Source organism: Agelaius phoeniceus, chromosome 13 (assembly GCF_051311805.1).
Source record: "Agelaius phoeniceus isolate bAgePho1 chromosome 13, bAgePho1.hap1, whole genome shotgun sequence".
NCBI classification, from domain to species: Eukaryota; Metazoa; Chordata; class Aves; order Passeriformes; family Icteridae; genus Agelaius; species Agelaius phoeniceus.
In genome coordinates, this window is record NC_135277.1 from 328010 (window position 1) to 588784 (window position 260775).

General features: G+C 62.4%; 26 protein-coding genes across 52 annotated transcripts in view; 16 read left to right on the top strand and 10 right to left on the bottom strand.

Annotated features, from left to right (window-relative positions):
- The first annotated feature begins 2360 nt into the window (after positions 1-2360).
- Positions 2361-17491, top strand: FURIN (furin, paired basic amino acid cleaving enzyme). Of its 3 annotated transcripts, none has more exons than XM_077185563.1 (16): positions 2361-2437; positions 5315-5699; positions 9406-9504; positions 10110-10205; positions 10765-10893; positions 11132-11208; positions 11565-11653; positions 11852-12024; positions 12879-13091; positions 13182-13282; positions 13398-13501; positions 13698-13815; positions 14712-14891; positions 14978-15102; positions 15518-15634; positions 15710-17491. In XM_077185563.1, exons 2-16 carry the CDS (start codon positions 5520-5522, stop codon positions 16276-16278), a joined length of 2370 nt encoding a protein of 789 aa, XP_077041678.1. In that variant the 5' UTR covers positions 2361-2437; positions 5315-5519; the 3' UTR covers positions 16279-17491. The 3 variants fall into 3 exon arrangements, with proteins under 3 accessions (XP_077041678.1, XP_054498403.1, XP_077041679.1); XM_054642428.2 differs by lacking the exon at positions 2361-2437 and adding an exon at positions 3160-3423; XM_077185564.1 differs by lacking the exons at positions 2361-2437; positions 9406-9504 and adding an exon at positions 3160-3423.
- On the top strand, positions 16199-25029 carry FES (FES proto-oncogene, tyrosine kinase). The gene is made up of 20 exons (XM_054642426.2): positions 16199-16331; positions 19160-19249; positions 19971-20216; positions 20314-20487; positions 20555-20651; positions 20998-21181; positions 21331-21468; positions 21579-21698; positions 21775-21897; positions 21965-22151; positions 22233-22310; positions 22525-22734; positions 22829-22951; positions 23154-23207; positions 23328-23446; positions 23647-23741; positions 23835-23958; positions 24068-24225; positions 24411-24533; positions 24675-25029. The coding sequence occupies exons 1-20, from the start codon at positions 16278-16280 to the stop codon at positions 24815-24817; spliced, it is 2640 nt and encodes an 879-aa protein (XP_054498401.1). The 5' UTR covers positions 16199-16277; the 3' UTR covers positions 24818-25029.
- A 533-nt stretch (positions 25030-25562) lies between these two features.
- MAN2A2 (mannosidase alpha class 2A member 2) lies at positions 25563-34023 on the top strand. 3 transcript variants are annotated; one of them, XM_077185562.1, is made up of 23 exons: positions 25563-26233; positions 26405-26659; positions 26765-26909; positions 27001-27172; positions 27732-27859; positions 27987-28160; positions 28462-28648; positions 28732-28909; positions 29052-29254; positions 29504-29686; positions 29839-29953; positions 30125-30192; positions 30358-30523; positions 30771-31001; positions 31098-31226; positions 31320-31434; positions 31525-31658; positions 31765-31906; positions 32093-32226; positions 32507-32584; positions 32866-33060; positions 33151-33261; positions 33414-34023. In XM_077185562.1, exons 1-23 carry the CDS (start codon positions 26102-26104, stop codon positions 33564-33566), a joined length of 3528 nt encoding a protein of 1175 aa, XP_077041677.1. In that variant the 5' UTR covers positions 25563-26101; the 3' UTR covers positions 33567-34023. The 3 variants fall into 3 exon arrangements, with proteins under 3 accessions (XP_077041677.1, XP_077041675.1, XP_077041676.1); XM_077185561.1 differs by lacking the exon at positions 32507-32584 and having other exon boundaries at positions 25611-26233; XM_077185560.1 differs by lacking the exon at positions 32507-32584 and having other exon boundaries at positions 25605-26233; positions 32866-33261.
- A 1316-nt stretch (positions 34024-35339) lies between these two features.
- LOC129126078 (uncharacterized) lies at positions 35340-36283 on the top strand. The gene is made up of 3 exons (XM_054641806.1): positions 35340-35363; positions 35494-35879; positions 36064-36283. Exons 1-3 carry the CDS (start codon positions 35340-35342, stop codon positions 36281-36283), a joined length of 630 nt encoding a protein of 209 aa, XP_054497781.1.
- A 525-nt stretch (positions 36284-36808) lies between these two features.
- Positions 36809-43129, top strand: UNC45A (unc-45 myosin chaperone A). 2 transcript variants are annotated; one of them, XM_077185596.1, is made up of 21 exons: positions 36809-36917; positions 37252-37410; positions 37778-37814; positions 37904-38079; positions 38176-38268; positions 38490-38657; positions 38852-39020; positions 39258-39428; positions 39532-39703; positions 39876-39992; positions 40149-40176; positions 40322-40416; positions 40522-40663; positions 40828-40968; positions 41125-41252; positions 41422-41488; positions 41646-41759; positions 41850-41965; positions 42056-42173; positions 42255-42410; positions 42594-43129. In XM_077185596.1, exons 1-21 carry the CDS (start codon positions 36906-36908, stop codon positions 42852-42854), a joined length of 2640 nt encoding a protein of 879 aa, XP_077041711.1. In that variant the 5' UTR covers positions 36809-36905; the 3' UTR covers positions 42855-43129. The 2 variants fall into 2 exon arrangements, with proteins under 2 accessions (XP_077041711.1, XP_054497821.1); XM_054641846.2 differs by having other exon boundaries at positions 39876-40176.
- Positions 43130-43204: 75 nt separating this feature from the next.
- RCCD1 (RCC1 domain containing 1) lies at positions 43205-48224 on the top strand. Its single transcript, XM_054641847.2, has 7 exons — positions 43205-43370; positions 43721-44075; positions 46692-46813; positions 46994-47098; positions 47246-47398; positions 47617-47646; positions 47843-48224. Exons 1-7 carry the CDS (start codon positions 43214-43216, stop codon positions 47983-47985), a joined length of 1065 nt encoding a protein of 354 aa, XP_054497822.2. The 5' UTR covers positions 43205-43213; the 3' UTR covers positions 47986-48224.
- Positions 48225-49329: 1105 nt separating this feature from the next.
- PRC1 (protein regulator of cytokinesis 1) lies at positions 49330-54897 on the bottom strand. 4 transcript variants are annotated; one of them, XM_077185598.1, is made up of 14 exons: positions 54538-54897; positions 54207-54339; positions 53798-53920; positions 53244-53474; positions 53002-53172; positions 52659-52808; positions 52284-52431; positions 52063-52199; positions 51735-51830; positions 51471-51617; positions 51034-51135; positions 50798-50908; positions 50061-50246; positions 49330-49543 (listed from the first exon to the last, which is right to left on the bottom strand). In XM_077185598.1, exons 1-14 carry the CDS (start codon positions 54774-54776, stop codon positions 49469-49471), a joined length of 2049 nt encoding a protein of 682 aa, XP_077041713.1. In that variant the 5' UTR covers positions 54777-54897; the 3' UTR covers positions 49330-49468. The 4 variants fall into 4 exon arrangements, with proteins under 4 accessions (XP_077041713.1, XP_077041715.1, XP_054497790.1 ...); XM_077185600.1 differs by having other exon boundaries at positions 50138-50246; positions 51025-51135; XM_054641815.2 differs by having other exon boundaries at positions 51025-51135.
- Positions 54898-54961: 64 nt separating this feature from the next.
- On the bottom strand, positions 54962-62291 carry VPS33B (VPS33B late endosome and lysosome associated). Of its 3 annotated transcripts, none has more exons than XM_054641818.2 (23): positions 62114-62291; positions 61867-61947; positions 61729-61787; positions 61585-61634; positions 61386-61453; positions 61118-61163; positions 60709-60803; positions 60282-60386; positions 59880-59976; positions 59689-59766; positions 58971-59044; positions 58027-58113; positions 57827-57917; positions 57577-57651; positions 57241-57305; positions 57099-57153; positions 56976-57022; positions 56616-56748; positions 56294-56367; positions 55715-55816; positions 55466-55541; positions 55256-55372; positions 54962-55083 (listed from the first exon to the last, which is right to left on the bottom strand). In XM_054641818.2, exons 1-23 carry the CDS (start codon positions 62207-62209, stop codon positions 55004-55006), a joined length of 1851 nt encoding a protein of 616 aa, XP_054497793.2. In that variant the 5' UTR covers positions 62210-62291; the 3' UTR covers positions 54962-55003. The 3 variants fall into 3 exon arrangements, with proteins under 3 accessions (XP_054497793.2, XP_054497792.2, XP_077041717.1); XM_054641817.2 differs by having other exon boundaries at positions 61729-61790; XM_077185602.1 differs by having other exon boundaries at positions 55256-55541; positions 61729-61790.
- An 11-nt stretch (positions 62292-62302) lies between these two features.
- Positions 62303-63952, bottom strand: HDDC3 (HD domain containing 3). The gene is made up of 4 exons (XM_054641822.2): positions 63688-63952; positions 63132-63187; positions 62808-63048; positions 62303-62478 (listed from the first exon to the last, which is right to left on the bottom strand). The coding sequence occupies exons 1-4, from the start codon at positions 63950-63952 to the stop codon at positions 62348-62350; spliced, it is 693 nt and encodes a 230-aa protein (XP_054497797.2). The 3' UTR covers positions 62303-62347.
- On the bottom strand, positions 63935-72974 carry LOC129126090 (tubulin polyglutamylase TTLL13-like). Of its 2 annotated transcripts, XM_054641823.2 has the most exons (16): positions 72772-72974; positions 72324-72364; positions 71196-71314; positions 70599-70729; positions 70078-70234; positions 69739-69882; positions 69093-69178; positions 68760-68985; positions 68200-68384; positions 67441-67629; positions 66848-66980; positions 66358-66531; positions 65730-66081; positions 64947-65193; positions 64306-64413; positions 63935-64229 (listed from the first exon to the last, which is right to left on the bottom strand). In XM_054641823.2, the coding sequence occupies exons 1-16, from the start codon at positions 72972-72974 to the stop codon at positions 63953-63955; spliced, it is 2772 nt and encodes a 923-aa protein (XP_054497798.2). In that variant the 3' UTR covers positions 63935-63952. The 2 variants fall into 2 exon arrangements, with proteins under 2 accessions (XP_054497798.2, XP_077041712.1); XM_077185597.1 differs by lacking the exons at positions 63935-64229; positions 64306-64413 and adding an exon at positions 66189-66278 and having other exon boundaries at positions 64725-65193.
- A 278-nt stretch (positions 72975-73252) lies between these two features.
- Positions 73253-74311, bottom strand: GDPGP1 (GDP-D-glucose phosphorylase 1). The gene has a single exon (XM_054641819.2). The coding sequence runs from the start codon at positions 74309-74311 to the stop codon at positions 73253-73255; it is 1059 nt and encodes a 352-aa protein (XP_054497794.2).
- Positions 74298-77217, top strand: CIB1 (calcium and integrin binding 1). The gene is made up of 7 exons (XM_054641821.2): positions 74298-74486; positions 74582-74616; positions 75058-75160; positions 75539-75692; positions 75950-76068; positions 76142-76230; positions 76458-77217. The coding sequence occupies exons 1-7, from the start codon at positions 74436-74438 to the stop codon at positions 76477-76479; spliced, it is 573 nt and encodes a 190-aa protein (XP_054497796.1). The 5' UTR covers positions 74298-74435; the 3' UTR covers positions 76480-77217.
- Positions 77218-78534: 1317 nt separating this feature from the next.
- SEMA4B (semaphorin 4B) lies at positions 78535-90334 on the bottom strand. Of its 2 annotated transcripts, none has more exons than XM_077185548.1 (15): positions 90209-90334; positions 85800-85944; positions 82958-83118; positions 82669-82731; positions 82452-82550; positions 82229-82340; positions 81890-82006; positions 81633-81790; positions 81279-81460; positions 81043-81193; positions 80707-80917; positions 80512-80627; positions 80209-80372; positions 80042-80136; positions 78535-79913 (listed from the first exon to the last, which is right to left on the bottom strand). In XM_077185548.1, the coding sequence occupies exons 2-15, from the start codon at positions 85885-85887 to the stop codon at positions 79138-79140; spliced, it is 2493 nt and encodes an 830-aa protein (XP_077041663.1). In that variant the 5' UTR covers positions 85888-85944; positions 90209-90334; the 3' UTR covers positions 78535-79137. The 2 variants fall into 2 exon arrangements, with proteins under 2 accessions (XP_077041663.1, XP_054497946.2); XM_054641971.2 differs by lacking the exon at positions 90209-90334 and adding an exon at positions 86101-86225.
- A 2261-nt stretch (positions 90335-92595) lies between these two features.
- On the top strand, positions 92596-96659 carry IDH2 (isocitrate dehydrogenase (NADP(+)) 2). The gene is made up of 11 exons (XM_054642210.2): positions 92596-92751; positions 93668-93759; positions 94128-94293; positions 94678-94838; positions 94919-95062; positions 95165-95301; positions 95393-95544; positions 95618-95730; positions 95815-95912; positions 96028-96120; positions 96465-96659. The coding sequence occupies exons 1-11, from the start codon at positions 92661-92663 to the stop codon at positions 96550-96552; spliced, it is 1335 nt and encodes a 444-aa protein (XP_054498185.1). The 5' UTR covers positions 92596-92660; the 3' UTR covers positions 96553-96659.
- A 776-nt stretch (positions 96660-97435) lies between these two features.
- ZNF710 (zinc finger protein 710) lies at positions 97436-119899 on the bottom strand. 3 transcript variants are annotated; one of them, XM_054642208.2, is made up of 5 exons: positions 119673-119899; positions 99644-101153; positions 99040-99231; positions 98457-98631; positions 97436-98248 (listed from the first exon to the last, which is right to left on the bottom strand). In XM_054642208.2, exons 2-5 carry the CDS (start codon positions 101123-101125, stop codon positions 98076-98078), a joined length of 2022 nt encoding a protein of 673 aa, XP_054498183.2. In that variant the 5' UTR covers positions 101126-101153; positions 119673-119899; the 3' UTR covers positions 97436-98075. The 3 variants fall into 3 exon arrangements, with proteins under 3 accessions (XP_054498183.2, XP_054498184.2, XP_077041427.1); XM_054642209.2 differs by lacking the exon at positions 119673-119899 and adding an exon at positions 117686-117824; XM_077185312.1 differs by lacking the exon at positions 119673-119899 and adding an exon at positions 102939-103027.
- Positions 119900-120030: 131 nt separating this feature from the next.
- On the top strand, positions 120031-126079 carry AP3S2 (adaptor related protein complex 3 subunit sigma 2). Of its 2 annotated transcripts, XM_054641961.2 has the most exons (6): positions 120031-120377; positions 120644-120735; positions 120829-120940; positions 121948-122019; positions 124966-125073; positions 125364-126079. In XM_054641961.2, the coding sequence occupies exons 1-6, from the start codon at positions 120309-120311 to the stop codon at positions 125490-125492; spliced, it is 582 nt and encodes a 193-aa protein (XP_054497936.1). In that variant the 5' UTR covers positions 120031-120308; the 3' UTR covers positions 125493-126079. The 2 variants fall into 2 exon arrangements, with proteins under 2 accessions (XP_054497936.1, XP_054497935.1); XM_054641960.2 differs by lacking the exon at positions 120031-120377 and having other exon boundaries at positions 120536-120735.
- A 111-nt stretch (positions 126080-126190) lies between these two features.
- Positions 126191-135057, top strand: ANPEP (alanyl aminopeptidase, membrane). The gene is made up of 21 exons (XM_077185311.1): positions 126191-126523; positions 128797-129702; positions 129954-130099; positions 130176-130312; positions 130396-130522; positions 130630-130784; positions 130857-130970; positions 131062-131205; positions 131280-131345; positions 131488-131553; positions 131732-131904; positions 131985-132061; positions 132221-132354; positions 132443-132498; positions 132616-132763; positions 132873-132970; positions 133115-133222; positions 133311-133478; positions 133586-133726; positions 133836-133917; positions 134428-135057. The coding sequence occupies exons 2-21, from the start codon at positions 129101-129103 to the stop codon at positions 134584-134586; spliced, it is 2901 nt and encodes a 966-aa protein (XP_077041426.1). The 5' UTR covers positions 126191-126523; positions 128797-129100; the 3' UTR covers positions 134587-135057.
- A 3725-nt stretch (positions 135058-138782) lies between these two features.
- Positions 138783-140370, top strand: LOC143695179 (uncharacterized). Its single transcript, XM_077185632.1, has 2 exons — positions 138783-139772; positions 140136-140370. Exons 1-2 carry the CDS (start codon positions 138783-138785, stop codon positions 140199-140201), a joined length of 1056 nt encoding a protein of 351 aa, XP_077041747.1. The 3' UTR covers positions 140202-140370.
- Positions 140371-141412: 1042 nt separating this feature from the next.
- LOC129126452 (gonadotropin-releasing hormone II receptor-like) lies at positions 141413-143845 on the top strand. Its single transcript, XM_054642367.2, has 4 exons — positions 141413-141603; positions 142022-142572; positions 142910-143114; positions 143227-143845. Exons 1-4 carry the CDS (start codon positions 141561-141563, stop codon positions 143661-143663), a joined length of 1236 nt encoding a protein of 411 aa, XP_054498342.1. The 5' UTR covers positions 141413-141560; the 3' UTR covers positions 143664-143845.
- A 691-nt stretch (positions 143846-144536) lies between these two features.
- On the bottom strand, positions 144537-148462 carry LOC129126077 (transmembrane emp24 domain-containing protein 3-like). Its single transcript, XM_077185408.1, has 3 exons — positions 146935-148462; positions 146079-146327; positions 144537-145626 (listed from the first exon to the last, which is right to left on the bottom strand). The coding sequence occupies exons 1-3, from the start codon at positions 147466-147468 to the stop codon at positions 145390-145392; spliced, it is 1020 nt and encodes a 339-aa protein (XP_077041523.1). The 5' UTR covers positions 147469-148462; the 3' UTR covers positions 144537-145389.
- On the bottom strand, positions 147552-151376 carry ANKRD34C (ankyrin repeat domain 34C). Of its 3 annotated transcripts, XM_077185407.1 has the most exons (3): positions 150805-151376; positions 150156-150327; positions 147552-150051 (listed from the first exon to the last, which is right to left on the bottom strand). In XM_077185407.1, the coding sequence occupies exon 3, from the start codon at positions 150014-150016 to the stop codon at positions 148481-148483; it is 1536 nt and encodes a 511-aa protein (XP_077041522.1). In that variant the 5' UTR covers positions 150017-150051; positions 150156-150327; positions 150805-151376; the 3' UTR covers positions 147552-148480. The 3 variants fall into 3 exon arrangements, with proteins under 3 accessions (XP_077041522.1, XP_077041520.1, XP_077041521.1); XM_077185405.1 differs by lacking the exon at positions 150156-150327 and having other exon boundaries at positions 150805-151375; XM_077185406.1 differs by having other exon boundaries at positions 147552-150327; positions 150805-151373.
- Positions 151377-184642: 33266 nt separating this feature from the next.
- On the top strand, positions 184643-215623 carry RASGRF1 (Ras protein specific guanine nucleotide releasing factor 1). Of its 6 annotated transcripts, none has more exons than XR_013184177.1 (28): positions 184644-185279; positions 194401-194507; positions 195737-195884; positions 198638-198730; positions 199426-199679; positions 200302-200381; positions 200758-200951; positions 201374-201483; positions 202164-202282; positions 203072-203232; positions 204028-204091; positions 204354-204490; positions 204756-204838; positions 205411-205659; positions 206150-206520; positions 206824-206949; positions 207058-207228; positions 207496-207608; positions 208158-208270; positions 208816-208876; positions 210391-210494; positions 210857-210941; positions 211926-212123; positions 212884-212963; positions 213617-213734; positions 213988-214056; positions 214510-214910; positions 214957-215623. XR_013184177.1 is itself a non-coding variant. In XM_054641996.2 (27 exons), exons 1-27 carry the CDS (start codon positions 185004-185006, stop codon positions 214600-214602), a joined length of 3738 nt encoding a protein of 1245 aa, XP_054497971.1. In that variant the 5' UTR covers positions 184643-185003; the 3' UTR covers positions 214603-215623. The 6 variants fall into 6 exon arrangements, 2 of the variants coding, with proteins under 2 accessions (XP_054497971.1, XP_054497970.1); XR_013184179.1 differs by having other exon boundaries at positions 214510-214883; XR_013184178.1 differs by having other exon boundaries at positions 214510-214864; positions 214911-215623.
- A 133-nt stretch (positions 215624-215756) lies between these two features.
- Positions 215757-222862, top strand: CTSH (cathepsin H). Its single transcript, XM_054641907.2, has 12 exons — positions 215757-215969; positions 216095-216126; positions 216198-216303; positions 216395-216465; positions 216928-217032; positions 217280-217366; positions 217920-217975; positions 218998-219079; positions 219162-219230; positions 219722-219828; positions 221448-221573; positions 222147-222862. The coding sequence occupies exons 1-12, from the start codon at positions 215894-215896 to the stop codon at positions 222220-222222; spliced, it is 993 nt and encodes a 330-aa protein (XP_054497882.1). The 5' UTR covers positions 215757-215893; the 3' UTR covers positions 222223-222862.
- A 199-nt stretch (positions 222863-223061) lies between these two features.
- BLM (BLM RecQ like helicase) lies at positions 223062-238305 on the top strand. 2 transcript variants are annotated; one of them, XM_054641906.2, is made up of 21 exons: positions 223062-223285; positions 223361-223977; positions 225086-225260; positions 225662-225774; positions 226129-226261; positions 227174-227871; positions 228566-228742; positions 229069-229187; positions 229843-229956; positions 230698-230796; positions 230884-231032; positions 231314-231420; positions 232169-232329; positions 232803-232998; positions 233732-233922; positions 234789-234936; positions 235265-235464; positions 236195-236387; positions 236529-236651; positions 236965-237172; positions 237968-238305. In XM_054641906.2, the coding sequence occupies exons 1-21, from the start codon at positions 223188-223190 to the stop codon at positions 238149-238151; spliced, it is 4203 nt and encodes a 1400-aa protein (XP_054497881.2). In that variant the 5' UTR covers positions 223062-223187; the 3' UTR covers positions 238152-238305. The 2 variants fall into 2 exon arrangements, with proteins under 2 accessions (XP_054497881.2, XP_077041758.1); XM_077185643.1 differs by having other exon boundaries at positions 225665-225774.
- A 728-nt stretch (positions 238306-239033) lies between these two features.
- WDR76 (WD repeat domain 76) lies at positions 239034-247043 on the top strand. 3 transcript variants are annotated; one of them, XM_077185302.1, is made up of 13 exons: positions 239034-239162; positions 239355-240569; positions 240996-241088; positions 241479-241534; positions 241954-242074; positions 242742-242843; positions 242930-242973; positions 243073-243226; positions 243915-244067; positions 244652-244866; positions 245253-245408; positions 246217-246270; positions 246656-247043. In XM_077185302.1, the coding sequence occupies exons 1-13, from the start codon at positions 239094-239096 to the stop codon at positions 246906-246908; spliced, it is 2685 nt and encodes an 894-aa protein (XP_077041417.1). In that variant the 5' UTR covers positions 239034-239093; the 3' UTR covers positions 246909-247043. The 3 variants fall into 3 exon arrangements, with proteins under 3 accessions (XP_077041417.1, XP_077041419.1, XP_077041420.1); XM_077185304.1 differs by having other exon boundaries at positions 239071-239162; positions 239400-240569; XM_077185305.1 differs by having other exon boundaries at positions 239071-239162; positions 239445-240569.
- Positions 247044-247351: 308 nt separating this feature from the next.
- FRMD5 (FERM domain containing 5) overlaps positions 247352-260775 on the bottom strand; it is a 63674-nt gene continuing 50250 nt past the window's right edge. Inside the window, exons 8-15 of one of the 2 annotated variants that reach the window (XM_077185306.1) lie at positions 258040-258128; positions 257198-257261; positions 256526-256617; positions 255479-255553; positions 253476-253544; positions 252807-252913; positions 249791-250131; positions 247352-249611 (exon numbers count right to left, since the gene is read on the bottom strand). In XM_077185306.1, the coding sequence (XP_077041421.1) occupies positions 249564-249611; positions 249791-250131; positions 252807-252913; positions 253476-253544; positions 255479-255553; positions 256526-256617; positions 257198-257261; positions 258040-258128 (885 nt within the window). In that variant the 3' untranslated portion in view covers positions 247352-249563. Of the gene's footprint in view, positions 250132-252806; positions 252914-253475; positions 253545-255478; positions 255554-256525; positions 256618-257197; positions 257262-258039; positions 258129-260775 lie in introns of both variants that reach the window. The other variant, XM_054642056.2, reaches the window with a different exon arrangement.

Consider the following 260775-nt stretch of genomic DNA (forward strand, 5'->3'; position numbering starts at 1 on the left):
TGTGCCACGTGGCAAGGAATAAGCTTTAACAGGACTTGGAGGAGCAGCTGGCCACAGCTATGAGGAAGCTTGGGGATTGCACACAATGCAGATACTGTCCCATTCAGGTGAAGCTAAACTAAAGACCTGGGCAAACAGGGAAATGCCTTCAAGCCTGGCTCAGTTTTGTGGCTCCAGGTGCTGGAGGCCATGGCAGGAAGATGCCCTTCACTGTGAAGTTTTTTGCCCCATGTTCCCTTTCCCCAGTGCAGTGGCTGCTGACATGTTGGCCCTGCAGCACCTGGCAGTTGGCAGCTGGGCTGCAGAAGGGTGGGAGGCACTTAGTGGGGCTGACCCCCCATTCCTGGGCTGGTGTGAGGCCATGGAAGGCTGGCAGCTGTTCCATGAGTGAGCCTGGAGCATGGACCAGTCTGCCCCTCAGTGCTGTGCCAGCCACACCTGCTGGTCTTTGGGCTGGGTTTGTGTGTCTGTGCTTGTGAGCAGCCCCTCCCCAGCCCACAAAGCCCATGGGCACATGGCATTCCTACTGCTGGGCTGCAGGTGGGCTCTCAGCCTGGTGTTCCCTGCCCGTGTGTGCGTGTGTCCCTGTGCGTGTCACTTGTGTGGAACGCCCCAAGTGCCACAGGCACCTTATGGACTTAGGCTGGGCAAGGCTATCCCTGCACCTGACCAGCAGGTGATGACAGGGTGCTGTCACAGGACAGGTGATGGAAGGGCATGTCCCGCAGCCCAGAGCAGGGGCAGAGCCACACTAGGCTGTGGATCAATACCTTGGCAGCATTAGGACTGCTGCTGACAAAGCCTAAGGCAGATAGTTACAGAACTCACCTTGAGTAGCTGCTGTTTGTGTCTGCAGCTGTATTGCAGGACAAGGTCAGGGTGTTTGGGCTGGGCCTGAGTCCCTGCATGTGGCCACAATGAGATGTTGTGTCTGGGAGTCAGAGATAAATAGAGCTGCTGGAGCCAGCTGGACCTTGTGGAGCACAAATCCTGCTTGTGCCGCGGCGGTCTCAGCTCCTTGGGCACCAAAGGGCCTGCTGGTACTATCCAGTGTGGAGGGGAGGGGATGCACTGGAGAGACTCCAGGGAAAGACTGGAGAGAGACTCTAGACTGCAGCCTTAGCTTTGGGAGAGTGTGAGGATGTGTGCAGGGAGAAGGCTGGACAACGCAACAGAGGGACCGTGGGCTCACCTCTGCTGGCATGGGGGCAGAGCAGGCTGCTCTGTGCTTGGGTAAACCTTCTGGTGTTTGTTTGGTGCATCCAGAAGTTTCTGCCTGCTGTTGCTGCCTGTTACTTGGTTTTCTCTGCTAGTTTCTCTGTGTGGGCTCTCTGCCCTTTTCCTGCTGTTGCCCATTCATTAGCTGCTTTCACCTGCAATCCTGCAGGTCCCCCAGGTCATGGTCCCCAAGTCTGAGAGGAGGGTTTGTGATCCTGGCAGATGTGTGGCAGTCGCTGTTTCACCTCCTGGCTGCATCGTGGCTGGGGGCAGAGAAGGGAGCCCGGCAGCCCTGTGAGGTGAGTGGGGCACAGCGGCTGCTCAGGTCCATGCTGGGGGCCCTCTCTGCTCCTTCTGCAGCTGGGCCCGGGGCTGCTGGGGCAGCGGGTCTCCTCCCCGTCCTGGCATTGTGCCACCTGCAGCCAGGTGCTTCCCGAGCCAGGCGTTTTCTTTGGCAGGGCTGTGGGGTCAGCGCGGGTCCCAGGCCAGTGGTTTGCGTAAGAGCATGGTGCTTCCTGCCTGCCTGCCCCGCAGCACCGCGATAAGCACGTGCTGACAAGGGCCCTTTGTAAGCTCCTCTCAGCCCCGCGTGTCACAGGGCTGCACAGCAGCTCCTCACCTGCCTAGGCACGGCTGCCAGCGCCCAAAGGAGGCATCCAGAGATAAGGTTCACGGGTGGGGCAGGCAGCCCGCGTCCCATCCTCCCTCCCACCACCGCTCCGGACTCCAGCTCCGGACCTGCCCCTGTCCATGCATCCTCCATATAACCCCATGGGGCACAGCTGGCTCCCTGTGTCCCCAAGGGCAGGCCTGGGCTTGCCAGCTACAGGAAAGACTCCTGAGCATGCTGCAGTGACACTGGGGTGAGTGCTGCCTGTCTGGTGGGTGCCTTCTCCCCCTGGTGGGACCGTGGCCCTGAAGGTGGGCCTGGGGCACCACAGCCCCTGGGGCTAGCTGCCAGGGTTGGCCCAGCCTGAATGCCTGCGGTCAGGGTACTGCCCTGCAGAACTAACCCAGTTTAGCACAGCAACCTGCCCTGTGCTAGATTTTCTGGGCTGTTCTCAGCATCTCGGTTACCAAGGTGACTGTTTCCTGTGTGATTGCTAATGCTTCACGATCTCGATCATGGTATCTGAGTGACTTCCTTTTCTCTGTAAAGAGCACTAGGACCTGCTCCTGCCCCGGGCTGCCAGACTCATCGCAGGTGTGGAGGATTCAGGTCAGTTTGGGTTCAGGTCACTTTGGGTTCTGCTGCATTTGTGTTGCTAACGACATGGTCCCGTGCTCACCGTGGGTTGTTCTTTACAAATGACTGAAGCTGTGTTTCACTTCTCACCTTTTCTCCTTGGTGGAAGTCTCTCTCTTGAAACAGGGCTGATAGATTTTCCTTGTGTTATTCCTTACCAGACAGTTTCTCTGTCAGGCTGCTGCACACAGACCTGGGGTTGCAGCCCCACAATATGGACCTCATGGGAAGCGCGATTCCCGCAGCCTGGTTGGGGAATTCTCTACTCCGGGGTCTGCCAGGGCTGGAACAGCCTAATCTGGCGGGGCTTCTGTCCTGCCAGCCCCGTGTCACAGCATAACGCACCACTTGCTGCACCAGGTGGGAGACTGGGCATCTTCTGCGTGCTCTTCACTGCAGGCACCCTTACACCCCCGGTCACTGCCGCGGGCCCGTGGCGGGGGCTCACGGCTCTCACGGCGCAGATCCGGGTTTCCTGCCTGGGCTGGCATAGGGTACCCCCCGGGTGGCAAGGACAGCCCCATGCTCGGCTGCAAGAGGCCACGCAGAGCCCCGGGCTGTGCCCGGTACTGGCGACGGGGAGCGGCCCCGAAACTGGCGGGCGGCGCGGAGGGGTTGTCGGGGGTCCGTGGCGGACCCGGCGATGCAGCACGGGACGGAGGGGCGGGCGGCGGTGACGGCATCCGGCGGCGCCCGGCAGAGCGGCGGCCGGGCCGGGCCGGGCCGTGCCGAGCCGAGGGAGCCGCGCGGGGCCGGTGGCTCGGCCGTCGGGGCGGGGCCGGGCGGCGCTGACAGCTGCGCGGCGTAAACAAGCGGCCCCGCCGGCCGCCCCGGCCGCCCCTGCCTGGGCCGGGCCCGGCTCCGGGGCGGGCGCTCCGGGCGCCCCGCGGCGTGACGCGGCGCCGCCGACAGACGGGCCCGGCTGCCGACGGGACGGAGCGGAGCGGGCAGGCCGTGCGGTAAGGACGCGGGACCGGCATCGGCCTGGGGTGGCTCGGCCGGCCGGCGACCGCGGTTTGACAGCTGGGGCGGCCCTGCCGGACGGGACCCGGGCGGCGGAGGGGCCGGGGCGAGCGGCGGGGCCGCAGCCGCTGGGCAGCCCCAGGCTTAGGGCGCTGCCGGCGGGGATGTGCGGGCCCGGCGGTCCCCGGGAGCGAGCGGGGAGCCGGGAGGTCGCGCTCGGAGCTGCGGCGGGGGCAGCCGGAGCCGCCTCTGCGGGAGACCGAGGGGCAGCCAGGCCGCGTCCCGCCCCGGCCCCAGCCCGGCCGCCTCCGTCCGGAGCTCCGCCGCTGGAGCCGCCCCATGCGTGCAGGCCCGGGCCCGGCGCTCAGCCCGGGGCCGCTGGGCTGCTCCTGTGCGGAGCTGAGTCCTTGGGCAGCGAGCGCCGGCCGGGCCGCGGTGCGGAGCCGGGAGCGCGGCTCCGGGCTGGGTGCGGCGGCCGGGCCGTCCCGGCACGCGGTGCTTCGCTGGCGACGGGTCCGGCGGGAAGGCGCCACGGGATCCGGGCTGTGCCCCGGCGGCCAGACTGTCCCCACGTGCAGCGGTCACCGCCGAGGGGGACCAGCTGGGACCAGCGAGGGGAAATAGCCCGGCCTGGGGGCCAGGTATTGGCACGTACACTGGTGGACCGCGGCAGATAGTTTTCCATTGTGCCGTACTGTGCTGAGGGCCTTGACAGTCTGGCACCCGGGGCTCCCGTACAGCCTCCGGCGGGTGCTCGCGGCTCTGGGCGCTTTGTTGGGGCGGTCCGGCCCGGGGCTGGCCGAGGTGTGGTCGCTGATGGGGAAACGCGCTGTGCCAGGGTCGCTGCACTGTCTGTGCCGTAGCCTCTGGTGGGGTCTCCGGCGCTGCTCGGAGCTCTCTCCTGTGGCAGTGCCACAGGCTGCCAGCTCGCTGTGGCTACTTCTGGACGGAGGGGGATGTGGCTCCTCTGGGCACTGCCGGCTCTCACTTTTCCAGCTGTTCCTGAAGCTTGACCAAATATTCCAGGGTCCCTCTGGAGCTCCGGGTGTGGAGCTCACCCTGGCACCATCATGTCATGGGCTCCCTTACACTGAGTGGGTCATTCCCCCTGCTCTTTCCCTACAAGTTCTTACGTTTGCTGTTTCACAAAGTGTGAGCTGTTCCTGGGCATCCCTGGGCTCATGCTGGAGGTGACGGTGTGCCTCTTTTCCTGGTCCTAGTTCCACCGGGTTGCGGGGATGAGTCACACCGGTGTCACCATGTTGTGCTCCAGAGGAAGGGCAGAGCTGGGCTGCTGCTGGTGACAGGCAGCACAGCGCTTGCTATGGCTGCCAGGCACTGCCTGGTCAATGGCTGTGGAAATGAGAGCCTGCAGGTTTGCTAGAAGTCAGGAGCTCCCCTTGACTTTTCTCCTTCCAATCTCATTTTGCTGGGATTCCTCACACAGCACTTGAGGACATCTCCCTTGGGCTCCCCTTGGGACCGGAGAGGCAGGCCTCCCGTTTCAGTTGCTCCCACCTCTGTACCCAGATAGTCCCATCCCAACTGGAGCAGGGGTAGTGGTAGTGGCAGCAGGAAGCACAGCAGTCTCTCTTGCCTTGCCTCTCCCCTCCTTTGGTGCCCTCCTCTCCTCCTGGTTGATTCTCTGTGTTTATAAGCAAACATTGGGTAATAGGCAAGGTAAACAGCACCTCCACGCAGGAGCAGACGTAGGCACACGGCCAAGCCAGGCGGCTCCCTGGCTGTCGGTGTGCCGTGGGGGGCAGCAGGCGCTGTGTGCCAGGCCCCCTTGCCCAGGGGCTGACCCACATCTCAGCGAGGTGCAGCCTGCCCTCCCGAGGTCTGAGGAACAGTGCCCTGGGCATGACCTCTGTCCTGTCTCTGCAGATCGTGCTTCTGTCCTGGATGGTTTGTTCCTCTGCTTCTGTGGGCTTGGCCCCATGTGGCCTTGGGCTGAGCTGGGACCAGTAGGTCAGAGAGGCTGGTGTGCCTCAGAGTGCTGACGCCGGGAGGCTGCTGGACCTGCTTCTCCCAGGACCCTCCTGCTCCTGGGACCCTCCTGCTCCCCAGCTCGAGGAACCCCGATACTCTGATGGATCTGAGGCCCTGCTCGCTGCTGTTGCTCTGGACTCTGGTGGTTGCCCTCACTCTCCTGGACCAGGAAGTGCTGGCCCAGCATATTTACACCAACACCTGGGCTGTGCTCGTCCCTGCAGGACTCCAGGAGGCTGACAGGCTGGCCAGGAAGCATGGATTCCTCAACCTAGGCCCGGTAAGTCTCCTGCTTCCCTCTACTCACTGAACTAGTGTTCTCTGACGTGGTCTGGGCAGGCGCTGAGCTTAGTCCCAGAGCTGGCTTGGGGCCTGCTCTTTCTGACAGCAGGGCCACTGTGTTTGAGCCTGTTTGCTGTGGCCTTCCAGCATCTGCTGCCTTGACTCGATGCTGGCAATTACCTGTATGGAGCCAGGGTCTCCCCCTGTCACTGGGACCGCTGGTGGCATGGTGTGGCACGCTGCCTGCTGGATGGGGAAGGAGGAAAAGCCCATCCTAGTGTGAGGAGCTGGACTGGAAGTGCTGTGTGATGATGGATGGGGAAGGCTTCCAGATTCCACTGCTGCTCCGCACAGCAAGCTGCCCAGTGCGGCATGGCCTGGGTTCAGCGGGACAGCAGCAGCGCCTCTGAGCTGTCCCCAGAGGGATCTGACAGCAGCTGTGTATTCTTACTCCTGAACTGTCCTTGACAGAAGGTGTGTCAGCAGGTCCCCCCAGCTCTCAGCTTTCCCTGCTGTCAGGCAGCGACCAGGCAGCGTGCGTGGCTGTGCTGGGAGTGAGCTGTTTCTCTGGGAAGGAAGTGCAGGGTGAAATCCCAGAGGAAATTGCACAACTGTGGCTGTGGTGTCAGGACCTCGCTGTGCGCAGCTGCTGGGAGCAGTGGGAGGGTGGCTGCTGCAGGAGCCAGCAGGACCTTGTCCTGCCCCCCAGAAGGAGCCCTGCATGGGCACTGGGTACTCTGGGCCCTCTGGAACTTGCATCATAGGAGTGAACTGTGGGGGTTGTGGCTAGACCCCAGTGAGGGCGTCTGTGCTGGGTGGGCCATGGCATTGCCTTAGGCAGCTGCTGTCAGTGTGGAAGTGGCTCAGAACAGGTCTCAGGGGAAAGAACTTGTCAGGCCAAGGCAGCTGCCATGCATAGGGGACTGGGAGAGTGGCATGTCCCACCAGCTTCGATGTCTGATGAGACCCCTTGGAGTGGGGATGGGGGTGAAGTACCATCAGCCTGCTCCTGGCAGTGCTCCCCATCATGCTGTGGTGCCTGGTCCCAGGCCTGGCTGCTAGGGCCAAGGGACACTGCTTCTGTGGCTTCATCTCCACAGTGCAGGGCCTTGTACTTCAGTTGAGAGCCCAGGCCTGTCATGAGTTCCATCCCTGTGAGCCACAGAGGCTCTGTGCCAGCTCTGCCCTTGTCTTCTCCCGGCACCGTGGTTCTGCGCCTGGAGGCTGGCACCTCTTCCTGGCTCCCCATCCCCTCACAGCAGTGAGCCTGCCCTTGCAAGCAGAGCCCCACATGCTGCAGCAGCCCAGGCTGTAGCAGGAGCTTCTGGTCTGGGCATGTTTTCTCCTGTTCTGGAGCCTGTCCCACTGTCTGCGTTGCGGGACCAGGTTTGCTGGCCAGGGCTTTGCAGACGGGTCGTGGCAGTCCAGTGGGAAGAGTGTGGCTGGAAAGAGCCTGGGGCTTTCCCTTGCAGGTTTCTGGACTGCTGCTCCTGGGGGTGTGTGCCACTGGGACAGGATATGCAGCCAGGCTGGGAGTGGGGGGACTGGGTGCATCTGGCAGTGCCCCAGTAAGAGAGCCCCAGTGTCCTTCTCTGAGAGGATCCTGGCCTCAGCCTGGGCTCTGGACACTGTCCCCAAAGCTGGGCTGTCCTGGCATACCTGTGGCTATGCTGCTGCTTATGGAATAGGAGCCCGTGGCACCTTGGGCTGAGGGCCCATGACTGGCTCTAGTGGCCTTGGGGAGGGCTTGAGGAGGGCACAGGGGACAGTGGGGGGTCGTGGGTCAGAGGTGGGGGCTGCATGTGGCAGCGAGGTGGGTTTGTAAGGGTTTGCACTGCTGGGATTGTGCAGAGAAGGGGGCACAGGCATTGCCCCCCACTGCTGGGATTGGGGTCACTGGGGAAGGACACTGATGGTGCCATCCCTGGGCTGTGCTGACAGGACAGTGCCATCCTGGGAGGGGGTGGTCCTGTCTCCCACACCACTGGGCTGCAGGTCCAGCATGTTGCTCCACTCCAGGGGCTGTGGTCAGGCATACAGGCAGCCTCCTAGCCTGGGGCTGGCCGGGGTAGGTGTGAGCTGTGGCCAGGGGTCAGGCAGCAGCACTGAACTGGCACCAGGGACACGTGGTGCTGGGGGGTGGCTTTGTCCTTGCTGAGGACAGGGACAGTGAAGATTAGGGTGGAAGTGTGTGGGCTGGCCAGCTCCTGGCTGCCACCACAGTGTCAGTGCAGACCTAATCCAGGTGGATGACCAGTCAGAGCTGCAATCTGTGTGCAGGAACAATCTGGGCTCTGTCCATACCCCTGGAGGGAGTGAGGGATGCTGAGGGAGAGCAACCAGCCTGCATTCCCCCACCAGCCCTGTGCAGAGGCTTTGTACCTTGACACCTCCTCAGGGGCTCTGAACTGACAGGCATCCTGGGGAACACAGTGTGCCAGAGGAACGGCTCCAGGGTTTGGGATGAAATGTGTACCTGGGAGAGCTGACTGCTGCCCTGGGCCTGAGGGTGCTCACCTGGGTGCACCTTGCTTGGCCCAGTCTGTTCAAATTGGCAGAACATCTGCAGAGCTCTAATAAGCTGGGGAGGTTTGTTAGCCCCAAACAGACTGTTTTGGGGCAACCTGAGATGGAGGAGGTGAGATGTCTTCATATTCCTACAGCCCTTGCAGCCCAGCCCCTCCAGCTCTGGCACAGCCTGGGCAGCTGGATCCTGCCTGTGGCTGCTGCCTGGGCTTTGTGGCTCACAGGGAGCTGCTCTGTGCGTGCTTGTTCCCTTCTCCCCAGTTAGGGCAGGCTGCTGGGCTGGGAGGCCCTGGGCAGCCAGGGTGGGGCCACTGTGTCTGTCAGCCCCAGGATGTGCGAGAGGGGACACGGAAATGACAGCACTGGAGACGGTTTGGGGTTTAAAAATAACCATCTGGGCGGCAGAATGGCCTCCTGGCCCCACCAGCTGTCCTGGATTCCCGTCCTGCCCCAGATGGGCTGTGCTGGAGTCCCACCCTGGGCTGTCCCCACATGGGAGTGGAGCTGGGGTGAGGACAGCACTGCTGCTTGGCAGTGGGAGTTGGGCCCCGCTGGGGTTGGATGCCTGCATGCCCCCTGCTCTGCCCCACTGAAACTGGCTGTGCCTCAGGTAGAGGCTGGCACTGGGTGGGTGTTCCAGTGGGGCACCTGGGGAGAAGGCAGCAGCCTGTCCAGAGGTGCAGAGGCTGGTGCAGACCCTGCCCTGGCTGGGGCCACCTGGAGTGTGGGGCCTGGAGCCACTGGGACCTTCTTCCAGGAGGAGCTGGGTGGCACTGGGGGAGAAGCCGTGGGTTTGTCTCCTGAGTCTGGCGTCTCTCACAGGCTGACTCTGAGAGGCCTGTCCCTCTCTGCCACTGCTTGCCTGGGCCTTCCTGCTAGGGCAGCAGTTTTTTTGGACAATGTTAGACTTGCTGCCATGTAGGGACCTGCAGGAGCGTGAGGTGCACAGCAGTTGCATTTCTGGTACTCCAGGGTCTTCCCAGCTGCCTTGTCCCCAGCTGCCACAGCTTCCCACAGGTGGTCCTGCCCAGAGGACAGGACATAATACCAACCACTCTGGAGTGGGGGCCCAGCCCGTGCATGGCAGCCCTGGACCTCAGATAGCACACACAGGGTGTAGAGGATCGGGGAGACCAGGCTATCAGAGCTGTCCCATGAGCAGCATTTCTCTGTTGCAGATCTTTGGTGACTATTACCACTTTCGGCACCGTGGCGTGGCCAAGCGTTCCCTGTCGCCCCACCAGCCCTGGCACAGCCGCCTGGCCAGGGAGCCCCAGGTACGAGCCAGCAGGGCCTGACTTTGATCCCGGCACTTCACAAAGGCACGTGAGGCAGTGCTGGGCACAGGACAGGGCTGAGCTGCCTTAACCACTCCTTGGCAGAGGGGGGTGGGAGCCTGCCCCATGTCTGGCAAGGGCAGGGGGTTGGTGGAGCCAGTGTCAGTGGCCTGTGGGTTGTTGCAAGGCCAGGGCCCAGGAGAGCCTCTGTCCCCAGGAGAGCTCTGTGTACTTGTACGCAGGACAAGGTGTGCAGGGCAATAAACAGATCCCAGAGCAGTGGTGTGTGGGGGCTGCTGTTCTCTACCCTCTGGCTTCAGCCCAGGCCCTGGAAGGCGTGTGGTGTGGCGTGGCAGCTCTTGGCAGCCTGTTTCTCAGCAGAGCTTGGCACTCTGACCGTCCCGCTCCACTGGAGCACAGCCTTTGCAGGGCACAGCCAGGAGGGGGGCCTGGAGGGGCAGACTGGGGCTGGCAGTAGCTCTGACAGCTCCAGTACTCTGCCAGGCCAGAGCTGACTCAGCTTCCTGGGAAGAGCCCCTCCAGGCAGGCTGAGGGCTGGGGTCATGAGGGGTCGGCAGGGGATCCCACACCTTCTCTGCCCTCAGGTGCAGTGGCTGGAGCAGCAGGTGGCAAAGCGCAGGACCAAGCGGGACGTGTTCATGGAGCCCACGGACCCTAAGTTCCCGCAGCAGTGGTACCTGGTGAGTGTTGGGTGAGAAGGGGGCCTGTGCTCATGATTGTGGCTGCGAGCTTGGGGACACAGGTGTGGCAACCTAAGAACTGCTGTCAGGCAGCAGCTGCTGCCAGACTGGCAGGAAGGAGGAGGAGGAGAAGGGGGAAAGCCTGAGGCAGCCGCCCAGTGCTGTGTTATGGGAACACCCCAGGGAGGAGGCTCTGCTCACAGAGCTGTGGCTTCTGCCTGGAATGCTGGGAGGGTGGGCAGGGGACCCAGGGCTGGACTAGGAGGTACAGCCTATTGCCTAGCCCAGGAATGGGTCTCTGCCTCTGCCTGCTTCCTGGAGCTTGGGCACAAGCCTGATCTCTGCAAAGGGTGCCTTGTCTGTGAGACTCAAGCATAGGCTGGGGCTCAATCTTGCTTTCAGAGCAGCCCTTCTCAGCTAGTTGTGCCCAGCCTTGTGTCCGGGTCCCTGGGGTTCCTTGTCACAACCTACAGAAGAGCAGGGTGAGAAACTGTGATGGTTTTGGGCCCATCACAGTGGCTATGGGTGCATCTCCTAGTGCCAAGGCTTCTCTTGGCAGTACAACACAAACCAGCGGGACCTGAACGTGCGTCAGGCCTGGGAACAGGGATACACAGGCAAGGGCATCGTGGTGTCCATCCTGGATGACGGCATTGAGAAGAACCACCCTGACCTGGAGGCCAACTATGTGAGTTTGGGTGACGGTGCGGGGTGGAGTGCCATGGGCGCTGGTCTGGGCAGCTGTGTCCATGCAGGGCAACCCCAGAGCTATGAGGTACAGGGCTGGTGCCCACCATGGTGGGACATGGAGATGGGATTGGAGCCTGCCCACCCTGCTCAGCAGCTCAGCCTCATGCCATGGAGTAAGGGCAGTGGGGCTTGGTGGCTGAGGTAGACAGTCTCCAAGTGTCCAATTTGTCTTCCAGGACCCAGGGGCAAGTTTTGATGTCAATGACCAGGACCCGGACCCGCAGCCCCGCTATACGCAAATGAATGACAACAGGTGAGGCAGGAGGGAGGGGTGAAGATACAGAGCATAAAAGTGTGGCAGGGACTTGGTGCAGTGCCACCCCACATGGGCCACTGGGAGCTGTGAGGCTGGTGGCATACTTCTGCCCCATGGGGAACCCTTCACCTCCCTTTTTGGCGTGAGCAGCATCCTTTTTCTGCTCAGAGCCAGTGTGAGCTGTTCAGTGCCCTGGCTCTGGAGCAGGAGGGCAGATGGAGGAGCCTTCACTGGCTACCTGGTCCGAGGGGACAGGCTGCAGCCCGGGTGGGGGTTGCTGCAGCTGCAGCCTGTACTGACCCCTGTGCTCCTCACACCCTATTTGAGCATGCTTCGTCCTACTTTGGTTGCAGACATGGCACGCGCTGTGCTGGGGAAGTGGCTGCTGTGGCAAACAATGGCATCTGTGGAGTTGGCGTGGCATACAACGCCAGGATCGGAGGTGGGTGCTGCCCTGCGCCAGCTCCTGGGGGTGCTGATTGGCTGCAGCAGCAGCTGGGCTGGCGGCCCTGGCCCTGCTGGCTGCAGCAGCTGTGACAGCCCGTGGCACAGGGGGCAGCAGGGCTTGGGGGTTCTCACTGGTGGCACCGTGGCCGCTCTGCCCCGGCCGGTTGCTGGTGACATTTGCTCTCTGGCCTAGGAGTGCGCATGCTGGATGGGGAGGTGACCGATGCTGTGGAGGCCCATTCCCTGGGTCTCAACCCCAACCACATCCACATCTACAGTGCCAGCTGGGGCCCTGAGGATGACGGCAAGACTGTGGATGGCCCGGCCCGGCTGGCAGAGGAGGCTTTCTTCCGTGGGGTCAGCCAGGTGAGAAGGAGGGTTTGCTGGGGGAGCACTGGCCTTACTCCTGCCCTCCTCCTGGGTCTCCCTTCCCTCTGCCTGTCCTGGGTGTTACCCTGGCCCTCCCAGGATGAGCCATCTTCCAGCCCATCTCTAGGATCAAGCTCTGTTAGTTTTTCTTGTTCTTCCTGTGTGATGGCTCTGAGTCAGGACTCCTCCCGTGTGGTGTTATCTCTGTGAGGGCTCCTGTGTGGGATGCTCTCTCCCTGCTCTCCCAAGCCCTCTCCTGGTTCTTTTCTGGTTTTGTGCCAGGTGCTCACCCTTGCTTCCTCCACCCGTCATCCTCCACTGTCCCTTTGTGCTGTCAGTGTTGCCCAGCTGGAGAGCTGTCATGTTCTGCCCAGGATTCCTTACAGACAGATGCATGTGGTGCCATAACGACTCTGTCACGTCCTCTGCGAGGGTAGCTGCCACATTTGGGTGCCAAGACATGGCCAGGACTGTGTTGTGGGCTCCCACAGCTCTGCCAGGCACTGCAATCCCACACAGACAGAGTCAGGCCAGGTGACTTCTGAGCAGAAAAAGACTTGGGCTCCTGGAAGCCTCACATTGTCTGGGCCTCCTGCTGCCTGGTGTGTCACACTGGGACAGCCCTGGAGTCTCTGCCGAGGTGCTGGGCACCCTCCATAGGCACAGTGGTGGTGAGGGCACCCAGGTTGGTGGGCTGTAACTGGGGTGTCATGCTGTCCCCCCATGTCCCAGCTGCATTTGCTCTGTCTGTTCGATTCAGGCTGGCACCACCCACTTGTCCCCAGCTCCAGCCTGGGGTTTCCTGTGTGTGGCACTGTTGGTGCTTGCCCTCACCCTGCCTCTGTTGCCAGGGCCGAGGTGGGCTGGGCTCCATCTTCGTCTGGGCATCTGGGAATGGGGGCCGCGAGCATGACAGCTGCAACTGTGACGGATACACCAACAGCATCTACACGCTGTCCATCAGCAGCACCACCCAGTACGGCAACGTGCCCTGGTACAGCGAGGCCTGCTCCTCCACCCTCGCCACCACCTACAGCAGCGGCAACCAGAATGAGAAGCAGATTGTGAGTGGGGGCTGCTGCTGTCCGCAGGCTAGGGGCTCAGGGGGTGGGATGTGCCTGCAGCATTTCCTGCCCTGGCCCTCCTCCTCGCAGGTGACGACTGACCTCAGACAGAAGTGCACTGAGCTGCACACGGGGACGTCAGCCTCAGCTCCCCTGGCTGCCGGCATCATCGCCCTCGCCCTGGAAGCCAAGTAAGGGATGGATGGGGGTGGCTGTGCCAGCCCCATGCAGCAGTGGCACCTGGACGTGGGCCTGCCTGGGGCCAGCAGGAGCTAGCACTGACCCGAGCTCTGTGTCTCCCTGTAGCAAGAACCTGACGTGGCGGGACATGCAGCACCTGGTGGTGCAGACCTCGAAGCCAGCTCACCTGAATGCCAATGACTGGGTCACCAACGGCGTTGGCCGCAAAGGTACCGGGGTGCTGGGATGGGAGCCGTGTCTCCCTGTCCCACATGTACCACTGGCCTTGGGGTGCTGAGGCACAGTGCCCTGGCAGCCCTGTGGGATGAAGGAGGCAGGAGGGCCCAGTGAGCATGCAGCATGGCCAGGCAAACATCCCTCCCTGGGTACCCCCAGGAGCGGTGCTGACCCCCTCTTTGTCCACAGTCAGCCACTCGTATGGCTACGGCCTGCTGGATGCTGGGGCCATGGTGAGCCTGGCCAAGAACTGGACCACGGTGGGACCTCAGAGGAAGTGTGTCATTGACATCCTTGCAGAACCCAGGTATGGGCTGGTGAGCCCAGGAGAGGATCACTCAGCGTCTGTTCTGCACAGGAGCTTGAGAGCCTCTGGGCCCAGAGCAGGGAGTGGGGAGAATCTCGGGGACTGAACTGATGCTGAGACCCTCGGAGCATCCTGCTGCAAGAGCCTGGGGAGAGCTGGGAAAGGCACCTCCAGCCATCCTGCTCTGGTGTCACTGATGAGCCTCCCTGCTGTGGGGCTGGGCCAGTCAGTGTGGGCAGACTGGGGCGCTGCGGTTGGGGTGCAGCCAGCACGAGTCATCCTGGACAGAGGGGCTTTTCAGGGGGCAGACAGAAGCTCCTTTGACTCCTGCTTGGCTGCTGCTGCCACAGTGCAGCATGTGCAGTCTTGTCTGTGGACAGGGCACTCCCTCAGGGCTCCTGGGTGGGGAGATCATGTTGCTGTGCATGAAGGGAGCTGGGGCTGGGCCCTGACCCCCCTGGGGAGCCAGCCCTGTGTGGATACAGCAGGCACATCCTGTGCTGGCATCGTGGGGGGAGCGGCCACAGGCCAGCAGCAGGATGGGGACGGCTCTGCCCATCCCATCCCTGGCTGGGCCATGCAGGGTGTAGCTGGCCTGCGGTGTGTGTGAATAAAGGGCCTATTCAGGGCTCCTGTGCAGCAGCGCCTGGGGAGGCAGCACTGGGCAGCGCAGTTCCCGCCCCTCGTGGCCAGGAGCTGGGGCACCCCTTCTGCCTGCACCCGTCTGGGAATGGTACAGTGGTGGTGCCACTCTGACCCGCTGTGGATTTGATTCCCGCTCTAGCTGTCCTGGTGCCCAGTCCCCAGGACAGCTGCAGAGCCCCACAGCAAGGAATGGAGACTGTGGTCTGTCCCCCTGGTCTGGGACCGGCCTCACGCTTGCCTGTCCTTGGCAGGGACATTGGGAAGCGTCTCGAGGTACGGCGGAAGGTGGATGCCTGCCTGGGGAAAGCCAACTACATCAGCCGGCTGGAGCACGCGCAGGCCAGGCTGACGCTGTCCTACAACCGCCGGGGGGACCTGGCCATCCACCTGGTCAGCCCCATGGGCACCCGCTCCACCCTGCTGGCTGCCAGGTACGTGCTGGGCTCTGGCGTGCCCCAGGCTGGCCCCTGCTGAGTCTGGGATGTGTTGACAGCCACATCTTGCCTTTGTTGCTCAGGCCCCATGACTTCTCAGCCGATGGCTTCAATGACTGGGCCTTCATGACAACACACTCGTGGGATGAGGATCCCTCCGGGGAGTGGGTGCTGGAGATTGAGAACACCAGTGATGCCAAGAACTATGGTAGGGGTGTGCTTCCCTGTCCACTGCCTCTGTCCAAGTCTGGGATGTGAGCTGTGTAGTCACCCAGTTTCCCCCCCTGCCCCTGCTCCTGAGCTGAGGGGCCAGTAACATCTTGGATGTTTTGGGTGATGTGGCTGGGGAGAGGCTGGACTTGGGCATGTGGGATGGTGCTGCAGCCCCTCTGGGGCAGTCCAGGCAGAAGGAGACCCCATGCCAGCCCCCCTGACCCCCTGTCCCTTGGGAGTCCTGTGCAGGGACATGGCCCCACAAGAGACACTCTCCCAGGTGGTGGGCACAACCCTGCTGTGCCCTGGCAGCCAGGATGGGGGACCAGTGTGAGCCCCCTCCCTGTGCCTGTCGTGGGCACAAGTGGTCTTGTGGGCACCTCTGTGGTCCTCACCGTGCGTTGTTGCAGGCACGCTTACCAAGTTCACGCTCGTGCTGTATGGAACGGCCACCGAGTCCCCCAGCCTCTCCAACCAGCTGGAGAGCAGTGGCTGCAAGACCCTGACCCCCAGCCAGACCTGTGTGGGTGAGTGTGGGGACAGCAGGGGGGGAAATGCGGGTGCAGGAGCCCCCAGCCCAGCTGACCCTGCCTGTCCCACAGTCTGCGAGGAGGGGTACTACCTGCACCAGAAGAGCTGCCTGAAGCGCTGCCCTCCTGGCTTCGCACCCGGCATCCAGAGCACGCACTACAACCTGGAGAACAGCGTGGAGCCCATTGCACCCCACCTCTGCCTGCCCTGCCACCCCTCCTGTGCCACCTGTGCGGGACCTGGCCCCAACCAGTGCCTCACCTGTCCTGCTCACTCACACTTCAGCAGCCTGGACTTCTCCTGCTCCCACCAGACACAGAGCAGCCGTGCGTCCCCTGCCCTGGCAGACGGCGAAGGACCAGCTGAGGCCCCCCCTCCAGTCAACTTGCCTGTCCTCATCGCCAGCCTCAGCTGCATCCTCATTGTCATCATCTTTGTCACCATCTTCTTGGTGCTGCAAGCACGCTCGGGCTTCAGCCTGCGGGGTGTGAAGGTGTATGCCCTGGACAGCGGGATCATCTCTTACAAGGGGCTCCCCTCCGACATCTGGCAGGAGGAGGGTCCCTCTGAGTCGGACGGTGAGGATTATGAGGCCCACAGCGAGAGGACTGCCTTCATCAGAGACCAAAGTGCCCTTTGATGAGCCCTCCTGCCCCTCCCTCCTCACTGCCCAGCACCGCAGGCCTGGGGCAGGTGAGGCTGAGGGGCCCTGGACTCTGCCCCTGTCCCCTTCCTGCACTGCAGCAGCCTGGGGCTCCCACCCACTGGCACCATCCCTCAGCCCTAGTCTGGGTGGCCAGGCATGGTCTTGCAGGCACCATCCCCAGCACAGCACCGTCCCAGTCTTGCACCATCTCTCCTGGCCCTGCGTCCATCCTGTGCCCCGTGCCGGGGCGTTTGGTGGCAGTGGGGCCCGACGCTTCCTGGCCCTGCACTGGCAGCAGTGTCTCCCATGCTGGGTATATGGCTGCTGCTTGGGATCTTGTGAGCTCTCCAGGATGGGCAGCGTGTGAAATCCCTGGGTTGCCGTGGCTCAAGGTGGTCTTGCTGTGGCAGGGCTGAGCCCAGCCTGTGTCACAGCATCCCCCTGCCCCTCCCACCCTCAGCCCGTGTGGAGCTGCGTCCCAGGCTCAGTTCATTGTGTCCCAGGTCCCTGCCGCCTCCCCTGGGCCTGTCTGCTTCCACCCGTGCCCTTCGACAGCAATAATGGCCAGGCCTCAGCTGCTGCTGTCCACTGCCTGCCCATCCCACCACCGCTGCCTGCAGCGGGCAGGAGCCCTGGCACCGGGGAGCATCAGGCTGGGCACCGCCTGACCCTGTGCCCATGGCACAGCCCACAGCCTGGGCAGGGACCCCTCGCACAGTCCCTGCTTTGGGGGCTACCTTGGGCCCCTTGTGTTCCGTCCCTGGGGAGGGCTGTAGGTGCTGCTGGCTGGGACTGTCAGGTAGCGCCAGTGCCAGCACTGCCCCAGCTCTGCCTGCGTCCTGCCTGTGCTGGGCAGTGCCCAGCATTCCTGCAGCCCTAGCCCCCCAACGTGCCTTGCCCCCACTTGGTGACAATCTGTTCTGCTCCCCGCTGGAGCCCTTCCCCTTGCTGCCCCTTCCCCGTGGGCTGGGGGCCAGTGCCACGCGCCCCTTTGCCGTCCGCCGCCGCACACCGGGGCCAGCCGTGGATGGAGCCGCTGGCCAGGGGCCACAGGACTATTTTTCTATAACAACTTTTTGGTGCACAGTAATTTTTTCTTGTAATTTAATCAGCCAGGAGCTGCCTCCTGAGCCTGTTTTTAATTTAATGGATGTGGATATAACGCTAGAGAGACTGAGTTATTAAATGTTCAGAACTATGCAAACCAGCTGCGCTGCCTGTGCTCTGTGTGCCGTGGGTGCCCAGCTGGGGCAGTGGCCTGGCCGTGGAGACTGTGGGCCTCAGGGGCACCCAGATCTGCTCTGCAGGTGCTCTGCAGGTGGGCTAGAGCCCTGCCCAGACCTTCCCCCAGGGTCAGGCACTGCCCTTCCCTGGCTGTGGGCAGGAGATGTGGTGGGGACAGGCAGGGAATGTCCCTCACCTGAGCAAGGGGAAACAGCTGCTTATGGGGACGTGCATCGAGGGCAGTTAATTCAGAAACGGGCTACATGGGGGTGTGTGTGCGCGTGTAAAAAGCCTGGGGACTTAGCACCCCTTTCCCACAGCACGAGACTCAGTCCCTTCACCACAGCCTGGGCCCTGGCTGCAGCCCCTGTGTCTAGCACCACCCTGGTGCAAGAGTGGCCGGGCTGGACCTGAGACCCACTCGTGCTGTGGCCAAGCTGCCGACACAGCCCACCCCAGCCTCACCGAGCCCCACAAAAGAGCCTCTTGTGGCTGCGCTCCATCACAGAGGCAGCTCCTCTCTGTGGAGTCGCTCGGTCTCGCTGTGCCTGGGCCGCAGCGGCTTCCTGTGGTCAGGAGCGAGGTCCCCGTGGCAGGCACAGACTGCAGCGCGCTCACCCGGCTCTTCCTCTTCTCCCGAGGCGGGGCTGGGGCCGGGCAGCAGTCTGCCTTCCAGAGAGAGCCATTGCCCTTGCGGTCAGACCAGAACCGCCCGGCCCTGAGCAGCCGCCCAGGAGCAGCCTGGCCAGGCGGGGAGGGAGCCACGCTGCCGGGGGGTGGTGGTGGGAGAAGTGGTACGGTGTCAGCCCTTCCTTGGGGCTGCTCCAGGATGTGGCCACCCCACATTGCTCCGCTATAGGAAGGCGAGTCAGCAAAGCTCCCGGCTGACACGCTTTTTCCCTGACTTCCTCTACAAGTGTAATCGGCCCAGCAGTGTCCTGCAGGTGACATCGAAACTTCTCTGGCGCCGGAGCCTCCCTGGCAGTCACAGGGGAGCGCTCAGGCCCAAACAGCCAGGCGGTGGCTAGGCTGAGCTGAGTGGAGCTGGCCTGGGCCGTGCCACTGGGCAGTGGCAGTGGCGGTGGCAGCTGCCAGGGCTGGGCAGTGCTGCCGTGGCAGCAGGGAAGCCCTTTGAAGGGAAGGTGCCCAGTGTCGTCCTGGCTCTGTGGATGCAGGCTGGCACCAAGGGCTGGGGCATGGCACTCTGTGTGTCCATCAGTGGGTGCTCTGTCCTGCAGCCCTTCCCTGTCACAAGGGCCAGGCTTGGGGATGGTGACAGGGTGCCCACAGTTCAGTGGGGCTTCACAGAGTCCTCAGGACCCCCCAGGTCCTGCAGTCTCTTGGAGACACAGGGACATGGAGTGGGACTGGGAGTCAGGCAGAACCAGGCACAGCTGAGGGGCTTTGCTGGGTGGGACTGGTGCTAAATGAAGGCTCCACAGGAGCAGTGGAGCCCTTGGTTACAGGGCTGGACCTGGTGGTGTCAGGCCCTGGTGGGAGACAGCTGGGAGGTGTGGTGGGGCTGGGAACTGCCTAGCTGCAGCAGAACTGTGTGCTGGCTGCTGGCGTGGGGACTGGCAGGGAGGGCAGGAAGCACAGGAAATCTCGCAATGGCTGTATGGTCAGCACTGGGTTTCCTGTTCCTCCCCAGGAGCCGGAGCTGCACCAGGTCCAGACCACATCAGCCCCAGCCCCAGAAGGACGCCAGCAGCAGCCTCACAACGAAGACTCAACAACAAATGTAGGTTGGAAGGAGGGTGCCCTGGTGAGGTACTAGCAGAGACAGGGGGACTCCTTTGTGGGGCTGGGGGGGTAGGTCTTGGTGAGGTCAAGGGCTGTGCCAGGAGACATCCTGCGCTGCACAGGGAGGTGCCCCAGCACTCTCCTGCTCCTGCTGCACTCTTGTTTCAGGGCAGGGCACCCAGGGACTGCCACTGGGATCAGTTTGACTCCCAATGGCCTTACTGGAGTCCTGCATGCTGGCACATATCCAGGTTCCACACCTTTCTCTGGGGCTCAGCACCCTCCTCAGCTTCTGCTGGCTTCCCACCAGTGTCCCGGTCCCAGGGAGCTCCCACACTGTGGGCATAGGGGTGGGAAAGGGCAGGACAGGACTGGAACTGCCGGAGAAGAGGGGCTGGTGCTGCCAGGGGTGGGGGCTACAGCCGTGCTGCCCTTGGGGAGCAGCCCTGTGCATGGCAGAGGTGACACTGCTGTCTATGGCTCCACACTTCCTCCTTCCCAGCACCATCCCCACAGGCCCCAGCTCCCACAGAGCTTGGAGCAGTCATTCTGCTGCTTTGAATAGGCTTTGCAGGGCTGTTTGCAGTGGGTGGGGAGGGCCATCTCTGCTGCACAGACCGGATGATGGGCTAGGAGGGTGTGAAATGCAAAGGGCCCGACCACTAGTGCAGGCAGTGCAGGGTGGCAGCTGCGGCTCAGGCTGTCCTGGTGCCCCACAGACCCCCTGGCTGGACGGCGGTGCCATGGGCTTTGGGCCGGAGCTGTGGTGCCCGCAGGGGCACAGCGCACTGCTGCGGCTGCAGGATGGGGAGCTGCGCCTCCTGGAGCTGATGAAGAAGTGGATGTCACAGCGGGCCAAGAGTGACCGCGAGTATGCAGGGATGCTGCACCACATGTTCTCCCAGCTGGAAAAGCAGGAGAGCACTTGGCAGCTCCATGGCAACCATGGTGGTCACATTGAGAAGGTAGGGATGCCTCAGAGTAGGACTGTGCCCTGCAGAGCCCGAGAGGTGCTGCTGGAGGATGCCATCTCCACGCCATCCCTGACTCCCTTTCCTGCAGTCCTGGTGGGTGCTGGTGAGCCGGACAGAGACGCTGAGCCAGATCCTGCGGCGGCACGCGGAGGAGCTGGCAGCGGGGCCGCTGGCCAAGCTGAGCCTGCTCATCCGCGACAAGCAGCAGCTGCGCAGAGCCTTCAGCGAGCAGTGGCAGCAGCTCAGCCAGGACTACAGCCGGGTATGTTGGAGCCAGGAGGGGAACAGGAGAATGTGCTGGACCCGCTCCTGACCGTGTCCCTCTCCAGACGACGCAGCAGGAGATGGAGAAGCTGAAGGCACAGTACCGCAGCCTGGCCCGTGACAGCGCCCAGGCCAAGCGCAAGTACCAGGAGGCCAGCAAAGGTGCCAACCTGGCCCCTGTCCCCTGCGTGACCTCCCAGCTTCCCTTTTGGGTCAGGGATGGCTGGAGCACCCTGCACTCCGTGAAAACTACAGCCCAGCCTGGAGCGGGTGGGGGTTCATAGAGGAGAGCCCAGCCTAGCCCCCAGGAAGCCAGGCAGAAGCCTGGGGGCCTTGGGACACCACCCTGTGGGTCAGGGGCATCTCTGTGTCACAGTGTGACCACCCCAGGCTCGGTCCCTCTGCCTGCCCTGAGACCCTCTCCCAGTCCTCACCCTCTGACCCCTGCCCCGGTGCTGGGGCAGGTGGTGTCCTGGTGGTTGGGGTTTTCCACAGCCTCTCTCCACAGACAAGGAGCGGGACAAGGCGAAGGAGAAGTATGTGCGCAGCCTCTGGAAGCTCCATGCCCTGCACAATCAGTATGTACTGGCTGTGCAGGCGGCAGCATTGCACCACCAGCACCACTACCAGCGGGTGCTGCCCAGCCTGCATCAGTCCCTCTACGGTCTGCAGCAGGAGATGGTCCTCGTCCTGTAAGAGCCCTGCCTGCCCCGCTGCCCATCCCGTGCCCCACTGCCCACCCCGGCAGCACTGCCCATCCTGTGCCCTGCTGCCACCCTGCACCCCACTTCCGACCCCTGGGCATGCCCATGGCCCCCCAGAACCAGCAGTGCTCCCACAGAAAGGAGATCCTCAGCGAGTACTGCAGCATCAGCAGCCTGGTACAGGAGGACCTTTTGGCTGTGCACCAGGAGATTGCCAGTGCCATCCAGGCCATCGACCCTGCCACTGAGTACAGCAGCTTCATCCAGAGCCACCAGTATGGCTCCACGCAGCCACAGCCTCTCTGCTGGGTATGGCCCTGCTGCCTCTGGCTGGCAGCGGCCAGCACGGGGCAAGTGGAGGCACAGCTGTCCTGGGTGCCCACAGGTACGAATCTGAGATGCCACCAGCTGTGTCCTTTGATGAGAGCCTGCTGGAGGACACAGAAAACCTGGTGCCGGGGGAGCTGCAGCTGAATGAGCTGACCCTTGAAAGTGTCCAGCACTGGTGAGTGGGGCTAGCCATGGGCAGGGGCAGGTGAGGGGCAGGGGCCAAGCCCGCTGTTGGCACACGTCTCTTGCAGCCTGACATCGGTTGAGGAGGAGTTGGTGGCCGCCACAGAGGCCGTGAGTATCAAGGAGCAGCAGATGCAGGAGCTGAAGGCAGAGATCCACGATGAGGAGCAGGGCCGGAGCCCCGGGGAGCGGTGAGGTGCAGCAGAGGGGGGTGAGGGGCCCGGGCAGCGGGTGCTGACCATCCCCTCCCCTCCCCAGGGTGCACTTGTTGGGCAGGCGGCAGGGGCTGCATGAGGCACGGCAGCAGCTCGAGGGCTGCCTGTGTGCCCAGGCCAAGCTGCAGCTGCAGCGGGACCTGCTGGCCAGCAAGCTGGCAGAGCTGGGCGTCAGGGAGCCCCTGCCTGCCCTGCCTCTGCCAGAGGATCGGCAGTCCGTCTCCTCCACGGTGAGTCAGCCTCGCCTCCTGCGCTCCGGGAGCTGCAGGGATGGGGTGCACAGCTGGTGCACAGCCCACGCCTCCTTCCAGGAGCAGGAGCGGAGCGGGGCCAGCGCGCTGGAGACCCTCAAGAACCACATCACGGGGATCTTCAGCCCAAAGTACTCGGTGAGTCCCTGGGTGCCTCCCGCCACCCTGCTCTCTGCCCAGCTGCCTTGATGAGCCTGTCCTCTCTCTCTTCTGGCCACACAGCCCCCCTTGCTTCGGCACCTCCAGATTCTGCTCCCACCTGCCCTGGGCACAGCTTCCAGACACTCCTGCTGCCCCACCTCTGGCACAACTCAGGAGTGTGCATGGCTGGGCTCACCTTGTCTCCTTCCAGCTGCCACCCCCCGTGCCCCTAATCCCAGACGTGCAGAAGCCGCTGTGCCAGCAGGTCTGGTACCACGGGGCCATCCCACGTTCGGAGGTGCAGGAGCTGCTGACCTGCACTGGGGACTTCCTGGTGCGGGAGAGCCAGGGCAAGCAGGAGTATGTGCTCAGCGTGCTGTGGGATGGGCAGCCCCGGCACTTCATCATCCAGGCTGTCGGTGTGAGTGACCACGAGCAGGGGGATGGCTGGGGTGGCCTTGCATGGCCAGGCAAGGTTCCTGTCCATCACAACCTCTTGGGCTCCCTCCCTGCAGAACATGTTTCGGCTGGAGGGTGACAGCTTCCCCACCATTCCACTGCTGATCCAGCACCTCCTGCAGAGCCAGCAGCCCATCACCCGCAAGAGCGGCATTGTCCTGGCCAGGGCTGTGCCCAAGGTGAGACAGGGAGTGGGGAGGAGGATGGGGCCCCCTGGGCAGGGGCAGCTCTGCCTGGCCCTTTCTCCTGTTGATGGCTGGGCTGAGCACCGCAGGCATGCCTCTCCAGCTAGACAGGGGAACCAGGACCTCGGCTCTGCCTGAGAGGGGCCTGCAGGGGTCTGCGGGCCAGGGGCAGCTCACGGGTGTCTGTTTGCTGCAGGACAAATGGGTGCTTAACCACGAGGACGTGCTGCTGGGGGAGCGCATTGGTCGGGTGAGATGGAGTGCTGTGGGGTCTGCAGGAGGGCAGGGCTGTCCTCACAGGTCTGCCGGAGGACAGGGGTTGCCTTGGGCTGCACGGTGAGCTGAGCCTGGTGCACCTGTGTCTCGGAAGGGTAACTTTGGGGAAGTGTTCAGCGGACGCCTGCGTGCTGACAACTCCCCCGTTGCTGTGAAATCCTGCCGGGAAACCCTTCCGCCTGAGCTCAAGGCCAAGTTCCTGCAGGAAGCCAGGTCCGTGTGGCTGTTGGGCTTCTCCTGTCACATCTGTCCACTCTTGGAGCTGTTGGACACTGCTGGGACTGCAGCACCCTCGTGCTGAGGGCCGTGTCCCTGGGCGGGCAGGGCAGAGTGCCCTGGGGATGGCAGCGGGTGGCTTGTGCCCAGAGCAGCCAGGCCCCCCTACACTCACAGTGCCCATCCTGTCCCCACAGGATTCTCAAGCAGTACAGGCACCCCAACATCGTGCGGCTCATCGGCGTCTGCACGCAGAAACAGCCCATTTACATCGTCATGGAGCTGGTGCAGGGTGAGCGCCCCGTCCCCGCACTCCCCACGCACCCACGCCTGGGTGAGCTGCCAGCGCTGCCTGGCACCCACCGCCTCTGCAATCTGGGCACAGGGGGGGACTTCCTGACCTTCCTGCGCAGTGAGGGTCCCCACCTCCGCGTGAAGGAGCTGGTCAAGATGACAGAGAATGCTGCCGCCGGCATGGAGTACCTGGAGAGCAAGCACTGCATCCACAGGTGGGCCCTGGCAGGACGGGGAGCCCTGGGATCCTCACCACCCCATCCTGTGCCAGGTGGAGCCCCAGGGACAGCTGGGCACATGGCTGATTGCCTGGGGCTGTCTCAGGGACCTGGCTGCTCGCAACTGCCTGGTGACGGAGAGGAACACCCTGAAGATCAGTGATTTTGGGATGTCACGGGAGGAGGAGGATGGCATCTATGCCTCCACAGGGGGGATGAAGCAAATCCCTGTCAAGTGGACGGCCCCTGAAGCACTCAATTATGGTACAGGATGGAGCCAGGCATGGCCTGGCACCCCGCAGCTGGCACTATCCCACTCCCACACACCTGGTCCTGGGGAGGGAGGCAGAGACCCCGAGCACCTCAGCCCTCAGGACCATGGGCATAGCTGGGCAGCGGTGACATGCGTGTTCCCTGACAACAGCATTTGTCCTGCCCCATGTCCCCAGGCCGATACAGCTCAGAGAGTGATGTCTGGAGCTTTGGCATCCTGCTGTGGGAAGCCTTCAGCCTGGGTGCTGTCCCCTATGCCAACCTCAGCAACCAGCAGACGCGGGAGGCAGTGGAGCATGGTAGGGGACACGGCTGGGAGCCACCATGAGCTGTGGGTCCAGCACTGTGGGGCTGTGCCTGTGAGATGGGCCAGACACATCCCACAGCGGGATTTGAGGTGTGAGGGGCCAGTGATCCACGTCCCCATCCCTGTTGCCCAGGTTTGCGGCTGGACCCTCCGGAGCAGTGCCCTGAGGAGGTGTACCAGCTGATGCAGCGCTGCTGGGAGTATGACCCCCACAAGCGGCCCAACTTCTCCACCATCCACCAGGACCTCATTGCCATCCGCAAGAGGCAGCGGTGACAGGGAGCACCAGGGGCCCTGGATCCATCCCATAGCACTGCTGGGGACACAGCAGAGCCCTGTCTGGGCAGCGGGTACTGCGGGGTGGCTGTGTGGTGCTTGAGCCCCAGGGCAGGGGCTCCTGCATTCCTCAGGGTGGGACATGGCACCCACAGCTCCTGCCCGGCTTCGTCTTGTACAATAAACACACGAGCTCTGCAGCTGTGCATCTAGGAGCTGTGAGGGGACACAGACTTGTACTGCACTGGGACATGGTACTGGGACGAGACACTGCAATGATGCACCAGGACGGGTCGCTGTGACAGGGCACGCGGTGCACCAGCATGGGGTACCAAAAAGAAGTTACCAGAATGGGGTGCACTTAGACAGGAATGGCATGGGGAGTACTGAGACAGGGCACTGGGACAGAGGGCTGGAACGGGACCCTGGGACAGGGCACCGGGACAGGGATCAAAGACAGGGTACCGGGGTGGGACACCAGGATGGGGCACACCGGGATGGGGCACACCGGGACAGGGTACCGGGAGGGCACCGGCATCTGGACTCGGCTGCGGGGTTGGGGGTGGCTGCTCGCGCTCAGGGGCTGTGCGGTACCCGGCCGGTTCGGCGCCGCCCCCGCGGGCCGGGCTGTGCGGTACCGGCCGGTTCGGCGCCGCCCCCGCGGGCCGGGCTGTGCGGTACCGGCCGGTTCGGCGCCGCCCCCGCGGGCCGGGCTGTGCGGTACCGGCCGGTTCGGCGCCGCCCCCGCGGGCCGGGCTGTGCGGTACCGGCCGGTTCGGCGCCGCCCCCGCGGGCCGGGCTGTGCGGTACCGGCCGGTTCGGCGCCGCCCCCGCGGGCCGGGCTGTGCGGTACCGGCCGGTTCGGCGCCGCCCCCGCGGGCCGGCGCAGCGGGCGGAGCGCGAGGCGGGGCCTGGCCTGGCCTGGCCCATCCCGGCGGGCCCCGGCGGGCGATGTGAGGGCCTGGGCCGGGCTGCGGAGCCGCCCGGGGCACGGACGGGGTGGCGGCGGTGACTCGGTCGGTGCTGGCCCGGCCTCTCCCGGCCTTGGCCGTCGCCGCGGGGCCTCAGCGCGGCGGGCCCGGGCGCTGCCCGGCCCTGCGGGGCCGCGCGGCCTCTCCGGCCCCGGCCCCATCAGCGGATATAAATATCCAGCATCGGATTAAGCCAAGTAGGACGCGGTGAGGGCTCTTGGAGGAGGAGGCAGGAGGCCGCGGTGAGGGGCTGCACTGTCCGGCCTGGCTCCCCCCCAGTGCTGGCGCAGGTGAGTCCCTGCATCCCTTCGGGATGAAGCTGAAGAAGCAGGTGACAGTGTGCGGGGCTGCCATCTTCTGCGTGGCCGTCTTCTCCCTCTACTTGATGCTGGACCGGGTACAGCATGACCCTACACGACACCAGAGTGGGGGCAACTTCCCCAGGGTGAGTTTGGAGGGTCTGGGGTGAGTGAGGGGGTCCTGGAATGGCAAACAGGGACATTCAGTCAGGGAAATTCATGGGGAGCCAGCCCTGGCCTCTGGGCATTAAGGTGCCAGGACCAAGACTGGCTTCCCACAGCTGTGGGTGACCTCTTGCCCCTCGCTGTGCCTCCAGAGCCAGATCTCGGTGCTACAGAACCGCATCGAGCAGCTGGAGCAGCTGCTGGAGGAGAACCATGAGATCATCAGCCACATTAAGGACTCGGTGCTGGAGCTGACAGCCCATGCAGAGGGGCAGCCGGCATTGCCCCAGCACCCCCTGAATGGCTCCTGGGTGCTCCCCCCTGAGAGTCGCCCAAGTTTCCTCTCTGTGTCCCCGCAAGACTGCCAGTTTGCTCTAGGGGGCAAAGGACAGAGCCCAGACCTTCAGGTGAGCATCTGGTGGCTCTGCTAGCATATGAGGGGTCCATACCTGGCATCCATGGAATCCTGGGTCTACTCTTTCAGGGGTCTCAGCACTGTCTCCTACCCACAGATGCTGGCTGTGTACTCCCTGCTGCCCTTTGACAACCAGGACGGTGGTGTCTGGAAGCAGGGCTTCGACATCACCTACGAGCCCAATGAATGGGACACAGAGCCCCTACAGGTGTTTGTGGTGCCGCACTCCCACAATGACCCAGGTGAGAGGCAGGGGCTGGCCCAGCTCCTGCTAGGGTGCAGTGCAGGCAGGGAACCTGGGCCCCCCACAGTGACCCCCACCTGTGCTGCCAGGCTGGATCAAGACTTTCGACAAGTACTACTACGACCAGACGCAGCACATCCTCAACAGCATGGTGCTGAAGATGCAGGAGGACCCGCGCCGGCGCTTCATCTGGTCTGAGATCTCCTTCTTTTCCAAGTGGTGGGACAACATCAGTGCCCAGAAGCGGGCTGCTGTGCGCAGGTAGGGCTGCCCCCCTGGCCCCAGTGCCCACCTAGCTGCCAGGCAGGCTGAGAGCAGAGCGTGTGTGAGGGAACGGCCCTGGGGACTGGAAAGCTGCCATGGGCCCTGCACTGCTCAGCCCTCAAAGTGCCAGCAGCCTCCCAGTGCCATCAGATGTCAGAGCCACTGCCTTGTGGAGGGAGAGGTGGGAGAGACAGATCTTGCCCTGGGCCCGTCCCTGTGCTGATTGGGCTGGGGAACTTGTGTGCAAGGCCCAGGGCACCCGTGGAAGGGTGGGAGACCTGGAGAGCAGGATTGTGTGGTGCAACAGGGCCCCCTTGTCTGCCCCTTGCCCTGAGAGCGTTGGGGATGGAGGGGGGAATGGAGGGGGAATGGGCTGTGGCTGGCATTGGGCTGTGGAGGGATGACTCACTGCATGGGGACAGCATGAGAAGGGGGGAATGGCAGTGGTGGCTGTGGGGGCTGCATGTAGACTGTGGGTGGCTCAGGGCAGGGGGACTCCACAATGGACATGTGGCTCATGCAGGGCTCTGGTCACATCTTGGGTGTCCCCTGACAGGCTGGTGGGCAATGGGCAGCTGGAGATGGTGACAGGCGGCTGGGTGATGGCTGATGAGGCTAATTCCCACTACTTCGCCATGATTGACCAGCTGATCGAGGGGCACCAGTGGCTGGAGAAGAACATTGGTGAGAGCCAGGCAGATGGTGGCTGGGGGCCTGCCTAATGCTCTGCAGGCCTCCAGGTCCCGACAGGACCTTCCTCACAGGAGGTGCTGCTGGCCCAGCACGGGGCTGACAGGTCTCTGTGCCGCAGGTGTGACGCCGCGGTCGGGCTGGGCCGTAGACCCCTTTGGGTACAGCTCCACCATGCCCTACCTGCTGAAGCGCTCCAACCTGACGGCCATGCTCATCCAGCGCGTGCACTACGCCATCAAGAAGCACTTTGCTGCCACCCAGAACCTGGAGTTCATGTGGAGACAGACATGGGGTGAGGAGCTGCCAGGAAGGGACTGCAGAGGGGGCCCTGTGGGGCATGTGGCAGCAGAGAATGGCTACCAGCTGCTTTTCTGTGCACATGAGCCTAGCACTGGGAGGTGATGTCTCTGCCCTGTGGGACAGCCTCAGGGTGACTTTCCACGCGCCCACAAGTCCAGCAACACACTGGGGGAGGCTGCTGTGCCCTCTGAGCTCTGAGGTCTGCTCTGTCAGACCGCTGTCTTTGGGCCCTCCTGCTCAGGGACATGCAAGGGAGAGCCATTGCTGGTGCTCACCTGTCCTTGGTCCCACAGATCCAGACACGAGCACCGACATCCTCTGCCACATGATGCCCTTCTACAGCTACGATGTGCCTCACACCTGTGGCCCAGACCCCAAGATCTGCTGCCAGTTTGACTTCAAGCGCTTGCCTGGAGGCCGGATCAACTGTCCCTGGAAGGTGCCTCCCCGCGCCATCACCGATGCCAACGTGGCAGAGCGGTGAGTGCGGCAGGGGCAGGGGCACGCCACTCCCGGCCTCGTGGGCCACCAGGGGCCAGCCTCATGCTCTGGCCCCTGCACAGAGCCCAGCTGCTGCTGGACCAGTACCGCAAGAAGTCCAAGCTGTACCGCAGCAAGGTGCTGCTGGTGCCCCTGGGAGATGACTTCCGCTACGACAAGCCACAGGAGTGGGATGCCCAGTTCCTCAACTACCAGCGCATCTTCGACTTCCTCAACTCTCGGCCCGACCTCCATGTCCAGGTATGTGTGGAGAGCTCTGTGGAGCTGGGGGCAGCAGGAGGCCACGGCAGAGCACAGTTAGAGGAGTGAACAGTCCTGTGAGGGGTGATAAGAGCCCCCACTGCAGGAGCCCCAGCTCAGGGCTGCACTTGCTGTCTTGCAGGCACAGTTTGGCACGCTCTCTGATTACTTTGATGCCCTGTACAAGAAAGTGGGCATCGTACCGGGGATGAGGCCCCCCGGGTTCCCAGTTCTGACCGGGGATTTCTTCTCCTATGCGGACCGGGAAGATCACTACTGGACAGGATACTTCACTTCCCGGCCGTTCTACAAGAGCCTGGACCGGGTGCTGGAGGCCCACCTCCGGTGAGGGGCAGTGGGTTGGTCCACGGGGCACAGGAGGCGTGTGGGGGGCACGGGTGAGGGGTGGCCAGGCAGTATCTGGGAGCTCAACAGTCCCCAGTCTGCGCCACCTGCCAACACACTGGACTGGTGCACAGAGTGCCAAGCCCTCACCCAGTCCCAGGGCAGTGTGTGCCTTTGCCACCCCCCTCCCAGGCCAGTCCCCGTGGTATTGCAGCACCAGGGACACTCAGTGACTCTGTCCCTGCGCAGGGGGGCAGAGATCCTGTACAGCCTGGCACTCGCCCACGCCCGCCGTGCCGGTGCCGATGGCAGGTACCCACTCTCTGACTACGCCCTGCTGACCAACGCCCGCCGCAACCTGGGCCTCTTCCAGCACCATGATGCCATCGCTGGCACTGCCAAGGAGGCTGTGGCTGTGGACTATGGAGTCCGGTGCGTGTGGGGGCCAGGGCACCCTCAGAGCCTGTCTCAGAGTGGGGCTGGTGGGCTCAGGGCCGGGAGAACAGCTAGGTGTGGGGATGCTTTGGGGAGGTTCTCCCTCTCACAGGGAGATGTAGAAGGTGGCTCCCTCTGCCTCTGCCTAGGCTGCTTCAATCCCTCACCAACCTCAAGCGTGTCATCATCAATGCTGCACACTACCTTGTGCTGGAGGACAAGGATGCATATCGCTATGACCTGGCTGCACCGTTCCTTGGCATGGTGAGCAGCACCAGCCCCTGCCTCCCTGCACTCTGGCACTCTGTCCCCATGCCCCTGGGAGCAACTCCGTGCTGCAGAGGCCAGGAAGGGAGCCCCAGATTGTGCCCATGTCCTTGGGCCCAACTGGCAGGGGCATGGGGCACACCCCAGCTCTTTACTACTCCTCCCCAGGATGAGACACGCTCCAGCCAGGACTCTCTTCCAGAGAGGACAGTGGTCAAACTGGGCACCTCACCTCGGTAGGGCCTCCTGCCTTGCTCTGGGGACTTATGGGGCTGTGGGGAGGCAATGAGGGAGTACCTGTGAAGCTGTGGGTAGGTGCAGTGGATCTGTAGTTAGTGTGGGGCATGGGACATCTGGGATGCTGTGAGGCTGGGATTCCAAGCCCTGTGTTACCCCCACAGGTTCCTGGTGGTGTTCAACCCGCTGGAGCAGGATCGCCTGAGCGTGGTGCCAGTGCTGGTGGACTCCCCGCACGTGCGTGTGCTCTCTGAGGAGGGGCAGCCCCTGCCCTCCCAGCTCAGTGCAGTGTGGAACTCTGCCACTGATGCGGTGCCCAATGTCTACCAGGTATGGGGTGCCCCACACCCACAGCCCATCTGTGCCAGCCTCCCACCCCACACACTGCCAGGACACACCGGCAGCCCTGCTCTGTCCCTGCCCCACAACATGAGATCCCACAGCTGCCGAACCCTCAGGTTCCCACGCATGTGCCTCCTCAGCAGCAGCCCTGCAGTGCTGAGCAGGGTCTTTGCCCCACTGACCCCCAGTCATTCCCAGAGGTGGGGACTGGCTCAGGTCCCCATGCTGCCTGCAGGTGTCTGTCCTGGCCCGCCTGCCTGCGCTGGGGCTGCGTGTGCTGCAGCTGCACAAGGCCTTGGATGGCCACGCCACGCCAAGGTCCTCCACGCGCCTGTACCTGCACGGCCGGGACGTGCCCGTGCACAAGCCCGAGGCTCTGCCCCTGCACGTCTTCCCGGCTGCTGCTGATGACTTCTGCCTGGAGAACCAGCACCTGCAGGCCTGCTTCTTGGGGCGCACGGGCCTGCTGCAGGTGAGTGCGGGGCTCTGACAGGGCGTGGGGTGGAGGACAGGAGGGGTGCATCCCGCTGCTTCATGCTCTTACTGCTGTGCCGGCACACACCTGCAGAGCCTGCGCCCAGCTGGGGAGGAGCAGGGGCACAGGGTCAGCAGCGAATTTCTCGTCTATGGCACCAGGACCTCCAAGGACAAAAGTGGAGCCTATCTCTTCCTGCCTGATGGCGAGGCCAAGGTACAGAGTCCACCTGTGGAAGCCAGCTGACAGCTGTGCCTGTAGGACTGTCCTCAGGCAGCAGTGTCAGCACAGCTCTATCCCTCTCCCTAGCCCTACACTCCCAAGGACCCCCCAGTGGTGCGGGTGATGGAGGGACCCCTCTTCTCAGAGGTTGCCAGCTACTACCAGCATGTCCAGACCGTGGTGCGGCTGTACAATGTGCCAGGTGAGGTCTTGAGGCTGTGCCAGGTGTTGCTGGCCCAGGGAACTGGGCCATGCTGCCCTTGGGGCTCAGCCCCTCACTGCCTACCCACAGGGGTGGAGGGCCTGTCCCTGGATGTGTCCTGCCTGGTGGACATCCGTGACCACATCAACAAGGAGCTGGCCCTGCGCTTTAGCACTGACATTGAGAGTGATGACACCTTCTTCACGGACCTTAATGGTTTCCAGGTATGCAGCAGGCTGGGGAGGGACAGCAGCTGCCCACAGGGGGACAGTGCTCTGGCACCAGGCACTGTGGGATCCACCTCTGGCCCTGATCTCTGTTCCTTGGCAGATCCAGCCCCGCAGGTACCAGCGGAAGCTGCCTCTGCAGGCCAACTTCTACCCGATGCCTGCCATGGCCTACATCCAGGACATGCAGAGCCGCCTGACACTGCTCACAGCCCAGGCCCTGGGGGTCTCCAGCCTCCACAGCGGTGAGCTGGGCTCTGTGCCTTGGGGAGCTGCTGTGGAGCTAGGGCTGTCCTCCCCAGGGGAAGCAGGGGAGGAGGGTGCTGCAGGCTGGGCAGGGTGCCCTGGTCCTGCTGTCACTGGGGGCTCTGTGCTGTGGGGTGTGGCTGGCACCTGGTAAAGCCTGGGCTGCAGGGACTTGCTCTCCACAGGCCAGCTGGAGGTGATCCTGGACCGGCGCCTCATGCAGGATGACAACCGGGGCCTGGGCCAGGGGCTGAAGGACAACAAACGTACCTGCAACCGGTTCCGGCTCCTCCTGGAGCGCCGCAGCACTGCCAACAAGGTGCTGGCTGTGAGGCAGCAGGGCTGAGAGCCCAACCTGCCTTGGGATGGAGCTGGGTGGAGGCATTTGCAGAAAGCCACACGTGATGGGATGCGGTGTCCTCTCCCCTCTTGTCCCATTGTGCTGGCACTGGGCAGGGATGGGCCTGGAGCAGGGGGCATGGGGAGAGCAGGACATGCAGTGGGCTCTGTCCCTGTGGAGCCACGTTGCCCTCATAATCACAGTGTTCTTGTCCAATCCCCTCGCTGCCCTCTATGCGTGTGCTGTGCCACCCATCCAGAGCTCCGGCTTCTTTTCCAAACTGGTCTCCATGTTTAAAGCCTTGAGCTTCCCTGGCACCAGGACTGGCAGCCCTGAGGTAATGGCCAGCCTGGCCCTGCTGTCTCTCCCTGTCTTGTGCACTAGCTGCTAGCCACTAGTCTAGCCAGGCTTGTAGCAGGTCTGTAGCCTGACCATCAACTAGCCAGGGTCCTGTTTGGTGCTGGGGCGGGGGGACCTGCCTGGGCAGGGGCAGCTCCATGTGTGCTGTGCTGGCAGGTGCCTGGGCTCAAGGCACTGCTGGAATGGAGGTTCTTTGGGCCTTGCCCAGGCTCTGCCTGCCTTCCTGGGCCCGCACTTGACCCATGTGCTGCTTGGCAGGTGCAGGATGAGCGCCCCATCAGCTTCCCCTCCCTGCTGAGCCACATCACCTCTGTGCACCAGAATGCTGAGGCCTTGGTCATGCCAGTGGCCCTGGAGAAGCCAGCCCTGCCAGCCTTGCGCTCCTTTGTGCCCCTTGCCACCACCCTTCCTTGCGACTTCCACATTCTCAACCTACGGACGCTGCAGGCAGAGGTGAGCCATGGCCCAGGGATGGCGGGACTCTGGTGGGGGCCTTGCCCCTGCTGTCCCCAGTGCTGTGCCTCATGCTCCAGCTCCCTGCAGGATGACTCACTACCATCAGCTGAGGCAGCACTGATCCTGCACCGCAAAGGCTTCGACTGCAGCCTGGAGGCCAAGAACCTGGGCTTCAACTGCACCACCAGCCAGGGCAAGGTAGGGCCAGGTTGCCCTCACACTTCCTCTGGGCCAGCTGAGCTGGGAGCTCGGCGTGGCAGCCATGGCATGTGTCAGGCTGCCCTGGGCACAGTGCTGCCCCTGCCATCACATCCTCACCTGGGCCTCCCCACTTCCTCCTCTCTCCTCAGCTAGCTCTGGGAGGCCTGTTCCAGGGCTTGGAGCTGGGCTCCCTGCAGCCCACCTCATTGACACTGATGTACCCGCTGGGCACAGCCTCCAACAGCACCAACATCCACCTGGACCCCATGGAAATCGCCACGTTCCGCATCCACCTGGGGTAGTGTCAAGCAGGAGAGGAGTGGAGTGGCTGGACAGCACAGGAGCAGCACCAGTGCAGCAGTGGAGTGGGGCCAGCAGACTGGCAGAGGCTGTGCTGCCACTTTCTAATTTATTAGCTCCATGTTCTCAGATAGATTTGGAATGAACTGCTGTGGCAGGGCTGGAGCAGACGTTGCTGGACACGGTGCTGGGTGGGCCGAGCGTGGCTGGGGAGGGCTGCAGGCTGGGCTCTGCTGCTGCTGGTGGGACACACACTGCTGCCCTGTCACAGGCAGGCTGCCCAGGAGGGCGGCCACCCTGATGGCTGGGGCAGGGGCCCATGCGGGGCTCCCCTGACTGGCGGGGCAGCGAGGGGAGGCCAGGAGCACCTGTGGTGTTGGGCAGCTGCCTGAGGAAGTGCTGTGGACTTGGGACTGACCTCTCCTGGAGCTCATAGGAAACACAAGGCTGTTTCCAAGGGCCCTGGTGTACGTGTGGTTTGTGGCTCTCACGCAGGGGAGTGGGAATGGTGTGCTGTGGGGAGACAGGGCAGCACTCTCAGGTGGGCAGAGGCCAGCTTGAAGATCTCACCAGGAGCCCCCGGCACCTGTGAGAGGCTGGTGGCATGGCCAGGCCCAGCTGTGCTCGGGAGCAGGCAGTGCCTGGTGCTGGGCAGGAGCCAGGGGGATGGGAGTCAGTTCCTGGTGCGGACAGCAATGCCTGGGTGAAGCGTGGGAGTGCCTCCCCCAAACCCAGAGCCTTTAGCCCCGTTTCAGAGCGAGCCTGGCACTCTGCTCTGCTGGAGCTGCAGTGGCTGAGTCGCAGCTAATTACACCGTGTCACCAGAGCATCCTGGTTGCTGTGGGAACCACAGGCCATAATTCCTGGCCCCCTGGGGCTGAATACTTCCAGCAGGGAGGGCATTGGGAAGGACAGGGTGGGGTGTGGAACTGCCTCAGCTCTGGCTTGGTTGGATTGGACTGGATGAGCTTAGAGGTCTTTTCCAACGTAAATGATTATGTGATTCCACAATTCCTGCACAAACCCCAGCACATCCACATCCCATGGGTTTGGCCCCTGGAAGCTCAGCACCTCGCAGTGCTTGCCCTGTGCCCTGGCCTGGTCCAGTGCCCTTTCAGACACTCCAGGATGGGCCCAGATGCCCAACTGGGGCCCTGGACACGGCAGCTGGTGCCCTGCATGCAGCTGGGAAAGGAGCCTGCCGTCCTAGTCCTGGCCCCAGAAGCTCATTACTGATGCTCCCGCCTCCAGCCCGGTCCCTGCGGACAGGGGAGTGCAGGAGGCTCTAATGGCTCTGAGCGGCTCTTGGTGGAGGCTCGATGGAGGCGGGAGCAGGAGGGGCTGTGGTTTCTGCCTCCACTGGAGCCACAACTGCCTCTGCCCAGGGCTGGCCGGGAAGATGCTGGATGGGCACCTGCTCCAGCTGCTCCTTACCGCGGCTCTGTTCCCCAGCATCCTTGGGACAGGTACAGCTCCATTCCTGCCCCTCCTGTTCCCTGAGCCCACCCCTGATGGGGCCTTGTCCCCTGAGGGTCACTCCCTGACAGCGGTGGGGGTCTGTGCTGGGGGGCAATGCTCTGCAGGGAGAGGCGGTGGTCCACACTGGGGATGGGGGCCCAGGCGTGGTGCTGCTGGGGTTACTCCCACTGCAGCACATCTGTGGGGTCTAAGTGCTGTCCCCACAGGGGGCACAGGGTGTTCAGCACGGGGGCTGGGGGTGGACTGATGTCCTGGGCGTTTTCCCCTCCTCCCTGCCACCATCACTGCCCTTGCCCATGTTTGCCCTTGCCGAGGCCTCGGTGAGCGCTGGAGGTCATGGCAAACACAGGGCCATGGCACCAGAAGGCAGTGCCAGGGGAGTTCTGCTCAGCCACTGCTCCCTCGTGGGGTGTAGCCCACTCCGAGCTGGGGCCCCCCATGCCACGTTAGCCAGGCTCCCTGGGACTGCTGAGCCCAGCCCAGCCCAGCCCTGCTCTGCTGCATGGCGGCACAGAGCATGGTGTGGAGCTGGCAGCCTGTGCTACAGGCCCTGCACAGTTTCCATGTCCCCGCAGTGGGGGCTTGTTCCCTGCCCTCTGCAATGCCCTGCTCCCCGCTGCAGTCCTGGTGCAGAACCTGCACCTCTGCGAGGGCTACGTGGGCCCTGATGGCCGCTCCCACCCCGGCTTCTACTGCCCGCGGCTGACGGATCCCCCCAGCCACCGCTACTGCTGCCAGCCCCGCCTGGAGGCTCTCAAGTCCTGCTGCTCTCAGCTGGCCCTGGAAACCCTCACTGGAGTGAACCTGTCGAGCCTGGCTAGCCCCGGTCTGCTGCGGTGAGCAGGGCTGCAGCTGGCTGTGCTCCTGAGGATGGGGGGCCCTTGGGACACCCCCAGGGGCTTCTCCTGGCTGCGGCGGCAGGGGCTGTGGTGTCCTTCGGAGCCCACAGGGGCCCCACCTGGCCCTCCCCAGTACCACGGGAGGGTCACGGCTGCCCCCCTGAAGTGCCCCACCCCGCAGGAACCCGCTGGCCCTGCCTTTCGTGGGGCTCTATGGGCTCCTCGTCCTCGTGCTTATGGCCATCGACCTCTGCCACTTCTACTGGAGCCGCCGGTGCCGCCTCCGCCGCCTGCTGCCCCGTGGCTGCTGCGTGCCCCGTGGAGCCCCGCGGGGGCGCCCGGCCGGCACCCGGGCTCCGCACGGTGCCCCCAGAGTGACACGGCCCGGCCAGGGCTGCTGAGGGCGGCCACGCAGGGCACGGGGGGTACACAGGGGGGGCTTGCACCCAGGGGTGCCGCGGGACAGGGAGGGTCACTCACATCCCGGGGTGCAGCACGGGGGGGTTGATGGGGGGACACTCGCACCTCAGGGTGCAGCACGGGGAGTAGTACGGGGGGGCTGTAGGGGGGGACGCTGAAACTGCGGGGTTGAGTACGGGGCTGTACGGGGGGACACTCGCTCTCCGGGGCTCAGTACGGGGGACACTCGCTCTCTGGGGTTTAGTACGGGGCTGTACGGGGGACACTCGCTCTCCGGGGCTCAGTACGGGGGACACTCGCTCTCTGGGGTTCAGTACGGGGCTGTACGGGGGGATACTCGCTCTCGGGGGTTCAGTACGGGGGGCACTCGCTCTCTGGGGTTCAGTACGGGGGACACTCGCTCTCCGGGCTGCGGCGGGGACGCGGGGACACACACGGGGTCGGTGCTAGGGACACACCGCCGGTCGGTGCTGGCACCGCCGGGCCGCGAGGCGGCGCTGCAGCCTCGACCCCGCCCATTCCGGGCGCGCCCCCGTCACGTGACAAGGGCGGTGGCGTCAGGGTTCCCCAGGCGATCCGCGGTGACGTCACGGGTGCGGCGCGATGGAGGAGCCGGTGAGCGGAGCCGGGCGGGACCCGGCCGGGGGTCACTGTCCCGGGGGGTGCCTGTCCCGGGGGTCTCTGTCCTGCGGACCCTTTTCCCGGGGGTCCCTGTCCCGGGCATCTCTGGATCCCTCTCCCGGGGCTTCCTGGATCCCTGTACCTGGGCTCCCTGTCCCGGGCGTCCCTGTCCCGGGGATCCCTGGATCCCTCTCCCGGGGGTTCCTGGATCCCTGTCCCGGGGCTCCCTGTCCCGGGGCTCCCTGTCCCGGGGCTCCCTGCTCCGGGGGTCCCTGTCCTGGGTCCGTGCGGGGCCCAGGGCTGTGTCCCAAGCCGGTGCCCTCGGCAGGTGACGGCGGAGCAGCTTCGGGCGCGGGGTAACGCGCTGTTCCAGGCGGGGGATCACGCAGCCGCCCTCGCTGCCTACACGGAGGCTCTGAGCCTGAGCGAGGCCCCGTCGGAGCGCGCCGTGCTGCACCGCAACCGGGCCGCGTGTTACCTGAAGCTGGTGAGTGCTGGGCGGGTGCGTCCCTGCGGCCTGCTCGAACCTGCCCGGCTGGCTGGGGCTGTTCCCAAGCAGTCATAGTCTCTCTGATCTCTGGCAGGGAATCTTTGTCTGGGGCAGGAGGTGGACACGAGGAACGTTAGGGGCTTGAGTAGACCAGAAGTGCCTGAAAAGCACTGGAGGCCATAGGGCTCCCTGGACACCCTCTGAGGGTTGTATTCTGGGAAAGACAGGGTGTCCCACTGTGCTGGCTCACTGTCTCCAGTGATGCTGTTCCCATCCTGTCCCCAGTCCCCAAAGTTAGAGGTGTAGGCTGCGTGGGGCTTGTGCCAGCAGCGCTCAGGCATTTTTCTGTCCTGTCTCTGCACAGGAGGATTACACCAAGGCAGAGGCTGATGCCACCAAAGGTACAGTCGGTGGGGCTGGGGAGCAGCCTGTGAGCCGCCCGTGGGGCGGTGGGCAGGCGGTGGGCCCGGTGAGTGACCGCTGTGCACAGCCATTGCCGTGGACGGGCGGGACGTGAAGGCGCTGTTCCGCCGCAGCCAGGCGCTGCAGCAGCTGGGCCGCATGGACCAGGCCGTCAGCGACCTGCAGCGCTGCCTCAGCCTGGAGCCCCGCAACAAGGCCTTCCAGGAGGCCCTGCGTGCCCTGGGCAGCAGCATGCACGAGAAGGTCAGCACTGGGGCACTGGGGGCTGCCGGCCCACTGGGGGTGTGCCTGGTGGGAGAAGGCAGGGAGGACTGAGCCGCTCTTTCTGCTCTGTTGCAGATGAAGGCCCTGTCCTGCACGGACTCAAAAGTAGAGCAGATGTTCCAGATCTTGCTGGATCTCGAAGAAAAGGATGCGGACAAGAAGCAGAAAGTCTGAGCTCAGGGAGAGGGGCACGGTGCTGTGGCTGGGAGGAGGGGAGGGGAGGATTGTTGCTCCTGGCCAGCGGTGGCTGAGTGGTGCTGCCTGGGCAGGCTGGGCTTGCTGCCCACAGAATGCTCCCCAAGACAGGGGCGGAGGGTGGGTGCCTGCAGCTGCTAGCAGTTCTTTGTGCAGTGTGCTACTGTGACCCAGACTGAACTCTCCTTCCCCAGGCTGCACAGAACCTGATCGTGCTGGCACGAGAAGAGGCTGGAGCAGAGAAGATCTTCCAGAGTGACGGTGTGCGGCTGCTGATGCAGCTGCTGGACACGGCCAAGGCTGACCTGATGCTGGCAGCCCTGCGCACGCTGGTGGGGCTGTGCTCTGGCCACCGCTCTCGTGTAGGTGCCACCACGTCCCAGGGCTGGGCCCAGGGGAAAGCCGTGCTGGGGAGGCTGCAGAGGGTCACGCAGGGGAGCTCCAAGCTGTTACCTGCCAGGCCTGAACCTGTGAGAGGAAACCATCCTGATAAGGGGCTGGGGAGCGGCAAGGCTTCCCCAAGGGCTCCGGAGGACAGGTGTGCTTGTACCTGCAGACCACGGCCATCCTGGCGGAACTGGGGGCTCCCCGTCTCGCGGCGGTGCTGGGTGTGGAGCACGAGCAGGTGTCCCTGGCTGCCTGTAACCTGCTGCACGTGATGTTCGACTCCCTGAAGGAGGGGCTGCAGAAAGACTTCCGTGGGAAGGAGGATGCAGTGGTGCTGGGTGAGTGTGGGCTGCCCCGGCTGGCTCTTGTATGGGGAGAGCCCCAGGTAGGTGCAAGAGGTGCCGTGGGGCTATTTGCTGCTGCCCTGTCACTACTCCCTGCAGCAAATCCAGGCTCTGATCCAGGGTTAACAGGAGGCAGAAGCCTGGTCATGGCAGCATCTCTGCCAACTGTACCATGGTAGGTGTGAGGCCATGCCCAGGGTGCTGACTGCTGGGCACTGTGTTTTTTGAAAGATTCCTCCAAGGACCTGAAATTGCTGATCAAGCACCTCCTGGAGCTGCTAGTGCTGGAAGGGGCCTCAGCACATGGCCGTGACAATGCCCTCAACCTGCTCATCAAGGTGGTGCCCAGGAAGTCACCAAAGGAGACCAACAACAGCCTGAGCCTCTGGGTGATTGATCAGGGTTAGTGGAATGGCTAGCAGTGTCCTGCTGGGGCATCGTGCTCCTCTGCCCCTGGTCTGCACATGCCTCTGTACCCCTCACTGGGCTGTCTGACCTTTTCCAGGCCTGAAGAAAATCCTGGAGGTGGGCAGCACAGTGTGCGGCAGCTCGGGCAGCCTGCCCGTGACAGAGAACAGCCGGATGAGCACCTCTGTTCTGCTGAGCAAACTGTATGAGGACCTGAAGTGTGATGCCGAGAGGGAAAACTTCCACCGTCTGTGTGAGGACTATGTGAGGTGAGCCAGGGTGTCCCAGGAGTGACGGGGCTTTTGTCACCTGCAGCCTGGCAGCACCTGTCACCCTCAGTGCTAAAGCTGACTGGGGACCTGCTGTGGGGGAGTTTCAGCAGGTGGGGCAGGGAGAAGCAGGTGGATCATGCTGACCCTTTCTGGTGGTCTTTCCCTGAAGGAGCTGGTTCGAGGGGCACGAGCTGCCGGGAAAGCTGCGGGCCATTCAGACAGTGTCGTGCCTGCTGCAGGGTCCCTCAGATGCAGGGAACAGGGTGCTGGAGCTGGAGGGCATCATGGACAGCGTGCTGTCCCTCTGCGCCTCTGTCTGCGAGGCACACCAGCTGGTGGCCGTGGAGGCGCTGATCCACGCGGCCGACAAGGCCAAGCGCGCCTCCTTCATCACGGCCAACGGCGTCAACCTGCTCAAGGAGATCTACAAGCACAGCGAGAGGGACAGCATCCGCATCCGTGCCCTTGTGGTGAGCAGCTGGCACAGGGTGTGACATTGCCCTGGGTGGGCTGTGGCTGTGGGACTGCCAGTCACAGCGCTGCTCCCCGCTGCTGTGGGTCCAGGACTCACATCAGGTTGCCTACATCCATTCCTGCTCCCACACTCTGTTCCAGGGGCTCTGCAAGCTGGGATCTGCCGGAGGGACGGACTTCAGCATGAAGCAGTTTGCCGAGGGATCCACCATGAAGCTGGCCAAGCAGTGCCGCAAGTGAGCGGGGCTGGGTGTGGGGGGTGGGCAAGGCGCCCCCCAGCTGGGCTCCCTGCAGCTGGGCTGTGGACAGCCCCACAGCCAGGCTCAGGGAGCACTCTCCAGGTGGCTCTGCAACGAGGCCATCGATGCGGGCACGCGGCGCTGGGCTGTGGAGGGCCTGGCCTACCTCACCTTCGATGCAGATGTCAAGGAGGAGTTTGTGGAGGACAAGGCAGCAATGCAGGCCATGTTCCAGCTGGCCAAGGTGCATACCAAGAACTGTGGGATGGGCACCCTGGCACCAGGGAAATGTGCTGGAGCAGGTGTGGGGCTCATGCTCGGGGGGGGTTGTGTGGGAGAAGCTGGGTGGCTCCAGTCCTGGCTGCTCCTCCCTGCTGTGAGTGTGACAGGTGCCCACTGTCGCCACAGTCAGAGGACAGGAGTGTGCTCTATGCTGTTGCCTCCACGCTGGTGAACTGTACCAACAGCTATGACCACGAGGAGCCGGACCCGCAGATGCTGGAGCTGGCCAAGTATGCCAAGCAGCACATCCCGGAGCAGCACCCCAAGGTGAGCAGGGCACGGCTGTGCTTAGGAGGAGAGTGGGTGGTGGGACAGCCTGGGGTCCCAGTGTGGACACGGTGTCCTTGAGGCCCGCAGGGTGGGGTCGGGCACCTGCGCAGGTGCTGGTGCTCCTGAGCCCAGCGTGCCCTGCCTGTGGCACAGGACAAGCCCGAGTTTGTGAAGCGGCGCGTGCGGAAGCTGCTGACGGCCGGCGTGGTGTCGGCCCTGGCCTGCATGGTGAAGAGCGAGAACCCGGCGCTCACCAGCTCCTGCCGGGAGCTCATCTCCAGGTGGGACAGAGGGAGCTGGGTTCCCAGCCTGCCAGCATCCTGTTGGTGAACTTGTGTGCCTGTGCTGAAGGCCAGCTCCTGGACAGCAGGGAGGATGTCCGGGAGTCTGGTGCAGCCTGGGCCCACTGTGACGATCCAAGTGCTGCAACTAGTCCCACTTGGTCCCTAGAGTGTTCCTGGCACTGGTGGAGGAGGCAGAAGACCGGGGTGGTGTGGTTGCTCAGGGAGGAGGCAAGGTGAGACCCTGGACCCTGCTGTGCTGCCCTGCACTGTTCTGGGGCTCTGTGGTTTCGCAGGGCTGCCCTGGCTTCTTGGCCATGAGGCTGGGGAAAGCTGTGACTGCCCTGGTGCTGTGGCCTTGGCTACAGGACAAGCTGCTGTTTCTGCCCTCAGGCTCTGATCCCACTGTCCCTGGAGGGCACTGAGGTGGGGCAGACCAAGGCAGCGCAGGCCCTAGCAAAGATCACCATCACGTCGAACCCGGAGATGGCGTTCCCTGGGGAGCGGGTGAGTGCTGGAGCTGGGAGCTGCCAGGCAGGGGCTCAGCTGGGAGCAGCAGTGGGCATTGACTCAGTGCCATGTGTTCTGTTTCCCCAGATTTATGAGGTGGTGCGGCCCCTGGTCAGCCTCCTGCACCTGCAGCGCACGGGCCTGGAGAACTTTGAGGGGCTGATGGCCTTGACCAACCTGGCTGGCATCAGCGAGAGGCTGCGGTAGGGATGGGGGAGAGGGCGGCTGGCTGTGCCCTCGGGCCTGGCAGGCTGCCCTGGGCAGGGAGCGCTCACTGCCCGCTTGCCTCCCAGGCAGAAGATCCTGAAAGAGCGGGCTGTGCCCATGATCGAGGGCTACATGTTTGAGGAGCACGAGCTGATCCGGCTAGCCGCAACTGAGTGCATGTGCAACATGGCGATGAGCAAGGAGGTGAAGGCCGGGATGGGCTGGTGTCTGTGCTGGGCTGCTGGAGCACCACACCCCCTGATCCCTGCTCTTTCCCCTGTGCAGGTGCAGGAGATGTTCCTGGCTGAGGGCAGCGACCGGCTGAAGCTGATGGTCCTGTACAGTGGGGAGGAGGATGAGAAGCTGCGGCGGGCAGCCTCGGGGACCCTGGCCATGCTGACTACCCTGCATCCCCCCATTTGCAAGCGGATTCCCCAGGTGGTGAGTGCACCCTAACACTGCACCCTGTGTCCCATATTCCCTCCCCACGGCGGCCTGGAGCTCTGGCCCCAGAAGACAGGGCAACCTGTTGTGACTTGGGCCCGACTCTGAGATGGGGCTGTAGGGGGGAGCTGGAACCCTTCTCTTGGGGTCCGTGATGATGTTGGCCCCACTCCCCTGCAGACGGTGCACTGGCTGGAGATCCTGCAGGCCCTGCTGCTGAGCCCCAGTGCGGAGCTGCAGCACCGTGGCGCCGTGGTGGTGATGAACATGATGGCAGCTGCTCGGGAGGTGGCCGAGCAGCTCATTGCCAGCGAGATGCTGGAGATCCTCTCTGTGCTTGCCAAGGACAAGGACAAGCCGCGGGTGGCGCAGGCGGCCCAGGAGAGCCTGGCACACGCAGTGGCTTACGGGCTCATCAAGCCCAACCCCGGCCTCGCCTGAGGCCCGTGGGTCCCGCACGCTGCACACGCTGCCCAGGCCGGTGCTCACACGCTGTCCCAGGGCGGCCCTGGGCTCCGGCTGCACGCGGAGCTGGCTCAGCACTGCCCGGGGCGGGGGCCACGCTGTCCCCGGCGGTGCCCCGGGGCGAGGGGGAGCACAGGGCTTGCCGCTGCCTTTGCCACCGTCTGCCTTAGCCGGGAGGGCTGACCCGGGGCGGGCCCGGCGCGGCGGAGCCAGGCCCACCCGGGAACACTAAAGCTTACTCTTGGACCACGGCCCGGCCTCCGTTCGTCTGTCCGTCTGTCTACCCGCCCCTCGCCGTCACGTCCGGTCCCTCCTCTCCCGGTTCCGCCCCGGCCATGGCGGCGCCCGCCTGCCTGTGGCTCGTGTTCGGGTTCAGCCCCGAGGAGGCGGCCGGGGAGCCGGGCCCGGGCCCGGGCCCGTGGCGGCTGGAGGCGGGCCCCGAGGGCATCTCCCGCGTGTGGCCCGCCTGGAGCTACGTGGTCGTGGAGACCGGTGAGCGCCCCCGGCCCGCCCGCAGCCCCGGTCCCGTCCCTCCCGCGGGGCAGCGCGGCCCTTGGCCGGCCCGTGCCCGCTCCCCCTTGCCGCTCCCCGGGGTGGCGGGTCCCTTTCCCACCGTGCGCTGCCGCGCCGGTCGCCTCGGTTCGTCCTGTCCGCCCCGTCCCCTGACGCCGCTGCCCCCGGGGTGGGACCCCCCCAGCGCTCCCACCGCGCCCGTTCCCCCGGAATGCTCCCCGCCCGTCCCCCGGTGACGTTCCCGTCCCGTCCCCCCAGACCCCCGGGCTGTCCCCGTCCCGTCCCCCGGGCTGTGCCCAGGGCCGGTCGCTGAGATGCCGCCGCGGCAGGCGCGGGGCTGGAGGTGCGGAGCGCGGGGCTGCGGCGGCGGCTGCCGGGCTGGGCCGAGGCGCTGCCGTCCGAGACGCACCTGGTGCTGCGGGGCGCGGCGGCGGCCGGCGCCTGGCGGCGGGAGGCGGCGCTGGGGGCAGCGCTGCAGGGCGAGCCCGCCTGGAGCCGGCCGCTGCCCCCGGAGCCCCCCTGGAGCCGGCCGCTGCCGCTCCTGCCCGGCGGCTTCGCCACGCCGCGGCCGCCCTTCTTCACCGCGCTGCCGGCCGGCGTGCGGGCCCGGCGGCTGGTGCTGGGCACGGAGCACGCCCTAGCGCTGGGCGCCGCCGGGGAGGTGTTCTCCTGGGGCGGCGGCAGGTGAGCGGGGCTGTGCGGGCACAGGGGGCCGGAGAGGGACGGCGGCGGGTGGGCCTGCAGGGGCTCCGGGCAAGCACGGTGCTGGTGGGAGGCACAGAGAACGGTGATGGGGGATGCAGAAGGGATGTAGGGGATATGGGGGGAGTGCAGGTGAGAGGGTGTCAGAATGGGGGTCACCTCAGAGGCTGGGCACCCATTAGCCTGCACACACTGCCTGGGGCCAGCTTATGCCTCCTGACTTTCCTCTGGGGGTGGACTTGGGAATGTTACCTTACAGCTGAGAGAAGTATTGGGTACAGCTGCAGGTGTCCAGTGCTCACCCACCTGCTGATGGGATCTGTCCCTCACCATAGCCAGGTCCCCAGGCACAGGCATCCCAAATCATGGCTTCTCTTGGGGGGCGCTGGCCTCGCCATGCCCCTGTTCCCCCCGAGTCCACCCTTGCTGGCCCCATGGGCAGCCCTCTCTCCTCTCTAAGCGCTGGTCTCTGGCTACTGACTCTGGTCTCTGCTCTGAATTTTGGCTCCCTCAGGGCAGTCTCCAAGGACGCTTGGGTCTCTGTATGACCATCAAGGTCCCTGCTCTGTCCCTGCTCCTCTTTAATTTGCCACACAACACTAGCTGGCAGCAAAGCTCTTGTGTTTCTGAACTGGAGATTGATTCCATCAGTCTGTGACAGCTCAGTGCCAGGTCCCTCTGGTACAGCCCGTGGAGGGGAGTGAAGCCCTTGGGAAAACCCTCCAGCCCCATGGCCCTCTGTCACCTGCCAGCAGCTGAACTCAGGTGCATTTAACACCTGGTGGCACTGCTAAGTTTATTCTCACAAAGGTGTTCTTGCATTTGTTTTACTTTTGGGTAAATTTTGGGAGGAAATTTCTGAGTGGGGTTCTTTTAGAAAGTAAATTCAAGTGACCCCTCCCTTAAATTGGTTTGGGGAAAGATTTCTTTGGGGAAAAGTGGAAAAAACCTGTTTATTTAATAAGCAAAGAGTCTACAAGTATAAAAAAGAATAATATTAAACAAAAAAAAAAATTGCTGTTCTGAAGAGATGGCAACTTTATAAAGTTTTTTTGTGAGGTGTAGATTGGCTTGCTTAGTCTTTTATTAGATTTTCTGGCTCTGGAATGCAGCATCCTAGGCTTTGGGGGGTTATAGGTGTGAGCTCTTGGTGTTCTTTTGGGTTTTCAGTTTAGGGTAGGTTTGAGCAGTTCTAAGAAAAAGAAAACTCATAGTCTAGAGAACTTCACTGCCTCAGCTAGCTAAAAAAATAACTAAAAAGCAAAGGAGTGCTTTCTCCTTCTGTCTGTTTGTGCTGCAGACAACACAGTCTAGGAGAAGGATGTGGGGGAGTGAGTGCAGTTTTTGAAAACAAACTCTGTGTTTCTTTTTTCTCCCTTTTGCTCTCAGAACCAGTCTTAAAAGCGCAGAACTTAATATCCAGCATAAAGAGAACAGATGGCTGGGGGTGGAAGCATCATAAAGTCACTCTGTGACAGTTGTTCATTAGGGGGTTGTCTGTGTATTTGCTGCCCCAGTCAGGTGCTGGGGAGCCCAGCCACAGGTGCCCTGGATCCCTGAGTTCTGCTGGTGCCTGATGAGGCTTGGCCACAGGAGCTTCTTGTTCTCAGCTGTAGAGTGGAAGGGTTGCTCTGTTCCTCTTTGCTGCTTAAGGAAGACAAACGCAGCACTGCTCATCTGTCACAGAGCTGCACGCCCTGGCCCAGTGCCCTCCCTGTTCTCATCGCTCAGGAGCGTTTCCCTCCCCAGTCCCTGCTCCTCGCTCTCTGGCTCTGGGCTAGCTGGTGGCAGACACAACACTCAGTTTACATCAGCACTTCTTGCTTTGCCAGCACTGCATTATTTGGTCCTTCTTGCCTTCCCTTCAGAGGAAAGGTTTCTACATGTGGGGATGTGTACTTGAGGATTAACTTTTTTGTAGCTTGGTTATTCAGCACATCTGAGAATCCTCTCACGCCTGCTGGTGCCAGTGTGTCCTGCAGTGTGACAGCTGTGCTGTGTGATAGCTCACCCCTTTGTAGCTCCTCTCCTACTGCTGGCTGTGGTCACCATTACCCTCTCGTGACGGAGTGCCCAGTGCCACTTTCCTGCTGCAGCAGGCCCTTCCCTGCCCCTCAGCTCTCAGCGTCTCTCTCTCAGTCCTCTGCAGATTCCATATGGAATGTGAACAGACTTTCCAGTGCTGTGCATCAGCACAGCTGTTGGCATCCTGAGCTGTCACACTGAAGCTCCCCAGACCAAACAGGCACCACTCTGCAGCTGAGCTGCTCCTCTCACCCCTAGAGCTCCTGCCAGCCCCTCCTGCTTCTGCCCCATCTCTGTCAACTGAAGCAATTAAAGCCCCTGGTGCTGTGTCCCACTGCTGCCCACCCACCCCTGGCAGTAGCTGGTGTTCTGGTGCTGGGCATCACTCTCCCCCTGGCGCTTGGCTTTTCCTGGGGTTAATTCTGCACAGCTGTGGCTGTTCCCTCAGCTGCTCGGGCTCCACCAGCCTGGAGCTGGGTTGGTGGCAGCAGGAAGGGCTTGGTGGGGTCTGTGGGCAGGAGCTGTAGGCGGTGGGCTGCGTGTGTGTCTGTCTGTCTGTCTGTGTCCCTGCAGGCACGGGCAGCTGGGCCACGGGCAGCTGGAGGCGGAGCTGCAGCCGCGGCTGGTGGAGGCGCTGGCAGGGGTGCCCATGCGGGTGGTGGCGGCCGGCGGGTGGCATTCAGCCAGCGTCAGCGGTGAGCGCTGCGCCGGGCTGGGCTGGGCTGGGCGGGACAGCTGGGCACGCTGCTGCTGGCACATGGCCTGGGGGGACCTGCCTGGGGAATGTGGGCTCTTGGTGTCCCCGGAGCACCCAGTGCTGCCAGCGGGTGCGGCCCAGGCTAAGCTCTGCCTGATGCCTTTTTCCCTCACCACAGAGGCAGGAGACCTGTATATGTGGGGCTGGAATGAATCGGGGCAGCTGGCCCTGCCCTCCAAAGGGCTGGCAGAGGAGCGAGTGCGGGATGAGGACAAAAGCGCAGGTGGGTGTAGGGGCATTGATTCAGTGCCCTGTGCCATGTGGCCAGGCTGAGGGCAGGCTGAACCAGGTTCCTGCATAGCCCTTGCAGCTTGGTGCAGGGCCAGCGTGCTTCAGCCTGTGAGCAATGCTGCTGTCACCTCTTGTGCAGGGAGCACCAAGCTGATGCCCTGCCAGGAGCAGCTGGCTGCCCAGGATGCTGCATTCATCTCCATCCAGGCGTTCCCGGCACTGCTGGATCTGCCACAGGACCTGGAGGTCAGCACGGTCAGCTGTGGCTCCCGACACACAGCTGTGGTCACACGTGAGTGTCCAGCAGGGCAGGGGGCAGTGCCTCTGGGGGCAGGGGCTCTGAGGGGTGCCAGGCTCACTGGGACCCTCGGGGCAGTGCCTCTGGGGGCAGGGGCTCTGAGGGGTGCCGGAGCTCACTGGGACCCTTGGGGCAGTGCCTCTGGGGGCAGGGGAGCACTGTGGGGGACAGAGCTCACTGGGTGCTGCCTGATGGTGCTGTCCCTGTTGCAGGAGGTGGGGAGCTCTACACCTGGGGCTGGGGTAAGTGGCACCTCTGCTTTGGGAGTGTACAGCCTCCCCAGGAGCAGCTTCTGGTTCCTGTTCTCTCGCCCTTGGCTCTTCTGTCGCTCTACGAGTTCTGTCTACACTGTGTTGTGTTCCTTCCCTCCCCACAAACACCAGGAGCAATTGCCCTGTGAGGCCCCAGGGCCACGTTGTGTCATGACTGTTTCTGCAGGTAAATACGGGCAGCTGGGACACGGGAACAACATCAGCTCTGACCAGGCACGCCGCGTGGAGCACCTGGTGGCCGAGGGGCTGCGGGTGGAGGAGGTGGTGTGTGGGCCCTGGACCACCTATGTGCGTGTGCGGGAGCATTGAGGGCCCCAGGAGCTGTGGGTGCTGCAGATAGGGGTGAGGGCAGGCTCTGCTCTGCAGGACCAGCTCCAGGACGGCTCTGTGCTCAGGGCAGGGCAGGCAACCCTCCTGTGGCACAGGATGGGGCTGAGTTCAGGCCACAGTGACCTGATTGACACGCTGGGAGTGGAGTGGCAGCTGCATCAGCTCCAGGGACACCCTGGGGAGGCCTGGATGTGTTCATTAAATTCACTTTTCTGTAAGGGCTGTAGTGTTGGTCTGTGTGAGCCATGTTCCAGCATATCGGGCTCCAGTGAAGCTGTCCTGGGGCGGGGACTGCAGGGGGCTCTGCCTGGGTTTGTGTGAGCATGGTGCTCGTCCTGGGGTGTGGCAGAGAGAGCAGCGCTGGCACAGAGCTGAGGCCGATTCTGCTCCTCTTGGGGGGTGCAGAGGAACTCGTGGAGGGCTGGGACACACAGCTGGACCAGGGGACCCCCAGCTGACCCTGGGGGTGTCCCAGACCGTGTGGCATCATGCCAGTGTGGAAAGGGGAGGAGAAGAAGGAATGGGGGGATGCTCAGAGCAGTAGTGGTTTTGTCCAAGTTACCATTACCATGATGGCGCCCCACTGTCCTGGGGAGGCTGAACACCAATCGGAGGGAATGAATTGGCTTTGCTTTGTTCTGTGTGGCCTTTGCTTCCCTCACTGAACTGTTGTCTCATATCACAAGTTTTCCAGCTTTCATCCTGTGTTTGTCTCCACAGTCCCGGTGGGCAGGTCAGAGGGGCAGGTGGGGAGAGCAAGCAGCTGAGAAGGGCTGAGGGTGGTTTGGGGGAGCGGGACTGCAGCTTTTTGCTCAGCAAAAAAATCTCTTTTGGTTAGGGACTGAGCCTGAGGCTCTGACTCGGCACGGTCCGGACTGAGGCTGCGGCTCTGGCTCGGCAGGGCAGGCTCGGGTCCGAGGCTTCGCAGCCGCTCCCGCCGCGGAGCGAATCGGTGCTTCAGCCTGTTCGGCCAATCAGGACACAGCAGCGCTAGCTTTTTCAGCCAATCAGGATTCGCATTGGATTGCTTTTTTTCAGCCAATCAGGATGAGGATTGAAAGTTCAGGGTTTTTTTAGCCAATCAGGAGCTGATAGGGACCGTTCCTTGTTTGGCCAATCACCGCATGGATTGAAGCCCCTGCTCTTTCAGCCAATCAGAGCGCGGAATTCCAGTTTTTTTCGCCAATCAGGGCACAGACTGGACTTGGCCGAAAAAAGCTGCAGCCCGGTTCCTGATTGGCTGAGACTCCCCAGGCCATGCCCCGCCCCTTCTATCACCGCCTTCGCTCCGCGCAGGGACCCCCAGACGCGCTCGGAGGCTGGGGCTGTACAAGGACTTTATTCACAACATCTAGAAATTTTTTTTAAATAAAAGCACATTTCTAAAGCAGCAACGGAGGGGAGCGTTATCCAGGAGCGGGAGGTGCTGCAGACCCTGCATTGCTGCCGGAGCAGGGCTGCATCATGCGGCATTGTTGGTGGTGGAGTTGAGAACACGGGAGGTGCTTTCAAAGCTGGAAGCCTTTGAGAGTTGGCGCTGTGGAAACAAGCGGGGAAACGAGAGGGATGAGGGAAGGGAGGGGGCTGCTGCATCACAGCTCAGAGGGGACAGAGAGAGGCAGGCCAGGCTGCCAAAGGAAGATGGAATACAAATTGTATTATGTAACTTGTAGCCAATGAACATTAATGCCTTTCTTTACTGAAATGTATAAAGAGTAGAAAACTTTTGTTAGTATCACACAATGGTAAATCTCTGGCTCAGCCCAGCCTGATGGGAGGACAGAAGCTGGCCAGGGCCCCCAGGGTCCCCCATCCTGAGAGAGGAAAGCAGCCCCTCTATGCTCAGGGGCTCTGCCTTGGAGCTGTCCCTGCACGGGCCCGTCCCCAGCGCTGCTCAGGGCCCTCTGCCACCAGCTCTGCCAGAAGCTCTCCATGGGGAGTCACAGGCAGGGGCAGGAGCAGAGGAGACACAGGGGAACACACGGGGGGGGACACAGGAGGGAGCAAAGGTCCTGTGCTGTGCACTGACGGGGGGGTTAGAAGAGGTGAATTACCGCAAACTCAGAATAGGTGCTGGCAACAGAACTAACGCTGTGGTTACGCTGGGCAGGGGCTCTGGGGGTGCACCCACCGCTCAGGGTGGTTCCGTCCAGCTGCGACACGTTCTCCTTGTTCTGCTCCCTCAGCCTGCGTCGGGGGGGCTTCACTGCCGGGCGGGTGGGGGTCCGGGCCCGGCTGAACTGTGGGGAGAGGTGACAGTTACGGGATGCAGGAACGGAGCACAGGCAGGAGAGCACCCTCCACTCTGAGGAGCCAGAGCAGTGTCAGGCTCCAAGAGCTCTCCAGACTCTGGCGTTTAGTTCTGGCCCCTGAAACATACAGCACAGAATCACAGAATCCTTCAATGATGTGGGTGAAAAGGAACTTTAAAGCCCATTTTGTTCTGCCCCTCTGCCATAGGCAGGGATGCCACTCACTACCCAAGGATGCTCAGGCCCTGTCTGGCAGCCCACACGTTTTGAAGGTCCCTCAAGCTCAGAACTAAGGAAGAGGTGTACTAGAAAAACAGGCTGGAATAAGATTTTCTGGCACCCTCCTCCTCCTCCCTCAGGTCCCAGAAACACCCCAGCAGGATGGCCACAGCCCCACAGAGCAGACTGCAGACAAACAGGGGCTTCTGTCCCCCACGACCTCAGCAGAGGAGGCGGTGAACCACAGGGTGACAGCAGAAGAGCTGCACCACCTCAGCTGACCTGTCCCTTGCAGCCCAGCCCCGGCAGGGAGCCCCCACCTTCTTCCCGGAGGGTGGGAGCCGAGAGGTGGGCGAGTGGGAGATGGCTCCCCCAAAGGCTGAGCGAACAGTGGTGTTGGACATGGTGCTGGCGCTGGAGGTGCCGTGGAGCTGAGGAGAGAGCACACGTCACACAGGACACCTTCCCTTCCCGTCCCCACGGGGCCGAGGCCAGCCCGAGGCTGTGCTCCAGGCACACCCAGCCCAGCCCAGCAGGGACATTTTACCTTGCTTACTTTGGCAGGTGTGTGGGGGCTGAGCATGCGCCGCTTGATGGGCGTGCGCGGGGCGCTGCCGTAGAGCATCTCTGCCTCCATCTCCCGGCTCTTCTTCAGGTGCTGTGGGACACGCCTGCACTCACACACTGAGCACCAGGGGCTGCTGACAGTGTGACACCGCCAGGCTCCCTGCTGACAGCCTGGCACGGCCACGCAGCAGGAACTTCAGCACAGAGTCACATGTGGCCAGAGCCAAGTGTCACCTCTGGCACAGCTGGGGCCACAAAAGGGCTTGGCCCATGCAGATGTGACACAGTGGGCACCAGCCCCACTGCCTGCTGCTTCCAAGCTGGGAATGAGCTGGCAGAGCCCAGGGCAGTGGCTGGGGCCCAGCAGGGGACACCCCTAGGCTGGCATTCTCAGGCAGAAGCCAACATGCTCAGCTCTCTACTCACCCGCTCCTGCTTCTCCTTCTCCTTCTCCAGCCAGTACTGCTGCCACTGCTCTGACACATACTCCATGAACTGCTGCCCCTTCACCAGGAAAGCTCCCTTGAACTCCTCCTCCCAGGTCTGGACCTTCTTCTCCAGCTCCTCCTGCAGCTGATCAGGACACGAGGGCAGTGTAGGGGCTGCCCTGAACGCAGATGTCCCCACACCCAAGGATTTCTTTTTCTGTGGTCAGTGGGACCACAGGTCCTTCCCCAGGGCTGGACTTACCCTAGACAGCGTCTTCTGCAGCTTTGCTCGCTGCTTCTCCTCCTTCAAAAGGTTTCCTCCTCGATTGGTGAAGCGACTGGGGTCATTTGCTTTACGCTGGTAGAGCAGGGTGGTCAAGAGAGACAGACACACCACCCACTCCCCTCAGCCTCACATGGTGAAGGCCTCAGAGAAGCCAGCCCTGCACAAACACCCCCCAGTGCTTGAAACACAGCACCTCATCCCTGCCCTGGCCCCCCATGACTCCCTGCTCCTTCCAGAGCGCTGTCCCAGGGGAGCAGAGGTACACCCTGACCCACGGCTCCCCATGCTCCTGCCTGGACAATACCTCCAGCTCCAGGAACAGCTTCCAGTTCTCCTCCCACTTCCGAACAGCCTCGAACAGATCTTTGTGTGTTTCATAGTAGATCTTCATCTTGCCCACCTCAGCGTCATGCAGCTCGAGCAGGGTCTCTGTGTAATCCTCTGGCAGGGCACAAGAGCCAGGTCAGGGGGCTGCTGGAAGCCCTGGGATCCCTCCCCAGATCTGCCTACCCAGCCAGCACCCACCATCATAGAAGGGGCTGAACCTTTCCCTCTGCTCTTGGCTGTAGAAGCATTTGTCCCAGTAGTCAGCCAGCTCTGCCCGGATGGCGTGGATGACAGATTTCATGTTCTGCAGCTTCAGCTCCTCCAGTTGGTCCACCTCCTGCTGCAGCTGCCCCCCAGAACAGAGCAAGGTCAAGGAGGAGAGGGGAGAACAGGGTTCATCTTCTGCATGAGCCACTCTCTAGAAGAGGCAGCTGCCACACCAGCCTCCAGCTCCTCCCTGCACGAAGGCAGAATTTGCCCCGCTCCCCTCACCCCTCACTGAGCAGCCAGGAGCATGAGAGCCCCTGGGGCTGCTGCCCCAGCCCTGCCACCGTGAGCACAGCAGGGTCTTACAGCTCTCCTGGTTCGGGCTCTGGAGCCGGCCAGGTGCACGGCCGAGGAGTCTCTCTGCTCCTGGGGGATCTGCAGCCGCTCCCAGAGCGCCAGGATCCGGGCGCGCAGCTCCGCGCACACCGCCTCGTTCAGGGCCCGCCGCCCTTCCAGCTGCACGCAGGGAGGGGAGTGCGGGGTCAGCACAGCCTCTGGCTCTGCTGCACCCACAGAGCCTCACCGTGGCACACGAGAGCTCCTCAGTGCCCCTGGAAGGCTGCTCTAACACACAGCAGCCTTGCCAAAACCCAGCGGCTGCTCTTACATCGTGATGGCAGCCCCAGCACTGGCTCAGGGCACTGCATACCTGCTGCAGCAGGTTCTGGAGGGCCATGATGTTGTCCTCGGACAGGCAGAACGCCTCCTCATCCTCACACACCACGTCCTGCTCAAAGCTGGTGTCTGGGGTGTGGTCCAGCTCCTCCATGAGCAGAATGATCTGACGCTTGTGGCTGACAAATTCTTCCCGCCTTTGCTCCTGGGGTGGGGCAGTGTCAGAACCAGGGGCCCCCTGTGGGTGCCTCAGCGACCCCTGAGCCCCAGGCTCACCTTCAGGGTGTTGAGGGAGGCCACGTGGCGCCGGTAGCGGTCCAGGTCGTCCAGGCTGGGCACGCTGCCAGTGTCGATGGTGAACAGGGCTGTGCACAGGATGTCACACAGGGCCCGGTCCTGCTCCTGCAGGGCCTTCAGCTCCTGCTTGCGGTCCTGCTTCTGCTTCTGCAGCACCTCCACACATGTGCGCAGGTTCTTCTCCATCTGCAGGATGGTACTTTCCTCCGTCTGCAAGAGGCCAGAAATCAGCTCTGTTCCACACTTCTCCAGCACCTGGCTCATGCTTCTTTTATACAAAGACTGCGGCCACCAGGCCTGGGTGTGAGTAGATGTTCCCCAGAAAGGTGCACGAACACCAGCAACACCCCAAACAAGGTGCTGGAGAGGACCACACAGCCACCTACCAATGCCTGCCCTGTGAGGAGCCACAAAGCCCTCGGCTCTACCAAGCACCCAGAAAAGCAGTTTTAAATAGATATTTGCCTTCTAAGCTCTCGCCTCTTGGGACACGCAGGCAGAGGCCAGGCAGACCCCAGGATTCCCTGCCTCACCTCAAAGGGGCCCAGCTGGAGCTCCCTGCACAGGGTGTCCAGCTCCTTCCGGCACAGGGCGATGCTCTTCAGCAGACGCTCCTTCAGGCTTTCCTCCTCCGCCACCATCATGTCCAGGAGGCTCTGCAGCACGGGTGTGGTTAGAGGCAGAGCGGGCAGGGCAGCGGGACCACCGCGAGGGACCCACGGCTGAGCCCGAGCTTGGTGGGGGGATCCCGGGGCTGCGCAGGGCGGGGGCAGAGGCGCGGTAACAGCCGGGCAGGGACCCCCGGCGCTCCCGGCAGCCCCGGCCCCGTGCTGGAGCCCCGAGAGAGCGGCACTGGGTGGGCTCACTCCGAGCTGCTCGGGTCGCGGGCTGCCGCTGCATGCAGCAGGTGCGCGGCCCAACAGAAGAACCGGCGCCCCTCACCTTGATGTGCTTCCTGACGACATCCGTGCGCTCCAGGCGCTGCTCCTCGGGAATGCCGATCTCTTCCCAGATGTCCCGCAGCGCCGCCATGGCGCGGTTCAGGCAGGACACGGCCTCGTTCGCCAGCACCTCGCTGGGCACGGCGGGGCCGTCAGCGGCACAGCCGGGCCGGGGCCCGAGAGCCTCCGAGCCACGCCCGTCCCGCCGGCACCTCACACCGCGCTCCGCAGCGCCTCCGCCCCGCCGCGCCCCAGCCCCGAGTCCCGGTTCCCGGCCCCAGTGTCCCCCTGTTATCCCGGTTATCCCCGTTATCCCGGCTCCGGTCCCGCACCTTTTCCTCACCGCTCCGCGCTCCATCGCCGCGCGCCGCCGATTCGAACTGCCCCGGCCGCGCTGACTGGCTGCCGCGCCGCCGCGGCCCCGCCCACAACCGCCACCCAGGCCGCGCCCCGTCCCGCCCCAAGCCGCCCGCAGCCAATGGGAGTGCAGAGCCTTGGGCGCTGCCAGCCAATCCGGAGCGAGACCGCCGCCGCGTCCTGCGCGGGTAACGGCGCCCCCGCGCGGCCGCATTTGGAAAGCGCACCGTGACCGCGCCCGGGCGGGGCCCGCGCGTCCCCACCGCGCCCCGCGAGTCCCCGCCGCTCCCTGCGCGTCCCCTGCGCCACGGCTTCCACCGGGCCCGCCCGGCCCGCAGCGGCCCCGGCCTCAAGGCTGCCCCGCGGGTCGCGCTCGCACACAGACAGGCGCAGGCCGGGTCGTTGTCATTAGAATCTTTACTGGCAGGCTGCCCTCAGGGCTCAGGCCTTGGCCTCGATCATGGCCTCCATCATGCGGGCGCTGTTGGTGATGGCCGTGGTCAGGAAGATGAACTTGCACCCTGCAGGAAAGGCCCGTCGGTGCCCCAGCCGGGCAGTGCCGGCACTGCCAGCCCTGTCCCCGCGGGCTCCAGCCGGCATGGAGCACAGAGCACGGAGCACAGAGCACGGAGCACGGAGCCTGCCTGGCTGCGGGGCAGCCCCGGCCTCCTGCCCTGCCCAGGCCGCTCCTACCTCTCTCCTTGCCCAGGAAGCGGAGGGCCGCGATCTCAGAGAAGGTGCAGCCGCCCAGGAACACGGCGAGGATGACACGCTGGCAGTCCCAGGCGGGGTTGTCCTCCACGGCGCTGTCTGCAGAGGGAAGGGCGCTGTGGGCCATGCGAGCCCCCATGAGGAGGCTGAATGCCTGTATCCCCCCAGCCCTGCCACCCCCAGCCCCACTACCTGACACAGAGAACTCGTTGCCATTGAGCAGCCGCACGACCTCCTCCAGGCCCTGCCAGCCCCGGCGCTCCAACACCTGAGGGACGGCACGGCAGGGTCGGGCTGGCTGCTGGGCTCTGCTCAGGGGGCTCTCAGAGCAGATGGCCACCCCCAGCCCTGGCCCTGGGCGGAGGGACCCTGCTGGGCTCCCCAGAGGAGGCCGGGGCTGAGGGGATGTGCCCGGCTCTGCCCCACAGCAGATGAGCTCACCTGCTCGATGATCTTGCAGCTCAGGGGCACATAGGCCCCGCCAAAGACATAGGCCATGTCCCGAGGCATTTTGAGATCATACTCGCCCTCCAGCCGAGGGATCTGCAGTGACAGGTAACACCAAGGGTGCCTCGTTCCCCCTCAGAGGTGCAGGGGTGAGGAGACACAGACACTCGGAGCATGGCTCTGTCTCCACCATGCCAGAGCCAGCATCACATGGCCTGGGTGGGCGGTGCAGCAGGGGCCAGGGACAGAAATGTCCCTGAAACGTCCCAGAAATGTCACCTTGCCAGCACCCTAGGACCTCTGCCTAGGATGGAGGACACGGGGCTGCCTGCCCAGTGCCACTGCAGTGTCTGAAGGGGGCAAGGAAAGCCCCAGCACGCACAGGGCCAGGGCAGAGTGGGAAGCTGGCAGTGGCCCCCAGCCCCCAAGGAGAAGCCCCCAGGCTGCCTGGAGCAGCTGCAGCAGCTCTGGCCCTGAGCTGTGTCCCCCTGGGGTGCCAAGCCTGCAGCCTGGGCTAAGCAGAGCTCTGTGCTCTGTGGCACTGTGTCCAGCCAGCACCCCTTGAGGACGTACCAACCCCAGCTTCTTGCTTATGGCTCGGAAATTGCTCTTCCTGGCTAAAGAACTGAATGCATCTGTGATCTTTCCTGGAAAACATGACAAGGAGAAACATCTTGAGAGGCTCTGTCTGGACGCCAGAGCCAGGCTGGCAGAGCTGTGCAGAGCTGTGTGCTCTGGAGAATGGCCATGGTGGCTGCCAGCCCTGGTCCCCCCAGAGCAGAGTCCCCTGCCCTGCCCTGCCTGCAGCACCATCACTTGCCACGTGCCTCCAGCCAGACCTGGGCCAGCAGCTCCCCTTCCTGGGCTCCAGGACACAGGGCAGGGGCTGGCTCACCTGCAGCACGGTCTGTCACCAGCTTGCTGACTTTGCTCTCCACGGCTGTCAGGGTCTCCCCAGCTGCCTGCTCGGTCAGCAGCCCGATGCGCTTGAGGTTGTGGAAGGTCAGCAAGTGCTCGGGCCCGTAGCTCTGTGAGCAGGGAGCAGCATCAGATCAGCGAGCATGGGCAGCACACGGGCTGGCCCCGCTGCGGTGAGGTACAGCCTGCCCAGAGCCCCAGCAGGCACAGGGCAGGGGCAGGTGGAGCCTGGGGCTCAGGGAGGGGCTGTGCAGGCAGGGGCTGTGCAGGCAGGGGCTGTGCTGGGGCTCATGTGGAGCACAGGGAGGGGACCCCACCCAGCCCAGCTCTCGCTCACCTGCAGGTACTGGGTTTTCAGGGAGCGGTAGTCCTTGGGGATGAGACCTGCGGGGAGCACCAGGTGAGCTGAGTGCCAGGCTGGGGCCGGGTGCCCTGTGGCCCGGCAGAGTGGGGCACTCACCATTTTCAGTGATGGACAGGAGGCACATGAGGCGCAGGCTCTCAACGGGGGACACCTGTGGGAATGGGGGTCAGGGGGCACCTGTGGGAGCGGGGCCAGGGGGCAGCACGCTGCATGCTCCTGCCGCAGCCCCTGCTCTCACCTGGCGGTCGATGTGCTCCTCGATGAAGCTGGTGCTCTCACGGATGTCAAAGCCCTCCAGCAGTGCTGCGGCAGGGGCACGGGCAGCGTCACCCCAGGGCTCTTGCCAGCACACTGGGCTCTGCTGCCCTCCCAGCACCCAAGGGAACGGGCCCCAGCCCACCACACAGTCCCTCTCACAGAGTGCAGCCTGACCCTACTGAGGATCTTGAGACACCCCCAAAAGGGGCTGGGAGGATGGGGCCACACAGGGCACACCCAGGCATGAGGGTGGTGGGCCTGGGGCTAGCGAGGCCATGGCTCAGACTGGGGCAGGCACAGATGGAGCAGCACTCACAGTGTTCAGCCTTGATGGTCTCCTGGAAGTCCTGCTTGGTTTTCTTTTTCATGATAGACTCACAGGCACCAATATCTACATGGCCAAGAGACACAGCGGCTTTGGAGGGAAGATAGCTCTGCAGGCACTGTTAGCACAGGCCCCCAGCCCCTGCCCCGTCCCTGCTGGGCACATCCAGGGCCCCCAGCCCCTGCTTTCCCCCCAGCCCCAGCAGTACAGCCGAGGGCCCCTCCTGCCCCTTGGTTCCTACGCAGGCTCAGCAGGCGATGCTCCTGCTTCAGTCCTTTCAGCTCCTGGGACACAAAGTCCTTCATCTGCTTGATGTCCATGCCCCGGCGTCGCTGTGGGAGGGTGGGAGGGAGAGCAGGGGCTGAGACCAGGCTGCACTGGGGGATGGTGGCCAGGCTGCACTGGGGGACAGTGCCACACATATCCCAAGGTGACACTCACGTCATACTGTGCCTGCAGGTTCCGTGACTTCTGGCTCAGGAAGCCAAACACGTTGGAGAAGTGCTCATTCCGGATCTGGCTGAACACCTGTGCGAGCAGCACAGCTGCCAGGGCCCAGCCAGCTGCAGCCCCGGGGACACAGAGCCCAGGGCCACACACCCCACTGGCCATGTGCCTCCCCATGCCCCAGAACCCGGCTGGCAGCACAGCAGTGTCAGTGTGTCCCTCGGAGCCAGGCCACACCATGGTCTCAGGAATGCTCCTCAGGGGTCAGCCCTGGTGAACAGCACCTGGGTCCTCCCCAGCTCAGCAGAAACACTCTCTCTTCCTAGGAACTAGTACTGTCTAACCAGCTACTGCCTTTTAATAAACAGCCTGGGAAAATTATTTTTGTAACCTGAATATAGACCCAAGTGGAGTCATATTTTCATTGTCAAATTCCATAGTAATATACCAACCTGAATTGTGGCCAGGATGGAAAATGACTATGAACCTTGTGACTCAACAGGAGAGTCTGCTGTATTTCTTTCCTATCCTTTTGATACCCGCCTCATTTCCCACCTCCATCTCCACAGAGATATTTTTGGGTTTGATTTTGGTTTGGATGGATTGATTTATAATTTTTTTCATCTGTGTGCTTTACCATTTAAAACTTTGCCAACGAATTTTGTCAAGCTGCAGCTTTTGTATTAAACCTGTTTTTGTGGATACCTGTGCTGGGGATTCCCTTAGTGACCTTAAAGCACTCCTCTGTGACACAGCCCTGCATGCAGGGACTCTGACAGGTTCAGAAGTAGAGCTGCACCAGGTTTCTCTGCTCTGTGCCTGAACCCATGCTCCAAGGGCCCAGCAGCCCCCAGCCACCCCTACTCGGTCTTAGGGGGGAGATGGTTCACTCTGCCTCCTCCCACCAAGGAGATCCCCGGAGGCTTGTGAGGACTCACTTTGTCCTGGGAATTGAGCAGCACTTTAATACTCTTGTCAGAAGAGGTGACATCTGGCCCAAAATCCACACTGCCTGCAGGGAAAAGTGAAGAGCTGCCCTGTCCAGACATAGCAACACTCCCACATGCACAAGCCTTGCTGTAAGAGGCAGCAGAGACAGGGGATGCCAGCCCAGTCTCTTGGGAAAAGTGAGGATGACCTCCAGCAGCACCCCACACTGGGACTGTCCCTGTACGGACAGCACCGTGCCTGACAATGCCAGGCACAAACCCTGCAGACACTGGCCAGGTGAGTGCAGAGCCCCGTGCTGAGAGTGCAGAGCCCCATTCTGCTCCACTGTGAGTGCAGAGCCCCGTGCTGAGAGTGCAGAGCCCCGTTCTGCCCCTCTGTGAGTGCAGAGCCCCCGTGCTGAGAGTGCAGAGCCCCATTCTGCTCCACTGTGAGTGCAGAGCCCCGTGCTGAGAGTGCAGAGCCCCATTCTGCTCCACTGTGAGTGCAGAGCCCCCGTGCTGAGAGTGCAGAGCCCCATTCTGCTCCACTGTGAGTGCAGAGCCCCGTGCTGAGAGTGCAGAGCCCCGTTCTGCTCCACTGTGAGTGCAGAGCCCCGTGCTGAGAGTGCAGAGCCCCGTTCTGCCCCTCTGTGAGTGCAGAGCCCTGTGCTGCTCCACTGTGAGTGCAGAGCCCCGTGCTGCCCCTCGCCCTGCCCGAGCCCCGTACCACACTTGATGCGGAAGGTGTCGTCCACGAGCCCCTCGTAGACCACTTGGGAGCAGAGTGCTGTCACGTAGTCGGTGTCTGCAGGGAGAGCCAGAGCCAGGCTGCCCTCCCGCTCCTCCTGCTGTCCCCAGGGGCTCTCCCTGCCCCTCTGGGACACGTGCTGCCCCGGTGCTGCCCCTGCCTCAGCCCACCTCTGTCCATGAGGAACACGTGTCCAATCTCAGGCTTCCTGCCCTGCCCTTCGCCATCGCTCTCCTCCTCCAGGTCCCGCCACAGCTCGTAGCTCATCTGTGAGGGGCAGAGGGTGCCAAGGCGGGGGACAGCCCAGGCTCCCACCCAGGGCCCGGGCACACAGTGGGGCTCACAGCCAAGGCCAGGCACAAACGCTCCCACCCTCGGGACATGGGGGCTCCACCACACCCAGCGAGCAGCAGCCGCCCCTGTGCTGCCCACCTTGGCACACAGCACCCCCAAAACCCGGCCCGGAGGAGGCACGGGCAGTGACACCTCTGTGCTGACGTGCTGCCCTGTGGCTGATGGGGCCCAGGTCCCTGCCAGCTGCAGCCCCAATGGGCCCCCCGTGCCAGCCCCACCTTGGCACAGCGGCCGATGCCGTGGGTCTTCCCAAAGGGGCCATAGAGGGAGTTCAGCAGCTGCAGGGCTCTGGCAACGGGATTGATCCAGCGGTGATCTCCCTCCTGGGGAGCAGGCAGGGAGTGTGGGCAGCTGCCTGGGAAGGGCTGCCAGGGCAGGGCAGGACAGGGGCTGGGAGCTGGGAGCTCCATCCCCAACACACAGCGGGAACTGCCCCAAGCTGCTCAGCCAGGGGTACAGGGGCCAGCTCGGGGCTGAGCCACCACTGCCCAACAAAAGCTGCCCCTGGGAACAGACAGGGCCCGTGGTGCAGACTGAGGGCTGAGCAGGGCACCACACCCGTCCCCTCTGAACAGCACCATGTCCCCAGCCCCAGTGAGGCAGGGGGGACAGGAGGGGCTGTCACCCCCCACACGTCCCACTGACCAGAAAGTAGTCACGGAAGAACTCGGGCAGCTCCATGCTAATGATGTCCTCATCCAGGGGCAGCAGGTAGAAGGACCATTCATCACAGGTGACATCTGTGTGCAGGACAGGGACAGGGGACAGTTATGCAGCCCTGGACAGGAAGAGCCCCAAAAATCACAGCAGCCCCAACCAGGGCCTGTGGAGCTCCAGACAGGATGGGGGCAGGACTCTCTCTCCTCTCCTTGGGCACAAGAGAGGGACTGTGCTGCGTGGGCACACATCTGCCTGCAGGGTGGCAGCCAGCCTCGAGAGAACCCGCGTTCCCTGCCCACCCTCCTGTCCTGCCCACACGGGGATCCCGGTGCTGGGATATAACTGGGATCCTCGGGTGTCAGCTCCCCCGAGCCAGCCCTGCAGAGCCACTCACCACCAAAGACCCCCTCTTCCTCCAGCACCATCTCGCAGGCATAGAACTGGAAGGGAAGGAAGGGGAGACCCTCAGGGCCAGGCAGGCTCTGAGCTGGCAAAGCTCTGCAGGGGCCCAGCGCCGTCCCAGTGTCACAACACTTGGGTTTACTTAGACATTTCTGAGTTAAAAACAAACAATTTTTGGTGCCTATAGAGGAGTGGAAGGTGCACAGACTGGGCGGGCACCAAGTGACGGGGGAATGGGCATCACCGTGGGTCCCACTGACCTTCTGGGGGCTGAAGATGATTTTGTACTTCCTGCTCCTCCCCGACATCTTGTCAGCGTTGACGATATCTGTGGACACCCCGCAGAGCCCCTGCACAGCCGCCCCCCGCCCGGCACGGCTCCCCCCGGCTCGCAGAGCCCGCTCGCCCCGCGCCCCTCGGGCAGAGCACCGGCCCCGGCAGCGGGCCGGCCGGACTCACCGGCGATGAACCTCATGGTCCTGACCCGCGGCCGCACCAGGAAGCAGAACCTGCACCGAGAGGGGCCAGGGCCGCTCGTACCGGGCCGGGCCGCGGGACCCTCCCTGCCCTGCCCGGGACCCGCAGCCCTGCCCGGGCACTCACTGATCGCTGGCGCCGGGGGCCGGTCGTGTCTCCACCTTGTACAGCTTGTCCACGTCGTGCTGCTGCGGGGACAGGCGCGGGGTGGGCGCGGGCGGCGGCGGGCGGCGGGCGCGGGCGGCCCGAGCGGCCCCGCGGTACCTTCAGGATGGACACGTTGGCGATGCGGTCCAGGGGGCTCATCAGGTCGGCCTCGATGAACAGGTCCTTCTTGCCGGGCAGCTGCGGGCAGGCGGGCATGGGCCGGCACCCGGCGGCTGCCCCGAGTCGCGTCCGCCCCGGCTCCCGCCCCGGCTCCCGACCCCCGCCCGGGGCCGGTGCCGATCCCGCCGACCCCCTGCGCCCGCCCCGCTGGGGGATGCCCGCCCCGCTGCGGGATGCCCCGGACCTGCTCCAGCAGGTAGACGAGCTGGTCTCGGGCCAGCCGCTTCAGGATGCCGAAATCCGGCGGCTCGGGCGCGTCGCGCCGCCCGGCGAGGGCCATGGCGGGGGCCGTGGCGCCACCGGAACGCCCGGGCGCGGCGCGGCCGGAACTCGGCGGCGGCGGAACCGCGCAATACCATGGCAACGCAGGGACGCCGATCTGTGCGCACGTTTATTGGCGGAGGCGGACGCGGCCCGGTCACGTGGGCACGCCGCGCGCCTCGAACAGGCGCTGCAGCGCCCCCTCCAGGGCCGCGCTGCTCCCGCGCAGCCCCGACACCACGCGCGCCGCCCACCGGAAGTATTCCTGCACGCGCTCCTCCGACCACCCTGCGGGGACATGCGCGACGTCACTTCCGGCCCCAAAACACCGGGGCCGCCCGCACTCCCCGGTCCCAGTCCCACGGAGACACCAGCACACACACACCGGCACTGACACCAGCACTGCCCCGCCGACACACACACCGGCACAGACATACTGCCCTGCCTCCGGCCACTGCCGCCCCGGCCCCGCGCGGCCGCGGGGCCCCTCTGTCCCTCGGCCCCTCGGCACAGGCAGCAGCACCAGCCGTGCTGCGGGCCGAGACGGCGGGGCCTGTGCCCGGTGCCGCTGCGCTGCCGCCGTACTCCCCGCGCACCCCGGGCCCCGGGGCCGGCACCTTGCGGGGTGCAGCGGTTCAGGTCCCGCAGGTTGTGCAGCTTGTCCGCCAGCTTGACCAGCTTGGCGCGGCGGCTGCAGGTGGGAGCGCGCTCGATCTGCAGCCGCTTGCGCTCCATCTTGGGCAGGGTCTTGTCGTCCGTCACCTCCTCCACCACGCGCCGCACCTCCGCACCGAACCGCTCCTCGATCTCCGAGAACGTGGTGTCCGTGTCCTCCACTGTGTCGTGCAGCAGGGCGGCCTGCGGCGAGCAGGGGACGAGGGGGCTGCGGGAAGCAGGCAGGGCAGGGCAGGGCAGGGCAGGGCAGGGAGGACAGGCGTTACCTGCAGCACCACCATGTCCGTCACGCCGGCCTCATGCGCCAGGATCCTGGCCACGGCTGCAGCGAGAACGGAAAGGTGGGAGGAAGCGGCGGGGAACAGGCAGCTCCGGGCCCGGACACGGGGGCTGCGCCGCACGGTGGGCAGCGAGGCTTCCCCGAGGCCAGCCCTGGGCTGGGGACACCCCGCGGGCACATCCTGCGCGGTGGATCCTTGGCTGGAAGGTCCCAGGGCTGGCAGTGCCCCCAAGGTGGGGCTGTCCCCAGGCCTGGCAGGTGCGGCTGCGGCACGGGGGCCCCTCAGCAGCTCCCGCGGGCCCCAAGCACGGCAGGGCAACAGGGGGGCGGCAGCCACACCTAGAGCCGGGGCCGGGGCTGCCGTGCTTCGTCAGCTGTGCCCCCATCGGACCGAAGGACACGGTACGGGACAAGGGACACGGGTGTCTCCCGGGACCAGGGCGAGGGGCTCCCGGGGGCTGGCAGCGCGCCGGGGCAGGAGGGGTTCCAGGGTGGGCGGTGCGCTGGGAGAGAGGGGCCGCGGTGCCGGGGGGGTTCCGCACCGATGGGGTGGTTGATGTAGGGGGTGCCCTCGGGATCCTTCCGCCGCTGCTCCTTGTGTTTCCTGGCTGCAAAGTCTACGGCCTCCAGAAGCCGCGCCGCCTCGGAGCTGATCCCCGCGGCCTCGGAGCCCATCCCCGCCGCCTCGGAGCTGATCCCCGCGGCCTCGGAGCCCATCCCCGCGGTCTCAGAGTCCATCCCCGCAGTCTCGGAGCCCGCGGCCGGCGCGACGGAAGCGGCACAGGCAGAGGCGGGCCCCAAGTGCATTTATTGCGCGCCGGGCCCCGGCCCGCCCCAGCCCCGCGGCAGCCGGTACAGCAGCGTCCCGTCGGGGGCGCGCACCTCGCGCCCGTCCCCCGCCCCCCGTCCCGGTGGAGGAGCCGTGGCGGCGGCGCTCAGCGCCCGCTGGTCCTGCCGCAGGCGGCGGCGCGCAGAGACACAGCCGCGGCTCCGCAGCACCCGCCGCACCACGTCCGTGCTGACGCCAAAGCCCTGGGCCAGGCGCTCCAGCGGCCACTCCTCGGGCAGCTCCCGCCGCAGGAACCTGCGGGCACGGGCACGGTCACCGGAGCGGTCACCGGGGCGGTCGGTGGGCGCCGCCCGCCCGGCCCCGCGCTCACCGCAGCTGCTCCATCGCCTGCCAGGTCAGGGTGCGGTCGGGGGCTCCGCGCCCTCCGCCCAGCTCCCGCCGCAGCCGCTCCATCCGCGCCGCCCGCCGCCGCCGCGCCCTGCGGGGAACACGCGTGAGCTCCCGGGCCGCCGCACGCCCCGCCGCGCCCCGGCCGCTCCGCACCTCTGCGTCTCGTCCAGCGCCGGGTCCGGCGGCTCCGGGTCCCCGGGCCAGGCCGCCGCCGCCCGCCGCGGGGCCCGGGCGAGGAGCGGCACGGCCCGCAGGGCGCGCCGGAGCAGCCCCGCCATGGCCCGGAACAGGCCCGGGGACGGGCGGGGCCGGCGCGGGGAGCGGCCCCGGCGGGAGAAGCGGGCTTCCGACGGGTCCTGAGCGAGGTGGCCTCCGGAGGGCTTCGCCGCAGGCGGCTGTGCAGCGGGCAGGGCACAAGCACCAGTCTCCGGTCCTGGCAGAGGTGAAGGCAGCCGGGGCAGGTGGCTGGAGCCGTGCTGGGCCCAAGGCTCTGGTCAGGGGGCTCAGCAGCTGACTCCAGAGTTGATGGAGGCAGCCAGCAGCTGTCCTGGTTTCATCCTGCAAGTCCTGGTTCTCACGCAAGCACACACGGGAGGAAGGCTGAGCCCTTGGCCGTGTTACCTGTGCTTTTCAGGCTGTGAATCTGTGGGGCACTGGCATGGGGCAAGGTGCTGGCATGGTGTGACACACCGGCACGGCGAGGCTCTGCCAGGGTGTGAGGTGTGTGTGTGCTGCGCCTGAGCGGCAGTGGCGGTGGGGAGCTCCACAGCACAGCTGAAGATGCCATCACCTGGGGCCTGCTCTGGGCTGGCTGGGGAAGTCGGGGGACAACTGCCCCCATCGGAGGATGACCGACTACCAGCATCACCTGCAACAGCACAGATGGGTGTGGGGCCGTGCAGAGCCAGCAGCTCTGCAGGTCAGCAGCCCCCACTGCCCTTGCCAGTGGGGCTTGGTCCTGGCAGCCCCTCCTCTGGCCCTGCTCCCCGGGTCCTGAGGCTGCAAAGTGGGTGAAGCCGATGCCAGGGAGCCGGGCTGGGAAAGCATGGAGGGTGAGAGCATGGGCAGGGAGCAATGTGGTGGGAAGAGATTGGGGGCTATGCTGTGTCACCATGTCCCCTCTGACCTCCAGGAGCAAATGCACCCCTTTGACTTTCCTGGCTTCTCACACTCCCCCATGCCTGCACATCAACCCTTGATCCTGGGAAACCACCCATGGTTCTTCCCTGTGCCTGCAGATGGGATCTCCAAGCCTCAGAGGTTTCCAGTGGTAACCAGTGCCCCAAGCAGAGCACAGCGACCCTTTTGCAGTGTCCCAGCATCCCTGAGAGCTCCATCGAGCCCAGCCGTTCCTCCCAGCCTGGCGAGGCCAGGAGCACCCAGGGCAAGGTGGTGCGTACTTACAGCCTTCAGCCTGGCTGGCGGTGCCAGGGAGGCACTGTTCCCTCGGCTGCTGCCCCCGGGGGTGGGCGCAGGGCGGGGGGAGCGCTGCCCCCGCGGCCGGGCCCTGCAGCCAGCCCCCGCCCTGCGCCCGGGAGCCTTTGTGCCGCGCGTGGCACGGGATGCTCTGGCCTCGAATGCAGAGGGTCTCCATGTCCTTGGGATCTGGGCCTGGTATGTGCTGTGGCAGGCCCTGGGCTGTGGGGCTGGGTACAGCCCTGTGTGCCAAGGGCCGAGCTGGGACTCCCAGGAATGAGAAAAGCATCATTAAATTGTGGGTGTTGTGCTCCTCAATGACATCCCAGGGAAACAGCAGCTGGAAGGAGGGAAGGAAAATGGCCACGGCTTACTTCTGTAGGCCTTGGCAGGAGATGGGAAAGAAGAGTCTCTAGTCGCACCCAGGTGCACATTGAAGCATCATACCGCACTTTGTCCCCAGGTATGTCCCCAACACCATTCCAGATTCATCATCCTGAAGGCACAGCAGCTCCTGCGCCTGCAGCAGCCCCCATCCTGCCCCAGCAGAGATGCTCAGTGCCCAACCCTGCACCAATCCACTTCTGTGTGGGGTGGCTGTGGGCAGTGCCGTTACCTGGCTCTGCAGCACGTAGGGTCTCTGGGTTTCAGCCGCGGGGAGCAGCTGGGAAAGCAGCTCGGTGATGCCCAGCCCTCGGATCTGCTTCTCACGCAGCAGCAGAGCATTCACTCTCCTCTTCTCTTCGTGTTCCACAATGTTCTGGGGCTTCATGGAGTTGTACTGCACACGCTGCACCTCGGCAGAGAAACACCTGAGCTATAGCAAAGCTGAAGCTGGGATAACACACAGGTGAGAGAGCCGTGAGCTGCTCCAACCCTGGGGACAGTTACAGTCCCGGGGGGGACAGAGATCCCAGTGAGAGCCAAAGTGGAAAGGCAGAACACTGGTGCTTGCAAGTAGTGCCAACACAAGTTGTTGACTCTGAACTTCAGGCAGGGAGTCAAACCTGGAATTTCTGCTCCATGGGTGCACCAATGGCTCAGCACAGCTCCCAGAGCCATATCAGTGACTTAGAGAGCCCACAGACGTGCTGACACTGACGTACCTTTCTGTCCCACGACTTGGTGCTTCTGTAGGAAAGGTGGGTTGTAGGAGCTGTGCCTTTATTCCTCTCTGTTTTCTTCTTCCTGACAGCTTCCAGCTTTTCATTTTTCAGGCGCATCTCCTCCAGCTGCTGCCTGCCACACAACAGCGCAGTCACTCACAGCTCAGAGTCACAATAGCAAAGGGCTCTGGGGCAGATTTCAACCTGAGAACATTTACTGCAGGCCCAAGTTCTGTATGAATAGCCCATAATAGAACTGTCCCAAAAGAGGGAATGGGAAGCTTGTAAAGAGACTTCTAAAAAGAGAGATGCCCTTGCATTAGGCTGTATTTGCCCAAAAGGAGGGGGACATTTGGGAAGTGGTGTCTCCAGGGTCCAAAAGTCAATGGACTACTGCCCTTTCCTCTCTGGAGTCCATCCAAAAGGAGCCACTTTGCTGTGGTACCACAGCACATGCAGGCTCCTTCCTTTCCCCTCCCACTCTCCCCTCTTTCTTACACCTGCCAAGCAGCAGAGTTGCTCCCCAGGAGGGATCAGGAGCAAGTGGTCTCCATGCCACCTGTGAGAAGTGGGTTTCCACAGGAGCAGCATACCTGGCATACTCTTCTCTTGCCTTGGATGCTGCTGTATCCTGGAAGAGGGACCTGCTCTGCTGGAAGAATGGCTCGTACTTCTCTGTCCCAGGTGCTGGGTAGATGCGTCGGAACCCCCCCAGGTGCTCGTTCTCGTAGGTTTCAGCCTGTGCCAGCCAGGCAGCCTGGGTGCTCTCCTGCTCCCTGCGCCTGCAGCGGGAGGGAGCACAGAGAGCTGTGGAGGGAGGCTCTGGCACAGGCAGAGGGTGGGGCTGACATGCTCAGCATGTCCCAGGATTGTCCCAGCACTCCCGATGGAAACAGCAGCTGGAGAGAGCCACGGCCTGCCTGCCAGGCAGCAGGCTCACTGAACACAGGCTTGTGAAAGGACATAGGGCAGACAGAGGAACGGGAAACCCTCAGTCCTGGAAAGGACCCCTGCCCTGGAGAAGGGTACCCCCAGTTCCTGAGGCAGGGCTCTGAGCATCCCTGCCAGCCCAGGATGCTGGCACTGCCCATCCCCAGCAAAAGAGATTACAAGCAGGTGCAGCTTGGGGAGAGCTCTGTCAGGGCCTAGAGCACAAGGTGTCACAGATCTCCTGGCACCCAGAGAGCAGCCCTGGCTCCTCCTTGCAGGATGCAGATGGCTTGGGAGAGCTCAGAGGCTGCACGATGCCATAGGCTCTGGGAGCTTCCACAGCCAGTCCTGGTGTTATCCTGCTCTGTCGTGCCCTGTCTTTGCTCACTGGGACCTGCAGCACTGTGGGGGAGCAGCAGTACCTGGACTCCCAGGGAGTCTGGCTGGCCTGGAGGAGCCGTTCCTTTACCCGCCGCTTGTCTTCCTCCAGCACCTTCTTTCTGTCACAGGCGTGCACATTGATCAGGTTGAAGGTGTCACACAGAAGGGCATCCTTCACCTCATGGTCTAGCTGAGAATCTGTGTTGAAGCTGGGAGAGTGGTTCACCTGCCAAGACAAGCAGGTAACCTAACCTGGCACCCCAGCCGCGCCCCGGGATGCTCTGCTCCCTGCCAGAGACAGGAGCCACACACAGCACTCTCTCCTGCCCACTTGTGCCACAGGTCACTGGATCCCACCCCACAGGGTGCAGGCAGGGGGCAGCTGTCACAAATTCAGGGTGCTCACACAACAAGGCACCTGAAGGCTTGGGAAACTCGCTGTTGTTAGATGGTGTGCAGGAAATGGGTTCTCTTGGATCCTGCTCACAGCAGGTTGTTTGGCTTCAGAGCCTGGTTAATTCTGTGAGCAAGGTGGCTCTTTTGAATCAAACAAACCCCCTGTCCTAGTGGCCCAGCTCTGAGCTCTCCACTCCTTCCTCACCTCCAGCAGCCATGGCTTCAGCCTTCTATCCAGCAAAATGTCAAAGCCCAGGATTTCAAAGCAGGCGCAGCCAGTAGTGTGGTTGGAGAAGCAGCTCTGGTAATGGTGTTTCAGCACAGGGTGAGCAGAAATCAGTGTCTTTATAACGATGTCATCAATATCTGCCCAGAGCTTTGATGTGTCATAGTTGTGCTTTGCCATCCAGGCATTCAGGGTGGACAGTTTCCTGTGTGGGAACAGGGGGTGGTAAAGCTCAGCTGTGTCACCCCAGGAAGGCTGAGGTAAACCCGTGTCCCCAGGCAGTGTTCCTGCAGTGCTGGGACATGCCAGTACCTCTTGCTGCCCACCATGTCGTCCTTGATGAAGTTCTCATTGTGTTTGTTGATTGCATAATTGGTCAGGTGCATGCAGATGTCACCCTGGCAGGGAACCACAAGAGATGTTTGTTCACTCTGAACCACTGAGCAAGACCAGGAACAGCTCCACCAGATACTCCCATGTTCTTTTCTGCCTGGAGCATGGGCAGAGTTGGAATAGTGTGGAATTGAGCATTCTTAGCAGGGCCAGAAGCAGAACATGCTGCCCAGAGACACCAGGGGCGGGGGGAGGCTTCACTCTGCAGGTTTTCAAAACCTCATCGGGTGAGATCCTGAGAAACCAGATATGAATTTATTGTTGACCACGTTTTCAGCATGAGGTTGGAGACCTTCCAAGGTTCCATCCAAGCAAATAATTCCACAATTCCATGGTAATGCCAGTGAACAGCCCAAATGTGGGGCCTTGGGGTAGATGTACTATCCCTCCTGAAACACCTCCTGTGAGGAGGAGGAAGGAGCATAGAGGAAGAACAGGAAAGCATCAAGCTGGGACTCCTGCAACCCCCAATACCTGCCTTTTCAAGGCCTGGAATGCCCCCAGGACAAGTTAAGGGCTGATACCTACAGATACTATATGAGTTTTTTTAAAACTTCCTCTTTACCAGGTTTCTCGTGCTGTTATCGATGTACCTCATGGTGGCAAACCGGGCCAGGCCCTCCTTGTAGAGAAAGATCTTCAGTGGGTCACAGGATGTGACCAGCACGTAGATGCGCATGTCAAACTTGAAGCCATCGATGAGGAAGGGCTGAGAGGAAAGAGGCAGGAGCAGGGGTGAGCTGAGGAACTGCTCCCCTGCCTGTGCTGCTCAGCAGGGGGACAAGCTTTGTCTGTGTCCCCGATGTCCCACAGCCACACCAACACCTCCAGCAGAGCTGAGGAGACCCGGGGAGCATGGGGGATGCTGGAATCCTACCCCAGTGTTCCGGGACTGTCCCAGTACCTCAGAGATGTACTGCTGACAGATCATGCGCTCCCCGTGCTTGATCTCCTCTGGGTGGTGGGTTATGAAGATCCCTCTTCCCTGGCAGCTGTTGTCGGGCTTGCAGATGAATGTTCTTGCTTTCCTCATGGATCTATAGGCATGGAAATCTCCGTAGCTGTGCAAGGGAGGGGTGACTATCACCAGCTGCAAAAAACACCCCTCTGAACTCTCTCCTAACAGCTGGGTACTGAAACCATGGTGCTGCAGCCCAGCACACACTGAACTTCTGAAGGGGATCAATCAAACTCCCATTCCGAATCTGCAGGAGTCACAGATTGGTCTCTGCGTGACCCGACCCAGCCTCCCCATCCCTCCTTTTCCCTGCACACATCTCCAGCTCTGCTGGGAGGTTTGCTGAAGAGGTCACAGCAGTGTGTGCCAAAGCAATGCAGGTTTGGGCTCTGGTGCCCAGAAAGAGCAGGCCAGCAGCCTCCCTGCCTGTGTCCCCTGTCCCCACGGCGCTGACCCACACCACTCACTCGGCTGGCAGGCACCACGTGCGGGGGAAGATGTTGTACTCCTTGGGGAAGAGCCGGAGCATGCGGTTCAGGTTGCGGGCCAGCAGGTCCTTGCGGCACAGCTCGATCATGCCTGGGAAGTGGTTGATTTTCTGAAAGTGGTGCAGAAAAACCCTGATCAGTGGAGCCCTGCAGGGATGGATTCTCCCAGCCCCGAGGAGAGCCTGTGCATGGAGAACCAGCAGTGAGAGGGAAGCCAGGCCTGTGGCTGCCTTGAACTACTGCTGAGGGGTGAGACTTGCTACAGCTGCTTTATGTGGGCTCCACTACTGATTTATCTGCCTGTTCCATCTTAGCCCTGGAGCAGCATAAGAGCTGTTTATTTCACAGCACATCACAGGGCTGGGACGCTGCTGCTCCCACCACAGCTGCTGAATGCTGCTGATGACACCAGCCAGGGACATGGCACAAGCAGAGGCATCTGAGCCTGCGCCCTGGAGCCGAGGTACAGATGGCACACGGCACTGCTTCGGGTGCTTCTGTTCCACTCTGCCACGTGTTGTTCCACAGACAGCCCTGTGTCCCGAGCAACGCCTGCTGGGCAGGTGTTCTGTTTACCTGGAAGCGCTTCATTTCCATGAGGCGCTCCAGAGTGACCGTGCTGTCCGTCCAGTACACCGTCCACTCCTCGTGCTCGGCCGCCTCCTTCAGCCCGCAGTGCTGCGCCGCCCGCCGCACTGTGCCAAGGCAAGCAGTGACAGGGCCAGCCAGGGACCACGGGCAGGGGCTGACACACCCCAGAGAACCGGGGAGGGAGTGTGAAACACACCTCTGCCCGAGGGGCTGACACACAGGGGCTGACACACCCCCAGGGGATGGAGCATGCAGCTCTCCGGGCTGCTATTCCCCTCTCAGAGGTACAGGGTATTGGCATGATCCCTTGGAAGGTGTCAGGAACACCAGTTTTATCTGGCCAACGCCCCAAGCCTCTGGCTGCAAGTGTTCTGGGAACTCCTAACCCTCTAATCCCACCTGTCCTAAGGTGCCAGGGCCCCTCCACAGCAGGGCTGAACTTCCCATGGGTTTTACACCTCACAGGCAGATTACAAGTGTTGTGAAGGTGTGAATTTAATCTCCCAAATCAAAGGTCTTTCAGCAGCAGAACACAGCTCTGCAGGAAAAGGTCTCTGTTGGTGCTAGTGCCAAGTATGAATTTGGCAGGGCTGATGGGGATCCACGCACACCGAGATCCCTTAGCAAAGTAGATTAATATCAGCCCTCAAGGGCCAGGAGTGTGTTCTTTCAAGATCCAGCTTGTAGAAGGAGAGTGGGAGGGGAGAGTGGACCAGCTCCCTGGGGTCCCCAGGGATGAACAGCACAGGGAGAGGCTCCAGGTACAGATCCTGCCTGCTCACCACCAGATTCACCCTAAACAGCTGACAACCCTCAGGTCCTGTCTCCAAGCCCAGGCACTCCCTTGCACTGTACCTGATGGAACCCTTCTTGCCCATTTTAGCAGGCAGCTGGCAAACACAAGTGTGTGGGATGTTGAGGGCTCCTGCTGCTGTTGCACATTTTAAATCGGGAGAAATCTCAGTCCAAAGTGTGACAAACTCCCCACTGACACGAACAGGGCCCTGTGCCAGTCGCTGGCAGCAGTGAATAAACCAGCGGGAACTGGGTGCCAGGAGCGCTGCTGGCTGGGCACACCTGGGGAGCCTGCGGGTCCCTGCCCCTCTAACTTACCGCTGTCGTACTTGCAGCCGCTCAGGTTGATGGAGGGGACACTGGAATAGAGACGAGATGACAGTAGCTCAGCGAGGCACCGGGCAGGGCACACAGTGGGGACAGCCCCGATGCCCCCCACACACAGAGCACACCGGGCAGCCCGACCGAGCCAGCCCCGTTCGCTACAGCCCTAAGGAGGCGGGCAGGCTGCTCCTGGGCACGGAGCCGTGCCCGACTGTGTCACACAGGGGATCCTTGGGGCACTTCCAGGGAACACTATTTATTTTGGGTCAGCGGGACCCCGCACCGGCCCCCGGGGGCTGGGGAGCGCCGGGCACCGCCTGGGCACTGTGCCACGGCTGGGCTGGGGCCGGGACCGAGCGCGAGTGAGGCAGCGGGAGGCGCCGCTGGGAGCGGCCGGACGGGCTCCAGCCGGACCCTGCCGGGGCTGCGGTCCCGCACTCGCCTGCGCTTCCTCCGCGGCTCGGGTCCGGCGGGAGCAGCGGGACGGTACCGGGGGGCTGCGGCGATGGGCGCCTCCTCACTCGGAGGGGTTTCCGGGGACGGGCCCGGGCCCACGCTGCCCCGCCCGCCGCCGCCCGCCGCCGCCATCACACCGCTCCCGGCTCCGCCGCGTTCCCATGGCGACCGCACCATAGAGCCGGGCATGCGGCCAGAGCGGCCTCGCGCGGCCACGTGACAGCCACTTCCGTGTCCTCCACCCGCAGCGCCCCCTGCCGGTCCAGGTGCGCTCAGCTCTGCAGCGGCCCAGCCGCTGTCCGTTCCCCCGGTTCAGCGCTCCGGCCGCGGTCCGTGCCCCCGGTTCAGCGCCCCGGCCACCGCCCGTGCCTCCGGTTCAGCGCTTCAGCCGCTGCTCGTGCCTCCGGTTCAGCGCTCCGGCTGCTGTCCGTGCCACCGGCTCAGCGCTCCGGCCGCTGTCCGTGCCATCACCGCTCCAGCAGCCTCGCCAGCTCCCCGCCCAGATGCAGCAGTTCGGGCTCGGGCAGCAGGTGCTGGCGGATAGCGCTCAGGGCCTGCTCCTCGGTGATGTCCCGGTAGAGCGGCTCGGCGGGCAGCGGCAGCAGCCCCGCCAGCTCGCACAACGCCACGGCGAAGGGCTCGCCCGCCTTGGGGCCGAAGAGCGGCCGGCGCGCCCACAGCAGCACCCGCAGCCCGCGGCCGCCCCCGGGCCCCGCCGGCGGGTCGCCCCGCGTGGCCAGCATGTTGCAGGCCAGCCCGGCAGCGCCCAGGTGCTCGGCCGCCCGGCACACGGCCCGCGACACCGGCTCTAGCGCCGCGGGGCCGGCGGCGAAGAAGAGGAAGGCGGGGGCCGGTCCGGCACGGAGCAGCGCCAGGCGCGGCCCCAGCGGCTCGGCCGGCGCCTCCTCCAGCGGCAGCGGGCGGTCCAGGTAGAGCCCGTGCAGGTGCAGGTGGTTCACCGAGGCGCCGCCGCCCAGCCCGTTGAAGCCCACGCGGAAGCCGGGGTGGGCGCTGAGCAGCGCCGCCTCCAGCGCCCCGCGCAGCGCCGGGGCCGTCAGCGCCTGCGGCAGCCGCCGCGCCGGCTCCGGCAGCAGCAGCACGTGTCCCCGCTCCAGCGGGCTGGCGTTGATCGCCACCAGCAGCGGCTCCGGGCCGCCGGCGCGGCGCAGGCGGAACAGCAGCTCGGCGGGGCGCAGCCGGGTGAAGTTGAAGGCGGCGGGGTCGAAGGGGTCGCAGAGGCTGCGGACGGGCTGCGGCGGGCGGCGCTCCGCGCTGCGCTGCTCGTTCAGCTGCGCCACGAGGCGCACGGCGCCGGGCAGGACGCGGGTGGGCAGCGCTCCCAGCCGGTAGCGGAACAGTCCCCGCTCCATACGGTCGCTCCAGCCCGCCAGGAGCACCCGGTCGAACCGGGAGGGCGCGGAGCCCGGGTCGCCCCAGCCAGCTGCCTGCAGCACGAAGTCCTCCTCGCTGTACACGAACTCCTCGGGGCTCGGTTCGCCCGGCTCCCCTCCCGCCGTGGCCGCCATCTCCGCGGTGGCGGGGCCGGCAGCTCGCCTTGTGCCGGGCGGGCGGGGCCGGCGGTACGTGCGCGTTTGCCCCGCCCGGGGCGGGCAGCGGCGGCGGGCGGGGAAGGCGCAGGGAAGCGGCGCCATGGGCGGCTCGGCCAGTCTGATCCCGCGGGACTTACTGAGCGAGTACCAGGTACCGGCACCGGGATACAGGGCCGGCTGCAGGGCCCCGCTGGGGTGCCCTGCCTCGGGCCCCGGTGCCGGTGCTGAGCCGTGCTGTCCCCGCAGGAGCTGACGTTCCTGAGCAAGCAGGAGATCTTGCTGTAAGTACCGCCGTGAGTGCCCCCCCGCCTGCCAGCCCGGTCCCGGTCCCGCAGGGCTTCAGCCTCTGCCGCGGGGCACGGAGAGCTCCCGTTCCGCCCCGCTGAGCCGGGCGGTGCCGGTGGCACTCCCTACGAGCCGGTTGTGACGGGGCCAAGGTCCGCGGGTGCTGCCGGTGACGCCCTGACCCGGGGCTGGGGCTGGGGCCGTCCCGGTGACCCTCCGGCAGCCCCGGAGCCGGGTGGGCAGCAGCCGGACCGGCCCCTCTGCCTGCCCCGGGAGCAGGGTGGGAGCCCGGCCCGGCCCGGCCCGGCCCGGCAGAGCCGGCAGGAGCGGTGGGAACGGGCCAGCCCGCCCCGGGGAGCGCGGCCGGTGCCGGACGGGCACCATGGTGCTGCCACCTGCTCGGACCACAGAGCCGCTCTCTTTCTTGCCTCTTAAAGTGCCTACAAGAGGTTCAGTGAACTGCTGCCAAAGGAGGAGAGGGAGAACGCCTGCTCTTTGCGGGTCCCCAAGAGCCAGATCCTGACGCTGCCTGAGCTGCGGGTATGGTGCCTGGCACACACGGGACACTGCTGCTCCGGGTTAGGGCCCGTGCACCCAGCACGGCCTCGCTGTGCCAATAAAGAGCTTCCCTGTCCTCACCGAGCAACTGGCGATCCCAGGGATCCCTGCTGTGCCGTGGAGGATCCCAAGGGTCCCTGCTGTGCAGGATCCTGGGGGTTCTTGCTGTGCCACAGGGCACCCTGCTTATCCCTGCTGCACGGGGCTGCACCCCGGGAGGCGCGCAGGACAGACATCACCATGCTGTGGGTGATGGAGCGGTGGCAGAGCGGGGCACCTGCTTACCTGGTGTTCCTGATGGGGTGTTCCTGATGGGGCCAGCAGGGCCCAGCCCTGCCTGAGCCATTCCCGTGTCCACAGGCAAACCCCTTCCAGCAGCGCATCTGCCACGTGTTCTCAACCTCAGAGACCGAGGACGGCAGCATGTCCTTTGAAGACTTCCTTGATATGCTGAGTGTCTTCAGCGATTCTGCCACCTCTGACATCAAATCCTACTATGCCTTCCGCATCTTTGGTAAGGCTGGGGACAGGTGCTGTGTTCTGGGACTGCTGCACCTTGAGAAAGCGGGAGCAGGGTGATGAATTGATGTTCAGGAGGGCTGGAAGTGCCCTTGGAGCACCCACGGGGATGGTGGCTTTAGGAACTCCCTGTGAGAACAGCTGGTTTGGCTGTTCTGTTTGGTGAGGTGCACGGAGGGGCGCAGTGCTGGTGTCTGTGACCCCCTGGGGTCACTGTGGGCCTCCCAAAACCTACCTTGTGTGTCCCCACAGACTTTGATAATGATGGGATTCTGGACAGGAAGGACCTGGAGCAACTGGTGAACTGCCTCACAGGGCAAGGCGAGGGGTCCCGGCTGAGCAGCACAGAGATGGACCAGCTCATCCAAAATGTGAGGGCTCCCAGCCAGGGCACGGGCACTGCAGAGCCCCGGGCACAGAGCTCACTGCTCCCCCTCCCCACAGATCCTGGAGGAGTCCGACATCGACAAGGACGGCACCATCAACCTTGCTGAGTTCCAGCACGTTGTCTCCCGCTCCCCCGACTTCGCCAGGTGGGGGTCCCCAGAGCCTGGCTGGGGTTCATCATTGCTCAGCTTGCACTGGGGCAGAGCTGTGGTGCAGGAGGGCAGGGCTGCCCTGTGCCAAGTGTGCCATAGTGGCAGAGAGCTCTGCATCCCCTGCTGGCTCTGCAGAGCCTCTCCCACACAGGGATTCGGGTGCTTGTAAAGCCTTTGTGTCACCTAGCAAGCAGGTGCAGATCCTGTCATATCTCTTGCAGCTCCTTCAAGATTGTCCTGTGAGCCCCTGGCTGTCCAGCAGCACTCCTCCAGCTCCTCCAGCACTGCTCCAGTTCCTGCAGCTCTCTGTGGGCTCAGCCATTTCCTCTTTCAGGGAGCACAGATCTGGCCCCTCAGTGGCCCGGCTGTGCTGCAATGCCTTGGGCAGGAACCCTCCTGCTCCCCTCTCAGGTGCCTGCTTGGCAGCAGGGAGTCCCAGGAATCTGCCTCTCCTGCGGCCCTTCTGCTGTCTTAGCATTAGAATTTGAATCCCTATGCATTCCAAGGGCAGCTCTGCTCCTGCCTGGGGCCACTCTGCACCAGCACAGCCCCTCTCTGCCCTCAGGACCAATTCCTACCTTGTGCCTTCCAGCAGCAGGCAGGGAGCTGCCTCCCCTGCCAGCCTCTTCTGCCTCTGCTGTATTTCTGGGGGCCTGCCTGCTGCCACGTGGATCCATTTCTCTGAGCAGTAACTGAGCGTGGGTCCTCTGAGCAATAACCAAAAGTGGATCATTTTCCACAAGCAATAGCCTAACTGGGGGAGCTTTCTCTGAGCAGTCACCCAGGAGTCACTGTGCAGGTGCCTCCCCAGAGCAGAGCTGTCCCCCCACGGCTGTGCTCAGAGCCTGCACTCCTCCTCCTCCTCCTCCCATTCTGTCTTTGCCCTCTTCTGGCTCCAGCACAGCAGCTGCTCTGCCGCCCTGGCCTCTTCCTCCCCCAGTCCCTGTGAGGACACAATTAAAGGGCTCTGGTTTCACCCTTGCTCTTTGCTGCCTTTGTCTGGCTGCGGGACGGGTGCCACCAGGGTGTTGGGGACATGGGCTCCTGCCAGCCCTCTCTGCCTGCTGCCAGCCGCCACTGCAGGGGACGGCTCCACGTCCTGCTCCACCACAGCCCTTCCAGGGCCACCTCCTTCCCTCCCTCCTCCACACTGGGGTCCTTCTGTGCTCGGTGCTCAGGCTGGGGCACTGAGGGGAGCCCTGGGCCGCGAGTGGCACTGTCACTGCGGGCAGCAGAGCAGCAGGGTCCTTTGTCCTTGCTCAGGATCCTCTCTGCCCTGCCAGGACTGCTGAGGGTCCGGCTGGCCCCGCAGAGCCCCGTACTGGGGCAAAGCAGCTGATGGCTCTCGGGGCTCTGGCGTGGCTGTTTCTCACATGGTGGCTCCTGCTCCTGCCAGCCCTTCCAGCTCGCTGCCCCACGGTGCTGACAGTATCTGCCCGTGCCCCTACAGCCCCGGGGCTGTGTCTGTTGGCAGCTCACCAGCCAACGCCTCCAGTGGCTTTTTTGATGTCCCAGAACAGGCTGTGCAGGAAGTTCAGTGCACAGGTCCAGCTGGGAGCAAGGCAGTGCTGGTCCCTCGGGGGAATCCTGCCTGGACACGCCATCTCTGTGGAGCTCACCACTTCCCGCAGCCCTGTGCTGGCACTGCTGGTGCTTCCCAGTTGTGTGAGGGCTCAAAACCAGCACTGGCTGCAATCCCAGGCCTCGCCCTCAGCCACCATGGAGTCAGGTCCTGCTGGCAAGGTGTGCAGGGCCAGCCCAGAGCAGGGTGGGGTGGGGACAAGGACCTGATGCTCCCTGCGTGGGCAGTGGGTCCCACATGCAGCATAAGACTGTGGTCCTGGGAAGGGAGCTGTCACAGCCTCTCTCCTGCTGGGGGCTGCCTTCCTCCCAGCCCCAGGCCCCAAATTTTCTTACTCCTGGTCACCTCTGCCCTCTCCTGTTTCTCATGGTGCCAGGATGGCATCACCCCATCACTCTGCATTCCCCCACCACAGGGCCTCCCTGCCCCACACTGCCACAGAACGGGCCTCAGGCACAGCCCCAGGACAGCCCAGGGCTGCCAGCAGGTCACAGGGACACCGCCACTGTCCCTGCAGGGCCCCGCGTGCCCTGCCCAGTGCTCAGCCAAGCACACGAGGAGGGGACTCCACAGAGCTGATGGCCAGCACAGCCCTCTGCCCCCTCTGGAGGCGTGGGCAGATCTGCTCTGACTGCAGTGAGAGCCAGACGTGGCTGCTCTCCACGGGGCCAGCTGGGATGGTTCTGGCCTAGGAAGGCACTGAGCCCTGCCGCACACACGTGTCTGAAGGACTTTATATAAAAACAAGAGACGTTTCCACACACGCACGTGGGGCCGTGGGGGGTGTTCCTGCCCACCCAGCGCAGGGAAAGCTGTTCCCAGCTCCCCTTCCCCGGACACAATTCACATTTTCCACATATTAAAAACGAACCAAGCACAGACACACAGCACGTGCCGCGGGGCTGGCGCTGCCCAGCCGCACGCATGGCCCTGGGTCCCCAGCGGGACGTCACAGTGAGTTGGGGCACGAGGGGTCTGCGGCCGCCCCCTCCTGCCCTCTGCATAGAGGGAGTCAGGGCCTGGCACCAGCAGCCTGAGCCAGGAGCCGTGTCCATCCCCGCAGCAGGGACGCCGGGCTGGAGCCGTCCTGCAGGGCCCTGGAGGGCAGGAGGCACCCCTCACATCCACAAGTACCGAGGTGATGCCAGGGAGCCCACCAGGCTCTAGGCCCCACTGGCTGGTGGGCGCTGCTGCAGAGAGTGAGTGCCAGGCTCTGGGCATGCACACACAGACAACACGGACCCTGGCAGTGGTGCATGGTCCAGCGAGGCTCAGCAGAGCAGAGGCAGTGGTGAGTGAGGGCTCGGCTCTCGTCCCCGTCACACCACCGAGTCCTGGATCTCAGAGCCCAGGCGCACCCGGGGTCTTTGGCAGGCAGGAGACACCTCCACAAAGCTGTCACGGACGTGGAGAGGCCTCTTCTCTGACTCAGAGAAGGTGCGTGGGGGTCCTGGGGGCTCATGCACGGGGGTACTGACAATGTAGTTGTCCTGCAGGGCCTGGTAGCCCTTGTGCTCAGGAGCCGTGCTGGGCAGGCTGCTGCCATTCAGGGGCAGGCTCTCCACTGGCTTGCGGGGCGGTTTCTGGTGCCTGCCGGGGTCGCTGGGCTCCAGCAAGGCCTTCATGCCGTCACGGTGCCGGTGCAGCACGAAGAAGGCCAGCACGAGGACGGCGGCGGCAAAGAGCACACACATCACCAGGAACTCGGTCCAGTAGGTCTTGCCGTCCAGCCGTGCTGCAGCGCTGCCCACCGCTGAGGTGCTCCGCGATGTGCTGACCGTCTCCAGGGCGTCACGGCCAGCAGCCACCTTCCTGCCAGGGTCTGCTGGCCCGAGGGCTGGCTCTTGCACGCCCACGCAGTAGCTGGCCATCAGCTTGCGGAAGCCCTCCTCCAGCGACCAGCACTCGTAGGTGCCTGCACGCTCCGGGCTGCCCACCAGAATGAGGGCCCCGTCGGGCAGCACCAGGTAGGAGGCGTTGACAGGAGCCCCGTTGTGCAGCCAGCTCCGCGAGGCCAGGTTGGAGAGCAGCCGGCATGGCAGCGGCCGCACTGCGTTGGGAGGGAGCTGGATCTGCTGGCACGGCGAGCCTGAGGCTGCAGACAGAACCCATGGGAACATCAGCGAGGGGACCCCAGCCGTGGGCAGGGGCTGCTAATGGTGGAGCAGGAGTCTGGGGGATCCCCCAGGACACGCACTCACAGCAGCACCAGCGGGAGCTCACCTGGGGACAGGAGGATGCGGGGACGGGGCTGGGAGGCGTTGGCTGGCTGGCAGAGCCGCTCCGTGTTGGCATCCTCAATGTCCTGTGCCCAGAGCCTGGGAACAGAGGGAGGGCAGGGCAGTGGGGTGCCCTGGGGTGGAGGGGATGGCAGAGGGTGCAGCACTTACTGTGGGTGTGCCAGGGGATGTGGGGTGAGCCTGCGGCAGGCACCCTGGCTCCAGGCGCAGAAGGGGTCCCGTGCCAGCACACATTCCCCACAGCTGCGGTACAGGCTGCAGTTGGCAAAGGGCACCTGGGCCACTGCTGTGTAGGTGGCTGCATACACAAGGCCCTGTGGAGGGGACACACTGGGGTCAGTGGGGTGGGCTCCTGCACGCCCCTGCCTTTCCAGGTCTCTGTCCCCCATCCCACAAACAGGACCTGCCCCAAGCAGGCTGAGCCCCCAGCGCCCCCCTCGCCCCGGCTCCTGCCTGGTGCTGGTCCAGCAGCAGCTGGAGAATGGGCTGCCCGTCAGGGAAGAGGCGGATCTCCTCAATGATGTGCACGCCGTGGTTCACCCGCACGGCCTTGTGCAGCCGCCCGTCGTCTGCAAACAGAGGGGCTGTGTTGAGCAGGGCCGGGGTGCAGGGCACACAGCCTGCCCCGCACAGCCCGCCTGCACCCACCCGTGCCCAGGAAGAGGACGTCGTAGGTGCCGTGCAGGCCGGGCGCGCGGTGCACGCCGATCTGCTGGTAGCGCCGCTGGCTCTGCAGCAGCAGCGGCTGGCTGCGCACCGGGCTGTCCATCAGGAAGTGGTCCTTGATAAAGTTCAGCACCCGATCTGGCATCTGCAGCGATGAATTGATCTTCAGGTGCCGCGTGTGGCTGGTGATGCACTGCAGGGAAAGAAGGGGCTCAGAAGGGCTTGGGGAAGTGGCTGGGTACCATGCTGTGGCAGCCATTGGGACCAGGAGAGCAACGGGCAGTGCTGCGCTCGGGCAGGTGCCAAGGGGCCACCTACCATGCCTGGCCGGGGCTCTGGCACGGGGCTGGTGTCCGTGTACCACTGCTGCGTCTCGCGGTTCACCTCCTTGTAGAGCCCGCCGAAGGCGCGCTGCACGCTGCGCATGGGGAAGGCGCAGACGGCCGAGCTGCCCAGCCCGCCCTTGTTCCTGGTGAGGACAGGCAGAGCCCACAGCAAGATCAGCACCTGGCTCTGCCAAACCCCCCGTGCTGCCCTGGGTCCCCACCACTCACCACTGCGAGGTGAAGACACCATAGAAGAGCGTCTCCCTCCAGCGCAGCTCACCCGGGGTGAGCACAAAGATGTCCTGCAGCACGTTGAAGGGGAACCCATCCTCAGGGTGTGAGCAGAGCAGCTGTGCCTTCAGGAAGGTTGTCCAGCGCCGCTGCAGCACGCGCTCCCCGCCCTGGTCCCCCTGCGTGGCACAGTGGGTCAGGGGGCGATGCTGCGGCCGCGGGGCACCCCACGTGCTGAGAGAATGGGGGGTCCAGGCACCAGGGGGTGGAGATATGCAGGATGGCCCCACATCCCCCCACCCCAGCAGCCCCAGGCACAGCCCCCACACGCCCCTGCTGCCTTATGCCCACCTTGCACACACGTGCGATGCGGGAGACGATGGTGTTCTCAAAATAGTCAAACTCTTTCCCGGTCTCGCTGAAGAAGAAGTAGACCTTGTCGTCGTCACCCTCAGGGTTGCCGGCAGGGAGGCTCTCCCGCAGGTAGGCTGAGCCCACAAACGCTGGGTCTGGGGGCACAAGCACCCTCAGCACTCTGGCCCCAGCCCTTGCCTCCCACACTGCAAGGGAGAGGGACCCCGAGCAGCCGTGCCAGCCCCAGCTCCCACCTTGCAGCCAGTTGAGGGAGTTCTCGGTCTTGAGGGCGATGCGGCTCTCCTGGCTGCGGGAGATGGTCGGCTCGTTGCCCTGGAAGTTGCTGACGGTCCCAGCGTAGAGCTCACCGTCTGCCAAAGACAAGTTCCTGCTGGGACCCGCCACGCGCCACCAGCACGGCCCTGCGTCCCGCTGGGGCTGAGATAGCCTGGCCTTGGCATGGCTTGGCCAGGCAGACGCAGGGACAGGAGGCACGGGGAGGAGGGCAAAGGTCCCAGGGCGCTGCAGGGAGGGTGAGGGCTCCAGGGGGGCACAGGGAGGAAGGGCGAGGGTCCCAGGGAGTCGTGCCTTACCGACCATGACAGCTGTGGAGCGGTACTCAGGGTCAAAGGGGCAGCGTCCCTTCCCGTCCTCCAGCACCACCTTCCCCGACGCGTCCCGCTCCAGGCTGAAGTGCTGCACGTTCTGCAGCAGGAGGAGGCTGTCAGCCAGCAGCACTCGTCCCAGTGCCAAGGACCCCACTGCAGGGCCCTGGCAGCACGGGGGTCCTGCAGGGAACCCTGCTCCTGTACTCACGATGTAGGCGCAGGCTGGGCTGAAGGCGCAGGTCCCACAGGTGTACAGGTGGGTGCTGTTCAGCTGCAGCAGCAGCTTGATGTAGTTGTGACAGTCCCTCTGTGGGGGTCAGAGGACCCAGCTCAGCCCTTGGCTCAGCTGTCACCCACACCTACCCTGCACAGGGCATTGCCCACACCCACCGCTGCCCCCAATGCCTGCTGGCAATGGGGCTCACCTGGGGGTCCTTGCCCTTGAACACACACTGCCTCTTCTTCTCCTCATCTGCACTCCACAGCAGCTGTGGAGAAGGGACAGTCACTGGGAGTGCCCCCATCCCTGGCTGGTCAACCCACACTCTCCTTGGGCTTGCTCATAGCAACCATATCCTTCCCACCTCAATCATCCTGCCCTGGTGCAGTAGCTCCTGAATGCACGATGGCTCACACGGACCCAAATGCTGGTGGGGATCCCCTGCACTCCAGCTGGGTGCCCCCTCCCGCCCCAAGGGCCATCCCTGGGCTCACCCTACGAACTGGGGAGCTGGGCTGAAAGTTGCTGGTGTTGAGGGTGAGGAGCAGCTCTCGTGCCCCCAGGTAGAGCATCCCACCATCCGGGCTCAGCAGCAGGGCCGTGTAGTTGGACACCCCAGGTGCCTCAAAGCGCCGCACCACCCTCTCGGCCGAGTCTGTGGGGCAGAGTGACAGGCATCAGCCTCGTGCTGGCACCTCACCCCAGGACCCTGCACCATGGCTGCTCCTGGCTCCCCTGCCCAGCACCTCGGCCATGCCACCCACCCGGAGCAGCCAGGGCCAGATCCAGCTCTGCCCACACTGCCAGACACACCGCAGTGAACTGTGCAGGGCCGTGCTAGTGCCCGAGGCCACCACAAGGCTCAGCCACCTCCTGGCCCTGAGGATGCCACAACAGCCCTGCCTAGCACTGGGGCAGCTGCCCAGCCATGTCCAGCCCTGGAGCTCAGCCCTGCAGCATGGGAGGCTCAGCCCAGCCCAGGCCCACAGGGACCCCAGCCTCACGGCAGGGGTAGATGAGTGCTGGGAGTATCCTCGTGCCCCAGCCCACAGGGCTCAGCCTCTGCAAAACACAGGGCTCAGCCCGGTGCTGGGTGCAGGGCTCAGCCCCGTGCTGGGTGCAGGGCTCAGCTCCGTGCTGGGTGCAGGGCTCAGCCTGGTGCTGGGTGCAGGACTCAGCCCGGTGCTGGATGTGGGGCTCAGCCCCGTGCTGGGTGCAGGACTCAGCCCCGTGCTGGGTGCAGGGCTCAGCCCCGTGCTGGGTGTGGGGCTCAGCCCGTGCCAGGTGCGGGGCTCAGCCCGTGCTGGGTGCGGGGCTCAGCCCGCTGCTGCCCACACTGCCCCACAGGGCTCATCCCGTGCTGGATGTGGGGCTCAGCCCGTGCTGCCCACACTGTCCTGCAGGGCTCAGCCCCGTGCTGCCCACACTGCCCCGCGGGGCTCAGCCTGTGCCAGGCACGGGCTAGTGGCCGTGCTGAGTCCATGCTGAGTCAGGGGGCGCCCGTCCTGTCCCGCCCCATGCCGTCCTGTCCCGCGTGGGTGGCCTGGTCCCGGAAGCCCTTCCTCTCCTAGCGCCGCTCTGAATCAGATGGGCCTGGCTGTGTGAGCGGGACATGTCGGGCTGACTCATGCTGCCAACTCCCTGACCCTCTGGGGACTCCCTAACCTCCCCAACCCCCTGCCTGCTCCCAGAGCACCACCAGGACAACAAACCCAGAGCTCCTGCCAGGCCCTGCCTGGTGAGAGCCACTGTGAGGGATCGAGGAGCTGTGGGGCAATGGTGCTGTGGGGAGCACCCCGTGGCTCTCACCTCCCATTGCTCCACAAACCCCAGGTGCCCCTAGATGGGGCAGCATCTCCCCCATTCCGGGGGGCTCAGCTGGCCCCAGCACCAGCCCAGCTCTCCACAGCGGTGCAGAAAGGAGGAAGCTGATGCCCCAGGGCATCCTCCTGTGAGGGGCCCTGCACCCTAGTGGCGGGGTGATGCCACCCGTGGTGGGCACGGCAGCGGAGGGGCAACGGGGCCCCTGTGCCTTGCAGAGCTGTGCCGACACGGGAGCTAGCTGCTGGTGTGGCTGCCAGGGACCTGTCAGGACAAGACCTGCTTCTTCCAGACAAACCTGCTGCAGGCACATCCAGTGCTCCCAGGGGAGCAGCTCCCAGCTCCTCCCTCCCACCGACCGCAGCCCCACGTGGCCAGCACCATGGGAGCCACCACCGGACACACACCGGCCACCGGCCCGTGCTCCCCGCCCAGCTCCCCCGCCTCGCTGGGGTCCAGGCCGGGATCCCCGGGCACTGCCCGTGGCTGCAGCCCCACAACTCCCACAGGTGTGCAGAGCACAGGGCAGAACCGGTCTGTGCAGGCAGGGCCAGGCAGCGTGGCTCAACACGGCACAGCACAGCGTGGCACAATGCCGAGCTGGTTGTCTCACTGTGTCCCAGCCTCCTGTCCAGCTCAGCAGGTCCCACATCTGTTGGAGCCACCAGGGCCGCGGCCAGCGGTCATGGAGCATGTGGTGGGGCCACATCTACACCAGTGAGCTGCAGCACGCTGAGCCAGGGAGCGCTCGCAGCTGCCCAAACCACGGCACCCTCCCAGCGCAGGACGGGATGGGCTTTGCTGGCCGGCAGCAGCTGGATCCAGCCACCTTCTGGCAGCTCAGCCGTGGGTGGCTCCCCCGCACGGCACAGCTGCCAGGGTAAGCCCGAGCACAGCGTGCCCCACGGCTCGCCCAGCCCGTGCCAGCTGCTGGGGGCTCTGCAGGGCAGGAGGGGGCTGCAAACAGGCCTCCCACTTGTTACAGTTCTGCCTGGCCCAGCACCCTCCCGGATGTCCTGCCTGGCCCCTGCCCAGCGCAGCCCCCAGCACTCGGGCCACGCAGCTGACAAGTGCCTGCAGAGGGGCTCGGAGCTGTCCGGAGCAGAGCACGGCACAGAAGGGGCTGTGGCGCGTTCCCCACCCCAGGGACACACTGAGCAGAGTGCCCCGGCCGGCTCAGCCCGCCCCATCTGGTACGGGGCACAAGCGATCCCGGGTGGCCCCGGCACACCCACCCCCGGAGCGGGTCTGCACGGGGGCTGTGTGATCCCACACCCCGCAGCATCCCCGGGCTCTGCCCCAGCCCTGCTCCGTGTCCCGCTGACGGAGGGCTCCCCGTGTCCCGGGGAGCTGGCGGGGCTGTCACACGGCGTTCCCACGCGGCGTTCAGAGCCCGGGGGGACGCGGGACGCTCCGCCGCCCCTGGGGAGACGCCAGCCGGAGCCCTCGGCGGGGGCTGGCTCCCCTCCCCGGTGCCGGCGGACCCTCACCCACCGAAGGGCAGCGGACACTCACCGTAGGGCAGGCTGACCCGCGGGACAGGCTCCGGAGCCGCCGAGAGCAGCAGCGCCGCCAGGACCGGCAGCACCGGCCGCGCCGCCATCCCGGACCGAGCCGCGGGGCTCCGCCGCGGCCGCGAAGCCGCCCGGGCGCTGCAGACCTGCGGGGAGAGAAGGGGCTCAGCGGCTCGGCACGGCACGGCCAGGCCCCGCCCCGCTCCGCCCCGCGGCACCGGGCGTACAGCCACGGGCGAGCCCCGCCCGGCCGGACCGAACCGGCCCCGCCCGAGCCCTCCTGACCCATTCCCGAGCCGTACCCAGCCGTTCCCGGGCGCACCGACCCGCTCAGCCCCCGGCCCGCCGGTGCCCCGGGCGGGGTGGGCCGCTCGGAAGAGGAGGCGGGCGGATCCCCGCCGGTACCGCCCCCACGCCGCCCCAGCGGGACCCGGCCCCAGCCCCCGCCCCGCGGCCGCCACGGTCCGGAGGGAACGGGGCTTTGTCCCCGGCGCTAGCGCCAGCCAGGGACTCCCCGCGACCTCCTGCACCCCCGCGGCAGGGAAAGCCGGTGGGGCCGGGATCCGGGGGGGGTGCAGGGGGGCTGGCGGGGAGCGTATCTTGCTGTACCCGGAAAAGCTGTCCCAGGAGTGTCCTGCTGTCCTGGGGACAGCTCGGCCCCATGGCTGCTACCAGAGCCGCCCCATGCCCCTCAGCTGTGCCCCACGCCACACTGCTGGGGCTGGGAGCTCTGCTCGGCACAGCCCAGCGCTCCCTCCCTCCCTAGGGAGCCATGGGGTACCACGGGGTGCCTGAGCCAGCCCCACCACGGGCACACCTGGCCGGCACCGGTGTCCCCACAGGTAGCACTCGGCACAGGCGACACAGCCCTGCCAGCCCCTGTGCCCGTGCCAGGGGTCCCGCCGAGCAGGCAGTGCTGGGCACGATCTCTGCCTGGCCCTCGGGGGGCTCTGTCCCTGTCCCTGGCTGGGGCGTGGGGAGGGCTCACAGAGCCCTCAGAGCACTGCCCACCCGGCCAGCAGCGCCCACGCAACTGTTATTAACTCCTTACATCGCCATGGCAACGGGGACAGGGGGACAGAGGGATGGGGTCCGAGGATTCCCCAGGCAGCACACTGGGGCCAGGGTACCCAGCGCTGCCCTCCCAGTGTGGGGTGTGGGGCAGAGCTTCCCATGTCCTTCTTGGTCGGTCCCAGCCCAGGATTGCAATGGTGGGACCCACTTGGAGCCCCCTGCCCAGGAGAAATGCTCCCCACACCCAAGACAACTGTGCCCAGACTCCGTGGATGCCTGTGCCCACACTCCCGGGACAGCCGTGCCCACACTCCCACACTCTGCCTGCCTGGCACTGCCAGACGGTGCCCACTCACAGGTCATATCTGATGTCCAGTGCTGGGGCTCTGGGCTGCCCTTCTGCCCCAAATCGACTTTGCTCCCTTCCTGTTCCTGCTGCTCCTGCTGTTCCTTCCCAGGCCTGGGACAGTCCCAGCTTCACCCCAGCCTTATCAGCAGCACCCTTTGCCCAGGAAGTGGCACAGACAGACGGGACTCAACTCACCCAGCCGAGCACGTCACTCTGAACAGGGTGGGAGAAGGCACTCACCCTGCAGCCATGGGTCCCTGCCCCACGCCACCTCACGGCATCCTGGGGGGCTCCAGGGACCTGGCTGCCACCTGTGCAGGGCAGTGGGAAGGTTGTGTCAACACCCGGGTGTGATGGCATGCAGGAGAATGGGAGCCCCTGCGGGGAGGGCAGCTGCTCTGGGGTGAGCAGGGAGGGCAGGAGCAGGAGGGAAGGGAAGGGGCAGGCAGGGAGGGAAAGGAGGGCAGAGCAGGCAGGGAGGGAGGGCAGGAGCAGGCAGCAGAACCAGGCCAGAGCCTGTGCCTTTAAGCGGCACTCCAGCGCTGCTGGCAGCCAGGGCTGTTTACGCCAAACTCCCATTTATCTCCTGTCCTGCCCACACAGCTGCCAGCGGGGCAGTGCCGGGGGCACCGCAGCACCCTGCCCTGCTCTGCACTCCAGCAGGCCCGTGCGTGCCCCACGCCCCGCTGCAGGCATTGGCGCGCACCGCTGCGGCGGCCGTGCCGCCCTCCCTGCCCACTGCCAGCAATGGGGAAACCTCTCTGGGTGTTTGGGCAGCACCAAAACCCGTGGCCTGGGGTCAGCAGGCAGGTGGGGCAGCGGTTTCTGCACCGAATTCCCACGCCAGCGCCCGCACCCCGCTCCCACTGGCAGTGGGTGCCCGGGAAGGCGGCAATGGAACTGGGCGCTGCTGCTGCTGCCTACAGAGAGCGGGACGGGCTGTGTGTGCCTCACCACTGCTGCTGCTGCTGCTGCTGCCCACGAGCTCCCAGCTGCCCCCGCAGCCTGCCCCAGCACGGCCCCTGCTCAGGGACCTGCGCCCGGCTCGCACGCTGCCCACGCAGCCGGGCTCTCCCCACCTTGCGGGGCTCACACGCTCGCCCCCGGCTCGGCTGGCTGCTGGGAGCTGCCAGACAGCAGCCGGCAGTGCCTGCTCTGAGCACGCACACGCACGGAGGGTGAGCACGCACGCATGCACACCTGCAGTGCGCGGCGGCGGGCCCTGCACAGCCACAGATGCTCCAGCCCCAGCTGCTCAGCGCCGGCTGCCCGCACACCGCGGGTCTCCCTGGAGCGGGGATACCCGGCCGCAGCTGGAGCGCTCTGCAGCATCCTGACAGCTCCTGGCAGCTCCGACAGCCTGACAGGGCTCCCCACGGGGCCCCGGGGCATCCCCCATTCCACGTGCACCGGCTGTGACACCCTGCCCAGCCAAGGGCCTCCCTCGGGGCCAAGCTGGGCTGGCCCCCCACCTCTCTGGCCCACCGTGAGCTCAGACCCTGCTGCCAGGACCCCCTGGCTGGGGTGTGGGAGGTGACACACAGCCAGCCCCATGCTGCCCCACAGCATCCCCTTCGCCCTGGCAGGGCGCTGTGGGGCACCTGCACCCGGGGCACTGGGTGCCCCACAACACACACCTGTCTCATTGCTCCCATCTCTCCTGCACGATGGCAGGTCAGTTCTGAGGACAAGAGAGTATCCCCACAGTACACCTGTTCCCTGCAATGCCAGCACCTGCCCGCACCCCACGCTGCCTGCCTGGGGAGCTGCAGGATACACGGGGTGCTGCACGGGGCCCCCACTCCTTGCTGGGCAGCCCTGGCACAGGGCAGGGAAGAGCCAGCAGGAAACCCAGCCAGTGAGCACCCCTGAGGGGCAGCGAGGCGGTGGACTCGGAGCACAGGCATGTCAGCTCTCCGGAGTGTGGGAATGGACGGTCCGGGTCAGGGATGGGTGCCCCCTTCCCAGCCAGTCCTGACTCTGCAGAGCCCAAACCAGCACTGGTCTCCTCAACCCCACAGCACCCTTGGTCCTGTGGCACCCTCGCTACCCTTGCCCTGGTGCTCCTTGGGGTCGGGGGGGGGCCAGCCCCCTAAACAGCCCAAGGCCCAGTTGGAGCAGGCACTAGGGCTCAAGGGATGACCCAAAAGCCCATGGGACCCCAGCCCTCCCTGCACCCCAAGACCAGGGGCTGCCTGGGCATCAGCAGATCCTCAGATGCTGTGGCCACACGTGTGGGACACACAGCACATGTGCACCCCACAGGTGTCGGGGCACATCACACCCATGGGACACGCTGCACACACGCATGGCCCAGTCCCGAGCGGGCTCTGACACGCCTGCCTGTGAGCAGCTGTGACGCCGTCCTGAGCACCGTGTGTGTGCCTCCACACCCTCGGCCTGCTGCACGCACACCCGGCACATGTAAACACACGCAGACAGGTCACGGGGTGTTCACACCCTGGGCGGCAAACACCGGCCTGGGAAAAGGCTGTGGGAAAGGCCCGGTGCTCCTACACCCCACACACACAGCACACACACACACACACACAGCACACACACACACACACACTTACAAATGCACACACACAGGCACACCCACCAGCTCAGGCACACCCAGGTGCACACACACTGATGCACACACATTGTCACTCACACACAGTCACACAATCGCACAACGATGCACACACATTGTCACTCACACATTGTCACAGACACAGCCACACAGCGATGCACACGCACGTTGTCACACACACACAATCACACAGCGATGCACACACGCCGTCACTCACACACAGTCACACAATCACACAGTCAGTCACACACACAGTCACACACCCGCACATTCTCACATTCACGCACTCCCAGCCCCCCGCACCCGTCCCTCGGGGACCCCCGTGCACGTGCACACGCGTTCCCTTGCACGGCGCCGTGCCCGCGCACCCGCCCGAGCCCGGCCCTCGCACACGCACCCCGCGGGCACGCCCGCCTCTTGCACACTCGCTGCTCTCACACACATCCCGCGCCCGGTGCCCCCCGCTGCTCACCCGCTCGGCGCCTCCGAGGCGCGGCGGGAGCCGCAGGCGGCGGGGGCGGCTCCGGGCTGTTCCCCCCGGCGGTGCGGGGCGGTGCGGGGGCGGCTCCGGGGGGCTCCGCCCGCAGCACAACAAAGGGCCGCCCCGCCCCGGCCCGCCCCGGCCCGGCCCCGCCGCCGCGCCGGGGGCCCCGGGCCAGCGAGGGCCGGGGAAGGCTGCTCCCGCCTGGGCAGTCACCCCCGCTTTGGGGCGGCTGCTCCTTGCTGGGCAGTCACCCCCGCTTTGGGGCGGCTGCTCCCGCCTGGGCAGTCATCCCCGCTTGTGGGGCGGGAACTGCAGGGGGCTGTCGCTGCCCCCACGATTCCTGGGATGGCACTGGCCCTAAAGGGGTCCTGCCCAGCACTGAGTGTTTCAGCCCCAGCACCCTGAGTGGCTTCCAGCACCGTGGGTCTACTGGGGAGGCTGGTTTTGGGGGCAGCACTCACTGGGGGCCCTTCCTAGGGGGTCCCTGGTAGCAGGGGTGGCTATGGGGACACCTAATGCCTGTGTACGTGTCCCCAGGCATCATGAGGAGATCCTTGTGGTGGTAGCGAGCTCGGGGAGTTTTGGGGTAATTCATGGGACTGGGCACCTCACAGTGACATGTGGCTCTGCAGGGTTCAGGGACAGCACAGCCGTGGGTGTCCCCACAGTGGCACACTTGGTGGCTGGCAGCTGGGTGTCAGCAGTACCCAGAGCTGCTGGGATCACGGGCACTGAAACACTGCCTGTGCTGGCCGGGCAGGAGTGCCCAGGCAGGGCCCCGCTGGCAGCCCCAGGAGGCCGATGGTCACCCAAGGGGCGACACAGCCCCCACTCCAGCCCACGGGCCAGCAGCTCTGGGTGGTGCTGAGGGCTCTTGTGTTTGTGGGCAGCACGAGGGAACACGGCCCCGTCAGCCCCTCGGTGCCCCCGCCACGGGCGGACATACACAGCCCCACGCCGTGTCCTTCTCCTGCTCTGGCTGGGCCCCAAACCTGCAGGACCTGTCCCCCCTGAGGTGCCGGCCCCACAGCCAGCCCTGCCGGCCCTCTGTGTCCCCAGGGTGGCCGTGCAGGACACTGGGGCGGTGGCGGGGCCGCGGCCCGGGATGCACGGGCGGTGCCGCTGTGTGGGGCCTGCCCCGGGCCTGTGCCACATGGCCGCCCTCGGGCCCTCCTCGCGGGGACTGTCCCGGCGCTGGCCTGGCCCCGTCCTGCCGGCGCTGCGGTCACTGGGCGGCTCCGGCCGCGGGGCCAGGGCCAGGGCAGCGGGGGCAGCCCCGGAGCAGGGCTGGCCGGGGCGGCGGGCTGCGGCAGCCCGGGCAGGGCGCTGGGAGCACGGACACCCCGGAGCCCGGCCCCCCCGGCAGCCCGCGGCTCCTGCTCTGGTTAATGTTAAAGCCAGCCGACGTCAAGGACTGCCGCAGCTCCCCCAGCCCCTCCGCCGGGGGCTGCCAGCTACAGGGCTGTTTTTCCTCCCGGAGCAGGCTCTGCCCGTCCCATGTGGCTAAAAAAAGCCATCGGCTTGGCTGGGACAGCAGGACAACAAATTCCCAGTCCCAGTAGTCTCCTGGCAACCCTGGCACACCCCGTGCACCTTCTTGGGGTGCCCCTGGTGTGCATCACCCCCGTCGTCGTTGTCATCATGGTAGTTGTCCTCATTGTCGTCGTGGTCCTCCTCCTCCTCCTCCTCCTCCTCCTCCCCACGCGGGGCCAGGCGAGGTGAAGGTCCCTGGTGGAACAGTGGCAGTTGCCCTTGTCCTGCCGGATCCAGCTGCCGAGTCACGCGCCAGCCCAGCCGGGAGCAGGGACGCCGGCTTCCATGTAGGGTCAGGCTGTGCCTGCATGCCCCCAGCCCCATGTACCCCCCCAGTTTCACACGGGGATTTGCAGCTGGGTTTAGTCCCGGTTCTAGGAAGGTTTTTACAGCTGGGTTTTTGATCCTGAGGGTGTCTGATGCCGGTTCCAAGAGGGTTTTTGCAAATGGATCTGGTCCCGGGAGGTGGGGCCATTTGCAATTCCACGAGGGATTTCAAACCGGTGTCTGATCCCCAGGTTTCATGTAATTTCTGGTCCCAGACAGGGTTTTGCAGCTAGGTCTGGTCCCAGGGGGTTTTGTTCCCTGTTTCACGAGGGGATTTACAACCGGATCAGGTCCTGGGGGAGTTTGGTCCCCATTCCACGTGGGGTTTGGCCACTTATCCGTAACCCCGACGTACCCAGGGATGCAACATCTCTTCGCTGGGAACGGGGAGTGCTGGGGATCGCGGCCACCCCGTGCTCCGGCGCTGGGGCCGGACGCGGCACAGGCCCGACCCCACCGCGGGACCCCCCGCGGGCCCCTCGGAGCCTCGCGGGGCCCCACGAGGGGAGCGGGGCTCTGTCCCGCCCCGGGGCGGAGAGAGCCGCGCCCCGGTGTCCGCCCCGTCGTGTCCGCCCACGCCATGGCCGCCCGTTACCTCCGCGCTGCCCCGGCGCTGCGCCGCCTGCCCCGCTGCGCGCCGCCCGCCGCCGCCGCGGGGCAGCGCCGCCACTGTGAGTGGGGACACCGGGGGGACACGGGGGGACACCTCGGCCTGCCGGGCTGTGCCCGCCGCGGGCGGGGAGCGCTCCGGACCCACGGGGGGGGCGGCTCGGATTCTTTAGGGGGGCGGTGTCTGAAACGGGATCCGGACTCGCGCGTACCGACGGTCCGCGGGCCTCTGCCGACCCACGCCGGGTTTTGTAGCTAGGTCTGCGCCTGGGGCGGTTAGTCCCGGTTCTACGGGGGTTTCACAGATGACTTTGGTCCCACGGGAGTTTGGTCCCGGTTCCACGTGGCGTTTCGCGCTCCAGCTCGTACCTGGTCTGAGCCGGGGGGGGGGGGGGGGGGGGGTCGCTCAAGGTCCCGGACCAACGCGGGATTTCACCGCCCAGGAGGGTGGCAAAATCCTGTCCTGGTGCCACGCAGAGTTTTGTTGCCTGTCAATGCTCCCACTCAGGGAGGGTCACCTCTGCTCTGGGTACCACGTGGAACAGCCTGACCCACAGACAGATTTGGCACCCAGAGGGATTTAGTCCTGGTCCAGCATCCACACAGGGATTTGCACCTCGGTTTATGCCTGAATCTGGCCCCAGGGGATTGCACCTGTTCCTGGTTCTGGTCCAATTCTTGATCCCAGAGGCGTTGGAGCCCAGCTTGCACGTGGATCCCACTCTGGGAGGAATGTGTCCCTGTCCCTGTCCCCCTCACATGGTGGGTTTTGCACTCTGACCCCCACTCCAGCAGTGGTGACCCCAATAATGGGCCCAGACCCCAGCGGGGCTTGCCTGTACCTGTCCCTGAGCCAGGGTGGCACCCACACCTGGCTGGATGGAGCTGGGTGGTCCCCACAGGATGCCCTGGCCCCACACAAGGGTGTGGAGGTGTGGGACCAGAGGTGCACCCCTCACACACCCCACTGCTCTCCAGATGCCGACAAGCGGATCAAGGTGGCAAACCCAGTGGTGGAGATGGACGGGGACGAGATGACACGGATAATCTGGGCCTTCATTAAGGAGAAGGTGATGGGGGGGTGTGCCCCGTGGAGCTGGGGGGTTGGACGGGGAACCGGTGATCCCTGTGCTGCCCTCTGTCTGTCCCTCCTGCCTCTGTCCCTCTGTCTGCAGGAAGCAGGTCGTAAAATGGGCACAACTACCAGAACGACCTTTAAGTGAGGCGGTTCCGGGCAGCGGGGGCTGTCTCACACAGAGAGGCCTATTCAAGGCAGGGGGGATCATCCTGCTCAGCAGAACCACCTGGGGCAGGGGGAACCACCTTGGGCAGGCAGCCAGGCTGGGCCGGGATGGGTGCCAGGGCTGGCCATGCCATGGTGCTGCTCCCCAGGCACCCCACACTGTCCCCCCATTCTGACACTCTCCTGGCCCCTCAGCTCATCCTGCCCAACGTGGATGTCCAGCTAAAGTACTTCGACCTGGGGCTGCCGCATCGGGACAAGACAGATGACCAGGTCACCATTGACTCAGCGCTGGCCACGCAGAAGTACAGCGTGGCTGTCAAGTGTGCCACCATCACGCCTGATGAAGCCAGGGTGGAAGGTGGGCAGGGGCACGGGGCCGAGCTCCTGTTGCAGTGGGGGGGTGCTGGCAGCTCCATGGGTGCTGGGCCTCCTGTCTGTGCCCCTGGGGTCAGCAGTGCCTTCCCACTGCCAGCTCAGGTTTCCGGTTGGTTGGAGCTGCACCATACTCAGTGCTGTGCCCCTCTCCCCACCCTGGGGGCTCGTGGGTGCTGTGGGGACCCCATGGGCCTGGGGACACACTGACCTCTGCCCTGTGCCAGCCAGGATCTCATGCTGGCTGTCCCTCCCTTTGCAGCAGGGTCTGGCAGCAGCCTGGGGCACAGTGGAGCTGGGTGCTGGCAGGAGCCATGTGCTTCAGGGGGGCTGGAGGGTAATTCAGGGGTCCCATCTGCATGCCCCACAGAGTTCAAGCTGAAGAAGATGTGGAAGAGCCCCAATGGCACCATCCGAAACATCCTGGGGGGGACGGTGTTCCGGGAGCCCATCATCTGCAAGAACATTCCCCGTCTGGTGCCGGGCTGGACCAAGCCCATCACCATCGGCCGCCACGCCCACGGTGACCAGGTGAGCCAGAGCACGGCCGGTAGCTGTGGCTGCCCAGCAGCTGCCTCCGGCCCTGCCTGACCTTCTGCCTGCCCCCACAGTACAAAGCCACCGACTTTGTGGTGGACAAATCCGGGACATTCAAGATGATCTTCACGCCAAAGGACGGCAGCGGCTCCAAGGAGTGGGAGGTGTTCAACTTCCCCGGCGGCGGCGTGGGCATGGGCATGTACAACACGGACGAGGTACTGCTGGGGCTCAGGGAGCCCTCAGGGCAGCGTGCCTCCCACCCTGGGGGATGCCAGGTGAGGGACAGGGTGCCACAAGGCTCTGTGCTTCCCTTGCAGTCCATCTCTGGCTTTGCACACAGCTGCTTCCAGTATGCCATCCAGAAGAAGTGGCCGCTGTACCTGAGCACTAAGAACACCATCCTCAAGGCCTATGATGGGCGCTTCAAGGACATCTTCCAGGAGATCTTTGATAAGTATGGACCTGGGGGGGGGGGGTCTGGGCTGTCCTGGGCGTGCTGGCAGCGAGACCCCCGTGGGGTGAGCATGGCTGACCCCTGCTCCCAGGCACTACAAGACGGAGTTTGACAAGCTGAAGATCTGGTACGAGCACCGGCTCATCGACGACATGGTTGCCCAGATGCTGAAATCCTCCGGCGGCTTTGTGTGGGCCTGCAAGAACTACGACGGGGATGTCCAGTCAGACATCCTGGCCCAAGGTGGAGCAGGGTAGGGTGTGGTGGACTCTGCATCATCACCCCGGGAGCTGTCCTGACCCCTGTTCCCCCGCAGGGTTCGGCTCCCTGGGGTTGATGACCTCTGTCCTGGTGTGTCCGGATGGGAAGACCATTGAGGCCGAGGCCGCCCACGGCACTGTCACCCGCCACTACCGGGAGCACCAGAAGGTGGGCAGAGCCTGTGAGCTGCCTGTGCCAGGCTGCCCACGGCGTGGTGTCCGCACCAGACAGCTGACCCCTCTCTCTGCGCAGGGCCGACCCACCAGCACCAACCCCATTGCCAGCATCTTCGCCTGGACACGCGGCCTGGAGCACCGCGGCAAGCTGGACAGCAACCCCGAACTCATCAGGTGAGCAGGGGGCTGGGATCCCCGGGGGCGGGTCACTGCAGCAGCTGCTCTGGTCGCAGTCGTGGCAGGGCCCGTGGCACCAGCTGTGCCAACTGTGCTCCAAACCCGTGCCCAGGTTTGCGCAGACGCTGGAGAAGGTGTGTGTGGACACCGTGGAGAGCGGGACCATGACCAAGGACCTCGCTGGCTGCATCCATGGCCTTGCCAAGTACGGTGGCTCTCAGGGCAGAAGGGGGGCACCAGGGCAGCGTGGCTTCACGGGTGACCGTGCGGGTGGGGTGACCCTCTAGGGTGGCCACAAGAACAGCAGAGTGACCACAAGGCCGGGCTGGCCCTGCAGGGCAGCTTCAAGGGTAGGAAAGTGACTGGGAGCTGGCTGTGCACAGTGGCCACAGGTGGTAGCTGCTGGCCTCTCTGGACAGTCCCCAGGCACTCGGGCTGGCTATTCACTCCTGACTAGGTTGGAAAGGGGCCACATCCTGGAGCCAGGGCTGTGGTGCCTGTGGGAGGAGGCAGGCAGGGACCCCCACCAATCCCTGTCTGTCTCCACAGTGTGAAGCTGAATGAGCACTTTGTGAACACTACCGACTTCCTCGATGCCATCAAGAACAATCTGGACAAGGCTCTGGGCAAGAAATAGGAGACAGCCTCTCCATCTCTGGGATGGATGGGGTTGGGAGGGGCCTAGTGCCCTCCCCAGCTCCCCAGCACAGCTCAGGAACAGTTGAATAATTTTTCTAAAGTTTTCTTAGGAGTGTTTTTAAAGCCTTTGTAGCAGGGGAGTGTGGGGTGGGGTGTGTGTGGGGGTGTGTCTGTCCTGCCCTGATTCATGTACCCCATAACGGTTTGGTGCCATTAAATATCTCTCCAGCCATGGCACAGCACCTGGCACTGCTCTACACTGCGGGCACGGGGGGCAGCCAGAGCCCTCAGCTCAGCCTTGCCAGCCTGGGGGGGCCGTGCACTCCAGCGTTTTGGCATTGGCCTGAGGGCAGCGTATGGGGGTCCCCAGCCCTGCCAGGCTCAGGAAGGGGCTGTGGCCATCTCCATCCTGCCCCAAGGCTGGCAGGGGTATTCGGCTGAGTGGAGCCACACCCAGACCCACTCCGGGGCTTTGGGGATGGGGCAGATGGTGCTCAGCCATTGACACAAAGCGTAGGGGGGGGTGTTGCATCAGCACAGGTGTCCCAGACCCTGTGCCCTGGCTGGTCCCTGGGTCCAGATGCCTGCCAGGACCTGACCCAGCTCTGGGTGCTCCTGGGGGACGAGGCTGTGGGTGCAGCAGAGGGTGAAGAGCCCAAAGAGTGGTCCCAGACTCAGCACTGCCCCAGCTGCTTCCTTGCCACATCCCTGGGCATGGAGGGGGCAAACCCCCACCTCACAGGCTGCCCCAGTGAGAGCCTTTTCCTCCAGCCCAGAGCAGCTGGGGGGCAAGGAGGGGGTGCCTCTTCCTCTGCCCAGGACCCCGCTCTGGTCCTCAGCCCCTCACAACCCCCTGTTCCCACACAGACCACACAGCTTACACGGGTTTACAAAGCACATTGGTTGAAGGGAACTGAACTCAGTGAAAAGATAAAACCAACCACGCGGCACATCTGAAAAAAATAAATTACTTTCAAAATACCATCATTTGCTGGGGCTGGGCTGGGTTTGCCTCCCCCTGCTCCACCGCTGGCTGCAGCTCCAGGCCCGGAGCTGTGGGCGCTGACTGCACCCTGAGCTTCTATGAAAATACTCTGTTCTGCATCCCAGGGCCTGGCACAGGGCTGAGAGCCCCGGGGTGAGTGGGAAATGCAAACCCACCTCCTCCTGCGGGCAGGGGCTTCTGCCCGTCAGGGGAACCCCTGTGCAGAGAGGGGGGACCCAGGAGGTAGAATAATTAGTGATGCTCATCATCTTGCTCCACAGCAGCCCCTTCCATCCTTACTCTTTCAGTGATCTGCTGGGTCATGCCTCCCCTGCCTGCAGCTTCAAGTCACCAGGTGCAGGGTACAGGCAGAGGCAGGGGGGCAGCAGCAGAGCCAAGGCAGGTCCAGCCGAGTCTTCTGGACGTCCCTGTATTCCTCAAGCCCAGTGGAAGCCATCCCTCCAGCTCTGGGGGGCCTGGCTGGGTGCCGCAGTCCCTCTTAACCCCACCAAGCCCCCACAGCCCACCAGCCTGGGCTACAACATGTTGTAGTAGGCCATCTCCTTCATGGCCTGCTCGGCCAGCGTGTGCTCGTCTGGGGGGTTGCCCACAGCCCCGTAGCTGTAAGAGTTCTCCTCCTCGAAGTCATCCATCTCCTGCTGGCCATCCAGCTCGGTGTGATCAGCCCCAGCCAGCTCCATCATGGCATCTAGGAGTCAGCACAGGGACACGCGGTGAGGGACCTGCGGGGAGGGCTGGGGCCAGCAGCTCCCCCCTCCCTGGGCCTGGAGCCCAAAACTCCCCGGGAGCCACAGCCCTGCTGGATCTTGGGAGAGAAGACGTGAACCTGCCCCAGGCAGCACGGCCCAGCCTGGCTCCAGGGCAGTCACGGTGACCAGCCCGTGCTGGTGACCCACCTTGGCTGTCCAGGCTGATGTCCATCACCCCGTGCTTGACCTTCATGTGCCGGCTGAGGTTGCCCTTCAGGTTGAACTTGCTGGAGCAGTAGGGGCACTTGAAGGGCTTGCTGCCGGCGTGCAGGTGCATGTGCCCCAGCAGGTTGTACATGCGGTTGAAGGACTTGCCGCAGACCTGCCGGCAGCGAGCCCACGGTCACCCGAGCTGGCCGGGGCTCTCCAGCACAGAGCCCTGGGGCTCCACAAGAGTAACGGGGCTGCTGCCCTCCTGCAGCCCCTCCTGGCTCCTGCCCAGAACAATGGGGCTCCCTCCCTCCTCCCGCTCTGTGTGGGGATGCAGGGTTGGTGCTGCTGGGAGCTCCAGAGCATCCAACGCTGGTCAGAGAGAGGCACTGGTTGTCATTCAGCAGCAGCAATGCTCCCATCACAGCTTGGAGCAGATATTCCATGCCCAAGTGAGCAGGGGAGGCATCACAAAGCTGCTTCCATGCCCGAAGGCTCAGCCTGGCCAGACTGCTGTGGGCACAGCACAGCAGGACCTGCGCTCACACCCCAGCTCCACCAGCCCCAGCCCCACTGGTACCTTGCACTTGAAGGGCTTCACAGGCGAGTGCACGATCATGTGGGTCTTGAGCGTCTGCTTCTGCACGAAGGTCTTGAAGCAGATGTGGCACTGGTAGGGCCGGACGCTGGTGTGGATCAGCATGTGCCGCTTCATGTTGGCCTGCAGGGTGAACTCCCGCCCGCACACCTCGCACTTGAACTCCTTCACGCCCTGCCGGGGGGAGAGCTCGGGCAGACCCCTGGCACCGGGGCACACGAGGGGTGCCAGGAGTGGAGAAGGGACCCCACGGGCAAGGGATGGGCTCCTTGTGCTGAGCACAGCACGGGGTGTATCTGAGAGCCCAGCCTGGCCTGAGCCCAGCGATGTGCAGGGGCTGTGGGTGGGGGCTGGACAGGCTCTGTAAGTGCAGCTGAGTGCCAGCTCTGCTCTGGGGCTCTCACTGCATGTGAGAGACCCCAGCTAATGCCAGCCACAGGTGCTACTGCCCACCTGCACCACCCACCTCCCCCCAGGACTGGGGCTGCTGGGACACTCCCCTCCACCAGCACCCACATGCAGAGCTGGCACATCTCCTCTGGGGGGCACGATGAGGGCAGCACCCCAGAGGAGCCTGAGCCCCTACCTTGTGCGTGAGCGAGTGCTGCTTGAGGTGGTGGATCTGGCTGAACTCCATGCCACACTCGGTGCAGACAAAGGGCCGCACGTTCTGGTGCTTCAGCATGTGGTTCTGCAGCTGGCTGCGGTAGTGGAAGGACTTGCTGCACTCCAGGCACTGGTAGAGCGTGGGGCCCTGGTGCGTGGCCAGGTGCCGCTTCAGCTGGGTGAGCGTGGAGAAGTCCAGGCCGCACTCCACGCACACGTGGCAGCGCCCGCTCTCGTGCTTCACCTCGTGCGCCTTCAGCTCGCTGGGGTAGGCGAAGCCGCGGCCGCAGAAGCGGCAGCTGTAGGGCTTGATGTCGGTGTGCAGCAGCATGTGCCGCTTCAGGTGGCTGGTCTGCGTGAAGGCTTTGCTGCACACCCCGCACTTGTGGGGCCGCGTGCCCTGGTGGGTCAGCAGGTGGGTCTGCAGGTGGCTGGGCTGCTTGAACAGCTTGTTGCAGTGCGGGCAGGAGTGGGGCTTGATGCCGTTGTGGCCCAGGATGTGGGTCACCAGGTTGTACTTGGAGGTGTAGGACTTCTCGCACATGCGGCACTGCCAGCGCTTCTGGCGGTCGCCCGCCTCCACCAGGTAGGAGTCATCGATCTGCACGTTGATGTCCAGCCGGTCCAGTTGCGCCTTCCTGCTGTGCTCGCTGGTGCCGCCGGCCGCCTCCAGCTCCCCCGGCTCCTGCCAGACACAGCCCTGCTCGCTCTTCACCTGCTCGGGGGATGCCGGCGCAGGGGCCTCGGCCTCCCCGGGGGACGGGGCCCCCGCCTCGAAGGTGCCTGCGGTTTGCAGGGCCCCCCCGGTGCTGCTGGCCAGCTCGCTGCCCCTGCGCCGGCGCTCGCCACCCTCCAGCTCCCGGTGCCGGCGCTCGCCACCCTCCAGCTCCCGGTGCCGGCGCTCGCCGCCCTCCAGCTCCCGGTGCCGGCGCTCGCCGCCCTCCAGCTCCCGGTGCCGGCGCAGGTGCCGCAGCCGCCGGGGCTTCCTGCTGAAGGTGCCCAGGTCGATCATCTTCACGGCCCCGCTCTGCACTGCCGGCTCCTGGCTGGGTTCTGGGGGCTGCGGCGCGTGGCCGTGCTGCCCCTCGCCCTCCTCGTCCCCGGGCACCGACGCGCTGTACGGCGGCTCAGCCTCCACCTCTGCCTTCTCGCTCTTGACCTTGGGCATCAGCCTCACAGGCGGCCTCTTCCTCCTCCGGGCATGCTTCTCCAGGGAGGAGTCTGCTTCCAGGGCGTCCTCGTCCTGCCCATCCCCAGGCGCCTGCTCCTCACCCTCAGGCTCCCCCGGCTCCATGGTGGCATTGTCCAGCTGCTCCCCGGCCAGCCCCGGGAAGAAGCCAGTGGGGGTGACGGTGGCGCCGAGCAGCTCATTGTCGGACACCAGGCCCAGGACGGCAGCCTGCGCCAGGGACAGCACCACCACGGCGTCCGTCTGCGTCCCGCACTCGCTGAACCGATCCATCTCTCGCCGCCGGCCTACGCTGTCATGGCTGAGAGGGAGAGACACGGCCCTGAGCCCCTGGCACCCACCAGCACAGACACCGTGCCACAGGGGCTCAGCCAGCCCTCACTGCCCTCCCCAGGGAACCCCAGCCCCACAGAGGTGATGCCAGCCGGGTCCCCAGCACCACCCAGCCCAGGATGTGGGGACACAGCGGCCCCAGGGGTTCCCACTGTAGGGTTGGGGCGAGGAGGGAAGCTGGGATCCGTGCCCAGCGTCAGCCTCTCTGGATGGGCTGTTAGTTTGGCTGCTCGCATGCCCTCAGGCCCCTAGAGTGACTCCAGGGAACCCAGCAGTTTGGGAACTGGTCACAGCTGAGTGTGGCTCTGAGCCCCGGCAGGAGCAGCAACAGCACAGGGAGCACGAGGGACGGTGCCCAGACCCACCAGAGCCAGCCCCACAGCCTGGCAGTGGGGCTGGCACAGGCAGGGCTGGAGGCTGGCATGCTCACCCTGGGGCTCCCAGTGCCACCACAGCACCCTCCCCAGCAGGGACAGCCAGGAGTTGCCGCTTCCTCCTGCTGAAGGAGTGTTCTCCTAAATACAATTATTCCTGCAGCTACAACAAAGAAATCTTGCGGGGGAGGTAAAACAGGGATAAATTCTGAGCCAGATCCTGTCACAGTCCCAGGAGAACCCCCAGAGCATGAGGAGATCGTGGGATGCACCTCCACTTTGGAGAAGGGAAGCCCCACAGTGCAGGGCAGCATCCCTGCAGCCAGGTCGGCCAGAGGGACACAGAGTATGGCCGGGGACATCGCCCTCCAGGTGCTGCAGGCAGCTCCTGCTCCTGCCCACCCCAGAAGTGTCCCCTCATGCCACTGCCCTGTGCCCCCAAACACCAGGCACAGCACGTGGCAGGGACGGAGAAAGGGATGGGATGGGGAAGGTCCAAACCAGTGTGAGAAGAGACAGAGAAGGGGAGCAACACCAACCACAGGGGCCTGGCTGCCCGCAGACATCTGGGGTACCGGGTCCCTCCTCAGCTCCCTCCCATCTGCTGGGCCACCGGGGGCTGGCACTGGGCACAGCACTGGGGGCTCCTGGCCCCGGGTCAGGGGGAGCCGCGGAGGGGAGCCTGCCCAGGCTGGAGCTGCCGGGGGAAGGTCTCGGCCAGGTACCCCGTGTGCCCGGGCACCCCTTCCTTCCCCTGCGGGCACGGACACAGCGCAGGGGAGGGGCAGCGGCACGGGGACATGGAGAGGAAGAGGATGGGGGTGGGAGGAGGAGGAGAAGGAAGGGGATGAGGGGAGGACGAGTGCGGAGGCAGCGAAACAAAGCACGGAGTGGGGGAGGGCGGCGGCGGGAAGAGGAGGAGGGCTGGGAGGAAGAAGAGCGATCAGTCAGGGAGGCGGCAGCTGGCGGGCACGGAGCAGCCCCGGGGCCGCACCCGCCAGCTGCGACCCCCTTCCCCTCGCAGGCAGAGGGGACCCGGCAGAGGGGACCCGGGACATGGCAGAGGGGACACGGCAGAGGGGACCCGGCAGAGGGGACACGGGACATGGCAGAGGGGACACGGCTGCTGTCCCCAGAGCCCAGCAGGGCAGAGGGGTCAGTGGCCCCCCAGCACGGCGCTGGGTCTCTGCCCCCCAAAACGAGCCCCACGAGACGAGAACAACGCACCCACACGTTCCCCAGAGCAGTACCAAAGAACCTTACAGCCACCCCAAACCAGAGGCTTTTAGGGGAAAGTAAGCGTGGATTCCTGCTCTGGGCACCGGGAAGGGGCCGAGCTGCCCTCTCAGCAGGAAAGGCGAAGCCTGCGCTGCACAAACCTCTCCGCACTTGTGTCCATCGCGCCCTGGAGCCCGGCACACGCTGCAGGAGGCTCGCCCGGAGCCGCAGCTGCACAAACAGCACCGGGGAGCAGGAACAGGGCAGGCACCGCTGCACTTCCCGCTCTCACTTCCCTGTCCGCGCCCCGGGACTCGCCACGGCAGCTGGAAACACCATTTCACCATTTCACCATTTCCCAACGCTCCGGCCCCGAGGGGGGGTCACGGATTCCGGCTGCCCCGGGACACCGCCCGCAGAGCGCTGCCAGCCCCGCTGCACCTGGGCACAGCCCCGGGCCCATCACCGAGCAGCACCGCGCCCGGGGCCCCGCAGGGGCTCCTGTCCGCAGCGGGGACACCGGCGGGGACACCGGCAGGGACAGCGGCAGGGACAGCGGCTCCTCCTGCTCCTCCTGCTCGGCCCGGGTCACCCGCGCTCAGGGCCCCTCCGTGCTGCTGCTGGGAACCAAACCCTCCTCCAGCCTCAGTGACCCGCAGCTCTCCAGGGCAGCCCTCCGGGCCAGGCTCGGCTCCCCCGGGCTCAGTGCCCTCACTGCCACCCTTGCCCAGCTCACAGCCCACTCACCCACCTCCCCCTCGGTGCACCTGGGCCAGCACTGGTGCCTGCTGGCCCTCATCTCTGGGGTTGTGAAATTTGGGGTTCTTTCTTCATTTCTCCTCCCACTACAAGGTTTAGTTTTGGTGCAACCTCTCCTCCCGTGTTTCCCAACACATCTGGGAAGATCCAGGCTCTGCCCTGGCACATCCTGCAGACCCTGCCCTCCCTTGCCCTGGCTGCCCCTCAGAGCCTCCACCAGCTCCTCACTCACCACCTGCTCACTCACAGTAGGTTTTTTCCATGGCTTTCACTTCTTGGTGCTATTTTACTTCTATTTTCCTCTCTTGCTCCATGAATAGCTCCCAAATACTCACTTCTTTCTCTCTGGGTCCCTGTGGCAGCAGCATCTGCACACCAGGCCCTCCACTCCCAGCACATTCCTTGCTGGATTCAGATTTTCCAGCCACCAGGCTAAGTGCTGTGCCTGTGGACATGTTTCCCTTCCCTTTGCTGTTTTACCTCCCTCAGTTTCACCCGCCTGCCCAATCCTTGTGCCACCCCACCCGGCCCCTCGGCCAGCACCACCACTCTAGAGATAAGAGCCTGGTAAATCCTCAGCTGGGCAGCATGGAAACATTTCATCTGGTCCACAGGAGCCTCACCTTGGCACCCACAGGTTTGCCTGTAACACCTGAGACCCGAAAGGGTCTGAGCTAAAGGAGCACCCACAGCCCCAGAGCCACCCAAGCCACGGCCCCAGGAGCAGCTCTGGGAGGGAGCACGGCCCCAGCTGCCCCACAGCCGCCAGGGAGGAGTTAGTGACCAATTAGTGACCAATTAGTGACCAATTAGTGACCCTTGCTTGCCACCTGGCTCCACTCCCAGCTCCCCTCACCAGCCCAGGGGCAGCAGCATTCACCAACCATTTCTGCAGGGAAGGGAGGCCCAGAACCCAAACCCAAAGGGTTTGAGGACTGATTCACATCTGAGCTCTCCCCCAGCAGGCGTGAGGAGCCCACCCTGCTGCCAGGGCTCGGTCCCACCCAGCCTGGCAGGGGCAGGGCAGTGCCAGTGCCCAGTGCCAGTGCTGGCACCTGCAGCAGTTTGTGTCACCCGAGCCCTGCACAGCTTCCCAGGCCGCCTGACAAGCCCGGTGCCATGGGACAGAGGACATTTAGGACTTGCTCATGGCTAGCCCCTTGCAGGGCCCCACTGCAGGGCTCTCTGCAGGGCCCCATTGCAGGGCTCCCATTGCAGGACCCCATTGCAGGACCCCATTGCAGGGCTCCCATTGCAGGACCCCATTGCAGGACCCCACTGCAGGGCTCTCTGCAGGACCCTCCTGCAGCCCCTCTGCTCCCGGTGCCTGGGAGGTTCCCTGGGCACAGATGTGGTGGGTGGTGCCAGCTTTGGAGGAAAAGCTCCCAAGGCACAGGATTGAGCCCCAGGACAAAGTGAGACCCTGGGCATTCAGGGTTCTCACTGCAGAAGGGGGGAGTAAAACTCTTCAAGACTTTTTACCAGAAAATGGTTGATAATGGATCTGATATTTGTGAGAAAACCTTTGATTTTATTTTCCTTTCTTTCTCAAAAGCAGCCTTCATTTAAATTTAATAAAGGGGAAAACAGGCTTTCATCTTGCCTGCAGATTTCACATAAAGCTGCTCAACCCCCCACAATTCCAAAAAGAAAAATGTTGTTTTCCTGAAAATCACAACTAAAATTATTCTTAAACCTGAGCCAGCATGTCTGTCCTGCCCCAGCCCAGGGATTTGGGGGTCACCTTGGCTGCACTGCTGGCCCTGGCTCTGTGTTGCTGGTGTGTGCCAGGGGCTGACCCACAGAGTGGCTCCACACACCGTGGCAGAACTGAAACTGGCACTTCTTGCCCCAGAACTGACCCTGATACAGAGGAACTGCTGTAAAAATGAGCCAAAGCTCTAAGAAACGGGCAGGAGCCACAGAAAACAAATACCTGTTTAAATTCAGTCAGCGCCTCCACACCAGATACTGACAAACTGCATTTTTAAGGGAAAACTTTAGTTTTATGGAAAACTTCTCCAGAAAAAAGAAACCTCCACTGTCAGTGGCTCAGAGAGCCACAGTCTGCAGCCAGTGACACCACGGTGTCCCTGAAGCACTTCTGGGTGCAGGAAGAGCAGTCTCTGGGGGCTTTGGCTTCACAAAACAAAGGACACAGCCTGGGGCTTGCAGAGGGATGCTGGAAATGTTTTCAGTAAACATTCCACGGAACCGGGATATTCTCACTCTGATCACCAGGTCCATCAGTCAGAGGTGAATATTTGCCCCTTTGAAAATGGATGGTGGTTGGCAAACTCTGACTGGGAGGGAAAAGGGAATGGTTTCAAATAACCAGAGGTCTTCAGTGCTGCAGAACAAAAGTGCGATGAGCACAGAGCTGCCTGGTTCCTCCATTTTCTGCCCAGGGAGCTGGGATCCAGCCCTGGCACTGGAGTGAGCGGGTCAGGCTAAGGACAGCAGCAGGGGCTGCAGCTGCTCACTGCAGGGGGACAGAGCTGCCATCCCAAATGCTCTTCCCAGCACACAGGCACCTGTGCTCAGCTGGGACACCCCACTCCTGCTTCCTGCTCTGCTGGAAATCCCCCTTTTCCTCCTTCTGACACCGGGGCTTTATCCCTCTGCCCCTCCATCCCTCTGTTCCTCCATCCCTCTGCCCCTCCATCCCTCTGTTCCTCCATCCCTCTGCCCCTCCATCCCTCTGCCCCTCCATCCCTCTGTTCCTCCATCCCTCTGCCCCTCCATCCCTCTGCCCCTCCATCCCTCTGCCCCTCCATCCCTCTGCCCTTCCATCCCTCTGTTCCTCCATCCCTCTGCCCCTCCATCCCTCTGTTCCTCCATCCCTCTGTTCCTCCATCCCTCGGCTGCTCCATCCCTCTGTTCCTCCATCCCTCTGCCCCTCCATCCCTCTGCTCCTCCATCCCTCTGTTCCTCCATCCCTCTGCCCCTCCATCCCTCTGCCCCTCCATCCCTCTGCTCCTCCATCCCTCTGCCCCTCCATCCCTCTGTTCCTCCATCCCTCTGTTCCTCCATCCCTCAGCTCCTCCATCCCTCTGCCCCTCCATCCCTCTGTTCCTCCATCCCTCAGCTGCTCCATCCCTCTGTCCCTCCATCCCTCTGTTCCTCCATCCCTCGGCCGCTCCATCCCTCTGCCCCTCCATCCCTCTGCTCCTCCATCCCTCTGCCCCTCCATCCCTCTGTTCCTCCATCCCTCGGCTGCTCCATCCCTCGCTCCCCACCCCCCGTATCCTCTGCTCCTCCATCCCTCCAGTTGCTCCCTCATTCTTCCCGTTTCCCTGGCAACGCCCATCTCGCGCCGAGATCTGTCCCCTCTCTCCCTCTTATCTTTCTCCTCTCTCTTTCATCTCTCTCCTAATCTCCCTCTCCATTCTGAACCTCTGTCCTTTGCTTCCTTTCTCTCTCTCTCCCATTTCATCTCCTCCAATGCCTTCTCTATCTCAGGGTTACAATTATTTGAATCTCACTTTAAAGGAATGATCTGTTTAATTAACCACGGGGTCTGGCCCCGCTCTGCCCTCCCACAGCCCACACCCCTGCCCACACCCCAAAGGTGGCCAAGGACAGTGGGGTGACAGTGCCCTGCCACCCTCCTGCAGCCCCTGACAGCCCTGACCTGCAGCCCCTCTGGGCCAGTCTGGACTTCTCCCAGAAAAGATTGGACAGGTGATCCCCGAGGTCCCTACAGATGTGGGAATCCCTGACTCCATGATCCTAACACAGCCAGCACGGAAATCAGCAGATCACCCTCAGGTTCTGTGTTATGGCAAAACAAGGGGAGACCACAATCCATGTGGGAAAGGTGCTTCCTGAAAGCCAGAGTCCTGACTGCATCCATTGGGGCAGGGGGTAAGGGAAGGAGGGGAGGAAGGCAGGCTGCTCCAGGCTCTGGGGGCGGCGAAGGGGCAGGGAAGGAGCCTGGCTCTGACTCGGGGTCCCTTCCATGGCACTCCTGAGTGGTGGCACAGCCAGGTCCCTTCCACAGCACCCCTGTGCCATGGCACAGCCAGGTCCCTTCCATGGCACCCCTGAGTTGTGGCACAGCCAGGTCCCTTCCATGGCACTCCTGTGCTGTGGCACAGCCAGGTCCCTTCCATGGTACCCCTGTGCTGTGGCACAGCCAGGTCCCTTCCATGGCACTCCTGTGCTATGGCACAGCCAGGTCCCTTCCATGGCACCCCTGAGTTGTGGCACAGCCAGGTCCCTTCCATGGCACCCCTGAGTTGTGGCACAGCCAGGTCCCTTCCATGGCAGCCCTGAGTTGTGGCACAGCCAGGTCCCTTCCATGGCACCCCTGTGCTATGGCACAGCCAGGTCCCTTCCATGGCAGCCCTGAGTTGTGGCACAGCCAGGAGGCCACTGGAGCAGGCCCGTGGCCACCAGCACTGTCCCTGCTCTGGGAGGTCTCTTTGGGGACTTTGTATGGGCTGAGCCAGAGCAAATGCTGGAGCCACTGTTCTGCTCTAGCCAGGGATGGTCTGTGAGCACTCAAAGGTGCACCAAAACCTCACCAAAACCTCACCAAAGCTGCATCAACAGCACACCAAAGCCCCATAAAGCTGCACCAAAGCCACCGATGGTTCACGCCCAGAGTGGTGCCCAGGCAGGCAGCATTTGGGGAGGGGATTCTTCTGGGCCCCACCTGCCTTCCCAAGCTGCTGCTGTGCCACAGGGCTCAACACCTCCTCCCTATATTTGCAGAGCTCCAGGCCTGCTCTTCCAGCCCTTCTGCCCTCCCAGAGCATGGCACCAGGGCAGCAGGGGACAGCAGGGACAGCGAGCCGAGCTCTGGTGGCACCCGAGCAGTGATGGGCCCAGCCTCACCTGCTGGGTGAGGGCTTTCCTCAGAGCCATGGGACCCCCGGGGCCCTGGGGAGGCGTGTGAGACCCCTCCTGTCACTCCTCTGGGGAGCCTGGCACCGTGTGTCCCCCTGCTCTGAGTGCAGGGACTGGGCATGACCGAGGGGCCCCTGCACAGCTGGCCCCTGCACAGCTGGCACATCCCACATGTCCTCACAGGCTCCCTGTGTGAGCCCCCCACTCCCCTTTGAACAAACCCTCCCTCCATTCCCCCTGCACGCAGGTATGTGCTGCAGCAGAGAGCTCCAGGACTGCCTTTAGGGATCACGGCTACCTCATCCCTACAAATGAGCCCAGAGGCAGCAAGAGCCTTCAGATCAGGTAAGTGGTGTGGGGAGAGCTGAGGAGAGGGGCTGCTGCTGCCTGGAGCCCCTCTGGCAGCACCCCAGGCAAGGCAGCAGGGAGCCCAAAGCCCCGGAGCTGCAGGGGCTTGGGACCAGCAGCAAATGGGTTCTCCAGGAGCAGGGAGGGCCCCCAGCCCTGCTGCTGTCCCAGCCTGCCTTCAAAGGCTCCACACACAACCCTGGCTCTGCCTTGGAAAACATTTTTTGCTTTTAAATGAAATAAACAGGGAAAGAAAAGACTTTCAAGTTCCTCCTTGCTGTAACGGCTTCTCCCCGGCACAGTCCCTTTCCTCTCCGAAAATAGCCGAGCTATTCAAAAGAGATGCGAGAAGAAAAAAAGGAACTGAATAGAGGAAAAGGGAAAGAAAAAAATGGAGCCCCAAGGGGGTGGAGAAAAACAGAATGAAAAGACAGCAAAAGTAAAGAAAAGGGATGAAAAATAAAGGAGGGGGAAGAGAGAGACAGACAGAGGAGCTTTGAAAAGAAAGAATGCTGCCAGCCTGAATACAGGGAGCAGGAAAAAAGGGCCCTGAAAAGAAAGAGCCGGCTGGAATGACCTCTCATTCAGGGCTGTGCCAATCACCGCCGCGATGGAAATCCTTTCTTCTTCCCTGCATTCTCTCTCTTTCCAGCGGGGGCAGAGGGAAGAGGAAGAAAGGGGAGCTAATTCTCAGCATAGCAGAAAATAAATCTGCTCTTTGCGGAGCCCCTGAAAGGCGCCGAGGCGCTGACAAACCCGCTCCCAGCACTCACACACGCAGATGGGGACAGCAGGAAAGGGACTCAGCAACGGGACTGCCTTCACCACCTCGCTGCTTGCTCCTCTGGACAAGGAAGGAGCAAACATCCCCGGCAAACCAACCTGCAGGAACAGTGTGAATTCAGGCCAGCCTCCAGAACCCTGCAGGGAAAGATCAGGGCTGGCTGTGGCAGAGGCAAACCCAGGGCCTGATGCTGTGCTGGGCCCTGCAGGGAGCAGAGGGCAAAGCGTGGGTGCAGCCCCTTTTGCCCTGCAAATCCCTGCCAGCACCCAGCCTTGCCTGGAAAGACCCAACAGGGCTTCTGCCCGCGTCTGTGAGTCCCAGCACTGCCCCTGTTCCTTTGGCATCCTCTGCAGTGGCAGGGGTTAACAGAGCCTCGGGTGTGCAGATGGACCAAAGTGTCCAAACAGCCCAAAATGAACCAAGGTGCAGGGGGAGAGCAGGGCTGGGATGTGGGACAAAGGGAGCTGACACCCAGAGGGAGGAAAACACTGGAGATGGAGCCCACCAGGACAGCAGGCCCTGTGGGGCAGAGGCACAGGTGATGCCATCTGACCCCAAAGCAGCCCGGGCTGAGCCCATGTGGCATCACTCCTGCTGGACACAGCTCCTGCTCAGCATCCCCAGGCCTGGGGTTAATCATAAACTGCTGGGACTTTGGGGCAGAGCCATAAACGTGGCCAGAGCTCTGAGGAGGCAACACACAGGCAGGAGGAGCTCAGGCATCCTGGTGTGTGCAGCCCAGCTGGCTGTAAAAGAGGAAAATCCAAAATGGTACAAACGTCTGTCACCCCAAAGGGAACAAAGAGCTGCTCTGGTGCAGGGGAAGATCCCCACAGTGGGAAGGGTCTCACTTGAGGGTGTTACTTTTCCAGAGCATCACTGCCCTTATGCTTGGGAACAATTTCAGTCCAGTTTTGGTATTTCCATGAGTGGAGCCCATCCATTCTGCGGGACAGCGGCTCCTGGGCCTGTCCCTGTGTCCCCAGGCTCTGTCCTGGGCTGCGAGGACACAGAAATGGAAACACAGGGCTGGCCCAGATCCTGGCACCAGGGGTGTCCAGCCAGAGCTGGGGGCAGTGAGGAAGGTGAACAGCACCTTCATCCATAGCAATATCTGTGCTGACAGGCTCAGTGTCCCAGGAGCAGCCCTGAGCCCTGCACAGGGCACATGCTGCCCCTCAGAGCCCAGCCCCAGCACACAGGAGCCTCAGCAGGGCCCAGCACAGCACAAGCAGCTCCCCACTGCTCTCCTGCAGCTCATCAGGCAGGAGGAGAGGGCTCCTGCAGGGCTGGGGCTGCCAGGGGAGCTGTGCCCCCACAGCCGGGCATTGCCGAGCTCTGCCACCCTCCCTGTGCCCGCTGTCCCTGCATGGGGCTGGGCTGGGGCTGCCAGGGGAGCTGTGCCCCCACAGCCGGGCATTGCCGAGCTCTGCCACCCTCCCTGTGCCCCCACAGCCGGGCATTGCTGAGCTCTGCCACCCTCCCTGTCCCTGCACGGGGCTGGGCTGGGGCTGCCAGGGGAGCTGTGCGCCCACAGCCGGGCATTGCCGAGCTCTGCCACCCTCCCTGTGCCCCCACAGCCGGGCATTGCCGAGCTCTGCCACCCGCCCTGTGCCCGCACGGGGCTGGGCTGGGGCTGCCAGGGGAGCTGTGCCCCCACAGCCGGGCATTGCTGAGCTCTGCCACCCTCCCTGTGCCCCCACAGCCGGGCATTGCCGAGCTCTGCCACCCGCCCTGTGCCCCCACAGCCGGGCATTGCCGAGCTCTGCCACCCTCCTTGTGCCCGCTGTCCCTGCACAGGGCTGGCTGATGAGTTAATCACAGCTGAGGGGCGCTAATTTGAGCACGATAATTAATACTCAACCGGGTAATCCTCCACGTGTGTGCCTGCTGGAGGCTGTGCTGGGAAGGCGAGGGGCTGCAGGGCAGGGACACTCCATGCTGTGTCTGTGCCCCCAGCTCCTGACTCTGAGCCTGTTCTGCCTTGGAGAAACTGCCCCCGTGTGCCACAGCCCCGGACAGCCCCGAGCACAGCACCAGCAACCCTGGTGTGCCTCAGTGCCGGGGAAGGGCCCCGTGAGCGAGGCACAGCTGAACCTGCAAGGGGGCTCAGGAGTCACCTGCGGCACAAGGAAGCAGCTGTGGAGCCCAGTCCCGCACAGGGCGAGTGCCGCCTCCCACAGAGCCCGGGGGAACACAGCGGAGCCAGCCAGGGCTTCCCAGCAGGGCAGGAGGAGGGACGGGAGGAGCTGGGGAGCACGGAGCCCCTGACACCCCGGGCAGGCTCTGGACCGGCCACTGGGAGTGCCCCACTCCCACTGTCCCGCAGCACGGCTCTCTGACTGTCCCCATCACGGGAACAAACCCAGCCGCACCGCTGCCAACACCACTGCTACTTTCAGATCCCCAAGGTGGGAAATGTTTCGGATCCTTTTCTGCACAGCTGAGCAGGTCAGGGACGAGTGTTTGGGAGGCTGGGTTGGACAGATGGAGCAGGAGGCACCGGACAAAGGTCCCTGCTGGTGGCAGTTCATGAATTCCCAGCCCAGGGTGTGGAGGACACACATCCCCTATGGCCCAGAGCCAGCTGTGCCTGCTGCCCCCACAGCACCGTGTCTGCATGGCCAGCACCTCTGAGATCCACAGAGCAGAGCACTCGGCTGCTGGCCACAGGGCCAGGGTGAAATGCAATTCCTGCTTAGTGCCCGTGTGCTTTTGTGTGTCATCATGCTGTGAAAGCTCCTGCAGGGCTCCTGACTCCGGGCACAGGCCAGGATTTTACACAAAAGTACACATATTTATCTTTTGCAAAGGAGTTGGAAGAGCGGGGTCTGGCACTGCTGTCCAGAGTGTCAGTGGCTGCACAGGGCACAGGGGCAGAACCCGACACCCCTGGAGCACTGCCCGCAGCTTGGGGCTGTCCTGTTCCTGCAGACAGAGCCAGCGCTGGGTGAGCCTGGCTGGGGGCACTGGGGGCACTGGGATGGGTCACCTGCCTGGCATGCAGGGCTCGGACAGGGCTGGCTGGGTGATGCAGGGAGATGCAGTGGGCAAATCCTGCTCCTGAGCGGGAGGGTGGGGATATCTGCACCATTTGCTCATCCTAATTAATATTTCCCCAGGTCTCAGCAAGGCTGGGCTGTCTCTGCCTTGGTTCTGGCTCACCCTGGGGTCGGTACCACTTGCCCTCCCCATTCTCATCCCAATCTACATAGCCCTTCTTTCTCACAGCCAGAAAGTCCATAAACACACACTACACTCAGCTGTTGAAATAATTTCCTTCTATGTGTGCCTGGTTGGTAATCACAAAGCCAAAGCAGACACTGGAACCCGCACGGGCCTGGCGAGCTCTCGGCAGGCGATGCCCGGCCCGGCTCTGCGGGGGCACACAGGGTGGCCAGGGCAGGTGGGACGGATGGAGGGACCCAGCAGAGACTCAGAGAGTGACGGGGACACCCGCCCAGCTCTGCCTCTGGGAGAGCAGAGGGCACTCCTGGCCCAGCTCAGAGCTCCTCCGAGGGCCGTGAGCTCCCAGTGAGCTGGTGTCCCCTCAGCCACGGGCACACGAGAGCCCAGGGCTGAAAAACCCTCTGAGATCAGAGTCCAACCGCTCCCCAGCACTGCCGAGGCCACCACCAGAACCTGTCCCCGGGTGCCACATCCACACAGCACCTGAATGCTTCTAGGGCCGGTGGCTTTGTGCACAGCAAGCACAGAATGGCCACAGCAAGGACAAACTGCTGGCTCTGCAGCACAGCCCAGGGCAGAGCAGCAGGGCAGGGCAGTCTGTGCCTGGCAAGGGCGACGCTCAGCTGGCTCAATAAACTAACAAAGAATTGACTGCCATGGAGCAGGGAGGTGCTTGGGTTGGGAGTGTAACATGCCCACATTTTGGGTGGCAGAGGGGTCAGGATACAGAGTAGAAAGTCCTTTGTGAGGAAGGAGACCCTCACAATCCCTGTGGACTGACTGGGAAGGGAAGCAGCTCCCTGGAACATCCATCCTAACCACACAAACAATTCTTCCCAACAGCAGCCACCAGCCAGGCTGGTCCAGGGCATCCCCAATCCACCCAGCCAGTCCAGGGTGTCCCTGATCTGCCTGGTCATGTGCAGCATCTCTTGGGGAGGTTGGGATGAGCAGGCCAGGCTGCCCCGAGGTTTCTGTGATCTCAAAGGTCCTGTCAAACCAAAATGGTTCCATGGTTCCAAGGAGAAGCTCTCCCTTCAGAGCAGCCCATCATGGGTTGGACAAAGGCAAACCTCCCACCTCTGCTCTCCAGCTTGCTCATGGGTTCCAGTCCTGAGCCCAGAGGAACTGAAACCGCCCAGTCCCCAGGTTAACCCCCAAGGCAAGGCTGGTGCTGCGGGACATGGGGAGGGCCCTGGGATGGTGGGTGTGGGAACAGACCAGAGGTGAGAGGAAGGGAAAGCAGCCAGGAGCTCACCAGGATTAAAACTTGAAAGCAAAAGAAGGGGAGAGACAGAGCTGGTTAAACCGGGATAACATGGTGAGAGGGACAGGGTGCCAGGAGAGAGGCAGAGAGGGGAGAATGCCTGACACCACAGAGAATGGGCATGAGACAATGCTGCTGCTGAGAAACAGGAAAGATAAATTTAGAGGCAGTGGTGAGCACTCTTCCTCTGGAAGCTCTGCCCGTCCTTCCTCCCCCTGTTCTCCTTGTCTAGGTCACCCCCAGCACGGGCAGGACGTGGGCTCCAGCCTGGAGTGGCTCTGAGGGCTGGGGGCCAGTCCCAGCTGTGCCCAGGGAGGGACCCGGGCCCTGCTGCGGGGCTCAGGGACAGAGAGGGCTCTGTGCAGGCACGAGCAGCCCCTCAGCAGCCCCTCACTGTCCCAGCCTGCTCCCACCCCGGGCTGCTGGCAGCTGCCACCCACAGGCCCCAGGAAATTCCTGTTCCACAGCTCCACGTCAGGGCCGTGCACTGCCCGGGCACAAGGCAGCTCCCCACGGAGGAGAAGTGGAAGTAAAACAATGAGCAGGGCTCTGTGCTGCTTCCTCCTCCTCCCTGCCCGCTCTGCCTGCACTGCCCAGCACGGCCCTGCCTGTGCCAGTGTCTGCAGAGGAGACACCTGCAGGGTGACCCAGGGCTCCTTCCAGTGCCTAAAGGGGCTCCACGAGAGCCAGAGAGGCACTGGGGACAGGGACCTGCAGTGCCAGGAAGGATGGCATCAGACCGACAGAGGGCAGGGAATTGTCACAGGCTGCCCAGAGAAGCTGTGGCTGCCCCATCCCTCTTGGTTCAGTTGGATCTGGTGATGAATCTCCAGGGCCACAGGATGTTCCCTGTCCCACCACCCTCCCTGCTCCCACAGCCACAGTGTTCCCAGCGCCCCATTGTCCCTGGGTTACCCCTGGAGCCCGTCTGGAGGAGATTCACCTGAACTTTCTGCAAGTTTGCCTTTGCTCTGCACAGCAGAGCACCCAGACACTGGTCACTTTAACTAAAACCTGTGACACTTTGCAGGGAACATTGTCCAAACACTCTGAGGAGCAGGAGGTGACAGCACAGGACACTGCAGGGCCGCCCACAGGTACTGACATATTGTTGCTGTTAATTTGCACCAGAAATACTCGACTGTCACTCTAACAACAGATGGACAGCTGCAAGGAAAGGCCAGGAAAAGTCCAAACATGCTTCTCTCCTTCCATTTAAAGTTTGGGAAAGAAAGTTCATCATCGCTTGCTCCCTTTGGGGGAGAGGCCTCTGCTGAAGCTGCAGCCTCCCTGTGTGCACACACAGACCCCCAAATACACAAACACAGACCTTCCTCCACAGCCCGGCAGGAGCAGCTCCTTCCCCTCTGACACGCATATTTCCCTGTGCTCGGGCAGGACCTGGGGCTGAGGGAAAGCCATGCTGGGCACGGGCTGTGCCAGGTCTTCTCCCACACCAACCCCACTGCGACCCACAGCTGGGGGAGGGAGGAGCAGGGGAGGGGGTGCAGGGGGCTGAGGGGAAAATGTGGTACAGAGGAACAAAGGGAGAACACTGACCACAGCCTCTGTCGCCAAGGCCAAGCCCTTTGGGAAGGGCATGACTCACCCTGAGGACTCCAGCCACAGGCAGCACACAGGATGGGCCTGGGCACTGCTGGCACTGCTGGCACTGCTGGCACTGCTGGCACATCCCGGCCATCCTGCAGGATTCCTCCAGCCCCACCACCCCACCTCTGTGGCACACGTGCCCTGAGCAGGCACCTGGGGCATTCCAGGAGCTGGCACCTGAGCCCAGACAGGGGCACTCTGTGAGCCAGGGCCGTGATGGGGCTGGGGAAACCAAATGTGGGAGCGGGTGGCAGAGGGCCACCAGCCCAGCAGGAAGCCCCCTTGGCACAAGGCTGCCCCTCATCCCCGCACTGGCTCTGGCCTGGCAGCCCCCAGGGACATGCCCAGAGACTGGGCTGAGCTGGAGCTGACTCCTTCACCAGGAATAACTGAAATAAAGGAGGGCAGGCTGCCTCTCTCTCATGGGCTGTGCTGCTGGCATGTTCCTGGTGGTACAAACTCACTGCTTTGGAGATTCCTCAGTATTCCCAGCCAGAGAGCAAAGCCAGACAGTGCCTTTGCTCCTCCCTCTCCACACCGTGATTCCCAAACTAGCTGATAAATTAAAATGGCCCAGTAAAACTGCCCAAAACAAACACTTTCTCGGGGATTAAACCAAGCCCAAAATGCCAACATGCTGAGCCGTGACCTGTGCCACCAGAGAAGCTCCACTCCCGCTGCTGCAGGGACCCGTGTGTGACACTGCGAGGCACCCCCAGGTTTGGGGCTGTCCTGGGGCGCAGCAGAGCTCCTGTTTCCCCTTTTGGAGGGACCCACAGAGAGGGCACTGATGCAGAGCTGCTCGAGGAGAGGAGCTGGGCCCAGGCGAGGGGATGTGCCTGTTCAGAGAGCTCCTGCAGCGAGGACATTGTCACCAGGGTGGCAGCAGGGCACGGGCACACCCAGGAGCACTGCCCCAGCTGCTGCTCCCCACGGCCAGCCAGGGCCTGCCCACCCTGGGACCATGCCTGCAGCCTGCCTCCAGCCCAGGATGTGTTTGTTTAACCCTGTGGCCAGCCTGAGCACCCACAGCACCCAGCTGTGCCCTGTGGGAGCCACTTGGATCCACAGCTCGGGGGGGACAGCTCAAACCTGGGCTAGAGGAGTGACCAAGGCAAGTCTGGGAGCAGCGTGTGGGGAACAGAGTGAGGTACAGGACACAGGAGCAGGGTGTGGGGAACAGAGAGTGGCACAGGACGCAGGGCTGTGATATGGGGCAGGAGCAGGGTGTGGGATGTGGGAGGGAGGCTGATGGAGCTGCAGGCTTTGGACCTGGGGTGGGGTCAGGCTCCACTCCAGTGCAGGTCAGGCTCTGGGCTGCCTCTATTCGTCCTGGTCACCCTTCTCTTCCTACACAGCTGCTCACAAGAAAAATCCTAATGCTCAACTAATTAATTCATTATAACTAATTTATCCATCACACCCTGTTATGGCCAGAGCTCCGGAGGGCTTTCACACAGCTCCCCTCGGCCCCTTGTTTGGGCACAGAACTCAAAGGCCCCCCAGTCCCCACGGAGCTCCCCCGGAGCACCGGGAGGTCCCACACGGGGACACCCCGGGGTGTTCCGGGGCTGAAGGCGGAGCGGGACCCGCCCGGTGCGGGACGAGCCCAGAGTGTCCCCGCACTCCCCGCAGCACTTTGCCGCCGCGAACGGGGGGGCCGCACCCGGGACCCCTCCCGCTGGCCGCTCGCAAACACCGGGAAACTGCGGGAACTCGGGGCAGGGCCGGGCAGCGGAGCCGCGGTGCGGGCCCGCCCGAGCATCCCTCCCGCCGCGGGTCCCTCCCGGTGCTCCCCCCGCCCGCAACAGGTCACGGCCCCCGCCCCGCGCCCTCCCGCAACTTTCCGGGCCGAGAAAGTTTGAGCGCGGCCACGGGAAAGTTCCGGGGGGGCTCCCGGAGGGGCGGCCCCGGGCGCGGACCGGGACCCCCCGTCCGCGCTGCTCCTCCCGGTGCCTCCCGCCGCCATCGCTCCCGTCTCGGCGGCGCGGGGCACGAGGGCGGCGACACCGCGGTGTCCGCGCTGCTGGGCCCCCCCGGGAAGCGGGGGCGCGGGGTGGGCTCTAGGGGCGCGGGGGGGTCCGGTGAGGACTCACCGGCGGCTCCGCGGGGCGGCGGCGGCGGCTCCGGGCCCGGCGCTGGGTGCGCAGGAAGGAAGAAGGAGGGAATGAGGCAGGGCTGACGTGAAGGGATGCAAAGCAGCTCCTCCTAACTCGCCCGCCCTTCATCTTCCTCCCCCTCCTCAACTTGCCCGAGCACGGCGAACCGCCCCCCCCGCTGCAGCAGCACCGTCCACCGGAGCCGGGGCCGCCCTCGGTACCGGCCTGGGGGGGTCGGAGGTGGGGGGACCGAGGGTGGGAGCGGTCCCTGTGCCCACGCTGCCCCTGCATTGTGTCCCCTCCCGCAGCACAGGGCTCATTCTCTACCTCACCCCTCATTTCGGGGCGCTGTGACCGCACGGAATGATGCCGAGGAGGGGATGACCTTCTCAGGAGACCCAGATCCAGCTGGGCGTCGCTCTCCTCCGCCATAGCGGTGGGAAAGGTCGTGTGCACCCCAAAAAGCTTGTAGGGATTGATGGCAAGGACTCCTCTCTCCCCCAAAATGGGATGAGAGGAATTAGGGATGTTACAGGAATTGGAGGGGTTGGGGGGGATGCTGTTCACCCGACACAAAGAGGCGGATGGAAAGGCCACGGGGGGGTGGCAGGAGGTGGCCAGAGGAGGGAGTGAGATGGGATGTGGTGTGGGAAGGGGAGCAGGTGATCCAGAAGTTGGAGGGTTTGGGAAAGGGGGTGCTCTTGGCTGCCCCAAGAAGGCAGAGGGAGAGGTTGAGCTACGTGGCTGTGGGGATGGGGTGGCAGGAGGCCGCTGGCCCCCAAAGGGAGGGATGAGGGTGAGATGTGGCACGGGAAGGAAAGTGGGTGGCAACAGCCAAGGATCTGCCGGCTGCAGGCTTGGCTCCCATCGTGAGGAGGATGAGGAGGAGGAGGAAGAGGAGGAGGTAGAGGAAGAAGAGGAGGAGGAGGAGGGTCTCCTCCCCACAGCAGGAGCGTGCGGAGGCAGCCGTGATTCGGCTGGTGTGTCGGGAGATTCTCATCTCCATGGAAGCAGGTGGCGCCGGCCGGACTAATCGCAGTGGAGTTAGTCTCCACACGCAGCCTTTTGTCTGGGCTCACTTCTGCTTTCCTGGTTTGTTTTTTTTTGTTTTTTTTTTTTTTGTGTGTGTGTGTGTTCGTGGTGAAAACTGAGCTCCCTGCCCTGTCCCCGCTGCCCCTGCCGGTGCTCACATCCCCCCGCCTGTCTGGGGCCGCCCAGCATCCCGTCACGTCCTGCTGCTGCCCAGCCCGGAGCCGCCCGGTATCACCGGCCCCCAAATGCCGCTTCCCTCCCCGCATACCCGGCTGGCCTCGCCCCGCACGTGGCCCGCAGACGGCTCTGCCCGCACAGGGATTTGCCGAGAGTGACGGGGCGCAGGAGGCTCGCTGCTCTGCATCCCGGGGTGCCCGGCCAGGGGCTGTGCCTGGAGCTGCGTCCGGCGGGGCACGGGGACGGGCACGGGGACGGGCACGGAGCGGGGCACGGAGCGCGGCACAGAGCGGGGCACGGAACGGGGCACAGAGCGCAGACCGGCAGGACTCGGGTGGGACGCGGGGCGGAGAACAAAGCGGGGCACGGAGCGGGACACGGAGCGGGGAACAGGGCGGGACGCAGAGCGGGGCACGGAGCGGGGTGCGCCGTGTGACCCAGACCGGGAGCGGGAGCGGGACCCGGAGCGGGCCCGGGCCAGCCCCGGCACCGCCGGCTGTCACGGAGCCGCTGCCCGTCCGCTTCCGCCAATCAGGACGCGGATTCAGAAGGATGCGGCCATCTTAGCCAACCAGAACGCGGATTCAGACGGATGCGGCCATCGCAGCCAATCAGAACGCGGATTCAGGCCGCTGCCGCCTCAGCCAATCGAAAGGGGGAGGCCCGAGGCCGCAGCCGCCCCAGCCAATCAGGACGCGCGTTGTGCCGCCGCCGGTCCCGCCGTTCCTCCGGTTTCCCTCCCCGTTCCTCCCCGCCCCGCGCGGCGTGCACTGACCCTTCTCTCCCTGCCCTCCATGTCCCCCGCCGTGCCCGCCGGTCCCGAGGAGCCGTGTCCGTTCCCTCTGGGGAAGGGCCCGCGGCTAGCGCCCGGTGCCCCGCGGGACTGCCTCGCCCTGTTCTCACTGTCTCCAGCGCAGGGCGTTACTGCGGGCCCTGGCCGGTGTGTGCCCGCGCTGGGGGAGGCGGGACCGGGCAGCGGCCGGTGAGCTCTGCCCTCGCCGGTGCCCTTCGGGCAGACAGAGTCGCTGGCTCTTTAAAAGAAGGCGTGGCCCAGCACATAGCCCCGCCCCTGCCCGCTGCACCGGTCGCGGCGGGGCTGGCGCGCCCCCTGGCGGCGCGCGCGGGGAGCAGCGGTCCCGGTGGTCCCGGCGCGGGCAGCGGCCGCCGCATCCCGGTCTAGGCCTGCCCGTCTGCCCCGTCGGGCTGCGAGGAGCCAGCCCCGGCGGCAGGCGCGGCGCCCCCGCCCAGGAGCGGCTTTGGTCGCTCCCACGGCCCGGCGCTCCGCAGGGTCACCCCGGGCTCAGCCCACCGGAGCCCGGTGCGCTTCCGGGGCGGCCGAGGGGCTTCCTGCGGCGGGTGTGCGGCCGCGGTGCTGCTGCCAGTGCTGCTCCCGGCCCGACGCGCCGCCGGGATGATCAACGCCATCCTCGTGTTCAACAACCACGGGAAGCCGCGGCTCGTCCGCTTCTACCAGCACCTGGTGCGCCACCGGGCCGGGGCCGCCGCTGGGCTGCGGCGGGGGGTGCCTGAGCCCGCTGCGGGGCCGGGAGCAGTGCAGGGCTGGGGGCGCCGTGGGGCTCGGCGGGCTGGGGGTGTCCCGGGAGCAGGGCGGTCGCTGCGGTACCTGCCGCTGCCCTGGTCGCGTCCTTCGGGATGCCCCGGGTCAGCCACGGGTGGCACCGGGACTGGCGTGTGGCCCGGAGCCGCGGGTGCCATGGGTGCCCAGCCACCGTGTCCTCCTGGCAGGCAGAAGAGGTGCAGCAGCAGATCATCCGTGACACCTTCCACCTGGTGCTGAAGCGCGATGACCACATCTGCAACTTCCTGGAGTGCGGCAGGTAGCGGCCGGGAGGGGCCGTGCCGGGCTGTCCCGCACCCCGCCGAGTGCCGGGCTGTCCCCGAGCCCCTCAGCCGTGCCCGTGTCCCCACAGCCTGTTCGGCGGCTCGGACTACAAGCTGATCTACCGCCACTACGCCACGCTCTACTTCGTGTTCTGCGTGGACTCCTCCGAGAGCGAGCTGGGCATCCTGGACCTCATCCAGGTGCGTCCCCGCAGCGCCCAGCTGCCCTGGCACCACTCAGGGCCCTTTCATGGCCGTGCCAGCCCTGTGTCAGCCCTTCTGAAAGGCCTGAGAAGGCCTCGGGGCCGTGGTGGGGAGGGGGCTGCACATACGCCCCCCTCCCCACCACGGCCCCAAGGGCTTCACGGCCCTGTGGCTTCTTCACCTGGGAGCAGCCGGGAAGGCAATCTGAAGGGATGTCTTTAAAAGCAGACACACAGAATCATTCAGGGTGGAAAACTCCCTTGGGAGCACCAAGTCCAAGCATTAATACTAGGATTCTGGAATCCCAGGTTGGAAGGGACCTCAGGGATTGTCTGGTCCAGCCTTTCTTGGCAAACCACGGCCTAGACAATTCCCAGCACCCTGGCATGTGAAAAATTCCCAGTGTTGGGGAATCCCTCACTTCCTCATTTCCATTTCTCATAATGGAGATTATTCACTGGCTGTTTCTTTGGAAAAAAATTTCCTCTTGAGCCTTATTGGAGTCTCCCCAAGAGGAACTTGTACCCATCATTCTGTGTCTTTCCATGTGCCTCCTTGTATGACAGGAGTTTCCAGCTTTGTAGCCACCCTTTAAACACCAGGATATGGGAAGAAGGTGCCCCTGAGCCTCCTTTTCTCCAGGCTGAGGCCCTTTCCTAGCTCCCTTGGGAATTCTCCAGCCCCTTCCCAGCTCTGTTCCCTGCTCTGGACACGCTCCAGCCCCTCCAGGTCTCTCCTGGCAGGAGGGGCCCAGAGCTGCCCCAGCACTGGAGGGGCCCCAGCAGTGCCAGCACAGGGCACGGGCACTGCCCTGGGCCTGTGCCCACGCTGGGGCTGACACAAGCCAGGTGCCATTGGCTTCTTGCTCACCTGGACACACCTGGGCTCATATTCAGCCACATGCATGCCTAGGTCCTTCTCCAGCTTTCCAGTCCCTCTGTCCCGTGCCTGGAGCGTTCCATGGGGTTGGTGTGACCATCTTGCCTGGTCTCCATCTGTCCCAGGTGTTCGTAGAGACGCTGGACAAGTGCTTTGAGAACGTCTGTGAACTGGACCTCATCTTCCACATGGACAAGGTGGGTGCTGGGCCCGGGGCTGCTCCAGAGCTGCATTTCCTGGGCTGGGGCTGGCCAGGAGAGTGTGGGGATGGCAGGGGTCACTTTGGGGGGACTGAGGTCCTGTATGGGAAGCTTTCAGCCCATGTTCTTTGAAAGGCACTCACATTGTGACCTCCCCAGGAGAGACCCGAGGGCTGGGCTGCTCTGAGGAGCCGTGCCCAGCTCTGGGCTGCCCCGGGGCCGGGTGGCCACTGTGGGTCTGTGCTGCACAGCCAGCTCTGCTGCAGCTGGCAGCCTCTGGCCTGGCACTGGGGCGTTCTGCCTCTGCTCCAGGCTGTGACACCTCGTGGGAGTTGACATTTTATTACCGCTGCTGGGAGAGAAAGGGAAGGAACAATGGGAGTGTTTGAAATTCAAAGTGCTGGGTAAACTTTGGTTTGAGCCACAGCCTGTAATGCTTCCTCTTGAGCTGGATGGAGATCCTGGGCAGGAAGCGTCCTCTTAGATCATGTCCCGGGCCACAAGGCTGAAGATGGCTGGGGATAGGTAGCCAGGAATAAGCTTGGAGCAGGGGGAGGCTTGGCTGAGGGTACTGGGCTTGTGTTGCTGTTGATCAAGATTTTCTTGCTTTGCTGGAGACAAAAACATATCAACAAAGAAGAGCACTGGGAAAAAAAAAGTTAAATGCTCCCTTTCCATTGGTGATTCCAACTGGGGAACTGGCATGGAGGGGGAGTGAGCAGGTCTCGGGTATCTCTACGTTACCAGCTGCTGAGGTCAGGCTTTGGTTCCACTGTTTGCCCTAAGTGTTTATCAAAGGAGGAGGCAGGGCCGAACAGCTGTGGGAGAAGTTTTGGCAGCTGCCCAGGTAACCTCTGCCCACAGCTGGGGCAGGATATGCTTGTGGGTGCTGACTCTGGGAGGGGCAGGACCCAGCAGCTTTTCACTCAGCCTTGCTCTCAGCTTTACATGAGCTTTGCATGTAAAACAGGAGCCCCACGGCCAGCCTGCAGCCCTCGGGCAGGGCACATCACACCTTGGCCAGCAGCACTGGGGTCACCCTTCCTCTGACCTCTCCTGCCTGCAGGAACATTCTCAGGAGATGGGAATTGGGGGTTTCTGGTAGTGCAGGCCCCAGCTCGGTCACCCAGGCTCTCCCAGCCCTTCCCATCCCAGCTCCTGCTGCTTCCCAGCTTTGACTCAACTCTTGGCCATTATCAGTTGGTCCTCCGGTCTCTTTCTATATTTGGCACATGTTTATTTCTCAGATGTACTCATGTTCCTGTGCTTCCCGGAGCTGGGTTGCAGAGGGACGGTGTTTGGGGTGCTGGGAATGTGCTGGTGTGTCCTGCTGGGCCCGGGTTGCCCCCCTGGGATGCCCAGGCAGGGCCATGAGTTTCTCCCCAGGCAGGGCTGTGAATGTCTCCCTGGGCAGGGGTTCAGGTGCGGCTTTGGCTGCATTCTGTAATTTTTCTTTTTGCCTAAAGTTCCACCTTGCACCACCTGCAGCACAGGGCCATGGGACCAGAGCTGTGCCGGGCCTGGGGTCCTACTCCTGCCATGGGCTGGTGGAGGGGGACATTGGTCAGGCACCGGTGACACCAGTGCTTGTAGCTGTCAGCACTGGGAGCCCCGGCCTCAGAGCTGCAGGCATGCCCTGTCCAAAGGGGGCTCAGGGTGGGCTGTGCTCAGCTCTCAGCCCTGCTTTCCACCTCGGAGCGGAGTGTGAGCTGCACTCAGCAGCTGCAGGGTCCCAGAAGGGACACAGATTTCTCAGGAAGTGCTGTGCTTTGGCTTGGAAAACAAAACTTGCTCAAGATTTCTGCCCTGCTGGTTTAGAGCCAGCTTGGGCTGAAGCCAGATCTTGAAGGAATATTTCCTGATGCTCCCATATCCTTTTAGGCTGTGGGAGCCACTTGCTCCAGCTGCTTCAGCATGCACTGGGGCTGGGCTGTGGGATGGGGGTTCCAGAGCTGCCTGGGGCTCACCCTGTGCCCTGCAGGTCCCACACACCTGTTGCTGCTGCAGGCACTGTGGGAGTGGGACAGGAGCTGTGGGGAGCCCGGGCTGGGTCACCTCACAGAGCTGGGATTGCCCCTCAGCAGTTGCTGGGATTGCACGTTCTCTCGTGTTCTTTATTCTCCCCAGCACTGTCCTGACAGTCACAAGGTATCACAAGTGCAGCCTGGCTCTGTGAAACCATAAAACCATCTCATAACCCAACCGTGCTCGTGTGTAGCCTCTTTCACGGAAGTATCTGGGACCCATAAATCCATTATCTGTGCTGGGGGCTCATTGGGAACTGCTGACTGTGCAGGCAATGCTGAGCTGAGCCAGGAGCAGGAGCTGAAAGGGGTTGTAGCCACCAGCACAGCCTGGCTGCCACCTCGGGGCTGATTGCAATTTCTGCGATTGCAACTCAGCAATGTTCCTTCCCCTGTTCTGGCTGTGTGATTGCACCGGCCTTGCCTGGCTGTTCATCCTTGAACTCGAGGGATGCCAGTAAAGGAGCAGACTCCCTTGGCAGTTGTGTGCTTTTTTTGTGCCCATGTCACAGTCCTGACCTTCCTCAGAGACAGTGAAGAGGCCAGGCTCTGGCCTGGCTTTCTGAGGAGAAGGAACTTCTGGGGAGAAGTGTCCTGCCCCGTGAGGACCCTGCTGGGTCATGTCTAGGACACATTCCTGCTGTAACCTGGCCCAGGAGGGACCAGCCATGTGTCCAGGCAGTGCCAGTGGAACCACTGGAACCATCTGGCTGCTGCAGGGGCCCGGTGGGTGGGTGTCATCTCCAGTGGGGTGCAGGTGCAAAGTGCAGCTCTGGGGCTCCCCTTGGCCACCCTTTCGCTCTCCAGGCAGCTCAGAAGGGGCAGGGGTAGATTTGTGTCCCTTGGGGAGATGCTGGCCCCTGCCATGCTCCCAGGAGTGGGCCCTCAGCCTTCTGTTCCCTGCGTCCCTCCCTGGCAGGTCCACCACATCCTGCAGGAGATGGTGATCGGCGGGATGGTGCTGGAGACCAACATGAACGAGATCGTGGCGCAGGTGGAGGCCCAGGGCAAGCTGGAGAAGGCAGAGGTGAGCAGTGACACTGTGGCTCTGCCCCACGGGGGCTGCGAGGGATGGCCCATGGGGACTGGGGTGGGCGTGGTGGGTATCCAGGGTATTCCCAGTGTCTGCCTGCCTGAGCCCTCGCATGGGGCTGGGGACATCCTGCCCAGTGGTGCTGGTCAAGAGTGCAGGGAGCTGCCCGTGGAAGTGGTTCCTTTGTCAGGGATAATGACCCTGGGGCCATTGAAGGTTTCTCATGAAGAGGCTGTGGAGGGACTGTGGGGTGCAGCCAGCGGTCACGGTCCCTCTGTCCCCAGGGAGGCCTCTCAGCTGCTCCTTCCCGTGCTGTGTCGGCCGTGAAGAACATCAACCTGCCCGAGATCCCCCGCAACATCAACATCGGGGACATCAACATCAAAGTGCCCAACCTGTCACAGTTCATGTGAGCAGCCCGTGCTCAGGGGCTGCCTGCTGAGCAGAGCTGGGGTCCCCGGCTCCTCCCGGGGCTCTGCCCGTGTGGCACACAGGGCCCGATGGTGGCCGAGGGCAGGGAGCAGTGACAGGGCTCAGAGAACGGGGTGGGGGTCCCTCCTTCTGGACCTGGGCTCAGTTCTGCTCCCTGGTCCCCCAACAAGGAGGCTGCTCTTCATTCCCCTTTCCTCCCTGCGGATATGCAGCCTCTCCTCGCTGTGGGGAAGAGTTGGCTCCTGCCTCTCCTGGGATTCTTGGGATTCCCAGAGGTGAAAGTGTGCCTGTAGTGGCGGCTCTGTCAGGAGCTGCAGGTTGTCCCCTCCACCCTCCCAGCCATGGCTGTCCCCTGCCCTGGTCCTGCTCTCTGTGATGGGCCCCAGCTGGGTGGGAGTCACTCATGGGAGCTGCTGTGTGCCCTGGGGACAGTTGAGGGGGACATGCTGGAGCGGGGATGTGGCAGCAAGAGGGGCAGGAGCTGAGTGACTGGGGGGCTTGCAGGGTCAGGCCAGGCTGGGGCTGCTGGAGTGTGTCCCTGTGTCCCAATAAACTGCCCCTGAAGCCGTGTCTGTGTCTGCTGTGGGTGTGTGGGACCTGTGAGGGTGAGGCTGGGGTGCTCTGAGGCCGGGGAGGAGCAGGGTTTGTCCTGGGGGTCACAGTGACCCCGATGGGCTCTGTCAGCCACGTACCCCACGCCCCTGGCTCTGCCGAGGCTCCATCTGGCCACCAGCCCCTGGGGCTGGCCGGGGGCCCTTCCTCTGCTCCCCAGCTGTGCTCCGGGTTCTGCCTCCACTTCCCCTGGCAGGGAAACCATGACTCTGCCGGGAAGGAATTTCCCCTCCCTGCGGCTTAACCCTTCCCCAGCTGGCCACTAGCCACATAAGCACTCCTAGAGGTCAAGGAGCTGGGCAACCTGCTGTGTCCTCTTCTCCGCTGGCTCTCCTCTTCCTCCGCTTCCTCCTGTCCCTCCTCCTCCTCGTCCTCTCGTAGGTGCCGGCGAAGGGTGCAGGTGAGCCATCGTGCCGGGGCCATGTCCTGAGGCTGGGGCGCGGAGTCTGGCAGGACTGGGACAGTCGGAGGGGAACGCTCCGGCTCACCTCATGGCCAGGGAGTGGTGCGGGGCTGGGCTGCCGTGGGCAGTGCCACAGCACCCCCGCCGCTGCGGGCTGTGTCCGGCCACACGTGCTCCCTGTGCAGCGCCCGGGGCGGCTCTGTGGCAGCTCGGCCCCGCTGCCCGGCCTGCAGCTCGGCTGAGGCCCGGCACCGCGCTGGGCCCCCCTCTGCGGGCAGCCCCTCTGCCGGCCCGGCCGCTCTCTGCTCCCCAGCCCTGGCCGAGGCTGGTCTGGGCCGGGCCGAGCCCCCAGCCCGGGGAACCCCAGCCCCGGAGCTGCAGCGGGTGCGGAGCGGAGCGCCCGGCGCTGGCCGTGGCCCGCTGTGCTCGGAGGGGCTGCGCTGGCTGGGTCAGCAGGCGGGCCCACAGCAGGAGTGAGCGGGGCATGCGGCCTGCCAGGGGCTGTGGGGGGCAGCGGCTGGCCGCTCCGAGCTTCCGCATGGTGCTGGACGCCGGGCATGGCTCCGGGCATGGCTCCGGGCATGGCTCCCCGCCCCAGCCCACCGCCTGCCCCGGCTGTGCTGGGCTGTGGCACCCGCGGGTGCCGGGCTCGGCCGGGCTCGGCCGGGCCCAGCCCCAGCCCTGCCCGCCGGAGCGCGTTCCCAGAGCCAGGCCCGTTCCCCGGCCGCCTTTCCCCTCAGAACTGCCTGCTGTCCCCCCACGCTGCCCCGGGCCGTGCCCCCGCCCCGCCGGCCGGCAGACACGAGGTTAAGGGGGCGAGAGCTGCGGGTTCCTGCCCTGGCGCTTCGGAGGAAGCTGTCCTCCCTTCGGAGCCAGAGCGCGGGGCCGGGGCGGGCAGCCGGGGCGGGCAGAGCGACCCGCGGGGCGCAGGAAGCTGCAGCCGGGCGGGCGGGACCCGCTGGCCCCGGCGGAGCGCAGGAAGGTGAGCGGGCACTGTGCTGCTGCGGAGGCTCGGGGGTGCACAGCCCAAGCGGGGCTCCGCGGGGTGCCTTGGGCTGCACCGAGCGGGGCACGGGGCTGCGGGGGCTGTGGGCTGTGCGGCTGGCAGTGGGCTCACGTACATGGGGGTTATGGGGCCCGTATGCAGTGCGGGGCTTGGGGGGTCTGGGGGTGCATGGCGGTGTGGGGGGCTCTGGGGGTGTCAGCCTGTGGGGTGTGTGAGGCCACCGCCCCAGGAACCCCGTGCCCACGGGGGTGACGCCCAACGTCTGTGCCGCTTGTGGGACAGAGATGTGTGTGCTGCTGGCTGGGCTCCAGAGAGGAGTGCACTGGGCATGGGGACAGAGTCCTGCAGGCTGGGGGAGTCGGAGTGTGGGTGCTGTGTCTGCTGCTCCCCGGTGACTCCATCCAGCCCCTCCCCAGGCCAGCCCGGGGGGATGCCTGTGTGCTGTGCCCGAGGGGCTGTGAGGAGGGCCAGCAGGCTGGGACGGGGGTGTGCAGAGTGCCTGGCACCCTCCCGGCCACCTGTGCCCCTTGGGCCTGTGGGGGACTGTCCCCAGCGTCTTTGGCCAGAGCCAGGATGGGGATGGCACTGAGAGAGCCAGCAGTGACCTCTGTTCTTGGGGCATGGCTGTGCCTAACAGGGAGGGCCAGGAATACTGGCAGCATCCAGAGTGATTTGTGCCAGGCACGGTGGCCCTGGCAGGTGTAGCTGGGTGCTGTCAGGGACAGGGCAAGGACTCCCTTGCCCTGAGAACACCACTCACTCATCCTGGTTTGCCCTTTGCTCCAGCTGTGGCTCCTGGCAACACCTGCCCATATCTCCCTATGGAGAGATCGATTAGATCCTGAGAACAGGACTTCTTATTTTTTCCCAGTGTGTGACAGGTGTCACCCCCACCCTGGGTGGGGACCTCACCTGTGCCCACTGGGGCTGGGCTCACAAGGACGGAGTTTGACCCCGCTGCCTCCAGGTGCACGACTCTGGACTTTGAGAGGGCTGTGGGCAGAGGGAGCTCCACCCAAGTGTCCCCCCCCACATTTCCCCGCCGCTGCCAGGCCCCGTGCTGCACCTGCTTTCCCTGGGTGGGGCAGGCTGTGAGCTGTGCGGGGACCCTCTGGCAGCAGCTCAGACCCTGTCACTCGAGGGTGAATGGGGTGACACTGAGTTTGCATCTGGGCTTGGCTGATGGGGGCACACGCTGGACCCTGCAGCACGGTGGGGATGTGGCTGCTGGCTGCGACCACCTGCTCTGTCCCTCCTTCTGCAGGGCCAGGCCAGCGCTGGGGAAGGACTCCAGGGGTCCAGGCCCACAGCCCCTGCACGCTCCCCGATGGTGCCAGCCCCCATTGCCAGCTCTGCCCCTGCAGCAGTGGCGCCAGGCCGTGGTGCTCCTGCCAGGCTGGGGAGCGGGCGGGTGGAAAGCTCATCCCAGGGTCTGTCACCACCCTGAACCCCATGGCCATTTAATCATTCACCCATTAACTTGGACTAATAAACCTCGTGCAAGCGAGAGGCTAAAAGCCGTGCTTGCACCAGTGCTGTCTCTGCCAGTGCCACTCCTGCTGCCCGCCATGGCAGGTGGCTTCTTCATCAGCAAGACCGTGGGAATCGTGGCCATCGTGCTGGGCCTTGGGGCTGTGGCCACCATCATTGCACTCTCGGTGGTGTACGCCCAGGAGAAGAACAAGGGGATATCAGATGTGGGCACCACCACCACAGCCAGCCCCGGGACCAGCACCAGCACCACCACCCCTGCCCCCAACAACCCCTGGAACCGGTGGAGGTTGCCAGCCACGCTGAAGCCAGAGTTCTACGAGGTGTCCCTGCAGCCCTTCCTGAAGCCTGATGCCAACAACATGTACATCTTCAAGGGCAACAGCAGTGTGGTCTTCCTGTGTGAGGAAGCCACCAACCTCATCCTCATCCACAGCAAGAAACTGAACTACACCATGCAGGGCTCCTTCCATGCCACCCTGCAGGCAGAGGGTGGTGGCAGTGCCCCTGCCATCTCCCGCACCTGGCTGGAGACTCCCACCCAGTACCTGGTGGTGCAGCTGGACGCTCCCCTGAAGCAGGGCCAGCGGTACCGGCTGTCCAGCAGCTTCACCGGGGAGCTGGCCGATGACCTGGCTGGCTTCTATCGCAGCGAATACACGGACGACTCAGGCAACAAGTAGGTGGAGGGCAGGGGACGGGGTGGAAGCCACAGGGCTGGCCCAGTGTGGTGGTGGGAAGGGGCTGGCACAGGGCAGTGGAGGGCATGGGCTGGCTTTGGGGCTCCTCTCCACCAGGACCATGGGATGAGTGTGTGGAGCCTCTGTGCCACCCTTGCATCCTCATGCTGCCCCAGTGGGGATGGGAGAAGGGGGACTGGGGGGTGCGGCCTCCACAGGGACCCCCAGGACTGATGGGGCTGGCTCACAGGCAGGTGGTGGCCACCACGCAGATGCAGGCGGCTGACGCGCGCAAGGCTTTCCCTTGCTTCGACGAGCCGGCCATGAAAGCCAACTTCACAGTGACCCTGATCTACCCCGACGGCTATGGGGCCATTTCCAACATGCCTGCCAAAAGTGAGTGGGGCGGGGGGACCCCACTGGGGGGTTGGGGGCCTGGCAGGGCTGTGGGGTGATTCTCTGATCTCTACAGACACCAGGCAGCAGGAGATTGATGGAGAAATTTGGTATGTCACCGAGTTTGACACCACTCCCCGGATGTCCACGTACCTTCTGGCCTTCATTGTCAGCCAGTTCACCTCCAAGGAGAGAAACTCGGGGAAGACACTGGTAGGATGGGGTGGGGTGCACCCCCTGCCCACCTGGGTGGCTGAGCCTGGGCCACTGATGAGTCTTGCATCCCTCCTCTCCAGATTCGCATCTGGGGCCGCCCTGAAGCCATCAAAGAGGGCCAGGGTGCCTACGCACTCAATGTCACTGGCCCCATCCTCAACTTCTTTGAGGCACATTACAACACGGCCTACCCGCTCCCCAAGTCTGGTGGGTGCTGCGGGGTGCCTGGGGCACTGGGTTGAGGTGCCCATTGCTGGGGGAAGATGGTCCAGCGTGCTCTCAGCAGGGCACTGACGGGACCCCTCCACCCCCAGACCAGGTTGGCCTCCCCGATTTCAATGCGGGCGCCATGGAGAACTGGGGGCTGGTGACCTACCGGGAGAACTCGCTGCTCTTCGATGCTGCATACTCCTCCATCGGCAACAAGGAGCGGGTGGTGACCGTCATCGCCCACGAGCTGGCACACCAGGTACCTGCTGCACCCCTCGCCCCCCGCCCTGACTGACGGCTGGCAGCTGAGGCAGTGCTGTGCCCTCTGCAGTGGTTTGGGAATTTGGTGACGCTGCGGTGGTGGAACGACCTGTGGCTGAACGAGGGCTTCGCCTCGTATGTGGAGTACCTGGGTGCTGACTCTGCTGAGCCCACCTGGAACATTGTGAGTGCCAGGGACGCTGGGCATGGGGGCGGGCAGGGGAGCAGCCAGCCCAGGGCTGCCCCTGAGGCGGGTGCTGGTACTCCCTCTGCAGAAAGACCTGATGGTGCTGAACGAGCTGCATGACGTGATGGCCACCGACGCCCTGGCCAGCTCCCACCCACTCTCCTTCCGCGAGGAGGAGATCAACACCCCAGCCCAGATCAGTGAAGTCTTCGACAGCATTGCCTACAGCAAGGTGTGCATGGGGGTCCCTGGGGTGGGGATGCACTCTGGGGTGTCCCTGGCTTCTCTGACCTGCTGTCCCTGCAGGGGGCGTCGGTGCTGCGGATGCTCTCGAGCTTCCTTGGCGAGAACATCTTCAAGGAGGGGTTGCAGGTGAGGTGCTGCTGGTACTGGGGGGCAGTGAGCCCAGTGCAGGGTGGGCATCCCGTGGTAGAGACCTTCCTGGCTGCTCTAGGGGGCTCCCACACCCCAGACTTGCCCTTGCTCACCTGTCTCTCCTGGTGCTCTCCCACAGTCCTACCTCCACACCTTCTCCTACAGCAACACCATCTACTCTGACCTCTGGGTCCATCTGCAGCAGGTAGGAGGGGGCTGGTGCTCCTGCAGCCTCCCCAGCCCTGGCTCCGGGGGGCTGCCAGGTGTGATGGGGTCCCAGATGCTGGGCGAGGGTTGCAGCGCTGGCCGTGCCCCACGCTGGCCGTGCCGCACGCTGGCTGTGCCCCTGGCCCTGGTGACCAGCGGTGCTGCCATCCCCGCAGGCAGTGGACAAGAACAAGGTCCAGCTGCCTTACAATATCAGCGACATCATGGACCGCTGGACGCTGCAGATGGGCTTCCCTGTGGTCACTGTCGACACCAGCAGCGGCACCGTCAGCCAGGCCCATTTCCTGCTGGACCCCACATCTTCTGTGGACAGACCCTCTGTCTTCAAGTGAGTGTGGCAGGGCTGGCTGGGAACTGAGGGGTCAGGGGATGAGGGCCAGTCCCACCACCTGTCTGTCCACGGCGCAGCTACACCTGGATCGTCCCCATCACCTGGATGACAGGCAGTGGCCGCAGGAACAGCACCTGGCTGACCAAAGTCAGAGGTATGGCATGTCCTGGCCGTGAGTGCGGGTCCTGCTTCCACCTCCACTGCCATGGCACTGGGCGGGGGTCCCAGGGAGGCAGTGGTGGTGGGGGCTGAGCCTGGCCCTCCCTGGTGGGTGGAGGTGCAGCTCTGGCAGAGCCTCCTGTCCCATTCCCAGACACCAACAACGACTTCAGGCTCAGCAGCCCCAACTGGCTCCTGCTGAACCTCAATGTCACTGGGTACTTCCGTGTCAATTACAACCAGGAGAACTGGAATCAGCTCATTAAGCAGCTTGACTCTGACCACGAGGTACACGGGGCGCTCAGGGCTGTGGGGTGGGACCCCATTCACACCACCCTGCTCAGGCTGCCCTGAGACACTGACTTTGCTCTCTCAGATCTTCCCTGTGATCAACCGTGCCCAGATCATTGACGACGCCTTTAACCTGGCCAGGTGAGCCCTGCCTGGTGGTCTGGGTGCCACTGGGGTGAGGGGCTGGATGGGGTGGGTGCCCTGGGGTGGGCAGTGCCAGTGGGGCTGGGGAGGTGACGCTGCCCTCACCCCTGACAGGGCCAAGCACGTGCAGGTGACCTTGGCTCTGAACACGACACGGTTCCTGAGCCGGGAGACGGAATACATGCCCTGGCAGGCAGCACTCACCAACCTCAAGTACTTCAAGCTGATGTTTGACCGCAGCGAGGTCTTTGGGGCCATGTCGGTGAGTGGTGCCAGCCATCCGTGCTGGGCGTGAGGGGCCAGGATTGCCCCCACGCTGGTGTGGGGGCTGCTGCCAGTGTCACTGGGCACTGACTCCCTCTTGCCCCCAGGAATACATGAAAAAGCAGGTGACCCCTCTCTTCGAGCACTACAAGATCATCACCAATAACTGGAACAATACCCTCAGTGATGACTTACTGATGGTCCAGTGAGTACCGTGGCCCTGGGGCTGGGCTGGGTCCCTGGGGTGTCCCTGACTGCGCTGGGTAGGGGGCACAGCCCTGCCTCCAGCCAGCACTGGCCGGTGGGTGCCCTGTGCTGGACCCCAGCCCTCACGGCCTCTCTCCCCCAGGTACAACGAGGCCAATGCCATCAGCACCGCCTGCTCCTACGGTGTCACCGAATGCCAGGATTTGGCTGCCAACTACTTGCGCCAGTGGCAGAACAGCTCCACCAACCCGTGAGTCCTGGGAAGCCCCGGTGCTGTGTGTGTGGCGGGGATGGGCACGGCGAGGGGCTCCTGGCACCGACGGCTCTCACTCCAACAGGGTCCCCCCGAACCTGCGCTCAGCCATCTACTGCAGCATGGTGGCCACGGGCGGGGAGAATGCCTGGCAGTTCCTCTGGGAGAAGTTCCAGGAGGCCCGTGTGGTGTCTGAGGCTGACAAGCTCCGCACAGCCCTCTCCTGCAGCCCCGACCCCTGGATCCTCAGCCGGTGTGTGTGGGGTCTGGCAGGCACTGCGCTGTGTCCCCACCAGCCCATCACCCTCGGCGTGTCCGCTGCCCCTGCCAGCCCCTCACCCCCTCATCATGCCCCTCCAGGTACCTGCAGTACACCCTCGACCCTACAAAGATCCGGAAGCAGGATGCCACCTCCACCATCAACAGCATTGCCAGCAACGTCGTGGGGCAGTCCCTGGCCTGGGACTTCATCCGTGCCAACTGGAGGACGCTCTTCACCCAGTGAGCACCGCGGGGGCTGGGGCACCTCTGTCTGCCTGCACCCCTTGGGGGTGGCACTGTCCCTTCCCCTGTCCCCTCCCCCTGGCTCAGCACACTTCTGCTCTCCCAGGTACGGGGGCGGCTCCTTCTCCTTCTCCCGCCTGATTTTATCTGTGACCCAGCGCTTCTCCTCAGAGTTTGAGCTGCAACAGGTGAGGCTGCACCCCAGCAGGAGCCGGGGGACCAGGGACCCCAGCCTTGGCAGAGCTGCCCTTTGCCAGCAGCCCTTGAGAGGGGATTTCCTGCCCCTTGTGAGCCCAGGGGTCCAAGAGGCTTCTGTCCCTGTCAGAGGCTGCTGGGTGCCTGCTGGGGTGGTGGCAGGGATGCCCAAGGGCTGTCAGAGTGCTCCTGGGGGCTGTTGGGGTGCTGCATGGGCTGCTGGAGGCTGTTGGGGTGCTCCTGGAGGCTGCTGAGATGGTGCTGGGGGTTTTCAGGGTGCTATTGGGGCTGTCAGGATGATGTTGGGTGGTGTTGGGGGCTGCTGAGGGCTCACAGAGGCTATTGGGGTGCTCCTGGGGGCTGTAGGTGTCCTGCCAGGGAGCAGCTGAGAGGTGCTGGGGTGGTGCTGGAGTGCTCACAGGGGTGTTCCTGGGGGGTGTGCAGTGGTGCTGGGAGCTGCTGGGATCTGCCCTGCCTGCTCCAGCCCCGTCTCTGCCTGGCAGCTGGAGCAGTTCAAGAAGGACAACCAGGACATCGGGTTTGGGTCGGGGACGCGGGCGCTGGAGCAGGCGCTGGAGCAGACCCGTGCTAACATCAAGTGGGTGGAGGAGAACAAGGCCGCGGTGCAGAGCTGGTTTGAGAGCGAGACCAGGAGCAAGTAACAGGCGCCTGTGATTCCCTGGCCTCCAGGACGGACCCTCGGCCGCCCCAGCCCCCGCACTGCCAGGGACGGGCTGACGCCTGCATGATGGGCACGGGGAACTCGGGGTCTTGGCAGGGGGAGGCCAGGCTGGTGCGCTCTGGGCTGTAAATAAAATCTTGCCCACTTTCCAGGGCACCCTGCGGGCTGGGGCCGTGCTGTGGGGACTGACACACACCGGGTAGGAAGCGCCAGGGGCCCTGCAGGCCCGGGGCAGGGCCCGAGGCTGTGAGCCCCCGGGCTGTTAGGAGCCTGGTGCTAAGTGGCTCTGGGGGCTTCACTGACGCCAGCCCCCAGCCCCTCTGTCTGACAGCTGCGTGTGAGCTCTCCTGCTGGGCCCTGCTCAGGGGGACTGGCACCAGGACCCTCTGCCTGCGCTGCTCCGGGCAGGTGCTGCACGCTCGGGGCAGGGCCAGGCTGTGACAGGTAGGAGGGACTGTCCCTCATGGCCACGCTGCAGGGACAGAGCTGCCTTTGGGCCCAGGGAAGGCATGAGACGCCCAGGCAGGTGGGAGCTGGGGGTCAGTGGGGCTGGGGACAGCCTAGGTGGTGAGTCCCTCTGCCACCTCAGCCCTGGGACACATGTGGGCAGTGGGTTGGGCTGGCAGTGGGCAGCACCTGGCTGTGTGTGGGGTGCAGGCTGAGGGGTGCTCCCAGCCCTGCCCATGCTGGGGTGCAGCCAGCAGGTCCCACAGTGAGGAAGAGGGGAGCAGCTCTGCAGGGCGGCGTTGGTGAGGATCCTGGGGTCTGTCCCATCCCGTGCAGCTCTGCAGCATGGCCGTGCCACTGACCCGTGGCCCTGCCACTGCCCCACTGCCCCACTGCCATGCCACCGTGCCTGTGTGGGCTCTGTGTCCAGGGCTGAGGCAGCTCCAGCCCCACAGCTGCTGGGGTGCAGCGGGGCAGGACAGGCTGCAGCAGGAGCTGGGAAAATGAGCCTGGCTGGGGCCCAGGGATGCTGAGCTGTGTGGGAAGAGCTGTGTGAGGTGAGTGGCTGTGGGACCACAGCCCACCTTGCACCCCTGCCACCCACCCCACGAGGACCATCCTCCACCCCAGCCCAGGGACTGCAGGAGCAGGAGCTGGGCCGGGGAGGGTCTTTGGGTACCTGGTGGTGTGAGGGCAGCTGGAACCCAGGTGCAGGCATCCTGTGGTGCCCTGTGTCCATCAGTCCTGCCCTGGGAGGCTCCAAGAGCAGCAGGAATGTGCCCTATTAGCCGTGGCTGTGGCACATCTGTGGGGAGGCTCCAGGGCAGTGCAGCTGGGAATCCTCTGAAGCTCTGCGAGGGTCCCTGCAGTAGGGGGTGACCCCACAGCCAGCTCCAGACCCCCCAGCACCTCTGGGGCAGTGCCCGCAGCAGGGCTGCAGAGCGGTGACCCCCAGGCAGCCGTGCCCACGCCGGGGGCCCCGTGCAGCTCCGGGGGGATCCCCGCCATGGCAGGTGACCCCCAGCCCACAGCACCGGGTGTCCGTGTCCTGGCAGCACCGCAGGCCCGGGGACACAGGGGACAGTGTCTCGCAGCAGGGCAGAGAGGTGGGTGATGTAGCGGGTGGTGAGGCGCAGGGTCTCGATCCCGGTGAGGCCAGGTAGAGCCTCAGGCTGTCCGTGAGACCCCCGGGCCCCCCTCCTGCCCCGAGGGACGCAGGGGCGCTCTGCCAAAGGAGCTGGGGGTGCGGGGTGTGTCTGGCCCTGGCTGGGCACTGTCCTGCGGGCCGTGCCTGGGGGTAACCCCGGCTTTATTTGGGCCGGGGGTGCGGGGTGATGCCTCTGTGCCCACCTGGAGGTACCGAGCTCCCCCAGCCTCGCCCCGCTCCGGGCGGGCGGCAGGAGCCTGGGAATGCCGGGCCCATTTGCAGAGGTGTCAGATCTGACTCCTTCGGTCCTTAATTGGCCCTGCCGGCGCTGGGAAGTGTGTGGGGACCCATTCACACGGCCGTGAGAGATGCTAACGTGCCGCCAGCCCCGCAGCACCGCAGCGGATCGCCCCGCACCGCCCTCCCCGCACAGCAGCGCAGCCCGGGACTTGACCTTCCGATGCCGGGAGCCCGAGCCGCCGGCCCTGGCACCCGGCAGAGTCCCCGGCCCTCTGCCCAGCTCCCGGATGCTTGGCGGCACTGACCCTGCACCAGACACAGCCCTGGGCGCTGTCCCTGCGAGCGGTGCCCGTCCCAGAGGGACAGAGGGACAAGCATGACCCCCAGACACCGCACAGGGTCTGATCCGGGATGGCGGCTCCCCAGCGGGCAGGGAGCTGTCCTGGAGGGTGCCAGCAGGGCTGGGGGCTCCCGGGGCACAGCCTGAGCTGGGCACTGACTGAGCTCTGTCGTGGTGCCCTGGCCGTGCTGCCTCATGGCCATGCACCCTGCTCCACTGAGAGGGGCTGAAGGGATGGGGGAACCCACCCTGCTCCCGGGGGGGGGGGGGGGGCTGCAGGTGTCCTGCTGTCACCAAAAGTTGGGAATCAAACCCTCTAACACTGTAAGTTCAGTATTAGAAAGTACCATTACTTTATTTCAGTGCTGGGTGTGCAGAGGATGTCTCCTCCTTCCAATACCACAGCTGGCTAACAGACTAGTTTAAAGCTCATACACGTATGCTAAACAGTCTCACAAATTCTTTTGTATATTTATATCACTTTTTGGGGCTTATTCACATAAGAGTAGGGGTGTTTAAGGTTCTCTGGTGCTTGTTTGGGGAACACCCCATTCCTCAAATTATCTGATTTTGGTCATAGGCCAAAACCAAAAAAATTATTTTCTTTGAATACATCCCAGCTCTGTGGTCTGGCCGAGATATATCTTCTTACCAGTGTTGGTCAGGCCCCCACTCTTTAAGGCTAAGATAACCACTTGCACACATTAATACAGGACTAAGCACTTCTGGCTGAAGCTGAAGGAATTCACAAGACTTAAACACTCTTTGTCAGAATTAAAGATTTTCCCAACCCTGCGGGGGCTCTGACCCCAGGGCCGGTGCTGCCCCGGCCCAGCCGCGCTCCAGCACTTGTGCAAACAGGGAGGTGGGAAGCGGCAGCGGCGGGCGCAGAGCTCATTACCCGGGAGCTCATCAGCTAATGCGGCCCAGGAGGGGGCCGGCAGCGGGAGGGGGCCGTGCCTGGCCGGGCCGTGGGGTGCAGCCCGGACACCCCTGCGCCCCAGACTGGGCTGGATGCTGGAATGGGGCTGGCGCTGGCGGCCTCGGGTGGGCTGGGTCAGTGCTGGGCACTGCTCACACGTGCACACCCGGTTTGGGGGTCCTGTGTCCCCACTGTATCCCCTCAGCTGTGCCCCCAGCTTTGTGGGGATCCTGTGCCCCTCACATTCCCAGGGCTTTGCTCACACCGTCTGGGGGGGTCCTGCACCCCGCAGTGCCAGCAGGCTGTGCACACCCAGTTGGGGGGTCCTGTGCCCCCACGTGTACCCCCAGACCGGGCTGCGCTCCCCAGCTCTGGGGCCCGTGCCGTGCCAAGCATCCCCTTGCTCCCTGATGGATTTTCCGTCCCTCGGCGGGGCCGTTTCCCGGGAAACCTTCACACCCGCCGGCCCGACACCTGCGGGGCCTGGGAACGCGCCGGGGGGGCTCCTCCCAGCCCCGGCCCTCCGCGCCCGCCCGAGGGGGCTCCCCCGCCACTGCCAGCACCGGCCCGAGGGGTCCGCCAGGGGCCGCTGGGACACCCGCGCCCCCAAACCGGCTGGGGGAGTCCCACAGAGCCACGGGGCAGCAGAGGGAGACTCGGGGACACGCCACCGCAGGCCCACTGCAAACCTCGCTGAAGGCCCACGAGAGCCCCACAACGCCCCACGGCACCCCCTGCACCCTCGTGCTGCAGCCCCGCTGCCGCTCCCCCAGCAGAGCCGCGGGGACCCCGCTGCAGCTCCCCCAGCACCCGCTGAGGCCCCGCTGCAGCTCCCGGGTGGGTCCCAGCCCCGGCCCCCGCCCCGCGCGGGGCCGAGGGGCAGCACCGAGCAGCTTCACACCTCTGGGGTGAAATTCGTCACCCCGTGTTCACAGCCGCGGCCCGGGCCGCCCCCAGCCCCCCGGCCTTTGAAGTGCTGCTGCTGCTGCGGCCGCGAAGGTGCCTCTTCACACCTCCGGGCCGGCATAAAGCCGGGCGCTCGGAGCCAGCGGCACTCCGGTCCCAGCCGCCGGCGCTGCCATGGCCCACGGCACGCTGCCCGCCGCCCCGCTGCAGGACTGGGCCGAGCGCGGAGCCCCGGACCCGCAGGGCTACAGCAGCAGCTCTCCCGCAGCATCGCCCGACTCCTGCGGGCTCGCGTCCCCCGCCGCGGCTCGGGGGCCCTGCCGCGGGCACGGCAGCCGCCCCAGGGGCAGGAGGGGGCTGCGGGGCGGCGGGGCGGCGGGGGTCCCGCGGCAGAGCGCCAGCGAGCGGGAGAAGCTGCGGATGCGGCGGCTGGCGCAGGCCCTGCTGCGGCTGCGGCACTACCTGCCGCCCGCGCTGGCCCCCGCCGGGCAGACCCTCACCAAGATCGAGACCCTGCGCCTCGCCACCCGCTACATCGCCCACCTTTCCGCCCTGCTGGGGCTCGGCCGGGGCGCGCCGGCCCCCCGACACTGTCCCCTGTGTCCCCGGGGCCTGGGGTGCTGCCGGGACACCGAGCCCCGCGATGCTTCGCCGCCCGGCGCCGCGGGCTGGGGGTCTCCTGCCATGGCGGGGATCCCCCCGGAGCTGCACGGGGCCCCCGGCGTGGGCACGGCTGCCTGGGGGTCACCGCTCTGCAGCCCTGCTGCGGGCACTGCCCCAGAGGTGCTGGGGGCTCCGGAGCTGGGCTTAGAGACCTGGGGGTCACCCCCCTACACCCCTGCGGCAGGGACCCTCCCAGAGGCACTTGGGGGTCCGAACATCGCCATGGAGACCTGGGGGTGTCCCTCCTACATCCCTGCAACCGGGACCCCTCCAGAGGTTCTTGGGGTTTCCGACATCCAGACGGAGCCCTGGGGGCCACCCCCCTATGTGCCTGCAGCGGGGACCTCCTCAGAGCTGAACAAGGCTCTCACCTCCACTGCGTCACCCTGGCTGACCCCTCCCCACTCCGCAGGGGCCGCGGCCCCCCCGGATCTCCCTGGCGATGTCCTGGACACGGGACTGCTGCTGTCGGAGTTCGTGGGCGCAGGGACAGTCACCCAGGTACGTGCTGCTGGGGACTGGGGTGACTCTCAGCGTGGGGCTGGCGTGGGGCAGGGATCAACCCCCCTTGGGGCAGCCTCAGAGTCCTCTTGGTGTGGGGCAGTGCAGGAACTGGTTTTGGGGTAACAACAGCCTTGTCTGGGGTAGGGAATGGAGAGGTGAGCCTGCTCCGTGCAGCGGCTGAGGTGGATCCCCCAGCCTGCCCTATCCTTCCTGGTGCTTCCCTCCCTCATGTTTGTGGGGACAGAAAGGAGTCCCTTGTCCCTGCCCAGGAGCCCTTCCAGGGTGTGGGCTGTCACTGCCACCCCCCCAGCCCTGCCGGCAGCTCTGCCTGGTGCTCACCCTCTCCCTGTCTCTCCCCAGGATCTCTCTGCAGAGGATCTGCTCTCACTGCTGGAGGCTCTGCTCCCAGCACAGCCCTGGCACTGACCCGGGTGAGTCCCCGGGCCTGGAGCACCCGCGATGCCCGTCTGGAGCCCTGCAGCTTGGGGACACGTGGCCCTTGGGGCAGCTGCAGGAACAAGCTGCCCGTCGGAGCCTGGAGCCGTGCTGGACGCGCCGGGCACGGCTGGATGTGAATAAACCCTTGTGCCCTCTCTGAGTGTGTCCGTGTGGCTGTTCCAGGAGCTGGGCACCCAATGGGGCTCGGCATGCCCAGCAGAGCCATGCCTGGGCTCTCTCACTGGGCTGCAGGGCTGGGGGCTGTGGGGCAGCCAGCTGGGAGAGCAGCCTGGAGGAGTATCAAGAGAAACGCTCCCCTTGCGCTGGGGCCTGACCCCTGGCCAGGAAGGGCTGAGGATCCCTAGCACCCTGGATCCAGCATTTCCACCTGGCAGTTCTGGGCCTGTGGGAGCCGCCCATGCAGAGTGAGATGGGCAGATTTGGGGTCCAGGTCGGGGTGGGGGTGGGCCTGAGCCCACGGGCTGGAGACCCGGCCAGGAGCCGGTGATGGGGACCCTATGCCCCCAGCCCCCTTGGTGGCTCCCTGAAGTCTGGGGTCCCCATTAGCAGGAGGGTGTTGGGACCTGGCAGCCATGTGCTAATGTGTCAGGGGTGTATCCTCCCAGCTCTGGGGTCTGGGGTGAAGGGCGGGGGGTTAATGAACCCCATGGAGTGTGAAAGGACTCTCTAATGAGGTTAATATCCTCTGCTGGGGCGGAGGAGGGGCATGACGGAACGGAGACGAGCCTTTGAGATGTAAAGCAGCCCCCTGGCCTGCCCTCCCCTAGGCTGCAGCCCCGCTCTCCAGGCAGGGCTGAAGGGACCCGGGCATGTGCTCCAGCCATGGGGACACTGCCATGGGGATCACCACAGGCCAGGGGAGCAGCTGGCAGTCACGGGGCTGGGAGGAGGCACCTGTGGGCCTCTGGGCCCCCCAAATGCTGCACCTCAATGCAAGGAGCCCTTGTGTACTCTGATATCTGGCCCTGGCAGCAGCAGTGCCAGACCTGGGGGGCACTGGCAGCGCCCCCTGGGCTGGGGGCTCCCTCCCACAGATGTGGGGCACATCCCACTGTTCATTCCTGTGTGAGCACCATGCACGCTTACGTGTGTGTCCGTGTGCTGTGGGTGGCAGGGGAAGGACCGTGCTGTTCCGAGCTGCTGGCTACGTCAAGGACCATTCCGAGCTGCCAAGGGCGCCCACGCCACAGCAGCTGCAGCTGCAGCAGCAGGTGCTGCCTCTCTGCAGTACCTGCCCCGGTACCTGCCCCGCTCCCCTCGTGCCCCCGAGCAGATGCAGGAGCCCTCAGCACAGAGCCTCAGCACTCTGTGAGCACCAGCCCTGCCATGGCCTGGCTGGGGAATGCCAGGCAGGACACCCTGGACACAGGTGAGGCGGGGGGAATGGGCTGTCTGGTCCTACAGGCTGATTGTTGGGCTGGGTAGGGTCCCCATCCCAGGCAGGATCATGAGGGGTTCTCTGGGCAGGGAGGGGCACAGCAGTGATGGCCTGAGGTGGGGGGCGTGTTGGGGTCAGCTGCCAGTGTCTCCCTCTGCCCTGCTGGGTGCCAGGGACCCCCGTAGCTCTGGGGGCATGGAGGGGCTTTGGGGGCTGCTGGAGCCTCGGGGGTAGCAGCAGGATGCAGCAGGCAAGGATGGAACACAGGGAAGCGAGCTCAGAGACGTGATGTCGGCACTGTGGCCCTGGGCGGGGGGCTCTAGGGGACAGGACCCACAGTGCTGAGTGTGGCCTGCCCCACCCAGAGCCCCCCCCCGGGCTGCCGCTGCCCCTCTGCCTGTTGTGGCAGGTAGGGGCCACGCAGACCCGGGCCCTGCAGTGGGGAACAGCAGCACGGAGCCCCCCGGCATGACGCCCCCCGAGTGGGGCTGCGCCTGGAGCCCCCCGGAGGAGAGGGGCGAGGAGCCCCTGCGGCTGCCCACCTTCTCGCCGGCCGCCCAGGTGCGCGTGGCCGTCACCTTCGCCCTCTTCGCCCTCTCGGCCGGCTGCAACCTGGCGGTGCTGCGGGCGGTGGGGGGCCAGGGCAGCGGCCGGCGCCCGCACATCCGCCTGCTGCTGCGGCACCTGGCCGCCGCCGACCTGCTGCTCACCGTGCTGGTCATGCCGCTCGACGCCGTCTGGAACATCACCCTGCAGTGGCGGGCGGGCGACCTGGCCTGCCGCCTGCTCATGTACCTGCGGCTGCTGGCCATGTACGCCTCGGCCTTTGTCACCGTGGTCATCAGCCTGGACCGGCAGGCGGCCATCCTGCGCCCGCTGGCCATCGCCCGCGCCCGCGCCCGCAACCGCGCCATGCTGCAGGCGGCCTGGCTGCTCAGCGCGGGGCTGGCTGTGCCCCAGGTACCGACCGGGCTCTCTGGTAACGCACCCCGCCCCGCCCCGCCTCCGGTGGCACCGTCCGGGCTCGCTGCCAGGGCTGGTGCCACTGTGTGACCCGCAGGGTGGGATGGGCACGCGGAGCTGGCAATGGAGCGGCTGTGGCAGTGCCCCCCCTTGCCCAGCTCTGCCCACTGTGGGGGTGCCCCAGGCCCCTGTCAGTGCGGAGCAGAGCCAGTGCAGGGGGGTAGCAGGTCCCATCCCTCCCCCCCGAGGCTGGGTCTGTCCCTGTGGGTCTGGGGGTCCCTGCTTTGGCCTCCATAAACCCCCATTACTCCCACCCCACCTCTCTTGTCTGCAGCTGTTCCTGTTCCACACCATCACCCTGCGGCCCCCGCACAACTTCACGCAGTGCACCACGCGCGGCAGCTTCCCCCGGGCCTGGCACGAGACCCTCTACAACATGGTGGGCTTTGCCTGCCTCTTCCTGCTGCCCCTGCTCATCATGGTCTGCTGCTATGCCCGCATCCTGCTGGAGATCTCCCGCCGCATGGGCTCGGGCCTCTGTGAGTGCCAGGCACCGCCGTGCCCCGGGGCAGCCCCGTCTGGAGCTCTGCAGGGAGCCCCCAGCTTTGCCCCAGCGCAGGGGCCCCTGTCCCAGCCCCGTTTTCCCCCCAGTCTCCTCGCGGGACGCGTCGCTGCGGTGCTCCAGGAACAACATCCCCCGGGCGCGGCTGCGCATGCTGCGGATGAGCCTGGTCATCGTCTCCTCCTTCATCCTCTGCTGGACCCCCTACTACCTGCTGGGGCTCTGGCACTGGTTCTGTCCCCGCGCCGTGGAGAAGAGGATCTCGCCGGCCCTCACCCACATTCTCTTCATCTTTGGCCTCTTCAACGCGTGCCTGGACCCCATCACCTACGGGCTCTTCACCATCCCCCTCCGGGGGGGCTGGGGGTGCCCATGCAGGCAGGGCCCCCTGGCCCAGCCCCCCTCCCCGGCCACGGGCTCCTTCCGCTGCTCAGCCTCCTCCCTGCCGCCCCCGCGGGGAGCACCGGGGCTGCGCCGGCCCCGAGGGGCTGCCAGGGAGCCCTCCTGCCACAGCAGCTCCCTGTGACACCAGCTGGGGTGCCCGGGCAGGGGGCCTGGCAGCAGGCTCAGCACAGCTCCATGGGCATGGAGTCACTGCTGATCTCTCCCTGCACCCCAAAGTGCCTCTGGGGGCTTCGGGCTGGTGGGGTGCCCCCCTCCCCTCTCCCTTCTCTGTGCCCTGAACAGCAATAAAGTGTCCTATGGCCACCTCTTGTCCCTCCTGTGTCCCCCCGCTGGGAGCTGAGCTGGTGTCCCCAGAGCTGCACTCTGACTCATGGGGGTCACAGCTGCCCCTGTCCCCACCGTGGGCGGCTCAGGAGTCCCCAGGCAGGGGCAGATTCCAGGCCATGCCAGCCTGGCCAGGGCTGGGTGCTTCCCTCCCTGTGCATCCCCACAGTGGGCGCAGGGCTGGTCCCTGCCAGGGCTGGTGGCAGTGCCAGGGTGCTGCTGCTGTGGCTGTGCTCCAAGCAGGAGCTGCTGGCTGCTGCCCAAGGCTGTTGGGAGGCACCCGGGGGCAGCTCTCCCGCCCGCAGCAGCTGCCCAAGGCCACGCTGCCGGCAGAGCCTTGGCAGGGAGGTGGGCGAGGGCTGCGGCTGCCCGGGCCCCTCACTGCCCCCAGCACCACGAGCACTGCCAGAGTGAGCTGCCCTGGCATCCCCCAGCCGCAGGGAAGGGACCCCAGAGCTGGGCTCTGCCCGGGGTCCCCCTGTGCTCCCCTGGCTCCTCAGTCCCCACTGCGCAGTGGGAACGCCCTCACAGCCCACTGACACTGCAGCCTCACGCTGGGGCACACACAGTGTCCTGCTCGGGTCCTGTGCCAGGAGCAAGCTCAGCTGTGTGGGCAGGGGGCAAGGCAGGAGGGCAGGCAGAAGCTGTGCCCAATAACAGCAGTGCCAGCCATGCTTGCAGGGATTTATTTGAAAGTGGCAAAGGAAAAGTCTAGTGGAGTTGCTTCAGCTCTGAGAAATGATCTCACACCTGCTTGAGGGCTGGAGGGCCAGCACACCCCAGTCACTCCAGGGGTCTTGTGGGGCCCCAGGGAATGAGGGGCTGCAGTCCCAGGTGTGTGTGGATTCCCCGTGCTTCTGGGGCAGGGATGGGGCTTCCTCGGCACGTGTGGGGGGAACGTGTGAGGGGGCTGAGCCTCAGGCACAGACCGGTGTATGACATACCACCTGGTACGGGCACACCACCTGCTGCCAGCCTGAGAACTGCTGCGAGGGGAGGAGCTGGCAGAGCCAGAGCCACCCAGCAAGCAGCCTTCCCTTGGACACTGCTGTTGCTGTGTCCTGCTGCTGGGAGCACCCTGCCCACCACGGGGCAGCTGGGGTGCACACAGAGACCCCCCCAGCCCACAGGCAGCTCTGCTGGGGCCAAGGGCACTGGGTGGGGGCCGGGGGGGCAGCGCTGCCCCTGCCGTCGGCGGCTGCACAGGGCTTCAGGGGCAGCGTGTGGTCACACCCCAGTCACGTCCCAGTCCTGAGGGTGCCCCAGTGCCCCAGCACTGCTGGTGCTGGTCCCACCCGCTCCCCAGTGCAGCCAGAGAACAGGGACAGGCTGGCCAGGCGAGGGGACAGGGTAGGCCGGGCGATGGCAAGTGGGAGGTGATGCTGGGGGACGCCTGTCCTTGGGTAGCTGCGTCACCAGCTCAGCAGTGTCACCCCTGCTCCCACCCCCCGCCTGCCCACGGCACCGATCAGAGGTGCAGTGTCTGTCCCACTGCCTGCTCCACTCGGGCACAGACAGCAGCTCTAGGTGCCAGCTCCGCCGCTGCTGGGTCTCTTCTCGGTGAAGAAGCTCTTGAGCAGCACCACCTGCCCGATGCTGACCACGAAGAGGATGAGGGTTTCCCCCACGGACCAGTACGAGACGCGGCCATTGAGCTCCTCAGCTCTGCTCCTGTCCTGCGCCTCCCGCAGCCGGTAGTGCGTCTGGGAGTCGATCACTGCCTTCAGCATCTCGTGGATGGTGACACAGGCAGATTCCAGCTGGGAACAAGGACAGGAGCACCCTGTTGCTTCTGACATGGCTCAGCTGAGGGAGCCCAGGGCCGTGCCAGAACACTCAAGAGCAGTGTTTGTGTAGCAGGTTTCCTGCCAGAACCCATGCAGGGTGGTTCCCCACTGGCACAGAGCTGAGAGGCCCACGAGGGCACCCAGATGCCCAGCCCAGAGCTCACACCGAGGGATGGAATGGCTGATGCAATTCCCTCACGTGCGATGGACACGGCTGCTGCAGAGAGGGGAACCCAGAGCCAGCACAGCCCCCCCGAGCCAGGCAGAGCAGAGGATGTGGTGTGTGGTGGGGCTGTTGGCCGGCGGTTGGAACTTCTGCATCCAGTGCAGGAGGAAGGGGACACGTCCCCAACTGCCATCCCACAAGGCTGCTTGGGGCTGCAGCAGGACCCTTCCTTCCTCCCTCCTTTCCTCCCAGGACCCACCTGTGTCAGGGCAGTGACGCGGTTGTTCATGTCGGGCAGGATGGGCGGCTCGTCGCCCACCTGGAAGTCAAAGTAGACGATTTTGTGGGAGAAGGTGGAGAACTCGTTGCTGAAGCAGAAGGTGTAGACACCCTTGGCCTCGGTGTGGTGCGAGAAGCTGTCGTACTGCTTCTTGGTCTCCTGGTAGATGGTCTTGCCGTTGGGGTCCTCCACGTAGCAGTCCACATCATAGTGCCCTCCGCTGATCACCTGTGCAGGGAGACGCATCTCCGATGGCGGCACACGCCCAGCGACGTGGCAAGGGCCCCCTGCCCCTGCCCAGCCCCACAGCTGTGTGAGAGGCCAGCGGGCACCATGCCCATGGGATGGGGCCCAGGCCAGGGGAGCCCTGGGGAAGTTGTGCACCACAGTGCCAGCAGCTCAGCTGGGGTGCCCATGGCTCAAGTGGGGGGCCTGGAGACAGGAACGGCCCTCATGACCCAGGTCAGGGGTGTCCACGGCTGATGTGGGCACATCCCAGGCCTGGCTCTCAGGTGGGCACTGCTGGGCATGGAACTGGGGCTGGGAACAACTCCTAGTGCAGCATGGAGGGAGCTGGGGTGGAAATGCAGCCCTGCCTGGGGCTCTGCAGGTCACAGGATGGGAGTGCGGGAGAGGCATGGGCAGGTGGCATGGGCAGAGACAACAGCATGCCCACGGCAGGGCTGTGGGCAAGGGGGCACGGGCACCGGGCCACAGGCAGGCACATGGGCAGGGGCACAGGGATGGGGCACAAACGGGGCGGAGGAGCCCTGGCAGGGGTTTGGGCAGGGGGTGCAGGCACGGAGCATGCAGGAAGGTACAGGCAGGGTAGTACCTGATAGTCGAGGGTGAACTTGACGCCGCTCTCCAGCTCCTGGTGGAAGCAGCGCTGGGCGCTGTCGGGCAGCTCCAGCGTCAGCTCCGTGCCGCCGGCCCGCAGCGCGCCCAGCAGCGCGGCCAAGCACAGCGTCCGCACCGCGCCCGGCATCGCGCCCCGCACCGAGCCCGGCACCGCCTCCCGTAACCCGGCACCGGCACCCGCAACCCACAACCGGCACCGGCTCCGCACCGCCCCCGGCACCGGCACCCGCAACCCACAACCGGCACCCGCAGCCCGGCACCGCCTCCCGTATCCCGGCACCGGCACCCGCAACCCGGCACCGGCACCGCCACCCACAACCCGGCACCGGCCCCGCACCGCCCCCGGCACCGGCTCCGCACCGGCACCGCCGGCGGCCCCGCACCGCCCCCTGACGTGGCGCTTCCGCTGCGGGGCGGGGCGCGGGCGGCACCTCCGGCCCCGGGGCGGGCACCCGCGGGGAGCCCGGGAAGGTTCCACCGGCCCGGCACCCTGGGCCCCCCACGGCATCTCGGGGCCGGGCGATCCCCGCGGCACTCCCGGGACCCTGTGCGGGCGGCTGGTGTCGGCTCCACGCGAGATCAGCCTCCGTCCCAAGCTGAGCGCTTTATTAATGCAGTGCAAAACCAGTGCACGAGTCTCCGCAGGGCCGCGGCGTCACCCCAACACCTGCCCCTGCGCCCCTGCGCGCACGCAGTCCCGTGAATAACCGCGATCGTGGAGCGATGGAAGCTGCGGGAGCCACGGCCCACGGCCGTGGGGCGGGGGGCCCGCGGGGTCTTGGCTCTGGCGCCGTGCCTGCGGCTTTCCCGGTGGGATGAAGCGCTGGGCTCGGCCCGTGTCACCCTCGGTGGGTTGGCATCCCGGCTTCCCCGCCGCTGGCAGAGGCTCCCGTGCAGCCGGGCTGGGACCATCCTGCTCGGCGCTTCCTGAATTCAGAGCTCCTCGGCGCGGCGGGGAATGAACCCCCTGAGGTTCAGATCCTTCAGAGACCAGACAAGCCCATCCCGGCCCACAGCCCACGGGGCTGCAGCGGTGCCGGGTGTGCCGAGCGGCCGCAGCTCCGGGAATCCCGGAGGTGGAGCACTGTCTCCCTCTCCCGCTCCGGGAGAGCACCGGCGCCGTCCGTGGCTGCACGGGGATTCTGCTCCTCGAGCCCCCTCCGTACTGAGCCCCTTCCCCTCCTGGAAGGCACTTAGAACGCCTCGGCCCCAGAGATCACCAGCCGGTGCTCCGGGCCGGGATTCCGTGAGAGAACGAGCAGAATGTAAGAAAAGCGGATTGCAACTAGTGAGGAATAAGTGAACTGCAGGTGGGATCCTTGGCACGGAGCTTGGCGATCTGGGACGGTGTGGGATCGATCTCCCGATCAGCCTGATCCCGATTCAGCCCCTGGGCTCAGGGCTGAGCCCCCCGGCCACTGTGTGTCCCCGGAGCCTGTGCCCACTCTGTGTGGGAACCGTCCCGTCTCTGCGGGGACAGCGCGGCCTTGGCCACCTCCCTGTGAGCAAACGGGGCACGGCTACTGCGCCACGACCTCCTCAAAATCGGAGAGGTGCCGCATCTGCTCTGCCTGCATGGAATGTCTGCGGAGCAGCTTCCTGTGAGCCCTCAGATCGCCCCGCCTGGGCGAGCTGGGTGCGAGGGGCACCAGCGGCTTCAGCCCAGCAGCCAGCGGGGAGGGGGCTTTGCTGGAGCCGATGTCAGGAATCGGGGGGTTGGGGTTCACATTCAGGGGGGGCAGGTATCCTGGCCTTGTGTGGGAGATGTGGTCCAGCAGCAGGGTCCCGGACCCTCGCCTCTCCAGCAGGCCGGGCGGCCGGCGCCGGCCGGTGCTGGGCGATGTGCTGGTGCTGCCGGAGGGAGAGTCACAGCAGCCGTCCAGCAGGGCCAGCTGGGACCCGCTCAGCTTGCGCCTCTCGGACGGCGCCTTCCCCGCCTCGGTGACCGGCGGGTCCCCGTTGTGTTCGGTGCCTGGCCTCCACCAGTGGGGAGTGGTGTCCGTCCCTGCGGCGGAGCTGGCGGCCGAGCCGGTGCTCTCCGGCTCCTCGGGGACCGTGGCGCTCCGGGACAGGCACGGGTGGGTGCCCGGGCTCTTCTCGTGGGTGGCTTTCCATGCCAGCGGCCCCAGTGCCTGCTCATCCACTGGGGGGAAGAGAGAGGGGTCCCTTCCCTTGCCGCTGCTGCCGCTGCGGGTGAGGGAGGGCTTTTTGGAGAGCGAGAGGTCGCCGATGCCCGTGATGACCTCGCTGTCGGCGCAGACCCGCGTGTCGTCGCGGTGACTGGAGGCCGCCAGCACCGAGGGTGCCACCAGACCCCAGGGCTCCGACCTCAGCCGCTTCAGCCGGGGCAGCTGGGCTCTCCGGGCAGTGCCGCCTCGCTGGCCTGGGGAGGCTGGCTCAGTGTCCCCAGGGTGGGAAGGGTGTGGGGTGAGAGTGCTGCTCTCCTTCTCGGCAGGGGAAGGTGCTGAGACGGGAGTTTTCAGGTGGGTACTGGAGGGGGCTGTGCTCTCCTCGAGGGGAGCCTTCTCCTTGAACTCCAGCGCTGGGGCAACGTTCAGGTACTGCTTGGCGGTCTTGGTGCCAGAGGCTGATGTGTCCATGGTGATGATGATCACCTCCTTCCCCTTGGCTCTGCAGGCATTCAGGAGGTGCTGCAGCACAGCCTTGTCCTCAGCGTTGATGGCGTGGACCAGCGCTGAGGCTCCTGAGTGGTCCTCCAGGCTGGGGTCTGCCCCGCTGTCCAGCAGCAGGGACACCACGTCCCCCCCAGCCCCGCGGATGCAGGCGTGCATGAGCGCCGTCTTGCCAGACTTGTCCTGGATGTTGGGGTCGGCTCTGTTGTCCAGCAGGTACTTCACCATCTTGGCCTTGTGGCTGCTCTGCTGGTCCACGTGCGTGGTGATGCAGGCCACCATGAGGGCGGTCTCGCCCTTGTCGTTGCTCTCGTTGATGTAGGCGCCCCCCTCCAGCAGCAGCCGGGTCAGCCGCAGCCGGCCCAGCCACACGGCCTTCAGCAGGGAGTTGCCCCCCAGCTCCAGCTCTGTCACTTCATCCATGGCTGCTGCTTCCCGCTGGGTGACGGCAGCGGTGCCTGTGGGGGAACCACGGGGAAGAGGTGAGCCCCGCTGCTTTGTCCCTGCCTTCCTGGGATGCTCTGGGCACTACCCCACTGTCCCTGAGGCTGTGTCCCTCCACCTGGTGCACACAGCTGCCCGGATGGGTGCCTTGGCTTCCCCAGGAGATCAGAGAGCTTCTGGTGGTCTCCACTGGCCTGCTGTGTCTGGGGGCCGCAGCACGAAGCGCACTGGAGACGGTGTGAACTTCCCTGATGGCTTCCTGGGCTGGAGCCGGGATCTCTGCCTCCTCACTGCCGGAGGGAAGCAGAAGCGGCCACAGTCATGCTGTCTATTGTGTTCCTGCTTCTGCCGCCCCACTGACCCCCGCTGCCACCCCCTCCTGCTGCCCCCGCTCCCTGTCTCACTCCTCAGAGTGCTCCCGGAGCCCCGAGCAGCCGGTGCCCACAGAGCGCCCCTGGAGAGGGCACAAGCTTCCCGGCCCTTCCCACCCCTCCGTGCCCTCCATGGGATCCTGCGGCCCCTGGACCCGCGGTCAGCGCCCGCTTTGCTCCCAGCCCCTCCCAAAGGCGCCCACGGTGCCGCTCCCTGCCCGTGAGCTGCCCACGGCCCCTTCCCGTGGGGACCCCTCGGACCCGGGGGGGAGACCCGGGGGCGGCTCTCCCCCGCTGCCGCCGGGGCTGCTGTGCCCCGCGCCCCTCCGAGCCGCGGCCATCCCGCGCCGCCCCCGGCTGCGGTGGTGACGGTGGGGAGCGCATCCCACCCGGTACCTGCTGCCCGTGGCGGTGTGCGGTGCCGCTCTCCGGGGTTGGTGCCGCTGCCCCGTGCCCTGTGCCGGGGCTGGTGCCGGTGCCGGTGCCGAGTGCCGGGTGCCGGTGCCGATCGTTGGTGCCGATGCCGATCGTTGGTGCCGATGCCTGTGCCGGGTGCCGATGCCGATCGTTGGCGCCGGTGCCGGTGCCGGTGCTGGTGCCGATCGTTGGTGCCAGTGCCGGTGCCGGTGCCGATCGTTGGTGCCGGTGCCGGTGCCGGTGCCGGTGCCCGGCGCTGCGCGAGGAGGAGGGCGCGGGGGGCGGCGCGTCCGCCCGCAGGTGGGTGCGGGGAGCGGCGGGCGGGGGTGTCCGTGTGCGAGGGGCTGCAGGATCTGTGTCCGTGGGCTGGGGGCTGTAGGGTCTGTAGGGTTTTTCTCCGTTTGCAGGGGGCTGCGGGGTCTCTGTTCCACTGCGCCCACCCGTGCGGGGTCTGTAGGGTCTGTGTCCGTGTGCGAGGGGCTGCGGGGTCTCTGTTCCACTGCGCCCACCCGTGCGGGTGCCTGTGCGTGTCCCTGTTCCGGGGCTCCCCAGAGCCCGAAGATCCCTGAACCCGCAGCTCCCCGCACTCGGAGCAGGGGCAGTCACGGCCCCCCGAGCCCCCTCTGATGTTAATGACTGCGCGGTTTGAGCGCTCGCCTGGGGCAGCCCGAGGGCACCTGGGGCACAGGAGCGCTCCGTGCCGGGCAGGACCAGCTCGGATCCCGCGTCTGCTCCCCGGGCACGGCTGCCCTCGGTGCCAGGGCTGTGCCTGGCAGTGTGCTGCCTCTCCGGCCCCCCTTCGGCCCCAGCCCCGCAGCCGGGCAGGAGCCTGCTTCCCAGCAGCTTCCTCTACCTCCCTCGGGGTCCCTTTCGGAGCAGTCCCAGCAGAAAGGGAATTTGGACGAAGGGGGAAATGGTCACAGATGCCCCCGACCACCACCCTCACCCCCAGGGTTCTGCACTTCTGCAGAACCATCCCAGCTGTGAGGGTGTTTGTCATCACAGCCCCCATATCACATTAACATTTGGGGAGATTTGTCTTGTGATTAATAAAATATAATTTAATATTGCAGCGCTCTTCATTCAGAGATGATGACAATGAGAATCAGAGCCAGCAGAGAAATTAAGTCAGTCTTACTATGTTAGGGAACATTTGGCAAATCTTATGGCAGGTTCCTCCTGACTTGGTAACACAGACACTCTGCAGTACCTGTCTAAACTGGCCATAAACTCCCCAAAATGTGTTTATCTGTCCATTTTCTGATGCATGAGCACACCACTTTACTTGGCAAAAATAAACACACTAACTCCTAACAGCAACATAATATGAACACCTTGACAAAATAAACATCTTAAAAATAAACTCCTGAAACCCACAAATTTAGAAGAGACAAGCTGGTGGCAGGAGGAGCCCAGGCTGGCCAGGGGAAGCCACCACATCCCCCTGGTGAGGGGGCTCTGCTCTGCTCCCAGTGTGGGTCAGGGATGGAGACAAGGAGGGAGGAGGTGCTTGTGGGGAAAGAGGGAAGGTCCTGGGTGCCTGATGATGGCAAAGAGGACAATGCTGGCAGTGGGGCTTGGGGAGAATGCTGGCAGTGGGACTTGGGGAGAATGCTGGCAGTGGGGCTTGGGGAGAATGCTGGCAGTGGGGCTTGGGGAGCCCCCTCCCCTGCAGGAGCCCCCTTGTGCTCTGCCCCCCTTGCTGCTCCTGCGAGTCCTCACCCCTGTGCTGCACCCCAGGCTGGCTGCTCCTGGCTGGAAAGCAGGAGTGACCTATCCTTGAAGATGTTAAACCCCAGGAATTCCCTTTCCTGCTCCACCAGCCTAGTCTCACCAGCCTGCAGGTGTCCATGGGTGGGAGATGCCCCAGCAGGGAGGGGAGCGTGGCAATGCCAGCTCTGTTACACCAGTCCTGGGAGGGGAGCAGGGTGGCCCCTGCCTGCTGCCAGAGGGCCTCAAATCTGCCCCAGCCGTGCCCTGGCTTTGCAGAGCCAATGTGTCCACCTGTCTTCATCCTCCTTGTCTTCCTCCCCAGTATCTGTGCCATCCCTGAGGATGCCATGGCAACGGGCTGCAGGGATGGCTGCTGGAGAGGCTGCAGCTCTGCGAGGGCTCGGAGCCGTGGGCTTGGTCTCAGCAGTGCCCCTGCAGCCTTGGGGCAGCAGGATGGGCTCCAGACAGGACCAGTTTGGGACAAACCTGGGATGGGGTGACTTTGAGGTGGCTGGGTGCCGCCACAGGGTGCTCTGCCCCCCGGAACAGCCCTGCAGGGTGCGGAGGGCTGGGCAGTGCCTGCAAGTGCTGCTGGTGATGCCCTGTGGCAGGGGTGGCACCCGGGATCCTCACCTGGGCAGGACAGGGAGGGCAGAGGTGACAGAGCCGTGTCACTGCAGAGAACAGCAGAGATGCTGGAGGCTTTGTGGGGCCATCCCAGCTCTACCCCACCTGGATGAGCAGCCAGGGAGCTGTCACCCCTTTGTTAGAGCCTGCTGAGGTTCTGGCTGGGGTCTGGCCCTGCCTGGAGGAGGGGGAGCTGCTTTATGGGGCTGTAACGGGGCTGTTTGTTCTCTGTGGGGTGCCCGGGGCATTCGAGGGGCTGCAGTGATGCCTTGAGGGGCTGAGATTGTGGCAGCAGGGACAGGATGGCGAGGGGCTGTGGGCTCCATGTTCTCCTCATCCCTGGAGGAGCTGCAGGCCCTGGCTGAGCAGAGCTGGGTCTGCCTGCTGGGGAGGGGTCCTGCACCACCTCCAGGCACAGCCTCGGGCTCCGGGCTCAGGCCCAGGGGTGCCAGGGCAGCCTCAGCAAGGGCTGGACCAGCCCCGTGTCCCCAGTGGCTGCTGGCAGGTTCTATTTTAGGTGCTTTGCCGAGGGCTGTGTGAGCTGTTCCTGCCAGCTCATCCCCTCACGGCTGCTGTTCCCTGCTCACAGCCAGGCTTCTGGGGCTGAGGCTGCCCCGGGGGAGCAGCACAGCCCCGGGGGAGCTCAGTGTTCCGGGGACCCCTGGCTCTGCTGCTGTGCTGCTGCTGCTGCTGCCTGGGCACAGCCCGGGTCCCCCCCTTTGGCACGGGGTCCCAGCCCACCAGAGTTCAGCCCCAGCCCCTCCTGGGGCTTCATGGAGGAGAGGGTGCAACCATGCCCACGGCACCTTGCTTACCTTGCTTTCCAGTTCTGAGCAGAGCTGGAGCCTGGCTCAGGTTTGTACCTGCTTTAATCGGGACCCTGATTTCTCCTGCTGGAAAAATGGGTGTACCAGAGATCAGTCAGCTGAAATCCATTAGTGACAGCCCTGCCACCCCCTGTGGCCGTGCAGCACCACACACTGATGCTCCTTGTCCCCTCTGGTGGCCTTGGCCAGACGGCTGAGCTGCCTTGCTGAGACCTTGCCCAGCATGGCAGTGCCTGGAGCAGGCTGGGGAAGCAGCAGCTCACCCCAGCCCGGGGCACCAGAGTGAGGGGTGGAGCAGGTCTGTGTGACCCCCCTTCCTGGGGCACTGCCGAGGGCACGGGGCTGGCACACACCTCTGGGGACAGAGGGGAATCCCAGGGGACCTGAACGGGTGGTGCAGAGGGGGTCACGCAGTGGGTGATGATGCAACAGGTGATGCAGTTGAGGGTGATGCAGGGGGTGATGCAGCAGATGATGCAGTGGGTGATGCAGGGGGTGATGCAGGGGGTGATGCAGTGGGTGATGCAGGGGGTGATGCAGTGGGTGATGCAGCAGGTGATGCAGTGGGTGATGCAGGGGGTGATGCAGTGGGTGATGCAGGGGTGATGCAGCGGGTGATGCAGCAGATGATGCAGTGGGTGATGCAGTGAGTGATGCAGTGGGTGATGCAGCAGATGATGCAGTGGGTGATGCAGGGGTGATGCAGCAGATGATGCAGTGGGTGATGCAGTGGGTGATGCAGTGAGTGATGCAGTGGGTGATGCAGCAGATGATGCAGTGAGTGATGCAGTGGGTGATGCAGCAGATGATGCAGTGGGTGATGCAGGGGTGATGCAGCAGATGATGCAGTGGGTGATGCAGTGGGTGATGCAGTGGGTGATGCAGGGGATGATGCAGCGGGTGATGCAGTGGGTGATGCAGTGAGTGATGCAGTGGGTGATGCAGGGGTGATGCAGTGCTTCTGGAAGAGACTGCATCACCCAAAAGCAGCTGCATCATCACGGGGAGCGGCTCTGATGTCTCTATAGCAACCGTGGGGTAAAAATAGTGCAGCAGCTTCAGGGAGCTGTCAGGGCCTGGCAGGGATCGCTGCTGGCATGGGTGCGTGGGGAGCAGGGGCTCAGCAGGGAGCAGGGCTGAGCTTCCCTGTTCTGTCCCCAGGTCTCATTTTAAGCAGGAGCTGGAGCTCTCTGGGGCTCTGAGAGCCCGGGGCAGGGGGGAGCAGGGTGCTCTGGGTGTGGGGCTCAGGCAGGGGCAGAGCAGCACAGAGCCCCTGGCTGCCTGTGCCCCGACTCCCCGCGTGTCCCATCCCATCCCATCCCTGCCCTGGCTGGGGGCAGTGGCAGAGTTTGCACAGCAGGGTCTGTCGGTGCCCCGTGCAGAGGATTCCCCGTGCCCTGATCACGCCTGCACCCTCCCTGCCGTGGTGCTGAACTTGGATCCAGGCTGGATCCGTGTCGCACCGGCAGCTCTGTGGCTGCACTGGCCACCATGGCCTCACAGGTGACTGTGCCTGCTGTCTCCTCTCTGAGCTGGGCACCTCCGTGCCCATCTGAGGCCTGAGCAGAGTTTCAGCATCTCCTGTAAGTTTGGAGATGGGTGGGGAAGGGATCTCTCCGGCCTCTGCCCCTCAGTGTGAGGAGTTGGTTTGGCTCAGACTAGCAAATTCTGGAAAGCTCTGAAAATCAGACTGTGGTGGCCTGTGCCACTGAGCAGCCAGAGCTGCTCCCCTTGGTGTCACTGGTGGCTTTTGCTCAGTGCTGGGCCTTGGAGAGTGGCAGCTTCTGTCCCTTGCTGGGCCCTGGGGATGCTGTGGGGCTGGGCAGCAGGCAGGGGATGGCTCTGGGGATGCTGTGGGGCTGGGCAGCAGGCAGGGGATGGCTCTGGGGATGCTGTGGGGCCCTGGACCATCCTCCCTCACTGGCAGCAGGGCTGGGAGCTGTCCTGGTGGGCAGAGGGGCAGAGAATGGTGTTTGTGTCCCTGTCCTCACCCTTGGCTTCTTGTGCCCCTGTGTCCACCACTGCACCCCCAGGTACCCCCGCTCCCCCTCCTTCCCTCTCCCAATCCTGCAGTTGCTGTTGCCTTGACAACTCCTCTCTCTCCCTACACCATTTCCCCTCTGTAATCTGCACACCCCTGCACCTCCACGTGGGCTTTCCCCATGGCGTGCTCCAGAGGGGCAGCAGAGTACCCCTCACCTCAGGAGGCTGGAAATGCCCCTGGTACCAGGGTGGAAATCAGATCCTGGCAGGAGGAATGAATCTCCGTGGGTGGCAGCGGGGGATGAGGCCACTTGTGCTGTAACGGGTGAATCACTGAATCCCAGAATGGCTTGGGAGCTCCTGAGAGCCCATCCCATCCCACCCCTGCCATGCAGGGACACCTTCCACTGTCCCAGGTGCTCCCAGCCCTGTCCAGCCTGGCCTGGGACACTGCAGGGACCCAGGGGCAGCCCCAGCTGCTCCGGGCAGGCATGGAAGGGATGGAGTGACAATGCAATTTGTGGGATTATTTACCAGTTAAGGTGACAGTGTGCTGTGATGGGGCAGGGAGAAGAAAAAGCTTGGGCTTTCTGGGTACTGTGTTTATTGCTTGTGGGAATGGGCAATGAATTCCTTGTGGTTTTGGGGGTATTTCTGGGGGTTTTCTGGGCTTTGGATAGATGATTCCCTGCTCTGAGCTCCTGGAATCAGTGCTGCAGCTCTGATGCTGGCAGGGCACAGGCACTGAGGTCCAGTGTGGGCCTTGCCATGGGATGGGGATGCAGCTCTCACCCGGCACTGTCCTGTATTTCCTTGATGTTATTGAACTAAGTTTTATAAATATTCATGGCAAGAAAATCAATGCAAAAATATTCCATTGTCTTACTTTGCTCTTTTAATTTTAGAAACTCGTTTTCTCTTGAGGAGCCATTACAATGCTCTTTGGGTTGTGTTTAACTCCCAATTCTGAGGAATCCCCACAGGGAACAGCAACAGGAAAATGTCAGTGCCTGGTCCCTGGGCATGGCAGAGGTGTGGGGCTCCAGACTGGACTGGAGACACAGCCCAGGATCTGGGCTGCTGGATCCTGACCCAGCCAGAGCTGAGGGATGGAATGTCTTCAACCCGGAGAAGGGAAAGCTCTGGGAATACCTCAGAGCTCCTTCCACTGCCCAAAGAGGCTCCAGGAGAGCAGCAGAGGGACTGGGGACAGGACATGGAGTGCCAGAACAAGGTGGGATGGCTTCCAGAGCCGGAGGGCAGGGATGGATGGGACTCTGGGCAGGGATTGTTCCCGGGGAGGGTGGGCAGGCCCTGGCACAGGTGCCCAGAGCAGCTGAGGCTGCCCCTGGATCGCTGGCAGTGCCCAAGGCCGGGTTGGACACGGGGGCTTGGGGCACGCTGGGGTGGTGGGAGGTGTCCCTGCCGCGGCACGGGTGCAATGGGATGAGCTTTACGGCCCCTGCCCTCCCCAACGCACCGCACCCTCTGCCCCGGGGTGGCACCGCAGCCGCTGCTGCGCCGAGCCTCAGGAGAGGCTGAGCGGAGGCAGGAGCAGATCCGAGTTTGCACTGCTCGGAGCGCGTGTCGGAAGAGAACGGATCCGTGTTTGATGACAGAGCAGCGCAATAACCTGCAATTAGCCGCGCTCGGTGCCTGCGGGGGCGGCGCTCCCGGCAGCGCGGGGCTGAGCGATGCTGCTCTGTGCCCGGGGCTGGGACCCTGCTCTGTGCCCGGGGCTGGGACCCTGCTCTGTGCCCGGGGCTGGGACCCTGCCCTGTGCCCGGGGCTGGCAGCGCCACTGGGACCCTGCTCTGTGCCCGGGACAGCGCCACTGCCCTTCCCGGGGCTGGGACCCTGCCCTGTGCCCGGGGCTGGGACCCTGCCCTGTGCCCGGGGCTGGGACCCTGCCCTGTGCCCGGGGCTGGGACCCTGCCCTGTGCCCGGGGCTGGCAGAGACCCTGGGACCCTGCCCTGTGCCCGGGGCTGGGACCCTGCCCTGTGCCCGAGGCTGGGACCCTGCTCTGTGCCCGGGGCTGGCAGAGCCCCTGGGACCCTGCTCTGTGCCCGGGGCTGGCAGAGCCCCTGGGACCCTGCCCTGTGCCCGGGGCTGGGACCCTGCCCTGTGCCCGAGGCTGGGACCCTGCTCTGTGCCCGGGGCTGGGACCCTGCCCTGTGCCCGGGGCTGGCAGAGACCCTGGGGCCCTGCCCTGTGCCCTGCTGGGGGCTCGGCTGCTGCCCTCCCTGTGTCTCTGCCCCTGCGGTCACCCTGAGCCCTTGGCTCCCGTGCCCCGGTGCAGCCGTGGCTGGGGCTCAGGCAGGGCTGGCCGGGACAGCGACACGAGGGACAGTGGAATGTGCACACGCGTGTCCCCGCGGCCGGCCCTGCCCTGTGCCCCAAGGGCTGCATCCACTTTAATATCTCTGCCGAGTGAAATTTCCTGGTGCGGCTTTCATGTCCGCCGGGACACTTATGAAATATCCGGCTGCTGAAGAAGTGGAATTTCCTATTCGGGACTTTAATATCGGGGCTACGTGCTCGGGGCGAGCGGCGGCCGCGGCGCTGGCTCAGCCGCCGCCCCCGTGCCCGGCTCCCCGGGAATTCGGCTGCCTCAGGAGTTTTCCGGTGCCGCTAAGCCGCCTTTTCATGGCTGATCACCCCACCTGCCGCGGGGGAAAGCCAAATCCACGCTGACAGCCCGCCGGCGGCTGTTTGCAGAGGGATCACATGAGGTCCCGGCCCCATCAACCCCTCATGCAGAACTCACAGCTGGGGCTCCCGGGGGCTCCGGGCGCTCACCCCACCCATTTGGGGTTCCCGGTAGCTTCAGGCCCCCACCCTGGCCAGTCTGGGGCTCGCGAAGCTCCCGGTGCTCCCCAGGGAAGCCCCCAGTGCCCGGGGATGCCGTGACCGCTCCGCTTCTGTCCCTCAGCCGGCTCAGGGCGGGATGGTGGGGACAACCCCACTCCTCCCTCACTCCATTTTGTGCGTCCACCGCCACCTGCACCCCTCCCCGGAGCAGCCGAGGGGCTGCTGGGCTCTGTGTAGAGCAGCGCTGGGACCCGCGAGTGCTCGGAGCCCACCGGTGGCAGCCGCTGCCGTGTGAGCCCGGAGCTGAGGCGTGGGGGGTCACAGCCTGCCCGCCCTTGGCCTGGGGCCGGGGTCACTGCGGGGCACAAAGCGTGTCCCGAATTCTGACCCTTCCCTCTGTGCTCCAAGGGCACGCTCGGGTTTGTGGCAGGGACTGGCTGTGCACAGGATCCCCAAAGGGCTGCAGAGGGAGAAGAGAGCCGTGCCTGGCCCAGGACAGTGCGGCACCTCTGTGGCAATGTGGCAGTGAGCCTGGGGGGCTGACACTCCCACACTGGGGCTGAGTCAGTGTCTGGGGCCCAGCCAGGGGTCAGAAGGGGCCCCAGCTCTGGAGCAGAGGGGCTGGGTTTAGGGGGTTTAGGGGGTGCACCTTTAGGGGGTGGGTTTAGGGGTGCATCCCCTCCCCAGGCCATGTGCATGCAGCGCCTGACACGGAGCTGCTCCTCCACTTTGCTCCCTGATGCCTGCACCTGGGAATTCAGGGGATCTGGGGCAGCCACCCCTGTGGGGCTCGGGGATCCCCTGCATCCTTGGGCTGAGCAGCAGGGCGAGCAGGGAGAGCAGGGCAGTTCTGGAGGGGTGTCAGTGCTTTGGGGAGCCCCTGGGGCTGAGCAGGGGGCGCTCTGGGGGTCACGGGGGCCAGGGCAGCCCCGGGTGTGGGCTGTGCACACATGGGGTTCGGCCAGGCCAGGCTGTATCCCCTGGGGAAAGAAACCTCCTCTCTGTGCTGGTGCTGGCTCTTTCCTCTCCACCCAGCCACGCATCCATGGGCAAGCACCCCAGGACTGGCATTGTGCTGGCACTCACTCTGCCATTGAACACTTCAGAGGAGGCAGGAAAGGTCTGACAGGTGGGAATAGCTGGAAAACTGGGAACAGGAGGATGGACATGTGGAGGGATTCCTGGGTGCTTTAGGGCATCGGTTTGCCATGCAGGGGCAGCGCCTGTGGGAGCTCTGGCAGCCCCGGGCCGGGTGGGACCTGGGGTGCAGCACCCCGAGGGGGATGGGAGCACAGGGACCCCCTTACCTCATGCCGGGGTCTGCTGCCCTTGTCCCTCTGCAGTGCTCACCATTGCCTCCGGCTGCTGTGGCTGGAGATGGCCGGCAGGAACTCACCTAGAAACCCAGGGAAATGTCGGGAATAAATGGCTTTAAACGGGAACAATTGCAGGCACAGGAAAGCACAGGAGTTTTATACTCATTTCTTACTTTCAGAATGATTCTTTACGTTGATCCCAAAGAATTCCCAGCTAACTTCACTGAAACACAAGCAAACGGTAACGCATTAAAAAGCATTTCAAGAACCTTTTCCAAAAAGATGCATTTTCCTGCTGGAGACCTGCTGCAGATGCTGAAAGGGAAAACCCCGGAGCGACGGGACCCGCCAGGTTTTAGTGGAAAAAGATACTTCTGCATCCCCCGCGCTTGGTTTGCGGCCGGGTTGCGCCGAGCCCACATCTGGAGCTGCCCAGGCACGGATGCAGCTGGAGCCGGGGCCGCGGCCGGGGCAGTCCGGGGGCCGCCGGCGCGGCAGGACGGTGCTCGTGGCACTCGCATACCCTTATCAGTTCTCCGTCCAACAGTCAGGTGCAGAAGCTGGGCTGGAAAAGTGATAAGGGCACGAGAGCGGCCTCAGGAGAGCGGCGGGGCGCACCCCGCAGGTCCGGCCGCTGCGGAGCGGCGGGGACGGAGCTCGGGCTGCGGCCGGGCGCCTCTTGTCGCGGGAGCTGCTGCGGAGCGCGGGTGCCGCAGCCCAGCCTGCCCGCAGCGAGTGCCCCGCGCCCTGGGCTCGTCTGCTCCGGCCCCCCGGACACTCCCCATGCACAACTTTCATAACTCAGTCCCCTCCCTGCGGGGAGGGACCGTCCCCCCGGGGCTGAGCCGGCACCCGGCCGGCGGGGCGCGGTGGGACCTGCCCGCCGCCGGATTAAGCCGAATAAATCGCGGGGGTGCAGCCGGGCGGATTCGTCTGACGCTGCAGAAAGGCACCCGCAGCCGCACGGACCCCAGGCCGCGGTGTCACACCCCCGAGGGCAGGAAAGCCCCACGGCAGGGGCAGGGAAGGGTCTGGTGCCGCCGCTCCCGCTCCAGCTGCTCAGAGAGGTGTTGGGGCGCCTGTGACAGTGGTGACGCCCCATCCTGTGCCCCACGGCAGCGTCACCATGTCCCCACGCTGTCCTCCACATCCCCCCTGAGTGCTTCCTCCCGTCACACGCTCGAGGAGAACAGCTGAGCCCGGTCTGTCCTGGGCAGTCACGGCCATCCCCGGACACGCAGTGGAGCCCGGGATGTCTGGGGGCCATGGCCAGGCCTGGCCAGCACCACCCTCACTCCAGGCCAGCCCTGGTCCCCAGCACCCTCACTCCAGGCCAGGCCTCACCCCCAGCACCCTCACTCCAGGCCAGCCCTGGCCCCCAGCACCCTCACTCCAGGCCAGGCCTCACCCCCAGCACCCTCACTCCAGGCCAGGCCTGGCCCCCAGCACCCTCACTCCAGGCCAGGCCTGGTCCCCAGCACCCTCACTCCAGGCCAGGTCTCGCCCCCAGCACCCTCACTCCAGGCCAGCCCTGGTCCCCAGCACCCTCACTCCAGGCCAGCCCTGGCCCCAGCACCCTCACTCCAGGCCAGCCCTGGTCCCCAGCACCCTCACTCCAGGCCAGCCCTGGTCCCCAGCACCCTCACTCCAGGCCAGCCCTGGCCAGCAGCACCCTCACTCCAGGCCAGCCCTGGCCCCAGCACCCTCAGCCCTGCCGTTCCCAGCTGCAGGGCAGCCGAGGCTGAGCCGTGCAGCCCTCCCTCCCCTCGCAGCCGGGCAGGTTGATCCTGCGGTGCCCTGGCTCTCTCGGGGCGTTGGCCACCGGCAGGAGCAGCCCCGGGCCATGGAGGGGACTCGGGCTGGGCCGGAGATTGTCCCGGTGTGAGTCAGCAGCCCCGGAGCTCTGGGCTGGGCCAGGCAGGCTGTCCCTGCCGCCAGGGACCTGCTGTGCTTCGGCCCTGGGTGCCCCGGGACTGGCAGCAGCAGAGACAAGGGTGGAGGTGACAGAGCAGCCGGCAGTACCAGTGCCTCGGGCTGATTCAGGTGCCCTGCACCATCCCTGTCCTTGCAGCGTCTCAGTCACTGCTTCCCAGGGCTGTGCCACCCTTTCCCAGGCATGGAACGAGCACAGGATGACATTGCAGGTGGAAATAACATGTTTTTCCAAACTAAAACACCTCTACAGTTCCTGTTGGAAGACAGTGAGCTGTGGAAACTCCTGCATGTGTGGGACATCAAGGCCTGCTTTCTGTGGGCTCAGAGTGGCTGTGGCCACAATCCCTTCTGGTTTTGGTCCAGGTTTATTTGCTGCTCAAAGGACAAAACAAAAGGTGATGATGGGCCCAGTATACCTGGCCCATGGAGCAGGGAGGCAGCTGGAGCCTGTGCTGCCTGCGTCTCCCGGGCTGGGACACTGTCCTTTGTCCCTTGGCCCTCCAGAGCCACCCCACAGGTAGGAGACGATGGCAGTCATGTCCCCTCTGGTTTGGATGGTGTGAAATGGAGGGGTTTGACAAACCAGGGCAGCAGCAAAGGGCTGGGAGAGCACGCCACTCATGCAAGGGGTCCGTGTCCAACCAGCACCCCCTGCCCAAAGACCCCCGGCTTGAGCCAGGGCATGGCACAGCCCCTCTCCTGGGAGCTGCGAGGATCTCGGGCAGTGTTGGGACAGGCAGCGCTGCCGGCGGCTCCCGGGGCGCTCCCACCTGCCCAGCACCCTCCGGGCACGGTGGGAACCGCAGCCAGACAGGGCCCGGGGGCTGGCTGCGGCCGGAGCCGGGGCTTTGATGTCCCTGAGCGTGCTGGGCAAGCACAAAGCCCCTGTTGGTTTGGGTGATTATGTCGCTGAGCGGCGCCGGGATGTGAACATTCAGTGCAGAGTAAACAAGGCTCGCTCCCCAAACGGACTGCTTGGCACGGCGCTGGTTCCCGCGGTGGCAGAGGCGCTGCTGTCCCCAGGGCAGGGCAGCAGTGGGGCCGGGGCCAGCCCGTGGGGCTGTGACACCCATCGGGTCCCAGAGCTGCAGGGCCGGGATGGTCCCACCACCTCCTGGCTCTGCGGCAGTCAGAGGGGCTGGAGCCTTGTGTGCCAAGCAAAGGCCGGCGCTGCTGCTCCCGTCAGCAGCTTCATTTGTGCTGCCGGTGCCCCCATCTCTGTTATTAAACAGTGAGAGCTCTCTCGCTGCCGCTGGGGGCCGGCGGGGGCGGGAATCCCCCCGAGGTGGGAGGAAATTGCGAATCCCTCGGAACCGTCCCTCTGCCGGCGCTGCCTGCTCCGAGCAGCGGCTGGGAGCCCTGAGGGTGCCGAGGGGCCTCGTGTCCCGCGGGCGCCGCGGGCGATGTGCCGGCACTGGCGGCGGACTGAGCTTCCCCAGGCTCCAGCTGAGCTCTGCGCTCAGCTGCTTGGAGGGGACCCCCACACCCCCTCGTTCCAGCCCCCTGACACGAGCAGGATCTAACCCAAACCTCCCGCCAGGCCGGGCGGCTCCAAAACCCGCCCGACCCGGCCTTAAACGCTTCCAGGGAAGGGACAGCCACAGCTTGTGCCCTGGCCAGGTGCCCGTGGAGGCGGTGGGGCTGCACTGCTTCCCGCAGCCGCTGGATGTCACCTCCAATATGGGCTGGATGTCCCGTACAGTATGGGCTGGATGTCACCTACAATATGGGCAGGATGTCACCTACAATATGGGCTGGATGTCACCTCCAATATGGGCTGGATGTCCCGTACAATATGGGCTGGATGTCACCTACAATATGGGCTGGATGTCACCTACAATATGGGCTGGATGTCACCTACAGTATGGGCTGGATGTCCCCTACAATATGGGCTGGATGTCACCTCCAATATGGGCTGGATGTCCCGTACAATATGGGCTGGATGTCACCTACAATATGGGCTGGATGTCACCTACAATATGGGCTGGATGTCACCTACAGTATGGGCTGGATGTCCCCTACAATGTGGGCTGGATGTCACCTACAATATGGGCTGGATGTCCCTTACAGTATGGGCTGGATGTCCCCTACAATGTGGGCTGGATGTCACCTACAATATGGGCTGGATGTCCCCTACCGTATGGGCTGGATGTCCTGTACAATATGGGCTGGATGTCACCTACAGTATGGGCTGGATGTCCCCTACAATGTGGGCTGGATGTCACCTACAATGTGGGCTGGATGTCATCTACAATGCAGGCTGGATGTCCTTACAGTATGGGCTGGATGTCCCTTACAGTATGGGCTGGATGTCCTGTACAATATGGGCTGGATGTCACCCATAGTATGGGCTGGATGTCCCCTACAGAATGGGCTGTGCGGGCACGGCTCGGACCCACAATCTCTGACCCCACAATCTCTGACCCCACAATCTCTGACCCTACACAGCTCTGACCCCACAATCTCCTGGTGCCATCCCAGCCCGGTACCCACCAGCTTGAGGGGGCAGAGATAATGCACCCCCAATGCCAAACTTGCTTTTCCCAAGCTCAACCGGGTTTTTCCAAGCTCTGCCCCTGCCGGGTTTCCAGCAGGACACGGCAAACGCTGGCTCGGCACAGGCGGGGCTCACCCTGGCCGCCGGCGCTGAGGCTGAGGATGAGGATGAGGATGGGGATGAGGATGAGGATGAGGATGAGACTGAGGATGAGGATGAGGCTGAGGATGAGGCTGGGGCTGGGGCTGGGGCTGGGGCTGAGGCTGCTGCCGGTGCCGGTGCCGGCGGAGCGCGGAGGGGCAGCGGCGGCACCGGGAACCGGCCCCGGGGACACAGGGAGCGCTTCCCCCGGCTCTCGCAGCAGGAACTGTGCGAGGGAAGGGAATGAAACCGGTACCGCGATCCCTGGGAGGGAGGAGCAGCGCCGGCCGCTGCTGAGCTGTGCCATGAGATGCAGGTGGAGCCAGAGCCAAGAGCTGCAGCAGAAAGCGCTGGGATTTGGGAAAACGTGTTTTTTCCATAAACTCCTACTCAGCTGTTGCAGGAGGAGGGTGAGGAGCTGCAGCGTGCCCGGCACTCCGACTGCCCCTCTCCCCAACCAGCCTGAGCATCGTGACTGCACAGGGGTCGGCTCCGGGAACATCGGGAAGAAGAAGCCAGGGGATGTGTGTCCAGAACCCCGTGCCGGCACTCAGAGCCCTGTTCCTGCACTCAGAGCTCGGTCCCAGCACTCACAGCCCTGTCGGTGCCCTCACAGCCCTGCCCTGCCCTCAGAGCCCTGTCGGTGCCCTCAGAGCCCCCTCCCAGCACAGCCCTGCTCTCTCTGCCACAGGCAGGTGGCACCTGGCGCTGTCCCAGCCTCCTCCCTGACGCCAGTGTCAGGGCATCCTCGGCGTTTCTGGGCTTTCCAGAAGAATGCAAACGGAATGAAGGATCAAAGGTCAGTGAGCAGGAGAGCAGAGTATTTCTGGAAAGGCCGGGAGCGGCGATTGCTCACAGCCTGGCGCGCATGGCCGGCGCCGGCTGGGCAGGCTGGGCTGGCACAGGGAGGGCACAGCCGGGGTGTGCCCCACACAGGGATGGCAAAACCCGGCCCGGGTGCACGGTGCTTGTGGGGACAGCCCTGGGTCACACAGGGTCACCCTGCCCTCGGGTGGGCCTGGGGAGAAAGCGAGGTACAGCCCGCTGGAGAGAGACCACGGAGCTGCCCCAGGGCTGCAGCCCCTCTGGAGCTGGGCTGGGACACCTGGGGGGGCTCACCTGGACAGGAGCAGGGTCCAGGGAGAGCTCAGAGCCCCTGGCAGGGCCTGAGGGGGCTCCAGGAGAGCTGCAGAGGGACTGGGGACAAGGGATGGAGGGACAGGACACAGGGAATGGCTCCCAGTGCCAGAGGGCAGGGCTGGATGGGACATTGGCAATGAGGAATTGTTCCCTGGCAGGGTGGGCAGGCCCTGGAACAGGCGCCCAGAGCAGCTGGGGCTGCCCCTGCATCCCTGGCAGTGCCCAAGGCCAGGCTGGACACTGGGGCTGGAGCACCTGGGACAGTGGGAGGTGTCCCTGCCATGGCAGGGCTGGAACAAGGGGGTTTGTGAGATCTCTGCCAGCCCACACCATTCTGGAATTCTGTGATTTGGCAGCTGCTTTCCCCTCTCCCGAGCTCAGTGTCTCTCACAGGCAGAGCCAGTGCACAGCTGTGCTGCAGGTGTCTCTGGAGCAGAGCTGAGTGAGCGCTCCCTGCACTTTCCCAATTACAAACTGGATTAGAGTACAGTCCAACATTCCACAGGATAAAGGAGTATCCTGACAATGGACCCACATCACGAGGAGCTGGTGCTGTCAGACAGCCCCTCCTCATTTCAGAGACACTCCTGGGCTCAGGAGCCAGACTCCATCTCCCAGGCAAAGCCCCCTGTGCCCCTGCCCCGCAGGATGAGCCCTCCCAGTGCCTGCAGCCGGGCACAGGCCTGGCCAGTGCCACCCCAGGGTGGGGACCCTGAGAGAGCCCTGTCCCCCAGCCCTGTCCCCTGTCCCCGAGCCCCCAGGGACCCCGGCTGCACGCGGGCTCAGCCCACGGGCTCCTCTCCTCGGTGCCTTTGGCGGGGGACGGCTCCTCCTCTTTCCTCATCCCCATTTATTTTTGGCTCCCAAGTTGTCATAAATGATTTGAGCTCAACAGTTTTTAAAATTTGAACTCCAAACAGCTATTTAAAGCCTTGACAGGATGCAGGAGTGTATTAGGAGCTTATTTTTAGAGCCTTTCTTAGGGTGAGAGGCTCGCTCAGCATCACTTGCTCCCCGTGACGGACTGAGGCCAGCGTGGGAGCCCCTCTGAGCACCTGGGGCTGCCAGGGGGGGTGTCCTGGGTGGGGAACAGCAGGAGCCCCATCCTCGGTGCCACGAGAAGCCAAGCAGGCACAGAGTGCCCAGTCACCAGCTGCTTGGGATCAAGCATTGCAAGGCAAAAGGGATTTGATTGGAGAGGGCTTTGAATGTGCTGGTCCTCAAAGTTCCTGTGATTAATATAGCAGTTAATTAGCATGGTGAAGATTTTAAAACTTCTGTTAATTAGAGGTTGATGTTACTCTGTGTCCCAGTGCTTCAGGATGGAGGAATCTTCCCAAACAACCCCATCTCTCTGTGCACTGTTCCATTCTGACCTTGTGCACGTGGATGCTCCTCCCAGTGTGTACCAGTTCTGGTGGCCTCACACATTTCATTCCTTTATTTTATTTTATTTTATTTTATTTTATTTTATTTTATTTTATTTTATTTTATTCTATTCTATTCTATTCTATTCTATTCTATTTTATAATTTAAAAAAAATTATCTTGACTATTGTTCTGATCTGGGATATTATTTTGGCCTGCACTTAATTAGTCATAATTCAGAGGTTTTCATAAGTCACACACTGCACATGCTGAAGTGCTAATGAGGCATTTCCATGCTGAATCACCAACTAATGATTTACCAGGATGATTTTGTTATTAAATCCCAACCCCTGGCTCTGGCGAGCAGCGCTGGGAGACGCCTGTTTGCTAATACACGGAGACAGTGGAATGCAAGCAGAAAATATTATGAACTCGTCATCAGAGCGCTGACATATTGATGTGGCACCTGCACCTGCCTGCAGGGTTTTCCAAAGCCGCCGGTGAGGAGGGCTGACAGATCGGTGATCTGCAGAGCCGGGCTGCTCCCTGCGCTGCAGCCCCGCTCCCGCACAGCCGGGACCCGGCAGCGCCGGGGAGCGAACCTCGGGCACTCCGCCCATCCCCGGGACCCTCGGGCAACGGGGGCGCACGGGGCTGGGCTCTGCACCGCCCTCCCTCAGCCTCAGCCTCAGCCTCAGCCTCACCGCGGTGCCGCTGCCATCGGGGTAACTGAGCCCATCGTGGTACCCAGGGACATCCCAGTACCTGAGGGCAACCTGGTGCCCGAGGGAATCCTGGTACCTGAGGAAATTCTGGTACATGGGAGAATCCTGGTACATGAGAGAATCCCGATACCTGAGGACATCCTGGTACCTGAGGGAGTCCTGGTACCCGAGGACATCCTGGTACCTGGGAACATCCCAGAACCCAAGGACACCCTGGCACCTGAGGGCATCCTTGTACCTGAGGGAATCCTGGTACCCAAGGAGATCCCAGAACCCAAGGACACCCTGGCCCCCGATGCATCCCGCCCGGCTGAGGGGATGTCAGTGAATGCTCCCGCCAGGTTCTGTGCCAGGGTGCCCAGTGCATCCCAGTGGCGGTGGGGCCAGGGCTGGGGGCTCAGCCGGGATGGTGGGTGGGAACAGGGCCCCTGCTGCCCCCAGGGTGCTGTCCGGGCTGTGTTCGGCTAGCTGAGCCATAATTCCCGGTGCAGGAGCAGCGTCCCGGCCGCCGCGCTGTGTCCCGCTGGCAGCAGCCCTGACGCGGTGGCACTTGTCTCTTCACCCTGTCCCTGCTGCTGCCGCTCCTGTGGCGGGCTGGGGCAGGCGGCGGGAGCCGGGGCCGTGTTTTGCAGGCTGCAGCGCAGCTGGTGCCCGGCGCCGGGGGAAGGGAAGGTGAGCGAGGGGGAATTCGGAACCGATTCGCTGCTGACATCCGCACGCCGCAGCCCAGCGGCTCCTGCTGGTGCAAACATCTCCACGGGGGAGCGGGGAAGTGATGCATTTAGAGGGATTCTAGCAAGAAATTGCAGAAATGCCTCCCTGGGGCCGAGGTAAAGGGTTGTTAGCGGCGGTGTTTATTCATGAGCACAGCCAGCCAGGGAAGGAGGAATCCTGGAATTGTTCTGGGAGCGGAGCGGGGAGGTGCATCCATTTCTCTCCCTGCTCCACCTGCACTGACAGTTCCATGGCTGGGGGGAGGGCAGGTCCCGTCCCAAGGGGATCTGGAGGGTGGGGAAATTTCCTTGGAGCGACATGGGGGCTGGCACCAGCCAGATGTTTTGGTTGCTGCAGGAATCCATGTGTGCCAGGGAAGTTTGCAAATGGTTGGGCAGGGAAGATTCTGATTGAAGACCCGTTTCAGAATCAGCTGATCCAGATGGTGAGAGGGAGTATTTTGTGGATCAGTAGTGCTCTGTTTTGGGCAAAAGGGCAAAGAACTGACAGAGCCCTGTCATTGTCCCTGGATTGTGTACAATTGTGCAGGTGAATTAATCTGTGAATCCCAGAACAGTTTGGGCTGGAAAGGACCTTAGAGCCATCTCATCCCACCCCTGCCATGGACAGCTTCCTCTATCCCAGGCTGCTCCAAGCCTGTCCAATCTGACCCTTTTCCAGGGATCCAGAGGCAGCCACAGCTCCCCTGGGCACCCTGTGCCAGGGCCTCATCCCCATCACAGGGTGGAATTCCTTCCCCAAACCCCATCTAACCCTGCCCTCTGGCAGTGGGAAGCCATTCCCCATGTCCTGGCACTCCAGGCCCTGTAAACAGCCTCTCTCCAGCTCTCCTGTACTCTCCCAGCCCATGGATATTTTGAAGAGTGGCCGTGCATGGTGTGCCTGTGCCCTGAACTGCTCTTCTCCTGCCCTGGCACCTCCAGGCACACATTCACCTCCTGTTTTGGGAGAACGTTGTGCCTCCTTTTGCTGTTGCTGTGCTCCTGGGATGGGGCAGCTCCCAGACCCGTGGCTGCCTGCCCAGCCTGGGTGCTGGCCCCACGAGTGCTGCAGTGGCTTTGATGGGACCCCGAGCCCCGTGGTGACTTTGGTGGCACCGTGAGCGTGGCAGTGGCGTTGGGGTGCCCCCCATGCAATGCCCCGGGCTGCATTAACCCTTTCCACAGCCCGGGCAGTGCTGGCACCCTGCGTGCTGCCGTGGCCGGGCAGGGCGTGCGGAGAGCACAGCAGGAATGCAGAATGAGATGAGATGTGACAGCCCATCTTGCTGGGAACATCGCTGTAATCTGCACCAGAATGTGCTCAGCCGGCCGGAATCGCCGCCAGCCCGAGCGCGGTGCCCGGGCGGTTCCAGCCCCGGGCGGTTCCAGCCCCGGCGGTTCCAGCCCCGGGCACCCGGAGGTGGCGGTGGCGGGGCTCGGGCGCGGCCCCTGCGCGGTGCCCGCCTGCCCTCCCGCGTCCGGGGCCGGGGCCAGCACCGCGCCCTGCTCCGAGCTCCGGGGCACGGCCCCGGCCGGCTCCTGGCAGCCCCAAAGGCCCTGAACCCCAGGGCACCAACACTCTCTGACCGCGGGGCTGCTGCTGCTGCTGCTGCTGCTGCTGCTGCCACAGCTGCTCTGCAGAGACCGAGGGCGAGCCCTGCCCTGCACTGCAGGGTCGGGGACGATAGATGGACCCGCTGGGCTCATCTGGGTCAGGGCTGCCCATGCCCAGCCTCAAGAGCATCTCCAGGGATGCTGGCAGAGTGGGCTGGCACTGAGGCTGGCAGTGGGGCTGGCACTGAGGCTGGCCGTGGGACTGGCAGTGGGGATGGCACTGAGGCTGGCAGTGGGGCTGGCAGTGGGGCTGGCAGTGGGGCTGGCAGTGGGGCTGGCACTGAGGCTGGCCGTGGGACTGGCAGTGGGGATGGCACTGAGGCTGGCAGTGGGGCTGGCAGTGGGGCTGGCAGTGGGGCTGGCAGTGGGGCTGGCACTGAGGCTGGCAGTGGGGCTGGCAGTGAGGCTGGCAGTGGGGCTGGCACTGATGCTGGCAGTGGGGCTGGCACTGAGGCTGGCAGTGAGGCTGGCAGTGGGGCTGGCAGGGGGCTGGCACTGGGGCTGGCACTGATGCTGGCAGTGAGGCTGGCACTGATGCTGGCAGTGGGGCTGGCACTGAGGCTGGCAGTGAGGCTGGCAGTGGGGCTGGCAGGGGGCTGGCACTGAGGCTGGCACTGAGGCTGGCAGTGGGGCTGGCACTGATGCTGGCAGTGGGGCTGGCACTGAGGCTGGCAGTGAGGCTGGCAGTGGGGCTGGCAGGGGGCTGGCACTGGGGCTGGCACTGATGCTGGCAGTGAGGCTGGCACTGATGCTGGCAGTGGGGCTGGCAGTGGGGCTGGCACTGGGGCTGGCGCTGCGGCTGGCAGTGGGGCCGGCAGTGGGGCTGGCACTGAGGCTGGCAGTGGGGCCGGCAGTGGGGCTGGCACTGAGGCTGGCACTGAGGCTGGCACTGGGGCTGGCACTGAGGCTGGCAGTGGGGCTGGCAGTGGGGCTGGCACTGGGGCTGGCAGTGGGGCTGGCAGTGGGGCTGGCACTGAGGCTGGCACTGGGGCTGGCAGTGGGGCTGGCAGTGGGGCTGGCACTGAGTCTGGCAGTGGGGCTGGCACTGAGGCTGGCACTGGGGCTGGCCGTGGGCAAGCAGCTCTGCCTGCAGGGCTGGGCTGCCAGGGGCTGCTCCAAAGTGTCCCTGCACTCCTTGGCGTGTGATCCTGTCAGATCAGGGACAATCCTGGCCTGGGAGCCTGGGCACATTTCCAGCAGCATTGCTCAGGGTTTGGCTGCAGCCCTTGCCCAGGCACATGGTGTGTGTGAGTTTCCATCCACAGCAGAGCAGCTGGGGCTGCCCTGGGTCCCTGGCAGTGCCCCAGGCCAGGTTGGACACTGGGGCTGGGAGCACCTGGGACACTGGAAGGTGTCCCTGCCGTGGCAGGGGTGGCACTGGGTGGGATTTAAGGTCCCCTCAACCCAAACCAGTCTGGGATTCCGTGGAACTCCTCAAGCATTGGTGCTGGAGCCTGGGGGTGGAAAGGCTGGGGCGGCTGCAGGAGAAAAGCCATTCCTGCCCCAGCAGGCTGCCGGCAACACGGTGGGGCCTTGGTGACTCCTGTGCCAGCACCTGGGAGAGAAGGAGGCGCAGAGCAGCGGGGAAGTGGCCGCGAGTCGCCATGGCAACCGGGATGGAAACATCACCAAAATGTGTCAAACGAGGGGAATGACAAAAAATAGAAACCCAGCGTGGTGTGGGCAAACACTGCAGCTCCACGGGGCTGCTCCCGACAGCCCCCGGGCAGCCTCCCCGGGCCGTGGTGGCGGCGGTGCCACCCCGTGCTGTCCCTTGGGGCGCCCTGTGGCCCCAGAGCAGCCGTGAGCGGACCCCGGTGCCCCCGGGGCAGCCCCTGGCTCCTCACCAGCAGGGGCACACGAGCCCTGCCCTGCCAGCCCAGGGAGGGACAGCGGGCATAGGCACGGCCGGCACCTCTGCATGAACCCCCACAACTAATTAATCTGTAATAATCAGCCATGTGCCTGCTTCCAGCTGGTTTGGTTTTGGGTTTTTTTTTTTTTTTTTTGTTTTGTTTTTTTAAGCAAATGGATTTGTAACCAATTTGTGTTATTTTATCTGTCACTTCTGCTCCCAGGATTTGTAATTTTAACGCATGACATCAGTTAATCACAATTCTCTTCCAGCAATAGTTTTAATTAAAATCACTTTCCCCTTTTTTGGCTCATTCAGTGCTGTCACTGAGGGCTGCAAATGAGATCACAGGCTGGAAGTTGTTGTTGCTGCTGTTTTATATTCACCACTGACGTTAGGAACTGGGGAGGAGCAGGGATGGGGCAGGGATGGAGCAGGGATGGAGCAGGGATGGGGCAGGGATGGAGCAGGGATGGGGCAGGGATGGAGCAGGGATGGAGCAGGGATGGAGCAGGGATGGAGCAGGGATGGAGCAGGGATGGAGCAGAGATGGGGCAGAGATGGAGCAGGGATGGAGCAGGGATGGAGATGGGATGGAGCAGGGATGGGGCAGGGATGGGGCAGGGATGGAGCAGGGATGGGGCAGGGATGGAGCAGAGATGGAGCAGGGATGGGGCAGGGATGGGGCAGGGATGGGGCAGGGATGGAGATGGGATGGAGCAGGGATGGGGCAGGGATGGAGCAGGGATGGAGATGGGATGGAGATGGGATGGGGCAGGGATGGAGCAGGGATGGAGCAGAGATGGGGCAGGGATGGAGCAGGGATGGGGCAGGGATGGGAGCAGGGATGGGGCAGAGATGGAGCAGGGATGGAGCAGGGATGGGGCAGGGATGGGCAAGGATGGGGCAGGGATGGAGCAGGGATGGGGCAGAGACAGAACAGGGATGGGGCAGGGATGGAGCAGGGATGGAGCAGGGATGGAGATGGGATGGAGATGGGATGGAGATGGGATGGGGCAGGGATGGAGATGGGATGGGGCAGGGATGGGGCAGGGATGGGGCAGGGATGGAGCAGGGATGGAGCACGGATGGAGCAGGAGCCCTCTGGGGCTGCCCATCCAGCACTGCGGGACCCAGTGATGGCACCGGGGCTGGAAGGTCCCTGCGAGGAGCCGGGGCGTTCCCGCAGTGCCATCCCCAGCCGCCGGAGCGACCTCTGCCCGCAGCTCGGTTTCCGGCCGGTTCCTCGCAGAGCCAGGAGGTTTCCAGCTGATTCCTCACCCGCCGCTCCGCAGTGACCCTGCCCGGGCTGAAGGAGTTCAGTGCGAGCGCCGGGGCAGGAGCAGCTTTGTCAAATCATGAGCTGTAATTGCCTCAACTTCACGGCCCACATCACACGCTGCTCGCTGCAGACACGGCTGCTGCTTCCCGAATCCATGCCCGAAGCAAGCAGCTCCGACACCTGATGTGCTATTCAGGTCCAGCCGTGCTGCCGGCTCTGCTGACGAGCTCCCCGCAGCAGCCGGGGTGAGCCCCGACGGCCGCTGCCGAACCGCAGCGCGGGTCCCGCCCGGATCCAGGTGCGGCTCCGCGCAGCCCGGCGGGGACGGGGACAGGCGGGGCACGGTCCCCTCCGCCAGCGGCCGGGCTGTGCCCCAGCCCCGGTGCTCTCAGCCCAGCCTGGAGCGAGCCCCAGCCCTGCCGTGTGCTGGCACTCCCGATCGGCTGAGGCACGGCCGGGGCTCCCAGAGCGCTGCTCTGGCTGGGGAGGCACCGCCGAGACCCCAGACCCTGCCCCGGCTGGGCTGAGCCTGGCCCAGGTGTGCCAGCAGCTGTGCCAGCAGCTGTGCCCAGCAGGTGCGCCCATGCCATGCTGAGCACCGAGAGGGGGTCCCATCCTCCCGGCAGGGACATAGCAGGGACATAGCAGGGATATAGCGGGGATATAGCAGGGGTATAGCAGGGGTATAGCAGGGGTATAGCGGGGATACAGCAGGGATACAGCAGGCATATAGCAGCATCCTGCCGTGGCCGCCCTCCCTCCCGCGGCCTCTGGGGCTGGCCACACCTTCCTGAAGGGACGCTGCAGACAGGTGGGGTCGGTCTGTCCCTCCGGGCAGCACTGGCAGAACCAGAGGACGCAGCCTCCAGCTACGGCAGGGAAGGGATAGGGTGGATATTAGGAAAAAAAATTCACTGAAAGAATAACAAAGTACTGAAATGCTCTTCCCAGGGAGGGGGTAGAATCACCATCTCTGGAGGTGTTTAAAAACAGACTGGACATGGCACTTGGTGCTATAGTCTGGTTGAGGTGTTGGGGTATAGGTTGGACTCGATGATCTTAGAGGTCTCTTCCAACCTCCTTATTCTGTGATTCTGTGATTCTGTGATTCTATTATTCTGTGATTCTGTGGTTCTGTGATTCCATTATTCTGTGATTCTGTGGTTCTGTGATTCTGTGGTTCCATTATTCTGTGGTTCTGTGATTCCATTATTTTGTGGTTCTGCGGTTCTGTGATCCCTCGTGGGCACATTTGGGCACTGCAGGGTGCTGCCACCCCTGCTGCTGACACTGTGACCACCCCTCCAGCTGCCCTTGTCCCGGGCTTACCTTCCCTGTGGATATTTAATTTGCTTCACTCTTGGCAGATTGATTTGTTGGGTTTTTAAAAAACCTCCCTTTTTTCTAAAGTGCATTTTAGTTCGCTGAAGTGCAGGGATGCTGAGGTTGGATTTCCACCTCCCCCAGCCCTGGGCCCGGCCTGGTGTCCCTGCTGGTTGCGTGCACGCCCAGGGATGGGTCCAACGGGTGGCATTTGGCTTCCGGAACATTTTTAACTTGGAAAATGGGAAAAAAATCAAGCAATGACAAGAGCATTTATTTGTGCAGCCGACGCTGCCAATGGCTGGGGTTTAAAGGCGTATTTTTGCCATTTTCTGAAGTCAGTTGGAACAGAGAGACCGAATCCAACACAGTGACACCTCTGATGGCTTGGAAGGGCTCCTTCAGCTGCAGCAAAGCTCAGCAGGTTTGACATTTGAAACTCCCTCATTCCACTGCCAGGCAAAACCTAGGCCTTTGCACTGTATTTTTCCTGCTGTTCCTCAGTGCAAGAATTCCTGCTTTTTCTGGTTTCACACCATTATGAACACACCAGCTCAGGAAAAAAATAAAATTCTGCTGTAATGATAAAATTGGCTGTGGAATAGCAGAAATCTGGCTTGTTCATGTGGTGCCAGGCTCTGGGGAGCTCTTGGATACCAGGGCTGCAGTCATTGTGTCACTGTTCTGAACACAAAGCCACCGGGAAAGTGAGATTTTAAGGGATTGTTTGATGTTCAGCTTTTCAGGATTAGTTCCTGAACTGAACAACAATCCCTGAGGTGCAGCCATGGGCAGGAGGAAGCTGTCCCCTGTACATGCTCCCTTTCTGCTGCTCCCCAGACCCTGCTGCTGGAGGGGACGGGGATTTGTCCCCTCCCTTCAGGGCTGGCAGCCAGGGACCCTCGCTCCCCCTGCCCCTTCCTGCTGGCACAGAATGGATTCTCCTCTCTGGGTTCAGCCTGGGACAGCAGGAGCGAGGCAGGGAGGAGGCACTGGGGGAGGAGTGCAGTGGAAGGGATGTGGGAGGGATGCAGCAGGAGGGAGAGATGCAGGAGGATGCAGGAGGGTGCAGGAGGGTGCAGCAGAGGGGTGCAGGGCAGGCCCTGACCCTTCCCAGCCCCCTGCCCTGCTGCTGCCTCCACTCTGGGCACTTTGCCTGGGTTTCTCCTCCCAGGGCTGGGACAGGTCCTGCCAGGTCTGCTGAGGCTGATGGGACCAGTGGGAATCCCCGGGATGGGGATCAGTGGCACAGCAGCTCCAAGCTGGGGTGAGCTGAGGGCTCATTAGCTCTCATTATTAGCCCTCATTAGCAATGGACTCCCAGGTGCATGAGAGGCAATTCACCAGGCACAGGCAGCATCGCTGGGGGAGTTTCTGGGTCATTTTCAGGCATAAAAGGGCCAAGCACTGCCCAGTGCATGCAGTGGGGTCTGTGGGTCCTGGGATGTGTTTGTGGGTGGGTGATGCTGCTGCACTGGCACCACCTGGGCCAAGAGCTGGGCATTCCCAGGGGAATCTCCCTCTGCAGCTCCAGCTGGGCATGGAAGCTGATCAGAAGCACCAGGATTCCTGTCAGAGGTGAGCTCTGCACAGCCTGCCCGGGCCAGGTGAGCTCTGTGCTGTGTGTGCTGCCAGGGCTGCCCGTGCTGGGCACGTCTGATGTCCTGGGGCAGTGGAATGGGCTCCCAGGGGATGCTGATGGGGCAGTGGAATGGGCCCCCAGGGGATGCTGCTGGGGCAGTGGAATGGGCTCCCAGGGGATGCTGATGGGGCAGTGGAATGGGCTCCCAGGTGATGCTGCTGGGGCAGTGGAATGGGCCCCCAGGGGATGCTGATGGGGCAGTGGAATGGGCTCCCAGGTGATGCCAGCACCTGCCCTGAGCCGGTACCCCACTGGCACCCACTGCTGTCCTGTTTTGGGTTTTTGATAAGCAGGTTACAGGGAAGCAGGTCACTGCTGCTGAGGCTCCTGGGTGTTTATGTAACCCAGGTGGAGTGAGCCAGGTTGTGCAAGAGCCTGGCTTGTGTGAACGTGTGCTGTGGTTTGGAGAGTGGTGAAGGCAGGGACCTGGAAACAGGTCAGTTTAGGTGAGATGTGAGGAAGGAGCCCTTCCCAGTGAGGTTGGTGAGACACTGGCCCTGGCTGCTCAGGGAAGCTGTGGCTGCCCCATCCAGGACTGTTCAAACCCAGGCTGGATGGGGCTTGGAGCAGCCTGGGCTAGCAGAAGGTGTCCGTGCCCATGGCAGGGGTGGGATGGGCTTCAAGGGCCGTTCTCACACATCCATCCTGTGATTCTGTGACACAAGGCTGCCCGGCAGCAGGAGCACAGGAAGGTGTCCCTTGGCAGGGAATGGCAAACCTGGAATCCCTGAGGATGGGAGCTAACACAGCCCTGCGTGTGGGACAAGGGCGGCCAAGCTGGGGCAGGATCTGGCCTGGGCATGGAGAGCAGCTCTGTGTGCTCTGCCTCGGGAAGGATGCCTGAGAGCAGAAGGGGTCCCAGGGCTGAGCCACGGGACCCCCAGCCCATCCCCTGGTATGGGGAGGTGAAGTGGGATCCTGTGGGAGGGAGGAGTGCCACTGGCTCCGTGGGATTTGAGCAGGCTCTGCTCTCCCAGAGCCGCATTTCACTGCCGAGTGCTAACTAGGTCAGGCAGGACGAGCCCAGCCGTACCTGTCCTGCGGCAGCGGCACAGAGCCCCGAGCTGAGCGGGGACAGGGCCTGGGGTGCCACCGAGCGGGGACAGGGCCTGGGGTGACACTGAGCCCGGGGTGACACTGAGCCAGGGTGCCACCGAGCGGGGACAGGGCCCGGGGTGACACTCACTGAGCCCGGGGTGACACTGAGCCCGGGGTGACACTGAGCCCGGAGTGACACCAAGCAGGGACAGGGACCGGGGTGACACTGAGCCCAGGACAGGGCCTGGGGTGCCACCGAGCGGGGACAGGGCCTGGGGTGACACTGAGCCCAGGTGCCACTGAGCGGGGACAGGGCCCGGGGTGACACCGAGCGGGGACAGGGCCTGGGGTGACACCGAGCCCGGGGTGACACTGAGCCCGGGGTGACACTGAGCCAGGGTGCCACCGAGCGGGGACAGGGCCCGGGTGACACCGAGCGGGGACAGGGCCCGGGGTGACACCGAGCCCGGGGTGACACTGAGCCCGGAGTGACACCAAGCAGGGACAGGGCCCGGGGTGACACTGAGTGGGGACAGCGCCCCGGGTGCCATGGAGCCAGGACACTGGCCGGGGTGCCACCAAGCCGGGACACTGGCCGGGGTGCCACCAAGCCGGGACACTGGCCGGGGTGCCACCGAGCCGGGACATTGGCTGGGGTGCCACCGAGCCGGGACACTGGCCGGGGTGACACCAAGCCGGGACACTGGCCGGGGTGCCACCAAGCCGGGACATTGGCCGGGGTGCCACTGGCGACACCAGCGAGCGGCGGGGCCCGAGCGGGGCCGAGGGTGTGGCAAAGCCCTCGGGGGCCCCTGGGCAAACCCCTCAGTGCCTCCATCGTGCCCGGCCGTGCACGGTGAGCAGATCCCCCAGAGCCTTTTCCTCCTCTTAGGGCTGAGCAATGCTCCTGCTAAAAACAGGAATCCTGCTATTTTAAATACCAGCTTGGGATGATTCAGTGTCTGCTCAGGCAGACACGAGGCGATGAGGGTGTTGGTCTTCAAGCCTTATTTTCGGGGAACCTCTTCCTGCCATGCTGGGTGTCCCCAGCGATGTGGAACCCCCAGGAGATGGGACAGGCTCCAGCGGCTCCCCCGGGCTGGGACCACCAGGAGCAGCTTCCCAGGAGGGGAGAGCTGCTGAGCCCTGCGGCAGGATCGCCTCTCCAAACCCTCCTTGTCAGCACAGCCGCCGGTGTCCCTGCAGCTCAGCAGCTTCCTGTGCCCTCGGGGCAGGATCCTCCCTGCCAAATTTTCATCCTCTTGCTGCTTTCCTTGTGCTGTGTCTCCAGCACATCCTCCCTCCTCCAGATGAAAGTGCTGGGGTGCCCCAGCCTTGGTCCCTGACCCCCCACTTTCCATCCTGGAGTAAAATCCTCCCTCCAGCACTGCCAGAGCTCTTACACAGATAATGTCACTGGGAGCAGTAGGCTTTAGCAGAAAATTCCCTCTTTCAGATGTGATTGATTTGGATTCCCCCCAGTCCTGGTTTCCAGGCACCAACGGCTGCTGGAAACGCTCTCCTGGCGACAGAAAATCCATGGGAAAGCAAGCAGCCTGATGAAGTATTCATGGGGATTTTCATCACCGGTTTTACCCGCTGCAGGAAAGTCAGCTTTATTTTTAGTGAAGGATGGATCCAGCAGAAACACAGGAAAAATACTCCATCTGCCTGGGAGCTGCATGGGGGGCACTGGAGAGGGCCCATGCCCGGGAGTGGGAACCAAACAAACCATCTCCTGAGCGTTGCCTGGCTAATTCTGTAGCCATGAGGACACCTGAACGAGGCTGTGGCTGATCCTCTGCTGCCCCGAGTGCTGCAGGCTCACTCCTGCTGAGCCTCCAGTGATTCCCATCAGCTCCCTGACCCCCAGCCTGCCTCTGTCCAGAGAGAGCAGGAGAGCCAATCACAGCCGAGTGACTTGCCCTATCCAGAAGAATCTCCCTGAATTAGCAAATGTTTTATTTGTTTCTATAATGGACAGGAAAACGTCCCTCAGTGCCTGGCAGCTGCACCCATGGCCATGCCAGCCCCGGCAGTCCCAGTGTCACTGAGCCCTGATGGGACACTCACATCTGGCTTCAAATGATCTTGCAGCACATTCCTGAGCCAGCCAAGCTCAGCCACTGCCTTCCCTGGGTTTTCCCACTGCCTTTTCCCCACGGGCACTGCTTGCTGCCCAGGCAGTGCTGAGATGTGCTCTGTCAGCAGCAGATGCTTAATCTGTTTAAAAATAAACCCATCACTCTCCTGTGACTGATGGGAATCTGTTACAGCAAATCCCACTGTAATGAGGAGCCTGCCACGGCTGCCAGACCTCAGCACTTTCTTCCCTTCTTTGCAGGGCTCCAGAGGAGGGCTGGGGTCCCTGTGCTGTGGCTCTGGAGCTCGCCATTCCCTGCCCGTGTTTGTGCCCATTTACTGACAGCCACAGGTCTCTCCTGGTGGGCACAGGGACTCCTGGGGCCTGTCCCTTCTGGGGCAGGATGACCTGTGCTGGCCTGGTGTCCAGGGGATGGGGCTGGCTGTGCTGTGGGCTCCCCACCGTGCCCTTGGGGAGGATAATCCCAGTGCCCTGTAAGCAGCTCCTGCTGGGGCTCACCGGGAGCCTTTGCCTGCAGCAAGTGGGCCAAGAGCTGGATGGGTGAGTGACCCTGTGCTGCCCAGGGCTCCTGTGACACTGCCTGTGTCAGTGCCAGCTGCAATCAGGGCCTGCTTCACCCTCTAAGAATATGATAATATTTCCTTTGGTTTCTGCAGCTCCTTGGGCCATCACCTCATAGCAGGTACCCGAGTGTCCTGTTGTGCTCCCAGCTGGCTGGTGGGGAGACAGGGAGAAAGGATTCCTTGGTGGCAGTAAGGGATGAGTCAGTTCCAGAGATTTGGATATTAAATCCTTAATTAGCCACAGACTTTGGTGTGCAAGAGCCCAGCAGGCGCCTCCCAGGGGTGCTGGCAGCAGTGGCAGTGCTGGCCTTGCTCCCCCAGGCCAGTCCAGGTGGCCCTGGGGATCACCTGCTTGGACACCCGTGTCCAGCCCAGGACAGAGTGCGCAAGGTGACCCAGACCTGCCCCCAGCGCCTTCCCCGTGTGCCCAGCCTGGAGCCAGGTGAGCCCAGACAGACACAGGCTGGGAATGGCTGTGCCTGGTGGCACCTTGTACCTGTAGGGACAGCAAACAGCTGTAAAATCCCAAAGCCTCGGCAGGCGGGGGGCTCAGTGCTGTTCTGCCTGCCAGGTGGCAAACCCCAGGTGTGACAGCAGGGACCTCGGCCTGCAGAGTGCAGCATCACAGGGTTACAGACCCCCCTCTTGGCTACAGCGCCTTCTGAGGGCCTGCAAAACATGGCAGAGCCCAAAAATACCTGTCTGCCACATCCCTGCTGCAGGTGTGCTTATGCAGGTGTGCTTACAAGGCCTCTGTGCTGCTCGGGTGGCCCCTGGACACATCACCTGCCCTGGCACAGCTCCTGTCCCTGTCCCAGGGTGGCAGTGGGGCAGCTGGGGCCAGGGCAGGGCTGTGTCCCTGTCCCAGGGTGGCACAGGGACAGCTGGGGCCAGGGCAGGGCTGTGTCCCAGGGTGGCACAGGGACAGCTGGGCCCAGGGCAGTGCTGTGTCCCTGTCCCAGGGTGGCACAGGGACAGCTGGGGCCAGGGCAGGGCTGTGTCCCTGTCCCAGGGTGGCACAGGGGCAGCTGGGGCCGGGGCAGGGCTGTGTCCCTGTCCCAGGGTGGCAGTGGGGCAGCTGGGGCAGGGGCAGGGCTGTGTCCCTGTCCCAGGGTGGCACAGGGACAGCTGGGGCCAGGGCAGGGCTGTGTCCCAGGGTGGCACAGGGACAGCTGGGCCCAGGGCAGTGCTGTGTCCCTGTCCCAGGGTGGCACAGGGACAGCTGGGGCCAGGGCAGGGCTGTGTCCCTGTCCCAGGGTGGCACAGGGGCAGCTGGGGCCGGGGCAGGGCTGTGTCCCTGTCCCAGGGTGGCAGTGGGGCAGCTGGGGCAGGGGCAGGGCTGTGTCCCTGTCCCAGGGTGGCACAGGGACAGCTGGGGCCAGGGCAGGGCTGTGTCCCAGGGTGGCACAGGGACAGCTGGGGCCGGGGCAGTGCTGTGTCCCTGTCCCAGGGTGGCACAGGGACAGCTGGGGCCAGGGCAGGGCTGTGTCCTAGGGTGGCACAGGGACAGCTGGGGCTGGGGCAGGGCTGTGTCCCAGGGTGGCACAGGGACAGCTGGGCCCAGCTGCGATGCACAGGCCCATCAGAGAGGCCAGCCCTGGTGACGCCAGGGGACAGGCAGTCCCCGAGGGAGGGGAAGCTGCCCATCAGGCCAGGGCAGTGTGGAGAGGCTCCCCGAGGCAGGCAGGGTCCCCTCAGTGCCAGGACAGGCAGGGCTGAGCCCCTCGGGCTGCTGTGCCCCTCGCTGTCCCTGGCAGGCCCCCAGCCAGCCCTGCCCTGCCCTGCTGCAGTGTGGGGAGGCAATTCCTCCCCTCCTTCTCTCGGGAGGGGAAGCTGGCACCCCGGAGTGGTGTCAGAGCCCTCTCCACGGGCTCGGGAGCGAGTGAGAGCTGCTGGCACAAATTACCGGGCTGTCATCCCCGGTGCTGACACTCCCAGGGAACAGCTTAGCGGTTCAAAGGGCTGCTGGAACAATTTGGCATCGCATGATCACAGTCCCGGAGCTCTGACGTTAGGAAATGTCAGCAGTGAGGAGATTTCTGCAGCGGGGCTGCCCCGGGGCTGGGCACGGCACAGGGTGTGGTGCTCATGATAAATTGCCCCCGTGAGCCCTTGAGCTGTGAGGAGCCCTCGGCTGAACATCCTGGGCCCCCAGCACTGCGGGCAGCGGCACCGAGCCCGCCCAGCGCCAGGGGGACCCTGGGGACGGGAAGGGCACCCGTGCTGCTGTGGCACCGGTGTCCAGGCTGGCACGGGGAGGGTGCAGCTGCCAGCCCCGGCGGGTGTCCCCCACCCTGCCCTGGGGCACCAGGTGCTGTTTCAGCCCCGAGAGGAGAGCAGGCTCTGTGTCAGAGCACCGAGGGACTCGTCCTGTGCCACGCTGGGGGAGCAGGGCAGCGGGTCCTGACAGACCCTGGCACGCTGTGGGTCAGCTCCTGTTCCTGAGCCTCCTCCCTGCTGCTTCAGTGGCTGCTCTGCCCCGGTGCCCGCCCCACCACAGGGGGTTCAGAGGTCTCTGGTGGTGACTGTCCCCCCCCAGAGCTCCCCTGCAGCCTCCCCTGTCCAGAGCAGTGTCCCCTTGCTCTCCCGTGCCAGCTGTGCCCTCGGGTGCTGCTGCAGGACCTGCTCAGGTTGGGCATGGGGCAGGAGCCCACAAGAACCACTTCCATATTTATTTATTTAACACCTCAGCGAGGAGCAAAGAAACCACAGCAATTAAAGCACCTGGAAACCCTGGCAACCTGTGCTGTGGGCAAACTCCCTGTCCCATGGCCTGCACACTGAGGATGGCCCTGCTGTTCCTCAGAGGTGAGGAACACTTCCCTCAGCTGCTGGGCCAGGGAGGTCACACTGCAAACCCCTCCCCTGATGGGTGCCATGTCACCCACAGGAAACACACCTCCCTCGGTGCCAGGAATCAAACTCTCCATGCCTTGAGCCTTGGAAGCTCTCAGTGATGTCTCCATCACCCTCTGGATCTTCCAGAGGGAGTCTGAACTGAACCAGCCCCGTTGGGGAGTCCAGAGGCTGGGCCTGGCACCAAGCCCAGCCCAGTCCAGGGCCACCTGTCCCCAGTGCTGGAGTGCTGCTGTCCTCAGGGCAGTGGGACCCTCACCCCATGAGCACGGGGCACACTGGGGCTGTCCCTGGGCACTCTTCATGCCCAGGGACAGCCCAGCACCCTGCCCCTCCAGGCACATCCCTGTGTCTGCTCAGGGGGCTTGGCAGCTCCCTTACATACAATAATTGTACAAATTTTGTTATTATTAATGCCAGCTGCCCTGCTGTTATTTCATCCGGTTCTTTGCAGGCTGCCACAAAGGGTCCCTTTCTGTGCCACTGCACTGTTCATAGGTGACAGCTCTGGCACCTTCTGCTCTGTGCTGGGAGCCCCCTCTCAGCCCAGGCAGAGGCTGCAGCAGTGAAAGGGGACGTGGGACCTCTCTGATGGGGCTGGGCAATGGGAAGGGACAGGCCTGGCCATGGAGGGGAGCTGGCTGTGCTGCTGCTGGGAAAGCCCTGGAGCTGCCAATGCCCCTGCAGCTGGGCCCAGGGGCAGAAGGGGAGGATGAGGGGCTCTGGCACTGCCCTGGTGACAGCAGGCCTCGGGCCGTGTCCCTGAGGTGCCCTGGGCATGTGTTCCAGCAGTAGCCAGGCCAAGCAGCTCCGTCCTGGCAGTGCCAGCACCCTTCCCAATTCCAGCCTGTTCCCTCCCGTTCCCATGGCAACCTGTGACCTCAGCGGGCTCCTTGGAGCTCTGCCAGCATTTCCAGCAGGAGTGAAGGCAATGGCCAGGGCTGTCCTGCCGTCCCCCTGTCTGTCTGTGGGGGTCTGTCACACCTGGGGCTCCGCTCGGGGCTGGCTCTGCTGCAGGACCGAGGTGCCACATTGCAGGTGTCACCCTCGGTGCCATCAGCGCTCCGGGCTGTGCAGGGCCCTGGGGCACAGGGGCACCAGAGCACTCCATCCCTGCCCAGGCTCCAGCTGCAGCCAGTGCCAGTTCTCCATTGCCCAGGCTTCCCAGTTCTGCCCTGCTCGGCAGAGCACACAAGGCAGGATGGAGAAGAGGGATCGAGAGCGAGACAAACAGAAATAAATGGAGAAACTGGTCCCTGTGCTCTGCCTGCTGGTGCCACTTCTGTCGAGGTCCTCCCCTGCCCAAGGGTCTCTTTTGGCCTGGGATCCACTTCCCCAGGGCTCCCATCTGGTCTAGGGTCCCTCCCGGCCGAGGCTTTGGCTGTTCCTGGGGTCCCACGTGCCCAGGGGTCCCCCTTGCTCTTGGGGTTCCGTGTGTCTGGAGCTGTCTCAGCTCTGGCTATGCCTGGGGGTCCCTCTTGGCCCGGGGCTCCAGCCATGGGCAGGGTTCTGTGCCGGCCTGAGGGTCCCACACGCCTGGGCTCCCTCTCAGCCCGGGGCTCCCCCTCGGCCCGGGGGTCCCTCTCAACCCGAGGGTCCCTCTCATCCCGGGGCTCTCTCGGTGCGGGGTTCCCTGGCGGTGCGGAGCTGACGGTGACGGTGCTGGCGGCGGCCCCGGCATCCCGCGGCCCGGGGGCGGCCCCGGCGAGCGCAGCGCGGCGCGACCACCCCCGCAGCCGGCGGCAGGGAAGGAGGCGAGGGAGAGCGGCAGCGAGGGAGGGCCGCGGCTCCGCTCGGCTCCGCTCGGCTCGGCGCGGCTCCGCTCGGCGCTGACGGTCCCCGGTGCCGCCGCCGTCACTCGCCCCGCCCGTGCGCGGTTCGGCGCGGCGGGTGCGGGACGCGGGCTCACCGGCACAGCCGGGGCTCCGCGGCACAGCCGGGGCTCGGCGGCACAGCCGGGCCGCGGGATGAGCGCCCGGCGGCTCCCCGGGGACAGCGGGGGCCGCTGATGCTGCGGGGCCCGCGGGGTCTGCGGGGGCGGCGGGGGTGGCTCGGCGCGGCCCCGCCCGCGGCGGGGGCCATGTGAGCGCGGAGCCGGCAGGATGCAGAAGGGGATGCGGCTCAATGACGGGCACGTCGCCCACCTGGGGCTGCTGGCGAAGAAGGACGGGGCCCGGCGCGGATACCTGAGCAAGCGGAGCGCCGACAACACGAAATGGCACACCAAGTGGTTCGCGCTGCTCCAGAACATGCTCTTCTACTTCGAGACCGACTCCAGCTCCCGGCCCTCGGGGCTCTACCTGCTCGAGGGCTGCGTCTGCGACCGCGCGCCCTCCCCCAAGCCCCCCCTCTCGGCCAAGGACTCCCTGGAGAAGCAGGTGGGCGACACGGGGGGCCCGCGGAGGGGGAGGGAGGGTGCCCCGCGGGGTCCGGGCCCCTCACCCCCGGAGCTTCCGGAGCCCGTGCCCTGCCCCACGCGTGACCGGGGTGGGGAGGTGAGGAAGAGGCCGGTCCGTGCGGGGGAAGGGGGATGATCCCCGGGGCTGCAGTGCCGGAGCAGCGGGCGGGTTCATTGTGGGGGTGTCGGGCTCTGCCCGGGGCACCCCCGCTCCCCCTCCCGTCTAATTAACCGCCGGTAATTAGCGCGGGGCTGCGGGGCGCCTCCCAGCGGCCGCGCTGGGCGCTGCAGAGCCCCGCGCCCCCCGCGCGTCCCCCCCGGCCCGGCGGGTTCGGGGTTCGGGGTTCGGGGTTCGCCCCGGCGGGGCGGGGGCACGGCAGAGCTCCCGTGGGGCGGCCCCGGTGCGCGGCCCCGCTGTTTGCCAGCCCCCGTGTGCCCCCTCCGTGCCCCGTGGTGCGCGGGCAGCGCCCCCGGCCCCGCGGGGCGAGCAGCCGGCGGTGGGTGCGCGGTGCGCGGCGGGGGCGCTCAGGGCCTTGTTTTCAGGCAGGTTTCACCCTGTTCCGCTCGCCACGTGTGCGGTTTGCAGCTCCATCCCCATCCCCATCCCCGGCGGGGGAAAGGCAGAGTGCGGGTCCCCGAGCCCCCCGTGCTGGCGCAGGCTCCAGTGTCCCTTGGCACCGCTGATGGCTGCGGGCGATCAGCGCGGAAACACCGAAGCCCTTGCGAGAGCCGGGGGCCATCCAGGTGTCCCCAGCCCCGGGGCTGCTGCGGTCCCCGCCGTGAGGAGCGCAGCCCCTGGCGGGCCCCGGGGTGGGTTTCTCCCACCAGCGCTGCCTTTCCCCACTGGGAAGGGTATCCCGGAGCAGCAGGGCAGGGAGGCTGGCAGCCCCTGGCGTGTCTGTCTGGGGTGGTTGGCTGGAGCTGGGGTGCGCCGCAGCAGCCAGGAGAGAGGGGATGGTGCCAGGCAGGGAGAGAAGGGCCGGCTTCCAGCTGCGGGGGCAAATCCCCATCCATCGTCTCCAGAGCCACCCCCGCTCTCATCAGCGGGGACAGGAGCCGGCCGGATTCGCCCTCTGACCCCCTGGCGGTGTGCGGAGCGTGGACGGGTGCCCTGCGGGGGGCACAGCGGCACCGGGGCCCCTCCGCGGGCGCAGCCGGGGCTCCCGGCACCGCCGTCCCGGCTGGGCACGTGCGGGAGGCCCCGCGGCTCGGGTCCGGCTCTGCAGGGCTTGCATAATTCCTGCCTGGCGGGCTCGGGGAGGCGCCGGGAGTGCGGCCGGAGACTGCGGGGTGGGGTACGGGGGACCCCCGGCACCGCGGGGCAGCCTGGGAGGACACCAGCCCCTAATTCTGGCTATTCTGGCACCTGGAAACCCCTGCCCAGAGAGCCGGGCATGCAGCACCACTGCTCCCTGGCACATCCCCTCCCTCCTGGCTTGGAGCGCAGGAATATTTCCTTGTGAAGACGAAATGCTGTGGGTTTTGCCCATCTGGGGCTCCTTTCAGCCCAGCTGAGGGGAGCAGCACCTCGGGGACTGTGGTGCTGAGGGAGGGGGCTCTGCAGTGGCAGGGGCTCAGACTGCTGTGGCTGTCACTGCTGTCCCTTCAGAACAGACCCTGTGTGCTCCTAGTTCAGCCTCCATCAAGTTCCCCAGGCAGACTGCAATCAGCCCTCCTGCCAGGCTGGAATCGAGCTGGGAATCGAGGCTTTGGGTCCCGGCGTTTGTGCAGGAGGGGTTTCCACCCTGCAGACACCACGGGGAGGCTGTCACATCCCCTCTCCAGTTCCAAATGCACCCGGAGTCCCGGAGTGTTGGTGCTGGCTGTGAGTGAGGGGCTGCTGGCACAGGGAGCTCCTGCCACGGCAAACACGGCCCCTGGCACGCGTGGATTTGCCGCGGTTCAGTGCCCGGCCTGGAATCCTGTGGAATTCCTTGGGCCAAAGCGGAGTGCCAGCCCCAGCGCTGGATGCAAGCTAATTAACGGCCCGGGGATGAGATAAGCGGCAAATATTGGTGGTGCAGATCTGCAGGATGAGCAGGTGGCACACAGGGCTGTGCTCGGGCAGTGTCTGTGCCCCCCACAGCAGGCAAAGCCTCGGCTCAGGCTCACCTGAGAGCCGGCCAGGCCAGCAGCCTCCGGGGAAGGTGCTGAGGAAATTTCCAGCACTGCCCGCGTTCCCAATCAGCCGTGTTCCGAGGGTATTTATCTATCTGTGCATTCCAGCTCTGAGGACAGTGCTCCTTGCAGCAGAGCAGCTCCAGGTCTGGATTCCTTCCTGGCTGGAGTGCAGCCTGACAGGCTCCCAGTTCTCTGCAAAGGAGAAACTTCAAGAGATGGGGCTTTCAACCCCCTCCCTTTTAATGTACTCATGTTTTGCTTTGGGGGGATTTTTTCCCTGGAACACAGTGAATTTCAGCATTGGTATATGTGAGAATGAGGGAGCAAAGCCATGTGGAAAACTGGAACACCAACGAGGATTTGCTGCCTCTGGAAACTTTGTTCTGTTTTTCCAGAAATGAATTTTCCTTCCAGCCAGTTGGATGGGGAAGATAATTTCCTGCTGGGTGAGGTCAGGCTGTGTGCTGGGGAAGGGTCCGTGGGGTTGTGCTGGGGAGCTGTGAGCTGGCTCCAGGGCAGCAGTGCCAGCAGTGCTGGGGAGCTGGGCTGGCAGTGAGCCCCCTTTGCCCTGCTGTGGTGCCTGGGCCGTGCCACACCCCAGCCCTGCTGCTCCCGGCCCCTGAGGTGCTGGGATGTGCCCTCATGGGTCACTCTCCCCTCCCTGGGCAGGATGTGGGTGCCCAGAGGGGAGGGCACGGCCAAGGTGGGATCCTGGTAGAGGAGCTGAGAGGTGCAGGGTGCAGAGCTGATCCCACTGAGCCCAGAGACACCGCAGTGTGGGGTGAGGGCTCAGCCTTTCCAGCAGGAATCACAGCGGGATTTGCTCCAAGGATCCAGCCTGGAGCTGGATTTAGAGTCCCAGCATCACTGGGGCTGGACAAGCCTCTGAGGCCATCAGCCCAACCATTCCCCTGCAGAGCCCTGTACGTGCCCCGGGTGCTGCACCCACACAGCTCTGGAGCAGTTGCAGGGATGGGGACTCCACAGTGCCCCGGGCAGCTGGGCTGGTGTCCAGAGCCATATCCCAGGGCCCTGGGCTGTGCCTGGGCAGGAGCCCCCAGGCAGAGCCAGCCTGGTGCTGAGTCAGGCTCAGGAGCTGGGCTGTGCTCCCCAGCTGGGGCTGCTCCTGGGCTCACACTGCCCATGGATGGGACTTCCCTCCCCTCTCCAGAGCCTTTTCCAGGGGTGGGGCCACAGAGCACCAGGTTCAGCCTGTCCTGTGGCCCCCGTTCCCGGGACACTGGCACAGTCTGGAATATTGGGATGCCCTTGCAGCAGCCCTGCCAGCCCAGCAGCTCAGCTGTCCCAGGCCCAGCCCAGGCCTGCTGGAGCCGTTCCTGGCAGTGCCAGAGCCTGGGCTCTGCAGGGTGCTCGGGGGCCAGGCCCCGCCAGTGGAGCAGGGCTGAGCAGGTCCCCATGGGCATCCTGAGCAGGGCAGCTCCCAGGCCATTCCAGACTTCAGGATTGGTGTCCTGGGCACTGGATCCCCAGATCCCAGCCCTGGCTGCAGGTCCATGAGCATCAGCCATCGGGGGCAGTGAGAATTCTTCTACCTGAATGTCATTCCAGGCAATCTGATTTTTTGGAGACTATAAATCATAATTTGTGGACTTAAAACTGAGCTATTCCTCAGCGTGGGGATGACACTGGGTTTTTAATTAATTAGTGTATTGAGTGGTGCCATGTGGGGATTTCGGAGTGAGGGGGATGCTCATGGTGTTGGTGCCTGCATGCCTGCCTGCCAGCATCACCGGATAAAATCAGGGGGAAAATTGATTTATTTTAAATATTTTACGAATATTTCTGCGCATGACTCTGAGCCTGCTCCACAAGGGTGATGCTCACCTCCAGTATCCATTTCCAAATATCCTGACAGCCCGTAGTGAAACAAAGAGGGGAAATTGCAGCCTCTGGGATATTTTTCCTTATTGTCAGCACGGAAATGAGCTGCTGGAGCATCCAACTCTGAGGTCCTGTTTTCCCAGAGCACATGGTATGTAGGTCAGGGATGTTAAAAGCTGCCATGGCTGGCTGTGGATTTTTAGACTCATCCATCCAGAGCAGGAAAATTCTCCTCCTCTTGCCCTTTGTGTCAGCTGGAATAACCATCAGCTTCACAAGCAGGCGGATGTGGATCTGCAGGGCGGGCAGTTCCCAGGCTGCTGGGGCAAAGCCCCCTGTGATGGCACCACAAAGCCGGGACAGGGTGGCAGTCACTGCTGTGGTGTTGCTGGGGTGCCTCTCTCGTGGTCCCCCCACTCTCACACATGCAGTGACCATTGTGGGGGTGCTGGGAGAGCGCCCAGCCCCAGCCACAGCCACCCAGGGGGTCAGGTGGGCTGTTCAGGCTGAAAAATGCCCTTCTGTAAATTCTAAAAAATTCTGTGAGAGGCTGATTTTCTGCTTTGGAAATAACGTGTCACTTTAAAGCTTATTTGAGTTTATTTCCGAGCCTTTCTGCACGTCAGGGGCCCCGGGAAACGCCACCCCCCTGCAGCAGGGAGGGCCTGTGGGGAGCCAGGTGACGGTCACAGGGCTGGGGTGGCCCGGGGCAGCCGGTGACTGTCACCCAGCAGGGTCACAGGGCTGGGGTGGCCCTGGGGAGCCGGTGACTGTCACCCAGCGGGGTCACAGGGCTGGGGTGGCCCCAGGGAGCTGGTGATGGTCACAGGGCTGGGGTGGCCCTGGGGAGCCGGTGACTGTCACCCAGTGGGATCACGGGGCTGGGATGGCCCGGGGCAGCTGGGTGATGGTCACGGGGCTGGGGTGGCCCCGGGGAGCCGGTGACTGTCACCCAGCGGGGTCACAGGGCTGGGGTGGCCCCAGGGAGCTGGTGATGGTCACAGGGCTGGGGTGGCCCTGGGGAGCCGGTGACTGTCACCCAGCAGGGTCACAGGGCTGGGATGGCCCAGGGCAGCCGGTGACTGTCACCCAGCGGGGTCACAGGGTTGGGGTGGCCCCAGGGAGCCGGTGACTGTCACCCAGCAGGGTCACAGGGCTGGGATGGCCCAGGGCAGCCGGTGACTGTCACCCAGCAGGGTCACAGGGCTGGGATGGCCCAGGGCAGCCGGTGACTGTCACCCAGCGGGGTCACAGGGCTGGGGGTGCCCTCGGAGGTGCTCTCATCTTTCCCTTGGTGACCTGGAACGCTCCCGTGCCATTATTTGGGACAGAATTGCTGTGAATTGCTGTGAAATCCACGAGGTCCGGGTAGCTGGGCATGCCCCAGGGGCAGCTCCAGGGGCTGTGTGTCCAGCAGTGCCAGACAGACACACGGCCCAGAGCCCGGGGGGCTGTGCGGGCACCATGGAAACGGGCAGGATGCAAAACCCACAAGGAGGGATCCTCCAGGAGCCAAATCTGCTCATTCTGGAGAGCAGAGCGAGGGGTTGGGATGAGGGGGGTCCGGCCCTGGGGCTGGGGTTGTTGGGGTGAGAAGTGAACAATAACCGGGTGCAAGGAGAAGCCCAGTGACGCTGTGGGCAGCTCTGCCCTGCCCCGGGCAGCACAGACTGCCCCAGGGACGCTGGGCTGGGGCCGGGGGCAGCTGGGGCTCACACGGCGACTCCCAGTGCAGTGGCTGGTCCTGTGCTGGGTCTGTCCGTGGGTCGGCCCCGTCCGTGGGTCTGGCCCCGTCCGTGGGTCTGGCCCCGTCCGTGGGTCTGGCCCTGTCCGTGGTTCTGAAGCTCAGGAGGCAGCGAGTGCCGGGAAGCGCTCCCGGGCTGTTGGTGCCGTGTGTCACTGCGATGGCAGAGAGGGATCATCTTTTAGGCGGAGATAAAAGGTGGTGGGAGTTTTATTATTCAAATATAAAATAACTTCCTCCTTCCCAGCACGCTGCACTTCCTGGGAATTGTGTGGGGATAAACGGGAGCAGCACATGGAGGGGGTTGTGTGCTGGCAGGAGCTGGGCTGGGGACAGGGCAGCCCTGGCCACAGCCCTGCCCTGGGGGCTCCCAGCTCCCATGGGCCCTGCCCTGGGGGCTCCCACCCTGCACAGCCCTGCCCTGGGGGCTCCCAGCTCCCATGGGCCCTGCCCTGGGGGCTCCCACCCTGCACAGCCCTGCCCTGGGGGCTCCCAGCTCCCATGGGCCCTGCCCTGGGGGCTCCCAGCCTCCCATGGGCCCTGCCCTGGGGGCTCCCAGCCTCCCATGGGCCCTGCCCTGGGGGCTCCCAGCTCCCATGGGCCCTGCCCTGGGCTGGGACCCAGCTCAGGGCAGGGCCACCCTCCCATGGGCCCTGCTGCAGCAGCTGGGACCTGCCTCTGGCAGAGCCCTCCGAGCTGGATCCCAGTGCCAGCTGCTGATGTGTGGGAGTGGGTGAAGGGGGCAGAGGCAGTGGGGCAGGTGGGCACCTGCTCCAGGTGCCTGCCCCAGTTCCTGGGCTCTGCACCCCTTGTTTCACCTGGGACAGGCCCTGAGGCTTTCCCAGGGTGCTGGGGAGGTGAGGGTGCTCCAGCCCAGGCTGTGCTGTGGATGCAGGGGTCTCAGGGGGTGCCCTCTCCCACAGCAGCACAGAGGGCACCCTGCCATCCCCACGGCACCCTGGGGTGTCCGACAAGGACAGCCCAGGGCTCGCTATCTCCTCCAGGCAGGGACCAGTCTGGGGGCTCCTGGAAGTGTCTCCCCGTGTTTCCAGTCCCAGGAGGCTCAGTCCAGCTCAGCTGTTGGTGCTGGGTCCTGGAGAGGGAATGGGCACGCTGGGCACTGGGGGCACCAGGGCCTCGAAGGGGCTCCCCCATTCCTCCCGGTGTTTAGGGGGGCATTTCCAGCCTTGCCAACCCAATGAGCTCCTCTTGATGCAGTTGCGAGGGAAGGGATGTCAGGTGGGTGTACAGCTGGGGTACAGAACACCCCCCATAGGGATCTCAGGGTTTTGGTGAGTTTTCCCTCGAGCTGCCTCTTTGCCAGTAAAACCCTTTGGGAGTGGGAGGGAGGGAAAGGGGGTGGGATGCAAAGGCTGGGGAGCTGCTGCAGCCCCAGAGGCGTCCTGCAGGCAGCCCTGGACCTCTGGGCACCTGAGCAAGGCAGTGGAAGGGGTGGGCAATGGATGGTGGTGTCTGACACTGGGGTGGGCAATGGATGGTGGTGTTTGACATTGGGGAAGGCTCTCTAAAGAGAAAGCTGGCCCACAGGATCAGCAGTAAAGGATCCTGCACTTGGAGGATCCATGGCGGAAGTGAAGGAGCTGCATTCCCCAGGGCCCTGCAGCTGCTGCCCAAAGGTGAAAGCTGTTTCTGGAGGAGGGCCCTGCTGTGCCCATGGGCAGCGTGGGCTCCTGGCCCCCTCTCCTCCTCTGCTGGACCTGGAGGGGCTGGGTGAGCTCTGAGGGTGCCCCCCGAGCCCAGAGGGGCTGGGTGAGCTCCAAGGGTGCCCCCCGAGCCCGGAGGGGCTGGGTGAGCTCCAAGGGTGCCCCTGAGCCCAGAGGGGCTGGGTGAGCTCCGAGGGTGCCCCTGAGCCCAGAGGGGCTGGGTGAGCTCTGAGGGTGCCCCTGAGCCCAGAGGGGCTGGGTGAGCTCCGAGGGTGCCCCCCGAGCCCGGAGGGGCTGGGTGAGCTCCGAGGGTGCCCCTGAGCCCAGAGGGGCTGGGTGAGCTCTGAGGGTGCCCCTGAGCCCTGAGCCCTGGGTGGGCATGGGCTGGGGCTCTGTCTGTGCCCTGTCTCCCCATTGTCCTGCTGTGCTGTCTGGGGGTCCTTGTCCCCAGCACCCCTGGGCCTGCCGGGGACAGGAGGGGAAGAGCGTTGTGGTGCCCATGGGTGTTTTCGTGGCACACACAGGGGCTGCCCAGGCTGTGCTCCTCGGGTTTGAGGCAGGTTTTACCTGTGAATTCAGGTCCCCGGCGAAGCCCAGCAGAGGAGCAGATGATGTCAGGATGAGCTCGTTCCAGTGGGTTTGGTTTAGCCCAGTTATTCCGGGCAGTATCTGGCACTGCAGCGTGGTACCTGTTTCCTTGGAGACTGCAGGGAAGCAGAGCAGCGGCACAAACCCGGCGGCGGCGGCACCGCACACAATCAGCACAAACACGGGAAATGTCAAGGGAGGCTAAAAATAGCCCCGCACCGCTGCCACCCCCCTGGGCCCGGGGAGGGGACACGGGGACCCGGCCGTGCCCGCCGCCACCTCCGGGTGGGCTCCGAGGGGCTCCGAGGGGCCACACGGGCCGGGCTGCAGGCAGGAGGGAGCTCGGCCAAGGGAGCCCTGGGCATGGAAAATCCCTCTAAGGCCATCATGAACTGCGGGCAGGGATGCAGGTGCAGCTCAGCATCCTTGCTCCTGTGCCCGCTGCCCAGGTGAGGGTGGCTCCAGGCAGGTCGGTGCATTCAGGACTGCAGTGCCCCGGCCTTGGGTGGGTTTGGTGGATTTTCCTGGAGCTGGGGCTTTACCCAGCAGGATTTCCCCTCCAATCTCCCTCACCAGTGGCATGGCTGTGCTAAGGGCACATCGTGGCCGGGCTCCTGGTGTTCCCAAAGCTGCATCTTTGGGATAAAGATTTCATCTTTGGGATAGGAAAAACATCAAAGCTGTTTATTTTCAATGATGCAGCCTGGGGTGGGTCAGGAAGTCAGGTGGGTGCGGAAACGCTTTCTGCCAGCCCTGTGTGGGGTGTGACCATGTCCCCTGTGTGGGGTGTGACCGTGTCCCCTGCGTGGGGTGTGACCGACACTGTGACCCCTGTGTGGGGTGTGACTGTGCCCCCTGTGTGGGGTGTGACCCCAACGCAGGGTGTGACCATGTCCCCTGCGTGGGGTGTGACCGACACTGTGACCCCTGTGTGGGGTGTGACTGTGTCCCCTGTATGGGGTGTGGCCCCTGTGCAGGGTGTGACTGTGACCCCAATGCAGGGTGTGACCATGTCCCCTGTGTGGGGCATGACTGTGTCCCTTGTGCAGGATGTCGCTGTGCCCATGCCCCCTGTGCAGGATGTCACTGTGCCCATGTCCCCTGTGCAGACCGTCACCGTGCCTCCTGTGCTCTCCCCACAGCACTACTTCACGGTTAACTTCAACCATGAGAACCAGAAGACCCTGGAGCTGAGGACCGAGGATGCCAAGGACTGCGACGAGTGGGTGGCAGCCATAGCTCACGCCAGGTGTGCCCTGTGGGTGGGGCCAGGGTGACACCGTGCTGAGGGTGGCTGGGGGTCAGGGTGAGCTGGACACTGCCAGCAGGCAGAGCAGGACACCTCTGCCCCCCTGCTGCTGAGGGGCGGCTGTGATCGGTTGTTGTAGCCTGTCCCCATGCCAGTCCCATGGCACCAGCCCCCCTGGCAGGCTGGCACTGCCTGTCCCAGCCTGCAGCCAGAGGGACTCACCCTCAGGCTGAGAGCCAGAGGGGAAGGGACGGCAAACCTGGTGAGGACAGGGATTGTCCAGGCTCCTGTCTGTGCCCTGGCAGCGCTGGCACAGCCCAGCTGCCACAGAGAGCAGCCAGGAGCCAGCACAGTGCAGGAGCCTCTGGGGAAGGAGGTGAGGTGTGGGAGCAGGTGGGAGCTGTGTGCAGGGAATGGGAGAAACAAACAGCAGCCCCTGCCCAGAGCAGGGAATGGGACAAACACCAGCCCCTGCAGCCCCTGCCCGGGGCAGGGAATGGACAAACAAACACCATCCCCTGCAGCCCCTGCCCGGGGCAGGGAATGGACAAACACCATCCCCTGCAGCCCCTGGCAGGAGCAGGGAATGGACAAACACCATCCCCTGCAGCCCCTGCCCGGGGCAGGGAATGGACAAACACCACCCCTGCAGCCCCTGGCAGGAGCAGGGAATGGCCAAACACCATTATCTGCAGCCCCTGCCCAGAGCAGGGAATGGGACAAACACCACCCCTGCAGCCCCTGCCCGGAGCAGGGAATGGGACAAACACCATCCCTTGCAGCCCCTGGCAGGAGCAGGGAATGGGACAAACACCATCCCCTGCAGCCCCTGCCCGGGGCAGGGAATGGACAAACAAACACCATCCCCTGCAGCCCCTGGCAGGAGCAGGGATTGGTAGGAGCTTGTGCCACACGTGTCCTTCTTCAACTCCTGGAACGTGGCAGGTTACAGTCACAGAGGTTTGGCCACGGCTGTTTGGGGGTCCTTTTTGACTCCTGTGGTTTCGTTAACGTTTGTCCTTTCTGTTTGCCCCTTGCGGGAGCCCGTGCCCTGCCCGCGGGGCCCTTGGGGAGCAGCAGCACTCCCAGCTGCAGGAGCTGCCCCCAGGCTTGCTGCCCTGCCGGGCTGTGAGCAGGGAGGAGCAGGGAGGAGCCCGAGCCCCATCCCGGGGCTGGGGGCCGCAGGGCAGGCTCCGGGGCAGGGATGCTCACGGCCGTGTCTGCTGCAGCTACAGGAACCTGGCGACGGAGCACGAGGCGCTGATGCAGAAGTACCTCCATCTCCTGCAGATCGTGGAGACCGAGAAGACTGTTGCCAAGCAACTCCGGCAGCAGATCGAGGACGGGGAGATCGAGATCGAGCGCCTCAAGGCCGAGGTGAAGCGCCCGCGGCTGCACTGACGCTCGGGGTGACCGTGGGGGACGGGTGCCATCCCCGCCTGGGCAGGGTGTCACTGCGGGGGCTTCTGCTTCTTTCAGCGACACAGGGCCGGCCCTTCTCCCGCAGGGGGGCCAGGGCAGCACCTCCCTTGGGGATTCTCCTGGCAGGAGGGGCTGTGGCTGTGACCCCAGCACTGAGCCTGTGGGGGCTCGGGAGGAGCCCTGGAAGCTGCTGGAACACGGAAGGGCTCACTCCACTCCAGCCAGGAGCACTGGGGAGCCAGGGCTTGCCTCTGGTGGGAGAGGGAAGCAGTGACTGTGTCCCAGAATGCCAGGGCTTGGAAGGGATCCCCCAGGCCCTGTCCCACCCTGCCCTCTCCATGTCCCCTCTGGAGCCACCCAGCAGCTCCAGGTCCCTCTGCTGCCGGGGTCCCGGAGCTGGGGCAGCGCTGCACTGGGGCTCACCCGAGCGGGGCAGAGGGCACCGGGTGCTCCTGGATCCCGGGGATGGCTGTGATCCCTGTGCTCCCTGCACAGGGCACTGGGTGCTCCTGGATCCCTGGGATCGCTGTGCTCCCTGCACAGGGCACCGGGTGTTTCTGGATCCCGGGGATCGCTGTGCAGAGGGCACCGGGTGCTCCTGATCCCTGCACAGGGCACCGGGTGCTCCTGGATCCCGGGGATGGCTGTGCTCCCTGCACCGGGCACCGGGTGCTCCTGGATCCCTGGGATCGCTGTGCAGAGGGCACCGGGTGCTCCTGATCCCTGCACAGGGCACTGGGTGCTCCTGGATCCCTGGGATGGCTGTGCTCCCTGCACCGGGCACCGGGTGCTCCTGGATCCCTGGGATCGCTGTGCAGAGGGCACCGGGTGCTCCTGATCCCTGCACAGGGCACCGGGTGCTCCCGGATCCCGGGGATCGCTGTGCTCCCTGCGCTCCCTGATGTGCCCCTGAGCTGCTGCTCCTGCGGGGTCAGCCCCGGGAGCCCCTGCCTGTCCCGGCAGCGATTCCCTCCCTGGGGCTCGGGTGGGGAGGGTGACACGAGGCTGGGTCCGGCCGACAGCAGCGAGGTGCTCAGGTGACTCAGCAGGCGGGGCCGAGGGAGGGACACGCGTGTCCCCGGGGCACCTGGAGGAGGAGGAGGAGGAGGCTCAGGAGGTGCCTGGCAGCGGGGGGATGCTCCTGGCAATGGGTGCCCCCCGTTTCCTGGCCATCCCGTGCTCCCTGCAGCACTGGGCCCCCTCACTGCCTGGGCTCTGCCCACGGTGGGTGCTGGCCCTGCTGCCCCGGGTGGGCAGTGGGGACAGCCAGTGTGGGTACCCTGTGCTGCTGCCAGGCTCCTCGTGCCTGGCACGGCTTCGGGCAGTGGCTGTGGGGTGGGGGCAGCCAGGAGTGAGCTGGCAGGGCTGGGACCTTGACCCCAAATCTCTCAGAACCCCAACATCGCCCCAGAAGAGGCGTCTGAGGGGGCAGTGGGGGTGGTTTTGCCTGTCCCGATGGTGGGCTTTTCTTACATTTTGAATTTTTGGGTTCAAATGTGTAGATCAATAACAATCCCTGACCATGTGTTGGGGTGTGCAACAAGCTCTAAAATCTCCTCTAACATCTGATCCATATAATGAAACGGGGTGAAACAGATGTGTAGAAGCTGGATCAGTGACCATGAGCCTGTGGCCACCAGCTCTGGTGTGTTCCTGCTTTTTCCACCAGTCCAAACTCATCTTTTTTCCTCCTTTCTGTCCAAAATGGGACATCTTTCCCCTCCCCACCCCCCCAGGAAAGTCCTCTTTCCAAGTTGTTTCTTTCAAAATCAAAATCCAAATCCAGATCACATTTTCCCAATTTCCCACGTTCTGGATGGCACATGTGCTGTTTCTTGCCTTTTCCTGTCACTTTCCAAGTGGTTTTGGCCGTGGGGGCCGGGACAGGCGATGAGCAGAGGAGGGAGAGAAAGCACAGGGAGAAACAGTGAAACCCAAGGCGGGAGCTGATGGCTCTGATCCCACACGGGAGGGAGCGCCTGGGGGCTGCTCCCCGCCTGCACATCTTGGGGTCCACATGCTCAGGATTTTTCTGCCATTTTCTCCCCGAGCTGTGTTTACTGAGTTGCTGTGAAGGCTTTTTTGGGAAGCAGGGATGGGGTTTGGATTGGGCACCCATGAGGATTTCCAGGTGCAGGTCCTGACAGGGTTCAGAGGTACTGAGGAGTCAGTGACAGCTTGAGCAGCCCTGACAGCTCTGCCATCTTTCTTCACCTGCTTCATCCGCTGATTGATTCCCCACCCATGGAGGGAATTAAAAACTATGTGGATGTGGCACTCGGGGACAATGGTGGGTTAGTGGCAGTGTTGTGATTGGGTGGGCTTGATGATCTCAGAGGGCTTTTCCAGCCTGAAACACTCTGTGGCTCTGTGATGGCCATTGGGACAGACCCAGCACAAAGTGTGCCTGTGTCTGTCATTAACCCAGAGGCTCACGCTGGCACAGGGGCAGCCCGGGATGCCCTCGGGTCCTGGGATGTGCTCAGCCCCTGGGGTACCCCCGGGATGCCCTTGGCCCCCAGGATGCCCCCAGCCCCTGGGATGCCCTGGGATGCCCCCAGCCCTTGGGATGCCCTGGGATGCCCTCAGTCCCTGGGATGCCCTGGGATGCCCTCAGCCCCTGGGATGCCCCCAGCCCCTGGGATACCCTGGGATGCCCCCAGCCCCAGGCAATGCAGGGCCCCTGCTCACTCACCCCGTGCCCACAGATTGCGTCCCTGCTCAAGGACCACGAGCGCATCCAGGCCAGCCAGAGCAGCGCGCCCAGCGACGATGACAGTGACATCAAGAAGATCAAGAAGGTGGGTGGTGGTGAGGGCTGGCACTGGGGGCCAGCAGGCACAGATGTGCTCCCTGGGGGCCTGAGGGAGGTGTCTGAGCCAGTGCTTCTGTCAGCAGGGTTTTAGGAGGAAAATGTGTTCTGCCCAGGCGGGAGCCCATCTGTTGGCAGGGCACTCCCAGCATTGCTGGGAGCACAGGCTTCCCAGCCAGCGCTGGCTCCTGCACCTCCAACCCCTCTGACTTCTGTTCCCATGGCTGTCACAGCTTTTACTGTGGCTGGGGAAAAGCCATCGCCCTGGCAGCATTCCCCCAGGGAGCGACAGCCCGGCCTGGGCACCCCCTGTCCTGCGGCGGGAGCCTGGGCACAGAGCAGGATGTGCTGCAGGTGCCCAGCTACACCAGGGAGGGATCTGAAACCTCATCTCCTTCCACCCCCTGTCATGGGCTGGCACACCTCCCACTGTCCCAGGCTGCTCCAGGCCCCATCCAACCTTCCCCTGACGACTCCAGGGATGGGGCAGCCACGGCTGCTGTGGGCAGCCTGTGCTAGGAGTTTGGATGAGCTCTTGGATCCCCAGCCTGGAGGGTTCAGAGCAGCTCCAGGGAGAGGCAGCAGTGCACACCCCTGGGCACAGAGCCAGGCACCTCACCGTGTTGAGTGAGGGTCCCTGCCTGGCCCCCAGCCCCGTCCCTGACCCCAGCCCCGCTCCCCCAGGTGCAGAGCTTCCTGCGGGGCTGGCTGTGCCGCAGGAAGTGGAAGACCATCATCCAGGACTACATCAGGTCCCCCCACGCCGACAGCATGCGCAAGAGGAACCAGGTGGTGTTCAGCATGCTGGAGGCCGAGGCCGAGTACGTCCAGCAGCTCCACATCCTGGTCAACAACTTCCTGCGGCCGCTGCGCATGGCTGCCAGCTCCAAGAAGCCGCCCATCACCCACGACGACGTCAGCAGCATTTTCCTCAACAGGTGAGCTCTGTCCTGGGCCCTGGCAGCTCCGTGGGGTCCCAGCAGCTCTGCAGACCCGCTGCCCTCCCTGGTGCTGGGAGTGTGCAGCTCCATCATTCCCTGGTGCTGGGAGTCTGCAGCTCCATCATTCCCTGGCGCTGGGAGTCTGCAGCTCCATCATTCCCTGGTGCTGGGAGTGTGCAGCTCCATCATTCCCTGGTGCTGGGAGTCTGCAGCTCCATCATTCCCTGGCGCTGGGAGTCTGCAGCTCCATCATTCCCTGGTGCTGGGAGTCTGCAGCTCCATCATTCCCTGGTGCTGGGAGTCTGCAGCTGCACCATTCTCTGGTGCTGGGAGTCTGCAGCTGCACCATTCCCTGGTGCTGGGAGTGTGCAGCTCCATCATTCCCTGGTGCTGGGAGTCTGCAGCTCCATCATTGCCTGGTGCTGGGAGTCTGCAGCTCCATCATTCCCCCCTGTGCCTCCAGGCACCCTCTGCTCTGCCTCGAGCAGCTGCCCCCAGCAGCACAAGGGCTGCCCTGCTCCCCCTGGGCTGGGGAATTTGTCTAATTTCTCCTTATTTACCTCTCGTTCATCTGTTCTGTTCTTGGTTTGGCTTAGTCCTCTCTTGGTTCCTCTTCCAGTGAAACAATCATGTTTTTGCACCAAATTTTCTACCAAGGCCTGAAGGCACGGATCTCCAGCTGGCCCACGCTGGTGCTGGGTGAGTGCTGCTGCCCCCTCCTCCTGCTGCTGCTGCTGCTGCTGCTGCTGCTCCTTCTGCAGCTCCACAGGCATTTGCCAACCAGCAGCAAAACACACTGAACACCATGTCCTGGCTTGGTCACATCAGTAAAACCCCAGAGTGACCAAATTCTGGCATTCCTGGTTTTGCTGGGAGGTGGGGCTGGACCATGCACAGCAGGGCTGATGCTGGAGAGCATCACTGTGTCCCATCAGACCCTCCTGAGCTCAGCAGAGCTGGGGGGCACGAGGAGCAGGATGGGCTGCTCTGGGCTCAGGGCTGCTCTGGGCTCAGGGCAGTGCTGGGTCCCAGGAGGGGCTGGAGCAGCCCACCCACGCCCCTGCTCTGCCTGCAGCCGACCTGTTTGACATCCTGCTGCCCATGCTGAACATCTACCAGGAGTTTGTGCGCAACCACCAGTACAGCCTGCAGATCCTGGCGCACTGCAAGCAGAACCGCGACTTCGACAAGCTGCTCAAGCACTACGAGGCCAAGCCTGACTGTGAGGAGAGGACCCTGGAGACCTTCCTCACCTACCCCATGTTCCAGGTGAGCCCTGCAGCCAGGGCTGGCCCTGGGGGCTCGGGGAGGTGGGATAGGCAGGGCACACCCCGTGCCCACAGCTGGCAGTGGATGGTGGGGGGCAAAGCCTGGGGCAGGGTGGCCTGGGCTGCACCCTGGTGGTCCCACACAGCTCCTGGGCCTGCTTGGGCCATCTCTGGGGGGGACTCTGAGTGCTGCTGGCTCCCCAGTTGTCCCACACCTCTGGGACTGGGACAGAGACTGGCAGGGTCCCGGGCACAGCCCCACGTTGTGCCCCCTCTTCATTCAGCTTTGGCACAAGGAGCTTTGGACTGCTCAGGCCAGGGTGTCCCTGGCCAGGGTGTCCCCAGGCATGGCAGGAGCAGCCCAGGGTGGGCCCCTGCTGTCCCCTGTGCCCCCGCTGACCTCGGCTCTCCCCTGTGCTGCAGATCCCCAGGTACATCCTGACCCTGCACGAGCTGCTGGCCCACACGCCCCACGAGCACGTGGAGAGGAACAGCCTGGATTATGCCAAGTCCAAGCTGGAAGAGCTGTCCAGGTGAGAGCTGCTGATCCATCCCTGGGCTGTGGGATGGCTCCTGGGTGCCCCTGGCCAGAGGCAGTGTTTCCCAGGGCTTCTGGATGGTGAAATGAGGGCTTTGCAGGACTGGGATGGCTCCGAGTCTCTGGTTCTGTCCTCTGTTCAGGGTTGGTGGGGCTGCCCCGTGGGAAGGCACCAAGGGCCTCCAAGGGCCTCCAAGGCACCAAGGGCCACCAAGGGCCTCCAAGATCTCCACATGAGCACTTGGGAATTGGCCATAATTCCCTGCTTTTTATCCTCTTCCTCCCCAGCCTGTGGACTGTTCTGGAGTGCTCTGGATGTTGGTGCCAGACCCACTTGCACACCTTAAGTTCTGTAAAGAGTTTCCATCCCTTTTCCCACTCCTCAAGGAGCAGGGATATCAGAGAGGGCTGGTGAGGGGGGGATCTGTTTGCCCTGAATCTGAATTTTGTAATTTCCAAGCACTCCCATTTCAGTATTTATCAGCCTGGAGGCACAGCCTGGGCAGATGTGCAGGTCACCTCTGGAGCTCCTGGCTCTGTCTGGGTGGATCCTGCTGCAATTCCCTTGACATTTCTTCAGTTTTGGTTTTACCTGGTGCAGCCCCACCATGTGTCCAAAGGGAAAACTTGTGCAGATCCCACCCCGGCTGTGATTTTCTCCTCTCCATCCTTCAGGATAATGCACGATGAAGTGAGTGAGACGGAAAACATTCGGAAAAACCTGGCAATAGAGAGGATGATCATCGAGGGCTGTGAGATCCTGCTGGACACCAGCCAGACCTTCGTCAGACAAGGTCTGTGCCAGTGCCAGCGTCCCTCCCCTCTGTGGTGAACGTGAGCCCTGTGGCCCTGTCCCTGTCCTGTGGGCACTGGTGGCCTGTGAAATTTAAAAATATAAATCAGTTCTGAGTTTTCACTGATCAGAGCCACATCAGCTCAGGCAGTTCTGGCACTTTTGGGCGGTTTTGTCCCTGCCCTTTCCCCATCAGGGCACGGGAGGTGCACCTTGGCTGTTGCTGGTGCCCCACAGGGCAGGCAGCAGGACCAGGCTGAGCTCTGGTCCTGGAGTGGGCTGGGGGTGCAGGGTGGGCTGGGGCTGGGGGCACACTGGGGGCTGTGCCACGCGGGGCTGACACCCTGTCCCCGCAGGCTCCCTGATCCAGGTGCCCATGTCAGAGAAAGGGAAGATCTCATGGGGCTGGGGGCACATGGGGGCTGTGCCACGCGGGGCTGACACCCTGTCCCCATAGGGTCCCTGATCCAGGTGCCCATGTCAGAGAAAGGGAAGATCTCACAGAGCTGGGCTGGGGCTGGGGGCACATGGGGGCTGTGCCATGCAGGGCTGACACCCTGTCCCCATAGGGTCCCTGATCCAGGTGCCCATGTCAGAGAAAGGGAAGATCTCACAGAGCTGGGGCTGGGGCTGGGGGCACATGGGGGCTGTGCCATGCAGGGCTGACACCCTGTCCCCGCAGGCTCCCTGATCCAGGTGCCCATGTCAGAGAAAGGGAAGATCACATGGGGCTGGGGCTGGGGGCACACTGGGGGCTGTGCCACGCGGGGCTGACACCCTCTCCCCGCAGGCTCCCTGATCCAGGTGCCCATGTCAGAGAAAGGGAAGATCACGCGGGGCCGGCTGGGCTCGCTGTCGCTCCGCAAGGAGGGCGAGCGCCAGTGCTTCCTCTTCTCCAAGCACCTCATCATCTGCACCCGCGGCTCCGGGGGCAAGCTGCACCTCACCAAGGTGAGGGGCCGGGGCTGCTGCTGCTCCCTGCCCGTGGGGGGACAGCACAGGGTGGCCCTGCTGTGGCCCCAGCTGGTGACAGAGGGGTCCAGGACTGCCTTGGCCTCCCCTGGCACAGCTCCAGGGATGCTGGGCTGGGAGCCTGTGGCCACCTGGATTTATTTCACGTGGTCCTTGTCAGAGCTGAGTCATGGGGGAGATGAGAAACTACACGATCTTGATAAAAGAATTCACCCTGGTTTGTGGCAGAAACGTTGACAGTCTGTTCTGGAAGAAGCTGGAATCACAGCCCGGGCTGTCTGTAGTGCTCCCAGCTCCTCTGGTTGCTCCCTGGATTCCCATGTTTATTTGGGGAAGTTTGGCAGTTAATTGAGCAAGAATCTTACAGAAATTGCTTGTTACTGGCATTAAATTATCAGTTTGAAGAATTACAGTCCGTGGCAAAGAGCTGATAATTGCCACAACAGACTTTGGGAAAATTAAATTTAAAGCTCCTATTAAATAATTTATAAACAAATTAGTTGATCAATTTGACAAGGAAAACCCAGAGATCCCAGCAGGCACAGACGTTTTTTCCCAGTGAAAGCAGGGGCTGTGTGTGTGTCCCCCTCCCCTGGGCTGTCCCCTGGGGACACGGACCTGTCCCCAGCCCTGGGGTGGGGGACAAGGATGGAGGAGCCCCTGGGGGGGTCCCAATGCTGAACCCTGACTCCCGGCCTGGTGGGGGCTGAGCTGGGGGGCCAGGGGATGCCCAGCCCCAGGCTGGCAGGGCTGAGCCCCCTTTGTCCCCTGCAGAACGGGGTGATCTCCCTCATCGACTGCACACTGGTGGAGGAGCCCGAGAGCACCGACGAGGATGGTAGGTGCTGGGGAGGTGCCTGGGTCTGCGTGGTGAGTGGGTCACATCCAGGTGCCAGCACAGTCAATGAATCCACAGCTGAGGTTTAGTTAGATTAATTATTTACTGTGAACCAAGCAGACCCACAGTTGGACAGACCTGACCTTCCTGGGGCAGCCAACAACCCACAAAAACCTGAATAAACCCTCCTTGAAACCTGGCTGGGAGAGAGGGAATGGGAAAGGCTTTCCCAATCACTGTGTGGGGTTTTTCTCCTCCAAAGCCAAAACATCAGGACAAGACATCGACCACCTTGACTTCAAAATCGTGGTGGAGCCGAAAGATTCCTCATCTTTCACCGTTATCCTGGTGGCCTCGTCCAGGCAGGAGAAGGCTGCATGGACCAGTGACATCAGCCAGGTAGGACCCAGCAGGGAGGGGTGTGGAGCTCTCAGCACGAGGAGCTGCCAGGGGTCCCTGCTGGGCCGTGGCATCGGTTTGGGCAGGCAGGTAACATGGGGTTCGCTGTGTGCCCATGGCCCCGCTGCTGCCCTGAGCCTGGGTTTGCACCCCGGGAGCTTTCCTGGTGCCCTTGGGGTGTGGGGACCTGCAGGGAGCAGGGATGTGGCTGCTCTGGGGAAAGCCAAGCCCTGAGCTCCTCCACCTGCCGCCCGTGTCTCTCCAGTGCGTGGACAACATCCGCTGCAACGGGCTGATGATGAACGCCTTCGAGGAGAACTCCAAGGTCACCGTGCCCCAGATGATCAAGTGAGTGTGCAGGGGCAGGACACAGCTCCTGTGGCAGCCAACGCTGCCAGGAGCCTCAGGAGCACTGGGACCTCCCTGGGGCCTCGCTCCGTGGGCTGTCCCAGTGTGGTGATCAGCTGCTGAGGGATTTGTGTGTGCTGGGGAGGTGGGAATGCCAAAGGGGAGAGTTCAGAGAAAAATGACAATGGTAAAGAGGGGGTAAAAGTGCCAGAAGGGAGGGGCTAGGGGCTGTGCTCCCTATAGGTCCTGGGGTGCAGAGGCTGTGCTGGGACATGTGTGGGACAAGGGGGGCTGCTCCTAGCCGGGGAGACGGGGCAGTATGGGGAGTTCCTGCCCTGTTCCCTGCTGCCAGGCAGGGGAGGGGGCTTGGCTTGTGTCCATCTGGGGATGGCCCCTCCACATCCCTCTGCCTGCTGAGCACTCCACCCATTCCAGGAGCCCATTCCAGGGTGTGGAGTTTTGGGATTTCCCCTGGGGACACCCCGTAAGAACAGGGCTCCTTCCTGCACTGCTTCCCATGGTCTCTTGGTTTCGTTCCAGGCTGGAACCACAGAAATCTCGTTTCTCTGCAGGTCTGATGCCAGCTTGTATTGTGATGATGTTGACATTAGGTTCAGTAAAACGATGAATTCCTGCAAGGTCCTGCAGATCCGCTATGCCAGCGTGGAGCGGCTGCTGGAGAGGCTGACGGACCTGCGCTTCCTGAGCATTGACTTCCTCAACACCTTCCTGCACTCCTACCGCGTCTTCACCACCGCCCTCGTCGTGCTCGACAAGCTCATCACCATCTACAAGAAGCCCATCAGTGCCATCCCTGCACGGTGAGGCTGCAGTGCTGCCAGGGACCTGTCCTGTCCCTGCTGCCACCCTGGGACTGTCACTGCTGCCCGTGAGCTGAGCTACCCCCAAACAGGGGACGGAGATGAATCCAAGCTCTGCGGGTGTCCCCACTCCTGGGAGGGCCAGGAACTGCCCACAGGGTGGAGTTGGCTCTGCTGCTGTGTCTGGGGGATGCCCTGGTGTCCCAGTGCTGCCCATGGGGTGGTGGGGCTCACGTTGACTCTGCTGCTGTGTCTGGGGGCATTCCCTGGGGTCCCAGTGCTGCCCACAGGGTGGAGGGGCTCACATTGGCTCTGCTGCTGTGCCTGGGGGATGCCCTGGTGTCTCAGTGCTGCCCATGGGGTGGAGGGGCTCACATTGGCTCTGCTGCTGTGTCTGGGGGCACACCCTGGGGTCCCAGTGCCACGGGGGGATCCCCACCACCTTCTGGGCAGGGCGAGTGCCAGCTCAGCCTCTCCCTGTCCCTGGCAGGTCCCTGGAGCTCCTGTTTGCAAACAGCCAGAACAACAAGCTGCTCTACGGGGAGCCCCCCAAGTCGCCCCGGGCCAACCGCAAGTTCTCGTCGCCGCCGCCGCTGTCGCTGAGCAAGTCGTCGTCGCCCAGCCGGCGCAGGAAGCTGTCCCTCAACATCCCCATCATCACCGGCGGCAAGGCGCTCGACCTGGCCGCGCTCAGCTGCTCCTCCAACGGCTACGCCGGCGTCTACTCCTCCATGGCCCCCTTCAGCAAGACCACGCTGGACATCAACAAGCTGTACGTGTCCAGTGGCTATCCCAACAAGATCCCCGACGAGGGAGAAGCGGCCTCGGAGAAGCAAGAGGAGTCCCTGCCGGGCAAGCAGAGTGAGTCCCTGTGGCTTTGGGATCTGGCACACAGGGGCTGGTTTAGGTGCATGCACAGAGAGCTCCTGCCTCCTGAAACCTCAGTAATCTTTAATAACAAAACCCAAAATCCACCCAACCCCCCCACCTCAAGGAAAAAACCTGTTCCAAAGTATCCCACAGAAACAGCAGAACTCTGTACCTTTCCCTACATGGTGGCTGCATCCCAAGCTGGAATGGGCCAGACTTGAGGAAAATTGGGAAGAAGTAAAAGGTGGCTGTGTTTGCGTGGAGCGGGTGTAAAGGGGTTCCCTGTCCTCCCAGGCTCAGAGGTGTCTGTCAGGGAAGAGTCGGACACAGATCCCAACCACAGCGATGAAGCAGAAGCTGAAGCTTCCCCAACAAAATCTCCAACGACTCCCAAGTCCATCAAGTGCAAAAATTCATCAGGTAACGAGTGAGGTCTGGGGGGTGCCTGTGTCTCGGGGGGCTGGCACGTGTGGGGCCCTGTCTGGCAGCAGTGCTGCCCACCGGGGTGTTGGATTTCTTCTCCCGCAGATTTCTCGCTGTTTTCCTACAACAATGGCATGGTGATGACGTCCTGCCGGGACCTGGACAGCACCCGCAGCGCCCTGTCTGCCACCTCTGCCTTCGCCATCGCCACGGCGGGGGCCAACGAGGGCACTCCCACCAAGGAGAAGTACCGCAGGATGTCCCTGGCCAGTGCAGGTACCTGCCCCAGGGACTGCCTCTGGAAGCCACCTGAAGGGTCTCCCTGCAGGCACACTCTGGGCTGGGGGAGCCCGGAGCCCCCAGAGCCCCCAGAGCCTGCTCCAGGCCATGACCTGGGGTCTGGGCACGGCACTGCCCAAGGGCTGTGCAGGCCCCAGGGTGTCCCCCTGCCTGCTGACACAGCAGCTCAGGGAGGGGGTGCTCCTCTGGCAGGCCCAGAGGGGCCTTCCTGAGGGGCTGTGCCGTGCTGAGGGCCCCTGGCAGTTTCAGGGTTCCCGACGGACCAGCGGAACGGGGACAAGGAGTTTGTGATCCGCAGAGCCGCCACCAACCGCGTGCTGAACGTGCTGCGGCACTGGGTGTCCAAGCACTCCCAGGTGGGCAGCGCCGCCTTCCCCCTCTCCCTCCTGCCTGCCTGCGTGCTGGGCAGCTCAGCCAGCATTGCTGAGAAGGCAATCTGGCACGGAGGGTCTGATGAAGCAGTGTAGATGGCGAGGAGCAGGGGTCCCCGGCAGGGAACAGGGGGCACATGCAGTGCTTGCACAGCTGGGGTGCAGAGGAGGGGAGCTGGGCCTGCCAGCACCCATGGCTGGGTGCAGAGCAAGGGGAGTCTCTGGGTTTGGTGCCCATTGGGATGCTCAGGGTGAGGTCAGGGCTCGGGCACTGGGAGCTGTCCCTGCTGTCCTGTCCCTCCTGCCCTGGTGACGGGGCAGTGGCACCAGTGCTATACTGGTTCTCACTGGGAAGTCACAGCTCTCCCAGGCTGGTGATGCTGGTGCAATGGAACTGAGTGAGCCTGCTGCCCTCCTGTGCTGGGATCGTGCTGGGAACAGGCAGCCCCTTGCCCAGCTGGGAAGGAGGCAGCTCTGCTGCATCAGGGTCACTCCAGCACAGTAATTAACCCCAGGCTGTGCTGGCCTTGGCAGGACTTTGAGACCAACGAGGAGCTGAAGTTCCGGGTGATTGGCTTCCTGGAGGAGGTGATCCACGACCCCGAGCTCCTGACACAGGAGAGGAAGGCAGCTGCCAACATCATCAGGTGAGGGGCTGGAGCTTTTGTGTCAGGCTTGTCCTGGCACTGCCAGCTGCTGGCTGCTCCTGCCCTCACCCGGGAGCACAGCAGGCACAGCAGGGACTGTGCTGGGGCTGGGAGCGGCCAGGGAGGAAGATGAGGAGGAGGCTGGCTGCTCTCAGCCTCAGGGCAGGGTGGGTGTGACCCCCTTGGTGCCCTGCTGAGGTTCAGTGCTGAGCCCAGAGGGTGCTGGCCCTGCTGCTGTCGGGTCCTGGTGTGGCACTGTGGCTCCCAGGGCTGTGCTGGGCAGGGCTGTGCTGGGCAGGGCTGTGCTGGCACTCAGGGTGTGCCCACCCCACGCTGTCTTGCAGCAGGGCTGACACTTGTGGAGCCAGGTGGCCTCGGCTGAGGAGTGTTTTTCTCTGTAAAATGAGAAATGGCACTGAGGGGGTCTCCTGAAACACAGGCTGAGTGTTGCAGCCGTGCTGTTCCCCGGGGCCATGCTGCCCTGCTGGAGCCGTGTGGGTCTGGTGCTCTCCCAGCTGCAGAAATCCTCTCTTTCTGTGTCACAGGACCTTGACGCAGGAGGATCCAGGAGACAACCAGATAACCCTGGAGGAGGTGGTGCAGATGGTAAACACTCCTTCCCTCCCTGCCTGCCTGCCTGCCTGCCCCTGCTGCCTTGGGGTGGTGGAAGGGGAGCAGCCAAAGGTCCTGGTGCTCACTCAGGGCAGAGTGAGTCTCCAAGGCCAGTGCCAGGGCTGCAGCTGCAAAGCAGGAAAGGCTTTCTGGGGAGGGGCCAGCTGTGAGCACAGCTGGATCTGTTAGGGCAGAGGCAGCACCAGCCAGCCCTCGGGCACATTATTCCCCCTGCAGTCGGCAGAATGGCTGGAGAGGGCATGGAGACACCTGCCTGCTGCTGCCTGTGCCCCAGGAGCTCCCATCGTGTCCTCTGTGTCCCCAAACCCGTTCCAGTTCCAAGTGAGGGGCTCTGGCTCAGCCAGGATCACTGCTGCTCCCTGGAAAGAGAGCCCTGGGAATGTGCATGGATTTAGAGCCCCCGGGGTGGCTGCAGAGCACTTGCTGCCCTTCTGCACTGGAAAAAACCCAGCCAAACCTGTTCCCAGAACACAAGAGCCACTTGAAACTGGCCTGGAGCACCTGAAACACCCACGACTCTGTCCCCTGGCTCTGCTGGTGGCTTCTGGACAGGGGCACTCCCTCCTGGGCTTTGTTTGGGCTGTTGCCCATAACTGCATGTTCTGGAAACTTCCTCTGAAGAGGAGAGGACAGAAGAGCCCTGAGGGCTTTGCTCTGCCCCTCAGGCTGGGCAGCAGCACCTGCAGTCAAAGGGTGCTGGGATGTGAGGGTGCCCTGGGGTTTGGGGTGCACATCACGAGCAGGGGGCTGTGTTGTTTGCTGGAGCTTTCCCAACCCCTGTCCCAAGGGATTGTGCAAGGGGCTCTTGCCTTGTGCATGTGTGTTGGTCTTGGGGGGTTCTCCTGTGTCACCAGGGCAGTTTGGGGTTTATTTGGGCATGACGCCAGTGGGGTTTGTTGTTTTTGGTGGCTCATCTTTTCCCTGAAGGCAGCAGGGTGGAGGTGTTGCAGGGAGTGGCAGCAGCCCCATCCAAGCACCGTTTGTGGGGGTGTTGGGTGGTCCTGAGCTGTGCCCAAGGACTGGTCTCAGTGACCATGTCTCTGTGATGGTTTGAGGACAGTCACCAGTGACTCCATGCAGTCTGCACCTCAGGCTTTGGCTGTGGGGCACCCTGAGCCCTGCTGTGCTGCAGTGCTGCTTGGCCAGAGCCGGGCAGTGGCACAGGGCCCATCCCTGCTCCCCTGCTTTCCTGGAAATCCCTTGGCAGACCCCTCTTGCCCTCCTGAGCAGGGGCAGCGGTGCTCCAGCTGGGATCCTGGGTGCTTTGCTAATTAAACAGCCAAAAGGCTGAATAATTAAATCCCCGGGGTTCTCAAGGCTGGCAGCAGCACGGTGTGGGCTGGGGTGCCTCTGGAGCACCACACCCGGCTCTGCTGGGGAAAAGCCTTTGGCCTGAGAGCCTGCCTTGGCTTTGGGTCTGTGTCCTTGCTGTGTGGGGTTCTCACTGAGCTCCTGCCTGCTGAGCCCCACTGTTCTCCATCCCACAGGCCGAGGGGGTCAAAGCAGAGCCCTTTGAGAACCATTCAGCCCTGGAGATCGCAGAACAGCTGACGCTGCTGGACCACCTGGTCTTCAAGAAGATCCCATATGAGTGAGTGATCCCCGTGGGTCAGGAAAGGGGGCTCTGGTCAGCCAGGGCCCCATGGGCAGCCTGGCTGGGCTGACCCCAGACACTGCAAAGCCTTCCTGGGCTTTGCCAGTAGCCCAGACTTGGTTCAAGGGCAGATTTGGAGCCCTGTGGCTTCTCTGCTTTTATGGGATGTCCGAAGGTAATCAGCTCAGGAAGACCTTCCCACAACCATCACAGTCCAGCCACATCCACGGTCCCTTTCCAGCAGCGTGGGGGCAAAGACCTCAGGATCTCCATCCTGTATGGATGCAGTGGAGCTTGCAGGGCTTGGACATCCCACAAAACTGGTCAATAATAGTTGACCTGAGCACTGTGGTTTGCAGGGAATTCTTTGGGCAAGGCTGGATGAAGCTGGAGAAGAATGAGAGGACTCCATACATCATGAAGAACACAAAGCACTTCAATGATGTAGGTGCAGCTGCAGGGCACAGGGCGATGGGCACGGGGGAGGCTCAGCCCCCTCCCCAGGGCTGGGGTGAGGGAGGGTCACCTGTCCCACAGCCCTGCCTGCACCATGGGCCCTGCCTGCCCCACAGCCCTGCCTGCCCCACATCCCTGCCTGTCCCATGGCCCTGGCTGAACCATGGGCCCTGCCTGCACCATGGGCCCTGCCTGTCCCACAGCCCTGCCTGTCCCATGGCCCTGGCTGAACCATAGGCCCTGCCTCTACCCCACGGGCCCTGCCTGCCCCACGGCCCTGCCTGCCCCACGGGCCCTGCCTCTGCCCCACGGGCCCTGCCTGTCCCACAGCCCTGCCTCTGCCCCACGGGCCCTGCCTGCCCCACGGCCCTGCCTGCCCCACGGGCCCTGCCTCTGCCCCACGGGCCCTGCCTCTGACCCACGGCCCTGCCTGTCCCACAGCCCTGCCTGCCCCATGGCCCTGCCTCTGTCCCACAGCCCTGCCTGTCCCACAGCCCTGCCTGCCCCATGGCCCTGGCTGAACCATGGGCCCTGCCTGTCCCACAGCCCTGCCTGCCCCACGGCCCTGCCTCTGTCCCATGGGCCCTGCCTGTCCCACAGGCCCTGCCTGCCCCATGGCCCTGCCTGTCCCACAGCCCTGCCTCTGCCCCACGGGCCCTGCCTCTGTCCCACAGCCCTGCCTGCCCCACGGCTCTGCCTGTCCCACAGCCCTGCCTCTGCCCCACGGGCCCTGCCTCTGTCCCACAGCCCTGCCTGCCCCACGGCTCTGCCTGTCCCACAGCCCTGCCTCTACCCCACGGGCCCTGCCTGTCCCATGGCCCTGCCTGCCCCACGGGGCTCGGTGCAGGTGGAGCCAGTCCTGCTGCAGTGCTGCTGGCGGGGCTGCAGCAGCACAGGGAGATCTCGCCCTGCTGTGAGGCTGGGGTGCCCAAAGCCACGCTGAAGGCCAGGCTGGGGCCGTGTCTCCCCAAGGTCAGCAACCTGATCGCCTCGGAGATCATCCGCAACGAGGAGATCGCGGCGCGCGCCAGCGCCATCGAGAAGTGGGTGGCGGTGGCCGACATCTGCCGCTGCCTGCACAACTACAACGCCGTGCTGGAGATCACCTCCTCCCTCAACCGCAGTGCCATCTTCCGCCTCAAGAAAACGTGGCTCAAGGTCTCCAAGCAGGTAGGGCCGGCCCCTCCGGGGAGCTGGGCTTGCTGGGGGTGTTGGGGCAGGGGAGACACGTTCGAAAAGAGTCAGAAAATGGGCAGAGGGGTTTCAGGTTGTTCTCAGGAGGGAGGTGGTGGGTGGACACGCAGACCTGCCTTGGGGTTAGGTTTATTCATGGAATTGTTTGGGTTAGAAAAGCTCTCTGAGACTGTGCAAGTCCAGCTGTTCCCTTGGCACTGCCAAGGCCACCAGTAACCCCTGTCCCCAAGTGCCACATCCACATACCCGTTAAATCCCTCCACTGACTCCACCACCACCCTGGACAGCTGTGCCAGGGCTGGACAGCCATTAAGAACTTTTCCCAGTATTCAATCTAAACCTCTCCTGGCACAACTCCTTTCCCCTTGTCCTGTCACTTGTTACCTGTGAGAAGACACGGTCCCCACCCTGCAAGGCAGAGGTGCAGTTAAACCTCTCTGAGCTGGCACCACTGTGGGCTCCCACCAGCCAGGAGCAGTTGTTTTTGCTATAAAATGACAAACCTGTGAATGAAAACAGGCGAGGGCAGAGGTGGGAGCAGGGGAAGGCAGCGAGTGCACAGCCTGCTCACCTGCAGCCAGGTGTGATGGCCAGGGCACACTGCACCCGTGGAGGTGCAGAAACAGCTGCTGGGGTGGGCTGGAAGTGCCCCTGTGGCTCTGCAGGCTGCCCCCCCAGCCACAGGGAGTGGGGGCTCTTCCAGGGCCCCTGCCAGCAGCACTCTGGTTTCTTGCAGACCAAGGCTCTGATTGATAAGCTCCAGAAGCTGGTGTCGTCGGAGGGCAGGTTCAAGAACCTGAGGGAGGCACTGAAAAAGTGAGTGAGTGGTGCTTCCCCTCCTCCCCCAGGGCTGCTCCTGGGGCCTGCAGGGCGGGGGAAGCTGAGCTCTGCTCCCAGGGGTGTTCAGAGCCTGCACTGAAGCCTGCCCTGTGGAGCCAGCACAGTGCCTGGCAGCGATCCCCAGGACTAAGCTGCTCCTTTGGGCAGCGTGAGGAAAAATGGGAATAAAAGGGACTGCAAAGGGAAAAACCACTCCCAGGCACTAGAGAACAATTTTCCCCATCACTATCACAGAATCACTAAATCCCAGAATGGTTTAGGTTGGAAGGGACCCTAAAGCTCATCTTGTTCCATTCCTCTCCGTGGGCAGGGTCCCCTTCCACTAGATCAGGTTGCCCATGGAAGCTTCTAAAGGTCTTCCTGACCCTCTGTGCTGTCAAAGCTGCCCCCAGCTCATCTCCTGCTCGTCTCCCATGGCTTTGTGAGGGGCACAGCCACAGGTCCTGCCTGTCCTGCTGTGATGGTGGGGATGGGGCCCAGGACACCAGGAGCCTTCCCTGGGAGAGCTCTCCTATATTAGAGAGAATCCTTCCACCTCTGCTGGCTGCAGAGCTGTCCCCTTCTCCCCTGCCCCAAGCTGCAAAGTGAGGGAGTTTTACTCCTCATTCCTCTCTGGTTCACTCCTGAAGTTGTGACCCCCCGTGTGTCCCCTACCTGGGCATGTACCTGACGGACCTGGCGTTCATCGAGGAGGGCACCCCCAACTACACCGAGGATGGCCTGGTGAACTTCTCCAAAATGAGGATGGTGAGTGCTCCAGGGGCTGGGCTGGGCTGATGTGGCTGTGGCCAGGTCTGCGTCCCCTCAGCCTTCACCTGCACAGCACCAGGAGGCCACATGTGTCCCCTGCACACACATGGGGTTGTTCCCAGTGTCTGGAAGAGACAAAAAGGCCTCTGCATTGTGCTGTGCTGGGTGCCCCTGCCCTCCTGGGCACTGGGACAGGTTCTCTGGGTGATGGCTGAGCCATGAGCACCTCCTGTGTTTTACCCCTGCACAGATCTCACACATCATAAGGGAGATCCGCCAGTTCCAGCAAACCTCCTACAAGATCGAGCACCAGCCGAAGGTACAGCCCTGTCCCCAGAGCCTTGGGCAGGCTGTGCCCCTCATCTCCCTCTTCCAGCACAGCATCCAAGCCTTCAGTACCCGGCAGCTCCCTGCTGGAGTCTGATGGAGGGATCAGGGGATGGAGGGAGGCTGTGGGGGCTCCAGCAGACTCCCCCGTGGTCCCCAGGCAGCTGCAGCAGAGGAGTTGCTGCAGAGGGCAGCACCGAGGGACAGCCCCGGAGTGCTCAGGGGTGCACCTGGCCACGCTAGGAAGCAGCGCTGTAGGGCAGCACGCCCTCCCAGGGCAGAGCGTGCCCTGCTGCCCCGCTGCCAGCACCAGCCGCCCTCTGCCCTGGGCTGCCCCCAGCATGAGACGAGCTGGCCCCTCTCAGCCCCCGCTGTGGCAGGGTTTGGGTGCCCGGCTGTCGGGCTGTGTCCCTCCCGGCCCGCTCACGGCCCGCTCCGTCCCCAGGTGACGCAGTACCTGCTGGACCAGTCGGGTGTGATGGACGAGGAGTCCCTGTACGAAGCTTCTCTGCGGATAGAGCCCAAGCTGCCTTCGTGAGCGGCGCGGCCGCCGGACTCTCGCTGTACATAGCCCCGCTCCACGGGCGCCCTGGAGCGACCCCCGTCTGTGCTTCCCCGGCCCCGCCGCGCCGCGCTCGCGTAGGATTCCCCGCCCCGTCACGGTTTAACGCGCCGACACTTCGCTGGAGTCCCGGGCTCTTTTCCATGATGTTACTTTTGTCATTTGTTCCTCTTGGGGGGCTGGTGGTCGGGCAGGTGAGACCTATGGGCCAGGTGAGCCCTGTGTCCCCGCGGGGCAGGTGAGTCCCTGTGGGGCAGGTGAGTCCCTGTGTCCCCGCGGGGCAGGTGAGTCCCTGTGGGGCAGGTGAGCCCCTGTGTCCCCGTGGGGCAGGTGAGTCCCTGTGGGGCAGGTGAGCCCCGTGTCCCCGCGGGGCTCTGGGGCAGCACAGAGCAGCTCTCGCTCGGGCAGTGCTGGCGGTTGCATCCCAACTCTGTAAGGTGGGAGAAGGGAGCGCATTAAAGGTTGTCCCTCGGTGTGAGCTGCCCTCTGTGTGTGTGCCACCCTGGTGCTGGCTGGGCACGGGGGGCCCTGGCCGCTGCCCTGGTGCCCCCGAAGCTGGGAAGATGGAAGCATCCCCTCGCCTCTCCTCGCTGCATCCGGCTCCTGTTGATATGCTGTAGATCCGTGCCCTTGTGCCCACTCTGAGTACCATGACGTAGAGTTAGAGATGACGAGTGTTTTTATTACATCTACTGTAATCCTGGCTAACCACCCGCTAGCAGGATATAGTAATGTAGTGCTTATTCTGTGAATAGTTCCTGGGTTTTTTACATTGTACAGTCCCTGACACGGTTCCCCGGCAGTGGCAGGCATGCTCCACTCACACAACACTTGCTGTAAGCAATACCTCGTGGTATGGGAATTCTCTTTCAAGCCCTAAAACTATTTCAACTTACAGCTTGTTTGGGAAAAAAAAAAAGATATTTCCATTTTTTTTGTAAAAATATATGTTTCCTGATTACCTCTTGCTAATAAATCTATTCTATCTCAGGGTGAACCGGGGTTTGTGATAGTTTTACGGGCGGGATAACGCCGGACCCGCCGGGCCGCGGGCCACGCCCAGTGCCGGTGCCCCGCCCAGTGCCCCTCCCAGAGCCGGTGCCACGCCCAGTGCCACGCCCACCATCTGCCCCGCCCCTTATCCCGCCCCCTGGCAGCGGCTCGGCGCATTTCGGCTCCGTTCGGCCGCGCTCGGCTCGGCTCGGCGCGGTTCGGCTCTGCTGCGTCGCGCCCGTCCCGGTTCGGCCCGGCCCGGCCCGGTTCGGCCATGGGCTGGCCCGTGCTGCTGAGCGCGGCCACGCTGCTGGCCGCCGCCGCCGCCGCCTGGGAGCCCTCGGCCGAAGGTACGGGGGCATCGGGAGGGCAGGAGGCGGCTTGGCACGGCCCGGCTCGGCTCGGCTCGAGCACGGGCCCTGGTGCGGCAGAGCCGTGGCAGTGCCGCCGCTGACGGGCCCGTTCTCTCCCGCAGAGGAGCAGCTGTTCAAGGCCTGGATGCTGCAGGTGAGCTCGGGGCCGAGCCGAGCCGGGCCGGGCTCCGGGGCTCGGGTCCCTGACGTGCCGGTTCCCCGCAGAACGAGCGGAGCTACGGCCCCGAGGAGTACCCGCGGCGGCTGCGCATCTTCCTGGGCAACAAACGGCGCGTGGAGGAGCACAACGCCGGCAACCACAGCTTCCAGAGTAGGAGCCCCGAGCCCCGAGCCCGCCCGGCCACGGCCGGCCCTGAGCACCGCGCCTCGCTCAGCAAAGTGTCCCCTTCTCCCCCTTCTAGTGGGCCTCAACCAGTTCTCGGACCTGACCTTCGCGGAGTTCAAAAAGCTCTACCTGTGGAGTGAGCCGCAGGTAAATGCTGGGAGTGCGGGTGGGCAGGGAAGGAGGGGTCCGGTGCCCCTGTGAGGGGGTCCTGCAGCGACCTGCACCCCCGTGAGAAGGTTCTGCATGACCCACACCCGCTGCTGGGCCAGCACCCCTCGCTGTGCTGCCTGCAGTCCCCTGTGATCAGGTCACATCCTGTGCCCCCAGCACTGGGCAAGAGCCAGGTGAACCCTGTTCAGGTGAACCCCACCTTCATGGCTTTCAGTGCCTCGCCCCTGACTCCAGCCCAGCTGTCTGTTCTGCTGTCAGCTCCCTGAGCAGCTGGGGCACTGCAGGCTGGCAGGGCTGCAGGCTGGCAGGGGTGCAGGCTGGCAGTGCTCCCTGCTGCAGTGGCCAGTGTGTGTGGGCTGGTCACCAGCCCTCACTGGGAAGGTGGCTGTCGTGGGCCACTGGCCTGCTGGCTCATCACGGCCCTTTGCCTGCTTGCAGAACTGCTCAGCCACCAAGGGGAACTTCCTGCGCAGCTCTGGGCCACATCCCGACTCTATTGACTGGAGGAAGAAGGGGAATTTCGTGACACCCGTGAAAAACCAGGTGAGGAGTGTGTGCCATGGCCAGAGGGGGCTGATGGCTGCAGGCAGGTGCTGTGCCCGAGGAGCAGTGCTGGGTGCCTGTGCCATGCCTGCCGTGTGCCCTGGCAGGGACTGAGCTGAACGCCAGGCCCAGCTGCCAGCGGGGAGCGGAGGCTCTGCACTGCTGCCGTGCCCCCTGCCCGTGTTTTGGTGAGGCTGGTGAGCCTGCAGCACCTCCTGGAGCAGTTCCTCTCCCATTCCTCATGTAGGGTGCCTGCGGGAGCTGTTGGACCTTTTCCACCACGGGCTGTTTGGAGTCTGCTATTGCCATTGCCACAGGAAAGCTGCTCTCTCTGGTGAGAGGTGTTCTGGGCTTGGAGCCCTTTGGGGAGCAGGATGGAGCCAGAGGGGCTGGAGGCTGCTGGGAGAGGCGTGGGGACAGAAGCTGTGCCTGGCCCTGCCAGCCAGCCTCGCTGCAGGCAGCACATTGGGACATGGTGATTTTTTTAGCTCCAGGAGGATTTATATTCCTGAAGAACTAGAAAGACAGTAGCCACTTACACAACTTAGCAGAATAACTGAGGGCTGGGTGTGTTAAAAACAAACCTGACCTTTGGAAAACATCTCAGCCAGTCCTTCTGGGGGGGGTGGCATGAGGAGGAATGCCTCTGGCAGCCAGGGCACCCCAGGCTGCTGCTCCAGGTCATCCTTGTCTGCCTCCCTGGGACATGGAGCCATTTCCAGGGGACTCCCAGGGGTACACCAGTGCTGTGGTGGTTACAGCCAGCTGCACGGATAAACCAGCTTCCTGCTGTGCAGTTGCTTTTTGAGTCACTGACTCTGAGCACAGGTGTGGGACAATCACTGACTCAAAACTGTCAGTCACTGACTCAAAACCTTTCTCTGCAGGCAGAGCAGCAGTTGGTAGATTGCGCCCAGGCCTTCAACAACCATGGCTGCAGTGGGTAAGTCAGGGTCAGAAAGAGCAGAAACTAGAGAATCTTACATCCTGTGATGGACAGCCTTCCTCCAGATCTGGTGTCAGGATCCTTCCACATTATGGAATGGCTTTTGTCTTCCCACAGCTGCAATGTGTCAGGGGAAGCAACTTTGGATTTGGTTGCTAATTTTCATTTCGCCCTCCCTAGAGGTTAGGATGTTTCCCTAAATCTCCAGCATTTCCCAACCTCTGTTGTTCCTCATTTGTTGGTTTTTATCTGAGGTGTTTTTCACACAGCAGCCATAGGCTGGGCTCTGATGGGCTCTGGGACAGCAAGGGGACTTCTGGCTGTTCTGCCCTGAGTCACGCGTGTCTCGTGGCACCCTGAAGAACCCACAGAAACTTTAACTTCCTCTTTGGAAAGTTCCTCCTGGCCTTGCTAGAGAAGGCAGAGAGTAGAACTTTCTGACAACTTCTGTTTTCTGTGAGATAAGCGGTCCTAGAGGAACGCTTAGAGCTGAGCAAAGCCACTCTTGGTGCTTTTTATCTCTCTCTTGTGACTCCTCCTTAGGTGTTTCCACATCAGCACTCCCTGATCATCTCTCTTTTCTTCCCTGCTGAGATGTGCTTCTGGAAGGTGGCCAGGGAAGGGAGCAGCTGCTTGCTGGAGATGTGGGTGCCTCAATGTCCCCCAGCCAGGCTGGGCAGAGGGCACCAAAAAACACCTTTCATTCAGCATGTGAGGCTGGTGCTGTGTGGGCCAGCTGACCTCACACCCTCAGGGCTCCTGGTGCTCTTCTCCAGGGAGCTGACAGCTGGAGAATGACCACGCCAGGCAGCCCAGGCAGGGAGATGCTGCAGGCGCAGACTGGAGTTTGTGCCTCTGGGGGCTCTGGGATAGACACTGCCCTTCCCTGGCTGCTGGGAGTGGGCTGCACAGCAGGGAATGTTGATGTCTTTGCTCTGCAGAGGCTGCAGCATTACCAAGTTCATCATTACCATCCTAATTAGCTGTTAGCATCCTAACGGAGCTGTGCTGTCTCGCAGGGGCCTGCCGAGCCAAGCCTTCGAGTACATCCTGTACAACAAGGGGCTCATGGGGGAGGACAGCTACCCCTACCGGGCCAAGGTACTGCAGCACAGCCCCGGCCACCACCGTGGGGGCACAGCAGGGCTGGCACCGCCCCCACAGCACCTCTCTGTCCCCACAGAACGGCACCTGCAAGTTCCAGCCCGAGAAAGCCATCGCCTTTGTCAAGGACGTGATCAATATCACACAGGTGAGGCCCGAGGGCTGCGATTCCAAACTGCCAGGGCTGGGCCAAGGGGAGGGCTGGGGTGCCAGGGGGTGCTGGGCTCAGCAGCTGGAGCTGCAGCCTGTGTGCTCCTGGATGCAGAGAGAGCTGCTGGGCACACTCCTGCTCTGCTGCAGCTGCAGCCTGTGTGCTCCTGGATACAGAGAGCTGCTGGGCACACTCCTGCTGTCCTGCAGCTGCAGCCTGTGTGCTCCTGGATGCAGAGAGAGCTGCTGGGCACACTCCTGCTGTCCTGCAGCTGCAGCCTGTGTGCTCCTGGATGCAGAGAGAGCTGCTGGGCACACTCCTGCTGTCCTGCAGCTGCAGCCTGTGTGCTCCTGGATGCAGAGAGAGCTGCTGGGCACACTCCTGCTGTCCTGCAGCTGCAGCCTGTGTGCTCCTGGATGCAGAGAGCTGCATCTGCCCAGCACAGCCAGGAGATGATGAGGATGATGACCCTGGATCCTCTCTTGCAGTATGACGAGGATGGCATGGTGGAAGCTGTGGGGAAGCACAACCCAGTGAGCTTTGCCTTTGAGGTGACGAGTGACTTCATGCACTACAGGAAAGGAGTGTATTCTAAGTGAGTGTGTGACCCCCATTTGGTGAGGTGAGGGCAAGGGGAATGTGTAGGGCTGGAGTCACGTGCATCCCTGTTTATCCTGCTGCGTGCAGGAACACTGCACTGCATTCTCACACTTCTTTAAAGTAGAAAATAGAAAAAAAAGAGAGTAATCAGAGCCTTGATGTACTGGTTGCTGAGGGGATGAGAGTGCAGCACAGGGAGGAGGGCTGCAGGCTAGGAACCTGTCCAGCCTGGAGACCAGGTTGTGGTGGAATGAAGGTCAGTGAGTCAGGCAGCTTGAGAGACTCTGCAGCTCCCCACAGGGCTGGGGCTGTCCCAGGGCTGATCTGTGTCTGTAGAACACATCTGGCTCCTTAGGGTAAGCCCCAGCCAAGGTGGATTTTCCAGTTCCTGCAGTGCCAGAGCTCAGAGGGGCTGTGTGAGAAGGGTGGCTGCCCTCACACTGACCTGCACCTGAGCTGGCACCTTGGCAGGAGGTGCTTGCTGGTGTCCCTGCTCTCCACAGGGCAGGTTCTGCAGCACCTCACCTCAGCCCTGCCTCGTGGTGCTCCCTGGACAGGTCGGAGGAACAGCAGAGAGAAAAACCAGCTTGGGACACAAAGCAAGTCTCGAGTGTCGTGCCAGCTCATGGCCAGGGCAAAAGCCATGTGGAAGGCTGATAAACACACATTGGAAAGATGGGAGCTGAGTGAGGCAGCACAGGGGCTGTACCCCAGCAGCGGGAAAGTGTGTGTTTGGAGAAACAGAAAAATACTCGGGAGTAATGAACCCTCAGTCACACAGAACTGCAGGGAAAGTGCAAGGGAGAGGCTGAGCCTGAGGGATCTGCCCCAGGGAGCTCTCAGGAAGGAGCAGGTGGTGATTCCAGAGGCTTTGCTGGGCCAAGAGCCAGTGATGCCAGAGGTCAGTGCCAGCCCTGGGCAGGTGTGAGCTGGGAGGGCAGGGGCATGGTCAGAGGAACATGCCAGAAGCAGTTATCCTGTGGATTTACAGTCTAAGGTGGATTTGAAATCAGAGTGCATGGAATAATTGATGCTCCAGTGCTTTCAGCACAGAGCAGCTGTTAACAGATCAAAAAAAGAAAATCTGAGGTGGATTATTGATCTTTTCCTGTGATGCAGCTTGAAAATGTTTAAAAATAGATGCTCTTGAGATGGGAGCATGTACCATGAGCTGTCTTGTTTCACACCACAGGCAGCAGCTTTCAGCAAGTGCAGTTTAAAGGTTGAAAATTTAGAGGAAACACATATTTAGACCCAAGAGCTCGTCATTCCTGTGCAAAACATGAAGCAGTGCCCTTGAATTTCAGGGCAGTACAAACCAGCATGGGGAGGCACTAAGAGCTGCTGGTTCCAATTGGGAAAATTCCTTTGTGCTGTAGCTCGTCTTGGTGGGCCAGGAGCTCAAAAGTGCACGGATCCCCTAACTCCAGATATGGCTGCTAATTTCAGAGTTGAGAAACAGAGCAGCGTCTCCTTTCTGTGCCTCCCCGCCCTGCTCTCCAGAGCTGGGAGTTCAGAGCAGTTCTGTTTGCAGTGTGGTCAGCACTGCTGCCTTGAGCAATGCCTGGCTAATTGCAGGCTGCTCTCAGAGTGCCCTGTGCTGTCTCCCTGCAGCCCCCGCTGCGAGCACACCCCTGACAAGGTGAACCACGCCGTGCTGGCCGTGGGCTACGGAGAGGAGGACGGCACTCCCTACTGGATCGTCAAGAACTCCTGGGGCCGCCTGTGGGGCATGCAGGGGTAAGGCTCCCGCTGCTCACCACACTCTGCTGGGCCTGGGCACCCACCCTCAGCCCCTGCCCCCCCTCAGCTCTGCAGGTGACATCTGGCACCTGGGAGGACACGGGCAATGGTGCCAGCCTGTCAGAGCTGTGGTTCCCCTGGTGCCCAGGGCTCGGGACACATCCAGCCTCTCCAGAGCCACTGGTTCCCCATCTCCTCCCTGCTGGTCACACGGCTGGGGAGGACAGCTTGTGCCAGGAGTGAGATCCCAGCCTCACAACTGTTCCCAGCTTCACAAGTGGGGTTCTTGGGAGGAAGATGCAAATTCTGGTTCATTCAGGGTGTAAGGAGGAAGGGAATGGCATTGCCTGGAGAGCTGAGGGGGAAGGGACCTCAGAGCCCACCCAGAGCCACCCCTGCCATGGCAGGGACACCTCCCAGTGCCCCAGGTGCTCCCAGCCCCATCCAGCCTGGCCTTGGGCAGTGCCAGGGCTCCAGGGGCAGCTGCTCTGGGCGCCTGTGCCAGGGCCTGCCCACGTTGACCTGCCAGAGGAGGGAACGCTCACTCACAGCCGTTTCTGTCTCTTTCAGGTATTTCCTTATCGAGCGAGGCAAGAACATGTGTGGGCTGGCTGCCTGTGCCTCCTACCCCGTTCCTCAGGTGTAGCAGGGGCAGGCTGGCACGGGGCTGCAGTGCCTGATGCTGCTCCAGGGCTGAGGCTGGCAGGACAGAGGCAGAACCAGTGCCAGGCCTGCCTGCCGGCGGTGTCACCTGCAGGCAGCCTGGCTCTCACACACAGCAGCCAGGTTCTCCTGCAGCAGCAGCCCGAGCTGAGCCTGCCCTGTCCAGCCAAACCCTGGCGTGCTGCTGTACCCTGCCAGGTTCCCTCCATCCACCCCGGGGGCAGCAGGGCCCGCCTGGGTGCAGGGAAGCCCCTCAGGAACCGATTTAGGGCACACAGAGCTCCCCCCACCCCTCGGGTGGCTTTTCTGCAATCACCAGGTGTAAATTGTAGCGATTTTAAAATTTTCTTTGAAGGCAATTTCCCTGTTCTTTATAGGAGGGATGAATGAGTGCTGTGATTTGTACACTTTTACCAATTTTGATGAAATGCTTGCTATATTTTGTATTAAAAACCAGGGTATTTTAATGCACATAGAGAAGAAAACGGGTGATTTTTCTTTAAGCCACCAGCGAAGACGCCAGAACCTCGGTGCCGAGGAAATGAAGCCGCGCGTGAGCAGGGGCACGTCTGTGTTGTTTCACAAAAATCTCTCACTGACAATAAAGCTGCCTCGTCAGCGGAGCGCTGTGCTGTGAGCTCTGAGCGGGGCGGGCTGAGGGGCTCCGGCCTCCCGGCGCGGGCCAAGGCCGTGCGAGGCGCCGAGCGCTTCCCGGGGGTGCGGAGCGGGGCTACGGCGGGTCCGGGAGGGAGCGAGCCCGGCCTGAGGGCGGCGCCGCCATTTCCGGAAACGCTTCCATTTCCGCCGCCATGCCTCCCGCCCCCGTGCGTCACTTCCGTCCCGTCCCTTCCGGCCAATGGGGAACGGGGGGCGCTTTTGGCGCCGAATGCGAAGCGCGGGCGGGAGGCTGCGGCGGGCGCCCCCTGGCGGCGGGGCGGCGGTGCCGCGATGGCGGCCGTGCCGCAGAATAACCTGCGGGAGCAGCTGCGGCGGCACTCAGCCCGCGGGGCCCTGCGCGCCGCGCCGCCGGCCCGGGACCGCCCGCCGTGAGTACCGCGCCGGGACGCCGGGGTGGGGCGGCCGCCGCGGCCGGGGAGTCACCGGGGCTCCTCTCCTTGCAGGGGCTTCACCTTCAAGAAGGCGCCGCGGGGCCTCGGCGCCGCCGCCGTGCTGAGGGACAAGGACGTGAACACCTCGCTGGTCCTGCCCGCCTCGGCTCCGCCGGACGCCAAGGCGCCGCCGCGGGGCTGCGTTCCGGCCTGTGCCCCTCCCGCGGCTCCCGGGGCCCGGCCGGCCAGCACCGCTCCCGCCGGGAAGGCCGGCCCCGCTCCCGGTCCCGGTTCCGCTCCCGCTCCTGGCCCCGGCTCCGCTGCAGGCCCCGTTATCACCATCGGCGATGAGTGGGATGACATCGATGACTTTGACCTGTCGGGAATCGAAAAGAAGTTCTGCCGGCCGCCCCTGCTGTCCCCCAAGGGGCCGCGAGCCCCCGGCAGGGAGCCCCCGCGGCCCGGCCCCCGCCCGGCCCCGCGCGGCTCTCCCGGGACCCCGGGGCCCGGCGGCGGCGGTGCCGGCGAGGCAGCGGCGGAGGCCGAGCCGCGGCCCTGCTCGCAGCGCTCCGTGATCTGCCTGGAGGACTCGGCTCCCGGCAGCGCGGGCTCGGCTGCGGGGCCCGGCTCCGGGGAGCCGGCAGCGGCTGAGCCCCGCCGGGATGCGGGCAGCGCCGGGGCTCGCCCAGGTAAGGGCTGCGCGCAGGTACCGGGCTGGAAGAACAGCTGGAAGAACAGCTGGGTGTGCTCCCCAGGGCTTGGCTTGGCTGCTCAGGAGTCACGGGGAGCTGCGTGCTCGGCGCCGGCAAACAGCCCCGATTCCGTGCTGGGTACCCCCGGACTGGGAGCGGGATAGCGTCCTGCCGGTGCAGGAGCAGCAGCTGCTCGTGTCCCGCAGTTACAAGATTTATGGAATTCCTGGAATGGTTAAATAATCTATAGGGATGCTATGGAGAGAAAAGCACTTAGAAAATTCATACAGGAGATAAAGTCATCTTACACTTAAATATTAAACCAGAAAAAGTGATAGCTCTCTATTTTTAACACAAACGCCACAGAAGAACTCCAGCCCTCAGTTACGATCACAAAATTCCTGCCTGTCATTGCTTTGGCAGCTCTGTCCCATAGAACTGCTTTATTTTAGATTCCTTACCTCCTGTGTTTTGAGACTTTGGACCTTTATTTGGGAAATTAACATGTTTATTCAATTGAATAATATCAAAGAGCGTTCTGGGATGCTGCCCTTACACTGAGCGGTGAAAACATTTGTGAACTGTGTTTCGGTTTTTAAAATTTTGTTGTCTTTTCCTTTCTCTGTGAAATTCATTTTAATAAGTTAATGATATTGACCTCTCTTTGTAGGATTTGTCTTTTAAGACACAATGCATGTACATTTACCTTCCAGTTCCAGTACAGGGACTGTGCCAGCTGATGAGTCTGCACTCTTTAAAGGCTAGGATTTAATATAATAGTAGCTTTTTATAGAAACAGGTTTTTACATAAATCGTTTTTATAGAAAAGTATTTCAGAAAAATAGATCTCTTCAGTGTTTCACTTCTGCCAGGGACAGGTGACTGTAGGTTTATTTGTATCACTTTTCCACTTAAATGAGGGTTTGTGGGGATTTGTCTGTCTGTTTTAATGGGGAGAAAAGGGAACAGCAGGTTTTATCCTTTGGGAGTCAGAAGCTGTATCAAACGAGTGTTTTGAAATCTGGCTGCTGTTTTCCCCTCTGCTTGTGGCAGGCTGAGTGAGTGTGCAGTGTTACCCAGCAATATCAATGCCCTTCCCTTGCAGCTGAAGGGGGTCAGAGCCAGGAGCCACAGAGGGCTGGGAGCAGCTCCCCAGCACTGGACGAGGCCACCTGGCCGTGGGCAGGTGCTGACATCGAGGAGGATGACCTGGACATCATCCCTCCCTCCCCTGAGGAGGAGGAGCTGCCTCCCTTCTCCTCCTCTGTGCAAAGTGCCAGGTAACCAGAGCTCACGGCTGAAACCATCTGTCTGGTGCACGAGTACAAAAGTACCAAAAACAACCTAAACTCCCGCTTGTTAAAGAGGCACAGATTGAGCTCTGTCTCTTTGCTGCTTGCCAGGTTGATGGCTAGCAGCTGCAATTAATGCTTTATCAAATGCTAGTTTTATGGCTGATGTTTTATCTGGCTCTCACTTCAGAAAAAAGCAGAGTGACTTTTGTAGTGGGATGGGAGAAAATTCCACACGTTGGTACCCAGGATGAGTGACTGCTCAGCTCCTGGGTTCTGTCTGGGCCTTCAGGAATTTATCTTTCCACATATCTTAAATCCTGCTGTTCTGTGGAAGTGCCTCAGTTTACAGAGATCTGTATTTTCATGGCTTTTCCTTTTGGTGTTAGCAGTGTTTTCAGAGACTCTCCCACTGGAGGAAGGTGCACACCTGGCAGCTCCGAGGCCAGGCAGGAGAAGGTTCCCTCAACACATCCTGGTGATGCCAGTGCAGGAGATTCAGGTACACAAAATGCTTTGGAAATTAATATCTCTGATTTTGGGGGTAGTTGGCAACTATTTATTATCCTGTGTAATCCCAGAACATTAACTAACAGATGGAGAATGAACATCTGTAGATGGAGAGTTGACATAAATGGTTGGATTATAGACAGATAATAAAAGACAAGGGCAAAATTAAGTAGATTCATTGAGTTCCTGCACGCAGAAACAATTTCTTTGTGCACATGGACTAAAAGTATGTTGGGAGTAAATTGTTGAGACTGATTGACCGCAATCACTGTCCTCTGGGAGGGTGGTGTCCTCTGGGCGCCTGTTCTGATGAGAGTGACTGTGCTGAGCTCCCTCCCTGTGGCAGGTGAGGCCGTGCCCGTGGCCCCGCGGCTGCTGGCAGTCATGGAGGCCATCTGCGAGCTGGTGGATGCCATCCCCCTGCAGGAGCTGCAGGCCCTGGGCTGTGCCCGAGCCCTGCTGCAGCACAGGGACCTCAGGTAGGCTGGAGCAGCTCCGTGCGGAGCAGAGAGCTGCCTGCAGGTGTCCCCAGCACACTGGAGAGCGAGGCACGAGGGCTTGAAAGAGCTCTGAGCACTGACTGAGGGAGGGACCAACATACCCCAAACTGCTGCAAGTGTTTGGGCCCTGTGTGCAGCCAGGGGGAGGATCCGGTTCCACAGGCAGCCTGAGGAGCTGCCTGGCACCAGGTGCTTCTGCACCCCCAGGGCATGTGGTGTGACCTGCCAGGTGTCCTCCTCAGTTCTGCCACAGGCACTCAGCTGGTGCTGTCTGCCCCCTCACTGACTGCAGGGGTGGTGATTTCTCCTAATGCCCCTGAGCTTGTCATCTTCCAATGGAATTATTGCTGCCACAACCTGCTGCTCTGTCTGCTGCCTCATCTGATGGCACAGTGCATGGACAAAGTATTGGGTTTGGGGTTTTGGTTAGATTCTTCCTGGACTGGGACCATGAGCTTCTGTAAATGTTCTCAGTACAACAGCTTATTTTATTTCTCATTGCTGTAGTCAGACATAGTCTTTAGAAAGTACCTAAAAACATGATGTGGTTCAGGCATACTTTTAACTTCAGGTTTTGCCTCTTAAGGATTTATTTTTTATATTCTACCTTGCCTGGATCTTCCTTTTAGGAATTCTTTTATATTGTGTCTGTAGAGATGATGTCACAGTTTTGTCATTACTCTCTTCTGGTGGTATTTTCTCTTCCCTAGATTTGTTTGAAATAATTTTCAAACATGGTGACTCAGAACATGATGGAACCACCATATGTTAAGATGTTTAATAGCAGTGAGACAAAACTGTTTAATGAATGTTGTAGAACTTGGTAAATCATTGCTTGTGACTAAATATATATTTTTTTTTCGTTCTTCCTTCCCTTGTTATCTGTCCCAGGAGAAAACTGCTGGCTAATTCTGGTTTGAACCAGAATGGCATAAACACCACTGTTCCTAGAAGCTGGAAGTCTCCCATGGAGCAGGGTCCTCGTGTGTGTCCTGGTGCAAGCTCTGGCCCAAGCTGGAGCTTCAGTTCTGACAGAAACTCCCCCAAATCCACAAACCTCCCATCGGCACTCTCTGTTCATTCCAGCAGCTCTTCTGCCAAAACCAGCCAAACCGTGGACAGCTCTTGTGCTTCAAAGCAGGGCGCTGAGGAGCTGCCCTGCCCGGGCCCTGCAGAGGTGCCTGGTGCCAGGGGAGGTGCCAGGGAGGGAGCGTCCCTCAGGCCCAGCCTGCAGTGCTGGGACAGCAGCTGGGACAGCAGTCCTGGGGCCAGGAGCGGGACCCAGCCCCGGACCAGCACAGCCCTGAAGGCCCAGAGCACAGCCCCCAGTGCAGGGCACAGCTGGGGCACCGATGAGCTGGAGCTGGATGCCTTTGACATCGATGACTTGGAGGAGGAGGACTGGCAGAGCCCGGTGCCCGTGCCCGCCCCCGCGGCACCGCCCACCCCGCTCTGCCGGCCCGGCCCGCAGGCGCCTCCTGCCGCATCCCTCCTGTCCAAGATCATGTCCAGAGCCAAAGGGCCAGCTCTGGGATCCAGCCCTGCTGCTCCAAAGGCAGCCCTCCCCATGGCAACAAAGAACCAGCCAGGTGAACTGTACTCCTGAGGGTTACTGGGTTTTTCCGTTTTTAAATTCTTATTTATTTCTCTTTGAATCTAATACCAAGTAACTACTACAGATCACATCCATGCCTTTTGTTTCTGTGGAAGTTTCTTTTGGTTCCTTTTTTGCAAAGTCATCTTGGGTTTTTTTTTCCTCTAAATGATGCTAAACTTGAATATTCCCTTCCTGTGCTGGTTTCAGGCTGCTGGAAGATGAAGCTGCTAAAATTGAAAATAAGGGTATTTCTATGTTTTAGTTAAATAATGATTCTGCAGCTTTTGATTCAAAGCTGTACAATGGTTTTCACTGCAAGATGATCCAAAATGGGTTTGTGGAAGCAAACTCAGTCCCCTCAGGGCCCAGGGTTGGTCAGCGTCACTTCAGGTTAATGTAGGGACAAGCTGGCAAAAGGGGAGGTGAAAATCAGAGTCACAGAATGGTTTGGGGTGGAAGAGAGCTTAAATCCTATCCAGTGCCACCCCTGCTATGGCAGGGACACCTTCCCACTATCCCAGGGTGCTCCAAGCCCTGTCCAACCTGGCCTTGGACACTCCAGGGATCCAGGGGCAGCCCCAGCTGCTCTGGGCACCTGTGCCAGGGCCTGCCCACCCTCACAGGGAACAATTCCTTCTGGAACTTGATGTCATAACTTACTCTAATCACATTTTTTTGTCTTCCAGATCCAGTGGTTCATAACCCTGCACTGGAGCGTTTCAGGGGTATGAAATTTCCCCATTCTGCAGAAATGATGAATATATTCCACAAGAAGTTTGGATTGCACTGTTTCCGGACAAACCAGCTAGAGGCCATCAATGCTGCTCTGCTGGGGGAGGATTGTTTCATCCTCATGCCCACAGGTACAGGGTACAGACCTGCAGCTCCTTTTGCAAGCTTTGGGACGAGCTTTTCTCTTCCCCTGTGCCTTTGAGCTGCTGGAATTCTGCGACTGCAGGATTTCAGGACTATTGTTGCACTGGGGTATTTTGAGTGAGGGGATTGAATTTCTGCTTTCCTTAGTAATTCACACAGTAACTCTTCCTTATCCTACAGGTGTCACTTAGCGGCAGGCATTGGTCAAAATGTGTTGTTTCCAGAAGTGCTGTAAAATGGGAAATAAGGAGTAGGTGTCCATCCCTTTTCTCTTGATACCCAGCCCTTGCTGTGTTGTGTCTCATCCTCACAGGAGGTGGGAAGAGCCTGTGCTACCAGTTACCAGCCTGTGTCTCTGCCGGGGTCACCATCGTTATTTCTCCGCTGAGGTCGCTCATCATCGATCAGGTTCAGAAGCTGAAGACTTTAGATGTAAGTTCCAGCAGCTTTATTGACTGAAGCTGCAGGTAACTGGATTAGAAATCTGAAATTTTACAGCAAATCTCGTGTCTCCCGAATATAAACTGCATAAATAGATTAGGTGGACACTGTGAACGGCACAGGAAGTTGCCTGGGAAGAGCCAAATTGGATGAACTCGAGTATCTTGGCAGTGTGACTGCTGGATTTATTGCTGCTCCTGATGTTGGGTGTTGGAGCTGTGTTTTTCAGAGCAGGGGCTGGTTCTGAGATCCTGAGATTTGTAATCACTCACCTACACAGGAGCAGCCTGGCTCTGCAGTGGGAATGAGCCCTAGGAGTTCCTGAGCTGGGGGGGTTCTGGAGGTGCAAAACATCTTTGGAAACAGGATATACAGAGCAGGAATGCACGTGCAGGAGATCACAGGATCCCAGGATGGTTTGAGTTGAAGGGATCTTAAAGTTCACCTTGTTTCACCCCTCACCACGGGCAGGGACACCTTCCCCTAGCCCAGGGTGCTCAGATGTGTGTTCCAAAGGTGTGTTCCCAAGGCTGACTGCTTAGGAACTGGTTTGTAATGAGAGTTAGCGAGGTTCTTCATTTGGGGGTTCTTTTGTTTTGCATGTAATAAAACTCAATATATGTATTTATAATTTTTTTTAATATAGATTGCTGCAACATACCTGACTGGTGACAGAACAGATGCTGATGCCTCAAAAATCTACATGCAGTTGTCAAAGAAAGACCCTGTCATAAAGCTGCTGTATGTCACCCCTGAGAAGGTCTGTACTTCATCTTCAGTTGTAAAATCATAGGGGCTACGAGGGGGGGATTGCTGTGAGGTGCTAAAAATTGCACTCAGAGTAGTCTTCTGGGGAAAAAAATGCTAGGTTTTGGATAACTCAAAATCTATATGGATGTAGCTAATTTCAATCAGTAATTAGCCAAGAATAAGAACTGAGTATGTCTGTAAAATGTAAATTCCTAAGACAAGCTCCCATGCCCAGCTGTTTCAATCTATCTTGATACACATTAGTGTTAATCACTGTCCTGTAGCTACTAAATCCAGACTGCTCTGAATAGGGTAATACAGGAAAAATGCAGCATTGTCAGGGTGATAGGAGATTCTCAGACCTTGCCTTGGGCTGCATTATATGCTGCCTTAAAAATATGTTATTGCACAAGAGCTTTGTAAGAGGGGGCTGGTTAGTGTGCTGATTGTGTTTCTCTCTTCAGGATTATTTTTCTCTGTGTCTCCTGATATAAGTAATTAAATGTGCTGGAATTTCCTCAGAATGAGGGGCCTTGGGGTGGGTGATCCCAGCAGCTGGTGGCAATCCCACAGCAGCTGTCTGGTTAGCACGCACTGACTGGGATCACCCCTGTGCCTTGAGGACTCAGCTGCGCAGTGCAGGGTGATTCTGCAGCACTGTAGGACAGTGGTTTCTGTGCCCTCAGCCGGCCCAGCTGACACTTGTAGCCCAGGTATTTTGCTTTCCTTTGCCACCGGTGCTGTGCCCCAGGTGTGTGCCAGCAGCCGCCTGATGTCCGCCCTGGAGAACCTCTACGACAGGAAACTCCTGGCACGTTTTGTCATTGACGAGGCCCACTGTGTCAGCCAGGTAACACCTCCCCTTGTTTTCAGGAATGCCAGAAGACTCAGCTGCAGCATTTTACTCAGTTGCACCTAAATTGTGTTTCCCACCCAGTGGGGCCATGACTTCCGACAAGACTACAAGCGGCTGAACACGCTGCGCAGGAAGTTCCGCTCCGTGCCCATGATGGCCCTGACTGCCACCGCCAACCCCCGCGTGCAGAAGGACATCCTCAACCAGCTCGAGATGCTCAAACCACAAGTGTGAGTTGCTCAGCAGATGTCTGAAACCCTTTGTTTGTGCCTCAGAAATTCTGAGTGGAAAACTTAGTGAAGTAAAACAGGCCCATCTGAAATCCTTGTGTGGCTGTATCTGATTAAATTAAATTAAATGCATGCATGGAATTTAACAGGAGGTGGATTTAAAATATTAACATGAGAAAAAAAAACTCACCAAGCCCTTCCTTGCATGATGAAGGAAGCTGTTTAACACAACATAGCTGTACCCAGAAGGCTGACGAGCACCATGAACTGTCACGTTTCAGGTTTACAATGAGCTTCAACAGGCATAACTTGAAATATGATGTGTTGCCCAAGAAGCCAAAGAAGGTGGCGATGGATTGCTTGGAATGGATTAAAAAATATCACCCCCGTGAGTACTCAGCAGCATGGTAGCCACAGGCCTTTTCATGAACCATTTCTCAAGGCAGTAAAAGCTTTTATAATGCTGTAATAGTGATATATTTGCCAGAAAAGCAAGATGGAGGTAAAGTGATGTTACTGAAAATGGGAATCAGATTGATGTGCATTCTGAAGTTGAGAATTTAAGTTAAGATGGAAAAGTCAGTTATGGTGATGCTCTTGAATGACCCTTCTGGAGCCTGCCAGAGCTTTTAGGATCATGTCTTCAGAGCATAAAGGTCACCCAATATCTTAATTGTTTAATTGTGTTGGTCTGCTTATCTGTAGTTCCCCTTGAAGCTATCTTCAGAGATTCCCATCTTTCTAGGCCCACTTTGGAGTGAGCTGCAGCTCCTGCTGCTGGAACTGGATTACATCAAGCTCCCTCAGAGCTTCTCCCATGCTGTACCCTCAGAGAGCATTTACTGGGCTTCTCTAACTCTTGAATTATATCGGTTTTGTTCTAAATCCTGAGATTGCACAATACTGATGAGGAAAACATTTCTTCATTCCACCTCACCAAAAGCCCAAAAAGACTGTGTAGGAAAAACTGTCAAGGCTATCTGATACTAATAAAATAAGTTTTTTAATGAAGCAATTACATCTTTACTCTTACCTTTATTCCACTGGGGAGAGGTCAGTGTCTGCTTGGCAGGCTGAGCAGGGAAGGGAACTAAAACTGTGTTGTAGCTCAGATTTCTTTTGGCATCTCTTTGCAGATGACTCTGGGATAATCTATTGCCTTTCCCGGCACGAGTGTGACACCACAGCAGCCATCCTGCAGAAGGAGGGGCTGGCTGCCCTGGCCTACCACGCCGGCCTCACCGATTCCAACCGGGATCTTGTGCAGCAGAAGTGGGTTAATCAGGAGGGATGCCAGGTGAAGAAAAAAACGGGAGGAAAAGGGAATAAAATCTGGGCACTTTTATCCCTCTTGGCCTGGGAAATAATAGGGGAGTTGTTATCACCAAATGCAGTATTGAATAACTGATCCCAGCAGACCTGCCGGGACAGCAGCCACCTTTCACTGGGAATTCTGTGATTGAAAGGTTGTAGCACTGTACAAGATGTGCACTCCAGCAGGGAGGACCTGAGCAGTGCCGGGCTTCAGAAACAGCTCCTGGCACACTGCTGTGCAGAGTCTGGGATTTGGGTTTTCTGTGTCTGGAGTGGCTCCTCCAACAGGAGGGGAGGTTGTTGCTGTTTTGTACTTGCTCTGCACCGTTACAGCTGAAATTCTGGCTCCTCCAGGTTTGCTAATCCAGGTCCCTCATGGAAAGGTCTGCTTTCCATGCAGTGTTGCAGGAGTGATTTCCTTAATGTGTGTCTAGAACATTATGATCTCTTTCCCAGGTGATATGTGCAACGATTGCCTTTGGAATGGGCATCGACAAGCCCGACGTGCGCTACGTTATCCACGCGTCCCTTCCCAAATCCATCGAGGGCTACTACCAGGAGTCTGGCAGAGCTGGCAGGGATGGAGAGATGTCCCACTGCCTGCTCTTCTACAGCTACAGTGATGTGACCAGGCTGAGAAGGCTCATCCTGAGTGAGTTCTCCTCTGGGGACTTGGAGATGACATTACAGCAGTCACATTGTTGCTGGTTGCATTTTAGCCTGTGTTACTTTTCTTTTACAAGTGCCATGGATAGCTCAGTATTGCAGGGAGGGGAGAACTGGGAATCCTTACCTGGATGGTTTTCGTTCAGGTGCCAGGAGTAGGATTTTTGTCACTTGTACTTAATTTTGGTTAAAACCACTTTGCTTCACCGAATCATGGAATTGTTAAGGGTGGAAAAACCTTTAATATCATCAAATCCAACTGTCAGAACAACTCCACCCCCTTGTTCACCACTAAAACATGTCCTCAAGTCCACATCCAGATACTTTTTATGCACTTCCAAGGATAGTGACTCCATTCAGGGCATCCTGTGCCAGGGCTTTGCTACCCTTTCTACAAAGAAACTGTTCTTGATATGTTATCTAAACCTCTCCTGACACAACTTGAGGCCACTTCCCCTCATGCTGTCATGCTTACCCTTCTCTTGACTTTTGTCATTCTAGCTTTATTTCCCTTCTCCAGTTCTTTAAAACTTCAGAGATAAAATCTGTTCTACATCTGTTCTGTACTAACCCACTCATCTTTTCTTGAGCAAAGCCAATATTGTGTTTTAAGCAAAGCCAACATTGCGGGTTTTTTAAGCAAAGCCAGTTTTTTTCACAGTCCATGAAAAGGCAGAGGTGCAGCTTTAACAAACACCACTGAATCTGCTGTGTTTCAGTGGAGAAGGATGGGAACAGCCACACGAGGCAGACCCACTTCAACAACCTGTACAGCATGGTGCACTACTGTGAGAACGTGGTCGAGTGCCGCCGCGTCCAGCTGCTCGCCTACTTCGGGGAGACCAACTTCAACCCCACCTTCTGCAAAGATCACCCAGAAGTGATTTGTGACAACTGCAGTAGAAAGAAGGTAAACCCCACAGGTTTTATTTATAGTGGTGTTAAACTGAATTTGTATTTAGTTGCATCCGTAAGCAGTTACACGACCTTTAGGAAGGCAAATGGAGAAAAGGAATAAAAGTCCTGTATTTTTGTGATGCTTCCAGGTATTTTCAGGGTTTAACCATGGACTTGTGATGCTCCTGTTCCTGTCAGAGGCATAAGGATGTTCCTTATAGGAGGCAGGAGCTGAGATCAGATCCAGTGCAGTGACTATGGGGAAATCCCTTCAGCTCCTGTCCTGGTGTTTTCAGGGCAGCTTTGTACTGCCAGAGCAGCATGAGGGCCACATTAGGTGTGCACTGCTGAAGGTGGTCCAAACATTTGGGCTTATGCTAACCTAGTAGCTGGAGCAGAAGGGAAGGCAGCTGTGGAGGCTGGCAGGGAAGGGATCCTGATCAGTTTTGTACCTGTGGATGTTGTGTCTTAGCTCTGTGTTTGAAACATTTCCTTATACAGCTGTGATTGGAACCAAATTTGATGAGGATAATGCCTATTTAGTCTCATTCTAATGTTCTAGAGTGTGGCAGGATAATTACAGGAATGCTTCCCAAATGATTTACCTTGATTGCCAGTATTTACCCAGCAATCTTGCACCTCACTCTACACAAATAACCCTAGGGGGATTGTATACAGTCAGTTGGACTGGTTTTGTGTTATCACATCCAGAATCCCTGTGACTGTATCGCTGTAGGTTTCTAACTAGGAAATCACGGTTTCTTTATTTGGAACAAACTCAATTCACAGCTGAGAAAAGCTCAATCATGAAAACTGAGGTTGTCAGTAGCAGCCTGGGGTGTCAGTAGCAGCCTGTCCTGATGGGGTGTGACTTAACAGGATTATAAATCCCGGGATGTGACCGAGGACGTGAAGAGCATCGTGCGGTTTGTGCGCGAGCACTGCGCGCAGGCGGGGCGGATCAACGGCAGCAGGAATCCCGGCTCTGGCAGGTACACCCTCAACATGATGGTGGACATTTTCCTAGGTGAGTGTTCTCCCAGAAACTCCTCAATGACCTCTGCACAGATCCCTGACCAGGAATCAAGAGGGTTGTGCAATGCCAGCAGGTGTTTAAAAAAACGTGTGTTTTGCCAAGTTAATTTTCACAAGAATCTCTTGTGGTAAGTGATCCAAAATAAATGAAACTGAAGATTTAATCCATTTCAGGTTGCTATAGTGATAATATTAGTTTTCCAGTGTTTAAAGGCTTTTTTGAAGGTGAATAGACTGCCTTGGGAATCTCCCACAGGTCTGTAAATGCATGTACATGGGCTTTGTGAGCACAAGCTCATCCTATGCTTTCTGTTGCACAGGTTCAACGAGTGCCAAGATTCAGTCTGGAATATTTGGGAAGGGGGCTGCCTATTCCAGGCACAATGCCGAAAGGCTGTTTAGAAAACTAGTCCTGGACAGGATCCTGGATGAGGATTTGTACATCACAGCTAATGACCAGGCAGTGGCATATGTCATTCTGGGAGAGAGAGCTCAGGCTGTGCTGGATGGGTCACTCCAGGTGTGTAACTGTTTAGTTTCTTGAAGGCATTGTTTTAAGGAAGGTGCTGCAGTTTTTCTTTAGCATATCCCCTCAAGTAGCTTAAACACAGTTTGCCTCCAGCTGAACTAACGTCTGGTAGATGCAAGGAACAGAATCCAACAAGTGTGATTCCTAGCCCAGTATTCCAGTAATAATGTTGTCAGGCAAAAAGTGAGTTTGAGAGGCTTGAAGAGGTCTAAATCTTTCTCTTTTTCCCCACCCATCTGATTCCTGCTGGACAGTGAAGGAAAGTTCTGACCCCTCCAGAAAGATAGCTAAGAAGAGAAAGAAGAACCAGCACTCCCTTCTTCATTTTCTACTCTATTTTTCCTAGTCATTGGTGGGATCTGATGGAGTAGACACTCCATGAAGGTCATGAACAGTCCCAGGTTTCTTGAGGTGACACCTCCTCTGCATTAGTGCTGTGTTTGGAGCAGGACAGAGCCCTCAGCATTACCCCAGTGACCTCTGTTTGAAGCCAGCTGGGAACTGGGCTCTTGGGAGGTTTTCCTTCTCTCTAAACTCTTCCAGCCCTTTGTTGAGGAAACTGGGGTGTGGTTGAGTAACCTGTAAAAACTTACTTTAAAAATGTGTACTGGGTGAACAGCTTTTTTTGGTCCATCAGAGGATATCTCTGTTTCCCTCGCTGTGTCCCTGTTATCAGTCAGGTTGTGCAGGAGCTCCTGTTATGGATGGCTCGTTTTAACAGGTGGAGTTCCACGAGACAGAGAGCGCCAGTGCCATCAGAAGGCAAAGGGCTTCCATGGCAAAGATGTCCCAGCGGGAAGAGATGGTGAAACAGTGCCTCAGTGAACTTACAGACACCTGCAAAACCCTGGGCAAAGTCTTTGACGTGCATTACTTCAATATCTTCAGTACTTCCACCCTCAAGAAAATAGCAGGTAAGGTCAGAAGTTTCAGGTTTCTCAGAAGTCCACTGGGGCTTCTGCATAGAGGGGCATGGAAAGGAATTAATTTCCTTCAGGGTATCTTTATAAAAAGTTATTCGTTGGACATGTCTGAGGGGTACTTTTGTGCTGCAGAAACCTTGTCCTCAGACGTGGAGGTGTTACTGCAGATCGATGGTGTCACAGAAGACAAACTGGAGAAGTACGGTGCAGAAATAATTAAAGTGATGGATAAGTACTCAGAATGCTCCATCCCAGGTGTGCTTTCTACCTCAGCATGTACTTCTGTTCAGTGCCTTTCTCTCCTCCTCTAGCAGACGGTTGATTCAAAAGTTACCATGATTTATTCACAAATAACTAATTTTTACAGTTCAATAATTCCAAAAGAGAGTAATCACTTTCAGAACACACCAAAGTCTTTCTGCCTTCCCACTAGAGATAAATTCAGGGGTGGGGCAGTGCAGAGGAGGTGAGGAACAGCCAGGCCAGATGTTCTGACACCAGCAGTGTGTCCTGGTGCCTGCCTGGCCCGGGTGCTCCCTGACTTGGTTTTCCCTCCCTGCCTGTGTAGAAGATGCTGCCTGCCCGGGCGGGGACACGGCCACGGGGAGCGCGGGCTCGCTGGGGAGCGATGGGGAAGCGGAGGATGCAGGCACAACCTCCAGCTATTTTGGCAATACCACAAACCAGAGGAGGAAGAGGAAGCGGGCGCCGACCTCCAGGGACTCCAAGAGGAAAAGGACGGGTGGTGGTGGCAGCCAGCAGTTCCACCCCAGAGGGTACGTGCCTGAGGTCACTGCTCTGTGCTCAGTGATGGTCCCAGAACTGCAGTTACCCCACTGCATGGGCTTAAATAATGGTGTTAAAACTATCCAGGTTTAAAACTATCCTGGTCAGAGCTGCTTCGCTGTGCTTTTCTGCATGTTTGCTTTTTAAAGCTGGTGAGGAAGGATATTTAACAGTTGTCCTCACACTTGATTGCTGCAGGCTAAGAAGGGAATGCTCCATTTCAGTGTTCTGCCATAGCTAGCATTAGCAGGCTCACCAGGTTCCTTGCTTGAAATCACAAACAGGTCTTAAAACTTTGAACATTTGATGGAATATTTGAACTTCAGCCCTTTGTTAATTCAGATTCTCCTTCTGATTGTATCATGCAAAGCAACACCTGCATCTGCTGTTGGTTGGTCTGATCTGCCACTTCCCATGGATTTCCCCTTCCCTGCCCCAATTTTCACCGTTCTGCTCCCTGGTTTTTGTAGTAAATGGTTTTCCCAGCCCAGCAGGTTTTGTCCCACCCTTGGCACTTTCCCATCTACTGGAATATCTGTCATTAGCTCTGCTGCCTCTGAAGTGTCGCTTGCTGTTGCTGCTCACCCTTGGGTACATCCCAGAGCAACAGCTGTACTGTTTGCATTTCAGAGGTCATTTTGCAGCCATGTGTGTTAAAAAAAAAAAAAAAAATCACAAAATGAGTGCGTAGTCCTCCAGAAAATGCAGTGGTGGTGCCTGTGTGAGCGCAGGGGCCAGGGCAGGTGCCACAGGTGTCTCACACACACCTCCTCTGATTTTTGCAGGGGCTTCAGCAGGTACAGAAGGACCAAGAAGCTGCCGAGTTCGAAGGCTCCAGCTTCTGCCAGTGCCAGCTCCGTGTCCTGCAGTGTTGGTGGCACACAGGGAGCTGCTGGGAAGCTGGCCATGATGGCACTGCCCAAACCCAAATCCAGAAGCTTCCTTCAGCCTTCGTATTCCATATTTTAGCTGGGAAACACAATTACTGGATGAATTTCCCGAAGATGGAATCACTGTTTATTAAATTTTTGTTTCGTTTGCTGCTGCTGAACCTTTTGGGACTTGTGTATTTGTCGAGTACAAAAACTCACATTAAATAAGTATTTTTTAACTTGTCAGTTTATTTGGGCCTTTCTGCTTGTGAGTGGTTCTATAAACTGTCCCCTGTTGGTGACTCCTCCCTGTGATGCTGCTGTCCAGCCCCCCTCAGGGAGATAATCACAGATGCTGGGGGCTGCATGTCCCCAAAGCTGTGGCTGCCTGTCCTCGCTTGCTCCTGTCTCGGTGCTCCAGAGCTGGGCTGCACCTCTGGAAAGAACAGGTTGGGAAGGAGAAAGGTAATGAATGTTTTTAAGTTATCTATTTGATTCCCCACATCCTGGAACTGGGAGTGTCTAACCCTGCCCTGGGTGTGCTTTTTTTCAGTTACCGTTTTCTCTTTAAGCTGAGATCTTGTCAGTGCCGTGGCGCAGGGCGCGGGCCGGCCCTGGGCCGGGCACTGCGGTGCGGGTGTGAGGGTGGCTGTGCCCTGGGCAGGGCAGGGCAGGCCGGGCCCTTCCCCTGCGTGCCGGGAGCCCAGCATTGCACCCGCTCTGCCTGGGCACCGAGTCCGCACGCCTGGGCTTGGGAGGGACCTTAAAGCTGCCATAGCAGGGACACCTTCCCTCATCCCAGGCTGCTCCCAGCCCCAGTGTCCAGCCTGGCCTTGGGCACTGCCAGGGCTCCAGGGGCAGCCCCAGCTGCTCTGGGCACGCTGTGCCAGGGCCTGCCCAGCCTCCCGGGGAGGAATTTCGCAGTCCCCGGCGCTCCGTGCCCTGCGGCAGCGGGAGCCGGGCGGTGCCGGCGCTGAGGGCGGGCCCGGCCAGGCCGGCCCTGCGCGGGCGGGAAGCGCCGCTCCGCCCCGCGCGCGCCATGGCGCTGTCCCAGCCCGGGCCGCGGCAGCCCGAGGAGCTGGCGGCGCACCGCCGGCAGCAGCTGCAGGTCCGGGAACGCGGGAGGAGAGGCGCTGACATGGGAGGGGACCCGGGGGCTGCCAGGAGAGGGGACACGACAGGGGCTGGGCTGTGAGGGGAGAAACCGGGGGAGGTGAGGAGCGGGGCGGGCCGGGTTCAGGGCCCGCCGGTGCCGGGGCTCCGTCCGCGGGTCCCCGCCGACTCCCGTTCGTCCCCGCAGGAGTCCTCCTCGCCGGGCCCCGCCGACTCCCGTTCACCCCATCAGGAGTCCTCCTCGCCGGGCCCCGCCGACTCCCGTTCACCCCATCAGGAGCCCTCCTCGCCGGGCCCCGCCGAGCCCCGTTCACCCCATCAGGAGCCCTGCTCGCCGGGCCCCGCCGGATCTCCTTCGCCCCATCAGGAGTCGCTCCTGGCGGGCCCCGCCGAGCCCCGTTCGCCCCATCAGGAGCCCTGCTCGCCGGGCCCCGCCGGATCTCCTTCGCCCCATCAGGAGTTGCTCCTGGCGGGCCCCGCCGAGCCCCGTTCGCCCCCGCAGGAGTCGCTCCTGGCGGGCCCCGCCGAGCCCCGTTCGCCTCCGCAGGAATCTCTCCCGGAGGGTCCCGCCGAGCCCCGTTCGCCCCATCAGGAGTCGCCTCCGGCGGGCCCTTCCGAGCCCCGTTCGCCCCCGCAGGAGTCGCGCCCGGAGGGTCCCGCCGAGCCCCGCTCGCCCCATCAGGAGTCACCCCCGCAGGAGTCGCCCCCAGCGGGCCCCGCCGAGCCCTGTTCGCCCCCACAGGAGTCGCTCCTGGCCGGTCTCGCCGAGCCCCGTTCGCCCCCGCAGGAGTCGCCCCCGGCGGGCCCCGCCGAGCCCCGTAAGCCCCCGCAGGAGTCGCGCCCGGCGGGTCCCGCCGAGCCCCGTTCGCCCCATCAGGAGTCGCCCCCTCAGGAGTCGCGCCCGGAGGGTCCCGCCGAGCCCCGTTCGCCCCATCAGGAGTCGCCCCATCAGGAGTCGCCCCCTCAGGAGTCGCGCCCGGAGGGTCCCGCCGAGCCCCGTTCGCCCCATCAGGAGTCGCCCCCGCAGGAGTCGCCCCCAGCGGGCCCCGCCGAGCCCTGTTCGCCCCCACAGGAGTCGCTCCTGGCCGGTCTCGCCAAGCCCCGTTCGCCCCCGCAGGAGTCGCCCCCGGCGGGCCCCGCCGAGCTGCAGCCGAGCGCGGCCCCGGGCTTGGGCCGGCAGCTGCGGGTGGTGCTGACGCCGCTGCCTGCGGCGGCCTGGCCGCGGCCCCAGAAGCGGCTGCTGAGCGCCCGCTCCCCGGCCGGCAAGAGGCTGTGCCTGGAGCCCGACAGCGGCCCCGGAGCCGCCCCCGGCTCCCCGCCCGGGCCCAGCTCGGCTGCCCGCGGCCAGGACGGGCTCCGGGATGTGGACAGCGACGGCAGCGACGGGGGAGACGCGGCTCCGGTGAGTGCCCGGCCACCTTTTATTATCTTTTATAGAAATAAAGCTTTTAAGTGTTTTACTTCTGTAAGTGGGTTTTGTTTCTCTTTTTTAACCTCTGACTGGCAGTGTCCCACTTCATTTTACACTTTCACTGAAGTTTTGAATTCTTTATTGAGTCTCTTCACTATTGCTTTCATTAGTAAAAATGTTGTTACAGTTCTCTTCATAGAGTTGATGCCAGAGTAAGTTTTGTAAAGCAAACTGGACCTGTATGGACAGATTTTGTTGTTGATACATGACAACCTCAATTTGTATGGTTTTACATTTGTTACTACATTTTTTAAAAATGATTTAATCAGTTTTTTAGGACTCACTTTTCTGAGCCCGGGACGACTCTTGCAGCCATGTAACTGTATGATGGAGAGTGACTGTCTTTTCATTTTGTAGGATGGATACTCCCACCTATCAGCCTATGAGAGGAAAAGACTAAAGAACATCACAGAAAATGCTAAATTCTTTGCTGCTCTAAAGCTGCATGAGGTTTGTATTGGGTCTAAATAGCATCAAAATGCTCTTTCCAAGTGTTATAATTGCACTGTCTTCTCTTTCTGTGAAACCCTTTCCTCACTGGGGCAGCTCTATATGAGGAAAGCCATGAAAATCACAGAATCCTGAAATGTTTGGAAAGGGCCTTAAAGCCCCTCTCATTCCACCTCCTGCCATGGGCAGGGACACCTTCCATAGACTAGGGTGCTCCAAGCCCCATTCAGCCTGGCCTGGAACACTTACAGGGATGGGGCAACCACAGTTTCTTTCTTCTTATTATAATTAATTGCAGTAAGTTCATCGCTGCCTTGAGATAATTGTATTTTATACTGGTTAATGCTTTGTGCTCATTATCTATAATTAGTCTCTTTTTTTCTCTTTAAGTCAGCCGCAAGACTTAACCAACTTACCACTAAAAGGCAATCTCGGGTCACAAAAAGGTGCGGTACCAATATATGAGATTTATATCCTTGATTCTTCATTGTGGGAGGAAAACAAATGTTGGGAAAAAAAGAGAGGGCGTGACCAAGGTGCAAGGGGGAGGGTAAGCTGTAAATGTGGAGGAGAAGACATTGGCCGTGCCAAAGCAGTGCCAGGTCGAGCAGAAAGTGAGCTGAAGCCCAAATAAAGAGTAAGCTGTGTGATGGGAGAAGGTGGGAATGGCTGGGTGGGTAATGAATGAGGAGAGCTGGGAAGGGCTGCATCCCTGGGAAACGGGTGGCATTGCAGAGTGCTCGTGGTTTGTTCCTCACTGCCATGGATGGAAGGGCAGGGCCAGGAGGGGCTGGTGTCGGCCAGCTGTGCCCCGGGGTCTGTCCCTAAGCTCTGCTCTGCGGCTGAGACGCTCTGGTTGTTGTAGGGCCAAGCCTAAGAAGGTGGAGGATGAGCCCGCGCTGCGGCGATCCATGCGCCTGCTCAGGGAGCCACCACTGGACATTCCCTTGCTGGACACGTTTTCCAAGCCAGAAGCAGAGGAATATGTGAGATGTGGAGGGGCTGCAGGAGGGGTGGGGGCACTGCTGGTGACACTGATGGGTGGCGCTGGGCATTGCCCTGAGCCGTTTGGGAGCTGTGGCACAGGCACAGGAAGGAAGGGTCAGCTCTGTCACCCCGAGCAGGTGCCACGGTCTCGCCAGGAGTCGGGCAGTGCTCTGTGGCCCAGGCTGATGGCATGGTGCAGCTGGGATCCACAGAAGGGCCCTGACCTAGAATGTTCCACATTAACAGCCCATGGAGCTGAGCAGCTTTAAATCCATCCATTACTCTGGTTTTTATTTCGCTGTTATTTTCCTGGGTAATATTTGCCATCTCTTTGAAGCAGTGATGGAGCAACAAGTAAAAGGCATGTTGTTCTGAGAAATGGGAATTTAAATCTTCCATTGAACTGTAGAATAGATTTGAATCTGTAGTAAAGGTCTTGCTGCAGTATCAGAAGAGGAAGAAACCCAGGGAGGCAGTTGGTCTGTGCTGCCAGTGAAATTCTCTTTATCTTTTTAATAAGGTTATGATCTCACCTTCTGTTTTTACTGTTTATTTCCTGTCCTAGTGTAGGTGTGTTCTCAGAATGTCTGGTGTGGGGAAAGTACCAATTCACCTTGTTTGTGGTTTAGTTGGTTTGAGTTACAAAAATTGCCAATGTCCTTCCAGCCTCAGGTTCCAGTCGGACCTTTTCCCATGGTTCCAGAGGGTCAGGCAGAGAGCAGTAAATGGACAGAGGCCATACTGAGCACGTGGATGAGGATAAGTGAGGTATTACTGGTTTTATTTGTTAGTTTTGGATCGTGTAATTTCACTTGGGCTCTGGTTTTGATTGGATACCTCCTTTCTGTGTGTAGGTGAAAGTGGAAGATGCTGAGCAGGGCACACCTGACATAAAGAGGTAGTGTGAAAACAGCAGCCAAAACTGGGGGTTCTCTGGCCCCCCTTCCTTCCTTCCCTAATGAACGTTTTGGTGATGGTTGTCATTTTGGTTTTCCAGGTACCGGGAAAGCCTGAGCAGCATGGTGCTGAGAGAGGAGAACATCAGGAAGGTGGTGAAATCCCGGGTGTGTTCCATGGCCATCCACCCTTCCCAAAGCACCATCCTTGTGGCAGCTGGAGACAAGCTGGGGTGCGTTGGCCTCTGGAACGTGGTGAGTGGTTGATGTGCTCCTCACCTGAACAGATGTGGGGTTCAGGACAGCTGCAGGTGGGGCACAGCCTGGGCTGGCATTTTGTCAGGCTCTTGAGAGTGTTTTAGGTTTTTTTCCATTCTTAGGGGTAATACTTGGTGGTTGTCAAGAGTGATTGTCAGAGTTGCCAGGATGGCTTTCCCTTTTGCTCTCCCTTGTATTTTTCTGAAGTTTGAAAGCAGAATCATCTTTGTGGGATGAACCAGAACTTGGTCCAAAATGACCCGTTCAGTTTATTTTAAAATAACAAAATGATGCAAAATTTAGAAGACAAGACCCAGGAGATCCTGTGTTCATGCAGTTTGGGTCACTAATTCAGCCTGAGCTCTCAGTAACCCAGTGTGTCCATATTTTGATGTGGCAGCAGAAAGCAGCTGTGTGGGTGTGCCAGGTGCTGCTGCCCAGGTGCTGGGCTGGTGGTGGCTGCAGTGGCACTAATTGCAGCAGGAAGTTGCAGCTTTCCGTAATTAGGGACCAGAAGCAGTCTCACTGTTCATATCACCTGTGCTGTTGTCTTCTCTCACCCAGCACCCTCTGCCTCCTCCAAAAAACATTCAAAAGCCAGAGATTTGGCTCTGAGAGTTGTAGTCATTAACAGAAATAACTGCAGTGATCAGCACCCGTGTCTGTGGGATCTGTTGTTTTGCAGAGCTGCGGGACGGAGGAAGGAGCCCACACCTTCATCCCCCACAACTTCCCTGTCAACTGCATGCACTTCTCTCCCTGCAACCCTGCTCACCTGCTGTCCCTCAGCAATGACACCCTGCGCTGCGGCGATGTCACCAGGGCTGTCTTTGATGAGGTGAGGCACTGCTGGGGAGGTTACTCTGCTTGTACCAACTCATTCTTTGGTTGTTTTATTAACACGAAAGTTCAGGTTCTAGTTCCACAAGGACATATGAATCAACATTTAATTAACATCACATAAATAGGGAGATGTTTCCTACTCGCCAAAACCCAGAGACCGCCTGGGTTCTCCCAGTTTCCAAGTTTACATTTCTGCACATGATTAAAAGCTTCTGGAGCACTAGAGATGGGAAAGATATCCTTAATCCTCACTCAGTGTGTGCTCAAGGCCAACAGCTCTTTGATTGCTGGAACACAGAGGTGACAGTGCCTTGTAGGAGCTCTGACAGGGAATTTGGATGTGCTGTTGCCGGTCTGGTTTGGATAGTTAATTATCTCCTAATTATTTCCCCTGTGGAAAGCATCCTTGTTTCACAGAAGGCTTACCTGCACAGCTGGATGGAGCTGTCACATAGCTGCATGTTTTTTTGTGAATTAAAGAGGGAAAGGATGGAACCCATAGCCCAGGGAGTGTTTGGGTGTTAGAACAACTGCCTGTTCCCTTTAGTTCTGTTGACATTTAACCTTCCCTGGGCTCAGATCTGCAGGACTGAGGAAGACTTTTCCTGCTTCGACTTCCTGGAGGAGAATGCCTGCAGTGCCATAGTGAGTCACTGGGACGGGCGCGTGGCTGTCGTGGACAGACGGACGCCGGGGGTGTCCTCGGAGCTCTGTGTGGACATTGGCTTCAGGAAGACACGGACAGTCCACGTGCACCCCGTGAACAAGCAGTATTTCCTGGCTGCTGGCTCCGTGTACGTAGCCCAGACTGAGCAGGCTGGTTTTTCAGTGCTCCCTATGCTGGGGACAGCTGGGCCTGAGGAGTTTCTCAGCCTCGGTTTACAGTCAGAGCTGTCTCGGTCCCTTTAGAAAACAAGTTTTCAGTCCTTAGCAGGATTTAAGGTGGGATTTGGTTTGATTTCCCAGATCTAATGGGAATTAGATGGGCCCTGGTATGCTTTGGCACAGAGGGACTGTATGGAGGGCTGGTTGGAGTGGTTTTGGTGCTCCCAAAATCCCTCAGAGCCACCATGTGAGTGGATATTGAAGCTCTGAACCTGCTCCCACACAGCCTGCTGTGCTCTGAAGCTTTTTTGGTGAATGAAGGATAATTACTGAAGTGTTTGTGGTACCTTTGCAGGGATGTTTGTGTTTTTGATGTTCGCTACCTTCGGAACAGCAAGGAGAACAAGCCCCTGAGCTCTCTGACAGGACACACCAAAAGTGTGACCTCGGCCTATTTCTCACCTGTCACTGGCAGCAGGGTGGTGACAGTGTGTGCTGATGACTGGCTGAGGTAAGGCTGTGGAAGGAAGAATCCTCATGGAAAATACCAACTGTTTGGGTGATTTATTGCCGTTATTATTATTATTATTATTATTATTATTATTATTATTACTTTTCTACATGACCCATCATAGAGCACCTTCTGTCTTTATCATTTTTAAAAAATGATAAAGATTTACTTGCATTAACATTTTTAATGTAGTTTTTAATGATTTTTTGCTTTGGTTGTTTTTTTTCTAATTCTTGTTTTCCCTCGGGATATTTCAAAGTAAAAACATACAGGTACTGTTAATCTTTGAAAAAACAAACAAAATGAAAAACAGCCAGCCAAAACCTGGCTGGTGAACACAAACACAAAGTGCTCAGAAACAAAATTTCTTTGTAGCTGGTACTTGAAATAATGGTGATATCAGCTCTTCTGTAAATGGCCTACCATTTCATCATTTAAGCTGCTGTGAGTTGCTTGTGTTAGAGGTTCTTTTTCTCCTGGTCACTTTGTGACTGTAATTTAGATGATTACCTGACTTTGTATGGGCTGGGCAGTTTTTTTGCCCCAAGGGGTGGAACCCCCAGGTTCACGAGGTGGAGGAGCAGGTGGGATTCTGGGCTGGCCTTTGGGCTCTGCAGCCTCCTCCAGAGCTGCCAGCCAGGGTGGGCTGCAGGTGCAGCTGAGAGCAAATCCAGGTCCTGAGCACGTGGTTCCAGCTAGGCTGGGTGCCTGTGCACAGCCCTGGGCCCCAGGAGCTGGAGCTCTCTGTGAGGGAAGGGCTGCCTTTTTAGCACAGGTTCTTGGTGCTAATGTGCTCCTCTGTGCCCAGGGTCTACGACACCACGTCCTTGTCCTCCACGGTCACACTGCTCAGCTCCATCAGGTAAGCACAGCACACCTGGGCCGGGGCAGCCTGTGGTTGCTCCTGTAGGACACAGGGAGTGGCTCCCACTGCCAGAGGGCAGGGATGGATGGGATTTTGGGAAGGAACTGACCCCTGGCAGTGTCCCAGGCCAGGTTGGATGGGGCTTGGAGCACCCTGGGATAGAGGAAGGTGTGCCTGCCCTGGCAGGGGTGGCACTGGGTCATCTCTAAGGTCTCTCCCAGCCCAAACCATTCTGGTATTCTTGTCCCATCCTGCCCATCCCAGGACAGGGATCCCCTGCAGCGTGAGTGCTGAAGGTTTAGAAGGCAAGGGAGCAGATGGGACATAAATGATGATTTAAAAGGCTGGATTCACAAGGAGGAATGTTCCTCTTCCCCTGCAGGCACAACAACAACACAGGCCGCTGGCTGAGCCGCTTCAGGGCCACCTGGGACCCCAAGCAGGAGCACTGCTTCCTGGTGGGCAGCATGGCCCAGCCCAGGCAGATCGAGGTCTTCCAGGACACCGGGAAGTTGCTGCACTCCTTCTACAACGTGGACTGCCTCGGCTCCGTGTGCTCCATCAACGTCGTGCACCCCAGCCAGAGCGTCCTGGTGGGAGGCAACTCCAGTGGCCGCCTCCATGTGTTCAAGTAGAAGTGCCTTAGATCTTTATTTTTTTCCTCCCTGCACTGACTTTGGTTATTCTGTATTAAGCAGTTCCGAAGCTGACTGTTGTTTCTCAGGACAGAAGTGTACTTTGAAAGTCTTAAAATAAATAGTTTAAACTGCCTTTGGCACCCATGTCTTCCATGGAAATAAAAGTGACCCTTGAGCCCCCAGCTCCCTCAGCCTGGGGCTCCAGCCCCTTCCCTGGACATTCTCCAGCCCCTCAGTGCCTTCCTTGTGATGCAGGGCCCCAAACTCCTGGGTGCATTTGTAAAATTGTGCTCCTGGAGTGCAGAGACGTGTCAGGGACTTACCTGCAGCTCTGAACTCTCACTCCAGTGAGAAGCTGCTAAAAGACCAAATTTCTCACACTTTGAGCTGTTTTCACAAGAAAAATCAGAATCGCTGAACAAAGCTCATCCCAACTCTGCTTTTCATGATATTTAAATATTTATTTAAATTTAAAAATACTTTTCATGGCACCAATGATTTTATGCTAACTAAGGTATTGGATATGTAGAAAAAGGTACATTTTGAAGGAAAAAAGAATGTAACTTACAGTATTTGGCACATGAAAGGTTAATCTCTAGGTTTTCTTTATGAAAACTAAGAAATTCACATTTTCAGGTATTTTACTGTCTACTGCTGAAAGATGCAGTATGCTAGGACGAGATTCATGGGATTCTGCTCTCAGAACCTATGGAAACAACATTTTGATAGATAGACGGGCAAAACTAACAGGGCCTGAAACACACGACAGGATCTGGGGCCGACGGGAGAAACGTACAACGGAAAATCACCAATTCTCGTGGTTCTGCAGTAAAACGCTGGGGGACGACGGCAGAGGTGACCTGGGGCTGGCACAGAGCATCACCCGAGGAAAGCCAAGGTGGAGGGGCCCAGCTGGGGCTTGGAGGACGTGTCCAAAAAGGATGGAGCTGTGCTGTCACACGTCACACAGAACATTGCAGTGAGGAGAGGAGGAGGAGGAGGAGGAGGAAGGACGACACTGCAGCGTTAACCCGGGGTAAAAAATGTCAGCGTCGGGACGAGCACAACTGCATAGAAACATCAGCGCTATGGGCTGAGGTAGGAACACTACACTAAGAGTTAATTCTGCTATGTTGCATAAAACAGGATTATCATGTAAAAAAACTGCTGCTCCGCCTCCTGGAGCCTTCCCGGGGCTCCTGGAGCCTTCCCGGGGCTCCTGCCGTGCCCTGGAGCCAGGGCTGGGCCCCACCCTCCTCGGGCCTGGTGCGGTGAGCGGGCTGTGACCCGGGCAGGGGGCTGTGCCCCCACGGGACCCCTCCCCTTATTGCAGTGACAAGGAGTGGCCCAAGGTCACCGTCCCGCCCAGCGGTGGGTGCTGGATGCTCAAAGACAACACGGACATCAGGCTTTGTAAAACTGCAGTTATGGCCCCAGCTTACGGAAAAATCTCTCCCTGAGATGAAATTAAACTTGCTCAGCTGTTTCTACCCTTTTTTTTTCTTTTTTTTTTTTTTTTTTTTTTTTTTTGCTGATGTGTCCAACTTGTCACCCCAACCTAACCAGAACTGGCTGTTATTGCTCCCTGTGGATGGGCTGCTGCTCCTGGTGACCAACAGTCCGGGGGTCCTCACGATGGGTTGGGTTTATTGACTTGCACTCAACCACGGTCAGGGCTAAAGGTGTCCGTTGGCTGCTTCGGTGTCACCTGCGCTTCTGAACTTGTGTCCTCTTGGGAAGAGTCCCAAAATCAGAGCTCCTTCTCTGTCCTAAACCCAGCAGGGCTCGGCTGGCCTTGGGCTCCTTGCGTTTACTCTTAAACCATTGCTCAGTGGGAACCGCTCGGTACCGGCACCCACGGTCACCCCATCCGTAAAGTAAAAAAAGACTGGATTAGATCTGATAACAAAATAGCATTTCCTTGTTAAAATAGACCTTGAAATGTCTCTCTTTTTTTGTTTTTGGTTTTTTTTTTTTTGTTCTTTTTGCTTGGTTTTTTTACAAAACAGGTACAACTGGCGGAGGGTAAAGGTCATCCCAATAAATCTGACACAGTCACTACAGCTCCACGCCAGGTTTGCATCCCCTGGCTTCCATGCTCCCCTGCCCTCGGGAGCACCGATGCTTCAAGGCTTAAAAAAGTGGCGAAGGGCCGAGTCCGCAGCAGGGCGAGGGCTCCGGATGGCTGCGCCGCGGGGAGGGGGGCACGGGGCGTCCCCGCGAGCTCTGTCACCTCCTGGGAGGCTCCGGTGAGCAGGGAGGGCTCTGCCAAGCGCTTCGTGGAGGGCGGGGGTGGCGGGCACAGTGCGGATTGAATACCGTAACAGTACACGAGTGTTAAATGAAACCTCAGTAGCACCATTGCTAAAGCTCCTGCGGAACGGCCCCGCCAGCCCCGGCCGGGCTGGCAGAGCAAAGAATTCCCCTCTGCTCGGTGCTTCCCAAGTCGTGAGCGTGGGGTCGGGACGGGAGGTGTTGTGCGGGCTCCGGGGGTGGGAGCACGGGGAGGAGGGGGCTCCGGGGGCTGCGCCCACCCTCCTCTTCCTCCCGGAAAGCCGCCTCCTCGGCCGGCCGGGCTCTGGGTCGGGAGGGGAGGGTTAGTGAGTGACGGCGGCAGGTCCAGGCCCCCGTGCTGGCTCCTGCCTTCAGGTGTCAATGAGCAGGTTTACCACGGCGCGGAGCTTGCAGGCAAACCATCGCCTGAGGGGACAAAAGTATTGGTAATGGAACTGCTCGAACTCTGGGGTCTGGCGGATATCACGGAAAAAGGCAGTGTCAAGGTCGGACTCGGTAAGGACGATCAGGAGGAGGAGCAAAACAAAGAGGAGTCCAACTGTCACAAGGAGCAAACGGAGGACACTTAAAAGAAACTTATTCACCTGTTGGGCCTGTGCGGGCCCCAGGCCGGCGGCGCCCGGGCACAGCGCCCGCAGCTCGCCCTCCGCCTCTGCCGCCGGCGTGCCCGCCTCCGACTCCTTCTCCTCCTCGATGCTGCACGGGGCCCCGTTGGCCTGGCGCGACAGCAGCATCAGCTCCAGGCTGTGCTCGGCCACGGGCGTGGGCAGCACGCTGTCGGCGGGGCTGTAGCTCTCGTCGGCGATCACCGCCACCCGCTCGCTGCTCTCGGCGCGGCCGCTGCGCCCCGGGCCCGCGAAGGCGTCGCCGTGGGAAGCCGAGCGCACCGGGGTCGAGTGGGCGCTGTCACGGAGGGACTCCAGGCCTGGAGAGACAGGGAGGGGCAAGGGGACGCTCAGTGGGGTGCGGGGGGCTCCTCTCCACAGCCGGGAGCTGCCCACACTGCCCCACGCTGCGGCCCTGTGGGACAGAGTGCGGTGGCTGCCCTGGGCTGCTCTTGTTGTTGCTGTTATCGTTGGTCCTTTGGGACCTGCAGCCCCTTCAACGCGACCTGTGACTGCGCTGGTGACACCTCAACACGCGCCTGGTTTGTCAGCCGCACCGCCAGCCCCTGGCTGCCAGCCGGGACCGTGGCAGAGTCCGGGCAGCTCTGCAGGCGATCACACGCACCCGCGGGCTGTAGCTGCCCTGAGGTGACAGTGACAGTGACAGTCCCCCTGGCAGCTGCCCACAGTGCTTGGGGCCCCTCTGCCGCTGGCAGCGCCAGCAGTGGCACTGCAGCCCCGTGGGCACCTGCCCGGCACAGGGTGACAGGGTGGGATGGGGCAGGGGTGGGTGGCACTGATGAGAGCCCCGGGTGGGAGGTGCATGAACAGAGGGGTCGTGCTGGGCTGCTGGGGGTGGGGTCCCCCAGCACACAGGGGAGGTGTCCCCATCATGTGCAGGAGCCCCTGCAGCACAGGCTGCTCTGAGTTCACCACAAACCAGATGTTTTACATCGCTCACACCCGAGCAGGAGCCGTGGCAGGAGCTCTGTGCCAGCCCCTGTGCCAGCTCCCAGCCCCGTACCAGGCTGAGCTTTGGTCCTTTGTGCCAAGGAACTCCTGCCCCTACCAATATCTCCTCTAAATCCCCAATTCCAAGAAACCGTGCACATAAAGGACTTGTTTCAGGTAGTTCTGGCAGGCGGGGGGGGTAGGAGCTCTGCCATTGAAGGGGCCCCAGCTCCAGGGAGGGTGTCTGAAGGTCATGTTGGGGACCTGCTGGTCCCCAGGGCCACCCTGCAGGCGGCTGCAGAGGGACGGGGCTGGAGCTGTCACCGGGAAAGAGCGCAGTGCACTAAAGCACCTCGACATGCTGTCACCATGGCCCGGCTGCCGGGGGGTGAAGGGCAGCACCCGGAGCTCATCCGGCCGCATTCCCGGGGATTTGCAGCCTCTCCTTGGTGAGCGCTGCCCGGGTGAGTGCCACAGCAACGCTGTGCTCCTGGGCACAGGAGGGAACACGCTCTCACCCTGCCCGCTCTGCGCTCTCCCCTCTCATGGGAACGCTCCCCATGGCACCCGCTGTGTCCCCGACGCGGGGGACAGCCCCTGAGGGGCTGCCACTGCTCATCACCGCAGTGACAGCAGGGCTGGCCCCCAGACCCAAACCCTCCTGCCATCTGCTCCCACGGGACTGGCAGCAGAAGCTGGGAAATCCTGGAAATCCGAGTCCAGCCTCACCATCAGAGCTGCTCTGTGGTAACAACAACCTGGAGTCCAGGCAGCCTCGGAGACCCCAGCCCACTCCCTGCCATGCATATCTATCCTTCACCCCACATTCCTGCGCCCCACATTCCTGCGCCCCACATTTCTGCACCCCATATTCCTGTGCCCCACCAGCTGACCATGGGACCAGTCCATGGGAACCCCGGGGAGCTCCAGGAGAGCCCAGACCCTGCAGCTCAGCATTACCTGGCTCAGGTGGGTGCCCAGGGCTGCAGGGATCGTGGAGGCCGGGGGCAGCGGGGAGCAGGGGCAGGATGCCCAGGGCCCGGGACAGCAGCCGCGGCCCCAGCGCCAGCACCCGCACCCGCACCGCCCGGCAGCAGTGGTTGATGAGCCACAGGTGCACACTGACCCGGGTCTTGATCCTTACCAGGCACTTCACCATGGTGGCACAGGGACACGGGGAGCGCGGGGACGCTCTGAGAGCGGCACTGCTGCCGGCCCTGGGCTCAGCACTATTTTGGGCACCCGCATTCCCACGGGACCGAGCTGAGGTGAGAGTGAGGAAAAGCAAAGGGGTGGAACCAGCTCGGGGTGATTTATGGTGGGAGGTGATTTCATGCACTGGCTGCTTCCCAGCGGCATCTGGGGGACAGGCTGTCACATGGAACTGGGTGGCAGAGGTGACCCTGTCTGCTTCCATCCCCAAAACTGGCACAGCCACCTACCCAGGGATCCCTTGGTGGAGTTAAATCCTGCCCATGGGGCAGACAGTCCCTGTCCCTGTGTGCATTCTGGGACCGGGACCAGGATGGGGGTGGCTGTGCTGGGGCAGGACTGGCCCCATCCAGGGCCAGGAACAGCCACGTCACTGGGAGTTGGACACTGCTGTCACCAGCAGGTAACACAGCCACCACCAGCAGCACAGCCACAGCCAACAGCATGTCCCCAGCCCTGTGGGACACCTCCACAGCTGCTCCCAGTGTTTTGCCTTTTGCCAGACCTTCTTCCCAGTGCATTCTCCTCTGACACAGCCCCAGCCTGGGGAGGAGCAGCCTCCCCGCTCCAGCCTGGTGGAACACCAGCTTTGCTGAGGACAAGCCACCAGGGCTGCAGCCTCAGCTGGACATTGTGCACATGTGTGTGCACGTGTGAGTGTCTGTGCGCACATTGTGTGTACATGCATCTGTGTACCTGTGTCTGTGTGCACACCGGTGTCCGTGTGCCCCTGTGTCTGTGTGCCCCTGCAGGTGTCCTGTCCATGTGCCCCTGTCCCTGCAGGTGCCCCTGCCCATGTGTTCCTGTGCCCCAGGGCTGCCCCGTGTCCTACCTTCCATGATGGAGATGTGCACGGCTCTCCGCCGGGTGCGGGGCACGCTGCTCAGCCGGGGGCCGTGTGTGATGGAGGGGCAGCTCCTGCTGGGCACCAGCCCGGCCCTGGGGACAGCAGTGGGGACAGGGTCAGGGCCAGAACAGGCACAGAAAGCCCTTACTGTGGACACACAGCAGCGTCCTGGGCACACTCCCACCCCGGGCACAGGGCAGTGCCCTGACCACGCTCCCACCCCGGCCGCGCTCCCACCCTGGGCCCACAGCAGCACCCTGGGCCCACAGCAACGCCCTGGGCCCACAGCAATGCCCTGGGCCCACAGCAATGCCCTGGGCCCACAGCAGCCCTCTGGCTACGCTCCCACCCTGGGCCCACAGCAGCGCCCTGGGCCCACAGCAACGCCCTGGGCTCACAGCAATGTCCTGGGCCCACAGCACCCTCTGACCAACCCCAGTCACAATCCCAGTCACAATCCCAGCCCGGGCTCACAGCAATGCCCTGGGCCCACAGCACCCTCTGACCATGCTCCCAACCCCAGTCACAGTCCCACCCTGGGCCCACAGCACCCTCTGACCATGCTCCCACTCCAGTCACAGTCCCAGCCTGGGCTCACAGCAATGTCCTGGGCCCACAGCACCCTCTGGCCACGCTCCCACCCCAGGCTCTCACCGGTGGATCTCGGGGGGCTCCCTCTTGATCTTGGCGCTGGACTCCATCACCTCCTTGGCGACACGGCCACTGCAGGTGGGTCAAGAGCAGCAGAGGTGAGGACAGGAGCGCAGCCCTGGCAGCCACCTGGGCACCCCAGTACAAATTCCCCAAGCTCCTTCCACAGCTACTGTCATTCTGGCTTCCACTAGATTTTATAAGTTCTTATTTTATCTCATTTTGTGCTCTGCAAACCAGCATATTTTTATACTGTACACCTTTCCATCTAGCATTCCCTACAAGTAACTCCTTGAATTCCAAAGGAGATGGTACAAGAGAAGTAAAAAAAAAATTACACAGAAAAGTAAAATGAAATCATGATCAAAGCTACAGGCAGCTGCTTTCTCCTGGTTTGGTAACATATACAGGAAGCCCACCATGAAAAGCATTGCAGGAAGACTGTTTTTCATGTTCCTGGTTAAAGTAGTACCTATAACCCAGTGCTAACATTGGTGTGGACGTTCTGGAAAATGCTTGGTACATGTATTCAAAGCATGCTTCTTCAGACTGAACACAGAGGGCCCATGCACGGCCTGGGCCCCTCCCCACACAGCTCCCGGGGAAAGCAGAAATGTTTCCTCCAGGGGAATGGGGGCGATGGGGGAACCTGAGCTGACACCTCTGCCACCAAATCCTGCTGCTTGCTCTGGCATGGGATGCTGGACACCAGGGGTCACCTCCCCTCATGGTGTGTGAGATGGACACACCATGGGCACCCAGGTCCTGCCCTGCCAGCGAGGAGGGTGCCAGCACTGTGCGCCTTGGTGAGAGGACATGCTGGGGTGCCTCATCCTGTAGACAGGATGTCCCCAGTCCAGGCTCTCACTCCAGCAGCTCAGCACAGGAATTTAGGGACACTGGTGATTTGTTTCACACCTTGTACCCCCAGATCTCCCATCCTCCACTCCTGTCCCTCCAAACCCTCTCCTGGGAGCTGGGGACAGGGGTGGCCTCTGTGACACAGAGACAGAGGCAGAGGTGGCCGGGTGGGATCAGCACTGCCATTGGGGATCTCTGGAAGACTCTGAGATGTCCCTGGGCCGCTGCAGCCCCAGGCTGCTCCCCAAGGAGCACCCAGGAACACAAACCCAGCAGCTGCTTCTGTGCTGGGATTTACCTGTGCAGGATTTACCTGTGCAGGATTTACCTGTGCGGGATTTACCTGTGCGGGATTTACCTGTGCAGGATTTACTTGTGCAGGATTTCCCTGTGCACAATTTACCTGTGCTGGGATTTACCTGTGCTGGGATTTACCTGTGCCGGGATTTAGCTGTGCAGGATTTACCTGTGCACGATTTCCCTGTGCAGGATTTACCTGTGCAGGATTTACCTGTGCCGGGATTTAGCTGTGCCGGGATTTACCTGTGCCGGGATTTACCTGTGCAGGATTTACCTGTGCCGGGATTTACCTCTGCCAGGATTTCCCTGTACAGGATTTACCTGGGCCGGGATTTACCTGTGCAGGATTTACTTGTGCTGGGATTTCCCTGTGCAGGCTTTACCTGTGCAGGCTTTACCTGTGCAGGATTTACCTATGCCAGGATTTACCTGCGCAGGATTTACCTGTGCCGGGATTTACCTCTGCCAGGATTTACCTGTGCAGGATTTACCTCTGCCAGGATTTACCTGTTCAGGATTTCCCTGTACAGGATTTACCTGTGCCAGGATTTACCTGTGCCGGGATTTACCTGTGCAGGATATCCCTGTGCAGGATTTACCTGTGCCAGGATTTACCTGTGCCAGGATTTACCTGTGCATGATTTACCTGTCCTGGGATTTACCTGTGCAGGATTTACCTGTGCCAGGATTTACCTGTGCAGGATTTACCTGCGCCAGGATTTACCTGTGCCAGGATTTACCTGTGCAGGATTTCCCTGTGCAGGATTTACCTGTGCAGGATTTCCCTGTGCACGATTTCCCTGTGCAGGATTTACCTGTGCAGGATTTACCTGTGCAGGATTTACCTGTAGCGGAAGCGGCTTCCCTTGAAGAACAGGTTGCTGCTGGACACCGTCCGCACCTGGCTCGACTTCTCCAACCTGCAACAGGCCAGGAGCGCTGTGAGAGTCCTGCTGAGCTCTGGGAGCATTGACACCTGCGTGCAGGGACCCGCACTCTCCAGGGTCTGAAAGCCCCTCACAGCCTGGGAGCTGCAGGGTGACAGACCCGGCCCCACCTGGGCAGGTGGGCACTCACCAGAGGGACCATCCCACCTTCCCCCCATCCCACAGGAGCTGGTCCCTCACCCCAGGAGTGCCCAGCAGCCCCTCAGGCCAGCCCAGGGTCCAGCTGCAGGGTGCAGGACCCAGCAGCGATCCACTGCCACGATTAATCACAGAGAGATTTGTAAAGCAATATTGCAATTTCATTCCGTGTTCATGTAATGAGGAGTGAAACCTGCTGATTGCAGCTGCTGATTGCAGAATTCCCGGTGGGAATGCATCGCATGCTCTGTCTCGCAGCTTGCTGATTAAAATAAAACTCATTACCAGGCACAAAGTGGCCTGGGTTAAGAATGGCATGAACAGGATGGTGCTGCTTGGCATTCCGGGCTTCGTCCCAAATAATTAGATATAATTTCCTGATGGGAGTTTGCTGAGGAGGGAAGAGCACAGAGGGGCTGGGAAAGGAGGGCAGAGACCCCATCCAGGGCACCAGTGCTTTTGGTGGCTGGTGGCTCTGTCAGGGGCACTGGGACAAGGTGGCACATGGCAGTGAGTGACCACTGGGACAAGGTGCCACATGGCCAATGGCAGTGAGTGACCACTGGGACAAGGTGCCACATGGCAGTGAGTGACCACTGGGACAAGGTGCCACACGGCAGTGAGTGACCACTGGGACAAGGTGCCACATGGCCAGTGAGTGACCACTGGGACAAGGTGCCACACGGCAGTGAGTGACCACTGGGACAAGGTGCCACATGGCCAGTGACCAACCCTGGTGCCTGGATGGAGCCCACAGGTGGGCACCACCCCACGGGGGCTGCAGCACACCCCCAAAGCAGCACGTACTTGTAGAAAGCCTGGTTCTCGATCCCACACTTCCAGAGGTGTTTGCAGGCTTCTGGTGTCGGGGCAAAATAGGTGAGAACAATTTTCTTCTCCTAAAGAAGAAAAACAGGGAGTCAGGGGGAGGACAGGGAGTGGTGGTCATCCCACAGACAAAGAGTGGAGTATACAGAGCTAGAGAGTGGCACTGGCAGGGACAGATCCTGCTCTGGAGCCACTTGGGCTGCAGGGATCAGCCTGGTGCAGCACCTGGTGTGAGGGATGGGCAGATGTGCCCACACCTCCCAGCCTTTGGGAACAGCCAGAAACACAGGGGGGTTTAAAAATTCCTGCTCCTGTGGGAGCCAACCCCAGCCAGAGGAGTCCTGTCTGACTTTGAGGGATGATGGCAATGAAGAAGCACCTTGGGAATAACCCGAGGGTGTTTATAACTGGAGGGCATGGCCAGGAGCTGAGGGGGCCCTGGCAGAGGCCCCGTGTGGCCTGGCCTGGGGCTAAGGGGGCTGTGGGCTCCAATGCCCACACCTGGGCAGCAGCAGGAGCAGGGAGGTGATCCCAGCAGAGGCACAGAGCTGCTGTCCCCACGTCCCTGCCCTGCAGGGCCGGGTGGTGCTGCTGCCGTGGTCCCAGAGAGCCCGCTGTGCCCAGGATGTCCTGGGGAGGGGCAGCACTCACCTCCTTCTGACTTACATACAGATAGAAAGTCTTCCCTTCGAATTTCATCTTGGTCACCTCGTTCCTGGAGGGACAAGGACAGGCAGGTGGGAGCTGAGCCAACCCAGCCCAGAGCCCACCCAGCGCTCCCAGAGCCTGCTTTCCATCCCAGGAGGTGCCACAGGGCGCTGAGAGCAGCCCTGGCTCACAAACCCGTGGCTGGAGAGGGGCAGAGCCGGGGCTGGGGCTGAGGGTCAGCGGGGGCTCGCCCATGGGCACTGGCAGTGCCAGCTGCCAGGGACAGCCCAGGCACAGCCCAGGCACAGCCCAGGCACAGCCCAGGCACAGCCCAGGCACAGCTGGGCATCCTGCAGTGACCCAGCTGAGAAGGCTCCCGGGGGCGTTTGGGATGCAGCTGACAGGGGAATGATGAAGTTTAATGGGGACAAACACAGGGAACAACGACCTGGGGCATCAGAGCTCTGCGTGCACCAAACACTGCCCAGTGCTCACACAGCCAGCCACCCCTCGGACACCCCCTGGACACCCCTCGGACACCCCTCGGCCACCCCCTGGACACCCCTCGGACACCCCCTGGACACCCCTCGGACACCCCTCGGCCGCCCCTCGGACACCCCTCGGACACCCCCTGGACACCCCAGGGATGCCCAGGGAGCGAGGGGAGCCCCTGGGGGAAAATCACCACTGGCAGTGAGCTCACACTTGATGAAGTGAACTCACACTGGCAGTGAGCTCACCAGCTGATGAAATGAGCTCACCACCTGATGAAATGAACTCACCACCTGATGAAATGAACTCACCACCTGATGAAATGAGCTCACCACCCGACAAGGTGCACTCACCACTTGATGAAGTGAACCCTCTTGTTCCCCTGCAGCACGACGAAGCCGAAGGGGGTGAAGGCCAGGAACGCGGCGTTGCCGGACACGTCCTGCAAGGCAACAGCCAGGGCTCGTGCAGCTGCTGGCCACCAGCACAGCTGGAGCGTCACTGTCCCCTCTGCCCCTGATCCAGGCACTGCCCAGCCCCGGGTGCCAGCGCTGCCAGCAGGGTGCCACAGCTATCTGTAATTCCTACATTAAATGTCATCTTGACATTTATAGAATTCCTGCTGTTAGTATAATATCATGTTATAATTATTGCAATTAATATGTATTTATATATATATTATATATAAAATACATAATTTATTTTTATATATTTTTATATATTATATATTTATATACATATATATATATTTATGTGTATGTATATATATTGTAACTATTATTCCGTGTAGGTATATATAGTTATTATATAGATATATGCTATTTATGTGGCACATATAATTACTATAATATATATAGTTTAATATGGTTATTTATTATATTATCACAGAATATCCTGAGTCAGTTACCTGTTATTGTCTACATTAAATGCCATATTGACATTTATAGAATTCCTGCTATTAATATAATACCATGTTGTAATTGCTGCAATTAATGTGTATTTTTAATATATATATATACACATATATATTGTAACTATATTACTCTGTGTAAATGTATATAATTATTAAATAGATATACGCTATTTATTTGGTATATATAATTACTATAATATATATAGTTTAATTTTGTTATTTATTATATTATCACAGAATATCCTGAGTCAGAAGGGACTCACAAGGATCGCTGACGTCCAAGTCCTAAATATATGTATATTATATATAGCAATTAACCCAGAACACGATAACCCCCAGCTGTACTCGGCTCCCTTGGAGCCCTGCCCAGCCAGTGCCCGGGTGGCACCGAGCCAGTCCAAACCCAGTAATCAGTGTGAGCCCTTTGGCCCAGTCCAGGGACTCCTGAGCCAGTCCAAACCCAGCAATCAGTGCCAGCCTTCAGCCCAGTGCCAGTCCAAACCCAGCAATCAGTGCCAGCCCTCAGCCCAGTGCCAGTCCAAACCCAGCAATCAGTGCCAGCCTTCAGCCCAGTGCCAGTCCGAACCTAGCAATCAGTGCCAGCCCTTAGCCCAGTCCCAGTCTGAACCCAGCAATCAGTGCCAGCCCTTAGCCCAGTCCCAGTCCAAACCCAGCAATCAGTGCCAGCCCTTAGCCCAGTCCAAACCCAGCAATCAGTGCCAGCCCTTAGCCCAGTGCCAGTCCAAACCCAGCAATCAGTGCCAGTCCTTAGCCCAGTCCCAGTCCAAACCCAGCAATCAGTGCCAGTCCTTAGCCCAGTCCCAGTCCAAACCCAGCAATCAGTGCCAGTCCTTAGCCCAGTGCCAGTCCAAACCCAGCAATCAGTGCCAGTCCTTAGCCCAGTCCCAGTCCAAACCCAGCAATCAGTGCCAGCCCTCAGCCCCATCCCAGGGGCTCCTGGGGACAGGCTGAGCTGTGGGTCAGCAGCACTGGCTGGATCCATCCTGGGGGTTTGGCCAGCAGATCCCCAGAGGGCTTTGGAGGGTGCTCAGAAGCAAAGTCCATCTCAGCTGTCAAGGCTGAATGGCCAAAGGAAGGCAGAGAGTGCTGACCCTCAGCCCCACACCTGCACACCAAGGGGAGCAGCCCAAACTCATCCCCAGGCTGGCACAGGTGGGACATTCCTGCCTGGCACAGGTGGGACATCCCTGCCTGGCACAGGAGGGACATCCCTGCCTGGCACAGGTGGGACATTCCTGCCTGGCACGGGTGGGACATCCCTGTGCGCCCCTGCCCCAGCCAGCCACAGCTCAGGCCTGGCTGCCCAAAGGGCTCATCCCCAAACCTGGGAAAACCTCCAGGGAAGGAAGCAGAGTCTCAGCAGAAGGATGTGTCCTCCTGAGGGTGCCACACGGGGCACAGGTCCCCACATGGGCTCAAGAAAATGTGTGGATGTGGCACTCAGGGACGTGGTTAGTGGTGGCTTTGGGGGATGTTTGGATTTGATGGCCTTTGAGGGCTTTTCCAACCAAAACCATTCCATGGTTCTCTTTGGCCGGGCTAGAAGTTCTGTCCATCACAAGAAACAGAGAAGCAGAGGGACCCCTGCTATTCTCTCACACACAAACACACATTCCTACAGGGATTTACATACAAAACAAGCACCAAGGACAACCCAGGACTCAGTGAGCCCTGTGAGAGGAAGATCTTCCTCTGTGTTTGTTTTTTGGGGGAGAAATCTACTATGAGAGTACCGTGAAAACTTCAGAGAGGATTGAGTTAAGGGACACTGAACTGAGGGTGGCTGCTGAGGGAAAAACCCTCATCCAAACTTCTGCACAGTCCACTGGGGAAGAGAGAACAGAAGAATCAGCTTCATTTAACTTTGGCTTCCAGGTCCTTTAAGCACATTAACAGCAGCTCTTGATGAATTAGGCAAATTCTGCTGATAGACATACAAGAGTGTATGTTTGTCCTCATAGGAACACTAATTAGTGTAACTCAAATATGTTCAAAAGGTTCTTGAAGTAAAAGGATGGCAATTACCTGACTCCAGCAGCAAAGGTCACGGGTGGGTGGCTGCTGGCAAGACCACAGCTTCAGAGGGAATTCAGAGCAAAACAACCTCTTGGGTACTCAGAAACTACCCACAAACGGGGAACCCCCCAGATTTACT

Bases quoted from the DNA above. Each gene is read 5' to 3' on its own strand.
- FURIN (XM_077185563.1), top strand. From the start codon at position 5,520: ATGGATCTGAGGCCCTGCTCGCTGCTGTTGCTCTGGACTCTGGTGGTT. The intron at 12,025-12,878 runs GTGAGAAGGAGG...CTCTGTTGCCAG, and splicing joins TCTTCCGTGGGGTCAGCCAG to GGCCGAGGTGGGCTGGGCTC. The intron at 15,635-15,709 runs GTGAGTGTGGGG...CCTGTCCCACAG, and splicing joins CCCCAGCCAGACCTGTGTGG to TCTGCGAGGAGGGGTACTAC.
- FES (XM_054642426.2), top strand. From the start codon at position 16,278: ATGAGCCCTCCTGCCCCTCCCTCCTCACTGCCCAGCACCGCAGGCCTG. The intron at 20,488-20,554 runs GTATGTTGGAGC...GTCCCTCTCCAG, and splicing joins TCAGCCAGGACTACAGCCGG to ACGACGCAGCAGGAGATGGA. The intron at 21,898-21,964 runs GTGAGGTGCAGC...TCCCCTCCCCAG, and splicing joins GGCCGGAGCCCCGGGGAGCG to GGTGCACTTGTTGGGCAGGC.
- MAN2A2 (XM_077185560.1), top strand. From the start codon at position 26,102: ATGAAGCTGAAGAAGCAGGTGACAGTGTGCGGGGCTGCCATCTTCTGC. The intron at 30,193-30,357 runs GTAGGGCCTCCT...TTACCCCCACAG, and splicing joins AAACTGGGCACCTCACCTCG to GTTCCTGGTGGTGTTCAACC. The intron at 31,002-31,097 runs CTGCAGGTGAGT...GCCGGCACACAC, and splicing joins TCTTGGGGCGCACGGGCCTG to CTGCAGAGCCTGCGCCCAGC.
- LOC129126078 (XM_054641806.1), top strand. From the start codon at position 35,340: ATGTTTGCCCTTGCCGAGGCCTCG. The intron at 35,364-35,493 runs GTGAGCGCTGGA...ATGCCACGTTAG, and splicing joins TTGCCCTTGCCGAGGCCTCG to CCAGGCTCCCTGGGACTGCT. The intron at 35,880-36,063 runs GTGAGCAGGGCT...CCCACCCCGCAG, and splicing joins GCTAGCCCCGGTCTGCTGCG to GAACCCGCTGGCCCTGCCTT.
- UNC45A (XM_054641846.2), top strand. The intron at 38,269-38,489 runs GTCTGAGCTCAG...CTCCTTCCCCAG, and splicing joins ATGCGGACAAGAAGCAGAAA to GCTGCACAGAACCTGATCGT. The intron at 39,021-39,257 runs GTGAGTGTGGGC...GTTTTTTGAAAG, and splicing joins GGAGGATGCAGTGGTGCTGG to ATTCCTCCAAGGACCTGAAA.
- RCCD1 (XM_054641847.2), top strand. From the start codon at position 43,214: ATGGCGGCGCCCGCCTGCCTGTGGCTCGTGTTCGGGTTCAGCCCCGAG. The intron at 47,399-47,616 runs GTGAGTGTCCAG...TCCCTGTTGCAG, and splicing joins ACACACAGCTGTGGTCACAC to GAGGTGGGGAGCTCTACACC. The intron at 47,647-47,842 runs GTAAGTGGCACC...CTGTTTCTGCAG, and splicing joins GCTCTACACCTGGGGCTGGG to GTAAATACGGGCAGCTGGGA.
- PRC1 (XM_054641815.2), bottom strand. From the start codon at position 54,776: ATGCGGCCGCGCGGGGGCGCCGTTACCCGCGCAGGACGCGGCGGCGGT. The intron at 54,340-54,537 runs GTGCGGGACCGG...CGCCGTGCCCAG, and splicing joins CGCGGAGCGGTGAGGAAAAG to CGAGGTGCTGGCGAACGAGG. The intron at 49,544-50,060 runs GTAATTCACCTC...TTGTTTCCACAG, and splicing joins GCACCTATTCTGAGTTTGCG to CGCCAACTCTCAAAGGCTTC.
- VPS33B (XM_077185602.1), bottom strand. From the start codon at position 62,209: ATGGCCCTCGCCGGGCGGCGCGACGCGCCCGAGCCGCCGGATTTCGGC. The intron at 57,652-57,826 runs GTAGGAACCAAG...TTGGCCATGTAG, and splicing joins GCATCGCCTGCTGAGCCTGC to ATATTGGTGCCTGTGAGTCT. The intron at 56,368-56,615 runs GTGAGCCAGCCC...CATGTTTTCCAG, and splicing joins GGTGACAGACCGTGCTGCAG to GAAAGATCACAGATGCATTC.
- HDDC3 (XM_054641822.2), bottom strand. From the start codon at position 63,952: ATGCACTTGGGGCCCGCCTCTGCCTGTGCCGCTTCCGTCGCGCCGGCC. The intron at 63,049-63,131 runs GTAACGCCTGTC...TGCTCGCCGCAG, and splicing joins CGGACATGGTGGTGCTGCAG to GCCGCCCTGCTGCACGACAC. The intron at 62,479-62,807 runs GTGCCGGCCCCG...ATGTCCCCGCAG, and splicing joins GAACCGCTGCACCCCGCAAG to GGTGGTCGGAGGAGCGCGTG.
- LOC129126090 (XM_054641823.2), bottom strand. From the start codon at position 72,974: ATGCCCGGCTCTATGGTGCGGTCGCCATGGGAACGCGGCGGAGCCGGG. The intron at 71,315-72,323 runs GTAAGTTAGAGG...GCCTTGGCACAG, and splicing joins CGGCTGCAAGTACGACAGCG to TGCGGCGGGCGGCGCAGCAC. The intron at 68,986-69,092 runs GTACTGGCATGT...GTTCCCACACAG, and splicing joins GACATGGTGGGCAGCAAGAG to GAAACTGTCCACCCTGAATG.
- GDPGP1 (XM_054641819.2), bottom strand. From the start codon at position 74,311: ATGGCGGCCACGGCGGGAGGGGAGCCGGGCGAACCGAGCCCCGAGGAG.
- CIB1 (XM_054641821.2), top strand. From the start codon at position 74,436: ATGGGCGGCTCGGCCAGTCTGATCCCGCGGGACTTACTGAGCGAGTAC. The intron at 75,693-75,949 runs GTAAGGCTGGGG...GTGTCCCCACAG, and splicing joins CTATGCCTTCCGCATCTTTG to ACTTTGATAATGATGGGATT. The intron at 76,069-76,141 runs GTGAGGGCTCCC...CCCTCCCCACAG, and splicing joins TGGACCAGCTCATCCAAAAT to ATCCTGGAGGAGTCCGACAT.
- SEMA4B (XM_077185548.1), bottom strand. From the start codon at position 85,887: ATGGCGGCGCGGCCGGTGCTGCCGGTCCTGGCGGCGCTGCTGCTCTCG. The intron at 81,791-81,889 runs GTGGGAGCTGGG...TTGTGCCCCCAG, and splicing joins CTCCCTCAACTGGCTGCAAG to ACCCAGCGTTTGTGGGCTCA. The intron at 80,137-80,208 runs GTAAGTGCTGCA...CTCTGTTCCCAG, and splicing joins CATCCCCTGGCACACCCACA to GCTCTGGGCACAGGACATTG.
- IDH2 (XM_054642210.2), top strand. From the start codon at position 92,661: ATGGCCGCCCGTTACCTCCGCGCTGCCCCGGCGCTGCGCCGCCTGCCC. The intron at 92,752-93,667 runs GTGAGTGGGGAC...ACTGCTCTCCAG, and splicing joins CGCGGGGCAGCGCCGCCACT to ATGCCGACAAGCGGATCAAG. The intron at 96,121-96,464 runs GTACGGTGGCTC...CTGTCTCCACAG, and splicing joins TGCATCCATGGCCTTGCCAA to TGTGAAGCTGAATGAGCACT.
- ZNF710 (XM_077185312.1), bottom strand. From the start codon at position 102,958: ATGGACACAAGTGCGGAGAG. The intron at 101,154-102,938 runs GTTTGTGCAGCG...TCTCCCTCTCAG, and splicing joins ATGGACACAAGTGCGGAGAG to CCATGACAGCGTAGGCCGGC. The intron at 98,249-98,456 runs GTGGGTCACCAG...GCTGACTCCTAG, and splicing joins CATCAGCCTGGACAGCCAAG to ATGCCATGATGGAGCTGGCT.
- AP3S2 (XM_054641960.2), top strand. From the start codon at position 120,551: ATGCCCCGGGTCAGCCACGGGTGGCACCGGGACTGGCGTGTGGCCCGG. The intron at 122,020-124,965 runs GTGGGTGCTGGG...CCTCCCTGGCAG, and splicing joins TCATCTTCCACATGGACAAG to GTCCACCACATCCTGCAGGA. The intron at 125,074-125,363 runs GTGAGCAGTGAC...CTCTGTCCCCAG, and splicing joins GCAAGCTGGAGAAGGCAGAG to GGAGGCCTCTCAGCTGCTCC.
- ANPEP (XM_077185311.1), top strand. From the start codon at position 129,101: ATGGCAGGTGGCTTCTTCATCAGCAAGACCGTGGGAATCGTGGCCATC. The intron at 130,785-130,856 runs GTACCTGCTGCA...TGCCCTCTGCAG, and splicing joins CCCACGAGCTGGCACACCAG to TGGTTTGGGAATTTGGTGAC. The intron at 132,499-132,615 runs GTGAGCCCTGCC...CACCCCTGACAG, and splicing joins GACGCCTTTAACCTGGCCAG to GGCCAAGCACGTGCAGGTGA.
- LOC143695179 (XM_077185632.1), top strand. From the start codon at position 138,783: ATGGCCCACGGCACGCTGCCCGCCGCCCCGCTGCAGGACTGGGCCGAG. The intron at 139,773-140,135 runs GTACGTGCTGCT...GTCTCTCCCCAG, and splicing joins GCGCAGGGACAGTCACCCAG to GATCTCTCTGCAGAGGATCT.
- LOC129126452 (XM_054642367.2), top strand. From the start codon at position 141,561: ATGGCCTGGCTGGGGAATGCCAGGCAGGACACCCTGGACACAG. The intron at 141,604-142,021 runs GTGAGGCGGGGG...CTGTTGTGGCAG, and splicing joins GCAGGACACCCTGGACACAG to GTAGGGGCCACGCAGACCCG. The intron at 142,573-142,909 runs GTACCGACCGGG...TCTTGTCTGCAG, and splicing joins CGGGGCTGGCTGTGCCCCAG to CTGTTCCTGTTCCACACCAT.
- LOC129126077 (XM_077185408.1), bottom strand. From the start codon at position 147,468: ATGCCGTGGGGGGCCCAGGGTGCCGGGCCGGTGGAACCTTCCCGGGCT. The intron at 146,328-146,934 runs GTACTACCCTGC...CTCCCTGCACAG, and splicing joins AGTTCACCCTCGACTATCAG to GTGATCAGCGGAGGGCACTA. The intron at 145,627-146,078 runs GTGGGTCCTGGG...CCTTGTTCCCAG, and splicing joins GCGTCACTGCCCTGACACAG to CTGGAATCTGCCTGTGTCAC.
- ANKRD34C (XM_077185407.1), bottom strand. From the start codon at position 150,016: ATGGATGAAGTGACAGAGCTGGAGCTGGGGGGCAACTCCCTGCTGAAG.
- RASGRF1 (XM_054641995.2), top strand. From the start codon at position 185,004: ATGCAGAAGGGGATGCGGCTCAATGACGGGCACGTCGCCCACCTGGGG. The intron at 185,280-194,400 runs GTGGGCGACACG...CTCTCCCCACAG, and splicing joins AGGACTCCCTGGAGAAGCAG to CACTACTTCACGGTTAACTT. The intron at 204,491-204,755 runs GTAGGACCCAGC...GTGTCTCTCCAG, and splicing joins GGACCAGTGACATCAGCCAG to TGCGTGGACAACATCCGCTG.
- CTSH (XM_054641907.2), top strand. From the start codon at position 215,894: ATGGGCTGGCCCGTGCTGCTGAGCGCGGCCACGCTGCTGGCCGCCGCC. The intron at 215,970-216,094 runs GTACGGGGGCAT...TCTCTCCCGCAG, and splicing joins CTGGGAGCCCTCGGCCGAAG to AGGAGCAGCTGTTCAAGGCC. The intron at 217,033-217,279 runs GTGAGGAGTGTG...TTCCTCATGTAG, and splicing joins TGACACCCGTGAAAAACCAG to GGTGCCTGCGGGAGCTGTTG.
- BLM (XM_054641906.2), top strand. From the start codon at position 223,188: ATGGCGGCCGTGCCGCAGAATAACCTGCGGGAGCAGCTGCGGCGGCAC. The intron at 232,999-233,731 runs GTGAGTTCTCCT...GCTGTGTTTCAG, and splicing joins GCTGAGAAGGCTCATCCTGA to TGGAGAAGGATGGGAACAGC. The intron at 233,923-234,788 runs GTAAACCCCACA...GTGACTTAACAG, and splicing joins ACAACTGCAGTAGAAAGAAG to GATTATAAATCCCGGGATGT.
- WDR76 (XM_077185302.1), top strand. From the start codon at position 239,094: ATGGCGCTGTCCCAGCCCGGGCCGCGGCAGCCCGAGGAGCTGGCGGCG. The intron at 242,844-242,929 runs GTATTACTGGTT...TTCTGTGTGTAG, and splicing joins CGTGGATGAGGATAAGTGAG to GTGAAAGTGGAAGATGCTGA. The intron at 244,068-244,651 runs GTGAGGCACTGC...CCCTGGGCTCAG, and splicing joins CCAGGGCTGTCTTTGATGAG to ATCTGCAGGACTGAGGAAGA.